At 42.0% G+C, this 288,358-nt stretch overlaps 1 protein-coding gene and 1 pseudogene across 3 annotated transcripts; one reads left to right on the forward strand and one right to left on the reverse strand.

Annotated features, from left to right (window-relative positions):
* Window positions 1-46,030: 46,030 nt before the first annotated feature.
* CRADD (CASP2 and RIPK1 domain containing adaptor with death domain) lies at window positions 46,031-226,027 on the reverse strand. 3 transcript variants are annotated; one of them, XM_046012279.1, is made up of 3 exons: window positions 225,897-226,027; window positions 224,207-224,510; window positions 46,031-46,643 (listed from the first exon to the last, which is right to left on the reverse strand). In XM_046012279.1, exons 2-3 carry the CDS (start codon window positions 224,502-224,504, stop codon window positions 46,342-46,344), a joined length of 600 nt encoding a protein of 199 aa, XP_045868235.1. In that variant the 5' UTR covers window positions 224,505-224,510; window positions 225,897-226,027; the 3' UTR covers window positions 46,031-46,341. The 3 variants fall into 3 exon arrangements, with proteins under 3 accessions (XP_045868235.1, XP_045868236.1, XP_045868237.1); XM_046012280.1 differs by lacking the exon at window positions 225,897-226,027 and adding an exon at window positions 225,750-225,867; XM_046012281.1 differs by lacking the exon at window positions 225,897-226,027 and adding an exon at window positions 225,338-225,418.
* LOC123945886 lies at window positions 112,451-129,705 on the forward strand (annotated as a pseudogene).
* Window positions 226,028-288,358: the final 62,331 nt, after the last annotated feature.

Here is a 288,358-nt window from a genome sequence, read left to right on the forward strand (position 1 = left end):
GGAAATAAAAAAATGTTCCATACCTGCTCCATGATAAGCTTTGTAACTCTCATAATTGAAAAAAGGCGCGTAACCAATATTGTCTGAACCCCCCCCCCCCCCCCAAGAGAGAGGATTTGGTCCGTTGCTTTTATATGCTGCTTACATTTTCAAGCTGTTCTTCTCATGGCAGCTGACTTTCCTGGGGCATCCCCCAGCCCTGCCAGCCGCTGGGCCACCCCAAAAGTTGGAAAAGGCTGTAGGTCAGAAAGCTGGGGTAGGGGGTGGATTGTCAAACTTCAGTAGGCGTGTCAGGCCTCTGTTAAGGGAAAAGGTTACTTCTGCAGTGGGGGAGGGGGAGCAGGTGAACCACAGGATTTTTCTTTCCACATCCCATCTTTGCCTCTTACCTGCCGCAGCTTCAGAGTGGCTGGGGAGGGGGGGCAGTGCTGGGAGGGGTGGGCAGAAAATCCTCTCCCTTTCTAAGGATCCTTTGGCTCCGTTTGGGAGCGAGGCTGGCAGGAGGGGCGAGGGCTGCAGCTCCCCCAGAAGCTGAGGTCGGTCCCCTCTGACCATTCATACCCCCCTCCCTGCCCTGCGGCCCTCCTGCCTGCTGGGGTCTGAACAAACACAGCGGGGCACGTGAAGGTCACCAGAATCGCAGGAGGCTGGCAGAGCCTGGGGCCTTCTGAGACGTGTGACCTCTCCCCTCGCCACTGAGAAGGAGAAAGGCCGCAGACGCCTCCAGAAGCTGCGGGGTTCCAGAGGCCAGCGAGCACAGCTCCCCTTCCCCAAGGGGCCTGGGCGGCCTGCCTGCAGCCGGGCGTTGCCGGTTCGGAGCTCGAGCTCCAGGCCGGGGTTTGTGCTCTCCCGGTTGGAGGCCCGCCATCCTGATTGAGTGAATTTCCAAGAAAGCAGTTGACAGGCTTGGCAGTACTATTCCTGGAAATGTTCAATAGGCCATCTTCTGGCAGGGGCTGCCGCTGCCGGCTGGGTCGAAAGGGGAGAGCGCGTGCTCCGCGCCCCCTCCGCCCCGCCTGTTCCCAGGTGCCCTGGGCCCCAGGCCTCCGAGTAGCACGGGCTGCTGCCAGCCCGCCTGCTGCGAAGAGCAGCCAGACGCCCTGCGACTAGAAATTAGAAACCCCATCAGCTCCGGCTGGAGCCACGGCCAAAGGGCACGGGGGGGGGGGGGGGGGGGAGGGGGGGACGCGGCTTTAACTCCTGTGGCAGTCCCAGGAGGGAGGCCAAGACTGTGGCCGAGCAGAGGACGCCCAGGCAAGTCGGGGGCTGGAAGCTCCCTCTGCGGCCGAGCCCACAGTGGACCCCGGTTTCCAGGCCTCAGCACTGCCCAGCTGTGTGGGGCCAGATGCTTCCTTGCTGTGGCCTTCCGCGCATTCCAGGATGCACACTTGACCTCCATCCACTAGGAGCCGGGAGCACCACCACCTGTCCTCCCTCCCCCAGCTGGGACAACCAAAAATACCTGCACACCTTGCCCTATGTCCCCTGGAAGGCCAAGTCACCCCGCTACACAGGAAAGGAGATGGGGGTTCTTGGGGTTGGGGGTGGGGTGATGCCAATGACTACAGAGACCAAGACAGAATCTCAGAATCTGGTCTCCAGCTGAGCTGTGTGATGCTTGGCAAGTCACAGAATCCTTGGGCCTCAGTTTCTTTGTCCCTAAAATGGGAAGAAAAACAAAAGCAAATGCAGGGAGTGTGGCGATCAGCTGCGGTAATGCCCCCTCTTGCCCTCTGAGAGGTAGAAGGTATCACATACAACAGCAGAGCAGCCCATTCCCAATGGTGGGATCCTTCCCTGCCGCCAAGGGCGGGGCTCCCCTCCAAAGGCGAAAAGAGTTGAATACTTATAAAATTCCCAAGACTCTCAAATTAAAACAAACAAGTGCTTTAGAAAGCTTTTCTCTTTATTTTTTTTTTCCCTTCTGAGTTCAAACAAGATTAAGAGTGCTATGGCTACCTGAGGTTAATGAACTGATTTCCTTTCGTCTTCCTTGAAGGAGGATTTCTATTTTCTGTTTTAATCAACACCTGAGCAATTGTATCCCTCCAGTGAAAGAACAGAAAGGAAGGGGACAGGAGTGTGTGTGTGGGGGGTCCCCCTCTATTTTTCCCCCCACAAAATTAGTATCTTTTTCTTTCTAATTAGTGACAAAAACTGATGAATGAAACGCCACAGCCTTCTAGAAAGATGCTGTTGCTTTAAATGAGCTTTACTGTTATATAATTCTCTGGCTGACTTCATCCCACCAGCTTTCAAGGAACTATAAAGAAATCTTTAAAGGCTAATATTTCTCCTGTTCACACTGGCAGAAAAACACAAAGGAAATGGGTAACCTGAGCTTCCTCAAAGAGCCAAGTCCTTGAGGACAGGGCTACACGTCTCCCCCCTACCCCAGTCTTGGGGTCCTTGTCAAGCTCCAGGGAGCCACTGTCCTTCCTTTGTGGCTGTGTATGTTGGAAGACCCAAGGCCACATTTGCTTTGGGAAACAGGACACTGTGATTAATCAAAGAAAACAGAAACAGCTCCGTTTTCCATAATGGGCCCATCGAAGGGCTTTTCTAGGAAAAACCCTGATCAAGCTGTTCCTTCTATTTCCCTAACGGCTAACAGCTGGGAGTGGGGGCTGGCACGTATGGGAGGAGGTACCCATGGAAGTTTATCCCCAAACAGTCCCTTCCCAGAAAAAGACTTCATTATTTTACCTAGCTCAAAGCACTGGGCATCTACTGACAGGCAGGGCCCTGTGGAAGAAAGCGGGCATCTTCTTGCTGAGACATCACTGCCCCTCCAGCGAGGGCTGAGGTCCTCACTGGCTTCCACGGAATCACTCTGATCAGACAGGATTCCCAGAAGAGGACTGGGGCAAGTGAGACTCTGAACCAAACTAATGGAGAAGGGTAAGAGAAGGCAGCCAGGTGGCACTGTTATAAAACCAGCTGGCACACTCTCCTCTCATTAAAAACACACTGCAGTTCTGGAACCAAGTAAGGACAGGGCTGGGATGAGGGTGAGGACAGTGAGGCATCACGTCCGGTGCAAAACTTAAAGGCACCGAATAACCCCAGCAATCACATAAATCACATAAATGATACCTTGATGCAATAGTTCAAAAATTCAAAATTAATGCCCCCCAAATCCCTGATGAACAAAATATCAAACTTTAAAGACAGGGTCTGGTTTCACACACATCATGTGTCTCCAAACCAGCGCTTGACTTCAAGCGGTCTCCTGGCTTTAGAGGGTCTCAGTGAAGCAGAGTGACCGAAGGAGCCAGGACTCAGACTCAGGGACAGAAAAGCAGCCCGCGGCTACATGGCCCTCAGCATGGCCCAGCCTCTCGGAGTTTTGGTTCTTACTTACAGAGTGGTCTTAGTGTTGGCCACACCTTCCTCACAGAGGGGTTTTGGACCAAAGAAAATCTTGTTCATGAGAACATTTGATAAACCCTAAAATGGTGTTCTCGATATGCAGAACAGAAGGCATAGCAACAAGACTGGTAGCTGCAGTAGTAGGCAAGATGGGACATTTTTCGTGAAGGAAGAGAGAAAAGGCAGGAGGGAGGAAAAGGCTGTGCCCCGGGCCTTGTATTGGGAGGTGGGAAGATCCAGATTTTAGATTCTGACTCGACTTCATGTCTCAGTTTAGCTATTTTTAACTATAGAGTTTTGGCCCATTTTCCAAGCTCTCTGTGCCTGTTTTTCCCAGTCTTAAAATGGGGATAATAAAGAATTGACACGAAGTCGTGTGTGCACGCACCTCTGGTCCAAGCTGGGTATTAACCACTTACACACACACACACACACACACACACACACCTCCCTGCATTCCCATACCCCTCCCCCAGGCTTCTCCCATTAAGAGAAAAGAAAGAAAAGGAGGAGAGAAGCAGGAGAGGCAGAAAGAATATAACCCAAGATTGGAGGAGGCAGGAGAAGAGAATCAGGAGGTAGGGGGGAGGGAGGAAACACGGAAAAGGAAGGAGGAAGAAAAGGAAGAGAATAAAGTGGGGATGCTCAGGTCCTGTCCTGAGCTGAGTGCTCTCTTAGAGCAAGTCAGTTCCAGTTTCCCAGGAAACAACCATAGAAAGAATCAAGGGCAACAATGTATTTAAGATTTGTCTGTGATGACACACACAGCTCTGATTCACTTGCTTTACCTGCTGGAGAATATTCTTGAACATGCCTGCATTTCTATATCCATTCTCCCAAGGGCGGACATTTAAATTGTGTAAGGGGGGTTTTGATTCATATCTATAATGTTTGATTTCTTAAGTTGGGTGGAAGGGACGAAGTTCAATCTCTTGGTCTCTTTTTCCCTTGTCTGGAACAGTTGAACTCATCTAGAAACTGATTCTGCCCAACTCCCAGGCCTTGTCCTTCAGGTCCAGGCAGGTGGGATTCCTGGGAGTGGCTGAATGGTTCCAGCAGCCACTGGCCCCACAGAGGGGAAAGGGCCACTAGTAGCTCTGCTTACCCTGGACAGGCAGAGGTCCAGCTGCACTAAGACACGGCTCGCAGGCCTCTGGCTCCCCAGACAGACCCAGCTACCTGAGATCTTGCCCTGATCCAGAAGCCCCAGGGCTGGGCCCCACAGGCAGTTCCAGACCCAGTGCTGGGATTTCATAGAAGCCTTGGAGGAGAGATGCTTCAGGGGAAATAGTTTTCTCCTTGAACAACTGAGCTCCTCTGCATGGAATCTCTGTACCTTGCGTAACGGAACAAAGGGGAAGGCTGTTTGCAAGCTTGGGGAGGGGCAAGTCACAGTTGATCCCCTGGAAATCAGTCCATGCATTTCCTTACCGAAGAACTGGAGAAAGAAGAAATGCCAAGAATCCAAAAGAATAAATCTTCTGGAAACAGTTCCTGTTTGCCTGTGGAATGTGTTGCTCCTCCCCTCCTCTTCTCCAGTAGCTTTGTTTTTTAGAGACTGTTTGCTTTGGCTACGACCGGAACCACTCTGCATTCCCCAGCGTCCACCTGCTCCGAGCACTGGCCTCAGACAGACAGCCTGGTACACAGATAGTCCAGTAAATCATGACTGGGCTGGGTGACGAGAGTGGGGTGCTAGCCTTGGGCACAAAGTTTGAAGGGATGCCCCAAAACTCAGTAACTGACATGGGTATATATTTTAGTGCAGTATTTTAAAAACTTAAAAGTTAATGCAAAATAGTCCATGACGAACAAAACAATCATATTTCAAGTAAAGCCTGGGTCAGTAGAAACTCCTGAGTTGAGTGCAACATCAAAGTGCTGGGATCAGCTCTTCCTTTGTGAATCCTCGTCCCATCTTAGCAGGCCAGGGACGAGAATGCTCCTGCCACGCCCAGAAACATCTACCAACCCCACAGCAGGATAACAGGGCCCAATCTCTACCGACCACCACAACCCACCCCCTGCCCACGGACGCATGCGCAGCTCTGGGCCTCTTCCTCCCCTCAGGGCTGCTCAGCCTCCTGCCCCGCCCCCGTCATGCTTCACCACACGTGGTACATGCCACGAATAACCGTGTGTTAACTATTCACTCCAGTGGCCCCAAACTGAGCGCTGGAGGACATCTCATTTAGCTCAGACCAATTTTTACAAAAATCAGTTACTTGCCAACATTAACAAGTTGCGAGAGTCTCACAAAAAGACCAAATTGCTAGCCTGTCTCTAAAAACCCAAATGTCAGGGTGCCTGTGTGGCTCAGTCAGTCAAATGTCTGCCTTGGGCTCAGCAGGGAGCCTGCTGCTCCCTCTCTGTCTGCCTCTCCCCACCCTAATTGTGCATTTTCTCTCTCTCTCTCTCTCAAATAAATAAATTAAAAATCATTTTTTTAAATCCAAATTTCCAGCTCATCTTGAAAAATCCAAATGTGTGACAACAAACAGAAACAATACTTGCTGGTTGAGATTACACTGAATGCTGAGCACAGTACTCCGTGCTGGAGACATTTTTTCTGTAGCAACGCTCACAGCCATTCTGTACTTACTATCCCCCACTTTATAAATGGTGAATCAGAAGCTCAGAGAATTGAAATAACTTATCCCAAATCACACAACTAATAGGCAGTGTGGCCGGGCTCAGACCAGGGGAGTCTGACCCGACAGTGCCAGCTCTCATTCTTCTGTATCTCCCAGCATCACGAGGGCGGGGACTAAATGACTATTTTTCAATTGTGTTCCAAGAAGCCTCAAAGTCGCTGGGCAAAGGGCCTGGCTGAGTGTGTGTAGGGTAGGGGGCTAGCTCGGCCGCCCAGGGCTCTTTCTTCTGGCAGAGAAGTTATTTTTGTTTTGTTTTGTTTTTTAAATCATCTTATGAACTGGAGTCCCATTCAAGAATTCTTTGGAAAAAAAAGTCCACTGTTCAGAAAAAACAAAACAAAACAAAGCCCCAAGCCCAAATGATCTCTGTTTCTCTCTTCTTTTTTAATCTCTTCTCCACTTACCATGTCTTCCCGGACCAGCAGGAAAACTTTCTCTCCTCACCTTAGAGCGTGTGCTGGTCGGGCCTCCTCTTACAACCAGTGAATGACCACATGTCCTGAGACTAGGAGCCATGGAGCCGAAGCGTCCCTCCGAGACCGGCTGAGGGTAGAGGGGGTGCTCTGAAACTGTGCCGAGGCCAACGCAGGTTGGGGAGTGCCACCGAGAGGACAAGGGGAATGGAGTAAGGACACAGGAGTCAAGTCCACGGAGCCTGGCAGATGCTGTCCCTGTGCTTCTCTTAGGTGAAGCCCTTTCCAGGTTGTCATGAATTTCAGGCCATCATGGCTGTCCGCGAATTGAGTGTATTCTTTACAGCGTGTCGGAAGGGGAACCTCAAGGCCTTATAGTGGGAAGAGCACAGGGAGGAACCAGGGCTGAGCTCTGCCACAGCTTGGCACTTCAGGACCTTGGACACATATAAAGTGTGCATTGCGTCTCTCTACAGAACTTACCCAATAGTCCTAGGGACACAGGGAGAATACTTTAAAAACATAAAGGGACTTGAGAATGGATGTCTGTCTTAACTACGTGTGTATGGTCTGACACGTACAAACCAAGAGAAAGTGGGAGCTTCTAGACCCTTTCTGAAGGCAGGACTGCTGAATCTAGCCTTGCCAATGGGATTTTCACCTTGGCTTCAACTGCCATCCATTTGCCAATGACTCAAAACATCCAGAATCTGTTCAGATTCTTCTCCTGAGATGCCAACCCCATAGTTCTAACTCTGTATCGAACAGCTCTACTTAGGGGTCCCATACACTCCTCCAGCAATTCCCCAAATGCAACTCCTTCACATCTCTCTGAAACCTGCTTCTTTGGCAGTGTTCTCATTCAGGAGCTGCTATCGGCATCCATACATCCCAGAAATTTGGGAGCCATCCTTGACTGCTTCCCTACCTCATTCCTCATGGTTAAGCAAGGAAAGACTCAATCCACCCCTTAAGGAGCTCTTGAATCTACTTCTCTTCAGCTCTAACAGTGTGACCCTGGACTGGACCATCTCATCTCTGACCTGGATGACTACAGTTGCCACCTGTGGGTCATCCTGCTTCTGGTCTTGTCCTCCATCCTATGCCTCATGCTCCAAATCACCACACAGATCCTTCTGAAATACATACATACAGAGTGATGACCATTCTAGAACATAAGTATGATAATCTGACATCATGCTTAAATCCCTTTGATACTTTCCAGATTTTCTTAGGATGAAGTCCCAACTCTTGACCACGGTATGCAAGGTTAGCCCCCGCTCATCTCTCCAGCTACCTCTGTTCTCAGTACTGCAGCCAAACTGCATCTCTTTTGGTTCCCCAGACACAATCCACTCTCCACCTCCACTCCTTTGTACCTGTTCCTCCATCTGCTCAATATACACCCCCTGGGATGGTCAATTTTGTGTGTCAACTTGGCTGTGCTAAGGAATACCCAGATCACCGGTAAAAAAGAACTTCTGGACGTATCTGTGAGAACGTTTCTGGAAGAAATTGTCATTTGAATCAGTAGACTGAGTAAAGATCTCCCTCACCAATGTGGGTGGGCATCTTCTAATCATTGGGTGTCTGAATAGAACAAAGAGGTAGAGGAAGGATGAATTTGCCACGTGCTTGAGTTGGGACATCCATCCCCAAACTACGACTTATACCTTTGGTTCCCCTGGTTCTCAGGCCTTTGGACTCAGACCGAATTATACCACCAGCTTTCCTCGTTCTCCATAACTTCATTCTTGGCCTCCATAACTGTGTGAACTGATTCCTTCTGCTTCTCCTCTATCTACCCTTGGGCTGGGATCAGGAAGCTAGGAAGAGGCAAGATGGCAAGAAGGAAGGAATTGAAAATCTATATCTATGGTTATAATAAATCTATATTATTAACAGGAACAGTTGCCAGTCAGTCACAATATCCATACTCACCTACGAAGCTAAAGCTTTTAACACTCCAATTAAATGATAGGAGTGTTTGCTTTTTTCCCTCCAAAGTAGTACTCCCAAGGTCTGCTCATTCTTGTGGTTGTGGAGAAGGGAAAACATCCCACATAGCAAACTGAATCACTGACCTTTCTCGGTATTTGAACTCTGGGTCCAGAATTCAGCTGGGCCACCATCAGTAGAAACAAAATCATGCAAGGAAGAGGGGATGCAATGTGCCTAAGGATGGAGAATTAAAAAAAAAAATTCTAGTGGTAGTTAAATGTAAGAAGCCAGGGACATGCCCATTTTAGCTTGGCAGCTGGAAGCCTTATAGATTTAGTTGTCCAAACACAGCTTCCTTATCTGTGCCTAGCACCTAAACCCTACAGACAGTTTTCACAAATATTATCTCCTTTCATCTCTACAACCATCCTGACAGGTTTGCAAATATGACTATACCCATTTTTCAGAAGAAAAAACTAAAGAGACTGTGCCTAGATCACACACACTTATGCAGAATGGAGCTGGTACTTCACCTGGGGTTTCTGATTCTAAGACCAGAGCTCTTTCTACCATCCTCTGCTCCCTCTTGCACAGCTGGGAAAGAAGAACCAATCTCAGAGGATGCATATGTTCGGGAATCCCTTCATAGGCCACAGAGGAAAAAGCACCAGACTGGGGGTGAATGAAGCTCAGGTCTTCATTCCCAACCATGAGCTCCTGAGATGTCAATTGCCTTACTTCTGCAAAGAAGGGGTAGAGATAAACAATTCCATTGCCACCCCCATGTTTCTATGTCTTGAACGTGTATCTTTGGTTATTTTAATGTAAAACCCAAATACCTGTCTTAAAGAAGAAATGCTTAAAAAGAGAGAGTGAAAGAAAGAAAGAAAGAACGAACGAACACATCACAAATTCAACAGCAATCACGGTATCTTTGACCCAATATGACCACTATGGTTGAATTTAAAAGGTGGGATCTTTGGGGTGCCTTGGTGGCTCAGTCGGTTAAGCATCTGTCTCAGGGTCTCAGGGTCCTGGAATCAAGCCCCATGTCTGGCTCCCTGCTCAGCAGGGAGCCTGCTTCTCCCTCTCCTCCCCATTCTCCCTACCTGTCCTCCCTGTCACTCTCTCTGTTTCTCTCTCAAATAAATAATTAAAATATATTTTAAAATGTTGGGATCTCCTGTCTTGGCTTCTTGGCAATAGACTCATTAAACTTCAGTTAATCTTTTCACATTTCCGTTTCCTCATATGAATAAGAGAACATTTCCTTCATTACAGGAAAAAGGAATTTTCAATTCCTTCCTTCTTGCCATCTTGCCTCTTCCTAGCTTCCTGATCCCAGCCCAAGGGTAGATAGAGGAGATGCTAATTTGAGTGGCTGGAGTCTGGGACCAGGGCAGGGTTGCTGTCCCTAGGAATGGTTTTCTTTCTTTCCTATTTTATGCAGTTGGGTGGGCACATGGACTCAGCCCTCTCTCTTCCTCTCTACCTCCTCTATGCAAGTGCCCAGGGAGATAAGTCAAATTATTAGTCATCTTATTTTCTTTGTCATTTTGTCATTTTTACCCCATGCATCCTTCGAGAGGGTACTAAGATCTCAAAATTTAGATTCAGGAAGGAATAAGAGGTTCTCTTTAGGCCTCAAGACCTAAGCCATGTTCTTCTATTCATTTTAAATCAACACCTATAATGGGGATTATTTGTCGATGGCTCAGTTAATAAATGGCTATACTTTCTTATTTCTTATTACCTCTGCCTGTCACTTTCTAGAGAACTGTGGTAGCCAGTCTCCATGACAGTCCCCAGTGTGCTCCTCCTCCTGGTACTCATACCCTTTTGTAGTTCCCTTCAACACTACACCAGGGTTGACCTGTGTGACCAATAGAATATGGCATAAATGATGGTATGTAACTTTTGACCTAGTCATAAAGGAACTCCTGGCTTCTGTCTTGGTTCTTCTCTCTCTCAGATCATTTGCTCTAGAGAAAGTAGCTACCATGTCTTCAGAAGCCCTATGGAGAGGCCTCTGTAATTCCTTTCTAGAACTTAAGCCTCCTCTTCTCTCTCTGCCCCATGCCCCATGGCAAGTAGCGCCCATTATATTCCATTAACCTTATATGAATGCTTGTCTGAATTTCCCTAGCTCCTTGCGAACAGGGATGGATATTTCTTACTTGCCTCTGAATCCTTGGTGCCTAGCATGGTACCTGTCACACAATAAGCTCTCAAAAAATGTTTATTGAATAAAGAATGGAAGGAAATTTAGTTTTATATTTAGCTTAGAGTCATACCTCATATTTTATTTTTTTCCTTTTGCTCAAGAATCAATTAAAAAAAAAAGATTTATTTATGTACTTTAGAGAGAAAGAGAGCATGAACAGAGGGAGGAGCAGAAGGAGAGGGAGAGAATCTCAAGCAGACTCCCCAATGAGTACAGAGCCCAATGCAGGGCTTGATCCCAGTACCCTGAGATCATGACCTGAGCCAAAACCAAGAGTCAGACAACCAGCCAACTGAGCCACCCAGGTGCCCCCTCAAGTATCAATTTTTAACAGCTTTATTGAAATATAATCGTCATACAAAAAGGAGTACATATTTAATGGGTACAGTTTGGTGAGTGTGGACCTATGAAAACACAAATGATACCATCACCACAGGCAAGATCCTAGATGTACCCAACACACCTCCCAAAGTCATCTTCTGTCCCTTTGTTGTTGTTGTTGTTTAGTGTGTTTTCATGGTAAGAATATTTACCATAAGATCTACCCTCCTAACAGATTTTGAAGTACACAATACCATAAATACAGCAGATCTCTCAAATTGATTCATCTAGCATAACTGAGGCTTTATAGCCATTGAATAACAACTCCTCATTTCCCCCTCCTTCTGGCCCCTGTCAACCACTATTATATTTTCTGCTTCTGTGAATTTGACTTCTTTAGATACCTTATGTAAATGGGATCACACAATATTTGTCCTTCTGTGACTGGCTCATTTTGCTTGGCATCGTGTCTTCCAGGTCCACCCATGTTGTTGCAAGGGGCAGAATTTCCTTCTCCATTAGGGCTGAATAACATTCATGTTTTATTTTATTTATTTTATCTTACTTTATTTTATTTGAGAGGGGAGGGGGATAGGGAGAGGGAAAGAGAAAATATTAAGCAGCTTCCACACTGACATGGGGCTCAATCTCACAACCCTGAGATCATGACCTGCACCAAAACCAGGAGTTGGACACTTTACCAACTGAGCCACCCAGATGCCCCTAACATTCATGTTTTAAATAGGAACAGTGTAAAGCCTGAATGTTTTTCAGTAGAAATGTGCAATCTGTACTAGATTTCATAGACATTTAAGATCTCCGAATAAGTCTATGTGAGGAAGTAAAAGACAAGTCTAAGAAACCTCTTGAATTGGGGTGCCTGGGTGGCTCAGTGGATTAAGCCTCTGCCTTCAACTTAGGTCATGATCTCAGGGTCCTGGGATGGAGCCCCACATCAGGCTTCTGCTCAGCGGGAGCCTGCTTCCCCCTCTCTCTGCCTGCCTCTCTGCCTACATATGATCTCTCTCTCTCTGTGTCAAATAAATAAATAAAATCTTTAAAAAAAAGAAAGAAAGAAAGAAAGAAACCTCTTGAACCGAAATAGGAGTTTCCACTCTGCCTCCAAATTTGGCCTCACGCTTTTAGTTCCAGTCTATACCATAGAGTTAATTCCTTCTTCACAATGGAGAACTTAATTTTTCCCCTTCTTTATCCATATGCCTAATTAAAGTGTATCCAGAATTTATTGAATTATACTTACTAGGCTAAATACTTTGGCCCCAAAAATGTATTAATTTCAAGTCTCTTACTGTTGCCACTTGGGTCTGTTTTTACTCAATTATATAGTCTCTTGAGATTGGCAGATGTTAATTCCAAAGACTGGGTGGACCTCTAAGAAGTGAGAAGATGGAGGGGAAACCACAGAGGCCAGTCTGACATTTTGTTTGTCTTCTAAATCTAGATTCTCAGAATTGAGCTAACAGTGAGCCAAAGGCCGCAGGAAATCTACTTCCATCTTGCTGTGCACTCCTTCCCCTTCCCTCAAAGACAAAGCAGTCTTCACAAGCTGATCAGTTGATTTATAGGTGGGTACTGCAAAGTTCAAAATCTTTAACTCAGAAAAATGCCCACTTTATTTTAAAGATGGTTTAAGAGGAAAAACAGGAAGTTTTCAGAAGGGAGAGGTCTAAATAAACATGAATCTAAGAAAGTTCTGAAAAGAGTCAAACCTCTATATGCAAATTTAGGGGAGTGAGTGTGTGTGTGTGTGTGTGTGTGTGTGTGTGTGTAACATACCACTTCTTTGGTACACGGTGAAGCTTACTCTTATCTTCCTGGGATAATTTCCACAGGGGCCATTTTACCAGAGCACACAGTTCCATTTATTCAGTTTCTGAGGAGTAGTCTCAGGGGTAACTTTACGTAATACATATTGGCTACAATACAAGGCTGCTCTACTTAAATCAAACATCCAAATTATGATGCAGTAAGACAAACAGTACCTTCTCTTCTGCACATGCCAGCATCTGCATATGTGGAGTGGAATATTACTTTCGTAATGAGATTCAATTCTTTTGAAAGTCTTCACCCCCTTCTTCTTCCTAGATGATTCTGGGGATTTAGATGTGCAACAAACAAAAAGAAGAGGAGAAAAACGTTTTTTTCTTGGAAGCCACAAAAGACAAGTTTCCCCTTTTTGGAGCACTGCAGAACACACGTAAGACAGGACACTGTTTCAAAAGAGTTCTGCCATATTTATCAGCCACGATGTTTTCTCTGTTAAAAGAGAACAGTCACAGAACTATTGTTGCTGCCAAAAATGTGCTGCTTGAATCCTTTTCCACTTCCTTTTTGCAAGATGACTTGGACTTCATTAAATCATCACCAGAAGACAAGATCTCTAGCTCTGGGGCAGACAGGCCAACGGATTGACTTTGTCACCTCCGTGTGGTAAGAGGTATCAGATGTTGACCATGCAGCGATTGGTTAAGACGATAATCATCTAAAGAAAAGTGCATGAACAGTGTTTACACTTTCTTGGAACTGGGAGTTAGCTTCCTTGGGCCCTGTCCCCCACCCCCCAGCTTCAAAACAGAAATTGCTAAATATTCAATTTGGTGTTTGCCTAAGGGTGGCTAAACAAGTCACCTAGGAGGGGGTGCTTGTCCTTATTTCTGGGAAGGGAGACTATTACTCAGTTTGGTTCTAACAAAAACAAATCTACTGAAACCAAGTAAGGGAGAGGGGACTTATCAACAGAGGTCAAGTGGAATCAAAATAGGGTTTTCTATAAAAGCTATAGAGGAATGGAAAGGTGTAAAGAGATCTTCTGGGTTCCAAAGAGACCGAAAGAGTCCATGCGCCTGGTTGGTCTCCAGATAACAGAGAGTGAAACAAAATTTGTAGAGTATTCATAAAAGCTTCTTCTTTTGAAGCATAGCTTGGGAGAAGGGTGGTGGGGGATGTATGAGGGATCATGTGGGGATCAGATGCTCTTCTCTTCTTATGCTCTGAAAATGACACCTTCTCTACAATATTTTTAGAGTCATAGCTGTTAAGGTGATCAAGAAGGATGTTAGAAGAAGCAGAATGAAAGAGCAAGCTGTCAAGTTGCACAGTATCACCCCAGGCTTGCTCCCTAACATTAGAATCTGATGAGAACCCTGTAACTTCTTTCCCAAATCTCCAGAGATTTGGGAAATCTCAAAGCCTTCCTATGGAGTGTGGGAACAATCTATTTTGCTCCTAGGTCATAGAGTATCTGAACTCACTTAGCCATCCTTCCTCCACTTGAAGAAAAGAAAGATGATTAGTTTAGGATAGTGAGACTGAGCCAAATGTCTACTTCTTTTTACTCCCAGATCCCAATAAAATAGGATACATAAAATAAGACTAAGTCCTTGGCATTCCCTAGAAAACGCTGGTTGAATAGAAACAGAAGAATTTCTGGGTGGTAGTAGACTAACAAAAATACCAAAGAGCTGAGAAACATAGCTGAAGTAGGGGGCTGCTTGATGAGTAGTTTTGTAGCCTCTAATACAGCTTCCTCAGGACAAATAATCATCAATCTGATTCATTACAGTGTTCTCTCTGCTCTGTATAGCTCCTGGCACAGAGCAGGTATTCAATAGTGACAGCTAATATGACCTTTCCCAAGAGAAAAAGAATGTTCAAGGTCTGCAGGAGAGGACAGAAGTGTATTGTGGAATGCTTGAGGGACTTGCCCCTTCTGCCCGCCTCGGTGGAGTGGGGAAGCCGGGCACAGAGAAGAGCTCATTATGGGATTTGCCCCATGCTCTTTGAGTAAAGGACCAGCCATAGGAACTCACAGAATGAGGATCAGGGCCAGAGAGAACAGAAGGGCATGGTGTACAAATTACTAAACTGTTAATTAAGGAAAGGCAACTTGGAATAGGTGTGAGATCTCCTGAGGTGCCCAAGGTGGGTAACTTCCCTACTTGCTTATTTGAGAAATGTCACCAACCCGCTGGCCTATTCCCTCTGCCCTTAGAGCACAGCACATCTGCCACCATTGGTCATCACATATGGAGGGCAGGTCTAGCAAGGGATGTTGGAAGGTAACTTCAGCAACTACCCAGGAAATGATACCAATTATCAATACTGATCAATTTGTATATGAAAAGGAACAACCCAGAATCTCCAGACGTTTGGACCAAACCCAAGACCTAAAAACTGAATCAGTAGCAAACTGACCTCCAAGGAAAGAGCAAATGCAGGAAGCCAAAGAGAACCGCAAAAATATTTTATTTAGTGTCTGGGATACAATGGATATTACATCATAAAAGAAGAGGAAGCTACCATAGAAAAAGCAGCAATCAGAGAAAAATAGAGGCATCTAAAAAATTAAAAATTTGATTAATAAATCATAAAACTGAATGTCAGGGATGAATTACAGAATAGATACAACTGAAAAGAGAACTAGTGATTTGGAAGATCTAATCAAGGTATTTCCCCCAGAATATAAAGCAAAAAGTCAGGGAAAGAGATCATGAGGGGAAAAGTGCAGAAAATTCCAAAAATCTGTTTAATAGGAATTGAAGACATCATAGATAGGATGACAGGAGGTCATTAATAGAAAAATACTCTCTTGGGCTAAATAAGTACTCAAGTTCTTTGGGTTAAATTTAAAAAATCAACAATTCCTGGTCCTGCTACATTAGCAAGAATACTAAAAGGAAAGGTACACAGATACATTCTACTGATATTTCTGAATTCAAAAATTAAAGAGAAAATCCAGGCACCCTGGATTCAAAAATTAAAGAGAAAATCCAGGGTGCCTGGGTGGCTCAGTCAGATAAGCAGCTGTATTCAGCTCAGGTCATGATCCCAGAGTCCTGGGATTGAGCCTCACATGGGGGGGGGGGGCTCCCCACTCAGCAGGGAGTCTGCTTCTTCTTCTAACCCTCTTCCCCTTCATGCTCTTTCTCACTCTCTCATTCTCTCTCTCAAATAAATAAATAAAATCTTCAAAAAATTAAAGAGAAAATCCTTGGCATTCCATGGTGGGGTAGGGTGGAAATAGCTTCCTATAAGAACATAAGGTAATAAACAATAAACATTTCATTTATACTACTGAATATTGGACACAATGAAATGTCTACATACTTTGAAGAAATAGGATTTTGAATCTACCAGCTATACTAGCTTTTAAGTGAGTGGGCAAAATAAAGACATTTTGCATGTGCAAGGATTCAGAATACACACCACAATGGAAAGAAGTCTGGAACACTTCAGGTACAACTAAGTTAAAGCCATTTCTACAGTCGAAAAACCATTAGCTGCTAGATATATAGAATTACTTTCCCTCCACTCAGAAAGTTTACCACCCATATGTGACTGGAGGAACAAGTAAGGCTATCAGTGGTATAATTTAAACTTAAATGAAGTTTAACCAGCATTTATTTCATAAACAAAAATGACTTCCAGAAAAATCAATCAATCAATCTCATGAGAAGGCTTAAAAATAAATAGGAAGATTTATATCAACTTTGTTTGTATACAATAGGAAAACTCAAAGCAATAGTGGCTTGAACAAAAGAGGTTGTTTCTCACACAAAGTAAGCCTAATGGATAGTTTAGGAGTGGTATAAAAGGAACAGTGTTCTGTTCTGTCATCCCCTAACTTTCTGTTCTGTCATCTTCAGGCCTGAATGACCTTCTTCAAGTCATCCCATAGCCCAAAAAGGCTGCTGGAATTCCACCCATCATCTACTTTAGTCTATAGGTCTGGGGAGAGGTGGGGTAATGAAGCCATGGTGGTTCAAGTGCCACAGACTCTCACTGTTCCTGCCAAGATTCAGTAGATTTTCTTGAATAAATATTTCTCTATTTGCTGTATGCTTTTTGCCCTTGGGACAATTCCCAGAAACTTGGAATGATTTCTTTAAAAAGGTATTTCACAAGTTAAATTGTTGTGTTCCTGGAAAGGGGGGTCCAGGAAGTCCTGCCTCCACACCCATCCCATTCATCACCGCCATTGAACAATCATCTGTCTTTCTTATCTTTATTCTCACATATATGATGTATCTTTTATCTGGCTCTTTTAAAGATATTTTTCTTTATCCTCAGTTATTTATAATAATGTGCCTTGATATGGAATTCTTTCTGTTTTTTTCTTCTTGGGGTTTACTGAGCTTCCTAAACTTCCTTAAATATTCTTTTCCCTGTTAATTCTCTCCTCTCCTTCTGAGACTCTGGGTGGGGTCTCGTTTTATTTTTCCCATTTTTTCCCCCTTCTCTTTGGTGATTTTTGTTGACTTTTCTTCAAGTTCCCTGATCTTTTCTTCTGTCATATTCAAACCGATGTTAATCCTACCCAATAATTTTTCAGGCACTGTATTTTTTATATTTCAGATATTGTACTTTTCTCAGTTTTATGATTTCCATATGGTTTCCCTTTTTTTAGCATTTTCATATTTTTCCTGAAATTCCTGTGTATTCACAAATTATATCCATTTTTTCCTGTAAATTCTTTAACATATCTATAATAGTATCTTTAAAACCCCATATGATAATTCCAACAACTGTGTTGTCTGTGGGTCTCCTTTTGTTTTCTGGGTTTTGGGAGGGTCTCTTTATTTATTATGGGGCATATTTTTCTGCTTCTTTGTGTGTCTGGTAATTTTTATTGTATACTGGACATTGTAAATGATACATTGTGGAAACTAAATTCTGTTATCTTCCTCTGGTGAGCATTGGGTTTTGTTCCAGAAAGCAGCTAAATTTCTTGTGGACAACCTTAATCCTTTGCAGGCTTGTTTCTAGGCTTTATTAAATGACTTATACTTTTCTTTTTTCTTCTTAGTCCCAGGATATATCTCATAGTCCTAGGATGTGGTCCAAATCATGATGCTTCTGGTATACCATAGGAATGCAAGAGATGTTTCTCAAGCCCCTCTAATTTCATAGGCTTTAACTTCAAACTCTGTCTTCCCAGCACCAGGCAGCTGATGAGATCTCTGCTCAGTTCTTTCAACGGTCCAGCTGTTGTTTTCTACTATGCTCCTTGGAGTCTTGCCCTGGGCATTTGCACTTGAAGAGTCAGCCAAGATTCTGAGAAGATTTTGTGCATAGATCTGGGGGCTCCCCCACTCTTACTCCTAACTTTCTGGGACTTCCCTTCCCCCTTTAATTTGCAGTTGCTCTGGCAGCCCTGTACTCTGGCCTCTAACTCCTTAGTCCATTAAGTCTGTATCCTGTAGATTGCTCAATGTCTGCAGGGGGATAAGCCAGTTAAATGTGGATTGTATCTCCTCTAATTTGTGTCTGTTTGTGGTACTCCTTTAGTGTCTTCAAGTAGATCTATAAGCCAAATTTATAATTATTATCAGTGAGAGGTTTAGTCTGATCCAAACTACTCTGTCATTACTTGAAGCTAGAAGCCTTCATAAGTCAAACATAAAGTAGATCATGCTATATATTTTATTTTATAATACTTTTTAAATTGAATACCAAATAAATAAATAAATTGAATACCGTATTCTAGATATTGCCATGTGTCACTATATATTAAGTGACCTTATCTTGCCTGACATATGGTGCTCCAAGCATTCAACTATAAGACCATATAACAAGAATAAACTTAAATGGAACTATGAGTTATGAGTTAGAACTCTTTGAAAAATATTAAACTCTTTCTTTTTAATGCTACTCTTTACGATGAATGAGCCACAAGAGTTTTATGCAGGTCTGCATCATTATGAATTTCAACAATCCTCTATTAATGTGGATTTTGGTTGTTTCTAGTTTTCTCTATTACAAGCAATGATGTAATACACATCTTTATACATTAATTTTTTGGTATTTCCTATAGAGTCATTATCCTAGGAGTGGAATTGATAAATCAAAGTAAATCAACATTCAAAATTTTAACATTTACTCTCCAATTACTCTCCAATAAAGGCTGTATCAAGATATTCTCTCCAACAGTACATGAGAATGCTTGTTTCTTCACAACTTTTTAACAACACTGGATATTATTAATCTTTCAAATCTTTCCCATAAGCATTAACTATGCATATGGCATTTCATAAAAGGGGAAGTATCCAGCCCTCTTTTGCCATTCTCAATCTTGATCCTGAGGTATTGTCCCATCCAATTTTCCAACATCATGTCTCAGTCTTGCCTTTCCTTTAAATAGGACAGTCAATGCTGTCCTCGGGGCTCTCCTTCAAAAACAATTTGGATTCTTCCCAGCATGCTTCCTCTGACTATACCTGTAAAACATCATTCCCAGTCCAACCTGGTCCAGAGCTTTATCCACTGTGCTGCTCCACCATGAATATTCATGACTGACCTCACTCTCTTCACATTCCCTCATTTACTTTCACAATTCACTTCACTATTCAAAATTTAAGAGAGTTTTGTCTTTGTGAACTAAGGTCACTGCAATTTCATCTTAGCCTGCAACAATTTTGTCAACTTTGTCGGAAGAAATGCTTTAATATGCCTCCAAAATTACTACTGTAGCATTCTCATCTTCCTTACCCTTAAAAAGTAATCATTAAGAGAGCAAATTACATACTAGGGCACTTTCCAGTAAAATATATGTAAAGGAAAGACTCTAAAGTTAGAAAGGTTCTTTAAAATTATAAAATTAAACAGACACATTTTCCTGTACTTTCTCTGGATTCCCACTAACTGATATGAAGGTATTTTTAAAAAAGATATAAATCCAAGAGAAAAAGAGAATTGGGGTGGGGGGGAAGATAGCTAGAAAACATTGCAAGTTAAAACACAGGAGGAAAGATAACCTACCTAGCAGACCCAAGAAAACTAATTCCTAAGTGAGCAAACTAAATAATAGTCCATTTTCCAATACAGAACCCAAAACTATCAAGAATTAGAAGCAATAGGAGTTTGTAATTTGGGGATGAATGGGGAGGAGAGAAATCTAAGGGCTAGACACACCCCTCCCCCCAACAAAAATCTTCTTCCTTACTTTGTGCAACCAGGTGACTCCCTCTCTACCTCAGCAGAAAATGGGGTTTATGACCTGGAGAGACTAAAACAGGTCTCTGAGATGGGCAACACATGGCACAGTTGAGAGATGAAACAGTTTTGAAAACAAAAGTGTTAAATAGGAAATATTAAGACCTTCCCCTATAGCTCCCAGCCCTCTTCCATCACTTTGTTCCCATAATACTGTGCAGGATATAAGACAATTCTTCAATATATGTCTGATAAGCCAAAGGAAAGATATAAAGATACTGACACTAGGGTTATCCAATTAAACAGCCAAACCTGATCTCTTTACTTGTGATCTGTGGTCCTCAAGCCCCACCCACAATACAGAGCTGTCATTAAGCTTTTTAGTATCCCAATTTTCAATGTAAATGAGCAGCCAAGGATCACCAGACATTTGAAGAAAGTCTCAAACATGAAAGAGATTAAAAACAAAGATACTAAATTAATTTGGAGGAAACAGAATTTAAGTAATTCTCTAAATTACTCTAAAGTAATTTAGAGAGCTAAAAGGATATATTAAAAACACAAAGTGGGGCACCTGGGTGGCTCAGTGGATTAAGCCTCTGCCTTCAGCTCAGGTCATGATCTCAGGGTCCTGGGATCGAGCCCCGCATCGGGCTCTCTGCTCAGCAGGGAGCCTGCTTCCTCCTCTCTCTCTGCCAGCCTCTCTGCCTACTTGTGATCTCTCTCTCTCTGACAAATGAATAAATAAAATCTAAAAAAAAAAAAACACACAAAGCAATAGGATGATGTTTTAAAGGGTAACTTCATAAAACAAAAAAGTCTTAGAAATTTTAAAATATGGCATAAACTAAAAATCCAAATAAAGATTGGATTTAAAATTTGGGTACCTGGGTGACTCAGTTGGTTAAGTGTCAGACTCTTGATTTCAGCTCAGGTCATGATCTCAGGGCCATGAGATCAAGCCCTGCAACAAGTTCCACACTGGGCATGGAGCCTGCTTAAGGCTCTCCTTAATGCTCTGCCCTCTTCCCCACACACTTTCTCTCTTTCTCTCTGTCTCTCTCTCTAAAAAATAAAAAATAATCAAATTTTAAAAATAAAATTAAAAGGTTGGAATAAAAATTTGACAAAACCTTCCAAAGGATAACAAAATGACAGAGAATAGGAGAGAAAAGATCAGAACATTTAAGGATCAAATCAGGAAGTTCAATATCCAAATACTATGAGTCACAGAAAAGGGAAAAAATAATCAGAAATTGGAGGAAATAAAATCACTAAAGAAATAATTCAAGAAAAATTCTTAGAACTGAATGCTATTGCCAGGAAAAAGGAGCCCATCAAGGGTCCAGCAAAATGAACAAATATACTAGTCAAAATTTATCATTTTTTTTAAAATATAAGAATACTGGAGTCAAGAAGAAAATCCTAAAAGCTTCCAGAGAGTAAAAAAACTGGTTAGATTCTAACCAAAAAAAAAAAAAAAAAAAAAAAATCAGAATGGTGTTGATATTTTCAACAACTGTGGGAACTAGAAAAAATTCTGCAGAAAAATGAGTTTTATGGAATTTTATACCAAGTAAAACTAGCAAAAATTAAAATTAATAAAAATAAAATTAGTAATAATTTAATAATATAAAGCCCTTTCAGATAGGCAAGTTCTGAAACAACGTACTCACTATGCAGTGTTTTCAGGATACAACTGGAGGAGCTATCCTACAAAATAGGGGAGGGGAAACAAGAGAGAGACGGATATGGGATCTAGGACAAAAGGAATCCAACACAAGAGACAGGTAAAAGAAATCCCCTATGTGTAGTTGAAGGGAAATCTCAGGTTAACAGCTATGCTGCCAGTCTGCAGAACAACTAGTCTGCCTTGGAGCAAGTCACAAGACTCTGAGAGAAACCTAGGATGATGAAATTGAGAGAAAGCCTAAGGCATATGAATATTTGGAGAACAGATGACACTCCTGAGGCAGAGTTTAAAGGTGAGTTGGTGATAAATACATAGAAAATAAACAAATAAGACAACTCCAGGTAAAACCAAAAGTTCCTTAAGGAAAAATAATCATATTACAACATTTATATTATCATATTAATACCGATGCAATCAAAATTATGCTATAAATATTGGGAGAATGAAGGATAGGAAGTGTGTATGTGGGGGAGAGGTAGTAATGGAAGATAAGATGTCTCCATAGTGACTCCACAGTAAGAAGCCAGTTAGATAATGCCCGAAGCTTGAAAAATCAGTGGCCCAGCAATTGTACTTTTAGGTGTATACACAAGAGAATTAAAAATTTGTATACAGATGTTTGTAGCAGCTTTCTTCATACTAGCCAAACAATAGAAACAACACATATGCCCATCAACTTTTGAATGGATAAACAAAAAATGTTATACCCATACAATGGACTATCACTCAATTACAAAAAGGAATGAATTACTGGCATATGTTACAACATGGATGACCTCTGAAAACATGAAGTGAAAGAAGCCAGACACAGAGGCCACATACAGCATGATCCCATTACATGAAACGTCCATAATAGGCAGATCCATAGAGAAAGTAGGTAGATTAGTGGTTTTCGAGATGGGGGCAGAGGGGACAGGGAGTAACTGCTAATGTGTTTGGTGTTTCTTTTGGGGTATTGAAAATGTTCTATAATTACATAGTAAGAATGGTGGCATAACTGTGAATATCCTAAGAAAATCAATGGATTGGGGCGCCTGGGTGGCTCAGTGGGTTAAAGCCTCTGCCTTCGGCTCAGGTTATGATCCCAGAGTCCTGGGATCAAGCCCCGCATCGGGCTCTCTACTCCGCGGGGAGCCTGCTTCCTCCTCTCTCTTTGCCTGCCTCTCTGCCTACTTGTGAACTCTCTCTCTCTGTCAAATAAATAAAATCTTTAAAAAAAAATCAATGGATTGTCCAATTATTTAAAAGGGTGAATTTCATGATACATGAATTATATCTCAATATAATTGTCATTAAAAAAATCAAGGGGTGGCAGCTATTGAGAGATATGGCAAATCCAAAATGAAACAGCTAAATAAATTGAAGTGGTTTCCCTGGTGGACTTTTTTTTCCTTTTCTTTTCAGCGTAACAGTATTCATTGTTTTTGCACCACACCCAGTGCTCCATGCAATACATGCCCTCCTTATTACCCACCAGCTGGTTCCCCCAGCCTCCCACCCCCACCCCTTCAAAACCCTCAGGTTGTTTTTCAGAGTCCACAGTCTCTCATGGTTCATCTCCCCTTCCAATTTCCCTCAACTCCCTTCTCCTCTCCATCTCCCCATGTCCTCCATGTTATTCGTTTTGCTCCACAAATAAGTGAAACCATCTGATAATTGACTCTCTCTGCTTGACTTATTTCACTCAGCATAATCTCTTCCAGTCCCGTCCATGTTGCTACAAAAGTTGGGTATTCATCCTTTCTGATGGAGGCATAATACTCCATAGTGTATATGGACCACATCTTCCTTACCCATTCGTCCACTGATGGGCATCTTTGTTCTTTCCAGAGTTTGGCAACCATGGCCATTGCTGCTATAAACATTGGGGTACAGATGGCCCTTCTTTTCACTACATCTGTATCTTTGGGGTAAATACCCAGTAATGCAATTGCAGGGTCATAGGGAAGCTCTATTTTTAATTTCTTGAGGAATCTCCACACTGTTCTCCAAAGCAGCTGCACCAACTTGCATTCCCACCAACAGTGTAAGAGGGTTCCCCTTTCTCCACATCCTCTCCAACACACGTTGTTTCCTGTCTTGCTAATTTTGGCCATTCTAACTGGTGTCAGGTGGTATCTCAATGTGGTTTTAATTTGAATCTCCCTGATGGCTAGTGATGATGAACATTTTTTCATGTGTCTGATAGCCATTTGTATGTCTTCATTGGAAAATTGTCTGTTCATATCTTCTGCCCATTTTTTGATATGATTATCTGTTTTGTGTGTGTTGAGTTTGAGGAGTTCTTTATAGATCCTGGATATCAACCTTTTGTCTGTACTGTCGCAAATATCTTCTCCCATTCCGTGGGTTGCCTCTTTGTTTTGTTGACTGTTTCCTTTGCTGTGCAGAAGCTTTTGATCTTGATGAAGTCCCAAAAGTTCATTTTCGCTTTTGTTTCCTTTGCTTTTGGAGACATATCTTGAAAGAAGTTGGTGTGGCTGATATCGAAGAGGTTACTGCCTATGTTCTCCTCTAGGATTCTGATAGATTCCTGTCTCACGTTGAGGTCTTTTATCCATTTCGAGTTTATCTTTGTGTACGGTGTAAGAGAATGGTCGAGTTTCATTCTTCTACATATAGCTGTCCAGTTTTCCCAGCACCATTTGTTGAAGAGACTGTCTTTTTTCCACTGTATATTTTTTCCTGTTTTGTCGAAGATTATTTGACCATAGAGTTGAGGGTCCATATCTGGGCTCTCTACTCTGTTCCACTGGTCTATGTGTCTGTTTTTATGCCAGTACCATGCTGTCTTGGTGATCACAGCTTTGTAGTAAAGCTTGAAATCAGGTAACATGATGCTGCCAGTTTTGTTTTTGTTTTTCAACATTTCCTTAGCAATTCAGGGTCTCTTCTGATTCCATACAAATTTTTAGGATTATTTGCTCCAGCTCTTTGAAAAATACTGGTGGAATTTTGATCGTAATGGCATTAAAAGTATAGATTGCTCTAGGCAGTATAGACATTTTAACAATGTTTATTCTTCCAATCCAAGAGCATGGAATGGTCTTCCATCTTTTTGTGCCTTCTTCCATTTCTTTCATGAGTGTTCTGTACTTCCTCGAGTACAGATCCTTTACCTCTTTGGTTAGGTTTATTCCCAGGTATCTTATAGTTCTTGGTGCTATAGAAATCGATTCTCTAATTTCCCCTTCTGTATTTTCATTGTTAGTGTATAAGAAAGCCACTGATTTCTGTACATTGACTTTGTATCCTGCCATGCTACTGAATTGCTGTATGAGTTCTAGTAGTTTGGGGGTGGAGTCTTTTGGGTTTTCCATATAAAGAATCATGTCATCTGCAAAGAGAGAGAGTTTGACTTCTTCATTGCCAATTTGGATACCTTTTATTTCTCTTTGTTGTCTGATTGCTGTTGCTAGGACTTCTAATACTATGTTGAACAAGAGTGGTGAGAGTGGGCATCCTTGTCGTGTTCCTGATCTCAACGGGAAGGCAGCAAGCTTTTTCCCATTGAGGATGATATTTGCTGTGGGTCTTTCATAGATAGATTTTATGGAGTTCAGGAATATTCCCTCTATCCCTATACTTTGAAGCGTTTTAATCAGGAACGGATGCTGGATTTTGTCAAATGCTTTTTTCTGCATCAATTGAGAGGAACATGTGGTTCTTCTCTCTTCTCTTATTGATTTGTTCTATCACATTGATTGATTTGCGAATGTTGAACCATCCTTGTAACCCAGGGATGAATCCCACCTGGTCATGGTGGATAATCTTTTTAATGTGCTGTTGGATCCTGTTTGCTAGGATCTTGTTGAGAATCTTAGCATCCATATTCATCAGTGATATTGGTCTGAAATTCTCCTTTTTGGTAGGGTCATTGCCTGGTTTGGGGATCAGGGTAATGCTGGCTTCATAAAAATAGTCTAGAAGTTTTCCTTCTGCTTCAATTTTTTGAAACAGCTTCAGGAGAATAGGTGTTATTTCTTCTTTGAAAGTTGATAGAATTCCCCAGGGAATCCATTAGGTCCTGGGCTCTTGTTTTTTGGGAGGTTTTTGATCACTGCTTCAATCTCGTTACTGGATATTGGTCTATTCTATTTCTTCCTGGTTCAATTTTGGGAATTTATAGTTTTCCAGGAATGCATCCATTTCATCTAGGTTGCTTAGCTTATTGGCATATAACTGTTGGTAATAATTTCTGATGATTGCTTCTACCTCCTTGGTGTTAGTTGTGATCTCTCCCTTTTCATTCATAATTTCATTAATTTGGGCTTTCTTTCTTTTCTTTTGGATTAGTGTGGCCAATGGTTTATCAATCTTATTGATTCTTTCAAAAAACCAGCTTCTAGTTTCATTGATACGTTCTACTGTATCTCTGGTTTCTACCTCATTGATCTCTGCTCTAATCTTGACTATTTCCCTTCTTATGTGTGGAGTTGGTTTGATTTGTTGTTGATTCTCCAGTTCTTTAAGGTGTAGAGACAGCTGGTGTATTCTGGATTTCTCGATTTTTTTGAGGGAGGCTTGGATGGCTATGTATTTCCCCCTTAGAACCGCCTTTGCTCTATCCCATAGGTTTTGGACCGAAGTGTCTTCATTCTCATTGGTTTCCATGAATTGTTTAAGTTCTTCTTTGATCTCCTGGTTGCCCCAAGCATTCTTAAGCAAGGTGGTCTTTAGCTTCCAGGTGTTTGAGTTCCTTCCAAACTTTTCCTTGTGATTGAGCTCCAGTTTCAAAGCATTGTGATCTGAGAATATGCAGGGAATAATGTCAGTCTTTTGGTATTGGTTGAGTCCTGATTTGTGACCCAGTATGTGGTCTTTTCTGGAGAAGGTTCCATGTGCACTTGAGAAGAATGAGTATTCTGTTGTTTAGGGTGGAATGTTCTGTATATATCTATGAGGTCCATCTGGTCCAATGTTTCATTCAATGCTCTTGTTTCTTTATTGATTTTCTGCTTGGATGATCTGTCTATTACTGAGAGAGGCATGTTAAGATCTCCTACTATTAATGTATTCATATCAATATGATTCTTTATCTTGATTAATAGTTTTCTTATGTAATTGGCTGCTCCCATATTGGGGGCATAGATATTTACAATTGTTAGATCATCTTGGTGGATAGTCCCTTTAAGAATTATGTAGTGTCCTTCTGTATCTCTGACTAGAGTCTTTAGTTTAAAATCTAATTTATCTGATATGAGAATCGCTACCCCCGGCCTTCTTTTGAGGCCCATTGGCATGAAAGATGCTTCTCCATCCCTTCACTTTCAGTCTGGATGTATCTTTAGGTTCAAAATGGGTCTCTTGTAGACAACATATGGATGGGTCCTGTTGTTTTATCCAATCTGCAACCCTGTGTCATTTTATGGGCGCATTTAGGCCATTCACACTGAGAGTGATTATTGAGAGATACGTTTTTATTGACATCATGTTACCTTTGAAGTCTTTCTTTCTGTAGATTGTCTCTATATTTCTGTTCAATGATATTCTTGGGATTTTTTCTCTTTTATAGAATCTCCCCCCCCCCCCCCTTAATATTTCCTGCAGTGTCGGCTTGGTGGTTGCATAGTCTTTTAAGCCTTGCCAGTCTGGGAAACTCTTTATCTCTCCATCCATTTTGAATGTCAGTCTTGCTGGATAAAGTATTTTTGGCTGCATATTCTTCTCATTTAGTGCCCTGAATATATTTTGCCAGCCCTTTCTGGCTTGCCAGGTCTCTGTGGTCTGACGTTATTCTAATGGGCTTTCCTCTGTATGTAAGGAGCTTCTTTGTCCTAGATGTTTTTAAGACGGTCTGCCTACAGTTATAATTCTTCATTCTTACTATCAGGTGTCTTGAGGACTTTCGAGAATCTATAATCTTGGAGGGGGAACTGTTCTGCCTCTAGTACATGAACGCTGGTTCCATTCATGAGATTGGGAAAATTTTCATAGACAACTTGTTTCACTATATCTTCTAGACTTCTTTCTTTCTCCTCCCCTTCAGGGATTCCAATAATTCTGACGCTGGAACATTTCATGGCATCATTTATTTCCCTGATTCTGTTTTCGTGGCTTCTGAGCTGTTTGTTCCAGGCTTCCTCCTGATCCTTTCTCTCTATCTGTTTGTCCTCCAGATCACTAATTCTATCTTCTGTCTCAGTTACCGTAACTTTTAGAGAATTTAGATTAGATTGGAACTCATTGAGAGCATTTTGAACATCATTCCTGGTGGCTTTCAGTTCTGCCCTAACATTGTGAACATCATCCCTGGTGGCTTTCAGTTCTCCCCTAATAAATTCAGTTTGGTCATCCATGGCTTTCTCCAACCTAGCTATTGCCTGGATAATTGTTAGCTGGAATTCGCTTTCCAACATATTGTCTATATCGATAGCCATTAGCTCTGTTGTAGAAGGCCCATCCTCTGTATTTTTCTTCTGTTGGGCATTTCTCCTCCTAGTCATTTTGGTGAGAGATGACTGATCAGATGTAGCTGGATGTATCAACCATGGTGAAGTCAAGGTGCACCCTGGAACACTTTGTCTGCAGGCAGGGTCCCCTTCAAGTTGTCAGGGCCCGCGGCTTCCGCCGGCCTTGGCAACCCGCGCTAAGGAAAGTAGGCGGAAGGGCTGCATTGCTGGGCCTCCCACCTGGCCCCTGGTAGACTTTTAAATGAGTCAAGGGATGTTCTGTGTACTCAGTTGTGTAAGACTATTTGACTCTTAATAGGATCGCATTACCTCAATGAAAGTAAAAATGAAATAAACAGCAACTGAAGAGCAGGTGGAAAGTTCTGGAAGTTCCTGCCAATACCCTATGCTGGCAGCATGGACTGTGGCTTTTGTAAAGTCTGGGCCATGTGAGTTGGCCTCAACAAGATGCCCTTTCAGTATGACAGCTCCTCCACTGATGTCCTGATGTCTTTATTTAACTTCGGGACAATGAACATGAGCTGCACTGAGCAAGGTGCTGTTCAGGTCTTGTCACCATAGCCCCCTCCACTGCCTTGCATAGCACCTGACCCACTGGCTTAAATACTTTTTTTGAATTAGTGAACAAATGAAACAACACTCCTAAACTAAGTCCTAGGCAAACTAGAGGCAAATGCAATAATATTATGTGACACCACCTCTTAGGTAGAATACTGGGGTCCTATAGAGGCTGGGATAGTATGTACTGCCCAAGTATGGTGGAGGGCCAGGGTGCACGAAATGGTACCTCGTTACCAGTGTTCTAGAACTGGCACATCGAATTTACAGTAATGTTTCCAGTTTACAAGCTATTGTGTCTCATGTCAACCTCTTTCTCTCCATTTCCATAGTTACTGACTAACGTTTGTAAAATAACATTTGAGAGCCTTCACCCTGTCCTCTTTGGCTGTGGTTCATAGACTAAAGGGGTGTTACCAAGAGGTGGTATCTTGGAGAGAAGAACACGAAAGTGAAATAAATGGTGCAACCGGGCCATCAAAATGGAAGGCTAACCGATAAACTCCAGGACCAGGCCTGAGGTACTGAGGCAGAGAGTGGGGAACCAGAGCGTCCTCTCAGAAACCTTCTGACCCCCAGGTGAGAGTGGGCCTACTTTCAGTATGCTCCCATAGCTCACTGATCTTTTCCTTCTTACCATTTGTTGTAGTGTATAACTTTTCACAAGATAGTAAGCTCCATGAGGAGACTGGAGCAGTGTCGATGCATACGTGTGGGTCTATGGATGAAGCACTCACTCCAAGTCTTGAATATCGGGGTCATTACTGCCTGAGCGAGCTCTACACGGCAAGGGAGGCCACCATGGCTGGAGATCTGTTTAGCTCACAGTCAACAGGGCCAGGAAGGGAATGCCTCAGATCGTTAAGTGGAGCCCAAACTTGAGATTGACCAACATCAACTTCACATAACCTTTGCTTGAATTAACAAATTCAGGTGGGGGTGCCTGGGTGGCTCAGTGGGTTAAAGCCTCTGCCTTCGGCTCAGGTCATGATCTCAGGGTCCTGGGATCGAGCCCCACATCAGGCTCTCTGCTCCTCGGAGAGCCTGCTTCCTCCTCTCTCTCTGCCTGTCTCTCTGCCTACTTGTGATCTGTCTGTCAAATAAATGAATAAAATCTAAAAAATAAATACATAAAATTAAAAAAAATTAAAATAAAATAAAAACAAATTCAGATGATAGGTCACTTCCCAATCCTGTGGGTGATTTAACCAGGTAAGCTGTTTAGAAGGCCGATGCAGTCACAGTCAGCTATAGTGGGCAGGAGGATTACTCCTCAGAGGGTAGAGGAGACTAATGACATTTCACTTGGGAAACGGTTTTGGAGTCCACTCCAAAAGAAGGAAGGAAGGCCTTGGGGTGAGGACAGAGAGCAAAGAGATTCTTTAGTGAAGTCAAGGAGGAGCTCAGATTCCCTTTAGTTAGATCAAGTCAGACTGCTGCCCCGCACACTCAGATACTGAGACAACTTCTTAGTGCTGCCCCTGTAACTGTGGGAGAAAAAAAATGTAAACCATTTATCTAAAATCAGGGTTGTCAGGAATGGAATGTGGAATCCCCATGCCCAGAGAACAGGAACAGGCCCCTTCTTGCAGAGAATCTGGCTTTTCCTACACTTTCTCGTGTAGAAGGCTATCAGGAGAAGGTTATGAATAGAGTCCTTTTCCTTTGGCGAATGAGACAAATGCTCTATTCACACCCGAGCCATGCCCTGCCTGCAGACTGTCTCAGCCAGGATTATCTTGGCTTTTGATGAAATCCCATGGGCAGTAATGGCAACCTCCCTCTGCTGCTCCATCACATGACTGGAGGGCTGGCGCAGCAGGAGCTGTTAAGGCACGCCTATTTCATGAACATCGCTCACTTAATCTCTGTCCTAATGATGGGAGAAAGGTGCCCACACTGAAGATCCAGCAGGTGGGCTAGAAGTATTTTAGTATGAGGCTGACATGGCCATTCTGGACCCTTGGCTATACCTTGGGGGTTATAAAAAAGAGAGAGAGAGAGAGAGAGAGAGAGAGAAAAGAAAGAAAGAAAGAGAGAGAGAGAGAGAGAAAAAGAAAGAAAGAAAGAAAACTCAGGTGCGACTGAGTTTGAATTTTGCCACTGGTATGTGTTGTAGTGAATGACGTCGGCCAGGTTAGTTAACTGCCTGGAGCACCAGGCTTCTGACCTACGAAATAAGGGAAGTTGGGCTAAAATCCTGGCTCCTAAGGTTGTCAGAGGATGAAGTGACATGAAATACTCAAGATCACGTTCCCTGTGGCTGGTTCACCACAGAAACTCTCTCAGCGCGCTGACCCCTCTCTCTCTCGCCTCCCCTTCCACTTCTGGGCTCAGGGTAGGTGAATATGGCATTCCTGAGGAATGGGTCTATTGAGACAGAGCCGGAATTTAGTTCATTGTCTATGTTCTAGCATCGCCTGAAGTAAATACCAGGACACCGCTTCTGTGCCGCCTGTCATGAGGTGGAGACAGGGGGTGCATCACCCCAGGTTACCTGTTCTGGAGAGTTCTTTCTGTGCTGAGGACTGCAGCAGGAGCTCTCACCGGAGCCTGGCATGTTCTGCCTCAGCGGCCAAGGCTGCCTGCGGCAACAGCCCAGCAGCAAGGATGTGGAGTGCAGGAACATTGTGACTCAGCATTTGTTGACTCTCTTTCCACGAATATTGAAAACCTACGTAGAAGACAGACATCATTCATTCGTCTTCAAATATTTCTGTAACATTTATTCTATGCCCGATGCTATTCTAGGTACTTCACAGGTATGATCTCAGTGACGACTCATGTCAGTACTGTGAGGTTGGTACTATTATCCCTATTTGAGGGGGGTAAGGAAGCTGAAGCAGAGAAGTTATGGAACTTGCCGAAGAAACATGTGCATAAGGCTTTTCTTTTACTCGGTGACAGTAACATTTATAGTGCCCCATGGTTTATCTAGTACTAATGGGTAAGCATACATTCATTTGGTCACATTTTCATTTATTCACTGAGACTCATTAATCTTCACGAAGCTTGTGCCAGACTCTGCATGAGGGAAGGTGGAGTCACACGAGGCAGGTCTGCCCTCACAGAGCTGACAGTCTGAGGAGGCAAATGCCAACGAAGCCTCACTTTTATCCTATGACTTTGCAACCAGCAAAGCAACAGCGGGCTTGTATCAAGAATGCTGTCATTGCCAGTGGAACAGACTTCTTATAAAACAAATGACCTTTAGGGGGCATTAAACACAGGATAGTTGTACTTGCTTAAATCTCCATGGTTCAGAAGAAAGAATGAGTGTAGGGCTAATGCTCCCATCAAACACCCAACAGGGTATAAGAAGGGCCCACTATTTCCCAGACTTCACGTGTGTGTTACTAATGAGGAATATTGTGTATGAGGTGTTAGGTATTTATTTCTATGCATACTGAAAAATATATAGACAATAACATCGACCCATTATTTCAAACATACTATTGCTGAAAGATTTCTATAAGTGAGTTAATTCAAAGGAAAAATATTAAATTAAGAATGGCATGGGGGGGGTACATTCAATACCAAATATTATTCAAGGGGCACTCAAATGACTGCTGTTTGGGAAGCTTAAAGTGGTTCCCGTTGAGGACGTCATTGACATTTCGGGCAAGACAGCTCTACCTCGTGTAGGGTGACCTCCCACACTATGCGCAGCCCCTTCCCATGACATGGCAGCAGTACCCCCCATGCCTATGGACAAGCCCCCCCCCCCCCAAAATGCCTCCGAACATTTCCAAATGGCACCTGGTAAAGGGCTGGGGGGGTATGTGGTGCCACCCCCTACCCCGGGTGGGAACTACTCCTCTAGACTTGTTGGCTGGAGGCTCCATTAGAAACAAAACAAAACAAACAAACAAAACCAAGCTATTTTCGGATATTTTTTAACTATAGAAGGAAAAGAAGAAAAAGTCAAGTTCAAGCTCTAAGCAGCTTACAGCGAGAGGCAGCAGAGTAAGAAAAAGAGAACCCAAATGGGAAGAGAGCAAACACAGAAAGTCCTGGCAAGAGTGAGGACAGAGCGCGGAGGCCTGGGGCTATAGACAGAGCCTTCTGGCTTGGGGCTGCTGTTTCCGGGCAAGAGCAGTTCCTTCCTGCTTGTCTTACAGGTGCCACCTGGCATCTGACAACGACCAGAGAGTGCGCCCACGGCCTGCTGAAGAACAGGCAGCACCACCTCCTGCCTGAACTAGAGGCAGTGCCAGCAAGCCAGGAAGGCACCTTGCACGAATACAAGGATCGCAAGACTAAAAAACATTGACAGACTTATCAATCACTAAGGCAGGAAAAGAAGGTCCCAGAGAACCACACGTCTCTTTCCAGGTGGCCCATAATATGCTGCGAATGGGGCAGAGGAATCGCCAGAGCATGAGAATGAATAAATGCTGTTTGTACACCACCCAGGATACTGTCCGTGTCCTTTAAATTTCTTGGTTACTTTTGGCAGCTTGGAGCCACTAGTTTTCCCAGCACACTCCATGTTTGAGTGTCATCTGCCTCCAAGTGCCTGTAGAATCAATCTTCCCCAAGTTGGTAACAGGTGCCATCATGGGAAGAAAGCTTCCCATGTCCATTAAGTTTGGGAAACATCACCCATTTCCATTCTGGAGATTCACAGTGCGTGTCTGCACCTTAAAAGTTTTGAGAAAATATCTTCTCTCTCTTCGGGAATTAAGAGGAGAACTCCAAACTCCTTACCTGGTTTTAAAAGTCAGCTAACTTGCCCCACTTTTGCCCAATTGATGTAATCTTCTTGGGAGGCAGGTTCATCACAACTGTTCCTAGTCTCTCTTACCCATCCTCCCTTCTGGGCCTTCTCTCACATTCCTCCTTCCTCTAGAAACACCCTTCCCGAACCTTTCTACTTACTCTCTACTGTCAAACCCCAGCTCAAGATTCATTTTCTACCTACTGTGCTCTCTGGTAGACTTTCCCTTTACTGCGAATTTTCTTAGAGCTTTATCCGTACAAGGTGGTATCATATCATTGTGATTACTACCATGTTGCCTTGGGATTATTGTCTGGGTGTGTGATATATCAAGTTTGTAACCAGTTTTGCTTCAACTTCTCATGGGAACTGTTGCTGTATTATGACTTATAAGGGCCTTACAGAAAAAAAAAGAAAAACAGCTTCTTGATACTTTTCCTGGTGGATGTGCCAATGGCTGGCTTTGTTCTCTTATAAAACTACTTTGACTCTGTCTCTATGAATTAGCAACCATTGTGTAATGGCTGAAAATACGTATTCACACTTTTTTATGTTTAATTGCTCTCACATTCCTCAAATTAAATGAAACATCTATAACAGATTCTATCTAAAAGTGTATAATGTTGGGAGTATTCAAAGTTAAGAATGTCCTTCTGGAAATGGAATTTGACCTTTTACCTACATGAATCTTAAGAGTTTATTTTTATTTCTATTATATTCCCTACCTTCCTCACCAACCCCCCAAACCATTGCCTTTCCCATGGTCTTTCTCATGTCAGTTAATAACAATTCCATCCTTCTGTTTGTTTGGGACAAAAACCTCAGTGTGTCATCACTGATTTTTTTTTTTTTTTTTAAATTTTAAGATCACATCAAATCCATCAGCATATCCACTTGGCTCTACCTTCAAAATATATTCGGAATCTATTTCTGACTGCTGCTCCCCTCTCCATGTCACAGGTTGTGTCCTTCTGGAAGCTGATTCTGAGACAGAGCTCGGCAGGTAGGAAGGTTATCCAGGAGTGCTCCTGGGATCAACAATGCCTGAGGAGGAAAGCAAACGGGTTTGGGCAGGAGGAAAAGTTGGGCTGTGATTTGGTCACAACAAAGGCCAGCGCTGCCTCCACAAGAAGCTCTGAGCTCGGAGCCGGGACAACTCTTGGGAACTGTCTTGAACAGAGATGAGGCCCCAGGCCTTTATAGGCCTTACTGACCCGTCACTGGATGCAGGCCGCCCTGGGAAGGGGGAATGCCTTTGGGCAAAATGGCTCTCTTCAGAGAAGGCAACTCTTGAAGAGGGCTGACAGCCAAAGGCCATTTGCTGGGGGCCCCCCAGCTGCTGTAGGAATCAATCTTTCGTTCCTGAAGGGGAGCCGAGCAGGGTATCACACATTCACTACCCTTCCCCATGACCATCTTGATCCGAGCCCCTGTCTTCTCGAGAATGGTGCAGTAGCCTTTTTACTGTTTCCGCTCAGCCCTCTTAAAACGTTAGCTAGACTGATCCTTTGAAAATATAAATGATGTCATGCCTCTGCCAAAAGCCTACTGGTGGCTTCCCATGTTACCCTGAGTGAAAGCCAACATCATTGCCATGGCCCATCGGACTGCCTAGCCTCTGATTCCCACAATTCTCCGGCCTCAACCCCAACTCCTTGCTCTCTTGCCCACTGCACTCCGGCCACTCTGGCCTCCTGGCTAGTCCTTGAAAACATTTGGCAAGTTCCCATCTGAGGCCTTCACACTTTGCTCTTCCCTCCACCCAAAAGATTCCCTCAGACCTCAGCAGGGACTCCTTCCCTCACTTCCTCAGGCCTTTACTTCTGTTACCTTCTTATGGAAACCTTCTCTGACCAAACTTTTTAAAAACTACACAGCTCCTTCCTCTGGCTCTCGTTGTCCCTTTGCACATTCTTTTTCTCCATAGCAGGGAGCTCCATGAGGGGAGAAGTTTTGAACTGGTACACTAAATGCTCTATGCCCAGCACACATACCCATGCCTGGCATACAGCAGGTGCTCAAAACATGCATGTTGAATAAATTTTTGTAAGTCACAGAGTTCCCATGACGGGTACAAATTGAAAATTGTTCTCTGGGTTCTCCATGTCTCTAGGAAAGTCATAATAGCTTTGTTTCTTTTCCTTTTGTTAAGCTTTGGTCATGCAGTCCATTCATTTTTCTTTAGCCAAATTAAATGAGGAGATAGTTTCCATGTCTTTTATAGAACAGGCAGTCAAGATGCCAGAATTCTGATTTCACCTCACACCCAAACCTTACAGAAACAATTTTTTTTTCTTCCAAATTTGCTTTAGGTTCTTAAAAGTTAAAAAGATGTGACTTCTGACAATGTTGAACTTTGTCTGAACTCTGTGCTCCCTGAAAGCAGTGATGGTTGAAAAATCCCCCACACTTTTGTGTTTCAAGAAACAGCTAACCACCACAAAGGAAGACCCGGCCTTCCCCTGTTCTGAGATAAGGCCCAACTCCATCCCTCCTCATGATTCCCATAAGACTTGGGGATGACTCCCTTGTTTACTTGCCTCTATAAAACTCGGGCCTCTTTCCTTTTCTATGAGACATTTCTCATTAATAAATGTTCCCTCTCCTGCAATAGCCTGAATAAAATTCTATCCACAATTGACAGCTCTATTTTATCTTTCACAGTATCATAAAGAGAGGACTTGTGTTGGGAGGGTTTATTTTTAGCCTCAAAGATAGTGTTTGTTGAAAAGTCAGCAGCTAACAATAGTAAGCGACAAAAGAACTCTTGACAATAGAAAACAGACAACCAGAGGGTCCACTCCCTCGGCAGAAAGCCAGCATGGAGTTGAGTTTCAGAGCAGGGAATAATTACTTCTTCCAGAGGCTGGCAGAAACTTGATTCAAGCAGATGGCTGGACAAAAAGATATTGTTGGAAATAATTTCCCAGTATATAAAGTAGATGAGGTTCTATAAAACTTCCCCCTGAAATAAATTATTCCCAATGTCCTGGGCACAAAAGTCTCAGTCCTTTCCTGTCTAGGATCCCTGGTGCTATAGAGATGGGGTGAAGGCAGAAAGCTGCTAGAAGCTAGAGACTGTCATACACCGCATGTCTGGAAGCTCCTACCTTTCCAAGAGGTGGGTCCAGGAGAACCACCTGCCTGTCTTGCCATAGAACAGAAGAACTGTGACCAGCTGTATAAAGATAAGGGTTTAGACAAAGGTTTCACCTTCCTTCCAAACCGCACTTAGCCCTTCGCGCCAGGAATTATATGCTAGTGAATCCAGCAGAAACATTTAGCTTCATTCTGTTGGACACAAGTCTTCCAAATACTCTACAAAACCAGGAAATGACTAGTCAGACCTAGATGCTGATGAAGTCTGATGCTAGGGACTCTACAGACTCAGGGTTCTTGGGATAAGTGAACTGGATTCGGTGTAGTGGGAATTTCCTAAAAATTGAATGCCAAGTGTTGAGTGTGTATGTGTGTATACGAGTGCATTTTTGAGAGAATGATTCCACAAAGAAGTCTGCATTCCTCCTGCAGATGCTACAGCCTTTTCACATTCTTAAAGGGATCCGTGCCCTCTAAATGGCTAAGAACCACGACCTGTTACAGGATCTATTAGAAGAAGACATCTGAGCCTTCAAAGGACTATTCCCCCGCCAGATCCCCCGCATTCCTGAGGCACTAAAGCGCACCACTAGTGTATGAGTGGACAGACTTACTTCATTTGTAGGCTCTCAGTCTTTTCCTGGGATCAGCAATGAGCCACGAAGTCCTGCCAAAGACTGTGGTATCAGCAAAGTCCTGATTAAATCAATTCATCTCCTAGAAGCTGACAAGGAGGAGGTGATATGCCACCAAAGGAAAGAATAAAATTATTTACCTAATTCGTTTTATATCGTCTCAGTCTGTTCGTGCTGCTATAACAAAATATCACAGACTGAGTAGCTTATAAACAGCAAAAACTTATTGCTCTCAATTCTGGAAGCTGGGAAGTTCAAGAGCAAGGCACCAGCATGGTCATGTTCTAGGACCTCTTCTGGTTCAGAGCTGGGGTTTTCTCACTGTTCAGAGGAAGGAGCTAGGAAGCTCTGTGGGGTCTCTTCATGAGGGCTCCATGACCTAATCACCACCCAAAGGCCCCATCTCCTGAGACCCTCAACTTTGGGGGTTAGAATTTCAACATAGAAATGGGGGTGAGAAGAAAAACAAGCATTCAGACCATAACAAATATTTTCCACAAATATTCTCCACTAGGAATGTAATCTGTCGCTAAAAACAGCAGTGGCCAAAGTCAGAATATGAAAATGAAATGAAGACATACAAATATTATCAAGACATTGGGTCTATTCTTTTCTTCTGAAGTACTCAGACCTGGATTTTGTGGCCAATATTTTGAATTAATAATAGCTTTCAGAATCATTGCCATATATTTTACATCATTTTAACAAACAAGGCTTAATTGGCTCACTGAACTGTGTCTTTGTGAGACTCTTAATTTTCCTACAAAAACAGTAAATGCCAACAAGATAGACATTCCTCTTCTTCTAAGCTCTGTTTATGATTCTAAGAAGTAAACAGGCAATTATTACATTAAAAACATTCCCTCTATGCCAGCAACATCTAATTTTAATCTGTGGGTCTTTCAGAGGAAGAACTACGGGCTAGGAATGGCACAAAGAACCCCCAAATATGCCTGATACCTAAAATCTGAAGCTGATCCAATTCTACTGTGGATAAATAAACCATGTTTCTCAACATCTTATTGTCTTGATGTAGAGAATTGGATAATATTGTCCACTTAGCCTATAAATAAGATTCTCTTTATTTCTAAATTCCTTTGAGACAGCACCATGGAAGCATCTTGCAGACCCATGGCAAGAAGTGCTATTTGTCAAATTGGATATCAAATAAGTAAATTAAGTGGAATTCTGGTGTCCATATGCATTAGCATCCCCCAAAGGGATCAAAATACTAACTTGGGCAGAGCTAACAAAAGCCCCATTGAAGTACCACCTTCTCTATGGCCAACTTAATTGCTTCCCGCTCTGTGCTGGCCAAATAGTATCATAATCGCTGGCTGTAATGTTTGTCTCCCCAACAGGCTAAGATCGTGCAGGGCAGCATCTGTGTCTTTACCCTGTATCTCTGGTACCTTATACAAATCGGTAGCTTGATGTTGGTAGGTATTCATTTAATGACAGTCATGTGTTAGATCAGAGTCCCATCCCAATTCTGAATATGCTCTGAGGTGGCTTACCAGTTCAGAGTCCTGGTAGAAGTACTGAAAGACCATGCACTTTCCATTTCCCTACTGCAAATCACAACAGGAAAAGGTGATTCTGACCTTCACACTTCTGAGGGCCCTGGTAGTGTGAAGAATGGCAGTGGGTAAGAATAGCTAAAATAGGGGCACCTGGGTGGCTCAGTCGGTTAAGCTGCTGCCTTTTGCTCAGGTCATGATCCCAGGGTCCTGGGATCAAGTCCCGCATTGGGCTCCTTGCTCAGCGGGGAGCCTGTTTCTCTCTCTCCCTCTGTCTGCCACTCTGCTTATGTGTGCTCTGTCTGACAAATAAAATAAAATCTTAAAAAAAAAAAGAGCTAAAATAATTCAGCTCAATGATTTGGCAAAACATTTTTCTGTACCTGACACTGTTATAAGATTTCTGTATCCTCACTGAAGCCATAGGTGGGTATTGTTGGGTCAGCGGCTCCAGGAATGCAGGAGGAACAATAAAAATGGCCGCTGGGCCATCATCTTCCAGGCTGTCCTCTTCCTTTACCCATGACTCTCCCACCGGAAGGACGTATGCCGTATGCCGAGGACATGTCACCGTAAGTAAACCGATACCTATGCAGGAAATGGGAACATCAGGACTCCCCCTACCCTCCAGCCACCAAATACCTTACCATATATAGTTGTGAACCCATGCCCCGAATACCTTACCTTATATGGCTGTGAACCTATGCCCTGTCTTAACCCAAATAAAAGACCCACTTGACCCCCTCCCGGGCATGACTTCCCCGACTCTCCTCTCCTGAGTCGTGGAACTTCGCCCCAGAGCGCCTTTAATAAAACTTGCCTTGCGCCTATCTTGCCTGGTGTCCTGTGCATCTCGCCTGTAAGACCTTACAGGTATGGTTATCAGAGCTATTTTACATGCGAGGAAAATGGCACAGAGACGTGTCCAAGTGAGGGAGCCTCATGCAAGTAAGCACCCAGGCCTCCCACCTCTGAATCAAGGCAGGATGAATTATTTCTCCTCTGTGTTCCCAGAGACTAGGCACTCACATGTGGACCTTATTGTACCATGTTGTGATTACAGTCCAATCCACGCTGGTCTCATTGGCCAAACTGTGAGTTCCTGGAGGACAGTGTACTTACTGGTCATCTTTTGGCTTCCCCACCTAGCAGAGGGCCTAGTTTATAGTAGCTTCTCCATAATTCTGCTGAATAACTGAATGAGAGGAGTCTCTTTCCAAAACTGCCACTTCTGGGGAGTTCTCCAGAGGAAGGGATGAAGACAGACTCATTCTACTGCCTCAGTTGTACGTGTGTACGTGCGCGCATGTGTGTGGGGCCGGGGGCGGTACATGGGTGTGTGTACATGCCCGTGTGTGTGCCCCAGCGAGAACTTCGTCAGGGACCACTGAAGTTTGGGGGGATTAACTGGCATTTAAAACCAACCCCATTGCTCTGCCCAAGCAAAAGTAGTTTTTAAAAATAATTTTTATAAAGTTTGAAAAGTCAAAGTCATTTTTAGAAATATGTGCAACTTTAAACTGGGCAGTTCTACTTCCAGGAGTGTATCCTAAGACTCTTCCCGACTGTATGGCTAGAGGCCGCAGGTGTAAACGTCTGTGGGGGCTGAGCAGGTAACACAGCAGGCAGAGGAGCTGGGTAAGAAGTGTGTATCCTGTCCAAGGCAAGGACGGCAGCACTCTGCAAAGGGGCCTGCCCATTATTGCAATGGGTGGCCAAACTTTGTGAATAGGGCCGAGAAATCTCAACTTTAAAATACTGACTGTAGTCGATTGCAAAAGATGGACCCAAATTATTGCCCTCCCTCTCCCAATGCCCTTCCATAGAGCCCTCCCACTTTGACTCTGGGCTGGCTTTAGGACTCGCTTCAGCCAACAGAATTATTGGCAAAATGGAGGCAAACAGGGGCTTGAAAAGTGCTTGCCCACTAGGGTTTTCCTCTTGCTGCCCGCGGGACCCTGGCCACCACTGCCAAGCGAAGGAGGCAGGGCAAGCTTCATGGATAGAGAGCTGTGACCAAGACACCTCTGTTGCTGCAGGCAGCAGTGAGCTACTTGCCAGGCATGCAAGCAAGGCTGTGGAGGCCGAGAAAATTAAGGCCATCCCACCTCGAGTTTAGCATTAGCACAAGTACAGCCATCTTAGCTTCGGCAGCCATCTCAGGCCCCTGGGCCCAAGGGCTGAACTTTCCCCTACTTTACTTTAGTTCCAGGGACCTCCACTTTGCTTTAGTAACAGGAATACCAAACCCTGTAAACACTTCCAAGAAAGTACCTAACCCTGTAAACAGCCCGGCAACAGCTCATCAGCTCACGCAGAAGAGTCTGAAACTTCTCCTCCCCTACCCCCCAGCCTCTTGTAATGACCCATAAAAACCCTGCCTTAACTAGTGTCGGGGTCCAAGTCCCTACTCTGCTGCATCGGGTATACTTGGGCCCAAGCTTAAGCATGTCACCTTGGGGTCCAAGTCCCTACTCTGCTGTGTCGGGTATACTTGGGCCCAAGCTGAAGCTTGTTAAATAAACCCTCATGTAATTGCATTGGTGTTGGCTCTTTGGTGGTCTCTCAGACGCGAAAACTCGGGCATAACAGAGGCCATCCCGGATCATGCAGCCTCGGCCAGCCCACCCGCTGACCACAGATGCATGAGTCCAGCAGAGACAGTCCAACTGGCTCCCAGAATTGTGAACTTAAATTTAAGCCAGGATTTAAGTTTTAAGCCAACACATGGTAGGGCAGTTTGCTATATAATAAAACTAACTGATAATAAAATTTAAATATGTCTGGAGCTAAACAAAAGAGGGATCCAGCTCATTGTAGCTTCTGCTGGACGTAAGCATTTAACAATAAGGAACTCCCTTGCATCAGATCACTGCTTGTAAAAGTGACAGAGCAAAAACCACCTACGGGTCCCTTTCATGTCATAGGAGAGTGGTTAACAGATGATGACGCACGCCTACACGGGCAAGTACGCCACCGCTAAACGTGACGGTGGAGAACAAAGCCACACACACCGATTCTGATCGGCCACAGAATGCACACACATATACAAATGGAACACGGAGCAGAGGGGGGGTCACACAGAGCAGAGGAGAAAGCTTCCTGCTGTGAGGAATAAATAAAAAGCTCAGATTAAGCCCAGAATGTTTATGAGAAAGTGCTCAATTTTGCTTTTTCAGGATATGAGTGTATGGTAGTGGGAGCAGCCCAAAGCTCTACTCAAGAAAGGAAGGACATGGTTCTAAAGGGGGGCGTCAGACAAATAGTGGGAAAATGGCGGATGTTTTGACAGTGAAAGACATTCTTACATTCAGTAGCTAGAGTCTTTTTAATTCCCTCAAACATGTTGCCGAAAATTATAGGGCTTCAAAGTGTGCTCCAAACACAAAGGACAATGAAAATCACTGGTACAGGAAAATCTTTAATGGCATGCAAAGACAGCTATATGTTAAATAAAAGAAGCCAACTGTAAAACACAATGTGCAATACAATCCCATTTTTTTATTGAAGTATAATTGACACACTACATCCTACTCATTTCAGGTGCACATCATAGTGATTCGATGTTTTTTACACACTGTGAAATGACCCCCATGATAAATCCAGTTCACATGTGTCATTATGCGAAGTTCTTACAGTATCATGTTCCCTACGCTGTGCACCGCATCCTCATGAGTTATTTATTTTATAGCTGGAAGTTTATACCTCGTGATCCCCTTAATCTATTTCGCCTGCCCACCCAACCCATCCCCTCCCCACACCCCATAACCAACATTTTCTTTTCTGTACCATTAGCCTGTTTGTTTTGTTTGTTCATTTGTTTTGTTTTTTAGATACCCCATATAAGTGAACTCCTATGGCATTTGTCTTTTTCTGTCTGGTTTATTTTACTTGGCCTAGTACCCTAAAATTACATCTATGTTGTCACAAATGGCAAGATTTTGTTCTTTTTTTATGACTGAGGAATATTCCATTGTATACATAGGCCACTTCTTCTTTATCCATTCATCCATCGATGGACACTTAGGTTGCTTCCATCTCTTGGCTATGGTAAATAATGCTGCAGTAAATACAGGGGTGTAGACAGCTTTTCAAACTAGTGTTTTCATTTTCCCTGGGTAAATTTCCAGAAGCAGAATTGCTGGATTGTATGGTGGTTCTATTTTTGTTTTTTTGAGGACTCTCCACACTGTTTTCCATAGTGGTTGCACCAATTTTCATTCTCACCGACAATGCACAAGGGTTCCCTCTTCTCCACACCTTCACCAACACTTATTTCTTGTCTTTCTGATTTTAGCCACTCTGACAGCATGCAGCAGCTTCTCACTGTGGTTTTGATTTGCATCTCCCCAATGATGAGTGATGTTGAGCATCTTTTCATGTGTCTGTTGGCCGTCTGCCTGTCTTCTCTGGAAAAATATCTATTAAGGTCTTCTGCCCATTTTTTAATTGGATCATTTGTTTTTCTGGTGTTGAGTTATACACATTCTTTATATATTTGGGATATTAACTCTTTATCAGCTATATCTTTTGCAAAGATTTTCTCCCATTCAGTAGGTTGCCTTTTCATCTTGTTGATGGCTTCTTTTGCTGTGCAGAAGCCTTTTAGTTTGATGTAGTCTCAATAGTTTATTTTTGCTTTTGTTTCCCTTGCCTGAGGAAACATATCCATAAATACATTACTAAGGGTGATGGTTGAAAAATTACTGCCTGTGTTTTCTTTTAGGAGCTTTTTTTGTTTTAGGTCTCACATTTAGTTCCTTAATCCATTTTGAGATGATTTTTGTGAATGGTGTGAATGATCCACTTTCATCCCTTTGTATGTAACTGTCCAGTTTTCCTAGCATCATTTGTTGAAGAGACTGTCTTTTCCTCATTATATATTCTTGTCTCTTCCCTTATAGATTCATTCACCATAAATGCATGGGTTTGTTTCTGGGCTCTACACTCTGTTCCATTGAGCCATGTGTCTATTTTTGTGCCCATACTTCTGACTACTACAGCTTTGTAGTATATCTTGAAAACTGGGATTATGGATACCTACATCTTTTAATTTTGTGTATCTTTTAACTACGTCTTATAGTTACAGTTGCTTTGATACAATCTCATTTTCATTATAAAAAGCATATGCAGCCATAGGAAAATAACTGGGGATAGAGACTAAAACTGGGGTGTCCTAGTGGTTATCTTTGGAAGATGGGGTAGGGGTAATTTTAATTTTTTTATTCTTGATCACTGGTATTTTCTAAACTGCTATAATGGGCATGCACTATTTTGTACTGAGAAAAACTTCTTATATGTTCTAGTTTTTTAAAAAAGTAAGGGGGCATATTCATGAATGTACACGCATGTGCACCCTGAAGCAAAGTGGAGCAAGACTTCATATTTTTCTGGACAGTGCTTGCAAACGTTCTGCCACTGCCCTGTGCTCATTCAGAATTCTGTTAGGAGGTAGGCAGCCTCTGGAACCATAGAATCTTCTACCAGGCAAAAACATGTGGACTCCTTGCAGACACGTCACCTAACCAATTCTCCTGGGAGGCAGGCAAATGCCATTTGGCATCACTCTCCACAGCCAGAGGCAGAGATGAGGTAGTGACTTAGAAGCTCTGTTTCTGGCATTCTGCAAATCTTCTGCAAGAACATGAGCAGGCCCAGCAGCTGCGGCTGCCATGTGATGGGGGAGACACCCTGCTCATTAAGGGCAGCAAGTCAGAGCTCTCTACCGGCCCTGGCAGCCAGTGATGGACAGAGCACCGAAGTGTCTTTGTGCATGACGGATTCTGCTTCCAAGCAAACGGTGGGAAGATGAACTAGCTAATCATCAGACCCGTTTCTGAAATGCCATCTAGTCAGATGCAGGAGAGCCCAGCCATATGCCCTTGGCCATAAATGCGGTGAGAACAAAACCCAAAGCAACTCTCTGTTAGCAAGCTCAGGGGAACAAATAGCGAAGTAACAAGTCCAAGATTCAGAATGACAGGGTGTGGAAGATGCCACAGAAGTACAGTCTATCACTAGTGCAGTCATGGGGCCAAAGTCTATAAGAATTTTACAAGACAATGAATTAATGGCTGGGCTACAAAATGGAAAATTAGAGCTGATGAGGCCAGCAGACCATCCTTTTGAACTGTTTGTTGACCTGTAATTGATCTTTTTTAGTAAAGGGAATATGGTTGCCAGACATCTACAAGGATGTGATAGACATATCACTGTCACCTTTTGGAGCACTCACGTCATGTTCAACTCAGCTGTCCTATATACTTGTCCCGGAATAGAGGTATAAAGTACCATGTTTTCCCTTTGAAAAACATCCTGAGTTAGGTTAGGATTAGGAAATAGATTCCCCAGTTACTCAGAAGAACAGATCACAGATTGGGACTGTTCACCTGTCCCTCTCTTGGTTAGACCCATGGTACAGTTAGTAAATTACATCACATGTTAAAGCTCAGCAGGAAACACCGTCCCAGTGCTTCCTCCTGCAGGGCCCTCAGCTCTGGCCACTAACCAGCTCTGCCTGTGAACTTCATCTGTATGCAGCCACAGCAGCAAGCGAACAGTTCCCACTTCTGAGAGCTGACTAAGGGCTAGGCACAAGATGAGCCCCTGGCAGATGTTATTCCCTTAATTATCACAAAAATCTAAGAGGAGAGGACAATCATTTCCTCTTTTGTACAGGGTCAGAGAAGAGGGGCAGCTTGTCCACAGCGATGCCGTTAGCAGGAGGAGAACGGGACTCAAGTTTCTTTGAGGAGCATGGGAGAGAGAGGAGGAGAAGCAGCAGGGATGAGGTGGAAAGAGCAGGGCTCCAAAGACACATTCTAGCTCATTTGCCGCCAGCAAATCACTTAATCTCACTACAGGAGGAGGCTCACCTCTCTTGACCAGCTACTTCATAGCATTTTTGTGAGGCCCAAATGAGATGACATATATGAAAGCCCTTGAGTGAAAACAGGAAAGCATTTGACAAATAACATGTGTCATTAATAAAAAGACAGAAGACCAAGTCATACTCCTTGGGAGCGTAACACTTCGATCACTACAACGTCAACGGAAAGACCACACCCTCTTTTGTCCCCCAACTAAATCCTTTAAACACAGGATTTTCTTAAGCAATTTCTCAAAGATGAAGGGCTCAGGGATGCACCTTGTACCTGAACTGGCCTTACAGGGAGCTTCAGTGTCTTAAATTTAATGCAGACATCCCCTCCGAGCGATTTATCCTGACTGGAGAAAGTAGCCACTTTGTTACTACTAGTAATTCTGTTCCAAAAAAAGGACTACTGTAATTTTACACCCTTAATCTATGCACTACAGGAATGTTTCATGAAAGGCCACATTCTATACAGTAATTCACTTTTTATCATCATCGTTAATAGCAAAGTCCACAGTTCAGTTCCCAGGCGATATCAAAGTAGATGTTATATATAGAGAGATATATAGATAGATATAGACAGATATCTCTACTATCTATAGAACATCTGCATGTAATACGACAAGACAGTAATTTTTTTGAGCCATTATGATTTACCAGTTTATTCAAAGGCACTCACACAACTAAAACCTGCACAATTAAAACAACGCAATCTTCAACACATTAAAAACAATGAATTGGCAAGTTGATGTGGTAGAGCTACTGAGTAATTTGGCCTTTCAAGTAAGGCTAACTGGAAATCTCATTTTCTCCTTTCATTTACAGATCATTAAAAAGAAAAGACACCCCCCCCCCCCGCCCCCAGAACACTACCTGCCCTGGGAGAAAGTCAGGATTCCGCCCATGCTACTTGGGGACACACTCCCCCTTGGGGTGGTGTCAGGAGACCCCATCATTCCAACATATGCTGGAGCACTGAGGGGTCCACCTCCACGGCCTGGAGGCCTCTGTGCAGGCTCTGGAAGGTAGCCTGCTTCCCATAGCGCTGGCGCCAGCGAATGAAGGCCTCCACCATCTGCGACTGCACGTTGTGGGGGTGGTTGGCCTTACAGCGGTAGATATCTGTCTGGGACAGGCCCAGAGACAGCACCACAGGCTCCCACTCGGGGCCCAGCCTCTGGGCCAGCTGGTTGATCTGCCGGTCTGATGGGGAGCTGTTGAGGATGTGTGGAGGGATGCCAGTCATCCGGTCATCTGGAGAAAAGACAGACATAGGGGAAAGAGCAAACAAACACATTAGATACGGGCAGAGATGAAAAAGGTGACTAGAACAGCATGACGCTTCATCCGGCAGGACCAACTTTCCCTAGTTTTCTTGGGGCTGCTCAGTCAAAGGTCACATATAGGAGCTTACAAAATGCCATTTAGCGTCTATGAAAATGTTTATTACAGAAAAGGTGAAAACAGGAAAATAAAAATAACTAGAAATCCCATCAGAGAAACCCACTGATAATGATTTGACCTTTCTTTTTTTTTCCCCCCCAAAGATTTTTATCTATTTATTCCACAGACAAAGATCACAAGCAGGCAGAGAGAGGAAGGGAAGCAGGCTCCCTGCTGAGCAGAGAGCCCGATGCGATGCGGGGCTCAATCCCAGGACGCTAGGATCATGACCCAAGCCGAAGGCAGAGGCCTTAACCCACTGAGCCACCCAGGTGCCCCCTGATTTGACCTTTCTTTTTGGTCTTTTATATATAAAACATATGTTTAGGATTTCAAGGCACACACAGCTTTATAGCAGGCTTTCCTCCCTCTATCTCTTTTACCAGAGAGGCCAAGCGGGGGTTCAGAGGGAATTAAGAATGCCAGCCTGGGCCCCAGTTCTCTCTGGCACGGGCCTGTGGGTGCAGGAGTGACACCCTCTCCTGCAGGAATGGCTAGTGCTGGAGGGAAACAGGCTAAACAGAACAGCTACTCTCTCCTGATAAACTTGAACCTTACCAAGAAAAGTTGCAGTTTCCAACAGAAGCAGAAAAGAAGAGGCCTGCTGAGAAAAAAAAAAAAACTCAGAAGCCACAACATAGCTGGAGGAGAGTTACCACCCTGGTGGAGCCCAGAGGAAGAAAACAAAGCTTGTGCTATGGAAGAGCAATGAGAGAACCTGACCTTGCCCTTCCTAGATCCTAGTCGCCCCCATACCAGGCTGCTGTGGAACTCTGACACCAAGTGAGTGACTATAGATTGTCAGGCATATCAAGGAAGAAGTACCATCAGTTACAATGCAGAAGGCCTTCTAGAGGAAGGAGGCTAAAACTAAGCCCCAAACACGAGAAAGAACCCAATGAAGGGAAAGGAAGTGTGCCCTAAGGAGAGGGAACTGCCTGTGCAAAGGCCCAGAGGCAGGAGACCATGGCAAATATAAGAAAAGAAAGTAGTTCAGTGTAGGGAAGTGCAGAGAGTGAGAAGCACTCCAAACGTCCAAAATCCTCGTGCTGCATATTGGTTAGGGCCGAACTAGAAGTGCGGTTTTCATGTTCCTCATTCAGCCGTGTGCATAACAAACCGCACTACACTTGTTCCACGTTTTCTGTCACCAGCATCACGGGAATCCCAGTCAATCCTACTTCACACTCACCAGCTCATTGTTTAGATTTATGAATTCAATAAGAAGTCAAAAAGCATCCTATTAGAATAGCTAATGTTTTCCACTGCACATGCCTTTCGCCCTAAGGCAGTTGCCAATATCTGAGGCACGAGTTGCAAAAGTACTGTCAAGTGCTCTTTCTGGTGTTTGTCAAGACAAGACTGTAATTTTTTTAAATGATTAAGACCCAACTAGAATAATGATGATACCACAGACCAATATTTTATATTAACGGTAATGATTTTATGGCTTTTATAAAACTATGGGCACTTTCAGAAACATGTGGGCTCATTAAAAAAAATTCAAGCCACATAAAAAAGTGCAAAGGAGAAAGCAAGTCCTCCAACAACCCACCACTTAAGAGTTGGTGAACATCACTCTGGACAACTCTTCAAGCACATACACTATATTATTAGGTTTTTTCTCGTAAGGTTTATTTAATTTTGCTTGAATTTAACAGAAAAAAAAGAAACAGAAGTGAAAACTAAATGGCTTTTTGACCTACAGTTAACTATTTAACCAATGACAGCAACATATATATATACACACATACAAGATTTAACACTGAGGAAAAATTATGAGAATTTAAGGGGTAAACTATATATTTTTACATTAATGTTGCATAATTAACACTTAGTATTTCTTCTTCCTCATTTCTTGTCTATATCATTTTCTTGCCTATATAATTTCTCTTTCTCTTTCTTTTTTTTTTAAGAGAGAGAAAGAGAATGTATGTGCACAAATAGGGGGCAAGGGGACAGAGAGAGGGAGAGAGAATCTCAAGTAGGCTCCATGCCCAGTACAGAGCCCAACACAGGCCTCAATCTCACAACACTGAGATCATGACCTGAGCTGAAATCAAGAGTTGGATGCTTAATTGAGTAGGCCATCCAGGTGCCCCTCGTCAATGTGTATTTTAAAAATCCCATTCAACCTCATTTGCATTAGGATGGCTATTGTCAAAAAGAAACAAACAAACAAACAAAAAACAAAAAACCCCCACCAAAATAGCAAGTATTGATAAGGATATAAAACGGCACAGCTGCTACGGAAAAGAGTGCGGTGGTTCCTTAAACAACAAAACATGGGATATCATACAATCTAGCAGTTCTACTTCTGGGTCATATACCTAAAAGGACTGAAAGCAGTGAGTCAAAGAGATATTTATACACCCATCTTCATAGCAGCATTGTTCCCAGTAGCCAAAAAGTGGAAGCAACTGAGTGTCTATCAAGGAAAGGAAGGAGAAACAAAATGTGGTAGATCATACATTAGACTATTATTCGGTCTTAAAAGGGAAGACATCCTGACTCAAGCTACAACATGAGTAAGACTTGAGGACATTATGCTAAGTGAAATAAGCCAGTCCCCAAAGAACAAGTCCTCTGTGATCTCATTCCTACGAAGTACCTGTGCCAGTGAAATTCACTGAGATGGAAAGAACGGTGGTTACCAGGGGAGAGCGTGGGGGGAATGGGGAATTGTTTAATGGGCAGTCAGTTCTCAATACGAGAAGAGTTCTGGAGGTTGGCTGCACAATGTGAATGTACTTAATACTACTGAACTGTACTCCCCAAAATGGAAGAGATGGCAAGTTTCTTGTTATATTTTATCACAATTAAAAATGAAAATTAAAAAAAAATCTCATTGTTGTCTTGTCATAACTACGTTGAGTTTTTATTTCCACTGAATTGATCCTGAGCTCTCTGACAGCACAAAATACTTGTGAGGCTGAGTTTTCTTGCACTGGGTTTCTGCTCGGGCCCAAGTGGTTGTACATCTGTTTCTGCAATCCATGTTCCTTTCTTTATTCTGCTGTAGCATTTTCACATAGCTGCCATGACACTCACCTTCATCTTGCTCACATTTAACACGAGCATCTCTAGCCACAGCTTCTGTTTGCTCTTTTATAGTAAGCCAACGTATCCCTAACACTCTCTCCCTCTCAGCTACAATTTGTGCTTGGCCGATGCTTTTTACACAGTGTTCTGCCACAGAGAAAAGGCAGGACACCCTAGGCCTGCCCTGGCTGGGGGTCCAATGTTTTGTTTTGCTCTCTCTTTTGGAAGCCAAGGAAATGTCTTATGCCTAGTTCTGCCTAGCCAGGGTGCACGCACTCCTGCGGTCTCTTTCCTGTAGCTCAGCACAGAGATGGCCTGCCCTGGGTTGCCTTCCAGCCTCTGCTGACAATGTCTCCTGACATTGACCAAGATCGTGTACTCACCTCCTCCACTAGCTTTTTTTCATACCAATCTGATTTAGCAGGGCTCCTGAGGATTTTGTACCCTTCCCTCCCTTCTTTTCCTAGGACTGCTTCTGAAGGTTCAGGGTCAGGTGTTTTCTTCCTTTGGAAAGGGCCTGCCATTTTTCAAAGTACATGGCATAAAAGTTGTGATTGGATTTTTTTTTTTTTAAGATTTTATTTATTTATTTGACAGAGAGAGAGATCATAAGTAGGCAGAAAGGCAGGCAGAGAGAGAGGAGGAAGCAGGCTCCCCGCGGAGCAGAGAGCCCGATGCGGGGCTCGATCCCAGGACCCTGAGATCATGACCCGAGCCGAAGGCAGCGGCTTAATCCACTGAGCCACCCAGGCGCCCCTGTGATTGGATTTTTTTGTTTGTTTGTTTGGTTGATGCTGGTGAATGTTTTGGATCAGTTCATCAGGTGTTAGGGAGGGAGCCTCTGTGGTTCTGCTACACCGTCACCATTCTGACTCCTGGCCAACTATTAATGCAACATAGGCTTTGGGTCAATTATTTGGGAGTAAGGGCAGTATTTTCTCTCATTCCTCTGCACATTCAGGGTCACATATCCCTTGGGAATACTGCCTCGGAACTCAGAGATGGCCAGCAGTCTGTGGACAAAGGCCGGAGCTAAGATAACTGGGCACAGAAGCACTACTCAGCCAAGAGCATGTCAAGCCCTTCCAAGGAGACCTTCCAGACATGAGGAAACCATAACAGCTGTTTGTGCTATCTGATCTTGAGCAGGAGAAGTATCCTCATGAGGCTCTTCCAACATGTGAATTCTGCTGAATGCAAAGTTACTGAAAAAATGAGAGTCCCAAGGCTTTAGTGTCAACATCCAAGGATATACTATATAAAATCAGGTCAAGCTATAAATTAATCCACTGTGACCATCTGGCCACTGTTTCGCAGAGCTTGATGGGCATACCATGAGCAGTGTACAAGATATCCAGAGGTCCACGGGTGAACATTCTGTATTAGAACAGTCATCTATTAAACAAATAGTAATCTAATAAATAAACAGTCCTACTGTTAAAATAGTATCTATTTTAATACAATTAGAAAAGTATAAATAACATTTCAAACTCATGACAACAAGAATTAAGATAAGTAAATAAAAGTTAAAAAACAGACCCAGAATGACACAAAAGTAACAAAAAAAGCAAAGTAGATTTTTAAATAAAAAGTAAATTTAAATACAAGGAAGGAGCTAGCAGTACAGGTGGTACAAAGATAGAGCAAAAATTGCACCAGCAGAAGCCAGATGACTTGGTGTGTGGGAAGTCTGGTGTTTCTCACCAAAAGCATCACAAGTCTTTGAGGCGGGCCATCCATTAACCAGGGTTGTCCATGCACCTGTTCACGGCCTGCACCTCCAACGCGCTAGTAACACCCCAGTCTGAGCACCTAAGTCCACATACCTGGGGCTGAGGCATCACTGTGCCTGGTTAAGAACCACCAGATACTGTGACGTAAGTGTTAACTGGTTTTAAATATCCTGGGCGGGGAGTTAGCTCCTTCTATACTGCCAGAATGTTCTCTCTCATCCAGATTCTAAATCTTGCATGCAACTCTGTAATCCCATTCTCAGTGAAGTGAAAACTCCCATGTTTCAAACAAAATAACATTCTCCACCAAACCCCTCTACCACAATGAAGCCATCCATGTAAAGGGATCAACGCCCTACTCCCCATCTGCCTATGGACCCGCCCATCCTTCCACCCTCCCAACCCTGTGGTCATTACATCTCCAACTATCTCCTTATTCCTCATTCATACCTAATTAACCACCAAAATCTCCTTTCCCATTCTTATTGCATTTAGAGTCAGGTCTAAAAGATTTGCACTAAACTTTTTTGTTTCTTATAAGATGCTTCTATCTCCTGAGCTCTTATGGGTAGAGATCACGTCTTCTACTTCTTGCCCTCCTCCAAGCTTTAGCCCCTTGCTGAGCACAATATGGAACTCAATGTATAGTACCATATTTTACTCTTTTTTTTAAACTTAATTTTATTCAAATTCTGTTAATCAACATATATTATTAGTTTCAGAGGTAGAGTTCAGTGATTCATCAGTTGCATATAACACCCAGTGGTCATCACATCACATGCCCTCCTTAACACCCATCACCCAGTTACCCCCCCCCCCCCATTTTCCCCTCCAGCAGAACTCAGCTTGTTTCCCACAGTTAAGAGAAAGCCAGTATCATATGATTTCACTCATATGTGGAATTTAAGAAACAAAACAGAGGAACACAGGGGAAGGAAGGGGGGAAAAACTCATCATATTGATAAAAAAGTTCTTCCAAGTCAAGTTTCTAATTCATCATCTCCACAGGTATGTGCTTCTGACTTTTTTATTTGTTCCAGAAAAAGAAGTCATTTCTTCCAACAAAGCCTTGCATGGACAGTACCCCCTGGTCTATCCTGGCTGAGTGTGCAATCTCCAGGTAAAGGAAAGTCTGCAAGGCCATCTTCCTGTCTGGTCAACCTCCCCTTTCTGATCTATATTCTTCTATAACACGTGGCCACCTTAATGGTGACCTAAAAAAGAGGAACTGTACAGGATTCAAAAGCACAGTTCAGAGACTGAAGATCACGGAGTAAAGCAAAGGCACAGCAGACCCATAAATAGCTGCTAGGAGACTCATAAATCTCTGCTCAGGAATCTACAATAACAGAAAGGATTTTAACTATAAAGTTCCTTTGAAAAAATAAGATATTATTTATTTATTTGAGAGAGAGAGAGCATGTGCAAGAGAGCACAAGTAGGGGAGAGGGGTAGAGGGAGAGGGTGAAGCAGGTTCTCCCCAAGCAGGGAGCCAGACATTGGGCTCCATCCCAAGACGCTGGGGATCATGACCTGAGCCAAAGGCAGATGCTTAACAGACTGAGCCACCCAGGTGCCTCCTATAAAATTCCTTTTTAAACTCCAGTGACTTTGTGATATAGCCAGAGATATAAATACATATGAGTTCTTTATAACAGTGACTCAGTTGGATTGGGGTTGCACTTTAAAAAACTATATACATTCCTTTGCAGAATTTGGTAATATATTACCCTTCCCAGCTCACTGCTGCAGTGAACCATTGTCAGTGAAGGGAGTATCATATGCTTTAGGTTTGCTGGACTGAAAAAAAGTTGAACTAAGAGATTGCCCCTTTCTAGTGTAGCAACTTTTTAGGAGCAAAAGACTAACTCCTGCCTCAAGGACACGTAAGGCCTCTGCAGGCTGAGTCCACTGACGTTTTAGCCCAGATAGTTTTACAGGTGAGCTATATTAAATGTTCATGAAATATTTAATTTCCTACCTTCCGTAAGTTGTTCTAGGAAATAGAAAAATAACAAAAGTTCTATAGCCTATTTTATTAGGCTGCTTTACTTTTTGCTACAAACAGGATAAGGAGAATACAAGAAAAGTTACAGATTCTTTTCAATGACTATTTCATATGTAAAAATCCTTAGTATTCACTGAGTAAAAAAGATCTGTTTAAGTATATTGGTGGGGCGCCTGGGTGGCTCAGTGGGTTAAAGCCTCTGCCTTCAGCTCAGGTCATGATCCCAGGGTCCTGGGATAGAGCCCCACATCGGGCTCTCTGCTCAGCGGGGAGCCTGCTTCCCTTCCTCTCTCTCTCTGCCTGCCTCTCTGCCTACTTGTGATCTCTGTCTGTCAAATAAATAAATAAATAAATAAAATCTTTGAGGAAAAAAATAAATAAAATAGTATATTGGAGGGGCGCCTGGTTGGCTCAGTGGGTTAAAGCCTCTGCGTTCAGCTCAGATCATGATCCCAGGCTCCTGGGATGGAGCCCATCCGGCTCTCTGCTCAGTAGGGAGCCTGCTTCTACCCCCCCCACCCCGCCCACCCCAGCCTGCCTCTCTTGATCTCTGTCAAATAAATAAAAATCTTTAAAAAACATAAAAAGTTAAAATTAAAATAAAATAGTATATTGGAAACAAGTAGAATTTATCCCAGGATTACAATAATTTTAGTATCACTAGATCAATTAATTCAATACCTCAGTAGTCCAAAGAGATAAGTCACTATTATCTTAATAGATGCAAAAAAGTATTTGATAAAATTTGACACATATTTATGATTTCTTAAAAAGATTTCTTTAAAAATTAGGAATATGGGGAACCTATTTAACTTGGTGAGGATTATGAAAGTCTTCAATAAGCACTTGATTTAACAGATATCTTTTAAACATTTTCCCTTTAAGGGCAGAAACAAAACCAGAATGCCCAGTGTCACCACTACTGTTGTACATAATAGCGAAGGTCCTAACCAGAGCTATAAAGAAAAATAGAAGTTAAGTATAAACATTTGAAGTGAAGAGATAAAACCATCACTATTTTCAGATCATTTGATCTAATATGTAAGAAAAGGCCAGGATCAATAGATAATCCATTAGATGGATGCCTGGGTGGCACAGTCAGTTAAGCATCTGACTCAGCTTCAGCTTGGGTCATGATCTCAGAGTTGTGAGATTGAGCCCCGCTTTGGACTCCACACTGAGAACAGAGTCTGCTTGAGACTCTCTTTCCCTCTCCCTCTGCCCCTCCTGTCTCTCTCTCTCTCTCTCTCTCAAATAAACAGATAAATCATAAAAAAAAGCAAAAAAAAAGATAATCCACTAGAACAATTAAGAGGGCTGAATAAAATCACCAGATAACAACTTAAAAACCAACAAACACAAAATATGATAAAAAATAAACAAAAACTATAAACTCTCTAGAAATTAAATTAGCAAAGTTCACAACACAAGACCTCAACAGGGAAAATTTTAAGCATTAATTAAAAGACATAAAGCAAGATCTGAATAAATGGAGAGTCATTCGTGCCCTGGGTGGGATGACATCATTATTACATAAACATGACAATTCTTATAATAACAATTAAAATTTTATAATGGGGAAAGGAGATGCTTTCTCCAAACTGGGAAAACTAATTATACAGAGAAATGTAAAACCATACTTTTACACCACACCCTACACAGTGATGGAGTCTGTATGGATAAAGGCAAAACATAAAAGGTAAAGCTACAGAGTTAATAAAAATAATGGAGATTATCTTTACGACCAGCAGTGGGAAGTGTCTTTTTCAATGAATCCCCAAAAGATGAATTTTTTTTCTATCAAAATTAAAAATTTCTGCTCAGTGAAGGAGACCATTATTCCAGATGACAGAGTAGAATGGGCAAAGATACTTGTCAGTGTCTAAAGCCCAGGAGACAGGAGTTATGTGGATGTACAAGGACCCCCGAAAACCAAGAGGAAAAAGATAAGCACCTCCACAGAAAAAAAGATGAAGGTACAACAAGGTAACTCAAATTAGAGGAAACTCAAAGAGAGGCTTAAACACAGAAAGTTAAGAAATAACAATGGAAATAATCATGATAAATCCCTTTTTGTGCCTAGAAATCTAGGCAATACCAAGTTCTGGCAGAGATGTGGAGATGTCGAACTATATTCCCCGCTGGTGGGAATGAGGACTGGGCAGCCATTCCAGAAGCAAGCAGGCATGGGAGTAAATTGGAACGTGGTGTACAATCTTGTTCCTATGTATATGTACCAGAGAAAAACTCTGAAAAAGTCCCATAAGGGACACGGAGAAGGCTGTTTGTACACAAATTGCGTTGTTTGTGCTAGGAAGTATGCATATGCCTTATAACCCAGTTGTCGTCTTTTGGGGTTCATAGATCCCAGAAAAATTCTCACACAGATTCATGAGGGGTCATGTCAGAATTATGGGAAGAAATTTGCTGGAAGCAATATCTGAGCTCATTACTAGGGGAAGAGACAAACTTGAGGGGGCACAAGGAATGCTGGACAGTCAGGATAAAGCAGAAATGTAAGAAAAAGAAGGAGACCTACACCACTGCAAATTCTAAAATATGTATTTCAAAACAACACCATTAGTGAAAACACACCCAAGTGAAAGAATGTATTTGAGACAGAAAGAACAGTTTACTGTGGGAGGGAAGGGAACAAAGAGGTTGGGGATACTACAGCCTGAGAAAGCCAACCTGACCAGCTGCCTCCCAGGGCCCACGTGAACCCTGGTCCCCCAGTGCAGTGGCTCAGCAGAGAAATCCCTTTGGCGGAAGGACTGGCTGCCGGGAAATGAAAGAAAAGCACCTTGGAAAGAAAACTAATTAGAACCACTTGTTCTGATAATCACAGAGAACAATGTGGTCCTCACAGAGAGGCAAGGGTGAAGAAATAAACTGGTCTTTCAAAAACTGATTCCAGATAGAATTACCCTATGACCCAGCAATTGCACTACTGGGTATTTACCCTAAAGATACAAACATAGTGATCCGAAGGGGCACGTGTACCCGAATGTTTATAGCAGCAATGTCTACAATAGCCAGACTATGGAAAGAACCTAGATGTCCATCAACAGATGACTGGATAAAGAAGATGTGGTATATATACACAATGGAATACTATGCAGCCATCAAAAATGAAATCTTGCCATTTGCGACGACGTGGATGGAACTAGAGCGTATCATGCTTAGTGAAATAAGTCAATCGGAGAAAGACAACTATCATATGATCTCCCTGATATGAGGACATGGAGAAGCAACATGGGGGGGTAGGGGGATAGGAGAAGAATAAATGAAACAAGATGGGATTGGGAGGGAGACAAACCATAAATGACTCTTAATCTCACAAAACAAACTGGAGGTTGCTGGGGGGAGGTGGGATTGGGAGAGGGGGAGCGGGCTATGGACATTGGGGAGGGGAGGCGAACCATAAGAGACTATGGACTCTGAAAAACAACCTGAGGGTTTTGAAGGGTCAGGGGTGGGAGGTTGGGGGAACAGGTGGTGGGTAATGGGGAGGGCACGTTTTGCATGGAGCAATGGGTGTTGTGCAAAAAGAATGAATACTGTTACGCTGAAAAAATAAATAAAATGGAAAAAAAAAAAAAAAAAAACACCCAAAAACTGATTCCAGGATGATGAAGTGACCACCCACTTCAAACAACAAGGCCCTGTGGCAAAATACAAGTAAATCATACTTATTGTCATGGAAAACTTGACTATCAAGTCCATGGAAGGTCTACAACAAAACTATTAGTAATAATGGAGTTTTCCCTGAAATAAAAGGCCAGAGGCAGGGTGGCCATAGCTCGGGGCTAAGAATTAATTAGTAGGCATAGGCCCCATCCCCATTTGAATTTGCCATCAACTAGCCATATAACTTGGAGTAAGACATTTAGCCTCTCTCAGATTGTATTCTCATTTGTAAAAAGTAAAACCAGATGATTGCCAAAGCCTCATTTAGATACAACATATTATACTACCTTTTTATTCATTATTTTTTATTTTTTTCAAGATTTTATTTATTTATTTGACAGAGATCACAAGTAGGCAGAGAGGCAGGTAGAGAGAGAGAGGAGGAAGCAGGCGCCCCGATGAACAGAGAGCCCAATGCGGGGCTCGATCCCAGGACCCTGGGATCATGACCTGAGCCGAAGGCAGAGGCTTCAACCCACTGAGCCACCCAGGCGCTCCTATACTACCTTTTTAAAAAGCAATTTTATTTTCTACAGATCTCGTTTTTTGATTTCTCATTAGTGAACAACTATTCATTTATTGTTGCATTACTTTTCCTATATATCTTCTAGACAGAATAAAGACTTCTGTGGTTTTATTTATTTATTTATTTATTTTTGCTAATTTGCTTCGGCTTTTTAAAGATCACAAATGGAAACTTATCCTCCCATAGCAAACAAACAAACAAAACACCCAGTGAATACTGGTAGAATCAACTTTTTCAAAATAGTACAAAAACTTTAAAAGTTTATGTTACAACTTTCTGGGCCACTGATTTTTCTCATGTACTTGCACAGACCTGCCTCAGCTCCATCAACCTGTCGTTCACTCTGCTCCTTGAAACCACCAACCAACCTGGAACCGTAGGACCTTGCACAGCTGGTCCCTCTCCCCGGAAATGCTCTTCCGCTGACTCCCTCCCCCGCCGACTGACCACCCTGTTCTTAATCACAGCACCCATTCCACTTTGTGATCCCCCATATCTACATAGTACTTTCTGATCTGTAGCTCACCAACGCACCATATCTGTTGTTGCTATCTGTCCTCACCCCACACACTCATCCTGTCTTTGCTAGAATGGAAGCTCCTCACAGGCAGGAGAGCCTTGTTGGTTTTTGTTCAATGAGGTATCCCAGGCACCCAAAATAGTACCTAGCACATAGTCAGCACTCACTACTACTACACTACTACTACTACTCACTCACTAAATGAATGCTGTTGGATAAACAAACAAATTAAGAGCAATGATTCATTACAATTATAATAAATTCACTTAACTCTGCTGTCTACCCTATGGCTAGAGTGTTACCAAATGTTCCCACTTTTAAGTTACTTAGCACTCAAAAACCAAAGAAATTAAATTGCATAATCTGGGACTGAATAGAAAATAAAAAGGGGGCATGACTCCATGATAATAAAATACGTCAAGGTGAAGCATAGGCGGCTACTCGCTTTCGATACTGAACTGGGCCACATCCATGTTTAATTTGTGGAGAGTCAGAAAGACAGATTCCAAGACGGCTTCTGGTAAATACGGCCAGCTGAGGCCAGTTCCGGTCTTCACTCTCTCTAGTACTTAAGGAAGTGAACAAAAAGTAATAAAAATAAGCCAATGAAAAAGGATGGCAGAGCCACCTTCCAATTCCTGCTTCTCTGAAGCTGTACTGATTATTCAACAAACAACTGAAAGATTCACTCTCATATCCCCAAATCTGGAGGGGAATGAATTGGCTATTTTTTTCTCTTCTAACTTCAGTAGAGTGAGGATGGTAACTGCTACACTGAGGTATGGAAAGATCAGAAATGTGAACAATAAGGACTGACTGTCCCTAGCAGAAGTGACAAGACATTTCACATGGTCTCGGGGAAGACTGCTGGGCACAGGTGTTCCATATCACAACCAACAACTCAACTGAGCTCAGTCCCCTGCCCTGACTCTTCTGCCTACATGTGCGCTTAAGCTAAAGAAGAGGAAATAGCCAGTCCTCCAAGGGTTCAGAAGGGGGTCAAGGAGAATCACCCCAGTGTATCAGAGCACCAAAGGCAGAATCCAGCTGCTCCATCAGGTACAAGATGGAATGAAATGGAATGGCAAGTGAGTAACATACTAGAGTAACAAGTGATTTAAAAAGGAAAACATTATATGGGGGGGGGGGGAACCTGACAAATCCACAGATGCCAAAAATAAGAGAAAGCATTTTGTCATAAAACAACTTAATAAGGGTATAATAGGAACATGGATACAGTAAACAAGAACTTAACAACGAGATAATCAAATAACAAAATGAGATTTTAAAAGAAGCTTGTCATACTAAAATGATAAATTGAGGACCAAAACAGCATCATCATGAAATTCATAAACTGGAAATACCAAAGAATAGGATTAACATGATTCAATTTGTCTATATTCAGGAAAGACTTGAGGTAAACAGAGATAAAAGGCAGAATTTAAAGTAACTGGAGAAAAATGATGACTGTGGAGGAGAGAAAAATATAATCCATTGAAAGGTTAATGGGCGTCCCTAAAGTAGAAAACCCAGCCCAAAGAATTCAAAGATCTAAAACAAGAAAATACTCCTAAAATGAATAAGCAACAGAATCTCTAAGATGAAAGAGAATACTGTGTTTCAGGAATAACTAATAAGAGAGTAAATCAATAGTGAGACATATTCTGGCTAAATAATTGAGTTTCTGGTTCTAATAAAATAATTCCTTAAGCAGAAAAAGCAAGTTGCTACAAGGAGGAGAAAGTCCTTTAAATTTTCAACAGTACTTTAAATGCAAAAGATAATAAAGCAATTCCTCCAAAATTCTAAGGGGAATAAAGTATAGTCTATGAACATTATTCTTAGCCACGATGGTTTTCAAATATATAAGTAATTGGTAGTGAATTAGTGATAAAAACTCAAGAACTTGCCGTGAAGACTTTTAAAAGAAGGCTCAGAACAATCTTTTTTTTTTTTTTTTAAGATTTTATTTATTTATTTGAGAGAGAGGGAGAGGGAGAAGCAGACTCCCCACTGAGTAGAGCCTGACCTGGGGTTCAATACCAGGACCCTGCAAACATGTCTTGAGCCAAAGGCAGACACTTAACAGATGAGCCACCCAGGTGCCTCAAAAGTCTTGACAATCTATCTAGTAAGCGCAGTGAATAAAAGGAAGACACTAGCACTGGCATACCAAGAGTGGGTCGGTGGCAATGTTCGCTTTAGATGCAGGCAATAAAGGATGCACTGTTTACAGATAATTTAAAAACAATAATAAAACCACTAAAAATCTGCTTTCTCATATCAACATGTGCCCAAAATTCTAAGCAATACAAATATATAAAATATTTCTCTTCTCTGGGGTACAATGCTCCCCCGTCAGATAGTCTGCCCTGAGCCCCTTGACTTGTTTCTTGGTATCAGTAATAGGGAAGACACTCAAAAAGATTAGTACAGGGCACTGAATTCATTTAAATATAAAACTAATTTTAAACAACTGAACAGGGATGCCTGGGTGGCTCAGTCATTAAGCATCTGCCTTCAGCTCAGGTCATGATCCCAGGGTCCGGGGATCCAGACAAGCAGGCTTCTCTGTCTGCCTCTGCCTGCCACTCTGCCTACTTGTGCTCTCTCTCTCTTGCTCTCTCTCTCTCTCTCTCTGTGTCAAGTGAATAAATAAAATGTTAATATATAAATAAATAAAACCACAAAAAATAAGCAACTGAACAGAGAATACAATGCTATATACCTTGACTATATTAAAATAATACAAGTGATCAAAATTGAAGCTAGATTATAGAATAGAATATGAACATTGTATCTTGAATTTGTGATATAGCAATGTAACTAACCAAAATCCAGAAGGGAAGAAGGAAAGACAGGGAGAGTGTCAATGATCTCATTTATCATAGCAGAGAGGAATCAACTCTTTCTTTTTTAAGATTTTATTTATTTAATTGTCAGAGCAAGAGAGGACACAAGCAGGGATGTGGCAGGCGGAGGGAGAAGCAGGCTCCCCATGGAGCAAGGAGCCCAATGTGGGACTGGATCTCAGGACCCTGGGATCATTACCTGAGCTGAAGGCAGACACTTAATCAACTGAGCCACTGAGGTGTCCTGAAATCAACACTTTGTAAAACGGGGATGACAGCAGTCAGGAGAGACTGTTATCTATGGTAGGAAAGAAGCCCTAAATCACAGTGACTTAACAGAACAAGATTTCATTTCTCTCTCACATGCCCACCACTGCAGGCCCACATGGCTCTTCAGCGCACCCATGAGCTAGTTCTGTATTCCAGGCTGCACTGATATTACACTTCTCCACAATCCCATGAGAACCCGTGTTCACCAAGGTGGAAAGAAAGGATAAGAGTAATAGATCCGGCAATTAAATACATCAATCCCTAAGTGACCTTCTGCTTACTTCCGTTCACATTTTGTGGCTAGAGCAAGTCACAAGGTCATACCTAACTTGAAGGGAATGCGGAATACTCCTGTATCCCAGGAGGGGGAGAGACCTGGGTGAAAAGCACTAATGTCTACCGAGAAACCTAATTGGGGAGAAGAAAAAAAACAAAAACAAAAACATCAAGTTCTTCATCATCTCTTAACCACAGAAGAAAAAAAAGTACATTTCTTACTGTGAAAAAAAATTTTTTTATTCAAAGTTTAGTAATTTCTTTTCACTTAGTTTCTTTTACTTTAAATTCAAATAAAATTAAATGCAATGGTTTTTAAATTTAAAAACCAGTATGTATCATGTAATCCTACTTTTCTAAAAGCATTTCTTTCTTTTTTTTCTTTCTTTCTTTTATCCATCCATCCATCTTCCCATCTACAAACATGCTTAAAGAAATGTCCAATGGGGACATTCACATATTGTTGAGCTTATTTCTAAGTGATGGGATTTGTGATTGTTTCTTTATTCTTTTCTGCATTCCCTGGATTCTTTATAATGAACATGTATCATTTTTATAAACATAACAGAATCATTATTAGAATATGAATGAATGAGAAATCACACTTGATCTTCCACTGTTAAACCTTAAAACCACTAGACAGTAAAAAGAGAGAAACATGGCTTTACATTGCTATAGGAAAGGAAGGGGGCTAAAGGAGTAGTAAATGTTGTATTTCATGATCATTATATCCTGTTTGAAATTACAAAATGGGTAAAGTATTTCTAAGTCACAAATTTACTGGCAGGTGGCAAAATTTACTTGGTTTACTGAAACGTACTTTAAAACTACCCTTTTGAAATTAAAAACAGTGTAGTTGTTGAGAGACAAAATTCCAAAGTGCCTTGTAGATTACCCAGAGTGCATAAGTGACTAATTGCAAATTCTCAACATTAATGACAACACTGTTTTTCAACAGGCGACAAGCAAATGACATTAAAGATTTCTTTATATGGAAGCTCCATTATACAAATATAAATTTTGGGTATTCTATTCTAAATAGGCAAAATGAACTCTTTAATCACATTATTTCCCACGGATGACTGTTCTTCAAGTTTCAAAATTGCTTAAAAATATCTGTAACTCTATTTTAGTCTTCAAGATCAAAACATCAATATTTAAATGATACCCAAATGGAAGGAAACAGGGTACCCCCAGGGTCCTTCGACATTATTTTTGTTGCTGGTTCCTGGTCAGTAAAGAGTAAAAGAGAGTTACTTTAAAAAAGTTTTGACTGGGGGCGCCTGGGTGGCTCAGTGGGTTAAGCCGCTGCCTTCGGCTCAGGTCATGATCTCAGGGTCCTGGGATCAAGTCCTGCATCGGGCTCTCTGCTCAGCAACGAGCCTGCTTCCTTCTCTCTCTCTCTCTCTGCCTGCCTCTCTGCTTACTTGTGATCTCTCTCTGTCAAATAAATAAATAATTAAAAAAGAAAAATTTACTAATTATAAAAAAAAATAAAAAAAAAGTTTTGACTGCATATAAGTCATATGTTATATATATGTTACATATATATAACATATGTTATATATAAAACATATAAGTTTCCTTATCAGTATTAAACCTGCCCAGAGGAAGGATACAATCACTAATGAGTGCTTACAGACAGGTAACTCCAGGCACCTGCACGAAGTACATTTCTTTGATGGAGTTCCACCAGGCTGAACAATGGAGCGATAAGCCCAAAGAAATAAAAGAAGACAATGATTTTGCCAAGCAAAAATCTTTCAAAGCTATGACACCACAATAATCTCAAAAGTGAAACTTCCAGTCCTCTTACCAGCAACTGGGGGAAAGGGATAGAAGGCAGGATTTTTAAGTTGCTGCCTTTCCACAATTGGGAGGGACGATGAACGTGGTGATTGACATAATCAAGAATTAAAATAATTTGGATAGATCGATGGAATGATACTAACAAGATTTAATTTGTGTTGGAATAAATGGAACATCCTATCAAGCTTAGAAAATCAAGCATGACAGCACAGAACGTTTTCAGCTTGTCTTAAATGCAGTTCAGGAGGAAAGGTGCAGATGCCTCAATGACCTACAAACACAGTGGGAACCTAGCACATGCACAACACACACGCAGACAGACAGACAGACAAACACATCTGTCTGGAATCAGGGAGAAGGAAGATGACAGTCTGACAGAACTAGCATTGGTCAGACAGACCAGTTCCACACCCATTCTACAGACAGAGAGGCAGGACCCTGAACCTCAGAGACTACAGGGACCCTGAAAGCTTTTAACCTGCAAGCACACACGTGGTCTGTGGGAAGCACGTGGCATGGGTGAAGTGTGAGTTTTAGTCAGACAGAAACTTTGTGTCTGTTTTACTGAGAGTGAGGACACAGCGCGCATCCGGTACTAACAGCTCCCAAGAAATGTCTTTTAAGACCTTACGTTTAAAAAAAATGTATGGCAGGGGCACCTCGGTGGCTCAGTTGGTTGGGCGACTGCCTTCGGCTCAGGTCATGATCCCAGAGTCCTGGGATCGGGTCCCACATCAGGCTCCCAGCTCCATGGGGAGTCTGCTTCTCCCTCTGACCTCCCCTCTCATGCTCTCTCTCTCAAATAAATTAATTAATTAAAAAAAATGTATGGCAGAGTTGCAGCATCTCAGGTAGGGGGCACATTCTGAACACCTCACATAAGGCCAGAGTAACCGGGCAAAGCCCGGGAGCGTGGCCAGTTAGCAAGAGCCGAGTACTACAGTGAGTCCCACCTGGCTTTGGGACTTTGTGACTCTTGACGAAATTTTAATTTCCTTTGGATTTGCATGGTTTCAGATTTTGTGCCTAAAGTGAAACTTCTATAATACTTTTTATCAATTAATTCAAATATGCCTAATTTCCCATAAAATGGGATGGTAATCTGAAAACAGTTATGCTAATTCAGCAAATATGAATTGAGGCCTACTAGGCTGAGGGGTACTGCTCAGGGCTAATGATTAGCTCAGGGCTAATGATCCAGCAGGGGGCAAATTTAGCTATTCGTGGAAAGGGTCTGCAGTGTGCCAAGAGCACCTCTGTGGAACTTGGGGCATGAACACTACCAATCTAGATGAATTCATTTATTTCACCAGGAAAACAATGCAGGAAGTAAAATAGGAGGAATGAAAGTCACTTGCTCATTCTCCCCATCACCTGGCATCAATGCCTAGCCCAGTGGGTATTCTGTGCCTACTCAGAGCTGCACGTCACAGCTGAAGTTAACAATTCATGAAAGGGTCTCAGAAATAACATGGGGTCATCCTTAATAAAGACTCTTTTAATCTCCTTGTGATTCTCAAATAATGGAAAAGTTTCCAGACTATGCTTTTCTGGTTTTTGACCCAAAATACATGTATTAGGAGCATGCGCATGTATGTGTGTGTTAAAACTGAACGAGAAGTTTCACAAAGCATAAAATACTGACCTTTAACTATATGATATCCTATTTTATTTAATTCCAAATTCAACCATTAAATTGAAACAAACAGGCGGCAACCAGAAATCTGATGAACTTTGTTCTAGTGTACATTCAGCTGACCAATTTCCACTCTACCTTCAATAATTAACTCACATTGTCACCTCCTCAGAGAAGCCTTCCAGGACTCCTCCAGGTACCATCAACCATGGCCTTCCAGGAGGTCTGAAACGACTGACAGAATACAGGGGAGGGGCAGATTCAGGAGAGAATGGGAGGTGGCACTGGAATGTCTCTATACCCCCTTAAGTCCCACACTGGAGCAGGAGTCCCTCCAGCACAGGGGATGAAGGGTCCCTCCCACCACTGATCGATTTTCTGGGTACTGAGCACTTCCTGGCACATTATGAGTACTCCATAAGCAATTGTTGATGAATCCTTTGGGGAGCTGATGAAAGAGCCGACCCTGAAAGCAAATAAAAGAACCCATCCATTGCATACTGCACACTGGCAGCCAGTGAACTTAATTTGGCCCACAGATATGTTTCATTTGGCCTATGCTGTTCAAAAAACTACAGCGACTGCATTTGATAATTGGGAGCTTTCACAAAATTCCAGATTTGTGGCTTTGCCTGTCAGCTCACCAGAGTCATCCTTATGCTGGTTAGTCCTCAACATCCACTCTCTCCCGCAATGCACGTGAAAGCCCAGTGGCTGGGCTGCTCTCCTTTGTCAGGGATCTCTCCCGCCCTACATGCGTCTGGTCTGCAATTCCTGTACCACACAACAGGCTACAACAGTCTGCTGCTTGGTGAATGAGCCTGCAGCCACTGAGGGAAAGAAGAGCAAAAGGGACCCTTCTCGCTGAAGAAAGCACAGATTCTCCCAATTATCTGTGATCTTTTCCCAGAGGTGAAAAACTGCCCGAGATAATCATGTTATTCTCTGTCTCTGGGAGGAGATTTTTTAAAAGGGTGAATTTATAGGAAATAAGGGCCAGAATTAGAACATCTTATTTTTCTTTGTATCCTCTGGCACGGAAAACACCATTTTGCACAGGTGGGTTTTCAATAAACTTGGAAGTGAGGCTGTGGAAAATTTTTTAAATGCTGTACTGGTCTCAAAATTCTAGTTGTTCAGATATAAAAATGATGTTTGAATACCTTCCTCCCATGGACACAGCCCCATGAAAGTCCAGCAACTCTCAATCGAAATCACTCTCAATCCAAATCCCAGAATATTTTTAAATAGGAACGGACAAGCTAATTCTAAAACTTATAAGGAGATGTGAAGGATCTCCTTATAAGGAGAACCAGAAGAGCCAAAATAATTGCAAAAAGAACAAAGTTGGAGAATTACACTTCTTAATTTCAAGACTCATTCTTAAGAAATGAAAACTGTGATATCCATGAAAAAACAGGAACTAGATCAGTGTAATAGCCTGAAGTCGAGAAAGAGATCTACACCTGCATGAACAATGGATTTTCGACAAAGGTGCATAGGCAATCGAGCAGAGATAGGAGAGTCTTTTCCACAAAGGATCCAGAAACCGTTGGCTATCTAGATGACAAGGAGAGAACTTCAATCTACACTTCATGCCATATATAAACTTCAGGAGTCCCAAATGAAAAACCCATAACTACATAACTTCCTAAAGGAAACATTAGGTGGAAAACACGTGCAACCTTAGTTTAAGTAAAGATTTCTTAAAAGTGACACCAAAAGCATGATCCACTGAAGAACAAGACGTCATCAACATGTAAAACTTCCCCTCTTTGGAAGACACTACTAAGAGAATGAAAAGACAACCTACAGACTGGAAGAAGATACTTACAAGTCATATATCTTAGAGAGGACACACAAAGAATTCTCTAAGCTTAATAAGAAAACAACACAATTTAAAAATGCCAAAGATCTGAACAGACACTTCAGCTAGGAAGAGATATAGGTGGCAAATAAATACATGAAAAGATGTCAGGCATCAATAGTCATCAGAGATATGCAAATGAAAACCACAGTGAGATACCACTATATACTTATTAAAATGAGAAAAATTAAGAAGACATACACAATGACGTCAAGGATGTAGAAGAAAATCAAAACTTTCAGGCACTGCTGGTGGGAACATATAATGGGACAACCACTTCGGAAAACAGTACAGCAGTCTCTTAAAAAGTTAAACATACACATAATACGGCCATTCCACTCGTAGGTGCATACCAAAGGGAAAAGAAAACCTATGCCCAAAGTCTTGTACATGAATGTTCATAGCAGCTTTATTTGTAAGAACTGACAATACAACTGTCTATCAACAGGTGAATGAGGGGCGCCTGGGTGGCCCAGTTGGTTAAGCAACTGCCTTCGGTTCAGTTTATGATCCTGGAGTCTCAGGATCCAGTCCCACATCAGGCTCCCTGCTCAGTGGGGAGTCCGTTTCTTCCTCTGACCCTCCCTTCCTCTCATGCTCTCTCTCATCTTCTTTCTCTCTCTGAAATAAAATCTTAAAAAAAAAAAAAATTTAAAAGATGAACTAAAAACACTCTGGTATATCTGTATGATGAAATATTATTCTGTAATAAAAAGAGATGAGATATTGATATATATACTTCAATATGAATGGGGGGGAAAAGTACTGTATAAGACCATTTGTATAACATTCTACAAAATGAAACTAGTAACAGAAAGCATGTTTGCCTGGGGATGGGGTAGACAGGAAGAAGGGATTACCAAGGGGAATGAGGAAATTTGGGGGGGTGATAGATATGTTCATTATTTGATCGCAGTGATGGTTTCATGGGTATATACATGTGTCAAAACTTACCAAATTTACACTAAGAATATGTGCAGTTTACTGCATGCCAATCATACCTCAATAAAGTGACTTGTTTAAAAGAAAAAAAAAACAAAACAATGGAACAACAACACTCAGCTATGCTGTCCCCTTCTTGTCCCCTGACCCCACAACACTTTGCTGAGTCCTCTTCCCTAGACTTTCCCATAGCGCTGCCCATTGGCCCCACTGCGGTCTTTGTCACTGGGTATAGTTCTCATCTAACAAACCGCCAATGTTCTACCATTTCTGACCTAAGAAATGGCAGTCTCACATGGCTTTACCTAAATGCTCACTTGTCAGCCAGACCTGACGGGGAGTCCTCTGAGGCGGGAGGACAGGCTGGCCTAAGGACGTCCGCTAAGGGAATGTGCCGCCGCTTTTAAAATCCTTGTCCCTCCAGCGAGCCCCTCTCTGTTGCGTCACCACAAGCAGCTGAGAAGAAAGGCTCGGGGTGGTCCCTGCCTTTACATCCTCATCCCGCTTATCCACTTAAAATCACTCCAAGGCTCTGCACTGCAAAACCTCCTTTTTGCATAATTTGAAAACTTCTCTTTTGAAAAGAGTCTTTCAAAGCAACAGAAGTGCACCCCTGGGTGCTGGAGGCAGAGGAGGTAGCTTTGAAAATGTAAAAAAGTGTTAAACATTGAAAGCAACCATAAATCAAAGGAAAACTCGGACGCCGGACATGTCTGTGAGGGAAAATTCCAGAGGCTGCAGTACTTTAAAATAGCATCATGTGCTCTGGCCCCAGCCTTGGCTGCCCCCCCTCCCTTGGAACAACAAAGAGAGCGGTGCCAGCTGGTACGGCCGGTCTGGTTATATAACGCAGTTAATCGCACGGCCTCTTCCCTGTGAGGTGGAACCCAAGTTTCACAGTGGTCTATTTTATTTAGCATTGGTAGTTTTACTCGTTTCATATTAAAGAGATCTTTCCACAAAATTGGCTGCTCTCGCTGTCTTGGCTTGAGAAGGGAAAATATGGGAATTGAAAAGCTGTGCAACAGATGGACCTCAGTTACGAAGAGTATCTCCGGCTTCAGAAGTTCCTCACAGAGGCAGGTGTGAAGCCTGTGAGTAAGCTCCTGGTTTTCAGATTTTCCCGAAGACAACCGAGCCCTCCCATGTCTGCGCTCTGTAGGCAGAACAGAACATAAAAACACAGAGCTCCATAAACACGTGTCAGACTCTGGGGATGTATTTGCCTCACTACGTGTTCGTCTCGGAGGAACTCTACTTTTATTACTGGGAGAAACAACAGCATCAGGCGGGCTGGAGGGGCAGGAAGAGAGGGGACGGGGCAGGTTGCCGCCCTGCCTGCTCTCCCGTGTGGCCGGGGTCCCGGGCAGTAAAGGGTCTGAGAGGTGGGCAGAGCCGCTCCTCCTTGCGGTAGTGGCTCTCTCCCTTCCAGAAAGGGGTTGAGAAGGCTGCACCAACGAGGTTCTCTCGGCCTTCTGCGCGGTTCCTCATCCTCGCCTGAGGGAGCCCCCATATTTTCCCTCCTAGCTACTGGCTGGATGACAGAGAAAAGAAGCGAGATAAGTCATTTCACTCTGCGCTAGGACTAAAGTGACAAATACCCAGCTCCGAGCTTATCAATGCTTTCAAACACAGCCCTGGGCAGGTTCACAGAGTTCTCGGACCAGCGGACCAGCAATATTCCCTCCCTGGATCATTTTAAAACAAGGAGAAGGGAAGGTTAAGGCAAACACGTTTACTCTTTCAGCCATCGTCACGGGATAGGTATGATCATGCTCTTCTTTCTAGAACAAGGGTGTTATTCTTAGAAGAAGCTGAAGAACTTGCTCCTAGTCATTCAGCCTAAGAAGACACAGCCTGGTTTCAAACCCTGGTCTGTCTAGCCCCAGAGTCTACTCTTCTGATGAGTCTCTGTGCTCTGCTGTCTCTGTCTGAGTAGATGAGTGATGACATCTTGAGACACCTTGATGACACCTTGAGAAAGATTGCCGGGCAGTAATTTTGTGCTGGTTCCGAGGTTCCCAAACTGCTCAGATACCCAAAGACACCTATTAAACGGTGGAGCCCAGAGTCAACATGGAGATGGCTGGCCAAGAAGAAAAGACTGAGTTTCAGGGGAAGCTGCATTTTAATAAATAATATAACATCAACAATAAAAACTTATTTAATACCTAATACAATGATTGATTTAAAACAAGGCCCTGGTAATGTTTATCTGACTGAAAAGATAATGTAAGCATTTAATTACAGAAAGGTGAGTGGGTCCAAAGGAACACCTCCTGTGAGGTGGCCCTGGCGACGTGTGCCATCTGTCTTAATGCAGCTTTCGCCTCCTGCCACCCAGTCACACTTCTTGGATAGATCAGTGCCCCCCACCCCACCCCCTGCCAATGCAGGAGATGCAGACACCACAACCAGCATCTACGATTTTGGTAAATAAAGACTGTGACTTCCCAGAGTGAGCACCCCCAGGAACACCACTCAGTAGAGGCTAGATTTTTAACTTCAGCTATGATACGACATTCGAAAGTATCCTTCAGTGTTGACACAGTAGTTCCGTAGGTAATCGGAGCTCTGGCAAATACACTCCAAGTAATTTTTCTGAATTTCTTTCTCCAGCAGCAAGGTACTCTTTAAAAAAGAAAGAAGAAAAAAAACCAAAACAACAACAACAGAAAACCGCATGTAATAGTCTTTTAGCTTCCTTACTGGCAGCATCACACGTGCGTGCTTTTGTGTGTGTGTGTGTGTGTGTGTGTGTGTGTGTGTGTGTTCCAAAAAGCACAGAAACAGCTTTTATGGTTAGAAAATTGAAGTGCTATCAAAGCTAGGAAATTATAGGGGTGAAAAACAAAACAGTGTATCTACATATGTCCCATCTGCTTTTGGTTTTGTGTTTTGCACAATCAATTACTGGAAGCATTGGAAAGTATGCTGAGACATTGAAAATGAGACCCAGGGCGTGCCCTGACAGCGACCTAGAGGTAGGGTGATGCTGCTTTAGAGCCTGCACCAAAAGTCAGAGGCTCCCACTAGAATTTCCAGGAACCATGAGTGCAGGATAGTACAAACAAAAAACACGACACTCACCCGACGGGAGCCAGTGTTTTGGAACATGGCAAAAAGCAAATTTCCATCCACTGGGGAATCGCCATCCATTTCATTATTATCTCAGTATGGGTCGCTGTGTTCTCCACAACTCCGTATTTACACTGCACACAGCAGTTGCCCCCAAGCTGCTTGGACAGCAGGCTCTCTGGGAGCTGATAACTGCCCAGCCTCGTGCAGCTGGGTTTTTAGGATGGTGGCCCTTTCTAGCAGGGTCTCTTTGGGCCACTCCATTCCAACAGCCCTACTTCTTTCTCCTGTGACAATCCCCCCTTCATGCCCTACTCTCATTACCTACTTCTACCCTCCCCCCTCCCAACCGCACTTTTAATCTGATCCTCACCTCCACTTCTGCCTGAACCCCTGGAACGGGAAAAGGCCTCACGTTTACAAAGACAAGTTTAGACAAAGATGAGAACAGCAACAGATTTACAATTCAAAGTAAATGCCTGAACTGAAGAGGTATTATAACGAAGGAACTTTCTTAAGCTGAAAGAACCTGGTGGCAGAGAATTCTTCATAGAAGGAGAAATGCTTTTTACTCTTATCGATCCAACCAACTAATGGAAATAAACCCTTAGTGGAAATAATTTAGTCTGAATTTTAAAAATCCCTTTTATCTAAGAGAAGGGAGTGGAAGGGGATGATATTAGTTATTTTTTATTTTAATTGCAGTATGTTAACACACAGTGATACATTAGTTTCCGGTGTATAATACAGTGATTCAGCAATTCTATGCATCACCCAGTGCTCATCAGGGTATGTGTACTCTTAATATCTATCACCTGTTTCACCCATCGCCCCCACCAGCCTCCCCTGGTGTTATCTATTGTTCCATTGCTCACTCTTTAAGTATTTTCTTTAGGGGAGAAACAGATAAAAGCCCCAGGAATTTAAGAAATGAAATCAACAATATGAGCCTCTTCTTCAATGAGCACATTTCGTTTGCATAAATCACTATGTCCGTCAGTGTGCCATCAAAAGGAGAGGTCTATGAAATCGTAAATCTGATTTCCTTTTTTTTTTTTTTTTTTTTTAATTCATTTGACAGTCAGAGATCACAAGGGGGCAGAGAGGCAGGCAGAGAGAGAGGAGGAAGCAGGCCCTCCACTGAGCAGAGAGCCCTATATGGGGCTCGATCCCAGGACCCTGAGATCATGACCTGAGCCTAAGGTAGAGGCTTAAGCCACTGTGCCACCCAGGTGCCCCAATCTGATTTCCATTCTTGAGCAGTGGCTCAGAGATTTGAAAGAGAGGATTTGATTTCTCCATCTATGTCTAGAGGAAAATATTTCTCTTACTGATAAAATATTCTAATTGCCTTGGCTTAATCAAAAGAGAGTGTTAATGTATGCACAAGTTCCCAGATACACATGAATACAGATAAAAGAAGTATAATTAAGTACCATTAAACATTTTTAGACTCCAATGGGAAACAAAAAAGAATAATACAAGAGACACAAAGCCCAGAAGGTGAAAGCGCGTCACACCACACTACCCCCATGGCTGGCCTTTAGGGATAGGTCTTGTCACTCCATTTTCCTCCTCATACATAGCCTGCCTCTTTATAGCTTGGGAAAAAGAAGCCCAAAGTTGCTGTGTGGATGAGGTTTTGAGTTGCTAAGGACTCAGAACAGCTTCATGGCAATGATTCACTGTAGGACAAAGAAGAGGCAGTATCCAAGAGGATCTGATAGCTGTCGTGGCTAATTTCCCTATGCATGATGTGGCCTCTTTCTCTGAAGAACACAAGAACACTACTGGACTCAAGGCTCTGGGGTTATGTTTCATCCCAGTTCCTCTTGACTGGTCAAAGCCATTGTTTGTCAAGGTAATCTGCAAACTTGCCCTTCCTGCAGGGATCCATCTGTCCGCAGTAATTTTCAAGGTGTGACAGCATGGTATGAGGCACTGGGAACAAAGATTTGGTTTCTGGTCCTTTCCCTGCCACTGAGTCAATGCGTCTACATCTCGATTTCCATATCCCAGGCAAGGTGGCAACCCAGTCGGCTTTCCGCAGCACCGCAAGGAAGAGGCTGTTCCCTTCTCAAAAGCTCTCCAGGTTTTATTTCCCCCCATCCTTTTCAACCCTCCCTCTTTCTCCACTTTTCTGATTTGAGTCTCATGCACTGTAAGTGACACTCATAGAACACCACCCTGGTCCTCCAGACTGTATGTTCTAAATTTCATGTTGCTACAGATAATAAGCAAAACAACTAAAGGACTCACTGGCTAGCAATCACTACAGAAAGAATAATTAACCAATTTGCAGAGTGGGTTTCCTTTCAGTCTTCAACTGAAAGGCAGCTGTGATTCAGTAGAGACAGCAGAAGCCGTGAGATGGTTCAAGCCCCAGTACAAGACCCTGAGACTGAAGTGCCACCGTCTTAGCCTCTGCTTCCTCCCTGCCAAATGCGGGGGGCTGAAGAACTCAGGGGCTCCAAATGCAAATATCCGCCCAGACCTGGCAGGGGTCACAAATGAGTATAACACAGAGCAGCAGGGTGCTAGAGTGCTCTGCATCAGCTAACTATCACCCTGGGAGGAGGAGGACCCAATGTCTCTGCATCTTCCAAACTTTTGAGAAGCCAAGAGTCCATATTTTAGGTGACATCTTGATTTTAATGAGGCTCGGCTAAACATCATATTAAATGCCATGATTCCTGTCTGCAGGCTGGCTCCAGTCCTCAAGGGCTCAGTCGATGGCCTCTGTACTAAAAGCACAGTGTCTCTCAGTTCTCTCTTCAAGTTAACAGTTCCTGATCCACCCCAGAGCTAGTTTTTACAGTAAAATCTCTCATCTGATTCATGGTTATTAATACCAATTAAATATATTAATACGATGTTTAGTGATACATCATTGTAGATGGAACCCAGACTTGATTTAGAGCTCAAGGGAAACAGGAAGCCATGAAGGACGGGGGGTGGGGGTGATATTGGAAATAAGTTTGGTGTGATCCCATTTACATTTTAATAAAATCACTCTGACCATTGGAAGAATGAACTGGAAAGCAGGGCTGATGCACATGGCTGGGCAGGTGTTGAGGCACAAGGGCACCAGCCAAGGGAGCAAATGAGGGATGAAATCCAGCCTCGGTCTGCTCATAAAGGCCTGGCCCCAGCTGCATCTTCTTCTACGGGCAGTGTATTTTTTGCTACCCCAAGCTGTCTGCAGGCTTTCTGGCCTTGGGACAAAGGTAAAACAGGAAGGCCAGTTGGAAAGTTACTGCAGCGGAAAGACAATGGTTCTTTGAACTAGAAACCAGCCACTAAACAGTGGCTATGGAGAAAAGTAGATGGAATCCAAAAATCCTGAAGAAGTAGAATGGACATCTGTTGTTGACTGATTAAACATAAGGACCAAGATAGACAGAGGTCACCAATGATAAGTGACTGTCCAGTTTCTATCTTGAGAGGCTGGGTGGCTGGTATTTTCCACCGCTGGTGTTGAAATGGAGAAAGGCTGAAGGAGAAGCAGGAAAATGCATGATCTACAGATGAATTCTGGACTTGTTAAATAGAAGACGTCTGGGGGATACCACAGTGGAAATGTCAAGAAGATGACTAGATAGATAGGCAGAACTCAAAGAGGTCTGGGTTCCAGAATAAACCCATTCAAACTCTAGGGTGTTCTTTGCTCTTTGTTTTTCAAGGTCCCCTTGTTGGGTAACTCCAGTTTAAAAGAAGGTAATCTATATTGAGGTCGATTTTCCATCACTGATTCTGCTTTGGTTACCTGGCACAACCCATTATCCATTCCCTGCTTTCTTAAGCCTGGCAACAAATGCTTACGAAGTGCTTCCCCCATCAGCCACTATTAAGTGCTTACTATGTATCAACCTGCCCAGTTCTTGCATCAGCCACGGGTACCATACTGTCTTCACTTTCTGAAGTGGAGAAAGAGAAGCACAGAGAGGTGAAACAGAGGTGGTAAGGTGCCTTCAGCAGAATTTGAACTCAGGCCACTCGGCTTTTACCCACCACACATTAAGTCCCACCGCCTCTTGAGCAGCTGAGATGGTGTTTATGGCTTCTTTGAGTCCCCCCCTCTTCCACACTAAATACCCCTGGTTCCTCACTTGAACTAGCACCTAAATCCCTCATTCGCTTCCTTTTCCTCACATGAACTGGTTTCTAGACACCCCCCCCCCATTAGTTTTATTTTCCTGCTCTTGAACCACCAAAGTTTGCTGGTGTGGACCATGGGTATGAATGAGTCTTCTCTTCTAGATGAAGGGCAGGAACAGGCACTGTGTTTATTCCTTCCAAACCCTTTACAAAGCTGCCAAGTGCGCGCACACAAGGCCAGCCCTCAAATAAGGATGGGGCCAGACCAAGTCAGGATAATAGGTCTACCCATGTGGATAACAGGAGTCGGCTGGGAATATATTTTTATCTGTCACAGCCCTAATTAAGGGGAAAGACCTTATCTTGTGGCTAGAAATGTCAACATAATGAATTGACTAAGTGTTCCTTCTCGCTGCAGACCTTCTCTGGGGCTGTCTCCGGGTCAGGGCACTGGAGCGGGAAGGCACCTTATCTGGCTGCACCACAAGATATGACTGACTCCCCGGACGGCACGGCTGCTCCGGGGCCGGACAACCTCTCACAATATTTTTGGTCCTGCCCTGTCTCTGTCCGGTGTTCTCCTGGACCAGGGTGGCTGTCCCCTTCAAGGCACTGGGGGCAGAGCCCTCCTTTGTCTCTCCCGCTCTGTGGTTTCCTTTCCTGTCCTGTTCCCCAGATGTGTGGGAGCGGTTAGATGCGACACTCACCGTCCATCCTCTCCCTGCCAGGGGCCTGGGAACACCCCTCTGGGCTGTCACTGGGTAGCTCCTGGCTCACCCTCACCCCTCACACCCACACGTCGGAGACGGCAGGTCTTCTTACTCAGCAAACCCTGGGTGCCCCTCCCTCGAAGTGGGCCTCTATCATTTCTACCGCCTCCCGCCTCCCACCCTCTAATGGACCAAGAAAAAAAAAGGCTCCAGAAAGGGAGACTGCCCGGAAGACATAAGTTACCTGGCCTGTGCAGTAGGCACATCCCTATTCAGGAAATACAGGCCTCAGACAATCTAACTTGTGGAAGAAATCAGGAATATGGGTCACCTCTGAGGAGGGGGCAAAGGACTGAGGGGCATGGCCTGGAAGAGAAGCTGACCTTTTTCACTGAGTCTCTTTTGCATCACCTCCGCTTCAATTACAAATACTGAAATTCTTTGACAATAATCTAACTGTCCTAGTTCTGATTCCAAGTGTGTTAAACAACCTTCCGATAAAAGCCTGGCTTCTCACACAAGGCTTTCTGTGGAAATAAGAAAAAAAAAAAAAAAGAAAAAGAAAACCCTGCAAACATAAATATCTGTGTCCTCTTGGAAGAAATTTTTCTTCTAGCCCAGTAATGAATAGGTATCGTGATTTATACATTAGTCTCTTCTAACGTTGGTTGTCATGAGTCAGTTTCCCCCACACCCTCTCCCAGCCTGTTCTGCCCACCCTGGGTCTGAGGTTACCCTTGATCTGCAAAGCTGAGGAACAGACCTTGGGAGGAGGGATCCTGGCAAAGCTCTGCCCATCTACAGGGCCCTGCCTGAGTGGCCAGACAGCCCCCTTCTGGTCTTAGGAAGCAGCTTTTCTTCCTATAAAATCCTAAGGCTTGTAGCAACAGCAACAGCCGCTCCCGGGTCTGGATCTCCCAGGAGATGACAGGCAAATGAGATTCCTGATTGGCTGAATAATGGCCTGACAAAAGTTGAATGTCACACATTCCCAGCTTGAGCTTCTTAAAAAAGGAATCTGAGCCATCAAATGGAAAATCAGTTTAGAAGTCTGAGGGTCACATATGGTGGATTATAAGCCCCTGACTTGTTTTATAACGAGGGGCTCCTCGCCTGAAGCACGTTTGCCAGGGGTGAGGGGGTGGGGAATATGTCATGGAAACGAAGGATGAAGGATGAGTAAGAAGAGGCAGACAGCTTAATGCCAAGAAAGAAAATTCTGCCTGGCAACCTTAAAGAACGTGATGATGACAGCTCCTGGAACTTGGGGCAAGTTATTTAGCCTCTTTTGCCTAAATTTCCTTTTGTGGAAAATGAGGATCACTATAGCACGTTCCTCAAATGGCAGTTCTCCTGATTCAGTAGGACAACATAAGTAAAGCACTCTGCCTAGCCAGATGCCACATTCTCTGCTCCCCACACCCTCCACACCACCCCCACACCCTCCACACCACCCCCTACACACATTTGAACATAGCTCTTAGGCATTACGAAAACACATTTTATTTTTTTTATTAAGATTTTATTTATTTATTTGACAGACAGAGATCACAAGTAGATAGAGAGGCAGGCAGAGAGAGAGAGAGAGGGAAGCAGGCTCCCCGCTGAGCAGAGAGCCCGACACGGGACTCGATCCCAGGACCCCGAGATCATGACCTGAGCTGAAGGCAGCGGCTTAACTCACTGAGCCACCCAGGTGCCCCGAAAACACAGTTTAAATACCTCAAGAACAGGGGAAACCTGGCCAGGAGTTGCAGTCCTTTGAGGGACCAGGTTAGAGGCTCTGATGGACCCCACTCCAAAGCAGGGGGCAGTACCATGGACAGGGAAGAGCCTTAGAAAATCCCTGGGTCCGAGTCCCTTTGTATGTGCATTCCATAAGGGAGCCGAACGAGCAGACAAAGATGAAAAGAAATAAGAAATCACTTTAAAAAATAGTAAGTTTGTGAAATGCTGTGTAAAGTTCTATAGCCCTGAGCCCTTCAATTCCTGGCACTAGGCCACTTCTGCAAATCCAGAGCTCTGTGTTCTGACCCTCAGTCCGCCCCTCCAGGGCTGGCATCCTAGCACGCTGCACTGTGTGAGCAAGACTTCAAACAAACCCTCTGCATTTTTGATGCCTTTGACTCTAGCACAGGGAGGGGGAGGGGCCGGCAAAGGCCACCACGGTGCCCCTGCACCCCACCCACTGTCAGGTCATGTGAGGGCATCTTCTAGATGGGCATCACTGTGTGGGATGAGAAGTCATGGATGGGAGCGCTCAGATGGCTGAACCGGGTGGAGGCAGAAAGAGCCCGGAAAAGCCATTTCACTAGCACTGCACTGTTCAATGCGGAAGCCACTAGCCATGTGTGACAGGAGCCTTGCACTGAGCGAGGTATGCTCATCAAATATCACTAGCACCTCACCCCCAATCACAGCGACATCTAAAAAACACCCCCACAGCCTTCTAAAAGCACCCAAGGGGGTGATTCTAATGTCTATAGAGAACTCCTAACAGGCCAAACGTTTTAATCACTGGCATAATTTGAATAAAATGTGGGGGGCACAGATATTAGATGAAGTGATGGTAAGTTCACTATTTTGAAGAAACTGTTTTATCAATACAATATCACAGAACGAATGGTACTGTGAACTTAGGTTTCACAACCAATGTGGCTAATTTGCTGCATCCCTGTTGGTACTGTGATGTTCCAAGTTAGAAAAATAACTTGTCCTCTGAGATGCTTTGCCCGTGTCCTTACATGACAGAAAAGGCCCAGAGGTTCAGGCTAAACTGGAGAACCCGGGCCTCTTGGCTGCCAGCTCCATGTTTTTAGGCTTATTTCCTCTGGCGTCCTCAGATGTTTCTAGGATGTCACAGCCATTGTACTACTTGCAACACTTCTGACTCCAACTGCAGTGTTTGCTTTCAGAGCCTTGGTCGTTAGCACTCACACGTGACTCCAGGATGCATGATGAGGGTAGATTAAATATTTAGATCCATCAGACAAGTCAAACTACAGTCAGACCAGATTTCAACTGGGTAATTGGGTAATCCCACTTGAATTTTGTTTACTTTGTGGGGAGCATTCAAAACCTGCATAAACAGAAGGCAAAGTCAGCTCCTCTCCATCTCTGTCCTTATCTCAGAAGGAGAAACCCATGCAGTTCCTCCCAGGACTTGCCTAGCCAAGCTCACTGCAGAGTGTGTGTACTCAGTGGGAATGACCTGCTCATGCCAGGAAACCAGATCCTGTTTGAATGACAGTAGTTATGAGAAAACAGTGTGTCTACAGCCAGCACAAAGTATGGCTTCTACTTTGTGGAGGCCCTGACCCACCAGAGAGGTGGCAGGCAGCTAAGAAACCTAGTCTGACCACCAGGTTTGGGCAACCGCTTGACTACCGCCCTTGCTTTCCCCTCTCTGTCTGACCCCTCAATTTGAGCATTTGGGCTGCAGGCAATATACTCTGGCTCCAAGCCAAATTTTCTTTTATGTGATACCCTCAGCAGGTGGGGCAGAGGGTGGTTCTGGCTTGCCCAGAACTACAATCTGCTCTCAGGTTTCCCAGAAATACCTTTTTTTTCCTGGGTAGCTCTGAGCTTACCCTGCTTCCTGCTCTGGCTCAGCTCCGTACTCATCCACAGACCAGTGGTTCCCCAAAAGCCACAGATCCCAGGGCAAGCCCAAGATACGCCAGCAAGTTCCCCTATTGCTGACACTTGGACACCGAGTTCCCTTTGACTTTGAGATAATCCGTCACACAGACTCCAGGACATAGGCCAACAGTTACAGAGGTGGGACAAAAGAAACCAACTGGACTGGTCATTAAGATTTTTCCAAAAGGCATGGATAATGTAAATGTGAGAGAAGGTACAAAGGCACACATATGTGAAGGGAAAAGGAAAGAGAGACGTTTCTATCCCAACTTCCCCTGACTGCTTGCAGTTCCATGCCTCTGAAACAACCCAAGAAAAGTTACCAAGCAAGAGGCAGAGGATTTGGACATAAATGTAACATTGAGTTTAGCACTTTGTAAAAGCCCAAAGACTATTTATTGCCTGTTCTTGACTTCTCTGCATTGTTGTGTTGGATTCAAGTTCTGTGGGATTTGGCCACTTTGGACACTTTTTGCATGGCTAGATTCTTAGCATCTAGTGAAAAAAGGAAAAGGGCCTCTGATACATTCAAGTTCCAGTTACAGAACAGACTTTCGTTCCTATTTAATTATACAATCCCTTTTATCAGATGTTGGCAATATTAAAATGCGCTGTTTTTATGCTTGGTCATACAGTTCTTTCATGATTAACATGTGTCACTTGAATTTATATTTCCTGCCTACCCTTCCCACATTAATGTGAAACATACAAAAAAAAACTTACAAGGAGGAGAAACTTCATGCAAGACAAATAAGGATATTGTATTGGGGCAATTCTTGATTAAAGTTAGTATTTTACATAACAATACAGGATATGGCAAAATCAACTCAAGACGCCTTCTATTGCAATTGTGTTATAACTAAGCAAATCCAGGCTCAAATTTTACACCAACTGTAATTCATGGACTGAAATAAAACTCAATGAAACTCATGCCTAAACCAGAGTTTGCTTTCCTGGGATTTGGCAACAAATTATTAACTGTATAGGATAAGGGGCAGGGGAGAAAACATTACATTTCTTTGAACCAATCCATGATTATAAAACACAACTAATTCTAATTTGGTAGCCAGCTAGATTTTTAAATATCACTTTTAGCTAAAATTGATACATCTAACCCAAAGAGAAACTATATCTAAATGACATCATTGGAACTTAGAATAGAATAAAAATAATATCTACCATTTATTAGAGCCTCGCATGTTCTAGTTGGTAGATTAGGCAGTTTACATACATCCTCTTCTTTGATCTTTTTAGGAAACTTTGTTTATTTGTTTATTAAAGTCTACAGTTTACCTTAGGGCTCCCTCTTTGCCATGTACATGCTGTGGTTTTTGGTAAGTGCCTAATGCCACGAACCCACCATTACAGTATCTTACAAAATAGCTTGATTGCCCTAAAACTCCCCTGTGCTTGACCTGTTCGTCCCTTAGCCCTTTACCCCAAACCCCTGGAAACCACCGATCTTTTTATGTTGTCTCTATAGTTTTGAATTTTCCAATATGCCATACAGTTAGAATCATACTGGTATGTGGCCTTTCCAGACGGGCTTCCTTCACTTAGCCATATGCATATATTTCTTCCATCTCTTCTCATGCCTTGAAAGCTCATTTCTTTTTATTGCTGAAAAAGATTCCATCAGATGGATGTACCACAGTTTGTTTATCTAGTCAATTATTGAAAGGCATCTTGCTCACTTTGAGATTGGCAACTTTAACTTCTGGTAAGTTAACAGATAAAGCTGCTGTAATAGCGTGCAGGCTTTTTGTGTGGACATAAGGCTTCAGCTCACCTGGGTAAATATCTAGGAGCAGGGCTTCTAGATCACGTGGTAAGACCATGTTTGGCTTCTTAGGAAAACACCGAACTGGCTCCCAAAGTGGCCATCCTATTTTGCGTTCCCATTCCTTAATCTTTTAGCAGTCCTTCAACGTGTGTGTTTTACACCTGTGACTCAGATGAGAACACTGAGATTCCAAGAAGTTAAATAATTTGCCCAAACTCACAGAGCAGAGGAAAGGCTAATTCTGCAGTTCAAATTCAGGTTGGTCTGGCTTTCCAGCTGGTGCTCTTTCTACTCTGCTGCATCCCCACACAAACCAAACATTCAGTCAAGGCGGGGTCTTTCCATGGTGCGTGCACATGCAGCCAGTTTCTGCGGCAAACGTCAGTGTCCCTGTCCTGAATCTAAAGTCAAACATCAGGGAAATGTCTGATTACACAAGCCTTGTAACTTGCCTCCTCGGCGGAACCTCCTCCTCCTTGGCCGCAGGTCCAGGGAAGGGCTACACCGCCAGTGAAAGGGGCGGAGGGCAGGTAAGGAACCACACCTAAGTACAACTCCAGCTGTAGATAACGGGTTTGCTATCATTAACCTTTGCATTATCAGTCCATAAAAACACTCTGAGTAATGCCAATACTAACCAAATGTCCCAGCATCAGGTTTCTGAATTCAAAGCATCTTTTCAAAAATCTACAACACCAGCAGCTGGCTATTCTAGGATGCAACAGGGCCGGGAGAAAATGTCACTGGCTGCCATTTGTAAGTTGTTTTGACAGAAAAAAAAAAACAGAAACTTAAGACCTGTAAGCTAAGGGATTTAGTCACTTAAAAATGTATTTTTAGCTCAAGACCAGGAAGTTTTATATTGCATTCCTTTTTTTTTTTTTTTTTGAGAGAGAGAGAGAGACAGAGAGAGAGAATCCCAAGAAGGCTCCACACTCAGCATGGAGCGCCACACAGGGCTACATCTCACAGCCCTGAGATCATGACCTGAGCCGAAATCAAGAGTCAGACGCCTTACAGACTCAACAGACTGAACCACCCCAGGCACCCCTTACATTTCATCCTTGAGATGTGATCTGAGATATTTCTAATTTTCAACCAGGGCAGAAATCCAGATACACCTGTACATCGGTGACTTGATCACCACAACATACAGTGTAGGTGCTGGGGAGGAGTGACAGGCAGTGATGGCCGGGCAAAGTAGAGGCTAGGGCCAGTGGATCTTCACTGTTAGGTTTGAGACCCAGCCCTGTTACTTATGCTGTATGACCTTGAGGCAGACTCCATTCCACCACATAGAAGGTGGGGGATAATATTTCCACGTAATAATATACCTATCAGCCATCTTGTAGTCAGCAAAGAGCCTAGTGAAATTCCCTATTCTTAAAGTATTTCAGTTCCCTCTCTTTCTCTCTTTTCTTTTCAGCAATTCCAACTACATTAGTCACACCAGCTTTCACATGGGCACAGAATGTCCCACTTTAAGAGGAAGCACAATTTGGTACAGCCTGGAGAAACAGATTAGAAGCTTAAGAGTGATGCTTGTTCTCACGGATAATACGATCTCGTTAATTTAGAGAGTGTGCTGTACACAGCAATTGGACAAGCCTAGAAGCACTGCCCTTTGCTGGCAATCATTTCTTTAAAAAGTTTATATAACTTTTCAGCTGTTGGTAGAGGTTATAGGAGAATATCTCTTTGGCTGGCACTTGTGTAACTAGCTAGATTTCTGTCAGGGAAGAGATGGAACTGCTTAGTGTGAAAGCAGACTAAATTCATGAAAACCTTGGGCCCATCTCTTTGTTCGCCAAAGGAGGGCTATGGACTTAATTCATATTTCCATATAGGTAGGAAAGGGAAAGATAAGTATGTAAACCAACTATGCCAAGATGCCCACTCACTCTTTATGCATTCAATAATCAAAAATCTTTACTGTAATCAGGAAGTAGTAAAGAGGAAAGGGGTTGCAAGTTGTGCAAACTGGATCTAATGGTCGATAATATGCAACCACTTGGGCCCTGTGGGGTCATGGGCCTGGCATTCCAGATTCTTTATCATTAGAGAATGACAGGAGGAAGGGACTTTGTGATTATCCAGTCTGACCACTCATCTCTCCTTGTTAATATAAAGGAAGATGGAACCAATAGCTTTAAATGATTTTCCCAAGGTCACACAGCTAATTTATGGCCAAATACAGGGCTGTCCAAGTACCTCCATCCCCAACCTAGTGTTCTTCCAATTCCTCAAACTGAGGAAGAACCACTTCCTGGGTACAAGCAGTGCACAAGCAACAAGATAAACATGGTGTATTTTCTTGGAGGAATGATTTTGTTAAATGATAAACATTTTTATATTAAAATAAATATGAATATATTCTAGAATAGAAGTAAAAAAAAAACATATAGGATAAAAAGAAAATTCCATGAAGATTTTGTGCTTGAGATGAGTTACTATGGTCTACCCTCCCAGATCCTCCTGGGAACATGGTCAGTCTGCAATAGGGGTTCTTCAGAGAAAACCTGGGAAAAGCATTAGAGTATGGATCATGGGGTTCAATTATTCAACAACATTGGTTCACTCACAGATGACCAGGGACTGGAAATGTATTAACTAAAGTCACAAAGAGCAGAACTGAAACGATATAATGCAGAGCAGTCCAAAATACTGTCATTTGCTAACACCTTCTAGTCTCACTGGCCTCCTTAAGGAACTGGGTAGGAACAGTGTTGGAATAAAAGGGAGATGAATAAATTCAAGATATAATAAAATGAAACAAATCTACAGTGGCATGTCATTTCCCCAAGGAACTGAATACTGATACTGCCCAATCAGGATACCTTCTCCCTTCCCTTTCTGACAAAACTTCTTGACTAATTTGTCTAAATCAGCTACAGTAGTCCCACCTTAACCATGGTTTTGCTTTCCATGGTTTTAGTAAGTAACCCATGGTCATCTGTGGTCTGGAAAGAGATGATCCTTCTCATACACTTCATAAGGTCAACATTAGCCTAATGCTAGGTCAAATGCCTGCATCATTCATCTCGCTTCATCCCTCCTGTAGGCATTTCATCCTCTCACATCATCTCAAAATGCCCTTCAAGAAGAAGGGTAAGTGAAGCATAAGATATTTTGAAAGAAAGAGAGACCATATTCACATAACTTTTACTACAGTATATTGCTCTAACTGCTCTATTAGTTGTTCTTAATCTCTCACTGTGCCTAAATTATGAATTAAACTTTATCATATGTATAGAAGAAGATCTGGTGTATCAGGGTTCAGACTATCTGTAGTCTCAGGTATCCGCTCAGGGTCTTGGAATGTATTTCCCATGGATAAGGCGGGACTACTCTATTTCCTAGTTTTCTCACTCCTCCCTTATGAAGTTGTCACAGAAATGAATTAAAGATTAAGAAAAAATAGCAACTTGAATTAATAAATTTGTAAATAAAATAAGTTATATTAGATATATTATTTCAAATTCTTTTCTGAGTTTTGTGAACCAAACTAGCTCTTTGATGGAATTTGGAAAAGAGGCAATCGTCATTGTTAACATAGAGCTTTTATTTTACTATTTTAATTGTTTTTTAATACCAAGCTTTTAAAAGTTTTTAAAAGTTTTTTAAAAACTTAGTTTCCAGGGGCGCCTGGGTGGCTCAGTGGATTAAGCCTCTGCCTTCAACTCGGGTCATGATCTCAGGGTCCTGGGATCGAGCCCCGCATCGGGCTCTCTGCTCGGCGGGGAGCCTTCTTCCCCTTTCTCTCTGCCTGCCTCTCTGCCTATTTGTGATCTCTCTCTCTCTGTCAAATAAATAAATAAAAATCTTAAAAACAAAACAAAACAAAACTGAGTTTCCAAATTATGGGGCTATAGCCTATTTAGAACCTTAGATACTAAAGAGATGGCATGCCCTAAAGACTGCACACTACATTGTTTCAAATTCAGAAAACATTTTTAGAGAGCAAATACATACTTTCTTATTTTATCTTCATTTTCTTGAAAGACCACACCAGACTACAGAAGTTTCTGGGTCCTATTCTGTGGTTAAAACTGAAATTATCTAGGGAGATTGTTCTCGTTATATAGAATAGGAGCAAACAATTATATGTCTTAATTCCTCAGTTTTTACATGACACACCTGTACTATTAAGCCCAGATGACTAGCTCACACATCTGTGCCCAGAAGACACTAAAAGCAAGAGTCAGTCTGATTTTCAGAGCACCCCCATCCCTTTCTTTCCTTGGATCTGGATATGCCTATTCCACTCTAGCTTTTGCCAGGTCCAAGCTCTGTGCTTCTGCTTTCTGCACAGCAAAGGAAACAGTCAACAAAACAAAAAGGCAACCCACGGAATGGGAGAAGATATTTGCAAATGACAGTACAGACAAAAGGTTGATATCCAGGATCTATAAAGAACTCCTCAAACTCAACACACACAAAACAGATAATCATATCGAAAAATGGGCAGAAGATATGAACAGACACTTCTCCAACGAAGACATACAAATGGCTATCACACACATGAAAAAATGTTCATCATTACTAGCCATCAGGGAGATTCAAATTAAAACAACATTGAGATACCACCTGACACCAGTTAGAATGGCCAAAATTAGCAAGACAGGAAACAACGTGTGTTGGAGAGGATGTGGAGAAAGGGGAACCCTCTTACACTGTTGGTGGGAATGCAAGTTAGTGCAGCCACTTTGGAGAACAGTGTGGAGATTCCTCAAGAAATTAAGAATAGAGCTTCCCTATGACCCTGCAATTGCACTGCTGGGTATTTACCCCAAAGATACAGATGTAGTGAAAAGAAGGACCATCTGTACCCCAATGTTTATTGCAGCAATGGCTACGGTCGCCAAACTGTGGAAAGAACCAAGATGCCCTTCAACGGATGAATGGGTAAGGAAGATGTGGTACATATACACAATGGAGTATTATGCCTCCATCAGAAAGGATGAATACCCAACTTTTGTAGCAACATGGATGGGACTGGAAGAGATTATGCTGAGCGAAATAAGTCAAGCAGAGAGAGTCAAGTATCATATGGTCTCACTTATTTGTGGAGCATAACAAATAACACGGAGGACATGGGGAGATGGAGAGGAGAGGGAGTTGAGGGAAACTGGAAGGGGAGATGAACCATGAGAGACTATGGACTCTGAAAAACAACCAGAGGGTTTTGAAGGGGCGGGGGGGGGGGGAGGTTGAGGAACCAGGTGGTGGGTAATAGGGAGGGCACGTACTGCATGGAGCACTGGGTGTGATGCCAAAACAATGAACACTGTTATGCTGTAAATAAACAAATAAATGAATAAAAAAAAAAAAGAGTCAGTCTGATTTTCAAAGCACCCCCATCCCTTTCTTTCCTTGGATCTGGATATGCCTATTCCACTCTAGCTTTTGCCAGGTCCAAGCTCTGTGCTTCTGCTTTCTGTGCTTTTGAATGATCTTGGTTTCCCCCACCTCTTGATACCTGTGCCCTCTAAAAGACTATGGCTGTGTTCAACCCTATGGCTCTCTGGGCTGCTTTGGATGGGTTATCTAAGACCCAACCAACTCTACTCATATTCCACCTTCTCTCAAGGTAGAATTCAGGTCTCAGAAATTATATTTCTTCTATTCTAACACAAATCAAAGAGCCTCATTAAATACTTTTATTATTGTCTTAATCAACGTTTAGTAATCATATTTCTTAAGATGATGGGAAGCATCAAATTTATACCAAAAGGTCTTATAGTAATTACTGAAGTTGCAAAACCCATCTTTAATGATACCAACACAAATATTTTGGAGAAACATTAGTTTCTAAAATTTTAAACATTAAATTCTAAACATTAAGGTCACTAAAATCAGTAGACAAACACTACTACTGTATTTTAATTACTGGCTTCCTGGAATCTATGAAACTTGTATGGGAAAAACAAGCTTGACCACTACGAGTTAGTTTATTTTTTATTTTGTTAAAGATTTTCTGTATTTGAGAGAGCGAGAGAGATCATAAGCAGGGGAGAGGGGCAGAAGGAGAGGGAGAAGCAGACTCCCTGCAGAGCAGGGAGCCTGATGTGGGACTGAATCCCAGGACCCTGAGATCATGACCTGAGTCAAAGGCAGATGCTTAACTGACTGAGCCACCCAGGAACCTGAGTTACTTTAAATACCTACTTTCCCAAAGCAAAAATATTTTCCAGGTCACCCACTTGTTACACCATACCTTAATCTCATGGTTTCCTATGTTTGTCAGGATTCTTTGGTATAACCTGAGCTTCAACTTTATTCTTGCTGGAGCTAAGAAAACTAAATTTTGCTATATCTAATCTCATCTGGGAAATAAAGAAATATATCTCTCACCATTTCTTTCTGAGTTCTACAAACAAAATTACTACAAACCTGAATCAAATTCTATAATGGACAGTATTTCTGCCACTTGCCTTTTTATCTCACCACTATAATGTAGTCTCCACAGTTTATAAATGTATTGCTAAATAGCTTTGAAAACAAACAAAAGCCTTACAACATTTAATATGTTTAGTATACTTAGTATCTCTCAGTTAAAACAAGTATATAATATCAAAGAGACTCAAGAAGGTATCAGATTCATAAAAAAAGTTGAACGGACTACAAAACTTGAGAATAAAAAAAATGGATTATTGAAATAAAACCAAGAGCAGAATAGACATAGTGGAAGTAAGAAATTTGAGAGCTGGAAGACTGACAAAGGATCCTTCTTCCATTCTGGAGGAATGTAGGCCAGAATGACATAGATAGATGGTATGAAAGAAAAGTTGAGAGACATGGAAAACAGATTCAGAAGTGCTAATATCCACCTAACAGAAGTTAGAAGAGGACAGTAAGAATGGAGGACAGGAAATGGTTAAAAGAATACTATTTTTAAAATTCCTGACTTGGAAGAAAGTCATGAGTCTTCAGAATAAAGAGTCCTACCAAGTACTGATCCCTCTATTCTTGAATGCCTCAACACTTAAGGGAGAAACAGGTTGCCCTGAGATCTTTAATCATCAAGAACCCTAGCCCCTACTTCCTTCTTCCCAAGAGCAAGACCAGCACTACCAAGATACAAATTGTCAGTATTCCCAGGGCCACAATACCTCCAACAGCATGTGAGATCTACTTCCCCAAAGTTTTTATTCTTAAGTACTCAACAAATGGTAGCTGCGATCATCATCATCATCATCACCATCATCATCACCACCATCATCATCCATGCCTGTGGTTTCAAATACCATTCACTCATTTGCTAATGACCCTTAGATATACTTAGATATACAAGATATACTTATAATGACCCTAAGATATACTTAGATATACAAGATCCCTTACCTGAGTCTCAGCCATGTATTTAACTATTTGACATTCCTACTGGGATGTCAAATAGCAATCTTAAATTTAACATGACCAAATTAGATTTCTCTCTCTCTCTCTCTCTACTCTCTATCCCAAATCCAGTTCTTAACACAAACTCCCCTGCCTAGCCTCCCTCATGTCAGTAAATGATATTACCCTCTACCCATTTCTCAGACTAAGACTTGATTCATTTCATTCAGTTTTTACATATCATATTTTCTTGTCATTTTTTTCCTTCCTGATTTTTAGTGAAATAATTTTCTGTCACTTTCTCCACTCTATTTCTTAAAAGCATGTATTCTATTTTAGTCTACTGATAAATTTAAAATACACAGGTAAATTAGGCTTTTAATACATAGCTAGAGTATATTTATTTATTAAAGATTTATTAAAGATTTATTTTAGAGAGGGTGTGCGCATGTGCACGGGAGAGGGGGCAGAGGGAGAGGGAAAAAGAGAATCTCAAGCAGACTCCTGCTGAGCGTGCAGCCTGTTGCAGGGCTTGATCTCCCAACCCTGAGATCATAACCTGAACTGAAATCAAGAGTTGGATGCTCAACTGACTGAGCCACCCAAGTGCCCCATTAGAGTATATTTAATACTACCCTAAGCAAAACAGTATTTGTGGAATGCCCTTTTCTCCTCTACCTTCTTTGCCTCTCTTTACCACATTTCTGCCACTTCCCCATTTTTAAAATCACATACTATTTAAGCCCCAGATGAATTTTTAAATGTATAAAATTCAGCAATACTTTTTAACATACAAAGGAAGAAATAAAAAATTTTCCTTCTGCCTCTATGCTTTCCCCCAATCTTCAATCCAAAACCTGCTCCACAACAGCCTTCCTATCTCCACGGATACAATTCTATCTTCCACTTACTCAGGCCAAAACCTTGGAATCAGACTTGTGTCTTCTCTTTGTCCCACACCCTAGTCTAATTTGACAGGAGATCATGCTGCCTCTACCTTCAATATATATCCAGAGTCCAATCACATCTACCACATCCACTCCAAACCACCATCGCCGCACACCTGGATTACTCAGCATACTCAATTTGCCCTCTTCACTCCTAATCCTGAACATCTGTTCACACAGCAGCCACAGTAACCCTGCTGAAATCAAAGTTGGCTCAAAACTCTGAAATGGATCTCCATTTTGTTCAGAGTGAAAACACAGACTCCCCCCAAAGACCTATAAGGCCTAGGTGGCCTGGTCTCTGGGGACATCTCCATCTCTGATCTCCTGTCCTAATGCTAAGCCCCCCTTATTCACTCTGCTACAGCCACACTCTTATTGTTTTTCACACGTCAGCCATGACTTTAGTCTAGGGCCTTTGCTCTAGCTCTCCTCTCTACAGTCCCTTATCCAGAGCTAATCCCTTCACCTCATTCAAGGCTGCACTCACAGGTAACTGGCTTGGCGATGCCTACCCCAACCACCCGACTTAAACTTACATGCTGTTCCCATGTTACCTGTTTTCCCTAGACTGTTCTACACCTTTTATTTTTGTAGAACGCTCACCACCTTCTAACGTACCATATAATGTAGTTACTTATAACACTTATTGTTTATTGTGTGTCCCCCTCCCACCCAGGGTAGGATATAAGATACCCAGGCAAAGATCTTTGCCTGTTTTCCAATATAAATAAACCAGGTACCTAAACAAACCTGGCATATAGTGGCACCCAACAAACATTTGGTGATTTTAGATGTACTGTTCGATTTTTTTTATGTGAATGACTTTAGGTCTCAAGTTAAACACCACTTCCTCTGAGAAGCCATTTCTGACCAACCAAGCTAGAGTCACCATCCCAGTCACATCACGCAGGTGATTTCTGTCATGGCGTTCCCGCTATCTGAAATGTTCTCATAGATTTCTTTCTCTGTCTCTCCATCCCCCTGGTCCCCACCTTTACAAGTGTATAAAACTCTAGTTGTCTTCATTACCAGAATATCTCTGGTACCTAAGACAATGTTTAGTGTGTGATAGATACTCCATAAATGCCTCAGATCACAAGCTGGAGGACTAGTTTACATCTAGCAGCCTGAACAAACGTAGGGGGCTGAGGTCATGAGTAATCTGAGCTTGGTACTTTGGGGGATGCTCCTCCAGCTCTTTTGTCACCTTTTTCTGGAGGTAACTGCCTGCACCCAGAATGGGCTCAGCACACCCTCAAAGGACCTGACCCACCACATTAAAACGCATCTAAATGGAGCACCCTCATTCTTTCCCTCCGTCTGCCTTATCTGGCCCTTCCATATTCTTCCTACTACACACAGACTACTTCAGGTCCATGATGAATCCCAGCAGCCTCTCTATTCCAGCACTCGTCAAACGGACTTTCCAAAGGAAGAGTTTCATGGAAATGAGTTCCTGTATCTTCAGCTTCCATATGTACTCTTTTCTAAAAGTGTCTGACAGCCTTTTAGCGGTGACATTTTTTTCTTCCACTCTATGGAAGAAAGTCATATTATTCATGTATCTCAAATCTCACTGTGGTGAGCTGCCCTATATGAGTCCAAATATTGGCTTGGGGAAATTTCGGGTTTTTCTGTTTCTCTCTGTTCTCTAAACAGGTCTGTAGGGGTGAGTTAGGCCACTGCTGCGAAGTTCTGAATAAAGTAACACAGTGGTGATGTGGATTAAAGTAACTACAATATTTTTTTAAAAGGTCTGGAACCACCAGATGTGCTGGGTACAGTCTACATATGTTTTTTATTGACTCCTTTCAGATTTAATATGTTACTCAGTGAGGACATTAAAGCTTATTTTATCAAAATCATGTCACGAAATAATTTCCTCCATGCACCATCAATCTTCACCTTCTTTCAACTTATGAGATGTGTAATGTTTTCTACTTTCTCTTTTAAAAAATGATGAGAACATATAGATGTCAAGTTAAAAACTCAAGAAAGTACACCGCTTAGAAGGAAAAAAAAAAATCCACTAGGGGTTATCCAGCAAAGAAGTTAGAAGACCACTGACTTCTCTCAAGGCAAGGCTTCTGTTCTGTGAAGCTGAGCTGGAAATGAATTCTCTGGAACCAGCTGTACTACATCTATTAGAAACTCCTTCATGTTTCTGACACATAGTGTCTTTCTCTGACTTCCAATGCTTAGCAAAATATTTCTTATTTTACATATCGTGGAGGATAGGAGAGAGTGTCACATGACTATCTTCAGGCACTAACCAGTGTTTAAAAAAATTATCTGGCCTGCATGGTGAAGCTGTCAGCAATCCAAAAGTCTGACCTTGATCTTTTAGAGACATAACAGGTTATACCTTCGGATAAAGCCACTACTTTGCTTTGCATTCACAGCATTTTTCAGCAAGAATGGGTAAGGGGTGGAGTGGGGGAGCAGCAGAGAAGCAGAAGTGGCTCACGCAATGGGTAGAAGGCACTTTGTTAGTGTTCAAACCATGGGAGAACAAAGAATGACAGGGTGTCTGTCCACCTTTTTGTTTTTTAAAAAGGCCAGCTACACCTGTCTGATGGTAACTGACATTTTTGGCAGCTGAAAGAAAACAGAGGTGTACCTGGAAAATTTCCCAAGGCAAGAAAATATGCTGAAATACCTAATCAGCTCATTACCCAGCATGCAGCCATTGCCAGTGTCTAAGGAGACAGCGACTCATGCACACAGTGTTCTTTCCTCTAACAGGCCAGAGAAACCACAGCATCCTTCAGGGGCTTACTGTATTATGGCCAGCCAAGTATTTCTGGGTAATTTCTGAAGAATTGAGTACTTTGCAGTGTTAATATGACCCATGTTCTCCTCTTTCCCTCTGGCAGACATGTGATCACACAGGCACTTGCTACACACTGTTCAGTGGCCAAGAAGCAAGAAGCAGGTGGATATGGTTTCAATGTTCTAAATTCACGTAACAAATTAATGTGGATTTCTAGCAGTCTTGCCGATACATTTCTTCAGGGAATTTGTGGGGAGTTTTCCTACATTAGTAAGCTTTAGTTTTGTTCCATATATTTTGTTCCATGTACCTATGGAACAAAATATATGTATGTATGTATGTATATATATATACGTATATATATACACACACACACACAAAATACCGTGGTGTTCTTTTCCACTGAATGACAAAATGTACTGGGGAGGAAAAGAGTATGTTCCGCAAACAGGCTCTGAGGAATAGCTAGAAAAAAAGGGGCGGGGGGATTGACTATAAAGTCATGTAAAATCTTTTTAATAAATATAAATGTATTAAAATAATTTATTAAAATTTTTATTTTTTTGTTTTTGTTATTTTTTACTTTGCTTTGCATAAGAATATAATTTGCTATCTAGAATGAGCTTTAATTTTTTTTATATTTTAGAATGTACTTTTTTTAATGTATTTTTACTTATATTTTTTTAAAATAATGATTTAGACTACACATACCCCTTCAAAATAATTTCCCATTTCTTGTTACTTCAGTTACATCACATATTTGTTAAGGAAAAAAATGACTTAGAAAGATCTTTTAGACTCCAATCCATTTCAGTATGAGGCTGATATCTGTATCACAGGATTCCACATATGCTAAGAGACAAACCCCAAATTCCTCTGTACAAAGAAGACATGCCTTGATCTTCAGAATTGCTTTGCAGCTCAGGCAAGAAAATTCCTGCAGCTTTAAGAATCTTTAGCACAAAAAGATAAATGGTACCTAACTCAGAAATGTCTTCTTGAACTCTTCACAGTCCTTAAAACAAAAGCAACTTGAATATATCCTGAGAAATCTTAAAAGCAGTAGCTGTTAGATCTGGCTTACTCATCACCCTTAACTACCATTTACTAGTTCTCTCCACCTCTGCATGGCTGAGATTATTAATCACTTTTTAGAGTTCTGGGAAGTTAAGGACCAAGGAGGTTAAAGCAAGGTCAAAACTGAATCCATGGCCGAAAAGAAGACAAGATCCAAACCTATGAGTCTTTCATTCAGCTTTTGGTTCCTAATTGTGTGTTTCCTCCTTCTCCTCCCAGTCCCTCAGCCCAGCCAAGAGGGTTTATTTTCCTACTGTTTTGCTTGATGTGACTTAGAAGGGTGACACCATAATTGACAGATGAAGCAGCCAGCCACATTTCAGCAGTAGAGGAAGGGTGGTGATTTAGAAGAAAGAAAATCTCAATGGCGTCACTTGCCCATGGGCCTGACCACAACATTCAGTGGCCTGTCCTGATGAAAGCACCACGAGTGTAGAAGACCTCCAGGTCCACACTGCATTGTTCTTCCACCACATGGGAACTACGTCCATTTCAGCCAGACCTCACGGGGTCTGGACGTGTCCGTACTTGCTGGATATCCAGATGAAAACTGAAAAGTTCCCCTCAGCAGTAGCTGGTCTACACCTGGCTGTACAATTCCAACATCCAGATATTTGGAATCACACATAGGACTCAACGTCCAGCATCATTTCGCTAGCCTGAATATATTTCAGCTACTGAAGAATATCCTCTCTTGTCAAATGACCACAAACTTCATGATTTAAAACAACATTTATCTATCTTATGCCTCATTATCTTTTAGTTATGCAGTCAGAAGACCAACATAAATCTCACTGAGCAAAAAATCAAGGCATCAGCTAGGCCGTGTTCTTCCTTGGGACCTCTGGGAGAAATTCCATTCCCTTGTCTCTTCTAGCTTCTGGAAACTGCCCACATTCCTGGGCTCACGGCCCCTTCCTCCACTTTCAAAGGCTGCAACAGTAGATCAAATCCTCCCAGTTACATCTTTCCACCCGCTCTTCTGCCTACCTTTGCCATCTTTTTCACATGATTAGATTGGTTCTGTCTAGATAATCCAGGATAATCCCTTCATCTCAAAATCAGTACCCTCAGTTGAAGTCCCTTTTGCCATATAAGGTACATAATCCCAGGTTCCGCAGTTAAGATGTGTACATTTGGGGGGGGGGCATTATTCTGGCAACCACAGATGAGCTTTTGTTTTGTTTATTTTCCATTTCAGTTGGAAGCAATTTGAGACTTCTGCTTCTCAGAATGCCAGAAGAGACAGATCTCCTGAGTTAAGACTTGTTAACAGCTTACTGGCAAGGCAAGGTACTTACAGTTCTTTGGATGGTTTCAGATGTTCAATGCCAAAAGGTGGATGTGGAATGGCTTTAAGAGAGAAACTGTATTTATTAAGTTGATTCAAATACAGTAGATACTTCTCTTCTTGCTCACAAACAGTACTGGGTGGGCAAAGAGGATGGAGGGGTAGTTTCCGCACATTACAAATGGGACTGCCAAGCTTTGTGAATCTCTTTGATACATTTGAGAGCACACAGTATCACCTACGAAGTATTCGTGCCTGAAATATTTAGCCTAACTTTAATTAAGCCTCCAGATACAACTAGTTAGCTTACAGGAAATATAGGCGAAGGAAAAACATACTAAACACCACCAAAAGAATAAAATCGTGCAAATCTAGAATGTGTGAAATTATACAAGTTAAATGATATACCCACTTTAACAGTGTTTCCCCAAATAAATAAGACAAAGATTTTAAATTTAATGAGAAAGAACCATCTACTGGTTACTACACTTTCTGCAGATGAATTGCTGTGAGCTGGTGTATGCAAAGAAAAGATCGTAAACACAGCCCCGAATATCCTGGGGCATAGTTATTTTGATGCTTTTGGGCCCATCCCACACAGACTCTGATTTGGCCTTTTCCTGGTGTAATTCTAATCCATGGATTAACCACCTGTGTACTTTTCTCAGTAATCCAGAACAAAATAGTCATTATTTTATACCTTGATTTTGTTCTCACGATCCCAAGGGAAAGACTCTATTACGTAACTGAAGAAACTGAAGATTTATTCTGTAAAATGTCTTTCAGTAGAAAGTTTCCACTGCAAAAGAACATAGAAGTCTGGGGCACCTGGGTGGCTTAGTCGATTGAGCATCTACCCTTGGCTTGGGTCATGATCCCAGAGTCCTGGGATCGAGTCCCACACTGGTCTTCCTCCTTGGTGGGGAGCCTGCTTCTCCCTCTCCCTCTGCCTCTTCCCCCTGCTTGTGATCTCTTGCTCTCTCTCTCATTTTCTCTCTTGAATAAATAAAATTTAAAAAACAAAACAAAACATAGCAGCCTGGACATGCTCACTGTTCAATGCTGCGACCCCTCTAACTGAAGTCATGGTCATGACTAGCCAGGGAGGTGGAGGAACAACAGGGAACTTCCTGGATAGAAAAGGTAAACGACATTTCAGGAAGCTTTTGATTGCATGTATATTAACATGGCTGTGTATGTTGGGCTATAACATGTATTTCAAAAAGCCTGGTGCTATAGGTGACTCATACTTGCTCCTGTCAAAGTCACGGTGACCAATACAACCTGAGAAACTGAAATCAAGAGGCAGGGGGCCCAATAGAAATGATCCCAAATAAGGCAATATTAATTTTTTGGTTAATGTTTAAATAAAAATACCTAGTTCCCATAGGACTTTTAGATCCCCTGGGTCCTTAGACCCCAATCTGACAAAGAATAATGTAGTTCAAGTCCCTCATACTAAGATAAGGGTACCGAACACAGACAGGTATGCCCCTCTCCCTGTCCCTCGCCTTATTTGCTAAGAACGCTGTGTCTGGAATCCCTTTCCTTTCCATAGGCTATAGGAGGGATGGGTCCCTGTCTAGAGGGCCGAGAACCACAGAGAGAAATTCCTCAGCATTCCTTGCCCTGCCTTTCTGGGATCTGCCTGTCCCAGCTATCTGAGAGTTCAGCAGGGGAGCATCTGGAGGGGATGGGCTTGTGAAAGGAATTGGTCACAGGTTCAGTGTAACTCTACAGCAATACTACAGTAATAGTCATTAAAATAATACAGCAATAGGATAGTAATAGGACAGTAAATCTGAGACCTAGCAGATTTCACACGTCTAGGATCTGAATTCTCTCAGTGTCTTCCAACCTTAGAGAGGACGAATAACTGTTAAAATCCTAGGCTGCAGAGTTTGGATATGCCACCTACTAGTTGTGTGACTTTGAGCAAGTCACTTGACTTCTCTGTGTCTCGGTTTCTTTATTAGCACCACTGATCTTACTTCTCATTCTGCCTCTTCACTTACCCTCTACACCTGGGAAAAGACAAAAAGAAAAAAAAAAAAAAACACTTCAGGGGTGCCTGGGTGGCTCAGTCAATTAATCATTTGACTCTTGGTTTCAGCTCAGGTTGTCATCCCAGGGTTGTGGGATGGAGCCCTGTATTACCATGGGGCCTGCTTAAGATTCTCTCTCTTGCTCTGCCCCTTCCCCATCGCACTTGTGTAGCTCTTTCTCTCTCTCAATCAACCAATCAAAAACACTTCTGGTTCTTTATTCATGTCCCCAACAACACTCATTCAGCGAATATTGGTGGGGAACCACCAAGCACAGATAAGACGCAGTTTCCTGCATTCAGGAAATTATACTCTCCTGGGAAACAAAGAAAAATACATATGATTGATTAGAAATAATATGTCAGGTGTAGAAACTGAGGAATGTACAAAGTGCTGTAGGACCAAGGAGGAGAGAGCAAGTGAGTGTTGCAGGGGGAGCCCTGGGGAAGCTTGGAGAGGGAGGTGAGGAGGTGATGCTCCAACTGAGGCCCCAGTGATGTGGAAAGAGACTGTTTCTAGCCTTGAGCAAAGCTTTCCTGATTCCCCTTCCTCAATTATCCAAAGCCTAGAAGATGCGACTGGACTGGAAAAACAAAAACAGCTGATGCACAGGGTGTGGAGATTGTGAGCTCCACCGTGTGGGGTGCTTAGAAACAGTGGTCGCTTCCTCCTGGACGTTTCCTCACACCGCTCCATCCCGACCGCCTGTTTGCCACATGTTCCACACACATCCGCACGGCTGAATGTGTGCCTTTGTCTGTGTTCTGGGTACACAGTTATACGTTACAATATCCTTTGTGCAATGAAGAAATGTTTAACAGAATTCCAGAAATGTAAGCATACCAAGCACACATAAAAATACAATATTAGCAACGAAGCAACCAATGGCAGTGGTGTGAAAATTCTTCCGACAGAATTATGGCAGGTACCCTCCAGATGGAACCCATGTGTTCGCTGGGGTTCTCAATGTCCTTCAAGTTGTATGGAAAACGGGCTCAGCCCTCCACTAACTCGACAGCCTCTGGAAACAGAAAGCCTGTCTCGACATTTTGGTGAGATGAAGTTCTCAGGGCCTCCCTTCCTTCCTGGGTTCCCGACTACGCGGATGTGGTCTCTACACCACCCTGTGCTGACTGAGGTGTGCATGTCTACATCTCCAGGTTCCCCTCTGGAAGTTCACTCCATGCTAGACATGTACCAGCAATGCAGACTTCAAAGAGAAGTCAGGGGATCACATGGAACGGTGCCATCAGGGTCCTCCCCACAATCTTCAGCACCTAGCTGGGGCCCTGTCCCTCCTCCACCCTCCCCTCTCTTTTGTTCTTGCCCATAGCCCTTTTACTCTTGGAACAATCAATAAATGCTTCCCCTTGGCTCCAGGCAGAGTAGTTCTGCCAACATGCAGGCCTTTGGGGCCTCATATTCTTCCTCAAGCTTTCGTCAAGGTTACTTCCTTCCTTCCAAGATTATTTCCTTCCTAGAGCAAATTCTGATGCCAGCTGTTCAGATAAGAGCATTTCCATTTTCCCCAGCTCCTACCATTCATATGTAAAAGGAGGTTTGATCCCAGCGGAAGCAGCAAGAGTGCCAACCAGATCCAGCCAGCCAGTGCAAATGGCGGAGGTAGGACCAGGTATGTCACGTGACCTCAGGCCTAAGCCGCTTGTGAGCATGTGAGAGAGGCCAAGGGGGAAGGAAAGATTTGCAAAGGGCCAAAGCTCTATTAGAGCAGAAGGGGTAAAAACTAGCAAAATGAAAATTATCAACATCAAAGAGACCCATTAACCCTAAGACCTTAGGAAACAGGGCGTATAGTAAAAAACTCCTGAGAAAAAGTATACCCATACAAAGGAAAAGTCTAGCCCCAGAAATGTTTTTGTGGGTCACAAGTAAATACTTGATATTTAAAAGTATTATTCAAATGACTTATATGGTAGTTCATAAAGAATATTTTGAAATATTAAATTTCAAATTAATTTAAATATTAAATTTAAATAATTTAAATATTAATTAAATTAATATTAAAGAAAGATATTGGCAGCGGTGCCTGGGGGGCTCAATCATTAAGCATCTGCCTTTGGCTCAGGTCATGATCCCAGGGTCCTGGATCAAGCCCCGTGTCAGGCTCCCTGCTCGGCAGGAAGCCTGCTTCTCCCTTCCCACTCCCTCTCTCTGTCTCTCTCTGTGTCAAATAAATAAATATAATCTTAAAAAAAAAAAAAAAAAAGACTGATCTTGGCAGAAAGAACAGACTTCTATCTACATGCAAAAGAATATCTGTAACAAATCTGTTAATTATGACTGAAAAGAAAATCCCAACAGCCTAATTTTCTTTCAACTTTTCCTTAAGATACAATTCTCTGAGAGAGAACCCAAAAGTCCTTGAAAACAAGCTTACCCAAGCTCTCTATCAAGTGGAGACATACATAGGTATAATTACACCCATGAGATAAATTGATAAAAGTTGTTGATTCCAACTCATCCCCTGTCAAGAAGATTCTCAAAGTACTAACCTACTTGGAGACATGACAAAGGATTTCACTTTTGATGCCCTGGCCGATCCCAGTCTAACAACAGTCAGATTGGTAACAGTGCACATGCCCTAGCTATTTTCTGGAAGGCTGCTCAATTATCACATTAAAATTAAGATTTAAACATAGTTTTTAGTTATATAAATACAGCTGGGAAAGGGCCTTTCTAGCAGTTGATCTTACTGAACTAGAAATTTATGAGTTGTTTGCTACAGGAAGAGAAAAATGGAGGGGAGGGAAAGGAAGGAGCAAACTGACAACCAAAGACAAGCAAAGAAAAGCTAAGAAGAAACAAGAGTGCCTTAGATCAAAGAGTGAGCGGAGCTGGTGGATCTCAGTTGCTCTTTGCTCAGACCTGGAAGGGTTCCAGCTCTGCAGATGAATGGTGTGAAGTTCAAATACTACTGGAGAAAAGGACACGCAAGCAGCCATGAAATATTACTATCTTTCTGAGAAACTGGGAAATTGGATAAGACCCCTGTGGATGGGGCCCCAGACAGAATCTGACTACTGGAAATGACAAAGAACCCAAAGTACAATATATGTCTTTAAATCTGTTTAAAAATGCTGAACATGCTTTTACACAGTACACAAGCACAGAGTTCAAATGAGCAGGGGGCAGAGGCCAGGGAAAGAAGTATGGGGGAAAGACTGTACAGATTAGTCCTTGGGAGCAAAGTTCTCTGATCCTGAATCAGAAACAAAAGTCATTCATGTGTTTCTTCATGCAGTAAGTATTAACCTCCCATATATTCCAGATACTGGTCGAGGTACTGGGGAGACACACACAAGACAGACAAGGAATCTGCTCTTCTGGAGTTTACAGACTAGGGGCAAAACAAATAAATAAACAAATGGAAAAGCATATGCATGCCTTTCTATAAATTCAAAGAAAATGGGCTGTAGGCAGGAGTATAATCCAGGATCATATGGGCACTTTGGCTAGGGAGTTAAGGAAAATCTCTCTCAGCTCGGTAGCTGAGACCGAAATAATGAGCGGACACCAAACGTATAAAGTGATCTATATGCCAACAAAAGAGAAGAGAACTGCGAAGACCTTGAGGTTTGACACCCAGTTGGTATATGTGAAGAACAAAATAGGGACACGAGGCTATGAGACATGAGAGAGAGGCAGGAGAGAAGGTACGGATATAGGTAAGAGCTACAGCGTGAAGGAGTTTGTGTTTTCTTCTAAGGGCAATGGGAAGCCAATGGAGGATTTCAAGCAGGGGAGTGACATTTATGTTTTAAAAGACTGCTCTGGCTGCTACCTCTGGCAGACTGCAGGGGTGAGTACAGAAGCAGAGAGACAGGTCAGGAGACAATATGGGAGTCCAGTGGAAGGTGTTGGAGCTTTGGACTCAGGTGGTGGCAGAAAAAATGAGAGAAATAGATGGATGTAGGTGACTAAGGAGGTCTTCCAGTACAGGACACTGACAGACTGGCTGTGGGAAATGAGGGGGAAAGAGGAACCCAGAATGCTGCTTTGGTGTGGGGCTTCAACAGTGGGGTATATGTGACAGTTACTTTCTGAGAGGGGGAGAGCGAGGAGGGGTCGGCCTGATGGAGAAAGCAGAAGTGAGATGAAGAGTTCTGATTGAGATGCATTAAATTCGAGCTGCTCTCAGACATTCAAGCCTGGAAGTCTGGCTTCAAAATGTCAGTTAGCAAACAGAAGATATATAAAGCAACAGGACCCACAGAGATTACCCAGAAAAGAAGTACAGAGAAGTTCTAAGATCAGGCATTGGAGGCTTTCTAATAGCCAGAGGTCAGAAGGAAAAGGAACATCAGTGAGGTGTGGAAAAAAACAAAAAACAAAAAAACCAAGAAAATATGGGTTGACATCAGTCAAGAAAAGAAAATATTCCATAAAAGAAGTGACCTAGTATATCAAATGTTGCTAAAAGTAACATGAGAAAAAAGAATTGACCGTCATAAACCGTGGCATATGGCCAGACGGACGTGAGCAGTGCCCTTGACAGAGGCACCATCAGTGGACTGGTGGGGATGAAAGCCTAATCAAGTGGGCTGAAAAGAGTGGGGGATGAGGAATAGAAATGAGCACACAGAGTTCTTTCTAGAAGCTCTGTAATGACAGAGAGCAGAAAAATGAAATAGGTTGGCTACGGGTCAAGGAAGGATTTTTGCTGTGCTGTTGCTGTCTCCTTTAACTGACTTCAGGAAAAGGTATGAACTTAATTTTTTTCTTTAAAGCAGGAATTCTCAAAGTATGACCCACTGCCAGCTGCGGGGCCATGAGGGGTTTACTGGTAAGCAGCAAACTGATGACAACATGTAAACTCTTCCATCCGTTCTAATGGCGGAAGAGGAAGTCTAAGAACTTTTGTTTGCTTTTTCTGGTTTTGGTTTTGGCTTTGTGCATGAATAAGTAGTATAACATATTAAGTAAGGTATTTAGAATTGCCAAAATTAGTACATTCCTAGAGTTTGCAGATGATTCTCATTTGAAATTATGCTAAGAAGTCCGACTGCCACATGATGCCTACTCCTGTTGCAGAACAAATACCTGTGCTTGGAATGTCTGTCAATTGAAGGAATTTCACCCTCATCACCCATGCATGTCTTCAGTTGCTTATGGCTGCAATTCTTCTGTTCTTGTTTTCTTACCGCAAATTGCTTAGCTTTATTGCCATTTAGTGTATGCGGGTTGTCTGGGTAAACTCTCAGGATACAGTGATGCATAATTGTATCATTGATACTAACTTGCCACTTGTTCTCTCATTGGTTATCTGCTGCACTGGGTACAAAGATTTGAGACACAAAACCCAAAGCTGAGAAAATTCTATAAACTGTTAACCTCCATGGATTGAGGAGGACTTTATAATTTTATTTCAGTTGTGGAAAACCTCAGTCATGTGGAGACAGTATAGCAGTTAAGATCAGAAACTGGATCTCCAGACTCTGTGTTCAAATCAAGGCTTTGCTACTAAATAGCTGTGTGACCTTGGGAAGTTCAGTCATATAACATTTCTGTTCTTTAGTTCCTCATCTGTAAAATGGGGATAATAGTAGTACAACATGTATAGTACTCAAACCGTGCCACTTGTAATAACAGGGACAATCTGTATCTTTAAATGAGTGAGCAGCCATAACTGGAACTGTACCTGGCACATACAAAATTCTGTATTTTAACACAGAAACTATTACTACTACACCTGCTACAATAATTGCTACCAGTATTACAGTTTATGACACCAGGGTTCTATGAGAGGACCTTGTGAACATCAGTAATACCTAGCTTGAGGCCTACATAAGTGATAAATATAATAGCATAAATGGTGGCAAGCTTTATTATCAAACCTATTTAACCTACAATATAACCAAACTATTCACTAAGAGTCCTCATCTGAATTCCAGATCTTAGAACTCCTTGGGGGCAGAATGCAGAGAAAAGATATGGGTCCTTTCACAAAAGTTGGGCCAGCCTTAGAGAACATTATAAAACAGGCGGAGGAAGGCCTTGGACATCCTTCACACCTTTCTGCAAGCCTTCCCTACTTCCTAACTACATGCTCTCCAAGCCCCCAAGTACCCTTATTTTGTACCCTTATTTTACTTATATAGTAAAGTAAGTACTTTACTATAATACTCGCCAGGCCATTTCTTCAAAACTGAATTCCTTCTCTAGGACCTTCTAACCTCAGCTACGTGTAAGTAGGGGGAAAAAAATGCTTTTAAGAAATTTGCAATTACTTGTATATAGCTATTAACTTCTGAAGAGTCTCAGAAGTATTTCTATTCTTAAAAGAAAGCTCTTATCAAAAGTTCTAATTACTGGAAATTTAGGCAGAGTAAGAAAGCTAAGTTAAAAATTCAAGCAGTCTACAACACCACAGAGCTTATTTTGGAAAGCTGGCCTTGAGATTTAAAAAAAAAAAAAAAAAATCCATTAGTACTATTCTCACAGTTTGTTCTATTTTGAAACAATGTTGTTTTGTTTAGGAGCACCTGAGTGGCTCAGCAGGGAGTCTGCTTCTCCCTCTGCCCCTCACCCCACTCATGCTCTCTCTCTCTCTCAAATAAATAAATCATAAAATCTTAAAAAAAAAAAAAGACTTTAAAAAAAAATGTTGTTTTGTTTAACCTTTTTTCTGCAACAGCTCCTGTGGGTAGCAGAGATCCCAATGTTTGAGTGAAGGGAGGGAAGAAAAGAAGGGGAGAGGGAGGGATTAACTTTGTACAACCAGAAAAAGAGAGACAGCGTGTGTGTATAACATTTCACTTCTTGGAAGAGATGCTGATACTCAATACTCATTGTTAATTGATTTCCTTTTCGTGCTGGGGAAGTATAAAATATGAGTATTATTCATAATGAATTCATACCTAGTCAAAATTTGAGACCTAGGGGAAGCCATTCCTACTGAGCATGTTTAAACCTGAAGAACTGTGTTGATTTTTCAAATTTAATCTTTGATTTTTCTAGCACAAACGTCCCTTGCCCAAAGAAAACTTAGTGGATTACGCCACAGATTTCATTCCGATTCACCACAGAAAAGATTTTAGGGGATTTCCAACAAGAACACACAAAATTATCAATATTCAAAAAACTATAGCATCTAAGCCAGGAAAATATAAGTAAAATAGAAATTCAAGACCAATGAAAATATAACACACTTATGCAGACTACGGTTGTTATAGATAAGCTTCAGGTTTACCTCTGAGCTTCTTGGAGGCCAAAGAGAAGAAAGAAACAGCATCCATTATGTTATCAGAAAAGATGATGCATACTAATTCTACCCAGAGAGGCAAAGCTCTTCCTGCAGTTGAAGTGGACTTTGTGGCCTTGAGTAAGAGAGCAGACAGCATCCTTGATTCTAGGACCTCAGGCCAGAGCCCACACTGTTTAGAAGTCCCAGCAAAATCCCATGAGGTGACAAGTCCCTGGGGGAAGGGGTGGTGGCTGGTATTCAATTTACAAAAGCAACGCACACATGATTTTCTAAAACCACACCTGCTACCTAGATCATGAATTCATTCAATGAACGTTAAGTGTTCGGACTACTTCTACATGTTGTGAGATATCCAATTAAAGGCCCCAAACAGAGAATTTATGAAAGAAGGAGAAAAACACACATGTGCGTGCACACACACACACACACACACACACACAAAGAATTTGAACTGTGTTTGGTTTTTCTTTCTAAAATGCTATTCAGCTTCTCAGGTAATTTTCTGGAGATGAAGTAACTACACTCTGAAAAAAAAATGACTGTACCAGATACTTCTTCACCTCTGCTTGGGGAAAAACATGAACTCAGATGCTCACACAAAAAACTCTGGCTACTCTGAGCCATAGGAAGATTCTGTCAGTCAACACGGAAAGTGGGAAAATAGGAAGACTGAGGGAAGAGGGCTGGGGGCTAGGTACCCACCAACCACAGTCTCCGACCTTGAAAAACTTGGCTACTGAAGATAAGATATACAAATAACCCACAGGAGGAAGAAGAAATAAGAGCTAAGAGCTGTGAAACAAAGCCCCAGGGACTCCAAGGGACAGAGCTACTTCTCAGCGCAGCCAAAGCTTCATTATCAGAAAGCGGATGACAACAACAAGGACTAACATCCCTACGATGCTTTCATATACCCCGTCTCCTACAAAGCCCCACAACAATGCTAGGAATAAGCGGGAATAACCTTCTTCTGGAAGGTTAGAAAACTGAGGTCTAGGTAGATGAGCTAATGACCGCTGAGGAGAGCAGAGCTGGGACTGGAAAGTGGCATCTTCTGATTCCAGCACCACTGCTATTTCTCCTTCCTCAGACAGTACCCTGAAGAGGTGAAGGACAACAACCTCAGAGACACAGAGCCTCCCCCTACAACCAAGAACATCATTCTAATGAGGGCTCCATGACACATTTGGTTAAGAAGTGGTCTGAGATGGATCCTGTGACCTGACAGACCACACACATGGTGACCAGGTGCCATGCCAGAGATGTATTTCCTCAAGAGTATATACATGGTCCAATGGTCCTAAAATGAACAATATTTCAAATGTACCAGAAAGGCTCACTGCTCCATGAAACTCCAAATTATCCCTTAAGGAAAAAGTAGGATAATTGATACTACTGCTATTAATTATACTCAGGTCAGTTATTGAATAAGTTTGTTCTCTTGCATAGCAGGTTTCCAGGAGGTGAAGCAAACATATTTATCATCATTATTATCATCATCGTAAGTGACTGATTATGCCTGGCATATATTCGGTCTCAAAAGATATCTGTGGAATCAATGAAAGAGCTCAACAGGCCACAACACAGAAGTCTTTAATTCTACTGTTAAACACTTTGACAGGAAACTTATTTGTCTCTAAATCATGGTAGAATAATCATGGTCAACAATGAGGCAATCCTTTCCAGTTCAGATAGTTTTAAAGAACTTGGTATAAACATGTATTTCTTTCCATTAACGTCTTCTGAGAATGGATGTAATTTGTTTCATTTTCTTGGAGAAAATCTCTCCCAGAGCTTCACAGAATGCTACAATATTTTAAAGGGAAGAACAAAACTCAGTTTGCTAAGAGGTAAGTACAAGGCTCTCTATGCAGACATACTACACCACACGGGCAGATGAGTACCACTCCTTTCGAAGTAACCGTGGTGGGAAGCTACAAGTATATTTCAGTGATACTGGTTTTGAGCAAAAAACTTGCAGAATGCCTCTTGTGGAACTGCCTTTATCTCTAAGATTAGTTTATGTGACATACAAGAAAACGTGTCATATTACTTTATGGTACTGACCCATTTCTAAACCAAAAATTACTCTAGCCAGTTTGATCACCACCTATGTGGAAGACTTTGTCAGCTAGAGTTCTTGGCAAGTCTCCCAAATCAAAACCACCTTCCAAGAATGAATACCATCAGTATAAAAATCTTGAGCAAAATGTGCCAAGGTCTCTAAAGGCAAATTCCAAAGGGAGACTTCAAAGATACCTTGAACAACAGCACATCCCTGAAGGTCTGTGTCGCTTCTCAAGGCCGTCCTGTACATGACGATTCCATTAGGTCTTAGTCGTCTTTATATTATTCCCTTGGAATAGTGCCGTGCACACAGTAGGGCATGTAGCAAATTCTTTTCAAAATAGATTTCCCTTGGGAATAACCAAACTATGAAACTACCATCAACATAGCAGGGCCCCCAGACACTAGATTTTTCCTAAGGAGGAAATGTGGTGTTGTGTTTCCTCACTGTCAAAAGCGGTTTTGAGACTAACCAACCATCTTGATTTTATTGCCTCCTGTAACCCCTGACAAAAAGAAAATGTATCGTTCTAAATGGGGTCTTTTAAAGATGAAAGCTGTATTTTTAAACAACTGAACTGCAGGTTGAAGAGATATCAATTGCAAAGTCTATGAAGAAGCACTGGCATCTATCATTCTTTTCTAAATGTTGAGGAACTGGCCCTCAAGGTAAAAATGAAAAAATTATAGATGGTCCACCACCATGGCAATGGTAATGGAATTAACATTTAGAATGTGCCTACTCTGTATTAAGTATGGTGCTACATGTAATCTTTAGGAAATCCAACAAAAAAGGTACTGCTATTCTCATTTCTACAAATGAAGAAACTTGAAACTTTATGAAGTGAAATATGGATTTATAAGCTAACATATTTATTAGAGGGCAGGTTCAAATTCAGGTTTGTCAGAATCTAAAACCTTGCCCTTTATCCATTAATAATGGATAAATAAATAAATAAATAAAATGGATTAATAATGGAGTCTATCCCAGAAGTCTAAAAGCCAAAGGCCCATTGGCCAGCCACGTGTCACCAACAACAGTGAGTTGATAAAAATGGAAAGACTTGGGGCACCTGGGTGGCTCAGTGGGTTAAGCCTCTGCCTTCAGCTCAGGTCATGATCCCAGGGTCCTGGGATCGAGCCCCGCATCGGGCTCTCTGCTCAGTGGGGAGCCTGCTTCCTCCCCTCTCTCTGACTGCCTCTCTGCCTACTTGTGATCTCTGTCTGTTGTCTCCCCAACACTTCCTTTTAAGGAAAAACCCAAAACTAATGTTCCACCTGCCTCCTCTTGCCTGGATATCCCATAGGAACATAGAATCATGCCATTTTGATGAAGTAGAAGATAATCATTGAGATCAAGTCCAAGTCTTTTATAAAGAATCTACGGTCAAAGAATTAAGTGACCAGTTCATGGTCACAAGCCATAGGACTAGATCTCACATGTTCTTGATCTAGTCTGCTCTCTTCGGTAGCTAAACATACATCTGAGTTAATGACCTGTGAAGTGGGGTATCACTGTTCCTCCATAATGCTGTTTGATATTATTATCATGAGCTTGCATTTTTAATAAATACTGCTGGTACTGCCAAGATTTCAAATCCATTTTCTTTCATTCACCAAAGGGCTTCTATGAACAAATCCCTCTGCTTTTATAGATCCACTCCTTGGCCTCCTTTCCTGTTCTGCCAGGAGCTGCCAACAACATTTGCGGTTGAATACTGAAGGGTTAAAGAAGGTATGAAGGAAGTTCCAAAGAAGCATCCTTGACTTCTAACTCACAGGTCAAGGACTGGGAAGTCAAGGAAGATGATATACCAGTGGGTGACTTAAGCCTGCTACCCTCTGGAGGAGACATATTTAAGTCTTTAATTTTATTTTTTGTTTTTTCTTTCTTCACCAGAGAAAACCAGTTTGAGTCATTCTCTATCATTATATAAATACTAAAGCATATTTCAACCATATAAGCTGGCAAAGTTTCTTGTCCTTACTCTCAAAGGTACTAAGTTAATCAAATTTAAATTTTAAAGCTTCCTCTCCTGGGCCTAGAAAAAATATCAAAGAAATAACTTGCCAACTGCAAATTATTTTTAGAGGTGTTTGTAGCACATGCATTATCAAATACAGTTCCTATTTTTTTTTTTTTAAGGCAAAACACCATGTTGGACTCATTCCAATGTTTCTATACATGGCTGGAGCCAGAAACAGCATTTGTGAAAATATCACTCTTTTGAGGAAAGTATACTACATTAATAATGAGTTGGGCCTAAAGAGATTTTAGGATTTCAAAGTAAGCAGGTTCCATGCTTCTCCAACAAATCAGGAATGAAAAGGCACTCCCTTCACTAAGCAGGAGAAATGCTTTTATTTACATCAAAATGGTATTTCTTTGCCCTTCGTTTTTATTTCATTTCTGACCTAATTTCTTTCTGATAATCTTGAATGAATTTCCATTCTTATATCCTTTAACTGTCTTACAAGGTCACCAGGGCAACTGGCTTTCCCACTGGACAGTAAGTCACTCCGGAACCCTGTGTTCTAATATCAACTCTGTATATCAAGTATCAAATACAGAAGATTTGCCCCATGTGCTTGATCAATCTCTTCATCTCTGTCTGCTTAGCTTTAGATACCTGTCAACTGTCAGATGGAGCTCTGGCATGTGACCCAGGTTTTGTGCCCTAATGTCTGCAAAGGCACATGTATGGCATGGATTACCGTACCAATCCAAAGGTATGGATTACCACGTGGGATTACTTTCTGCTGGGGCTCTGAGACTGCCCAATGGTGAGACAGCAAAGGCTTAGGACTCACAATGCCTGAGTTCAGAGCCCAGCTCTGCTATTACTAAGTGTGCAACCTCGGGCAGTCACTTAACCTCTTGGTGCTGTAGCCACCTCAGTTATAAAACAAGATCACTGAGACAGTTAAACATCAGTATGTGTTTAGAGGACTTGGTACAGCTTCTGGCAAACAGCAAGACTCAATATTTATTATTTATTATTTATCCATTTTTCATGCCCTCACCGGCATGCTCTGGTAAATTTTTGTCATTCAGTTTGACTATATTTAGTGCCTTGATTCTTGAAGGAAACAACAATGTCAAACCCATTAATATAATTTCCTAACATTGCAGTCGGACATCTCTGGGGCATAAATCACATGGGATCAGCCATGAAGTGCCACGCTGCAGGTATTTTGGAAAGTCACACTAAATCTTATAAAGCAGTGGGTGTGATTCATGCACGCCCTGCAGGAGGAATTCGGCAATGTGGCTTGCTAGCACTCCCTGACTGATGGCTGCTATCTCATACATCTAGAGCATCATGCATGACAGATGACAATGACAGGGCTGCACTTGCCCATCGGCACACCTGGGTTTGACAAATGCCAAAATAATTTTGGAAGAAAATAAAGCAAATCGTGGCTCAGGGGAAGTTCAGGATTTTATTTGTTTGTTTCAGAGCATTTCTTTATTGTGATAGTCCTAAAAGCATTTTACGGACACAAGAGAAATGAAATCAACCAATTTTCTCTGGCCTCCACTTTAATAGAAGGATGATCAAATACTGTTGTTGAAGAACAAGCATAAGGAAACCTTATTTTGTTAAGTTACCTTAAACCTTATTGTTAAGCTACAATTTGCGGAGATTTACTTTTTTATGAGTATGAAGAAAGTTGCTACATACTCTAGTCCCATCACTGCCTTGCCTCTGATTAGGCCTTTGTAATTATCACGGTCAGAAAGATACCCACATCTTTCTCACACACAAGGAATACACAGATACTACTCCATTTCATCTATCCTTATTTACTCAGTGTTTAAAATTTATCCATAAACAAAATTAAAAATAAAAATTGAAAAACTATAAAATCAAAGGATTATTTCCGGGAAGCAGCAAGAAATAATCCACAAGAACTCCTATTTTGGTGTCAGAGGGACATGGGTTTGTGGACAAGAAACTTCAACCCCGGGGCGCCTGGGTGGCTCAGTGGGTTAAGCCTCTGCCTTCTGCTTGGGTCATGATCTCAGGGTCCTGGTGTAAGGGCCTACTTAGCTGGAGCAATCCCATCTCGGTAGAACAGGCATTTTGTTATTTATGCAGTGAACTTAGATTGACCCTGCCCCCCAGAGGAACTTACTTAGAAACAGGTCTGGGAAACCAGTAAAATATGGCCGACCAGCCCCTGATAACACAGCCCAGGTACCAGGACGTGTCAGGTCAGGCAGAGATAAAAGAGCCCAGATACCAGGACGTATCAGGCCAGGTGGAGACGTCCAATCAGTAAAGTGCACCTACTACCTCCCTAACCACCAAAGAATGTAAACCCTGCCTTTTGGGTGCCAAACTAAGGCGCCAATTCTGACCAAAGTGATAGGCTAGTTCAAACAGCTATTATAGGGTAAATTGTAATCCAACTGGCCACCCGTGTGTGACCTAGGATGACTGTGCAACTTTTTCTGTGTACTACAATCTCATTGGCCAGGCTCAACCACATGGCCTTTGCTCTATAAAAGCTGGCCTATGAGGATGGGGGTCGTCACTTTCTCTTTGTAGGAAGCAGCACCGACCGGTCGGTTCCATTCTTGGTGCTGGCACAAAATAAAGCTTTGCTTGACCTTCGCTTTGTATCAGTTTCACTCCTTTGATCACGGACCCTAAAACTGGGATCGAGCCCCGGTTTGGGCTGTCTGCTCAGCAGGGAGCCTGCTTCCCCCTCTCTCTCTGTCTGCCTCTCTGCCTACTTATGATCTCTGTCAAATAAATAAATAAAATCTTAAAAAGAAAGAAAGAAACTTCAATCCCCCACACTTCAGTTTCCTCACCCAGATAGTGAGAATGTTAGTGTCTACACCTTGCTGGTGGAAGATTTACCACAGTGGTGGTACAAGATGTGATGGAGTGAACAACCTGTGAAGCAGAAGGAATGAAAGAAATGCAAAATGGCAGGGAGGTAGGAGAAAAGGGAGTAGCCATGACTCTCTCTGAGTTATACAAACAATGGCTACAATCCAGGCCTTTAGCCAGGATTTGGCCTCTAAAACTGCACAAGTTGATCTTCTTTATTATGCAGAGTTTCTGCATACAACAAAATAGAGAGAAAAGTGTAAGGAACACCCAGGACATACCACCAAATCTCAATAACTATTATATCTTACAATTCTGATTTCATCTGCTTCCCTCAACACTTTTTTCTTTTGATGTGATATGTTTAAAGAAAATCTTAGGCATCATATCAATTCAATAGCAAGTACTTCTGTAGGTAAAGACTTTAAAAAAATATATATCACAATACCACTAACAGATCAATAAAGTTTCAATCATTTCTTAATAACATGTAATAGAGTTATGTTTCATTTTCCTATTGTTCAAAAAAAAGGTATTGTTATATGATTTTTGTTCAGATGAAGTCTAGACATGGCATTTGATTTATAGGTCTCTTAAGTTTTTTAACTTCTAACTATTCCCCTTCCTACTTTTTTCCCATACATTTATTTGCTGAAGAAATTGGGTCATTAATTTTGAAGAACTCCCCACACTCCAGGGGTCACCTGTGTGGCTCAATTGGTTAAGTGTCTGCCTTCAGCTCAAGTCATGATCTCAGGGTCCTGGGACTGAGTCCCACATGGGGCTCCCTGATCAGGGGGGAGCCTGCTTCTCCCTCTCCCTCTGTCCCTTCCCACCCCACATTCTCTCTCTCTCTCCCCCTCTCTCTCTAAATAAATAAATAAATAAATAAAATGTTAAAAAAAAAGGGGGGGGGGGAACGCCTGGGTGGCTCAGTGGGTTAAGCCTCTGCATTCAGCTCAGGTCATGATCCCAGGGTCCCGGGATCAAGCCCCACATCAGGCTCTCTGCTCAGCAGGGAGCCTGCTTCCTCCTCTCTCTCTGCCTGTTTCTCTGCCTACTTGTGATCTCGTCCGTCAAATAAATGAATAAAATCTTCAAAAAAAAAAAAAAAAAGAACTCCCACACTCTGGATTTGGCCGATTTATGCCCTTGTGGTGCTGTTGAATATGTGCCTCTGTGTCTTGTATTTCTTGTAAACGAATAGGTGGATACTGAGCTTTGAGATTCTGGTTCAAATTTGTGTAGAAGAGATGTGGGCAGAATACTGCATAAGTGGTGCTGTTTCTCTTCAATCAGATCGCATCAGGAGGAGTATAATGTTTGGCTAGTCTACTTTTGGTGATCACTGGTTCAAATGTCACACTGATTCTCAATTACAAAGCTTCAATTTCAGTTCAGATTTTAGCATCCATTAATGATTGTTGCCTGGCTCCATTATTTCAGTAGATGTTGCAAAATAGTGGTTTTCTATTTCTAGCATCCTTCTGCATTTATTTGCTGTAATTCTCTATAAAGAGCCAATGCTGGCACTTCCATTCTTGGGTGGCAGCAAGAGCAGAGAGGGTGCCCTGAGGGCCTCGGGTACACCGCAAAAGAATAAGGTAGTTGGGCGCTGCCTGCCCACCCCCCAAGGCCACACTCTGCCCTTCCATCCCTTGCCAATCTTTGCACCTAATCATGTTGTCACCAAGTTCTGCTTCTGGTACTCTGTCTCTGCTGAAGAAGACAAAGTCTTCAGGGGAACTGCTGTGGGTGAGTGTGGGAGAAATTCTCATTGTGGATGAAGAATCTGAGTGCCCGGCTGCTCTAGGCCTCCTGCAACGGCACCCACAGCATGCACCGGGAGTCCGCGGACCTGACCACAGCAGGCACTGCCCCCCAGTTCTATGGAGACCTGCACTACAGGCACAGTGCCTGGGCCCACTGGATCCAGATCACAAAGCAGGAGGAGACTGCAGCCAGCAAGCGCTGCCAACTGGCAGTCACGCAGCTCCAAGACGGGAAGGTCAAGTTCCCGCTGCCTCACAGGATCCCCCCCCTCCCAGCACAAGCCCCACTTCACCAGGAAGAGGCCCAACACTTTCTTTCAGAGGCAGAGCCTCCTTGCCCCAGGTGTGCCCAAATACACTCCGTGGGAAAAACCAAAAACCCAAAAAACCAAAAGAAACCAAACACCCTGAGGTATAGGCTGTGTATGTTTATACACATATAAATGTGAATATTATTTTTATTATACTAATATTTATATATTATTTATTATACATAAATGTTTGTATTTTCTTTTCTTCCTTACACTGCAAGTAGCACACTCTATAAATACTTCTTCCATTTTATTTTATCACTTAACAAAAGACCCTAAAAATTACTTCATGGAAAGATACAGGTTTTCCTTGTTCCTTCTTATAAGTGTATATTATTCCTCTTTATGAGTGTACCATTTGGCCATTCAACCATTCCCCTGTCAATGGATATTTGGAAGGTTTCCAGTCTTCAACTATTATGAACAATATTGTCATAACTTTGTGTATCACTGTGGATTTTGACACATTTAAATGAACTTTTCAATCCTCTATGTTAAAGGTGCCACCTTAAAACTGATATTTTCCAAGCATTATACTTAATAAAAAGAGGCTGAAACCCAAGATACACGGCATAGAGTGGGTTTTTTAAAGTGTGGGCCAACACACACCTGTATCACCATCAGTCTCCTGGGGTGTGTGACAAAAATGTGAATTTCTCATCCCAATGCTGGGCCTTCTGAATAGTCAAGTGTGAGATTCCCTGATCTAGTGGGGAAATCACTGTATTTAGAATGGAAAGACCAGAGGCGCCTGGGTGGCTCAGTAGGTTAAAATCTCTGCCTTCCGCTCAGGTTGTGATCTCAGGGTCCAGGGACGGAGGCCCACGCCGTGCTCTCTGCTCAGTGGGGAGCCTGCTTCCTCCTCTATCTCTCTGCCTCCCTCTCTGTCTACTTGTGATCTCTATCTGTCACATAAATAAATAAAAGTCTTTAAAAAAATAAAGTAAAAGAATGGAAAGACCACCATTTCAGTTCAGTCAGGAGACTGAAGCCAACATGATCAGCCCTGGTTTCTTTGGGAAGGATTCCCTGTATGTTATTCCCTGTATGATAATAAATACCTTCCCTACCGACTTCACATGATTGCTGTGTAGTTCAAATGCAATTATGTTTGAGAGATCAGTTTGAAAAATAAAGTAAAATTAAAACGTTAACATCTAGTAATAGGAAGGGCAGCTGCTCAAGCAATATCCCCATCTTCTCCATTAACAAACATTCTACGTACACAACTAATCTTACAGACACACAATTTTCCTTAAATGCTGCATTCCTTCACTGAAGGAATTGACTCATTCATCAAGGTAAAAGAGGTTGGCCAGTTGGCATCCAAAATGCATGCTTTATAGACTACTCCCTGCTCTTTAGGAATACCCACCCACCTCTGTCTAGGACACCATAAGGCAGGCACAACAAGGATTTGATTCAACACAGAGAGGAGAAGTAATTCAAGGCCACTAAGAGTCTGCCTTTGCTTAATTTTATACAAAGGTGGAAAATGCCTGATGCTTCAGAAATCATTGCCAGTAATGAGACACACAAAGAAAGGAAGAAAAGCCCAACCTGCCATAAATGTCCTAAAGAAGAATTTGTTCTGCCATAATTTGGTGCGTGGTGTTCTTTCAGTCTGGTTCCGTAAAGCCAATAAATCCAGACAAGTTCAGAGTCTGTTTATTTTTAAATGACAGGCAAAACCACTATAATTTTTTGGTCATCTTTTCAAAGGAGAAGACTATGCACAATTCAGTAGCAGTTTTTTCTTAAGGATCCAGAACAGTTTCTACCATGTGACTAGGAAAGTCATTCCTCCAACACAGGGCCTGAAGCACAAGGTATGGTCAAACAATATACGGGGTAAATATGAAAGCTTTCGAGAGAAGAGGGGGAAGGCTGGGAAGAAGCACCAGTGTTTTCTATATCTACCCCGAGGGAAAAAATCTTTAGTTAGCAGAAATCAAATACCCCTGATGCAAGATGAGCAAGCTTTAGGGGACTTTTCAAATGTTGGATCTGAGTAAAGCATTAAACATTGATTTTCAGAATGCAGGTTAGGGGTTAGGTTTTCAGTGGATAGGTGATTTTACATGACCTCTTCTCGGAGTCAGGAACTTACTCATCAGAGCAGCCTGTGAAGTTAGAGCCTATATTCTCTGTGAGCTGTGGGCTCAGAACAGACACAGAGAAAAGTACCCTGCCCTAAATGAACGTTGATCTTCCAAGCACAAAATCAGGTACAGGACAAAGAGGGAAATCAAATGATTTTCTTTTCACAAACACACTTCACAGTGCTACTGTGTTTTGGTGAGGTGATGTGGTATGTTCAGAAAACATACAAGCAGGGGAATTACTCACTCCTCTCCAAGTAAGAAAGGTTTCACAAAGGGAAAGGGACTTCTGAAGGCTCTGAAAGCTCTGTAAGGGAGACCAGCGGACAGAAGTGGACAGGGAAGATTGACCCAATCCAGACTGTGGGAGGCAGGTGGAAAGATGAGGTCCAGGCTCAGGACCTAGGACAAAGCCTATGTCACAGACTACCACAGACTGGAGGAACAGGCAGGACACAGGAGGCCAGAGGGGAGGGAGGAATGAATAGAAATCAGAAGTTCAGGGGCACCTGGGTGGTTCGGTTGGTTAAGCGCCTGACTTCTTCTCAGGTCATGATCTCAGGGTCCTGGGATCGGGCCCCACATCAGGCTCCTCACTCATTGGGGAGCCTGCTTGTCCCCCTCTCTCTACCTTTCCCCCTACTAGTCCACTCTCTCTTTTACTCAAATAAATAAATAGAATCTTCAAAAAGAGAGAGAGAGAAAGAAAGAAAAAAGAAATCAAAAGATCGAGAAAACCCAAGCAATTCGGGAGTGAGCCTGAAACTATGAATGAGGCTCTTGGTCTTTATTCAAAACAACACTTGACATTTATTAAGGATTTGACTTGCTTTTTAACTGTAAGGGCTTTTTTTGTGGATTAAATCTATAATCCACAATCCTGTGACGGTGGTACTTTCTCATCTTCCCTTTTCAGGTGAGGAAGTTGAGACACTGAGGTAATTCATCCAAGATCATACAGCCAGGAAGAAGAAAAACTCAGCATTTGAACCCTGACATTCTGAGTCTAGAGCCCATGATCTTGGCCACTGCTCAATGCTGCCTCTCTGGAAGAAAATGGGGGGAGTTACCATGACATATATCAGAGGAGAATGGCACAGTTGGCCTGGTAGAAATATGAATTCCTCCATAGTGTTCAGAGCTGTTCTGGAAATAGGAGACACAAAGACCAAGTAAGGTCTGATAAGTGAAGTGGGAAATGGCCTAGTGTTGACCAGAGAGTTAAACAGGGCTAAAGACTGGGGACATCATATAGGATAAGCACAGTTTTGGGATCCTTTGAAAAGTGGTATGCCAAGGATCCACCTCAGTTTGTCTTTTGGGTGAGGAAACAGGAGATGAGGGAGGACAGGGATGTCAGAGAGAAACCAAGGGCAAAGATGGGGCACAATCGAGGGAGGCTGCAGAGTATAACAGAAGGAATGTGAGATTTAGAACCATGGACAATTGGGTCAAAACCTGGACTTTCTCTTTATCTCTGTGTGAGCATGTGTAAGGTAGTTCTCTGCATCTTTGTTTTTATACCAGTAAAGTGTTTTTTGTTTTTTTTTTTTAACTAAGAGCATCGTACATGATTAGATATATACTTGGCATGTGTGAGGTAGTCCAAAAATACTGAGAAGAAAGAAAGAGAGTAAGAGAGAAAAGGAGACCAACCACCAGCTGTTGTATCTTAGAATGGGGAGGACCTCAGGAAAGGCTTCAAAAGCAGCCAGAAAGGAAGGCAAGACTGCAGTCATATCACAAGTCCCAGGAAACAGTGCCTGCATGCCACACTTACATACCAATGCCTGTACTGGCCAGTCCTACTTCCAGAAGGGTCTGCCAGTACAAAATGCTTTGCCTGTTCATTTATTCCTCCCTTTGTTCATTCAACATTTGTTATTGCCACAGAACTTGGCTAAGAAGACTGCAGAGTTTTGAGGAGATGTGGGAGAGGGCACCATCATGACACAGTGGTCCCCTTGGAGCTTTGTGATCATCAGCCTGTGGCTACATAAGAACAACACAGTGGTGACTAAGACATAGCCTATAATGGCATCCCTTACAATCTACTAGGAAGGAGATACCTGAACACATTTTTATAACACTCATATGATCACCGCTATGAAGTACTTTGGAATAGGGATCAAAGGTGACAAAATCCCATTAAAGATTTCATAACTTCAGTACCATCATAATCAGTGTCCCATAATTTTTATAGTCAAGCAAGACCATATAATGTTTCCCCCTACATTATTCTTTGTCCAATTTATTCAACAGTCATGCTTTGCCAGTCCCTTGTTCATTTCATATTGTTAAGCACCACGTGTGTACTAAACATAAAACTATTCCCCGTTACATTCTTTTTGGGGTTGGGTGTGTAAAATATTTTATATGCACTTGATCAAGAAAAGAAGGGGTTTTTTTGTTTGCTTGTTTTGGTGGGGGGCTGTTACACTCTTAAAATGCTGATGTTGTCACTAAATTCATTCAGTCTGGTCCTGAATACCAGCTATAACTTCTGACAATGTTTTGTTTCAACAATAAAATACAATCCTGTTAATCCCATTATTGATTTATTCATTACTGTGGGGAAATGAGCTATTTTCAAAGAACCACTGCTTGTTTTGAAAAAGTGAACACTGCAGCTCTTCGTCCTGGCAAAAATTTCACAAGAATTGCTTCCAATCCACCCATAGAATAAAAATTTCACAAGAATTGCTTCCAATCCACCTATAGGACAAAATGAAGTAAAATTTCATTTTATTTCCAACTTCTGCAGAGTTTTAATCTCGGCACAATCACGTCCTCTGCCGTTTTCTAACCAAAATTTAACTTCTCTTCCTTGAAAATCAATAAAAACCACTTATAATATTGCTATTGGAAGAGTAGGCAGTGGTGACAACTAATCATTTCACTGGAATCAACCAGAGGGTCCATAAAATGGATCCACTGTCCAACCACCCATCCCCTTTGAACAACCAAGGCAGCAATTACTCTTCAAAAAGGGAGGCTGCTCCTGCTTTTCTTGGATAATAATGGTACCATAACAAAATAGTCTTTGACTTCCAAGACTCTGACAATACCCAAGAGATACCCTATTTTTGACTATATATGAAAGAGATGGCTGTAATCGTGACTCTTAGAGGTAGTAGGTCATCTTCTCTAAACCATCCAGTGTACGAATCTCCTCTTTATATCTCTAACAGATATAATGTAATATCTGCTTACAAATCTCTTACCTTCCAAATTACTAGAAAGTACTTCATTATTTTGATGTGAAAAATCACTAGATGTAACTCCAAATTGACTGCTCTGAACTTAAGCTATTGGACACTATACATACTGTCTAATTCCTTCTCAAATCCCAGAAAATAAAGCATAAATAGAGATTAAATACAAAACAAGAAAGAATATGCCTGATTCCTTTAAAGAAGTTCAAGTTACCAAGCCAAGATGAATTCTATTTAGGATGCTAAATTCATTGACAGCTATGTATGAAGATGTAGAATACTCTGAAAAATTAAAGACAAAGCAATCCAAAACAATCCATATTTTGAAAAGGATGGATGAGTCTGATTCCCTAAATCATAGATCAATGAACTTAATGCCTACCCCCAGCAAAATTGAACAACAAATTATAACACAGAGTAGCATTTCCCAAACTGTGCTCTCAGGAGATGACACCTATTAACTTTTCCAGAATCTTCAGAGTTCTTCAGAAAACAGCTGGAGGAATGCTGACACAGACAATTCATAATCACTTACAAGGCAATAAATACCAGGAATTGCTGGTGGTTTACCACGAATAACTCGGGCCAAAAAACTTCATTTCCTTTTTTGACAGAGTTGCTATACGGACAGATAGGGGGAATGCCACAAACATGGTATTTTGATTTCAATAAAGCCTGTGTATCTAAAGTCAATGATGTGCCTAAAGTAGTTCAATTAAATATGAATCTACCCAACTGAGCCTAGGTTAATTCAACTTGTTTATAAGCTATACGGAATCCTCTAACAAATGCTAGTGTTACCAGTTAAATAGCAAGGAAGAGGGGCGCCTGGGTAGCTCAGTTGGGTGTTGGACTATTGATTTCAGCTCAGGTCATGATCTCAGGGTCGTGCGACCAAGTCTCAACATTGGGCTCGGTCCTCAGCGGGGAGTCTGCTTGAGATTCTGTCTCCCTCTACCCGTCCCTGTGTTCTCTCTCTCTCTCAAATAAATAAAATCTTTTTAAAAAAATAGCAAGGAAGAAAGGAAAGGAAGAAGGTTAGAGTCTACTTTGGCATGCCACCTTTGGAGGATCCGTACTTGCATTTACAACTGTTTGCCTGCATAGTACAATCCCAAGGACCAGTATCAAGCAATTTGTTCTAGACAGCTCAAAGTGAAACTTTAAAAAAGAAATCAAGGGGAGGTGAACCATAAGAGACTATGGACTCTGAAAAACAACCTGAGGGTTTTGAAGGGTCGGGGGTGGGAGGTTGGGGGAACAGGTGGTGGGTAATAGGGAGGGCACATATTGCATGGAGCACTGGGTGTAGTGCAAAAACAATGAATACTGTCATGCTGAAAAAATAAATAAATTTAAATACTGAAAAAAAAAAAGAAATCAAGACAGTCTTTATCTGGTTTTTTTTTTTACCATTTTGATATTCCATTTTCCTCTTTTCCCTGTGATTACACACTATGGCTCTTCACTAACATCTATGAGGTTTTTGTTTCCTTCTGTGTCTTACGATATAAATTAAGCTAAAGACACAATCCTGTTGAAAACTGTTAGGTGCTGTTGGCCTGGGAGTCAGGGGTTCCAGTTAAGAGCCAAACTCTGAAGCCAGTCAGGCGTAGAGCTGAGTCTAAGCTAATCATTTCATGGCTGCGTACCTTCAGGCTTGTTACTAAATCTTCCTGCACCTCAGTGTTCTTGCCTCTGAAACAAGGTTGAAAACAATACTTACCTCACACAGCTGCTGTAAGCACTAGGAAAAAAAATAACTAAGTTCTCCTTCCTAGTACTCAGTCCTGAGTAGAAACTCAACAAACTGTAGTTGTAACTGTCATTATCATCCCCAATCTTGTGCGCTTCAATTTATTCTGAGCCTTGTTTATGTTACACATTCCAGTTTGAAGATCCCTCTCTTTGATAGAGAGAGAAGCCAAATAGTTGAGTAGGTCTGCTTTTCGTCATGTTAACATTATTCCATTCGCCCGGAGCAACGAGCTTAGCCTTTACTTGTTCTTCTTGTTTTGAACACAGCTTTTCAAGAGCCCTTTTCTGTTGTCTGTAGCATTTTCTCCAGCCTTAGCTCAGTCTGAACTTGAGCATTACAGATATTTTCTTACGAGTTTTATATCACTCTTCTGAATTTGTCGTTGAGCATGTGCTTCTCTTTGGGTACATGTTCTCTTACTATCCGAGCTCACTAAAGTGGTTCCCTCCCTTTTTCTTCTTCATCCAAAAAAAAAAAAAAAATTGTGCTTTTACCTCAGATTGTTCCTTTCTTTCTTTCCTTCTCTCTTTCTCTCTTTCCCTTTTTGTAGTGCCCTCTTTTCAAGGCTCTGGACATTGAAAATTATTACCCTTTCTCTACATTTTCCAGAAGTTACCGTTAACTCTTTGGTTATATCCAACTCTCATTTCTTCTGTAGTTACAAAACAACACGATCACGGCCTCCCAAGATTTTAATCAATTCTACTTCACTAACAGTTGGCTAGAATTAAGTTCACAGTAATATTTCTATCTCCTTGCTTCCTCCATCTGTGGTTTAAAAAAAGAAAATGACAGAGAGACTTTTGCTTTCCATGGATTAAAACATTTAGCAGACATAGAAAAAGTTTAAGTTCTCATCCATGACTATATCTTGGCTTGTGGCAATTTTGACATTTCACTAAATCTAAGCATGTGCGGTATCACCACTAGCAAAGTAAGACGCTTACTCACTTGTCTACACTGAACGATAACAGTTGTTCAGGCAGAATTAAAATGTTTTGGTGCCACTGCCAAAAGAAACAGCTGTGCTCTGAAGTTAAGTCACCGCAGTTCACAGTCACAATTTTAAGAGGGTTGGCAATGGAATCAAAGTTTATACCCCCAACTCAGCAAATGGTAGAAACCTTGCTTTTACATTCTTTTTTGTTTTGTTTGTATGTTTTTTATTATTTTTTAAAATTGAGATATGATAGGCATCTAATTTCTTACATTCTTGAGTACTCCTGTGAATTCATTACAACTTCCAGAATCCTACCACAAGAACACAAGGAGGAATTCTAATACATGCCATAGATGATTACCTTTAAAACGTATTTAGGAGAAACAACCCAAAAAGTAAAGCAAACCAAAACCAACCAAAAACTCTGTGTGGCTACGCATAGTGGCTGGCTAAAGATTTAGCTCACAGTCAGAAATAAAGAGCAATTTTGATTATCTTACATTTTAATCCGTTCAAATTTTATTCTTTGTTTACTGAGAGGGAATTCCTTAGGAAGAGGGTGTGCCTTTCAATAATCAGCTAAACATAACTTAAGTTCTCCTAGAGGTCTAGATACCGACTATTCAAATTAAGATCTCCAAGTGTGATAAATATCACTGAGCTTAGTTACTCCCTAGTTAACTACAGGCTATAGACTAAGAATAGAAATACAAATAAAAATATCCACGAGTTATTCAACGAGTGTGCATGTGCCAGAATCGGTCTCTTCTTTCCCTCATGCTCTGAATCACCAAGTGAAGTTTTTCTCAGTGCTAAAGGTTCTTTAGCAAATCAAAATAAAATCAGAAGAATAGTTATTTCTTGCAAAGGCTGACAGGTTGTTAATATTCCTGTTAATATCCTATTCAAGTACAAAGGCTAATAGTTTCATATTTATGGTATATTCTTAAACGAAGTTTTGGAGAATAAAGCCTATTCTGTGCAGTGAATCGAATAGAGCGACCAAGAAAAAGCCTTCTTGAAGAGGCCGCTTTTAGGCGACAAGCTTGAACAATGGAAAGCTAAATAAGGAAGAAGGGCCCACGCTGACCCCAAGCCCCTGGCTGAAAACAGACAGGCCCATTAGGCAAACTATCTCAAAATATCCATAAGCCCTAGCTGACCACTGGGCTACTTACACCAGGACACACGTACCAAAAGAGGAAAATTCCATGTTCCCGTACCTCCTCACTTTCCCCCTTAACTATGACCCCACCGCTTCCTCCTGGCAGACAATCTCTGCTTTGCTGTCCTGCCCTCCGCTCCCTTGTGGGATAGTCAATATAATTTCTATTTCTTTTCTTCTGTCTTGAGTGAATTCTCTCACCACCAGGGCCACCAGCCTCTGCCCAATCGGGAGACTTCGGACTGATAGAAAATAATTTTGCCCTTAGGTCAGTCCTGACCCATGCATGGGCTGTCCTGGGCTTCTGAAAGCAAACTGTTGGTAAACCAGTAGTAGCCACCTGAAAAGGTTACCCTCCAAAATGAAACCATGGAGACCTACCTCAGTTCTCTCTGATGCTTACTTCAGACCTAAGAGTAATTAAGAAGGTTCTGGATGTTACATTTTAATCTAATCTGTGCTACACAGCCATGATGATGGGGGAACTAAGAGAAGTAAAGAAGGCATTAAAAAAGCCACGATTACAAAGAAAACTGGGCTTCTACAGAAAGGTATATTGATTTACCTTTAACTTTCCATGTTTACTGTAAGTTCAACCATCTTCCCCTTAAGCTCAATTTTATCAATCAGCACAACTCAGAGGCCACTTAAACGATAACTTCCTTCTAAACATTCTTACCATATTTGCTAGCAAACACATTCCAAAAAAACAGTTACTTCCACTATGTAGAAAAAGCTTAACTGCTGAATTTAAAATGGACAAGTTGCTCTTATTCACAAAGGAGGACCTCACTGTCCTTTGTGAACCTAGGCCTTCCTCCCCTTCTCCTTGACTCTGCAGCTGAGCTCAGCTTCCTCTCTCTGACCTTCCTTTTCCAAACGCTGGAGCACCACAGGCATTTCTAGGTCAACAAAGAACAGTATCTTCTGTATATTCGAAGGACTGCACAAGGACAAGGAGTCAGTAATTCAGTGTACTAATCCTCATTCTCACCCTAACTAGGGCATGGCATTAACTGCCCCTTGTCTCCATTCTGCTGGTGGAGAAACCCCACCATCCACCTCTGTAGCATCAGCCACCTGAACACAGTTCAGCATCGTCCAGAAAAATACTCTCCCCATCCAAATTCCCTGCTACACTGCTACAACTTTGTCTTTCTGCCTGTGCCATAAGCCCATGATAAAAACCACATCACCATCCTTTTCAGCCTATTCCATGAATTCGGCAACCACTCAATTTTCAACAGCTTTACTGATAAATTAATTCACAGAGTGTAAAATTCCCCCATTTAAAATATGCAATTCAGTGGTTTTTGGTATACCCACAGAGTTGTACAGCCATCGCAATCTAATTATAGAGAATATTTTCATCGTCCCCAAAAAGAAACCCTGTACCTATTAGCAGTCACTTCCCAGATCTTCCCTGCCCCCATGTCCCTACCCTAAGCAACTACTTACATACTCTCTGCCTCTATTGATTTGCCTGTTCTGGACATTTTATATAAATATGTATGGTAAGGGGTGCCTGGGTGGCCCAGTTGGTTAAGTGTCTGCCTTTGGCTCAGGTCATGATCCCTGGATCCTGGGATCAAGCCCTGTAGGGGGCTCCCTGCTCAGCAGGGAGTCTGCTTCTCGTTCTGTCCCTCCCCCCTGATCATGTTCTCTCTCTCTCTCTCAAATAAATAAAATCTTCAAAAATAAACAAGTAACTATGCATGGTGCTTGTGACTGATTCCTTCACTTACCATAATGCTTTCAAAGTTTATCCACATTATAGCAGATAGTAGTACCTTATTCCTTTTACTGCTGAATAATATTCCATTATATGTATATCCCACATTTTGGTTCTCGATTCAACAGTTGCTGACCATTTGGTTTGTTTCCACTTCTTGGCTGTTATGAATAATGCTGTTATATACAAATCATTGTGTGAACATTTTCATTTCTCTTGGCCACCACTTATTTTTAGTAGGTTCTCTCTTCTTTGCCTCTTCTCTGACCCAGAGACCAGTATCCTCTTTAAAAAGAAAAATACTTAGAAAATACTTAGGAAAAGAAATTCACAAATACCATGGATAGAATGAAAATAAGTAGAGCCTTTCTGGAGGACAACTCACCAACATCTATCAAACTTTCAAATACATGTATTCTTTAATCTAGGAACTCCATTTCAAGTACCCTACCAAAAAAATCCCTCTACAAAAAGTCTGTGGGTGGCTACAAGGATTTTGTCTGAAGCAGAGTGTACAATACATAGCAAGGAGTTAAGGGAAAAAAAAACCTTAAAAATGGTTCAATAAGAATCATGGAAAAGCAATACAGTGTGGATGACTATGCCATTGGTTAAAATAATAATAATAAGGCAGAACTATATAGTAATATAAAAAGCTGTCCTACATAAATAAGAGATTACAGAAAAAGGAATATATATAATAAGTTCACTCACATAAAAAAGCATATACCTGTGCGTGTTTCTTTGTTCACATAAAATGTCTAGAAAGATCTGCTTATTTTCATGATAATCAAATGTTTGAGAAAGGGACGATTACTTTGCATTTTATATCCTTTTTGTATTGAATTCTTTTTGTAAGAGAAAACTTTCAAAAATCAACTCCCAAATCCAAACCTATATCCATGTTTGTGCCTTTTCTATAGTGGGAGTATGTGCCCCGCTCCTCTCACTGATTCCATTTTCTGGTATTTCATGCATCTCACTCTGCCTCTACAAACTCTTTTAACCAAAAATTACGCAAAGCCCACTGGGCATAGAAGGATGCTGGCACACAATACACTATTTGTTGATGATGACTGACCAGTACCAAAGGTTGTCTTACATAATTATCTACTCATCAAAACTTGGCAAAAAGATAAATGAATGGCAAAAATGGGTGCTGAATGATCATTTTATATAAGAGACTTGATCAGGATTTTGATCTGAGTGTTTGAGTTCTTCTCCCCATTTTTTCTAATGTACAGTCAGTTAACACCAGCCAGAGTTACCTACACAGATTATAGAAATACAAATGTGAATGTTTCAGAGCAGATCAGAGCAATGCATGAACTCATTCTTTAAGATCTAGTTCAAATACCTCCTTCCTCCATGAAGCTGCCCTCACTCCCTGTCCCTCCCACCCCAGCAGCTGGTCACTTCTACCTTATTGCTTCCACTAAGCTCTCATTTTATATACTAATTACTGATTAAATATTTGACACCTTTCTTAGGGGCTGCGAATGTTTCTGTCTTAATCACTGCTCCATCCACACAGCCTTGCGGAACTCCATATACATAGAAGGGGGCTAAAGAAAGAAGCTCAAACACAGGAGTGGGTGAGTGAAGATTAATTCCCTGTCAGTACAAAATACTGACAAGCTATGGAGCCTCTAGCCATCCATCCCATTACCCTAAAGTAGCAAATTCTTCCTTCCAAAGAAAACTGAAGTCTACCAATAATGACCAGAATAATATATATTTTTAAGATTTTATTTATTTCTTTGTCAGAGAGAAAGAAAGTGAGCATAAGCAGGGAGAACAGCACGCTCCCCACTGAGCAAGGGGCCTGATGCAGGACTCTACCCTAGGACCTGGGGTTCATGACCTGAACTGAAGGCAGACACCTGACCTGCTGAGCCACCCAGGCATCCCCAGAATAACATCTACTTTGAATCTCCATCTTCATATGCCAAAAGACAAGGGCAACCCTATGGCAGAAAATAAAGAATGATGTTTCAAATACTTAAATGCAGAATAAATAACAGGACTTGGGGAAAATGGGTTCAAATTCTAGTCCTGTCACTAATAGCTGAACAGACCACTAAATTCCCAGGTCCTCAGACTCCTCCTCTACAGAAACAGAGAGTAAAACATGATCACTGCTAAGGCTCTCTATTAGCTCTCACGCTTTCAGAGTCCACAGAAAATCCATTCTTTCCTTCTGTCATTTACTCAACAAATGTTACTGGATGCTTGTAGTGGAGGACGATGTGTTCACCAAACAGACCCATTTTGTTTTCCTTCTGACACACACATTTCCTGGGCTAACCTGAAAGTCAGTGTGTCTAGGGAATTGAGTTCTGGCCACTGAGAAATGAGTGAACCAACCCCAGCCTGGCCCGTAAAGCCTTCTGTGCCACTCCCAGGCTTAGGATTTTCCCTCTCCCGCCAGCTGGAGAAAGATGATCCGATGACGGGTTCCAAGGCCTTGGGGAATGTCAGGGTCACTGGATGAAAGAAGTCAGGGTCACTGAATGTCTGCCCTTCCTCCGTCCCTCGCATGGCAGGAAATAAGCTAAGTCAAACCACTGAGATTTGGGGGTTCTCGGTTAGAGCAGATAGCCTACTCTCACTCTGTAGAACCTTATATACATGATCACCTTTAACCTTCCCAACAACCTGAGTGGTAGATACTACTATTTACATTTTAGGAAATTGATGAGGAAACTGAGTCTCAGAGAAGGGAAGTAATGTATCAAGGTCACAGAGCTTCAAAGTGGCACAGGCAAGATTTAAACCTATTTGAATATCTAACTCCAAAGCTCATCTTCTTTATTCTTTATCACACAGTTGCTACCAAGGCCCCTCTACACACCCCTCTTCGCTCCCAGGTACCTTGGACTTGTTGCTAACAGTTCCTGCAGGGGCTACCCCAACATAAATAAACTTGTTACTGAGAAGCAGTGCAGGATATGGCAAGTAAGCCTATCTAGAAACTGCAGGCACTGGAAGGCCAGAGCTTGGCTGTGCTGCCATCAAGTATAGTCTTGTATCTGACTCAGTCTGGCCTGAACAGGAGAAGATTAAAGCTCCCACTAAGACCAGATAACCAGAAATACCAATAACATGGTTTGGAAATAATCAAGAGGTAACTATACCACTTTAATTTTCCCCTTAAAAGAGTCAATTTGACATCATTAAGAATGACATTTAAATGCTAATCGAAAAGCAGTGTTTCCACATCTCTAGACAAGTATTTGCATGTTAATTAATTCCGAGGATCAGAAGACCAGCTTCCAGTATGAGGTGTCAAAGGAGACAGAGTTCCTTTGCGGAGGAAGATAAAAGGCTATGGCAGAGACATAATTAAATTACCTGGTTTCAAGAGTTTTAAAAAGAAATGAGTTATCCTTTGCAATGCAAATTCATATTGCTTTTTTGTGAGGAGTGCATTTTAATGAACTGACCAAAGTGTAGATTTCCAACATTAATGCCCTTTTAATGCAGTACTCTCAACACAGATCAAAATGGCTTTTACCAAAACGGTAGCTAATGAGCTCACAAAAGACTGTCAATACTGGAGACAGTAGCTCAGTGCCCTAGAAGCCAATATACCACAAACACACTCTGAATTGTCACAGAGAACATCAGCTTCAATTTTTTTAACATTTCTTTTTAAAGGAATCATGCAAATAAGTACAAACCCGTAAACCACAGACTCAGAAAGAGGCTGAATAATTTATAATTTAGGCTACCTCAAAAGGTGACCGTTAAAAAAAAAAAAAAAAGATGACTTTTTTTTAAGATTTTAGTTCTAAGTAATCTCTACACTCAACATGGGTCTTGACCCAAAATCCCAAGGTCAACGGTCCCACGCTCCACTGACTGAGCCAACCAGGATAGCTATAGCCAGCCCTAGAAGATGGTAGTTTTAATGAAGTATACATTCAACTTGCTACTGTTACACCGTACATATTAGCATATTATAATTTGTATTATGTAACTTTTACTCTCTATAATACTTCGTGTATGAGCTCATCTTAACCCTGTAAGATATCTGACATAAACTGTGCTATGTACAGATACAGAAATTAAGGCTCAGGGAGAGTATATGGATTAACCAAGATCTCAGAGGTAAAGAGTGGTGGGGACAGGCGTAGTACCCAGGCTTCTGGCTCTAATTTCAATGATCTTACCACTCTGTTACATTATCTTTCTTCATTATTTCTAGCTGCTAATAATTCCTCCTACTACACACATTATTGATAAGGGAAAAACTGTACTCTAAGATGGCTGACAAAACCAGCAAGGGAATTAGTTCCTGTCTCAAAGCCCTTTTGGGTTCTTCTTCCCTACCCAGTTTCCAGCACATGCCAAAGGTACCAAGTATGCGGAAATGGAAGGGTATAAATGAACTTCCCTGCTTGTGCTCAGTGCTCTGACCTTTGGAGATCATTCTCCCCTGAGCCCGCTGGTGTGAAATAAACCTCCAGTCCTCCAAGGTCTCTGAGTGCCACTCAGTTCTTCTGCCAGGATCCAGTCCAGGTTCCATAACAATGGTTCCCATTGTTGCCACTGGTTTGGGGGCAATGCTGGGGCAGTGATGGAATGAGGGATCATAACAGAAAAAGCGTGCCCTGTTTAATCTTCAGTAGTCTCCCACCAGGTCGCCTCCGACCAGCCCCGCTCCACTGTTCCCGCCAGACTCAAAGGCAACTTGGCAGGTGAAAACTGGTCAGATTTCAGGTAAGGCCTGGGGCCCCAGGACCCAGTCAGGCCCACCCATCAGAGTAGAAGGGAAAACTGATCACCTCCCAGAGACCTCTTCAGAGGTCTTACAGGTAGGGACTCCCGGGGGGAGGAGGAGGGAGGTCCCTCAAGTCTGGAAAGCCACGAAAAGGGGGACAGGAAGGAATTTCCGAAAGGAAAGGAATTCCACAGTTCAGAGCCTCTGGGGGTGGGGTGGGGGGAGGACTATAATAACTTCTGGAGTGAATGTATGAGTGAATGTGCAGTTTGATCTGGCCTTGTTAGGCAGACTGATTCTATGGCTCCACAGGCGGGCACCCTAAAGGTCCCCAGAAGCCTACAGAGTCTGAATGAGCCCTAACCTATTTCTATGGTGACCTCATAATATCTAAGACAAGCTCCTTCAGGACTTAGCCAGTCCAGGGATTATACAGACTTGCTATGGCCAAGAAGCACCCAAGTCTCCTACAGGAATGCAGAGAGACAGGCATCAAACTGGCCTCTCTTCTGGAGGGGTACCCACCATTTGTCTGTCTCTACGACACTGCACACAGAAAACACCACCATGGGATGAGGGCAGAGCAAACCGACAGTCCTAGAAACCATGATCAACAATTTCAAGAAGGGGTTTTTGGGAGACTATGGAGTTAGATGTATCCTGGCAAGTTGAGAACCCTATGTGAGTTAGAGTGGCCTACCTTTGATGTTGGATGTCTTCAGAAGGGACACTGGATGTCCCAACAGGTCCCAACAGTATGGCAAGTCATAACCAGGGACCCAGGACAACCTGATCAGTTTCCGTACATCAACTCCTGGCTGAAAATTACCAAATCCTTCCTCTTTGGGAGCTGTTCGCTTGCAACAGGAGGAACAGGCTAGGGTCTTAGTCGCTGCATCTAAGTGGCCCAAAGAGAACCGACAGAAGTCCCAGGCTCCGCAGATCTTCGCCAGAGATCCTGATGATGAACTGATCTTGCCCTCTCCGTACGAACCCCTAAGCCCACTGCACCGGACCCTTCAGTTCCAGACAATCCACCACCATCAGTCTCTCTGACACCCTCGGGTCCACAGAGTCCACCAGCGCCCCCAGGCCCAAAGGATGATTTTCTCCAGGACCGGCAGCCAGACCATGCCCCAGGTGCAAGTGCCCTCCAGATGCTGGTATGGGAGGCACAGGAACCTGAAAGGCATGACGAAGACAGGATGGTCCAACCTGGACATTCCATGATGTTCTATCAACCTTTCTCCACCACTGACCTCCTCAACTGGAAACACAAAACCCCTTCTTACTCTGAAAAGCCATAAGCTATGATAGACCTTATGGAATCCCTTTTCCAGACCCACTGGCCAACCTGGGAGGACTGCCAACAGTTACCCTGCACCCTGTTCAACATGAAGGAAAGAAGAATAATGAGAGGAGCCCAACAGTACCTAGAGGAATACGCAACAGTGGGAGCTATCAACCCTGCTGCCTGGGCTAGAACAGCAGCAACCGAGGAGCACCCCACATGGGGCTTCACCAAGGATGAAGGACAGGCCCACGTCCGCCGATACCAGAAAGCCCTCCTCCAGGGAACCTGAGCAGCAGTAAAGGAACCACAAACATGGCCAGGTATCCACGGTCACTCAACAACCAGGGGAGTCCCCCGGGGACTCCTATGAAAGACTGTGTGAAGCCTATCAGGTGTACACTCCATTCAGCCCCGAGGCGCGGGACAGCCAACAAATGGTAAAACCCTCCTTCGTAGCTCAAGCCACCCCAGACATCAGGAAGAAACTCCAGAAATTGGAGGGATTTGCAGGGATGAGTATCACCCAGCTAACAGAAGTTGCTGATAAGGTCTTCATGAACAGGGAGGTCAGAGCTGAGAGGGAAATCGAAAAGAAAATGAAGAAAAAAGTCAGTTCCCTCGCCACATGCCTGAGTGAAAAGGACAATGCAAAGTTGGGAAGGCTCCCACCACTTTAAGGGGGGAAGTCCGGAACCCTCTTCACAAAAGACCAATGTACCTGTTGTAAGGAAAAGGGACACTGGAAAACAAATGTCTCAACAGAGCTCGGGGCTCAAATAACTTTTGAACCCACCGGGCATACTAGCCTCTGATTAAACCAAGACAAGAAGAGGCGGGTCTTTGGTACTAGCGACCACCATGCCAAGAGAAGAAGAACGAAAGCTATTTTGTGCTCAGGCACAAGCAAACAGCCCACCGGAATTCAGACTTGCCTTTCCTACAGTATGGGCTGAGAACAACCCACCTGGACTAGCCCAGAATTGGGCCCCTATCATTGTTCAATTGATCCCGGGAGCCCAACCCAAAGACAAGGGCAATATCCCCTTCCGCAAGAAGCTAAGATTGGCATCCAAGAACACCCGACCAAACTCAAAGGAGGCAGGCATCCCAGTGAGTGTCAATCAGCCTGGAATACCTTACTCTTGCCAGTCAAGAAACCGGGAGTGGGATACCGACCAGTTCAGGACCTGCTGGCCATCAATAAGGTGACCATCTCTCTGCACCCCGTGGTCCCAAATCCATACACCCTCCTCAGCCAAATCCCAGGATCAGCCAGATGGTTCACTTGCCTGGACCTAAAGGATGCCTTCTTCTGTCTCTGCTTAGCTCCCCAGAGCCAGCCACTATTTGTCTTTGAATGAACTGAACCCGATATGGGCCGTCAGATGCAACTAACTTGGACACACCTCCCTCAGGGGTTCAAAAACTCACCAACCCCCTTTGGGGAAGCACTGATCGCAGACCTCACCAGCTTCCCGAGAAAGGCCACACGGTGTACCCTCCTCCAGTACATGGATGACCTCCTTCTTGCCAGTGACACACAAGACTGTACTAAGGGCACCAAGGCCCTCCTACAGCTTCTGACACTCAGGATACAGGGTCTCATGGAAGAAAGCGCAGATCTGCCAACAATAGGTCCAATACCTCGGTTTCCCCCTTACCCAAGGGGAGAGAGAATTAGGGCCGGAGAGAAAGAGAGTGATCATCTTTCTGCCTCGGCCTCGGACAAAAAAAGTCCTACAGGAATTCCTGAGGGCTGCAGGATTCTGCCGCATCTGGATCCCTGGGTTCTCAGCAATAGCAAAACCTCTCTATGATCTCTTGTAGGAGGTCCAGATCACACACCCCCTGCCCAGACTGAGAAAGGAGAAGCTGCCTTCACTGAGATGAAGACTGCTCTGGGGCAGGCTCCACCTCTGGCCCTACCAGATAGAGAAAAACCCTTCAAATCTCTTTGTATATGAGAAAGAAAAGATAGCACTCAGGTACTCGCCTAGACTGTTGAGCCCTGGCGATGGCCAGTTGTATATCTGTCAAAGAAACTGGACCCCGTGGCAGCAGGATGGCCACTGTGTCTCAGGGCGCTAGCAGCCAAACTCCAACTCAACAAGGAGGCCAAAAAGCTCACCCTGGGACAAGAATTTAACGTCAAAGTCCCTCGTGCGGTTGTGTCCCTCATGAACACAAAGGGGCACCGCTTTCTTTCCAGCTCTCAGCTAGCACAATACCAAGGGCGCCTCTGCAAAAACCCATGGGTCAGCCTCGAGACAGTAAGGACATTAAACCCAGGAACCTTTCTCCCCACGAAAGATGGGGAGCCAAACCGTGACTGATCCGAGGTAACTGATGAAGTCCATGCAAGCCATCTGGATCTACAGGATCAAGCCATAAAGAACCCAGAGCTCATGCTATTCAGGGATGGAGGCTATTACCTAAAAGAGGGTGCCCAGAAAGTGGGTTATGCAGTGACCACAACCACTGAAGTCCCAGAAGCCCAGGCATTAACTGCTGGATGGTCAGTACAACGGGCTGAACTGTATGCCTTAGTCCGAGCCCTCACCCTCGGTGAAGGGAACCAAGTCAACACCTACACTGACTCCCCGTCTGCCTTCACGACTGTGCACATGCATGGGGCCATCTCTAAGGAAAGGGGTCTTCTTACTGCCGCAGGGAAGGCTATCAAAAACAAGGAGGAGATACTAAAACTCCTCGAAGCTCTCTGGCTTCCAAAGGAAGCAGCAATCCTGCACTGTAAGGGATACCAGAAAGGAGATGACCCCAGAGCACGAGGAAATCGTCTGGCAGATGAAGCGGCCAAGGCCATAGCCATCAGGAACAAAGTCCCTTCCCTCATGATGGCCATGATGCCCCTGAAAGAAGCCCCTCTGCCCAGTTACACTGAAAAAGAAAGAAAATGGGCCATGGCTAAGGGGCCACCCTGACTAAAAAGGGATGGTAGGTGATGCCAGATGGGTGTGTCTTCATTCCCACAGCAACAGGAGGGCATCTAGTGAAGGAGGACACCAACTCACTCATCTAGGAAAAACTGCAGTAGAGGCCCTCCTCAAGAAGCACTACTACATCAGCCAGCTGCCGGCACTATGCCGAGCAATGAGTGAACGGTGCATAACGTGTGCTAAGAATAATGCTCGATCTGCACCACAGCTCCCGCCGGAGTCCAGAGAATAGGAGCAACCCCTTCTGAAGATCTAGAAATAGAATTCACAGACATGCAGCCCAGCGAGGGGCACAAATATCTCCTAGTGACAGTGTGCACATACTCTGGTTGGGTTGAGGCCTTCCCCACCAGGACGGAACAGAGCCGGGAAGTAACCAGAGTCCTCCTGCGAGAGACTGTGCCCCAGTTCGGTCTGCCATTAACAATCCACAGTGACAATGGACCCCGTTTGCAGCAGATATTGTACAGACCTTAACCAAATCTCTCTACATCACCTGGAAGCTCCACACAGCCTACCGGCCTCAAAGCTCTGGGAAAGTAGAATGGATGAATTGCACCCTCAAAGGAACCTTAGCAAAGTTCGGCCAGGTTACTAACCTTCCATGGCCAGATCTGCTACCCCAGCCCTCCTAGGCACTCGCTGCACCCCTGGAGCAGTAGGCTTCTCCCCTTCTGAACTGGTGTATGGACGGCCTCCCCCATGTCTAGAAGCCTTTCAGGGAACTCACATCAGATTGGAGATAAGGAAATAGGGGGAAAGCTTAAGGCACTGGGGGCCATCCTAAATAAGCTACAGAAATATACCACTGAAAGGGCTCCAATTTCCTTAGGGTCTCAGGTACACTCACTCCAAACAGGAGACTCAGGTTGGGTCAAAGATTGGACAAAGGATGCCCTCAAACCACAGAGGACAAGGCCCCACACTGTTGTTCTAACCACCCCTACTGTCCTCAAGGTCTCAGGTGTTAACCCGTGGGTCCACCACTCCAGAGTAAAGGCGGTTCACCAGACAGAAGAGGAATCACATCAGTAGAAAACTCAACCAGACCCTATGGACCCGCTCCGGCTCCACCTTCAGCAAGACCCCACTGACTGATGGACATCTGCTCACCATGGTCCCTGCCTATCATCGGCACAATATCCCTCACCTTGGGTGTCAGACTTCATGCTGCTGCCCCTTCTGATTGGACCTTCTCCCAGAAACTTTCTATTGTTATTGCTTATTGGGCAACCTTAAGAACCTTAGGATGGATTGCTAAGTTCATAGAAAACACCTGTTACCAGGCGAGCCACCGCCCAGATATTAGTCTTTCAGGGCTATTGGCCCATAGTAGATGAAAATGATGTCCCTCTAAATAGGTGTTTAGAGGGCCATCAAAGTAGGGAATGATAAGGGAAAACCTGATTCTAAGATGGCTGACCAAACCAGCAAGGGAATTCTAGTCCCTGCATCAAAGCCCTTCTGGGTTCTTCTTCCCTACCCCGTTTCCCATGGGTGCCAGAAGTACCAAGTGTGTGGAAGTAGAAGGGTATAAATTACCCTCCCTGCATGTGCTCAGGGCTCAGACCTTTGGAGATAATTTTCCTCTGAGCCTGGTGGTGTTAAATAAACCTCCGATCCTCCAAAGTCTCTGAGGGCCACTTGGTTCTTCCATCAGGATCCAGTCCAGGTTCCGTAACATTATCACTAAGACATTACTTGGTTTGTGAAGGACATAGAGATTTGGGGAGTAATCCAATTTGAAATAGGGTTTTCTTTTTGCTCTTCAGCAAAGGCCCATTCTAGTAACAAAAGGATGCTGGTTAACTCATTTGTTGTATATATTTATATTTTGTAAATACACTTGACAAAGGGTTTCACCTAAGGAAAATATTTTTTAAAAACCTGATAGAAAATATGCAAATGCTATGAAGAGGCTACTCACAAGAGACCTACAATCTCTTGCCAAGAGACCTGCTCAATCCCACTAGCAGAAAAAAAAAGCAAATTCAAAGAACAATCGGTTATTATTTTTTCCCACCAAACTGAAAAATATATTTTTTAAAGATTTTATTTATTTATTTGACAGACAGAGATCATAAGTAGGCAGAGAGGCAGGCAGAGAGAGGAGGAAGCAGGCTCCCCACTGAGCAGAGAGTCCAATGTGGGGCTAGATCCCAGGACCCTGGGATCATGACCTGAGCTGTAAGGAGCCCTTCTTACACTACCTTTCTTAATCCAAAGAAATGTTGATCAAAATCCTTGAAGTCTTAGTATGTCTCTGTGTATGTTTGTAGAAACTGATAAACCGGTTCTAAGCTTTATATGGAAATGCAAAGAACTGAAGAGTATCATCAGGAATTGGTACAAAGAAGAATTAATCTTTACTTAATTAAGCTACAATAATCAAAACTCACATTAGCACAAAAGAAGTACATCCATAGAAGAGAAGACAAAGTCCAGAACTGGATCTGTGCGTATATAAATACTTTATTTATGAAAAAGATGGCACCGCAGAGCAATGGAGAATGGACGGTCTTTTTGGTAAGTGCTACTTGGTCAGCTGGATATCAATATGCTCCAAAATGAAACTGAAGTCTAACTCCTCACCATACGCATAAATGTCTAACTCCTCGCCATAGGCATAAATTAAACCCAAGTGAACTGCAGATCTAACTATAAGTAGTAAAACAAAAAAGCTGATGGAAGATAACACAGGCAGATGTATCCTCAGGGCCTTGGGGTTGAGACTAAGCAAAGATTTCTTAAGTAGGACTCAAAAAGCACTAATAATAAAGGGGAAATTGGTAATAGTATTACATTAAAATTAGGATTTTCCACTAACCTCTATTAAAAGAGTAAGAAAAGCAAACCATAGAGTGGAAGGAGATATTTTTTCTTTTCTTTTTTTTTTTTTTTTGAGATATTTTTAACACATGTAACTATCGAAGGACCTTGTATCTAGAATATATGAAGTACAAATAAATAAGAAAAATTCTGACAATCCTATAGAAAAAGTGACCAGGGGACTTAAACAAGCACTTTAAACCTCCTTCAACCCCGCCAAAGATACCCAAATGGCCAATTTGAAAAGTTGTTCAACCTCATTAGTCATCAGGAAAATGCAAATTAAAATCACATGATGCTACCATACACCTATCAGATTGGATGAAATCAATACAACTGACAATACCGAGAGTTGCCAAAGATATGGAGCAACAGAGACTCACATCCATGGGGTGCAAACTGGGGCAACACCTTCAGCAGTATGCCCTAAAGCTGAACACAAACATATCCTATAACGCACTAACTCCAATTCTAGGCATACAAACGAACAAACGACAAGAATTAAAACCTTCTCATGTATACTAAAAGCCATGTACAGGAATGTGCCTAGCAACATTTTTCATAACAGCCCAAAACTGGAAACAACCCCAAAGGCAATCAACAACTGAGTAAGTAAATATTTTGGCATTTCATCCCAATGAAAAAATATTCAACAGCCACCATGAATGAACAAATAATAATGCAGGTTAAAAACATAGATGAAGCTCAGAAACAAACATGGAGTAAAAGAATCAAAAACAAAAAACTTCATATGCTCCTCTTACACAAAGTTTAATAAAATAGTTGCTACAAGGTTAGAAGTCATGATGGCAGTTACCTCTGCTGGGGAAGAGGTCATGGAGGGCTCCTGGGGTACTGGAAATGTTGCTTGACCTAGGTGGGGGTTACATGGATGTGTTTGCTTTGTGATCATTTACTGAGCTGTACACTTAGATCTGTGCACTTCCCTGAATGTATGTTACATTGCCATAAAATATTTTACTCTGTACTTATCAGCTTGGAAATACGTCCATAATGTATTAAATGGAAAAGTAGCTTAGCAAATTAGATCTAATTCCCCTTTTGAGATTAGAATAGAAGTATTCTTATCTGACACATCTAAGACTAGAAGTTAATTGCTTGATTTCAAAAGCAAGTGAAAGTGAGGATTCATAAAAACAAACAAACAAAAAAACACCTGCTGCCTAAAACATCTCATTTTTTCACTTAACTCTAAGGACTTGAGTATTTGCTTACTAGAATTCCACATCATCTTTCCTGCATAAATCATATCCATAATCCATCTTCTCTATTTGCAGTTTCACTTTTGCTAACATGGAACAAAAATGTAAATACACTTATGAAGCAATACGAATATGGAATCCTTCATGACTTTTAACATTGCTTCTCAAATCTTTTACAGTTATCCCACCCACTATGAATTCCAGAGCAATTGTTTCAGAGATCGGGCTTGCTCACAATTTGCTAAAGCATTCAACCTAATTTTAGTGGAGAAAACTGCTCTATTTTTATACTCATATTTCACTGGTTTATGTAATATTTAGATTACATAATTGCAGTAGTAAGTTCAATTGGTATGAACAGGGCTAAGAAAAAACACAAAAGGCTCTTAGTAAGCACACAATTGTGAGCACACTAAAGAGACATTTGTTCACAGAATGCATTAAGCCTTAAGAGCACTTTTAATATATATATTTAAGTCTTTGCATAAGAAATACAAACTACATATTCCAAAACATCAGTACTGGTTTATCTTGATTGGAGGGCTTTCTGGTAACGTTTAATTAAATATGCTTGTGTATTTCTTCACAGGACTTGTATTCATACATCTTTTTCAAGTCGTAAGAAGCTTGTTATGGGACCACTCTAAGAAAAGTGGTAGGAGTTGGGGAAAATAGATGCCTTGCACCCTCCCCTCCTCGAGTGTGAAATGTGATGATTACAGCCATTAAGTCAACATATCCACTGAAACTCCAGCTCTGTCATCGGCTAGCTGTATATCCTTGGGCATGCCTCCCCTCTAAAACTCGGTTTTCTTTACTATAAAATGGGGATCATATCACCTACTGCAAACAGCTGTTACGGGAATTATTACGATAATGTAGGATCTAAAGCCAAAGCACAGTACCTCACACACAATAAACCTCAATAAATGTTACCATAACAAAAAGGAGGGAGGGACCAAGATGGTAACATAGAAGGCTCCTGAACTTCCCTCCTCCCACAGACCCACCAAATACACAGCTACACAGAGCAATTCCCTCTGAGAAAAATCCAGAAACTAGGTGAATGACACCTATAGATCAGGCAAATGAGAAAATCTCCACATTAAAACAGGTAGAAAAGGCTGAGACACATCTTGCCATAATGCTACCCCAACGCTGTGCCATAAAATCAAGAAGGAACTCTGACTCCCAGCTTCTCCCTAAGGGATGAAGGGTTTGGATCACACGTGCAATGCCCCAACTTTTAAAACCTTCACCCAAGGGACAGGATCCCAAACACCTTGCTCTGAAAGCCAATGGGGCTTGTACCCATAAGACCCATGAGATTACAGCAAACAAAGAAGTAGGTCTTAACAGGCACAGAAGCATTCACCAAGGCTATCCTCCAAGGGTTCAGTGCAGAGAAATCAGGCAAAAACATCCATCCCTTAGTCTTTACCTAGAAGGGATCTGTGTGCACACTTTACAAGCCGCTGCCTGAGGGTCTGACTTTAATTTGGCCTGCATCTAAGTAGGAGCTGGCGGCAATCCACCCTAGAGCCTGGGGGAGCTGGCGATCACTTCCCCTACCTTCACACTATGGCCTACTCCAGTGATAAAACCAGTTCACCGGCATCTCTCCAGGAGGAGCTTAAACACATGTCTGGCACCCCAGCTTTTGGGACTGCCACCTGAGACAGGCCCCCAGACTGCCTAGCTCTGAGAACCAACAGGGCTTACATTCCTGAGTCCTGCAGGACTACAGCAAACAGGGAAGCAGTTCTTCTCAGGCACGCAGGGGCACTCACTGTGGCTATACCCCCTGGGCTCAACAGAAAAAGAACAGGCCAAAATGCCATCGCCTAGTTTTCACTGGAAGCGGGTTTAACTACATTTTTCCTGAGCAGCTCCCTGAGGATCCATTTCTAATTAGCGTGCTTGTGGGTCTAACTGCAAACTTCCCTGGAGCCCAAAAGTGCCAGTGGGCCTTCCTCCTCCTGCCTCTGACCCACCCCAATAATAAAACCAAGTCACTAGTATTTGCTCAGAAGGAACTTCTCTACACATCTAGTTCCCCAACTGTTATGGTTGGCTCGAGGCATGAGCTCACAGATGATGCAGTTTTGATAGTCAAGGTGGCTTGCATTCGTGAGTCCTACAGAACTATGCAGAGAGCGAAGCAGTTTTAAATAGGAGCAGGACTACCCACCGCATAGAGCTATATGCCCAGGCTCAGTGCAGAGGGAGCAGTAAGGGGCTTAAAGTGCACATTTGTAGAGCATATATACTTTCCCAGCTGCTGCCTGACATAAGCCTGCAACCACGTGCTGGCTGCAATCCTCCCCCAACTCTTTTAAGACTGATAGGTCTTTATGTTAACAGAATTTTTATTCCCTTGGTGCCCACAGTTCTTAGTCATGCCACTCCAAAGAATAAAGAGGTAGACAAGACAAAGAGTGGTGGGCAGCGAGGCTAAGTTTATTGAGCAAAAATAGAAAGCTCCCAGAGAGGGAGGGGACCCGAGACGGTTGCCATTTTGGCATTCAAATCTAGGGGTATTTATAAGCTCTTTGGCGGAACTATCTTGAGCATGCTTAGTGCAGGCCCTCTGTGGCCTCGCTGTTAAAGGTGTGCCAGTCAGGGCTTGGGTTATTGTTCACGTGTTGATGGTCTTTTGGGCTGACATCTGGAGACCAACTGCCTCAACCTGTAATAATGACCAATGTTTTATGGTTAACTGTTTTGTTTCAGGATGTTTTGCAAAAGTCACTTCTGCAGAGGCTGCTAGACAGGATGCTACTGTGGTCTTGTCTAAGCTATAAAACAGGATGCTAGTGAAGTCTTGTCTCAGCTATCCCAGCTCCCTGATTTCTTGTTGGTGATCCTGGCACTGACTACCTTATTGTCCAACTAACCCCTAACATTTACACACACTCGATGACTGGGAACCACTAAGAGCAAAGATGGCAGCTTGGACAATCACAAGTTTGAGAGACAGCCAAGAGCTTGGGCTAGGCTGGTTAACAAGGTTCATCTTCTACATGAAACCAGTCTGTCAAGAAGGGGAGAGATAGCTGTTTTACCTGATGCATAAAAACCAACTCAAAGAGTCAAGGATTATGAAGAAACAGGGCAATACATTCCTAAAAAAAGAACAAGATAAATCTCCAGAAAAGAACGTTAATGAAACGGAAATAAGTGATTTATCTGATAGAGAGTCATAAAAATGCTCACTGGGGTCAGGAGAACAATTAAGGAACAAAGTGAGAACTTCAACAGAGATAGAAAATATTAAAAAGTACCAAACAAAATTCATAGAGCTGAAGAATATAATAATTGAACCGAAAAATTCCATAATGAAGTTCAACAGCAGACTAAATCAAGCAGAAGAAATGATCAACAAACTTGACGGGACAGGGGGCTTCATCCAATCAGATGGAAAAAGGGGAAAAAGAATGAAGACAGATTAAGGGGCTTATGGGGCACCATTAAGCCGGCCAATATATGCATTATAGGAGTCCCAAGAAAAAAGAGAAAGAAAGGGCAGAAAACTTATTCAAAGAAGTAACAGCTAAAAACTTCCTTAACATGGGGAAACAGACATGCAAAGGCAGGAAGCCCAAAAAGTACCAAATAAGATTAATCTAAAAGACCCAGAAATATTATATTTAAACTGTCGAAAATTAAAGACAAAGAGAGATATGTAAAAACAGCAAGAAAAAAGCAGATCATTACATACAAGAGAACCCCTATAAAACTATTAGCAGATTTTTCAAAAGAAACTTGCAGGCCAGAAAAGTGTGAAATGATATACTCAAAGCTGAAAGAGAAAAACTACCAACTAAGACTACCAGCAATGCTGTCCTTCATAACTTAAGGAGAGCTCAAGTTTTTTAAACAAAAGCTGAAGGAGTTTGTCTTCTAAGACAAACTTTTTTTCTTAGAAGCCTTACTAAGAAATGTTAAAGGGAGTTCTTCAAGCTGAAATGAAACTGTACTAATTAGTAACAGGAAAATATAAAAGTATAAAAGTCCCGGGTAAAGGTAAACATATAGTTAAATTCAGAATACTCTAATGGGGGGTGCCCGGGTGGCTCAGTGGTTTAAAGCCTCTGCCTTCGGCTTGGGTCATGATCCCAGGGTCCTGGGATTGAGCCCCACATCAGGCTCTCTGCTCAGCGGCGAGCCTGCTTCCTCCTCTGTCTCTGCCTGCCTCTCTGCCCACTTGCGACCTCTGTTTATCAAATAAAAAAAAAAAGAAAGAATACTCTAATGGTGTAATGCTAGTGGGTAAATCACAACTCTAGTATAAAGGTTAAAAGACCAGGGGCACCTGGGTGGCTCAGTGGGTTAAAGCCTCTGCCTTCCGCTCAGGTCATGATCCCAGAGTCCTGGGATCGAGCCCCGCATCGGGCTCTCTGCTCAGCAGGAAGCCTGCTTCCCTTCCTCTCTCTCTGCCTGTCTCTCTGCCTACCTGTGATCTCTGTCAAACAAATAAATAAAATCTTTAAAAAAAAAAAAAGGTTAAAAGACCAAAAGTATCAAACTAACTATAAGTACAATAATTTGTTGATGGATACACAATACAAAAGGATGTAAAATATGATACCAAAAATATATAATGTGGGGGAAAAGGGAATGTAAAAATGTAGAGCTTACATATTCATTTAAAGTTAAATTGTTATCAACTTAAAATAGACTGTTATAAACATATTTTATGTGAATCTCATGGTAACCACAAGGCAAAAGTCTATAGCAGATACACAAAAAAAAATAAAAAGAATCAAAGCATACCACTACAGAAAATCATCACATCACAAAGGAAGAAACCAAGACAAAAGAAAAGAAACTACAAAACAGCCAGAAAACAATGAACAAAATGGCTATAGTAGGTCCATACCTATCAAAGCTCCTTTAAAAGTAAATGGACTAAATTATCCAAACAAAAGACACTGAATGGATTAAAAACAAGATTCAACCATATGCTGCCTATAAAAGATTTACTTTAGCTTTAAAGACACACAAAGACCAAATGTGAAAGGATAGGAAGAGATATTCCATGTGAATGGAAAACAAAAGAAAACAGGGGTTAGCTATAATTATATCAGACAAAATAGACTTTAAGTTAGAAGGGACACCTTTTAACAAGAGCGGCACCTGGCTGACTCAGTAAGTAGAACATGCAACTCTTGATCTCAGGGTTGTGAGTTCGAGCCCCATGTTAGGTGTAGAGATTACTTGAAAATAAAATCTTTAAAGAAAATTGTAACAAGAGATAAACTGTACATCATATAATAATAAAAGGATCAATTCATCAAAAAAATTGTAGCAATTGTAAATATTTATTCATTCAACATAGGAGTACCTAAATCTATAAAGCAAATATTAACATATCTGAAGAGAGAAAGAGGCAGCAATACAGTAACAGCAAGGGTCTTCAATACCCCCACTTTCAACGAAGGATAAATCATCCAGACAAAAAAATCAATAGAAACACTGAACTTAAAATTACACATTAGACCAGATGGACCTAACAGACATACAGAGAACATTCCATCCAATGGAGCAGAACACTCATTCTTCTCTAACACACATGGAGCAGTCCCCAGAATGGATCATATGTTAGGCTACAAAACAAATCTTAATAAATTTTAAAAGACTGAAATCATATCAATCATTTACTCTGATCACAATGGACTAAAATTATAAATCATTATAAGAAGAAAACTAGACAATTCACAAATGTGTGGAGACTAAACAACATGCTCCTAAACCACCAATGGGTCAAAGGAGAAGTCAAAAAACAATAAAAATCAGAGCAGAAATAAATGAAATAGATACTAAAAAGACAATAGAAAAAAATCATTGAAACTAAGAGCTGATGGTTTGATAAGATAAAGAAAATTGACAAACTTTTAACTAGGTTAAGAAAAAAGAGAGAATGATTCAAATAAATAAAACCAGAATTGAAAGAGGAGACATTACAACTGATAACATAAAAACATTAAGGATCATAAAAAACTACTATGAACAGTTAAAATGCCAACAAATTAGATTACCTAAAAGAAATGAATAAATTCCTAGAAACATACAACCAAGACTGAATCATGAAAAAAGAGAAAACCCAAACAGACCAATTATTAGTAAGGAAACTGAATCAGTAATCAAAAACCTCCAAAAAAGAAAAATCCAGGAGCAGATGGTTTCACTAGTGAATTCTACCAAACATTAAAAGAAAAATTAATTCCAGCCCTTCTCAAACTCTTCCAAAAAACAGAAAAGGAGGGAATACTTCCAAATTCATTTTGGAATATGAATAAAATTCATACACAATACAAATTCACACAATACAAAAATTCATAAAATGAATTTTATGAGGCAAGTATTACCTTGATACCAAAGACAGATAAGAAAAACCACAGGAAAAGACAATTACAGGACAATATCCTTGATTAATATAGATGTTAAAACAAACAAAACAAAACAAAACACTTCAACTAAACATTAACAAACTGAATTCAACAGCACATTAAAAGGATCATACAACATGATCAAGTGGGATTTATTCCTGGGACGCAAGGATGGTTCAACACTTGCAAATCAATAAATGTGAGTACATCACATTAATAAAATGAAGGATAAAAATTACGTTTTCATCTGAATAGATAATAGAAAATGCATCTGACAAAATTCAATATCTTTTCATGATTAAAAACTCTCAACAAACTAGGTACTTATCATAATAAAGGCCATATATGACAAGCCCATAGCCAATAACATACTTCAATGTAAAGAGTAAAAGCCCTTCTTCAATGATGGGAAACAAGCAACAGTGACCATTCTTACCCACATTTATTCAACATAGGACTGTAAGTCCTAGTTAGATCAATTAGAAAAAGAAATAAAAAGCAACCAAAATAGAAAAAAAAGTAAAAATGTCTCTGTTTACAGGTGACATTATTATATATAGAAACATGAAAGACTCCCCCCTCCAAAAAAAATTATTAGAATAAATTCAGTAAAATTGCACGATAAAAAATGAATATAGAAAATCAGTTGCATGTCTATATGCTAATAACAAATTATCAGAAAGACAAAATTAGAAAACAATCACATTTACCCATAGCATCAAAAAATATATAGGACAAATTGGACCAAGGTAGTGAAATACCTGTACACTGAAAACTGTAAGATTTTGAAGAATACACACAAATAGAAAGATACTATGTGTTCAAAGATTGGAAGAACTAACACTGTTGACATGTCTATAATACCAAAAGTGATCTACATATTCCAATGGCATTTTTCACAGAAATTAAAAAAAAGTCCTAAAATTATATGTAATCACAAAAGACCCCAAATAGCCAAAGCAAACTTGAAAAGGAAGAAAAGTGAAAGCATCACATGTTCTGATTTCAACCTACATTAAAAAGATACAATAATCGGGGCGCCTGGGTGGCTCAGTGGGTTAAAGCCTCTGCCTTCGGCTCAGGTCATGATCCCAGTGTCCTGGGATCAAGCCCCGCATCAGGCTCTCTGCTCCGTGGAGAGCCTGCTTCCTCCTCTCTCTCTGCCTACCTCTCTGCCTACTTGTGATCTCTGTCTGTCAAATAAATAAATAAAATCTTAAAAAAAAAAAGATATAATAATCAAAACAGCATGGTATTGACACAAACACAGACACATAGATCAATGGAATAGAATAGAAAACTCAGAAATAAATCCATGCATATATGGTCAATGTATTTCTGATAAAGGAGCCAATAATATAAAATGCTGAAAGAATAATCTCTTCAGTAAATGATGCTGGAAAAACTAGATAAGCAAAAGAATGAAGCTGGACTACTATCTTCACCATACACAAAACCCAATTCAAAATGGATTAAAATCTTGAACATAAGCTCTGCAACTCCCAGAAGAAAACATGGGTAAGCTCCTTGACATTAGTGTTGGCAGTAAGTTTTTGGATTTGACACCAAAATCAAAGGCAATAAAAGCAAAAATACACACGTGAACTACATCAAACTAAAAGGCGTAACAAAGAAACCATCAACAAAATGAAAAGGCAACCTACCAAGTGGGAAAAAATACTTGCAAACCATATATACAATAAGGGGCTAATAATAAAATGCAGCTGCCCCCCTGCCCAAATAAGCATGCACGCCTGCCACCCACTCAGAGCCAAGTCAACACGCCTTCATCAAAGATTGACAAGGACTCAAACTGACACTCTTCCCCTCAAATTCCAGCCCCTATGCTCAAGTCTGTGCGCTAAAGTGGATGTAATTAGAACAGCAGAATGAAGCAACCCAGTGACACTAATTCTGTGGAATATAGGCTGAGAACATCTCCAACAAGCCCATCAAAGAACAATACATACAGCATGATTCTGGTTAGTAAAAGAAACAAACCTGGGAAAAATAAAACAGGATGAAACCAGAGAGGGAGACAAACCATAAAGAGACAAACTGCGGGCTGCTGGAGGGGAGATGGGTGGGGAGGATGGGGTACCTGGGGGATGGGCATTGGGGGGGTGGGGGATGGGCATTGGGGGGGCACGTGATGGAATGAGCGCTGGATATTCTATGCAACTGATGAATCACTGAACTCTACCTCTGAAACTAATACTACACTATATGTTAATTAGTTGAATTTAAATTAAAAAAAGGAAACCCACACACACACAAAAATAACTCAATAGCAAAACAAACTAAATAACCCAATTTTAAAAATACACAAAGAACCAGAATAGACGCTATTCCAAAGAAGACATACAAATGGCCAAAAGGTACATTGTAAGGTGCTCAACATCACTAATTACCAGTAAAATGCAAATCAAAACCACAGTGAGATACCACCTCACACCTGTTAGGACATGTCAAAAAGACAAGAGATAACAAATGCTGGCGAGGAAGTAGAGAAAAGAGAACACCTGCATTGCCAGGGGAAATGTAAACTGGTACATGGAAAACAGTATGGAGGTTCAAGACACTGAAAAGACAAATTACATATGATCCAGTAATTCTACTTCTGGGTATATATCTAAAGAAACTGAAATCACTATTTTGAAGAGAGATCTGGCTCCCATGTTCACTACAGCATTATTCACGGCAGTAAACGTATGGAAACAACCTAAGTGTCTGTTGATGGATGGCAAATATATAACACACACACACACACACACACACACACACTGTGTGTGTATAAATGGAATATTATTCAGCCTTACAATTACAATTACAACCATTACAAATGGAATATTATTCAGCCTTACAAAAAGAAGAAAATCCTGCCATGTGAAAGAACATGGGTGAACCAGAAGGGCATTACGCTAAGTAAGTCAGAGAAAGACAAATACTGGATGATGTCACTTATATGTGGAATATAAGAAAAAAAAGTAAAACTCAAATTAAAAAGTAGAATAGTGGTTTCCAAGGCCTGCAGAATGAGAGGAAAGGGAAGAGAGTGGTAAAAGGGTAGAAACTTTCAATTATAAGATGAGTGAGATCTGGAGATCTAATGTGTAACATGATGACTCTAGTTGATAATACTGTATTTGTATAACTGAAATTTGATTTGCTAAGAGGGTAGAACTTAAGTTTCTTTATAAAAAAAAAAGAAAACAAAACTGAAAAAAATAAAATCTCAAGTTGCTCTCAGTCATCATTCTGTCAGTGGTAGTGTCCATATTGTTACATCGAGACTATTATGTGTTGTGGAATAAAATAAATGATTTTTTTAAATGAAAAGGGGGTGGACAGAAAAAACATATACATAACATAATAAGATAGATGCAAGGCAAAACAGCACAACCTATTGGCTGAGGAAACACCAAGTGAGGTATGAGGGATCTATGGGAGATGAGTTTAATCAGAGAAGGCTTCTTATCTAAGAAAGGGGTCCAGTTAAGGCTTTAAGTGATGAATAAAACCCAAGAGTTTAACATTTCACCTGATCTGGAGAAGGTAAGGGATGGGAAGAAATCACAAATAAATTTGTTGAGACCTTTTACATATGGCTAGAGCTTGGACATAGAGATAAACCTAAAAAAAACAGATTTTTTTGTGAATGTGAGATTTAACATTTTGGCGAGCACAGGCAATGGGCTTTCTGCCTAGAACTACAGAAAGAACAAGGGCCTTGTCTCTGCTTGGGTACAAGTAAGAGGAAGAGAATCATAGAAATGGACCAAGTGCATTCTGTTTCTGTCACTTGCAACCACGAGACTTGATGCACAGGTCTCTAAAATTGAGCCAGCTGTCTCCAGGGAGCCCCACAGGAAAGTTTCTTTCCTTTAACCAGCCAGTCTTTCTCTACAATGTTCCAGGCACTGTCCTGGGCCCAGGGAAGAGAGAGATGAACAAAACAAGTTCACTGCCCTTGCGGAGCTTATATTCTAGGTCTGACTTTCTACTACCCAGCAAAGGCGAGCTGATGCCATTTACACTTCAAATACCCATCTTCTGAGAACGGGGACTACCTAAGAAAGAATGACACGTGACCACTTTCACCAGCACCAGCTACATTTTAGAGTTAGTTTTAACCATGACCAAAGGTAGAAGAGAACTAGAAAGAAGCATTAGAAGCCTTGCCAGTTCAAGGCTAAGGGACTGCAGGACAGAAAAAAGAAAAAAATCAGAAGATAGTCTGAGGGAGGCCAGAGGCAGCTGACCATTCAAATCAGATGATACAGCCCAGTGGGCAAATCCGAAAAAAAAGTATATTGTGATAGGTGACAAGTAGGAGTCTTTTAGTTTTTGTTTCCATCAGAAAAAGCAGGACCTTGAATTACACTGAGTATTCCTTTATTACATCCCCATTAAAAGACTGCACATTTTTGGCTAAATTATGTGTAGCAGAAGACACTGTAATGGGGTGGGAAAGGAGGAAGAAGACACAGCATAAGGAACCATCTATCCACTCGGTTTGGCCCCAGAATCTTCAGATTCACTAAGGAAGGCTTAGGGTAAGTCTCAAAAATAACCAGACTTAGTAACTTGGCTAGTTGAAGCTGTCAGAAGATGAGGATGTCAAGGGCAACAGGCAGGCATTTAGAGTTTTCCATTAGATATTCACTAGCTACCTCTCAAATATTACCTTTCTTTATAATGCTATTCTTTTAAATATGAATTTTGAAAGCTATACAAATGTCCCTCAGAAGGCAGTAAACTGCCTTTCAAGGAATGTCCATTTTAATCACTTTCAAAATGTTTATTAATGGTTCTCAAACTATGACCCCAAAGATCACTGGTTAGAGTTCCTCAATTTGGACCAAGATATTCTGTTAAAATCATCATAGCAGTCTTCCCTTAATTCGCAGAAAAGAAGTTAATAAATAAAACATTCTCCACGTTAAGTAATTTGCACCTATTTTTTTCACCTTAAATCTATAGCACTGCTTAATGTTCTCCCTAAAGAATGCTAGAGAAAGATAAGAAAACAAAAAAACGATAAATTTTACCGGGGAACAAAGTAAGAAATAGCCAATCATGCTTAGTGTAACTTCTTTTTTGTTTCCATTCCTGGGTGTTATTGGAGCTGTGCTTTTTATATTGCAAATTTCTAAGGCAAAGGTGGGGTGGGGGGAGCACACCTAAGAGGCCATTCATTCCTTCACCCTCCCTAAAGAGGCTCCCCTTCACCACAGGGCTGCACTGTGCATACCATTGTAAGGCACAGGTAATATTGGTGTTTACTGGATAAAGTAGTGCTCTCGGAATCAAAAAGCCTGAGGTATACCTTGGATCTTAGTTTCCTCACCTATAAAGTGAAGAGATTTGCCCTGCCTACTTCACCGAAGGCGCAATGGATCATGTATTTTAAAGAGCAGTATAAACTGGAAAGTGCTATACAAATATAAGACATCATCATCATCATCATCATCATCATCCATCATTAATTTAAACCTTCATTAAAAACACACAAGAAGGGGTGCCTGGGTGGCTCAGTGGGTTAAGCCTCTGCCTTCGGCTCATGTCATGATCTCAGGGCCCTGGGATCAAGCCCCACATGGGCTCTCTGCTCAGCAGGAAGCCTGCTTCCCCCTCTCTCTCTCTGCCCGCCTTTCTGCCTGCTTGTGATCTCTCTCTGTCAAATAAATAAATAAAATCTTTTTTTTTATATTTTATTTATTTGACAGAGAAATCACAACTAGGCAGAGACAGGCAGAGAGAGGAGGAAGCAGGCTCCCTGCGGAGCAGAGAGCCCGATGCGGGGCTCGATCCCAGGACCCCAGGATCATGATCTGAGCCGAAGGCAGAGGCTTTAACCCACTAAGCCACGCAGGTGCCCCGATAAATAAAATCTTAAAACACACACCCACACACACCCACACACATACACACAAAAGAAGGGTGCCTGTGTGGCTCAGTGGGTTAAACCTCTGTCTTTGGCTCAGGTCATGATTTCGAGGTCCTGGGCTCAAGCCCCTCATCCGGTTCTCTGCTCGGAAGGGAGCCTGCTCCCCCCCCCAACCCCCACTCTCTGCTTCCCTCTCTGCCTACTTGTGATCTCTGTCAAATAAATAAATAAATAAAAATCTTTAAAATACACACACACACACACACACACACACGAAAACCAGTAAGTCCCTCGTGATCTCTCTCTGAATAACTGTTCAAAAAGCCCTTTACTTCTTGAGAAGCAGGCAGTTAGCACTAAAATGATGTTTTTCTTCAAGCATATCAAGCTCACAAACTAATCATTAATAATTTCAAAAACATTAAGCCTTTTTCTTTCTCTAGATTGGACCTAGCCTACATCTTACATTTCTAATTTACAACCATGCTCAAAATTTAAAATGCCCATTCAGCCATGTCTCAATTTCTGAATTTCTGAATCAGAAAACTTTAATGATCCCTTACTTTCATTTATCCATGGGGATTTCTTTCCCAAACAATTCCAAATTGGATGGATGCCTTTGGTTTATATGAGGTATTTATCCTGTTTACCACATTCACAAAAATTCCATAATTTCCTTGCTCGTAAAATAACGTCAGAAACTTAAGAGACACAAAAGGAGTTTTTAAATACTAATGATCTCCATTCCATTCCCTGCAGTCAAAGAAATAGTATTTACCAAATATCATAAATAATTCTACAATTAGGGAGAAAATTGTTCTAAGGATATCATAGATGCTTTCCTAGCATAAAGGTGAATTTCTTGAGCAACTAAGACACAAAACCTCCCTCCATGAAAAATTAAAAAGAAAGAAAAAAAGAGGAGGTGGGGGAAAGAGGAGGGGAACACAGAAGAAGCATGAAGAAATGTGATACTTGAAAATCTGCGATGATTTTATTAAATCCATTGATAAAGGAAAGACTAAGAAGCACCACTTCTGTATGCCATCTGTCATCAAAGAACACCACAATCCAACCCGCCACACAAACCAGAAATTCCCATTACTCAAGTCCTTCATCTCCCTCTTTTCTATCCCTAAACATTTCTAGAATTCTGTCCCTTCCTTCCATCCCCACTGGCCAGGATCACCACTCCCTGGGGTTACTGTGATAGCCTTCAAACAAGTCTCCCTGCTTCCAGTCTTGCCATTTCCAATTCATTGTTCACAGAGTGGCCAGTGATTTTTCCTAAGCCAAAACTCTGATCATGTCTGATCCCCTGATTAAAATAACTCACCAGGGAAAAAAAAGTCCTAAATCCATAATATGGTTTACAAAACCCTTCAAAATCTAAGGTATGCAATGGCTCTGGAGTCATCTCTCAACCTTGCTGGCCCCTCTCACTCTGCCTGCTAACCATACCAAACTCCTTAAAACACCCTGAATGGGTCATCTTTTCTCTCTCCTTCTGGGCTGTAGAAATAACAGAGCAACCAAAAGAAATAAGGCTTATTCTTCTCATTTAACAAGGGCACAAGTCAGGAAGACACACTGGTGAACATCCCAACACTTTCAGAGCCAGTGAGTCTGCTGTTCTTCCCCCTCTCCCTTGAGGTCCCAAAGGAAGCCATGGATGCCGCATTCATATCCCAGGCACAAAGAAAGGAGGAAAAGAGAACAGAGAATCGGGTGGCACTGACAAAACAGTAACAGTAGCCAAGAGTATGCTTATTTTGAGTTAAACACTGTTCTAAGTGTTTTATTTATACTCAGTTAATTCACTTAAAGCTTCAAGGTAGACGTTATAACCTGTCCATTGTGTGAGTATAACTTGCCCAAGGTCCCATGCCTAGTAAGTGGAAGATCTAGGATTCAGACTCAGAGTCCATGTTCTTTACCTAGACCTAATCAGCTTCCCTCAAACAAATAAAAACAGTCTGTCAAAGAGCTGCCACCAGGGAGCTCTCTCTCCAGCCCCAGGTTGTACAATCCACCACCCTGGACATGACACCAGTTAGTGCATGGCTGCTGAGCTGCTGCAGTGGGTGGAGCCTTGCATCCCCTCCTGTCACAGTCTTGGCATCGCGCTCGCCACCTGGGACCACAGGCGCACATGAGCACACTAACAAAGATGGCAGCTGTGCGAAAAAGCAAGAAGACGACGATTGTCCTCCAATTTTATTTTTTTGCCTTTAAAAGTGGGCAACAATCTTTTGTCAAGAGAGATGCTAGACAAAAAGAAAAAACAAAAAGAATTTCTAAACTTTAATCCAAAAAGTTAATTAGAATTCGAAGTACATATTTGTGATTCGTGAGACTCTCATCATCCCAGGTTCAAAAACTCAAAATGAGAAAGGTTTGTCTGTATCACTTATATATATATATATATACATATATGTATATAAATACACATACATATCCACAAACATATACATACATATACATACATATACATATACACATATACACCTTGACCTATAACTTGACCTATATAACATATATAACTTGACCTATAACTTGACCTATAACTGTTACTTGACCCTGTAACAGAGCTATGAATTTGCCCTTTTCCTGTTGGCAGATTTTTTTTTTTTTTTAAAGATTTTATTTATCTATTTGACAGAGAGAAATCACAAGTAGACAGAGAGGCAGGCAGAGAGAGAGAGAGGGAAGCAGGCTCGCTGCTGAGCAGAGAGCCCGATGCGGGACTCGATCCCAGGACCCTGAGATCATGACCTGAGCCGAAGGCAGCGGCTTAACCCACTGAGCCACCCAGGCGCCCCGGCAGATTTTTTTTTAATAGAGAGGAACAAAGCTTCTGCTCATTTTCTCTCCTCTTGGGTCACCACAAGTTCACAACAATGTCTCAGAACTTCAAGCCACAGAATAAAGTAGACCAGCTGAAGTGACTCCAGCTCAAGTCAGCTCAGACCTTGACTGTACCTCCTGTTTGCAGTATGCCCTGAGTCTCAGCTTCCTCATCTATAAAAGAAGGAAAAGGCCCACTTGGTGGAGTTGTGGTACAGACTAGAGAAAATAATCGTGAAGTTCAAGCACAGCCCAGCATTCAGGAGAATATTCTCATCATTCTCCAAGCAGCTGAGGGATCACAGTTGCTTACTTTCCAGGTACCTATAGTCCAATGGGCATGGAAGCAAACATCACAGGGGCAGCAATTCTCACTCATGTGTTGCTCACCACCAATAAATTAGACTAGCATAGCTGGGGTTTCCCAACAGGGAAATGATTTATTGGATTCTTTTTGTTTTGTTTTGTTTTAGAATATATGTTCTTTACTATTTTAGCACTTAGGAAGGGATACATTTTAAAAATGAAACTATTTCATCAATTCAAATAATAAATGCTATCTATATGTGGGTAAATATTACATGATATCTGGAAGAGACTGTTGAGCACTGCCTCTGGAAGGGGACTGAGGGACTAGGGACAGGAGAAGGAAGGAGACCTTCAGCATATGTAACTTGTGTACCTGTTGACAGTTCAAAATAAATGTTAAATATTAACACAACATTAAATAAAGTTCTATGTATCACTTAAGTTCCAGCTCAACTTCCACCTTGATTCAACCAAACATTTGAGAGCCAAGCCAGATCGCCCATAAGGCCCTTCCTGACCTCATGGCTCTTCCAGGTTGATACCCCCTTTCTGTGAACGTCCACCGTTCTCATTTCCCATAATTTAGCTCCCAATTATATCTCATATAGATGTTACCTGGTTCAAGAAAGGCAGTCATAAACATCATACTCAATGGTGAAAAACTGAGAGCTTTCCCCCTAAGATCAGGAGCAAGGCAAGGGTGTCCTCTCTCACTTTTATTCAACACAGTACTGGAAATCCTAGCCAGAATAATTAGACTACATAAAGAAATAGAAGGCATCCAAATTGGTAAGGAATAAGTAAAACTCTTAACTATTTGCAGATGACATGGTACTATATACAGAAAACTCTGAAGACTCCACCAAAAAGCTACTAAAACTGATGAATTAATTCAGTAAAGTCTCAGGATGCAAAATCAATGCACAGAAATCTGTTGCATTCCTATACACTAATAATGAAGCAGCAGAAAGTGAAATGAAGAGAACAATCCCATCTATAACTGCACCAAGACCAATAAAATATCTAGGAATAAACTCAACCGAACAGATAAAGGCCTGTACTATGAGAACTACAAAATACTGATGAAAGAAATCATGCAAAGAAATGGAAAGACATTTCATGCTCATGAATTAGAACAAATAGTGTTAAAATGTCTATACTACCTAAAGCAATCCCTATCAAAATACCAATAGTATTTTTCATAGAACTAGAACAATCCTAAAATTTATGTGGAACCACAAAAGGTCTCAAAGATCCAAAGCAATCTTAAAAAAGAAAACCAAAACTAGAGGTATCACAATTCTGAATTTCAAGTTGTATTATAAGGCAGTAATAATTAAAACACTATGGTACTGGCATAAAAATAGATACACAGAACAATACAACAGAACAGAAAACCCAGAAACAACCCACAATTATATGGCCAATTAATCTTCAACAAAGGAGTAATGAAAATATAATGGAAAAAAGAAAGGGAAAGGAAGGAGAAGGGAAAGAGAAAACAAGAAAAGCAAGGAAGAAGGGAGGCAGGAGGAAAGAAAGAAAGTCCGTCAGGCATATTTCTCCAATAGAATGCAAATTTCTTTTCAACAAATGGTGTTGGGAAAACTGGACAGTCACATATAAAAGAATGAAACTGGACCACTTTCTTTCACCAAATATAAAAATAAACTCAGAATGGATTAAAGACCTCAACGTGAGACCTGAAACCATAAAAATCCTTAAAGAGAGATAGGCAGTAATCTCTCTGACATTGGCCATAACAACATTTTTCTAAGATATGTTTACTGAGGCAAGGGAGATAAGTGCAAAAATGAATTATTGGGACTACATCAACACAAAAAGTTTCTGAACAACAAAGGAAACAATCAACAAAACTACAAGGCAACCTACTAAATGGGAAAAGATATCTGCAAATGACATATCCAGTAAAGGATTAGTATCCAAAATATATGAAGAACTGATACAGCTCAGTACCCAAAAAATAAATATTCCAGTTTAAAAATGGGCAAAAGACATGAACAGACATTGCTCCAAGGAAGACATACAGGTGGCCAACAGTCATATGAAAAGATGTTCAATATCATCACTTGTCATCAGAGAAATGTAAATCAAAACTACAATGAAAAAAAAAAACAAAACCTACAATGAGATGTCACTTCACACCTGTCAGAATAGCTAAAATCAACAACACAAGAAACAACAGGTGTTGGTGAGAACGTAAAGAAAAAGGAAGCTTCTTGTACTATTGATGGGAATGCAAACTGGTGTAGCCACAATGGAAAACAGTATGGAGGTTCCTCAAGATATGATAGAATGGATATAGAGGGTTATATATCCATCATATCTCACACACACACACACACACACACACACACACACACACACACACACACACAGAGGAATATTATTCAGCCATAAAAAAGAATGAAATCTTGCCATTTGTAACAACATAGATAAAGCTAAATAGTATAACGCTATGCAAAATAAGTCAGTCAGAAAAAGACAAATACCATACGATCTCACTCATATGTGGAATTTCATAAGCAAAACAAACCAGCAAAGGAAAAAAAAAAGAGAGAAACAAACCATGAAACAGACTCTGAACTATAGAGAACAAACTGATGGTTACCAGAGGGGATGGGGTTAGGGGATGGTGAAATAGGTGATGGAGATTAAAGAGTATACTTACCATGATGCAATGCAATGCAAAGCAATGCAATGCAATGAAATGAAATAAATAATTGAATGGAAGTCTTCACCCATGCCCAAATACATCATTCCAGAATCACTGAATGCAAATTCCAAAACAGGACAGCCACAGATTCTCACCTCATTGGCTGCTGTGGGGAAAGGAAGGGAAGGGAAGGGAAAGGAAAGGGAAGGAAAAGTGTAGGGAAAGGGAAAGGAAGGGGAAGGGAAGGAGAAAAGAAGGAAAAGCAAGGAAGGAAGGGAGGCAGGAGGAAAGAAAGTCAGTAAGTCCATCCGGCGCATTTCTGCAATAGAATGCAAATCCCTTAAAAGCAAGGAACAAGCCTTCTGCTTCTTTACTGCTCTCAGCCTCACCCCAGAAATGATGGCGATAAGTGTTTACTGATTACTCGCTTGCCTAACATAACCTAGAGTAGTAGTTACAACCCAAAAGGGGCAGACAATCACTTTAAAGACAATGAATCCAGGGGCACCTGGGTGGCAGAGTCGGTTAAGCATCCAACTCCTGGTTTTGGCTCAGGTCACAATTTCACAGTCGTGAGACTGAACCCCATGGCTGGGCTCCATGTTCAGCACAGGGTCTGCTTGAGATTCTCTCTCCCTCACCTTCTACCCCTCCCCCCTCGCTTTCAGTCTCTCTCCCCCCCCCAACCCCCGCCAAAATAAATTAGTAAAGAAACAATTTTTTACGGACAATCCTTTCTTGAGCTTAAAAAAGGGTTTCAAATTATTAATCTTTTCAAATTTATTTTAAGCTTATTGGACTTTTACATTCTGCTGAGTTGGATCTTTGTTTTAGGTTTTTATTGCAGTAGGGTTGTGCCCGCTTCAATGTTAGGAAGAAGCAAAAACACAGAAGATGGCAGGAAAGCAAAGCTCATTCTCCAAAGATACCACAATTTTTTGAATTCACGGTATTCATCCGCCCCTCCTTTATATGAAAGCATGACAGAATTTTTCTGAAAATCAGCAAGAAATACATCAGGGCTCAAAGTATACTGAGCAATAGAGAATTAAAACTGGAGAAATCACTGAGAATTTTCCCTCTTTCTATTTGGGATAAAATGGAGCAAGTGCTCATAAGACCAATTTGGTCACACAGTGAATTTTGCTGAAAATATGCGAGTGCATACGAGGCAGTCAACCTAACAGTTCTATAATGGGGGTATGAACTTAAGAGTTTAGAAAGTCACATGAGCTGTGTCTTACAGGAGCAGTTTAAGTTGCTAGAGGACAAAGGGATGACACTCCAGGCCAACTGATACCCCTTCCCACTCCCCGTCACACCAAACCTGGCTTTCCCTCACTCCTCCTAACCCAATTAACAGCCCCTCCACCAACCCAACTGTTCAGGCCTCACAACTAGGAGTCGTCCTTGACTTCTCTCTTAGCCCCACTCCCCACTTCCTAAAAGTAACAACTTCTCACGGTGGCCTCCGATACCACCTTAGTTCAAGCCATCATCATCTCTTGCCTAAAGCATGACTAAAGCCTCCTAACTTGTCTTCCAGATGACACCCTTTACCTTTTTCCTCCCTTCACACTACACACAGCCTCAAAGTGATCTTTTAAAGAATGACAACCTGATGTTCTCACTCCCCTCCACAGGCTTCCCAGTACAACCAGAATAATTCCAAATTCACGTTAGAGTTGCCCAGGGAGCTTTTAAAAAATGTTGATGCCTGATCCCACCACATAAATTCTAGGGTATGGCCTGAGCCAGCTGGGGCACTGCAAATCTGCAGGCAGGGCTAGGACCCTACCGACCTGTCCAGTCTCATCGCCCACCACTCTTCGCCTCGTTCCCTGAACCCCAGACACAGCAGCTTCCTCCCCCTCTCTCACATGCTCAGCTCAGCCTTACAGCCTGGGCACTGCAGGGCTCTGTGTTGGGACCAACCTTCCCCTTGATCGTCACTTAGCTTTCAGTGCAAATGTCACTTCCCCAAGGAGGCCTTCCCACTCTTGGTGAACGTCACCTATCACGGTGCATGGTATCCCCCACCTCATCTCTAACAAAACTAGTAGAAAACAGCGAGTCATATGGAAAGTAGGGAGCCCCTCATACTCACCTAAGATAAACGGTACCTACAACAGGGTGGGTGCTCGATGGATGCCTGCTGAATTAATGAATAAGCAAACAAACCACCAAAGACATAGACCCTCAAATGTGAGTTCCTACTGAGGCCACCATCCTGTATCCGGGCTCAGGGGGGATACACGGTGAGTGGAGAGACAGTCAATGCCAGTGACTATGGGGTAGGGCAGAGTATATAAAGAGCCTAATAGCTCAGACATTCCATGTTCTAAAGACAAACAATAAGAATTGCTAATCTGGTTAATTTTTATACAAAGCAAAAGCAAGAATTAGGAAGATTTCTCACAGCAAAGGAAAAATGCCTAAATGAAATAAACAATCTGCTAGATGTATTAGCCAAACTCCTAAAATTGTGGTCTGATATTCAAGACCTTCTCTTATAAGGCAGAAAGGTCCACTTCCCTGCCCTTACATACACTCTCCCTCTAGTGACACTAAGAAGGTTGGCCCTTTTCCAGACTCGCTTCATGCCTCTCATCCTACATACCTTCATCATCCTTCCTCTGGTGTGGAAATTCCCTTCTCTCCAAATCTCCATTTGTCAAAACTCCAACCATTCTTAAAAGTCCAGATAAAATATTATTATGTTTACAACACATTTCTTAATCACTGAACTCCTCAATACTCCATTCTTTCCCCTATAGTATAGATTTTATTGTGATTTCCACGCTTTCACTCTGGCTCCCTAAAACAGACTCTCCATACATCAAACAGATTGAACTTTAAAGCATAAAATCCCACCAAGTACTCCCTTACCGTGGCTTCCCACTGCACCTCTAACCCCGACTCCATGCCCATTTCCCTCTTGGATCTCATCTTGAACACTCCTATCTTGCTTGCCACAGTCACCCTGACTCCTGCCAGTTCGGCAGAGTGGCCCACTCTCCCCCTCAGGGTGCTTTTCCCTTTGTCTTTACTTCTCCCTCTGACCCGGACACTGTTCTCTTGGCACTCCCCAAGACTGGCTTCCTCTCATCCTTCAGATGTCTCCTCAATAGCCCTCTTCAAGGAGCCTTCCTAGCCTACCCTAGGAAGACAGCTTCCTCCTCTGCTGACACTGCAGAGTTTTTGTTCCCTTCATGGCCCTTTTTTTACAACCTTCCCTGCCTCTCCTTTGCACATAAGCCCCCAGGAGGTGGTGACCATACCTGCCTTGTGACCACTATTACACTGTTCCCTCAGTCCCTGGCAGAATGCCTGGTGTATAGCCAGGGCGTGTGTGTGTGTGTGTGTGCGTGCACACACGCATGTGTGTGTCTGAATGAACGAATGAATGCAAAAAAAGAATCATGTCTAATTGTGAGCCTCCACAGGTAGATGAAGTCATTTTTCTTAGACCCACCATAGAACTTTGTCTTCTCTCTAGTAGTCCTATTCTCATGAAGGACCTTGTATTACAATTGTGTGTGAATTTGTCATCGATCAAGTTAGATTCGTTCATAATCATCTTTGTTTCCACCACAGTACCATAGTAAGCTCAAAAAAGAAGGATAGGGCTCCCTGGGTGGCTCAGTTGGTTGGGCGACTGCCTTTGGCTCAGGTCATGGTCCTGGAGTCCCAGGATCAAGTCCTGCATTGGACTTCTTGCTCCTCAGGGAGTCTGCCTCTCCTGCTGACCGCTCCCCTCTCACGCTCTCTCTCTCATTCTCTTTCTCTCTCAAATAAATAAATAAAAATCTTTAAAAAAAAAAATGAAGGATAAAAGAAAAGACGATCAGGAGAGAGGAAAGGGGGAAAGAAGAGAGAAAAAAGGAGAGGGCAAAAGGGAAGGAAATTAGGAAATCATAAGAGATAAGAACAGAAGGAAGGAATCATAGGGAACAGAATATAACACACAGATCAGTAAGGTAATGGTTTTCTTCTGTAATTTTTTGGCCAACATTTCTGTATTTTTCCCTATTCTCTTTTCTATGTGCTTTTCATTTCCACTGAACATCTGCCCCACACCCTTGTGCTGACTTTACCTTGGAGCCCAGATGGACTAGTGATGACTATTCTCCACTTCTCTTGGGGCTGTGTCAGCCCAGTATGTCTACTATTAGCAGACCGACCTTGAAAGCCCAACAAGGATAGCTGGCACTCCTCGGCATCCAGGGGAGTAACTAACAAGCAGTCAGTTCTAGATGAAAGTTTATTTTGAAAAGAGTAGACTACCAATAATTTCCATTCCTGGAAATCAAATGAACAGTCTTTGTTGTTCTCTCATTTTCCTTTGGCCACTTTTTTCTATCTGCGTGGAGTTGAGCTGTGTGTTTTCCTGTACTTCCTGTTGCTTGTTTTTCTGGGATCAGACGGAGGGAGTGTGCCTATGAATACATCGTACCAAAGGGATTTTTTGGTCCGTTCATAAAAGAGAAAATCGTGGTTAACAAGTTCCTTCCTTGGCTAGATGAAAAGCGCTGTTAATAAAGCCAGCAGTGGGGCAAAGGAAAAAGAAGAATGAGATGAGGAAAGGATCTCAGTGGGCAAAGTGCAAGCTAAGTTGGAAACAGAAATGATTTCAAAATAGTCAAATAGTATTCTCTGGTGACTAACATGAAAATGAAGTGCTTCAGAGAACAAAATAATGGAATCGGTTTTTCATCCAAAGAACCTAAGAGGAATTTTTTCCCTTTATCAGGTACCTAAGCAAAGAAATACAGAAGTTTATAAATGTTCAGAAAAGCTAGGTAAAGGTTTTATTACTATTCATTCATCTATACAAGTCTTTTTAACTGTAAAAGATTTGTTCTCTTCTTGTGCAATACTCCCCATTCCCTGTGCCCTCCCCCCACCTCCTCGGCAAGATTATATCAACAATTATTATTTCTTTGGTCTTTTTCCAGTCCAGTTACATCATGTGCAATAAAAGTAAACATACTTATAACATTTCATGTTGTGTAACATAATACAGTTCTCCATTCTGCTGGTCCTCAAAACTTAAAAAGTAACAAACACTGTACACTCCCACAAAATTAAATGCCCTGGTACTTCAAATTCTTAGTATAATGTTTCTTAGTCCTTGAATTCCCAGAAAGGTATAAAGATAGCCCAGAAGAAACAACGTACTATAAAAGCACAACAAATAATAGCTACAAAATGATTATAAGAACTTAATCTGATTTCATAAGAATTAGCTGTGAACAGTCCCAGCCTAAAGGTTCCATACTTTTTTTTCTTATAATAAAATAATATCCTAGAGGAACCTGGGTGGCTCAGTGGGTTAAGCCTCTGCCTTCAGCTCAGGTCATGATCTCAGGGTCCTGGGATCGAGCCCCACATCAGGCTCTCTGCTCAGCGGGGAGCCTGCTTCCTCCTCTCTCTCTGCCTGCCTCTCTGCTTACTCGTGATCTCTCTCTGTCAAATAAACAAATAAATAAATCTTTTTTAAAAAAAATAATATCCGGGGCGCCTGGGTGGCTCAGTAGTTTAAGCCGCTGCCTTCGGCTCAGGTCATGATCTCAGGGTCCTGGGATCGAGTCCCACATCGGGCTCTCTGCTCTGCAGGGAGCCTGCTTCCCTCTCACTCTCTCTGCCTGCCTCTCTGCCTACTTGTGATCTCTCTCTGTCAAATAAATAAATAAAATCTTTAAAAAAAAAAATAATATCCTAAAATTGGATTCTTGAAGTTAAACTATATACTCCCAGGATCTTAATGAAGCTTTTGAATATAAATTGATACACGGTAGTATCACATCAAAATCAAATCTAAAACTAATGAAAAATCATATGTCACACTAACAACAAATCAAATAATTTGAATAATGCCAAATGTAAAACCTTCAACTGTAACTAAAACTCTGAAACACTGAGATGATCTTATTTTATTTAAAGCTACCACTGAGGCACCTGGGGCACCTGGGGCACCTGGGGCACCTGAACTCAGTCAGTTGAGCATCTGACTCTTGATTTCCTTGATTTAGGCTCAGGTCATGATCTCAGGTCCTGAGACAGAGATATGAATGGGGCTCTACACTCAGCAGGGACTGTGCAGCTGCTTCACTCCTTCTGCCCCTCCCCTCACTCAGGCAGGGATCTCTCTAAAACAAATATGTCTTTAAAAAATAAATAAATAAAGCTGCCATGAACTATAAAAGAATCACAGAAGTTTTAACTAAAAGAAATGAGTCAAATTATAAATTATATGTCTTAGTATCCTACGAGAAATATTTAAGTTATTGATGTAGAGACTTATGTTTACTCCCTTAAAAACTGTGCAGTTTCTAGACAAGTCCCCACATTATCTTTGTTTGATAAGTTCTCCAGTAAGAAATGCAAGGAGTAAAAAAAAAAAAAAAAAAAAAAAAAAATCTCATGCTCATTGCTAAAAACGTATGTTCTAATAAATCTTCAGAACCAAATTCTGGATTCTAATCTCAAACATCCAGATTGCTTGTCCACAGAGTAGGGACTGGTCTTCATTCTTCACTTGTTTTTATACCTTTTGGAGCAAACCAACCATGGTAGTAACAGCAGTAATAGTAGCAATGAGGAGTAACTTATATACTTAATTCCTTAGCAAACACGAATGTAGGGTATGAACACACATTACTAAACTTGAATAAAAGAAGCAGTGTACCATATTATCTGCTCTAGTTCCAGTATGTACTGGGTCCAACCACCCTTTGCTACCTGCACCACTTCTGCACCTGTCCAAGTGACCATCATCCCCCACTTGGACAACTGCCATGGCCTCTTGACTGGCCTCCCTGCTCCTTTCCAATCCTCAACAATCCATTTTTCCACTCCAAAGTCAAAGGAATCTTTCAAAACTATCTACTAGAACATGACACTCCCTTGCACATTTTCTCTTCCCTTTTTCCTCCTCCTATCCTTCTTTCCCACAGGAATAGATTGGATGAACAACATTCTATGGTTGTTTTCTCCTTCTCAAGCTCTGATGAGAAGGGGCTAAGAAAATTAGTCCCCCAAATTAGTACATTCTTCGTAATGATATCTTACTACTTTCAAAATTTGGAACAAAAAAATTGCAAGTCATGAATACCTTACTTATCCAGAATCCACATGTCTGATGAGCCCAACTTTCTAAAATACTACTGAGAAGAACCAGAGGTTATAGAAATAGGGAAGGAGGCTCACAGGTAACACAAAATCACTACATTAAAATACCTGCATGTTTTAGACAAACCTAATAACCCCGATCATCCACTTTCCTACATGTAATCCTTACATGTAGAGAATATATTGTTGGGGCCTAGAGCTCTTGAAGCAGGCATGTAGCAATATCAGAAAGGAACACTATTAGCCTGCCAGAGAGGAGGCGACAGCAAAACTATGAAAAATAGGCATGAGAATTAGAAACAACAACAACTATATATGGTACTCAGTGTCATGGGAAAAGTCCACCTGGAGTAAACCCTAAGTTTATCCCTGTATCACAGCACCATGTTTCCAAACTGATCCTGAAGTAACGGGAAAACATTAGATGGTATTCCAAATACTTCATTAAGAAGATGGGGAGGGGCGCCTGGGTGGCTCAGTGGGTTAAGCCTCTCCTTTTGGCTCAGGCCCTGGTCTCAGGGTCCTGGGATCGAGTCCCGTATCGGGCTCTCTGCTCAGCGGAGAGCCCGCTTCCTCCTCTCTCTCTGCCTGCCTCTCTGCCTACTTGTGATCTCTGTCTGTCAAATAAATAAATAAAATATTAAAAAAAAAAAAAAAGATGGGGAAATGAACAACATGTTTTAGTAAATTTTCCAACAAAACAGTTGCAATAGTTTTAAGTGATGGTGCTTTAAGGTTACAATTCATTTGCCCCCTATATGAAAAATTCATTCCTCCATGATAGTGGTAATAAAGCAACAAAATTATTGATTGGCAAAGAAATTAATCTTGTTTAAGTTGAGGGTTGTTTTGGTCAGTGGTGTGTTCCTCTCAAGAGGGTGCTCAAGGCTTCCCCCTCTGCAGGTGTGCTGGAGCAGGGAGGCATCCCAGGACGGATGAAGGCAGGGAGGCCATGTGTTCTCAACACTTGGAAGTTCCCTGGATCCCTAACAAGCTAAGAGGTTATGGTTATACGCCTGTCTGGCACGTTTATATCAGCTTTTTCCCCCCAGTTGGACCCACTTCCTCTTTGGACTGCTCCTCCCTCTCCTACTCCTGGATACAAAGGCTCCCTAAATCCTTGGAAAGACTTTGCCCTTCTTTATTCAAAAATATTTATTAACCATCTATCACAGATCAGGCCTTGTTTCAGATACTGGGGATAGAGCAGTGGAGCAGAAATGCCCTGAAACAGACAGCTGTTGCCAGCTCTGCCCGAGGCCTTCACTGTCATGCAGGGTACAGAATAAAATTAGGACACAGGTGAGGCGCCTTCCAAATCAGAAGGAGACAAAAGCCTGCACAGAGGAAATGCCAGACTGCATCTGTTCACCATCGGATAGACCCTTGTCCTAACTGGTTAGAGTGTATCTTTCACCCAAGGTATGCAAAAGCTGCAGCCCTTGGTACAAGTCTATGTCCAAATGCCTCATGTCTGCTAACCCACTAAATCCACAGAGGACTCTGCCTCTCACGGTTAAACACACAGTTATTTTGACCCGTCTGTTTGTCCTTAAGACTTAACAGAAGATATGGTCTCAGTAGTTGGCAAAACAAGATACCAAAATTCCTCAATGATCACTATCACAACATAAAATCCCTAGCTTTAATATTAACATGGCTGACATCCTTAGCAGGCCTAAAATAGAAAGAAAGGCCTTAAAGTGAACCCGGAGGACCTCTCTGCATTGTTATTTAACTAGACAGTCACCATCTCCAGTCCTTAATGCTAACTATACTTTGGAATGCCACCTGGAAACCTTCAGCAAATGCCCTGCTTCACCCCCTTTGGATAAAACTTCTAAGTTCAGGGGCGCCTGGGTGGCTCAGTGGGTTAAAGCCTCTGCCTTCGGCTCAGGTCATGATCCCAGGGTCCTGGGACTGAGCCCCGCATTGGGCTCTCTGCTCAGCGGGGAGCCTGCTTCCCTCTCTCTCTCTCTGCCTTCCTCTCTGCCTACTTGTGGTCTCTGTCTGTCAAATAAATAAATAAAAAATCTTAAAAAAAAAAACAAACTTCTAAGTTCAGTCTGCACAAAAGATTAATAACTATAGATTTTATGCAAATACAAAATTATTCTGTTATCAGTAGAAACAGAACAGCAATGTGACATGCGTGTACTTGTGATTTCAAAATGTTAAGTTTTTAAAAACTACTTTAAAATATAGTCAACTTTTTGTGATAGCCAGCCTACAAAATGACCCACTAATTCTTGCTTCCTAGCTCACACCGGTGTGTAACCCTCCCACCCAACCCCACTAGGGGTGAACTGGGTAACCAAAAAGATATTCCTGAAATGACAGAGGAGTGTGACTTCCAAGACTAAGTCATAAAAGATATTCTGGCTTCCACCTTGCTCTGTGAGACTGCTTGCTCTAGGGGAAGCTGGCCTCCATCCTGAAGCTCATAAAGGAGCTCAAATGGGAGGGAAGGGAGACCTGCCAACACCCAACCCCATGTGAGGTGCTATGTCAGTCTCAGTCTACTGACAGTGATGGTATGGGCGAGGAAGGCATCCCCTAGGCCCAATTACTTGTGGCAAGTCCCAGCATTTCCCTGATCGAAGCCAGTGTCCTTGTGGTTCTTATGACTGCAGGACACAACTTCAGCAAACCATTGGGGAACTTCAAAAAATAAAATTTTTACTCACAAACCCCAGAGGATGTGTGGGATGCCCAATGGCCACATACCAAGGTAGGAGGTAGAGAGCGAGAGGAGGGAAGGAAGAACCTGAGGCTCTGCCTTTATTAGGGTCTAAGGGTTGGGGCCTAGAGTTTCATGGGTCCTCTCTTCACTGGCAAATTTAAAGGATGAAGGCATGAGAAGGGAGAAGCAGGGCCACCCAAGTGGTCAGTTATCTAGGTTACCAGGGTCTTTCTAAAAGGGGAACTTCATGGGTGGGGGTAGCCTGGTTCCTTATAGTTTTGCTAGTAGCTGTGTTATGCAGTGAGAAGTATGTTGATTCAAGATAGGTTTCTTTGAAGTAAATGCGTCAGCAATGAAAAGCTTAATGCCAGGCACTTATATTACAATCAAAACGTCTAATGCGAGGCATTTATACTACAGGAACACCACATGTTCGAAGAGTATTCTCCAGCTCCACGCCAGCCTTCAGATCACTCCAGTCCCAGCTGACATCTTGAGAAGTCATGAGATCCCAAGCCAGAGCTATTTAGCCACGGCACTTCCAAATCTGACCAGAAGAAAATGTGGGAGATAATAAATGCTTACTGTTATAAGTGGCTAGGTTTGGGGGTAATTTGTTATGCAGCAATAGATAGCTAATATAAAACTACATACTGTTAAGTTGCTAGCTGACAAATGAACCATTTAATGTTCACTATCAATCCATCCTAGATCCAGCTACTACATACATCTGCATAAACAATACATATATACCCACAGTCACTAGCATGAACTCAAAAAGTCAAACCAACCAGCTTCAAAGATATGCTCCACATTGTGTGATCTGAGACAAGTTACTCATCTGTGCAGTCCTGCAAAATGGGGATAATGACAGCACCTGTCTCATAAGACTGCTGTGAGAACTGAGTAATCCTGGGAAAGAACAATGTCAGGAATGTAGGAAGTGCTCAATGATTCTAGCTACTTTGATGTGTGAATAAACAAATGAGACAATTCTTTTTAAAAGAATAAAAATGACAGGTCACCTGGGTGGCTCAGTGGGTTAAGCCTCTGCCTTCAGCTCAGGTCATGATCTCAGGGTCCTGGGATCAAGCCCCACATCGGGCTCTCTGCTCAGCCGGGAGCCTGCTTCCTCCTCTCTCTCTCTCTGCCTGCCTCTCTGCCTACCTATGATCTCTCTCTGTGTCAAATCAATTAAAAATAAAAATAAATACATAAATAAAAATTAAAAATTAAAAAAAAGAATAAAAATGACAGTAAAATGAATTAGGAAAACACATTCATTCAGCTGTTGATTCTTTTTGTGGCTTCAGCAACATGTAGGAAAGCGAAAAAAAGAAGCTGAGAGACAAAAGCAGGCAGACAAGATTCAGGTCAATAAGCCTTATCCACATCTAACCATGGTAAAGTAGTGTGACCATATAGTTTACCATAAAAACAGACATCTCTGAAAAGGAGCCTTAATGTGGATGATGTTGAGTAAACGGGCCTAAAACAGCACAGACCCTAGTAAAGTAGGTATACAAACATCCTTAAGTGACTACAGTGTGGAGGGGAAAAAAAAAACTGTTGAAGATGACAATAAAGCTCTTGAAAAAAGATTCAAATTCCTGAGCCATCCTGAGAGCAGCAGTCAAAATTAAGACTGTAGAGTCAAGGGGCACTTGGGTGGCTCAGTCTGTTAAGTGTCTGTCTGCCTTCGGCCCAGGTCATGATCCTGGAGTTCTGGGACTGAGCCCCACATCGGGCAACCTGCTCAGTCAAGAGCCTGCTTCTTCCTCTGCCCCTCACCCTGCTCATGCTCTCTCCCTGTCTCCCTCTCCCTCAATCTCTCAAATAATTTTTTTTAAGTTAAAAAAAAAAAGAAAAAAAGAAGAAAGGATTTAGATTCAAGTGTGTAAAGCATTAAACTAGAACCTTGACTGAGATCAGCTGTAGGATTCCTTTGCACAGTGATGGAGAATTAACAATTACCAAAAGTTGAGTTAATAATTTACCAGAAGATACCAAATGAACATTGTATTTCCTTAGTTTTTCTCTTCTGGTGTCATCCATTCAAATAAAGAGTCAACAGGGAACCCCACATACTAATGTAGGTTTCAGTTAGTGGCGACTTTTAACTGAACTTATTTAGATGAAGAGGCTATGAAAACAGCATCAGCTGGTGACAGCCCGCCCTCATGGCAGGCAAAGAACCTTTGAGGAAATAAATCCCAAGCAGTGCTGAACTTCCAGATGCCACTGGTGAAATTTTAGGGACTTCCTGTGCTTTTGGTCTAGTAATTCTTTATGATAAACAACTCAGAATTCACTTTTTCCTATAATTATGTTCATTTTTTTTTTTTTTGTAAGCAGGGGGAAAATAAGCAAGACTGTATTTGTGGACTCTCAAGTTTACTTAGTTATTTCTTTTGCTGTCATACAAGAAAGAGCACAGTAAATACAGGCCCAGTCCCACGTCAATTCAATGAGAGCTTTCCCTGAGACGGGCTAAAATTCATGATGATTATTTACACTGAACTTGTACAGGGGCAGATGCCCTCAGAGAACCTCCTAAAATATAGCTCTACCATAAGCAAAAATTTTATCTATGTATCACACCATAATTCCTCTTACTGTGACATCTATGATGTTTCCATTCAGAAGGGACGTGGTAGCATATGATTAGGTAATTTGGACAATGATGTAAGGTCTGAAGACTTTACTGAATACAAATGTCAAAATATGATTTTTAAAAGGCTAAAAATATACTTCATATACAAATATACACTGAGCACATGTCAGAGACTTATGCAACTCATTAATGAGGGAAACAGCAAGGTGGAAAAGAAATAGTTTTAGTGAATTTAAAAAAATATTTGAACGGCATTGCTAAATTACATACAAAACCACTTAATGTGCTATAAGGGTCATAAAACATAACCCTTGGGGTTATCTCTTCTACCTGAGAGAAATCATTTGTGTCCTAACAATTTTCTATAAGTTAACTTCTAACTTTAATGGTGTCTGAGGACTAATTAAAAGCAGATGTAGTAGGTAAAACAAAGTTACATTCTCCAGACAATCAGATCACCCTTAGGGCTTATCAAACAATGCTCTAGTGTGACCTTAAAGGTCAGACCTTTGTCTTGTTATTCTATCACCAAGTTTCAGAATATTTTTCTTTACCTGAATAAAATCCTGATTCAGTTGTCCATTATGATGACAACTATACTTTTCTCCCTGAAAAACACACTTTTAGTTAAGTGTGTTAATTAACCAAAACAGAGGCTAGATCTGAGCTTCCGGTGTCAAATTTACACCCCAAAATCCCTTTCCAAATTGTACTTACCTCCCATTATTAGGGTCCTATGCCAAACAATGATGTTCAGTCGTGCAGTGGACTTGCTGAGACAACAGTCTGCTTAAGGGCATGAACATGACAGCCTTCCTCATGCTCATCACAAAGGTCCTGCAGATTTTGCTGTTTATTCATTCACGTAACAAAACTTTACTGAGTGCCTACTATGTACAAGGAGCTAATTAGGTCTCTTATACGGAATCAAATTCTATAAAGGAAATCAGTACAGCCAAGAAAGAAAGCCCCAAAGGTCCTGAAAGAAACGGACAAACAAAAGATCCATCACAACTGTAAAACCAAGGAAGGAGGAGAGGAAGGAGGAGAAGAGAAAGCATGTCAATGCTGGCAGCAAAGAATGGGTGTACTGGAGGAGAAGCAGACAACATCCAGAGCTGGAAGCAAAAAACAGATAACAGAAGAATTGCTCAATATTACAGAACTGACTGCTCATGCATTCTTTCACCAAAAAGCAATGGAATGATCATTGTTAATTGGATTTGAAGAGAAAATCTTTAAGAAATACAAAGGGACACACAGCTTCAAATTATTTACATTTGAGTTAACAACAAGGGAAATACTGAATATTACCAAAAGAACCTAACACCTTGCCAGTTTTTAACATTACATGATGTCCACTTGAGAGGCAAAGTGGACTCATGCAAACCATGTCCCTTCCCGGCTTAAAAACCTTCGGAGTCTCCTGTTCTTATGAAATCCATACTTCTGTTTGAGTTTTGAAGGCTCAGCAAGGTCTGACCCCAGCATGCCTTTCCCTCCATCCCTGATTCTGTCTCCCTTGGTCATGAAACTCCAACATGGCTTCTGAAGGTCTAGGAAAACACCAAGTTCCTCCCAATCTTAGGTCCTTCAAACTTGATGGCCTCTATCTAGGATTCTCCTGACGTGGGTAACTCTGCCCATCCTTCAAAATCCAACTTCGGTATCGCCTCCTCAGGGAGATCTTCCCTAACCACCCCATCTCAAGGAGCCCTCACCCACCCACCTACCCACCTACATCTCATTATGTTTTAACTTAGTATCTTCATTTGTTTCCATGACAGCAAGGATCTTGTCTACATCATTAACCATTGTATCCACAGAACAGTACCTAACATATACTAAGCATTTAATATTATTGAGAGAATACATGTAGTCAATATGAAGAACTAGAGTACCACCAAAGAGGGCCCATGTCAAAGGTCGAGAATAGTAGTGCAACTTCTTGTGGCTTCTTGGAAGTCCTACTCTGACTCCTATTAGGCCCTGGACCACGAGACAGTATCAGACCTTGTGGCTGCAAACAGCTTTGGGCAAGCCCTGAAGACATCTGGTTCCAACCTAAATCTCAGAAAAGCCTGCAGAATATTCCCTCCTCCAAAAGCTTCCAAGTCTAAAGGTCTACCAAGCCAAGATCAGGCTCTAAAGAGGGACAGGATACCCTGGTCAGCCCAGATACAAATGCCCACGCTTTAGAGCCTTCGTGCCCTTGCAGACCACTTCTCCACAGCAGCTGCCACGCTCATCCCCTGAGAAACTTCATCGCCCCCTGCTTCTAGATACACTGCTTCTCCACCTGGGTCCTGATTCCCTGTACCTCAGCCAGTTTTGGGCGCAGAGGGTGGTAGGAGAGGGGACAACAATGCTGACAGATACTACTATTTATTAAACACCCATTTTGTGTGAGGCACTTTCACAGTAACATCACACTGACCTCAGAATCCAAAATCTTCTCAACCACCCTAGGAAGCAGATGGGATTTCTTTTTTTTCCATTTTACAAGTTGTGTAAACCACCTAAGATCACACAACTAGAGGGTAGCAGAGGCAAGATCTAAACCCAGGTTTAACTCCCTTGAAAAGCCGTATTATTTCTGGCATCATCTGGCGTCTTTACTGGCAGTTGTGGGGAAAGAATAGTAGAGGGGAGGGAAAATGCCATCCTGACACCACCGCCTTGCTCCCCACCTCCAACATTAAGAGGAAAGAAAAATTGGTGTAGGGGGGAGGCGGGGGTAAGGAGTAGAGAAATGAGTAAGAGAAGGGAAAGAAAATTCCCCACCCGGCTCTCCCCACTCTCCCTGAAGCTTCTTACCAGCACCCCACCCCACCACTGGCCTTGAACCTTCACCAGCACCTGCCTGACAGGAGCTTCCCCTGGGATACAGGAGACAGCACTTCGGCTCTGACTCCAGCATCACGGAAACTCCTGCTGCAGGGTCACCACAGAGTGACGGCGTCCTGGCTTCCTTAATTGGAATTCAACACATTTTTCCATAAAGTTACATTACGTTGTGGTTAGGGCTTATAATACCAATGGCCTTTTTTTTAAAAAGAAGGAGAAGGAAAAAAAAAAAAAAGGATAATAGAGATCCACTAATCTGAAATCCAAAACGCTCTGAAAACCATAAGTTTTTTCATAACTCATTTGGCAGCAAAATCTGACCTGACCTGAACTCATTTGGCCTGAATTTATTTGGCAACAGATCCTGAACTGAACTGACATGAGGTTATTTATAGTTTTTATTTATTCCACTGAGTGTGAATATTCATCAGTTATACGGCAAAAGTATTAATGTGTTTGATTATAGGCTCATGCTGTAGACCACACTGCAATGCTATGTAATAACTGGTATACGCACAATATTATCTTTCAAAAAAAAAAAAAATCCAGGGTCAGCAAAATCCAGCCTCAAAGGTTTTGAACACAGAATTGCAGACCTGTATTTACTCAGATTTAACCTCTTTGAACCTCGGGTTCATCGCAAGTCTGAAATTAGGTCATGGATAACATCATTTCTTTAGGAAAATATATTCTTAATTTCAAACAAGCAACTTAAAAATGAACTTTTGGGATACCACTAATTCATGGGTTGGAAATTATATAAAAATATACAATAAAGAAAAATTCGTCATGATAAAAGGTTTCCATCCTGCAAAAAAAGATCAAATTTGGGTTTCCCAATCCCACACAATCTTCAAGGAAGTCTTCAGCCTCCAAAAAATATAGCCAATCTTCTTGAACCTCTCTGTGCCCTGAGGAGAGTGTTGGGAATATTAGAATGTGGACCAAAGAAAAGAGAGGTAATAGTAGCGATCCTGCTAACTGCTTCCATCCTGTCATTCTGTTCACTTATATTTCTGTCAAAATTGTGTTTTTACGGTTTTTATTGACATTCAAAGTTTACCTTTCCAGCAGAAGGAAAGCATCAAATGCCCTTTTCAACACAAGATATGTTCAAAGCAAAATTCCTATCTTATAATCATCTTATGAATGTGATGAATCCTGTAGCTACCATTTTGTTTGGTAGAAAAACCATAGCCAAATTTATAGCCTCGTTCTAGAGCCTGTATAGTATTTTATGCTGTGTGTTCTTTGTACTAACCCTACCCACACCAGCCTTGTTGTATTTCTCCCATTTTTCTTTGGCTCAGTTTCTCCATCTATTTATTTTATGTGGTGGTGGTAGTAGTGAAGGCAGTCGGGTATGTTTGTATGTGGAAATTTACCCCAAATCTTCTTTTAATAAGGTGGAGTTTAGATAAAAAGGTAAGTAATTGTATATTAATAATGTTCTGGCATGGATCCATTCACTCCCCACTGTAGAGGCTTCAGTAATAATAGAACTCTAAATCATTCTACTTGATTAACTGCACAAATACTGAGCCATAATTAAAACCTCCTCTACCAAAATGTCCATGGCATCTTCCATTATATGAAAATAATCATAAATTAGGGAAAGCAGAAACAGCACCTCAGCAATGTTGCATGTTTCAAAAATACATAGTCACCCAAGGTACGTGGTTAAGATTTGACCATCACTTTACCCCAAAGGAGGGGGAGACATGAGTTTCAAGTCTCAGCATTCGTGTATCTCTCCACTCCATACCGCCAGACCACAGTTACTTCCCACAGCACCACATCTGAGCCTGAGATTATGAAATCCCCACTGCTTGCACCAGGCCCCCTACTTGCGGGAGTTACTAGAAGACAACGGAGTTACTGAAAGAAGGGGGAAGTCCTAAAGAGTATTCATAAAACCCCTAAGAGCTGAACACTTTCTGTTTTACGGCTGCATCTGGTGATCAACCATTTATTTTCTTTTCAGTGGTTCAGTTTTTCTGTGAATAATCCATACTTCTGAAGAGTTGTCTAGTTAAAAATTTCTGAAGGGAAAAATTAGAATTTAAGTAACAAATGGTAATCAAGATTCATAAATAGTAAATCAGGATATATAATGTAAGCCTGCCCTCCCCAGGCCCAAACTGTAACCATGAAGCTCTACAAGAAGTGAAAAGGGGTTTCTATGGACCCTACGAACAGAAGTCCCATAGTCCAGTGCATCTCAGGTATGAGTAAGGGGCAGCAAGGTCATGGGACCTAGTTTCTTACCCAAAACTGGATTCTGACAGAATTCTATTTGAATAGATCAAAAACTCGGGCACCTGGGTGGCTCAGTGGGTTGAGTGTCTGCCTTGGGCTCAGGTCCTGGTTCCAAGATCCTGGGATCAAGTCCCACGTCCGGCTCCCTGCTCAGCGAGGCATCTGCTTCTCTCTCTACCTCTCCCCCTTCTCATGATCTCTCTCTCCCTCTCTTATGCGTTCTCTCTCTCTCAAATAAATAAATAAAATCTTTAAAACACAAAACAAAACAAAAACTCTCCCTGGCTGAAATCAAACTGCAGAGGGAAAACTATTCTTTTTAAAATGTGATCAACATTATATATAATACTAGTAGAATAAACTGAAATCTATCTGATGCTACGCAATATGATGCCCAAACCAAAATTAAACAAGAAGACTGGGGAAGATTTTGCAACATTAGGAGTCTGAGTTCAAAAAAAAAAAGTTTATAGGTGAATGTTTCATTAAACCCCTAAAAATTCTTAAGCAATGGTTCATATTTCTTGGCCTTTTTAAATTTTAATTTTACCTTGTAAAATTCTGAGCCATAAGATGCTTAAAGTCTCTTTAGAACAATAGATTATGACTACTAGCGTCACAGGAATGCTGTGCCTAGATGGGTGTTCTCAGCAGAATTCAAAAGATGTCCCCCAAGATTCCCATCCCCTGATGATTCAAGCAAGCACTAAATGAGGTACTGCTGGGAAGGGGCTTTGCTGTGTAATGAAGTTACTAATCAGTTAATTTTATAGACATTATCCTGAATTATTTTAATTACACTGGGAATTCAATTTAATATAAGGAATAATATTCTCATAATTAGAGCTCTCCAGCTACGAATGGACTGCCTCAAAAAGCAGTCAGAAATGTTATAAGATTCTTACAATTCCATAAAAAAAAAAAACTGGCCTGAATGACCTCTACATTCCAAATCCAAAATTCTGTGATTCCATCCACTTGGTAACAGAGTTACACCGACCGCCCGCTACAATGCTGGCTTCACCAGAGGGTTGGTTAAGGCACTAGTGCTCTATAGAACAGGGCACGTGAACTCATTGAACTTTATCAGGAAAACAGACACGGCCGTTCTCACATCAATTATTAGCATTCTGAGTGTCTAAACAGGACTAACATAGGAGTATACAAAAACGAAACTATTTTAAAAGGCAGCCTTTTGTTTTTGATTGTGCAGAGTTCCTCTTCAAAAGTGAAGTCTGGAACTTCTGGTTCTGAAGTGGAAGATGAGAAGGGGAGAGAGACCCGGTGAACCTGCCCTGATGAGAAGGGACCCAGAACAAAACGTGTTCCCGTTCCCAAGGTGCCGGAACACCTGACTCTACTAGGACAGTCTGCCCCTTCAAAACAGAGTCTGCAGAGCCTGCTCATCACACCACAGCAAGAAGTTCCCCGGCAACCCGTGATTGCTCATTTGCTGAAGATGGGCGGCGGGCTGCTGTAAGGAATGCCAATTTCCCCTGTATTCTCTTTCCCAAACACAATGCCAAGTGTTTCTGCAAGGTTCACATTACACTCAGGGTTGTGTTAGGTCTGGTATGTTTCCTTGAGATTGGCTGAGTTTCCCCAGTTTTGGTGGGGTTAGGATGAGCCAATCATTTCCTATTTACCTTTCGCTAAGACCAAATTGGACAAATGCAAATAAACATGGCTTTCCAGTATCCCTCTGTCACTCCTGGCACTGCCTTTGCGTAATATGCTGAGAACGAGGAGAAACGACCCAGTCACCCGCAGATCACACCCCCTGCGCCCTTGGGGCGGCAGGGTGACTAGCCGCCTCCCAGACAAGGCTACACTGGACCGGCGAGCACCCGAGCCAGACTCTCGGCTTGTCTGCTGTTCACACAGCGCCACCGCACTCACCAGTTCCTAGAGAAGGCATTCTGAGAAAAGAGAAAGAGACCGGTTCCCTAGAAACATTAAATTAACACAAGGGATCTGGAAACCAAACAGCAGATGCCTGAAAGCCTTCCCCTTGACTGTTTCCTGCCTTCTTGGAAAATCTTTGCATTAAAATAGATTGGATTACCCTGCAGAGCCCAACACTGCTCTCCAGAACTTCGTTTTGGGTTAACATGAAAACAAAGTTTGCCATCTTCTGAAAAGCTTTTTCTTTCTGAGGTGGTTTGAATATCGCCTGTGGGTTGTTGATATCAGCTACGACCTCAAACTGACGGGTTTTGCATGACAATAGAGAACTTCCCATAACACTGACTTGCAAATCAGATAACCAAAATCAGGGCTTGCCGAGTAGAAAGGTGGAGTGTAGAATGAGCAATGTGAGTTCAGAATCGGAGATTCCTGTCTCGGAAAGAGCCTAGAAGGGGTACAGTCCAGTTCCGTATTTTACAAATAAGTAAAATGTTTGATTTCTAAGCCTATTTACTTCAACCACAGCTAGAGGCAAACAGAAGAGCAAAACTATGTAACAGCATTTTCAGAGAGTCAAAAACAGAGCAAAAAGGCTTAGGAGTAATATTACATCAGCCTCCTCATTTTAAACCCCAGGCACTAACCTCCATCAACCCGATCTGCGAATCAATCTCATCCTCTAGAATGTGTAAATTCAAACCAAGATTAATAACTACACACCTTGAGAAGAGTGGGCCTTCAGGACGAATGGAGTCCACCTCCAAACCACCTTTACTTTCATATTTAAACATTTTTGATAGCTGAGAATAAGATCCAAGGCCTCCTGTGAGATACTTTAGTTAAGGAGAAAATAAGGTTTTTATTGTCATAGCACCGTCTTTGACATTTTAACTTTTTTTCTTGATAATCTTTAAGGAAAGACTCATAATCTTTAGCCACTATTTTACATGGGTCTTGCTTTCTAGTAAAAACAGTTAACCTGTGCAGTCCTGAAAGGATTCTATGCTTACCCCAAACTTGGGAGGATGTGATAGGGGAGAAGTGTATTACAAGATACTCTCAACAAATATAAAATTAAGTATCTTGGCCTAAGCAGGAAAGCAACAAAACTCATTTGAAAGCAAGGCAGTTGGACAAAATCATTTCATCTGTAACAAGGCAAGTATACCACTCCGTGAGAACAGCAGCCCAAAGTATTTCTGTTTTAACAACTCACAGGGGATACACAGAGTCTATCTTTCCTCCCTGATGGATGAAAAAATAAGAGGCAATTTTATAGTAACTTCAGTGCTTTCTAACTTAATGGTTGGACTTACGGAAAAGCAAGTAAAATTTTTAAATGTTTATAAGAAAGCAAAGGAAAATACTGCAAAAATTATTTAGCTGGCAAGCCACGGAGAAAGCCAGAATCCTTTGCAGGAGTCACCAAACTACCCAGCTGCTTTAAAAATGAAAGTCAACTCAAGCTGCTTTTAACAGGTATTAAGTATTTTATACAACAAAATTATCATGTGTACATAGTTGGTTTTTTTTTTTTAATATCACAAATAGACCTATTTCTAACTATTAGGAAAAAGCTACAGGTATACAAAAATAACTAAACTGCCTGTGACAAGAGTAAATAACTTGCCCCGCAATGCTATTAGCCAACACTGGCTTTAAAAAAGAAGACCAGAGAACTTCAAACTGATTCTAATTGATCTAGGGGGACTCCTGCATTTTCTAGGTAGATATTGCTCTTAAGACTATAGCTTTCACAGAAATATATTCCATTCTATCTAATTTTCATGTATCAATCACAGCAACACTAAAATAGAAATGACTGCAAACAAAAATAAATTGACCAGGCTTCTTTTAAAAAATGTTTTATTGTTTAAAATAAAACCCTTGGCAAGTGCATTAGGGAAGGTTAGCAAATCTTAAAACCCCCCTCCAATATTATTTTTGAAAAAAACAAAACAATCTTCACGCCATAGAAAACTATGGATAGCTTATAACCCTCAGAATTCCTTCCACACAGCTAATGGGTCTCTCATTTCTGGTATTTCTTAACATTTAAGTGAAATGTTAAAAGGAGAAATATTTGGATGTTAATAAAAAAGTTATTCTAATCATCCTGCTTCTCTACCTAATTTCAGCTTAACCAAGATAAAAATCTAGTAAGCACCTGGTCTGCTTCAGTATTTTTCACCCTATTTTCAAAATCACTACTAAACAGAAGAGGTTATTATAGTTAAAACTCTAAATCCAAATATCATATGCTTTATTATAAAAATGTGCACAGTATTAGTTAAATATACTTTTCTTTCTACATATTTTTGTATCTTTGGCCAAACTCTCCCAGTGAAGTTTTAGTTTACGATTTGTATTCTAAAATAAAAATGTTTCTATTTTATGCTATAAAAATCTGTAAACTTTTTCTAAAGTCGGATGTTTCAAAATAAATGATTCAAGTATTTTAATGAAAGCCCTCTTGTAATTAAAGGCGGCGAGTGGTAATGAGGAAGAAAATTGAAGGCATATTTATAAGAAATCAAAAACAGAGTTGCAATTAGTAGCCTCCATATTGATTATTAATGTTCATCTAGAAAATACTGGTCTTTGCATTTAAATCGAAAGTATAACCTCATTTTTTTCTTAATATATGAAAAATAATTTTCTGGTTTTTTTTCTATTTTTAAGATGAGAATGACTACTTTAAAAATAGAAAACAACTTCCAGGATCTTTCCCTTTCTCCACTGCAAAACTACAAGTTATTCTTATTTATCTTTCTGAACGCTTGAAATTCACAGACCTTGTCACAGCTCTGAGAATCAAGATAAGTGAAACCACCAACAGTAGGAGACAGCCTTGATGCTTTTGATTATATTTTCCTAGAAAGATTTATATGATATTGATATTTAATCTTAATAGTTTTTAAAGAAATCTTTCAATGCCAATAAAAATTAGATTTATTTAGACCATCAACATACCCTCTAAAAACAGGATAACTTAATAAAACCGAAATAACACATTGTGTTTGATTTTAAATAATATGTTATATACTTTCAATATGTATGTCCTATTAAGATTAGTGGGTACCAACCTCAAAACTGTTGGAAATGGGCAGAGTACACATTTTTTTAAAGAAGAGGCTACATTAACCACAGCTCAAAACCTTCACACTTGGGTGTAGAAGAAAGATGGAAAGAGAGTATGGGCAGCCTGGTTCTTCCTCAGGGAAGCTCCCCACCTCACAGCACCCACTGGGTCCTGACCATTGTCAAAGTCAGAATACTCCATTCAAGTGTCTCTACAATCACATATCTGTCTGTTTTGCTGTGAGGAGAAGGGAAGAAACAAAGAATATAAAACTCACTCTTCCAACTCCCTGTATTCTTTCAAAATCAAGTAATTAGTAGGATTAAAAAAGAAACCACTCCAAACCTAAATGATTTCCCCTTAAGACACATTTTAAGGTCAACAAGAGCACACATTTTTTTTTTCTTTTTGCTCCCCTTTTTTCTTTTCTAAAGTCAGACTCTCTGACTTATTAATGATTTTTATTCTGTTTCAATCTAGTCCCTGTTTTCTTCCATGATTTTTTGGAGAGAAATAAGATTTCCATTGTTTATGAAGATAAAACAGGAGGCTGACACTTTACTCACAAAAAAGAATAGCCAAAGGTTACAGTGATGTCAAGTTTAGTTTTTGCTGAGGGCTGATGGGGTTTTGGCGGGGCTTGGGGGGCAGGTGTGAAGAACTGGGTGTGTTTCCTTAGTGGAGAGAGGATTTTCACTTCACGTAGGTGCTATCCTGGTTCTAAGGAGGGGGCCAGCTCTGCCACTTCTTCTGGGTAGACCTCATAAGAGTTGAGCAGACTCTATTCTCTAGAAAGGCTGAAGCTGGCAACTGCTTCTCATGGAAGATTCCACAAAAGGCTAAATTAGGATGAGATCGTCAACAGGCTTTAAAAAGGCAGAGTTCCAGGCTCCATCCCTGAGGCCAAGAGGCCTCCTTCAGGTCCTTGTCCCCACAGTCTGACACTTTTGGCCTCTCCTTTCTCCTCCAGCTTCCCACCCCATCCTTCTGCCAGCCCTTCCTTTTTCCTCTAACCCTGCAAAAAATGAGCCGCGCTGTTGTTTTGCTCCAACTGACAAAACAGCTAAGAACACCAGAAGAACATGACTGCCCTTTTCAAAATGGGCCACGTGATCACCCGATTTAAACCCAGCTCTTACAGTAAAAGTGAATAGAGAGGGAGCTGTTTACGAAACTCTCCTGCTTGCCTTCATAATACTGTCATCTCCTCCCCTCTCAGCCTTCTAAATACCCCAATGAAATTATATAATGAGCTTTATTTTCTCACTCCAAAACTCTTCCTTAGTCCAAACTGCTAATGCAGCAGGTTCCAGCTGCCTAAATTCCCTAAACAACATTCCCTGTTCCATAAAAAGCTGTTGCACTGCAAGCACAGCAGTCCTGCTCCAGGGCTCAGGGCTGTGGAATGACGACCCAGATCCTCTGCCCGCGAGGGCAGTGACAGAGGCAACATGGCTGACTGAAAGGTAAACCGTATCAGAGGTTCCTCTTTCCACCAAGGCAGCCAAGAGTGGACAAGGAGAAGCCACCCTCCATTTTTCTTCCAGACTCTTAGATTGATTCCATGGGAACTACCTCTGCTCCAAAGAACCAAGCCTTCCAATGAAGAAAGGCAGACACTAAGTTGTACTGCTTTTTATGACTGCATTTGTTTCCCCAAGAAGAGGCAGAGTTCCAGACAAGAGACTGTCTTAGTTAGGTGACTTGAAAACCAGAACAGCAGAGTAAAGTGCAGCGTTTAAGTCCTTTCTTTAAATTAATTAATACGACTTCAATGTTTACATAATAGTCATTGACCCATTGACTTTTATCTGAAACATATGGTGTGTAGGTCTCTACCTTTGGCAAAAATATGGCTCGAACCATCCTAAGCAGATGCGGATGCTTTATTTTGAATTTTTAAGGCTCCAAAAAAAGAAATTCCATGACCAAGCTTGCATTGCCAGACTTCAACAGTCCTCATACTCAACAATCTAGAGATAGCTAATTACTTGGAATTCCCTGCACAAACATCATGCTAGCCCATAGCTCCCTATCTCTCCACCTACTATTTCCTCTACTTAGAATACCCTCTCCAATCTTGTTCATATAGCAAACTCTAATTATTCTTCAACAGCTGGCTTATGCCACCATCACTCACCTGTCCCAGACCAAAGCCATCACTGTCTCCTTGGTTGCTTGTACATGACCTACACTACCCCTCTCAGATAGTAAGGACCTTGTTTGTTCATGCGTCCATCTCCCCTGCTGGACTCACATCCCTGAAGGAACTGATTGTTTTTGTATCTCTAGTGCCGTGCATATTTTGCACCAGATAAAATAAAATAAAAATAAATTTAAATTAACATTTAAAAAAGAGAGAACTGAATTGATGTGGCTGTACAATGACTTCCAGCTTTCAACCATAATGAGCCCAGAACGAGGTTCATATAGATTCTGTTGCTTGATGCTAAGTCTGTCAGGTTCTTGTCAGAAATGATTTGTTCTCGCTCTAGCCTCAGAGCAAAACAAAACAAAACAAAAACCTCGCCACACTTCACGCTTCTCTGTCTCATTAGATGGGAGAAATGGAGCACTGGGTTACAGGGGAACAACTGACTTACCTAGTCAGAGCCTAAGAGAAGTCGGAACTGAAGAGAATCAGTGGATCCGTCAACACTTAACACACCCTCCATCCAGCCCATCGTAACTATTTGAATTGGCAATGATGGAAATAAAAGAGAGAATTTACTGCCAAGAACAGAATAAAACTACTATAGGAAGCAGTAGAAGAAATAATCCGAGGAAGAGCTGGGTTGTAAGAAGAGATGGGAAACACAGAAATGATGGAGGTCAAAACAGAAAGTTTTGAATGCAAGGACTTTATAAATCAGCTTGGTCTCTCTTTTCTGGTAATAGGCTGACCATAGACAAGAATAATAGTAATCATAATAGGAATAATTATTCCCCAATTCCTACACAATGTGCTGCACTGCTGTGTAAGCACTCCGACGTCATGCTTGCTTTGAAAACACAAGTAGCCAGGCTTTGTCATAGCTCTGTTGCTACGATTCTGCCTTGAGATTCTTTTTCTCTACTTTAACAATGTACATACCTTTCTCAAAAGCCTTTCTGGGACTTGATTGGAGAGAGGCAGAACAGGGGAGCTCAAAATCTCCTGAGGGCCTACTACATGTGCCCAGGACTTGCTAAGCATTCTATGTGCATCATCTACCTACCACCCTCCCACTTGCCCACAAGCCCACTTGGTAGGCATACTTACTCTCACTTTCTTTTTTCAAAAAAGATTTTATTTATTTATTTATTTGTTTGTTAGAGAGAGTGAGAGAGCCCAAACAGGGAGAGAGGCAGGCAGAGGAAGAAATAGGCTTTCGCAGAGCAGGGAGCCCGATGTGGAACTTGATCCCAGGACCCTGAGATCATGAACTAAGCTGAAGGCAGACGTTTAATCAACTGAGCCACTCAGGTGTCCCTTGTTCTCACTTTTTTTTTTTTTTTAAAGATTTTATTTAATTGTTTGACAGAGGTCATAAGTAGAGAGAGAGATGGGGCGGGGGGAGCAGGCTCCCCGCTGAGCAGAGAGCCCGATGCAGGGCTAGATCCCAGGACCCTGAGACCATGACCTGAGCTGAAGGCAGAGGCTTTAACTCACAGAGCCGCCCAGGCGCCCCTTATTCTCACTTTCAATGCAGTTTTAAAACGAGGTCTCCAGTATTCTTTCCATAAACCATGCTATTCCTATTTCTAGTATCAGCATTAAGAACATAGGTGTGTATCATTCATTCATTCATTCACCATTTATTCCACAGCTAACCCAAGCCAGGCACTTCACTCTCTTTGAGGATATGAACACAAAAAAGTTCTGGTACTTGACTCCAAATTGCTCACAGCTTAGTGGGAAACAGACACAAAAACAAGTAACTTGGTTTATTCTCTTTACCCCCAGGCTCTGTATTGGGTTTTGTTTTCCACCTTTGTCACTTTTTACTGCCACTTTACTAACTTTCCAAATCTTAGTAGCTGCTTTCCCATTCTTTATTTTAAACATGAGTAAAACATGAGAAACCTCCACCATTTCATACATTGCCTTCATTGCTAGAATCACAATCTGGAGGGAAGCAAAACTGAACAAACCATCATTTAAATTTAAATTTGCTCATGCTGCTCTCAGTTCTGTGCTGCTACAGTAATCACTCATCTGTTTGCTCCCATTTTTTTGGAGCATCTGCTAGAAGGCGCAGTGCTAGCTGAGGAGACAGTAGTGGGAATTAGAGAACCAGGGTTCCTGCCCCCATGGAGCTTATCTTCTAGTCATTCCAAGAGGGGAGAAAGTCAGTAAATAAACCCATGGTTTGGGATCAGCGTGCTGTGAAGGAAAACCAGAGTGCTGTGAAAACACATATATGGCAAAGGACCTGACCTGGACTGGGGGATGGGGAGGGCCTCCCCTTAGAAGTGGTTTGAAAGCTGAGATCTATGAGTTGAATGAAGCTGGATGAAGACGGGGGTGGAGGGAGACGAAGGGGGATAGAGAAGAGCATTCCAAGCAGAGGGAACAGTATGAGCAAAGGCCTGAATGTGGAAAGAACGCAGTGCTTCTGAGGTGAGGAAGACAGACCAATGTGTCTGGAAGACAGGCAGTGAGAGCGAAAGTGTTCCAGGTTAAAGCTGTGAAGTCATCACAGCCAGCTGACGTAGGGCATGGCAGACAACTTGTGGATTTCAAATCTCACCCTAAGAGCAATGGGAGTGAAGATTAAAGCAAGTCCACTAAACTAATTTAATGTTCTTTCCAATTCCCTTGGCTACCTGTAATTGATGTATTGGAAAAGGCACACAGTGCAAAAAAAGCATTTTGATGATAGAAAATGTATTTAGAATAGAAGGCAGACTGTCACAGAAGAAAGGGGGCTAAAACTAAGAATGAAAAATAATGGGTTCTATTTCGTAGCACTATTACCCTGCATAGGTTATTTAATGTCAAAATATGTTTCCTCATTTATCCAAGCAAAGTAGTTAAAAAAAAAATCCAAATTCACATACTTGTTGTAAAAAGCAAATGCATTATTTATAATAAATAGTCAAATTATGGAAGCAACTCAAGTTTCCATCGGTAGATGAGTGGATAAAGGAGATGTGAGAGAGAGAGATCTAGGACAGAATATTATTCAGTCATTAAAAAAAGAATGACATTTTGCCATTTGCAACAACATGTATGGACCTAGAGGGCATTATGCTAAGTGAAATAAGTCAGAGAAAGACAAATTTCATATGATTTCACTTATATCGTGGAATCTCAGAAAACAAAACAAACAGAAAAACAGAAATAGATCATAAATACAGAGAACTGATGGCTGCCAGAAGGAGGGGGGCTGGGAGTTAACAGGCAAAAAAAGGCGAACGGGATTAAGAGGTACAAACTTCCCATTATGAAATGAAGAAGTCACTGAGATGAAAGGTACTAGGGAATATAGTCAATGATATTATAACAACATTACATAATGACAGATGGTGATGACGCATACCGTGGTGAGCACTGAGTAATATACAGGATTGTACACCTAAAACTAATAACATTGTATGTCAACTATACCTCAATAATTATAAATAAATAAATAATCGAGCGAGCCAGCCAGCAAACGAGACACTACATTTGAGGATGCTATAAATCTCTGAATGTAAGCTCCTGAAGGCAAGGATTTTATCTGTTTTGTTCACCGCTATTACTAGCACCTAAAGGATAGATGGAAAGATGGAAGAAGGGAGGGAGGGAGGACAGGCAGACTAAGGGATCGCATCAAAGCCAGATGTCATGTGTGGACGAAGCCCACCCAGGAGGGCAGCCTGCACAGGGGAATGAGATAGCAACACATCACAAATGCCTGCCAGCCAGCCAGGCCCTCCCTCGCCGTCGGCGCACATCCAGCAACTACCCTAGAGGACCGGCCAGTGCCCCAGCCAGCACAGGAACAGGAACCTGTGGCATCACTTGGGCAGTGGAGCAAGAGGGGGTGGCTTCGAGCAGTGAAACCACTGCCCTTCCTGCTTCCTCCTCCTGAGAGACCGGCCCCTGACAAGGACCCCAAAGCCAGGCCCTGCATACACATCCTTCTCTCTAATACCATCCATCACTTCAGATTCTTATTCTTTTTACCAAATGTACTATTATAATAAATTTGTAGAGAACTTCTTAAACTTTTCTTATATTGCACAATCTTGGCTATGTGCACTCAATTTCTTAAAGAATTACAATTACAAGGTAAAACACAAAGATGAAGGGGAAAATATAAAAAGCCTTAAGATGTTCTTTGATATTCAGTTTTATAACCATGACATAGTAACCATTCGTTGAATACCTACTTACTCCAAACACAGAGTTTGATACTTAGCCTATTACTTCTAATCCTCACATCTGATAAGGTAAGCATTACTGACCCCATTTCACAGGAGAAAACTAAGTCTCCGAGCATAAGTGACTTGCCCAAGGTTACAGGGTTATTAAGAGACACAGGCAGGGTTCTCATCTGGGTCTTTGAGATAATACAGTATACATTCTTTCCAATATATCACTTCTTATAAAAATATTCTAAAGAGATTGAACTATATGTGATGAGAGCAACCCGAGCATTTCCTATGTACCAGATGCTATTGAACTCTTTACAAAAATTCTCTCATTTAATCCTCTCAACAACCCTGTAAGGTTGGTACTTTTGAGATGAAGAAACTGAAGCCAGGGAGACTGGGTAACTTTCTGAAAGTAACAACACTGCTACATAGTAGAGATTGGATTTTATTTAACTTAGGTCTACCTGACTCCAAAATGCACCCTCTTAACTGCTACATAAGAGTTCCACTATTCACATGAGATCAGTGTGACATGTACACCTCTGAAAGAGAATGTCAAATAGAAGAACAGGGTCAATAAACCATTTCAAAGATTATTCAAAATAACTACTGCATTAAGACACTGTCTCTAAAAGCCGATTACTAACCATGTTCGTGGTGACTGTCACCTTGCTCGGTTGCCCCAAATGGCCTTTGGAACTAGCTACACCCAGTATTTCCACTACAAGTGTTTTCCTCTTTCATTTGATAAGCAAATTAAAAATCTATTTAAACACCAGCTCAATCAAATGGAACTCATATCTCTGCACCTACATCTTCAGAGATACCACCAAAATGAACCCTAGTTACTTGGCCTACAATTCTCATCATTAAACAGTGTTGAGTGGTTAGGAAGATGCTCACAGTCACTGTGCAAATTGCCCACAAGCCATATAAAATACCAGCTTTCAGAGTTTCATAATAAATTCTAGGTTATGTATCAAGCCTCAGGAGTTATTCCCAACATGACTATCTCCTTATCAGAAAGAATACTTTTCTAAACCAGGAGGTTCCTTGAGGGGGACTCCTTCAGCAATATTTAAGACCATTTTTTAAAAATTCCATTTGTTGGGGCGCCTTGGTGGCTCAGTGGGTTAAAGCCTCTGCCTTCCGCTTGGGTCATGGTCTCAGGGTCCTGGGATCAAACCCCGCATCAAGCTCTCTGCTCAGCAGGGAGCCTGCTTCCCCTCTCCCTCTGCCTGCCTCTCTGCCTACTTGTGATCTCTCTGTCAAATAAATAAATAAAATCTTAAAAAAAATAAAATAAAATAAAAATTCCATTTGTTATTAAGAAGAAAGCCAGCACCTGGCTGGCTTAGTTGGTGGAGCATGTAACTCTTGATCCCAGGGTCGTGAGTTTGAGCCCTGTGTTGGGAGTACAGATTACCTAACTTAAAAAACAAAAAAAAGTGCCCAATAGAAAAACCCGACCTTGCCGAACTGCTGATTGGTCAAGCATGAATAGGACTCCCCTGCATCTATTGAGAAGTTTACTCATGGCAATTTCACAATAACTGGATTTGTAAATCAAATAGCTGGCAAACCATTACTTTAAACCCAATCAGTGAAGAAATTCTGGCAATTCTTAGAAAAACACATGGGAAATCATGTGTATGTGTGAACTTATACTTATGCCAACTCTCAAAGAGTAAAATGTAAGTACAGGGAAAACCTAAAAACTCCTTAACAAAAGCAAAGTAAATATACAGACCTGGATGAAATCTCTAAATTTTGTACTGAAACTTCAAGTTGGAATGTTCCATGAGTATGGGAAAATTATAACAAGTATTTTTAAATACTTTTTAAAAACCAGAGTATATTTGTACAGCAAAAAGAAATCAGAAAAACTGCAGAAAATATATAAAGAAAATAAATCATTTATAATTACACCACTGTCAACACCATGTCCCAGACTTTTTTCTTGGCATGTGTGGGTTTAGAAACACCGAGTTTCTCAAATATAGGGTTGCGCCACATGGTCTATTTTGCAACTAGCTTTGTTTTTTTCCATCCAGTAGTAAATCAGGGACATTGTTAAAAAATTAATGAATATAGCTCTACATCTTCAATTCTCCCATAACTGATTTAGTCCTTCACTGATGGAAAAGTTTCATCAGTGCTTTCTTTCAGTGCTTGAGCTTTTATAAATACTGAATCGAACATTCTTACACATATGACTACCTGGCAAATTAATCCTTTCAAATTCCTAGAAGTAGAAATACTATGTCAAAGGATGTGGCTCTTAATACATATTGCCAAACTGCCTTCCAGAAATATCATGTCAGTTGACACAGCTACCAACTACAGAAGAGAGTACAGACGTTTCTATACGGGGACCTTTCCTAGCAATAAGGTTTTGTTTTGTTTTGTTTTAAACTCACTTCCAATCTAATAGACAAAACAAATGGTAACTTCAGGTTGCTTTCATTTGCATTTTCTTTTCATAAGTACATTGCTAGATAGAGGTCAGTGTCTACTGAAGAGTGAGAGCTTTGGAGGCAAACAGTCCTGGGTTACAGAAACCCTGGTAATTGCGTGACCTAGGACAAGGCATCTTAACTCCCTAAGTTGGACTCTCTCCACTGCAAAATGTAAATCACTGCACCCGTCTCAGTATTTCCTGAAGCACTGTGTGTAAGCCCTAGCCCAGTGCCTGACACACAATAAACACTCGGTAAATGGCAGCTGCTAGTTGTAGTCATCAAGGTTGTTTTCAGAGTAGTAAAAGAGTCTTAGCAGCCATTTGTATTTCTTCTCTTGCTAACTGCCTTTTCATATCCTTGGTCCATTTTTGTACTAGAGAATTCACTTGTTTATTAATCTGTTCATTTGTTGTATATTAAGAGCTCATTATACTGGCTGGGTGGCTCAGTGGGTTAAAGCCTCTGCCTTCAGCTCAGGTCATGATCTCAGGGTCCTGGAATCGAGCCCCACATCTGGCTCTCTGCTCAGCAGGGAGCCTGCTTCCCATCCCCCCCAACCCCCCTCTGGCCTGCCTCTCTGCCTACTTGTGATCTGTCAAATAAATGAATGAATTCTTTAAAAAAAAAAAAAAAAAGCTCATTATAAATTATGAACAATAATAATTCTTTGGCTGCCATATATGTTGCCAACATTTTTTCCATGTTGGTATCGTTTTAACTTTATTTAAGGGATTCTTTGTTATGTAGAAGTTAATTTTCATGTAGTTAAATCTTTTTTAATTTTTTAATTTTTTTTAATTTGTTAGTTTCTGCCATTGGTGTCATGCTTCCAAAGACCTCCACAATCACAAGATTGTAAATAAAAACTAGGCATGTATTTATTCTACTGCTTTTATAGACTTCAATTTTTTAACAGTAAAATAATCATAAGTAGTTAATTTTGTTACAAAGTAGGGATTTAACTTTATCTTTTTTTCTCTTAAATGACTAGTATGTAATTCTAACACCTTTCAAAAACACTTTATTTTTTTTAAGTCTTTTTATTTTATTTTATTTATTTATTTGACAGAGAGAGACACAGTGAGAGAGGGAACACAAGCAGGGGGAGAGGGAGAGAGAAAAGCAGGCTTCCGGCAGAGCAGGGAGCCTGATGTGGGGCTTGATCCCAGGGCCCTGGGATCATGACCTGAGCCAAAAAGGCAGATAGTTAAGGACTGAGCCACCCAGGCACCCTCAAAAACCCTTCATCACTGATTTGAAATGCCACCTCAATATCAAAAAGCTGGTAATTCCTTACCTGTGATTTTGATATAACAAAGCTCTGGAAACAAAGAACTTTTTATCTGTTTTTTAAAGATTGATGCCAAAACTTATTTGGTAGCGAAGTCTGACCGAAGCCAATGTTGAGGCTATTTCTAGTCTTTATTTATTCTATTTAGTGTCATTGTTAATGTGTTTAGCTCTGGAAACAAACAGGTACATGACTATGGAAGGTTGTTAAAAACTCTGAATTCTGGGGGCACCTGGGTGGCTCAGTCAAACATCTGACTCCTGTTTTCAACTCAGGTCGTGATCTCAGGGTTGTGAGATCAAGCCCCATATCAGGCTCCATGCTCAGTGAGGAGTCTGCTTGAGATTCTCTCCCTCTCCCTCTGCACCTCCCCTGCTTGCACCCTCCCTCTCTCTCTCAAATAAATAAAAAATTGCCCTCCCACCACCAAAAAAAACAAACAAACTCTGAATTCTGAAACATGGCTGGCCCCAAACATTTCATATAAGACACTGCAGATCTGTACTAGGTTTCTATACATACCCAAGCCTGCTTTTAGGCTTCCTCTTGTAGCTATGCCATTCTAAATTCTCTTCTATCCTGTTACTGTGATAAAGTACACTGACTTTCAAATGTTAAACCAATCTTGAATTTCTGGGATAAATCCCATTTGGTAATGATAGATTACCATATTTCTATTTTACTATAATAAACTTGTTAATATTTTGTTGAGCATTTTTGCATCTATGTTAACGAAGTCTAATTTTTTCTTACAATGTCTTTGTCATGTTTTGGTATCCAGGTTATACTGGCCTCTAGTTTCTGAGTTTATATGCTATTTTATTTTTTATTTACTGTATTTTGTAATATTTTAAAATTTGATGAGATAAAATCTCCCATTTTTTCATTCTTCCCTAATCTCAAACAATACTTTTCTGAACTTTAAAATTATTCTATCAAATTCATAGAACAATAATCCTACTGCAATTTTTGCTGGAATTGCTTCAAACTTCAGATTTATGTAGATAAGAACAATACTGATATACTTTCTATATTAACAATTCTCACCAAAAAACATGACATGTTTCTCCATTTATTCAAGTGTTCCTTTATATGGCTCAGCACAGTTTGGAAGAATTCTTCATACATGCTGTGTGCAATTGCTACATATTTTATTTTTTCAACTTTATTTTCAACTTTATTTTTCAACTCTGTTCATGTCCATACTACTATGTTGCATTAGTTCTGATTACCAGTTGTGTGTAACTGGTAGAATTTCTGGTATATTTCTTTTCCTTGGAAGGGAAGGAAGACCTGTGGAAGAAAGCAGCTGCATATTGCCATTTCATTATTTAACAGACATTTATTGAACATATAACATGTATTAGGCACTAAGTATACAAATTATCCCTGTCCTCAAGGGTTCACAGTCTAGAGAGTGAGATAAACAAGGACACAGAAAAGCATACTGTAACAGCGTAAGCCCTGTGTTCAAGGAGAGCCCAAGAGAACAACACAAAGTCTTCCATGAATACAGGGTATTGTTAGGAAAAACTTCCCGCAGAACTGACCTCTGATTGCTGAGGTGGGCCCCCATTTCTCCCTTGAATAGGGCTGGCAAGTGCCCAAGGCCTGGGCCCATGTAGAAGCTCCATTAAATCCTCTAGAATGAATGAATGTCATTAACATAGAGCTGAGTGTGCCCCATCTTCCACGTCTAATCAGGGTGGCACATCCCTTCAGCTTGCTGGCTTCACCCTCTGACTCAACCACCCTGGCTGCCTATGGCTGAGCACTGCGGGTGGAGCCTCATTTCCCATATTCCCTCCTTTTTACCTCAGGAAAAGGCCATCGGTGTCAAGTTGAGTCATTACAGTTTCAGTTACTCATGGGCCTGACTCTCGACTCCTTAAAACCCATGAAGTATTTATTTCTACACAGGGACATTATGCTTGGCAGAAAATGGTTCCATTTCATGCCTAAAATGGTAACAAAGCAAATGAAAGCAAAATTGCTGTGTCTCCTGGACAGTGACAGGTTTTGGTAATAAATAAGCAGACCTAGCCAAGCTCAGGGATTGGCTGCTTGGATGAACTATTTTTCAGTATGAACTGTGGAATCATTCCACAACTACAGAACCCTTAGCAGAGTGACCACAGGAAGCTGTGCACGGAGGAAGAGGGAGAGAACACAGTCACTTGTGTTATTCTTGAAGAGACCCCAGGATCTGTCCAGTTATTCAAAAGCACATCTGGAAAGAATTCACCTGTCTTGAACTCTGCTTGCTCAACAGCAAAACAAGAAAAAACACCACAGAACACTCAATCACAGTGATCTTTTCAATCGCTCAGGCTGAAAATTTTCCCACCTGAGCATCATAAATGAGACAAATTGCATAATAAGATAATAAGAGCTTTCGCCGAAAGATGCAATCACAAAATAAAAGGACCTTTCAAAATCTTAGTAGAGTTGGTAATTATCCAGGAACGGAATGTAAAGAAGAACAATTCCAAGGTTCCTGCTTCTTCATGTTATCGTGAAACTCAGATGGCCGAATGCCAAACATCACTCCTTTCACTTACAACAGAACTTCCTATGTCTTTGGCAACAGCTCTGTTCCTACTGAGTGCTGGAGGAGTCTTGCTTATCAGTCAAACCTCAAACGCCACAATTCACAAAGTTGCCATTTGTTCTTTCCTACAATGAAAACCAAACTTTAACCTGGTGAGATTCACAGCAGAAAAGAATAAGGACAAAACAGTAGCTTGTAGTTCCTAGTGCTACACTTTGTGTAGTTCTTTGTACTGTCACGGCACGTATTTAATTATTTGGGTAAGATCTGTGCCTGATAAGAGAGGTGCCCCTCCAAAGAGAGTACTAGTGAAGTCTGGTTCCCTACCACAAAAAGCAAGACCTAAAAAAATTCAAATGCGTACTTAAATATTAAAAAATACATTTATTGACCCAAATAAATAATACAATTTGCTTGGGCAAATTGAGAGTACCATTAAATAAACTATTTACTTGTTGCCAGTTCAACATTAACTACAAAAACAATTACAGCTGCAGACTTTGCAAACATTCGGATTAACTCAGTAGGAGAACTACAGGTCTTGGAGTCACCTCTGGGTTTCATAACAGTGTGGTGATGTGTAGCTTTGAGGCCTTGGAAAAGTTCATCTCTCTGAGCTTCCTTCTCTGCAAAATGGGGAAAATACCTACCTCACTGAGAGAGGTTTTGAGGCTTGAGAAAGAGGTACATATAAAGCCCAACGATGAATAGACAGAGGGGGCATTCCACAGTTCACTAGTTTCCTATTCAAATTCTCTGGGCACTAAATGGTCAAAACAAATGTTCCTAGCTTTTCAACCCACAATAGACACTTACTACTTAAAATAAAGATCTTCCTTGACTTACAAAGGAGTTACTTCCTGAAAAACTCATCCTAAGTTTAAAATATCCTACGGAAAATACATTCTACGGAATATTCTACGGAAAATATACCAACCCTATTGAACATCATAGTTTAGCCTCATTTACCTTAACTGCCCAGAACACTTACGTTTGCCCACAGTGGGCAAGGTCATCTCACACAAAGCCTATTTTGTCAGAAAATGTTGAATAGCTGTACTCACTTGGGAAGTGAGAAACAGAGGGTATCTGAGCAGAGAGCGTTGTGTGATCACATGGCTGACTGGGAGCCGTGGCTCCCCCTGCTGCCCATCGTCACCAGAGGGTATCGGGCTGTGTCCTGCCAGCCTGGGAAAAGCTCACGACTCATGCTCCCAAGCAGAGTTTCTACTGAATGCGTACAGCCCTCACACAGTCATAAAGTTGAAAAACCAAGTCAGGGACCATCTATTTTGAATTCTTTCCATTAAAACACACCAAACTCATTTGCATTACAATATTCCATAGGTCAATACTCTTCAGCAAAACTTGAATTTCTTATACTTTTCCAACCTCTCATTTTCATGTTCTTACAAATACAAGTACCATCGCACCACCACCACCATCTCCCAAAGTCGTTTTCAAGGAACTCTGTTGGGAGGAGTGGGGCAGGGTACATTGGGGTGAGGGCCTTGAGTCTTTAAAGGCAGTACTTGGCATCTAGTTCAATTTGTATTTTAAAATCAATCAACAGTTTTTTCTTCAAAGTGGAATGGTTTGAGAACATGCAAATTCATATCTAAGGAGTACTACAGCAGGTGGTGACGATCAGAAACTCAGCTGAATGCTGCCAGTAATCACGGTGTTAAAATTGTTTTATTCTTAGACATACATTGTTCATACATTATGATGCCCATAATGGGCCACTGGTTAAAAAAGAGAAGCACAGGGAACACTTATAGAGAAATACAACAAGTTAATGAGAAGATGAACATAAAAATTATGTCTGTTCCTTATAAGACTACTAAAAATTACTTTGTAGTAAAAGAAAATGTCCAAACTAATGTTAAAAAGATGCAAAATAGTGACAATTATACCAATGTGCCCTGTCATTTTCAGGAATACAGTCTTCTTGCTAATTAAGTTAGAAAGGTAGAAAGAGGGGCACTTGGGTGGCTCAGCGGGTTAAGCCTCTGCCTTCGGCTCAGGTCATGATCCCAGGATCCTTGGATGGAGCCCCACATCGGGCTCTCTGCTCGGCAGGGAGCCCGCTTCCTCCTCTCTCTCTGCCTGCCTCTCTGCCTACTTGTGATCTCTGTCTGTCAAATAAATAAAATCTTTGAAAAAAGAAAGAAAGAAAGGTAGAAAGAGGTAAAGTGAGAAGTCCTGCTCTTACCATGTAAATAATTTATATAAGAATCAAAGGCAAGAGTGTCTCTGGTCCTCAATTATCCCATCTCTACATAGAAGTTGTTTAATAAAACTCAACCTAAGCAGGGTACCACCCTGTTCTTTGGGCTAACACAACTGTCACTGCCAACTTCTTTCCATGTACTATCTCCATTCTAGAGGCTGGAAGAACAAACATTCATTGTGCAGCTTCTCCTGCAGCAAGGAGTAACCAGGCAACACTCCCAGCCACTGAAACAAAAAAGGTAATGGGTTGGGGATTTCTGGGAAGACTACTGCTTTTCCTAATAAAAGTGACAGATGCATCAGGAGTTGCCCCTTCCCACTAACTTCCAGCCTTTACAGATGCAGCCATCTTGCTAACACAAGGAGAACCAATTCCATCAATCCTTCCATCTGAGAAAGGCAACAAGTTCTAAGGGCTTACCATCCAATAACATGAGTCACACATATAATTTTAAATTTTCTAGTGGCCTAGCAGCCACATTTCTAAAAATAAAAACAAGATGAGATTAACTTTTTAAGATTTTTTTTAATTTATTGAAGAGAGAGAGCATGAGGTGGAGGGTGGAGGCAGAGGGAGAGGGAGAAGCAGACCCCACTAAGCAGGGAGCCCCACACAGGGCTCCGTCCCAGGACTCAGAGATCATGACCTGAGTCAAAGGCAGATGCCTAACTGATTGAGCCACCAGATGCCCCCAAGATGAAATTAATTTTAATAATGAATTTTATGTAACCCAATATATCAAAACATCATTTCAATAGGTACTCAAAATAAATAATGATTAGATAGCTTACATTACTTTTTGGTACTAAAATATGGTATGCATTTGAATCCAGCATGCATTTTCCACTTCAGCACACATCAATTTGGAGTTACCACATTTTTACTGTTCAACACTTGCGGTAGAGGCTACCACGTTGAACAGCACAGGTCGAATGGAAGAACATACACTCTTTTCTGTAGAAGGACAACAGGTAGAGTTGAGTTAATCAAATAACCTGGCAAAATATAGTACCAACTTTCTTGACCTAGTAGTGCACAAACCTCTTTTAAAGCAGAACAAAAGGCACTGAAATCTCATGGACCTCTGAGAATAATGCCCTTGAACTTTTTTTTTTTTTAAGATTTTATTTATTTATTTGACAGAGAGAGGGATCACAAGTAGACAGAGAGGCAGGTAGAGAGAGAAGGGGAAGAAGGCTCCCCACCGAGCAGGGAGCCCAATGCAGGACTCGATCCCAGGACCCTGACATCATGACCTGAGCCGATGGCAGAGGCCCAACCCACAGGTGCCCTGCCCTTGAACTTCTAAGGATCAATGTTCCCCAACTGAGCCTTCAGAGAGCCTTCAAACGTGGCTTTTTTTTTTTTTAAGCTTATCCTCAAAATAACAACATACAAAAGAAAAGAATCTGTTTTATGTAAAATTTGAGGAGTTTGAAAGCACTGTTGGAAAAGAGTCAGGAGATCTTTATTTTTATCTTAATCTACCACCAAACTAAAGTGGTAACTTGGAAAACAAAACAAAACTATTTTTCCAGGCCTCTTTTCTCTAAGGGTGCCACACTTGCCCACTAAACAATGCTGTTGTAAGCATTCACAAACCATCCTTTTACTAATCCATTTTAGAACTCTGTCCACGAGGAGCATAACACTCCCTTTCTCGGTCTACGGTTTTTGAACCATATTCCTCACTATTGAAAATTAGGGCTGCCTTTACCTACCTTCATAATTCTGGCATTTTTCCATTCTTCAAAATTCTATGAAATAATACTTAATAACAAATTATCCCCAAGTTCTTTCAGTGTCCTGAAATAGAATTCTTCTGGATCAAAACTCTTAAACTCATTCTGAGCAATTAAACAGTCTTGTCCTATCCACTCAAGTTTCTCAAGCTTTAATTTCATGTTACCAAAGGTTTTTCTGGCTTGTTCAGGAGGACCATCCCTGCCTTTCATGTATTCATTTTATAAATGATTACTTACTGAAGATCTATTGTACATGTTGACACAATGGGAATAGAGATGGGACATGAACGAGACAGGCAAAGGCAGTGCCTGCTTGCAAAGAGCTGACACTCCAGTAATGGGGGAAGTCAGCAAAGAAGCAAAAAAATAAGTAGGGCCATTCCAGGTGGTAAAGAGTGATATAATAACAGCTAACATTTGAGAGCATATCATGTACCCGATAGCCTTCTAAATATTAACTAACTTAATCCTCATAACAACTCTATGAAGTACATACTGTTATCAACTGCATTTTATAAATGAGAAAAATGAGGAACAGAGGTTCAGTGCTAAAAAGAACAGAACAGAGAAACAGGGGGAGTGCCCGGTGCACTACTATAGCCTAGGAGATCAGGCATGTCTCTCCAAGATCATCTAGGCTGGGGCTGGGCCTGGAATGAAGAACCAGCCACAGAGATCTAGGGGCAGAGTGTTCCAGAGAGAAGGAACAAAAAGAAAAAGGCCCTAACGTAGGATGAACCTGGCAGGATAAACCTGAGGGGCTCTAGGAACAGAAATAAGCAAAAAGTGGCTTGAAACACAAAGAGGGAGGGGAGAGTCGTAGGAATAAAGTGTAAGAGATGGGAGCAGGAGCCAATCTATGATAAGGAGTCGCTATTTTATTGCAAGTACAAGGGAAACCCACTGGTTTATTTTAAGCTGACGAAGGACATGATCTGATTGACATTTTTAAAAGATCACTCCGGTTGCTCTGTGGGAAATGAACTGTAGGAGGCAAGAAAGGAATCAGAGAAACCAGTTAGAACAGAGAAGGCGGAAGCCAAACAGCAATTGCATAGTTCAAGTTTTCTTTTGCCATCTGTTAACATTATACCATCGGCCTAGAGCAACAGGCTTGTTCCCTTCTGCTTCTTGGCCTGTGCTTACCTGAAGTGCAGACAGACTCCCTCGGTCTAGGTAACCCTGAGACCTAGTCAAGAGTCCCGGACCACCTTTCAGAGGCTTTGGCTTCTGATTCCAACCTCCACCCCAACCAACGGAACACATACGACACAACATAAATGCTACGGAAAGCAGAAAACCAGGGCAACACAGCCAACGACCTTCAGCTGCTGCTCATTTAAGCCCAAAATGTTCACAGCACTTCTCTCTATAAACACTTCATAATTCAAACACAAGGGGTTCAACTAATACTCAAAGACCTGTGACTTCACTAATAATGCTCTACTTCCCACTGAAAAGGTAAAAGTATTAAAAATCGAAGCATGCTGATGTGGACTGTCTGCAAACATTGCCCCTGATAACTCCTCACAGCCCTGTTACACACAAGACACCCAACCCACCAAGAGGTGGCGTTTCCTCCCCCTCCCCCCGAATTTGGGCTGGCCTTGGGTCTCACCTGGACCAGTACAACGTGGTGGAAGGGATGTGGTGCCAAGTCCTGATCTAGACCCTGAGAGAAGTGGCAGTGCCCCTCACACTCTTGGAATCCTGGAACCACGCTATCAGGAGCCCAGTGTAGCTGCCCGAGGAAATGAGGCCATCGTGGAGAGGAGCAAAGCTGTTCCTGTCTATAGCCAACACAAGATGTGTGAGTGAAGCTTTCTTGGACATTCCATGGCCAGGCAGGCTCTGCGACTACAAGCATGTACTGTCTTAGTGACACTAACTGACACCACGTGGAGCAACAGAACCACTCAGCTGAGCCCAGCCAACTTACAAAATTGTGAGAAATAATAAGTTGTTATTGTTTAAAGCCACTAAATGTTGGCATGGTATGTTATGCAGCCATCAGTCACCTGATATAAAAACATCTAAGTTGTTGATTCTACAGGCCCTTTGCGAGCCATGAATATCACCTGAGAAAGCTAAACTGATCACACCAACCAGAGAAGTCCACTAATGAAGATAAATCTACTACTGTTTAGTTTCCTTGGGAATTTAACATTGCCTCTTCTGATATCTGGGCATATGTATTTGTTTTACACTAAGGGCTTGAAGAACTCTAATTTCCCATATTCAAGTAAGTTTAACACATTCTTATTAAGAATCCCTCACGCTCTGTACCAGAGAATAAAAAGAAAACTGACCCAGGTTCTGCAAAGAGTATATCTAAGTGAAAGAACTACATGCACATAAATACTTCCAGGTGAAGCAGAATACGCTTATTTGATATCAAATCACCTAACTACTAAGTACAGTGGAGAAAAGAGGTCAACCATGTGGAATTTCAAAAGGTCAAGACAAAAAGCAGGGTATTCCAGATAGAAATACAAACAGGAGCAAAGACTAAGAAGCGCTATCCTACAGAGTACTTTTCAGGAATGGCAAGTTCTCTGATAACTGAGACCTGGCATGACACAGTGTATCTGGTCTGAGTGAATCACTCGCTGGGTAAGCCCTATTGTAGTGTTACCACATGAAGAAGCTATGGGGGGCTGGGGGAGGGGGTCTGAAGGCCCAGAAGTTGTCGAATGAGGACCCCTGAGGTCAGCGTTAAAACAAATGTAGTGGGTATACTTTTGCTTCTCTTTCATTCTACCTTGCAAGCAGCCAGCAGTACCACCTGTCTTCCATTTTGCTAAATCCTTCCCCGTCTCAAGTTCTACATCTGCATCCTTATTGATTCATTCAGCCATTTCTTATCAGGCACCAAGTATTTGCCAGGCACTGTTCTAGGTGCTGAAGGTAGAGTAACGAACAAGGGAGGCAATGACCCTGCCTTCATGAAGATGAACAGTGATGAAGGATAGGAAGTAGATGAGGGGGGTGGTCAGAGAAGGCTTGAAGAGGGCATATTTGACCAGAAATCTGACTGAAGTCAGAAAGCAAGCCACGGGACTATCTAGGGAAAGAGCATTCCAGGCCGAGGAATGAGCAAGTGCAAAGGTCCTGAAATGTCTGCATATTCAAGGAAGGGGGCCAGTGAGGGAGGAAAAGCAAGGTAGAAAAGGAGATCGGGGTGGGGGGGGGGGGCGCGTGGGCGGCTCAGTGGGTTAAGCCGCTGCCTTCGGCTCAGGTCATGATCTCGGGGTCCTGGGATCAAGTCCCACATCAGGCTCTCTGCTCAGCAGGGAGCCTGCTTCCCTCTCTCTCTCTGCCTGCTTCTCTATCTACTTGTGATCTCTCTCTGTCAAATAAATAAAATCTTAAAAAAAAGAAAAGAAAAGGAGATCGGAGAGGAAGCAGGGATCGAGTTCACATAGGGACTTGAAGGTAGCGACCAACACTCTGGATTTTGTTTTCGGTGTAATGGGAAGCCTACCTCCTTATGCCCTTTCCCAGCCCCCACCCCAGCCCCAAGAGCCTCTGCTGATGACTCTTCTTTCCTGTGCACCTATCACCTGTACTTTTATTTGCCACCCAGACTATATTCCACGGATTTCTATTCACCTCTTATGCATCAGTGCTGTTTCTTCAACTATGTCTCAGAGGCAAGAATTGTGTCATTTTCTCCTCTGCATTTCCAGGGCCTGGCACCTATGTGGTGCTCAATAAATCTTTTTGGAAGGTGATAATGATGATGTAATCCCTTGGGAGTCCTTTCCAGCTGTAAGATCTATGATTCCTTTGAACTCTTCGAACAAACTAGCTTGCACTATGACTCAGAGGACTGACATCTTTCTAGATGTTCGAGATTACAGTCATCCATTAAATGACTGGGATGAATCACATCAGACTTTTTATTTAAATGAAGGCTGTATCATTTGGAATAGGTTCCCCCTAAGTGGAACTACTTATTAGTATTTATACTTTAAGCTATCTGAACTCCAGGAGAGGCATAAATTGCTGTTAAGTAAATGCAATCCTGAAGTGATCCCATCACCAGCTATTAAAGATAGCCTGAATTCTCTGCCACTTCTCCTAATGAAAAGTGGAGGATAATTCCCCTCACCTTGAGTCTAGGTTGGTGTTAGTGACTTATCTGACCAATAAAATGTGGGAGAAGTAGTGTTCTGGAACTTACAGGGCTAGGTCATAAGAAGCTTTGAGCCTTTTTTTTTTAAAGATAGATTGATTTATTTATTTATTTATTTATTTATTTATTTGACAGACAGAGATTACAAGTAGGCAGAGAGAGAGGAGGAAGCAGGCTCTCTGCTCAGCGGAAAGCCTGAATGATGTGGGGCTCGATCCCAGAACCCTGGGATCATGACCTGAGCCGAAGGCAGAGGCTTTGACCCACCCAGGCGCCCCAGAAGCTTTGAGCCTTAAAGTTTCTACCTACACCTTTTGGGGACACTCCCTCTGGAAACCCAGCTGCCATGCTGAGGGTAGTGCAAGCACACTGGAGAGACCATTTGTCAGTGCTCAAACCAACAGCTCTTGCTGAGTCTCCTGCCAAGAGCCAGTATCAACAGTCAGCACACCACTGGCCCAGGCATTAGATGGAGGAGGGAAAAAGCCGTCTTAGAATTGAAGCCTCCAGCCCCAGGCACCACAACTGACATCATATGGATCAGACACAAACCACACAGCTGAATCGTTTCTGAATTCCTAACCCACACAATCAAGTGGTTGTTAGAATCTACCAAGTTTGAGGACACTTCGTTATCTAACAATATTTTTAATTTAAAAAAATAATCATAGAACATCACCACTCACAAAAGTGCTTCTCCCCCAAACATTTATAAAGATGACAGATACTCACAGTCCAATATTTGTCCTATGTCCAATGAACTACTCTTCCCAGAGATTTGACTCATAGACATGAGGAAGACAAATTAGGTGATTCTGAATGAATACCTTGAATAAATCTTACTACTAAAATTGTAGGCCAAGAAAATTACCTAAAATGGATCTAATGCAAAATCCACAGCACCCATATGATTATACAGGTCACAGAATTATGCTATTGGTCAAATTATACATATTTCACTTAGTCACGCAACAGTTAGGAAAACAATTTACAACTGACCCCTGAACAACATGGGTTTGAACTATGTGGATCCACTTAGCAAAGGTTTGTTGTTGTTGTTTTTTTTTTTAGTAAACACACTGCAGTACTATAAATGTATTTTCTCTTCCTTGTGCTTTTCTCTTTCTTTTCTTTTTTTTGTTTTATCTCCATCATTTTATCATGAAAACTTTCAAACACGTAAGAAAGTTAAAAGAGACTGCCTGGGCGGATCAATCGTTAAGTGTGTGCCTTTGGCTCAAGTCATGGTCACAGGGTCCTGGGATTGAGTTCCACATCAGGCTCCTGGCTCAGCGGGAAGCCTGCTTCTCCCTCTCCCACTCCCTCTGCTTGCGTTCCCTCTCTCGCTGTGTCTCTCTCTGTCAAATAAATAAATAAATAACATCTTTAAAAAAAAAAAAAAAAGGTTAAGAGAACCGTACAGCAAACACCAAATGCCCACCACCTAGATTCTACAGTGGTTAACAGTTCGCTATGTTTGCTTTCTCACAGATCTGCCCATCCTTCCACCCACCAATTAAAATAAGTTGCAGACATCTGTACGTTTCACCCTTAAATGCTTCAGCATGCATATGAATAACCAGAATTTGATGTTTATTTATGGCACTTTTTGTTCTTGAGGTAAACCTTACATACAATAACATGCACAAACCTCAAGTGTACTAGCAGATGAGTCGTGGCAAATGTATACATTATTTTAACCCAAAGCCCTATCAAAATATAGAACATTTCCTTCACCCCTCAGAGTTCCCTCATGCTTCTTTCTAGCCAATCCCTGCTCTACCCACCCTGTATTAGTTTCATATGGCTACAAATTATTAGAAACTGGACTGCTAAATACAACATAAATTTATTCTGTCATAGTTCTGGAGGCTAGAAGTCCAAAATCAGGGTGTTCACAGTGCCATGCTCTCTCTGAGGGCTTAGGGAAGAATCTGTTCCATTTCTTACTTTCAACTTCGGGTGTTGCTGGCAATTTTTGGTGTTCCTTGACTTACAGTTCCTTATGATTTTTCTCAATAACACTTTCTTTTCTCTAACTTATCATATTATAACAATGTGGTACAGAGCATATAGTACATAAAACATACAAAATATGAGTTAACTGACTCTTTATGTGATTGGTAAGACTTCCAGTCAACAGGAGGCTAACAGTAGGTAAGTTCTGGGGGAGTCAAAAGTTATTTTCGGATTTCTGACCAGGCACAGGGTGGGCGTCACTAACCCCCGTGCTGTTTAAGGGTGAACTGTATTACATTACTTAAAAACGTGGGTGGGACTTAAAACAGAAATTAAATGCAAACTGCCATCATAAAAATAAAAAGATCCAACTGCTAAGCAATGATTGCATGTAATACTAGGAATTTCTGAAAATTATTCTCAGACGCTACCAGAATGGAAAACACTCAACTGCAAATGGTCCTTTTCCTTTAGAACATCCTTTTGTTTGTACAAAGAAGTCCTAGTATGAAAACAACAGCTCCTCGAAATGGGCAGGCATTTTTACCCCATCAGTATGAATATCACTTTTCCCCAACAATAGTCATTTCAGACGCTGCAAGTGAGAGGCTTCTGGGAAAAGAGCCTGCTCATTGCATCCCCTCCTTCTCCTCCTCCTCCCCACTATCTTCCTCAAGTCATGTTCAGCTCTTCAAAAAAAATACAGAACCATTAAGTGACCCAAGGACGGGGAGGAGGGGTAACACAAAGAGAACAAATTTTGGTAGCAAATGCTTCAGAGCATCAATTTTTCACACAAATGACTACCTTGTAGTATGTCTAATCATATTCTGCCACTCACATTTTTCATAATATGAATTCACACTGACCACTGGCGTGCCATTTTTAAAAATCAATAAAAGAAAATAAGTTCTCAAGAAAACGCCCTACAAGGTAAAGGCCTAACAATGTGAAAATGGCAAAATGCTTTTAGCAGAAAATGCCACCTTCCAGACTGATAAGCACATATTTGCTTGAAAAACAATGCATTATCAATAACAACAATAAAACCGCCACGAAAGGAACCAAAGGTCAACATTTACATTACTAGAAGCTAGATGGATACATGCATTTTTCAAAAGAGAACTCCAGAATTTAATTAGGTAAAATGTATTAACCTCTGAAAAATACTTAACGATTTCCTTGGCTCAGAAACCATTCATTCAGCAGTAGCAAAGCATCAAGTCAGCATAACATGTGTCTAAAAACACATGCACCTCTATTCCTGAAGTGCATTATGTTTCTGAAACTGCTTCAAAGGCACAAGTAGCTGGAAACACCATCAAAAGTAAACACAGTGGGGGCGCCTCGGTGGCTCAGTGGGTTAAGCCCCTGCCTTTGGCTTGGGTCATGATCCCAGGGTCCTAGGATCGAGCCCCACATCGGGCTCTCTGCTCCGTAGGGAGCCTGCTTCCCCCCACCTCTCTCTGCCTGTCTCTCTGCCTGCTTGTGATCTCTATCTGTCAAATAAATAAATAAAATCTTAAAAAAAAAAAGTAAACACAGTGACATTTTGGTTGTGTGGCTCTATCAACAAAATGAAAGTTAAACAGGAATTTAAGAAATGCAGCAGAGGACATAAATCATTCCCTTTTCATTTCAGTGAGAACATTAGCAGCTCCGTGTCTTCCAGCCTCGGGAGCCATTACTTACATGTGAAATGCAAAAGAAAAAGAATGTGTTTAAGTTAATAATGAAAGCAAGTGTGGCTAAATGTCAAGCCACATGATTCTAAGTATCTTGCACCTTCTGTATTACCGAGAAAGCTAAAACCTGTTCAGTGGTCTTCTGCAGTGTCAAGGCACCACTGATGGGGGAAATGAATATATTTCAACTTTACCTCTTCAAATCACTAACATGGCCTGACATGTTCAGGCAGAAAGGAGTCTGTCAGCAAGGGTACCGAAAACCGACTTTTCCCACCTCAAGTGGCCCTGACTCAGAAAAAGGTCTGCTAGTAAAATACGGGTACATAGAAGAGGATCTACAGTATATAGGAATTTCATGGTGTTTTCCTCAGAGTCCCCCAAAATGGAAAAAAATTCATGATTCTTTTTTTTTAAATTTTTTATTTATTTGACAGAGAGAAATCACAACTAGGCAGAGAGGCAGGCAGAGAGAGAGGAGGAAGCAGGCTCCCTGTGGAGCAGAGAGCCCGATGTGGGGCTCAATCCCAGGACCCTGGGATCATGACCTGAGCTGAAGACAGAGGCTTCAACCCACTGAGCCACCCAGGCGCCCCAAAATTCATGATTCTTAAACCTCCAATTATTTCATTCAATCAAGTCATTTTTTCGGTTTCAAGAATCTCTGTGATCACCTGCATCAATGTGTCCACTGGTGTACCTCTTCCAAAAATCATGACTGAGACCTCCTGTGAGGCAGGCACTGTCCTAGGTGCGGGGGACACAGGCTGAAGCAGCCAGTTACCATTTCTCAACCAGTTTACAGTCTAAGGATGGGTAACTCACTGGTCAAGTAAAACCAAACCCAGTCAAGCGCAGGGGCCAGGCTCAGAGAGTGTTATAAGCTACAAGGAGAGAAAGCAGATACAATACAAATACGCCAGTAAGTGACTTGGGAGGGGTCTAATTTGCACAGACTGCTGAAGAGGCCTGGCACCTAAGTTACCAGAAGGAGCTAATTATTACAGCACAACTAGGAGGAGGGCACACCAGACACGGGACAGCTGGAACAAAGGCCTCAACGGGAACTAACCTGGCCACCAGGAGACCCGGAGGGCCAGGGCACACACAGTGAGGAGGGAGACTAGTCAGAGTTGTGTGACTGGAGCGGCAGAAGCTTCCAATCACAAGGGCCTCGTGGGCTCTGATACAGAATTCTGACTTCATTTCAGTGCAATGGAAGCCACTGCAGGAAGGTTTACAAAGAGGAATAACATAATCTGCTTTGCATTTTTAAAAGAGGGTTCTGGCAGCTGTGTGGACAACGGGTTGCAGAGGGAGTACACGTGGAGGCTACTGCAATAACCCTAGCAAGGGAAGGAGGTAAGTAGACAGATTTGAGGCTATTTTAGGTTAGCTAATGGGACAGACGCTGTGGACTGGGATTAGCACAGCAAAAGATGTGTATGGATGATCTGTAGGTTTTCACCTAAAACCATGGGAAAAACAGTATTTCTGCCTGGGTTAGCTCCCTCATTTCTCCTCTAGCTGGGATAGCTAGAATTAGAACCTGACCTGCTACTTCCTAATCCAGAAGTTTTTTAATTAAGAGTATTGAGATTTCTAGATTAAACAGTCCCCAGTTTTTCTATTCTGCTATTACAAAGTACCCACACAACTCCGAATAACTTCAAGTGTACATTAAAAATCAAAACCATACATGAACCTAAGTGTGACAGAATTTCATAGAACACACACATACTTCAAAAACGTGTTAAAACTATCCCAGTAAGGTTCTGTTTAAGTTAATAGTATCAATGTGTCCTGGTTGACAAAGTAGAAGATATTTTCTTTGGCTGGGAGGGGAACTGAGGGAAAGGTACCTCAGAACTCTCTGTACTACTTCTGCAACTTCTTGTCTTAAATGATTTCAAAGTAAAAAGTAATTAAAAAAAAAAAAATCTTGTCCAAGGATAGGGAACCAGTCAGAAATAGCCACTATCTGAGCTTAGATCAACTGACTTCTCATTTTCTCATACTCTCTGTATACCACAATTTTTACTCAAATCTTTAAATTAAAAGGACCTTAAGAAAGAAAGAAACACACACACACACAATACCTGATTGGCCCGTTTTCTTTATGGCACCTGTTTTAGTTTTTATTTTTGTTTCTGTTTATTTTCTAAAGCGATAACTGCCTTTTGCCCCTTTGGAAGATAGTAAGGAAGCATCTGTGCTTGTGTTCACTTCTGCCCTCAAGAACACAGTCAACATCTAGTCAGCAACCTTAGAGCCCAAATCTGCATTTGGCCAGCTCGGGGAGTCTACAGTAGGTGTGAAACACTGTTCTAAAATTAATGAAAATGTCTATTTTCTATCTGTTTTCATTTCCCAAGTGAATTGGAAAAAATAACATAAATGATTTAAACCACTTGTGAACTGAGTCGGAATGGAGCTTACCGAATCTGAACAAACCAGGGCTAGAAAAGCAGGGACTTCAGGGAGGGTGGTTTGGTCCCCTGCAATCAGGGCCACTGCTCTCTCAGGAACTATGGACAATGCCCAACCACCCACAGCCATGTCCCCATCCACAGGCTCACCACAGGAACTATAAGGTCCACTGCATTTGCCTACAAAGAGTTATGAGGTTTCTGTTTACTTGTTTATTTTGTAAGGAGTAGAGGAAGAACAGGAGAGATGAAGATACAGATTACAGGGGGAGGCATGGCGTGAACAAGGCTCTGAGGAGCCTGCAGGTAAGAAGACCCTGAAAAGCATCAAAGACCAGGTTGAGCTATTTCCCTCTCGCAAGGGAAACTGTGGTCTTGCGCTTCAGACCGAGTAATAGTCAGATACCACCTGGAACACGGGATTCTCGGTTTCTCCCCAAAGCCTATCATTATTAGGCCTAACAGCACCCACCTGAAGCCAACATTAAGTTAAAATGAGAAGCGGAATGGGTGTCTGTATCTCAGCTAAAATCTGGGGAAATCTGGAAGGTATGGGGCAGCTGAAGTCAGCCCCAGAAGACGGTAAATGGAGAGATGTTCTGTCTCCCTGGGCTACTTTCCTCACATTCAAGGCTTGCTCCCCGACCTTCTCAAGCCCAAACCAATGCCCTAGACATCAAGACCGTCCATCAGCTCACCTCCCTCTTATCTGTCTCCTCTCTCCTTTTCTAAACACATCAATTCTTCATTTGAGCCAAACAATCTGTTTGCTGTCCTTCCCCTCACAGAACACACTCATTCAAGGACCTGCTTTGTGAAAAGGGCAGGTACATAATTCAGAAAACAAAATGACACTGACAACATTCCTAAAGACAAGAGGAGAAACTGGATTTATTGGGGGAAAAACTATTCCATTTGCAACATTAAGGATTTAATGTTCCAGGAAAGCATCTTGGGAAGCTATCTGGGAGGAAGTACTCAGTATCTACTCTGTACGGACTGGCTTCTTCCCTAGTGATTATGACTACCTTCCTTACCACCCAGAGTCACCCAACAAGCATTCCCTACTTTACCCCTCCTCCCCACTGAGATTCCTTCTTCGTGCCGTGGGCTTGGGTGAAACTCCATTCACTAGCATTTCTCTGCAGGCCACTGTTAAATGTTCAGAAATTCACATGCATGTCACCTTCTCTTGCCATAAAGACTACAAACTCCTTGAAAGACAAGGGCTCTACCTTCCATTTCTAATGTGATCCCTTTGATGCCTTTTTCAGCCCACAGCACTCCGTGAACACTCAAAATGTATTGTTAACAAATGCCTTAGGGGATTGAGAAACCTCATCCAGCCACATTTCTGAATAACAGACAGAAATAACACAATGGCTATCTCGGGGAATGGGAAGAAATTTCTTACCCTTACTTGGCATTACCTGTCTGGAGGTTTGAGTTTCAATGGTAAATGATTTCCTTCAAAGAAGGTGAAAACAAAGACAAGATAGAGGGTTGTACAAAGTACACAAAATACCTGATGGATGAGAACAAAAGCCAAATGCTCATGATAGCAAACCTTGTCTAAGTCTTTTTCGTGATTCGTACTCAAATGCTAACATTATCTCATCACCCCAATACTTAACGGTTTTGAGACTAAACCATGAGTAAGGATATGGGATAAGCTGAAATTAAATCCTCGTGGGAGTGTGCAGAGTACAAAGGAGTTTTATCTGTTTGGTTTACCTAATTCTTTTTTTCCCTTTAGTACAGTTTTAGAAAGGAAAGAAAAGGTTCAATGGCCCTGGTATGACAAATCTCTTTTGGCAAAATTTAATTCAAAAGAAATGGCAGAGATAATAACATACTTTCACAGGGAAAGTTTGCCCTGAAGAAAGGCCTCTCCACTTTTGACTCTCAAAACAATTTTAGAACTAAGCATTAGCTTTAATCCAGCACTCTGGTAAGCACCAAGAAAAGAAAGGTAAACAAAATTGATTCCTGTCATGCAAAGCTATTTTCCGGCCTTTCTAACTCTTTATAAGAAGTGTGGGGCTGACCTTCTTTCTAAAGGCCCCAACAGTAAATAGTTTTTGGACTTCGTGAGCCGTAAAGCCTCTACTGCAACTACTGAACTCTGCCAGTTTAGTGTGAAAGCAGACACAGACAACACATAAACAACTAAGCCTGGCTGTGTTCCAATAAAACTTTATTTATCGACACAAAAATTTGAATCTCATAATTTTCACATGGTAAGAAATACTCTTTCTGTGCCCTTGTTTTTGTCCCAACCCTTTAAAACAGGTAAATCCTCGACTTGTGGGCCACACAAAAACTGATATGACCACAGGGACTTGGCCATAGTCTGCCAACCCCCAGCTTTATACCAAAGGCAAGGTGACAGAGAAAGGGCAAAATCAGCTTGGAAACTTCAGCTTGCCTCTAAAAGAAGACTGTTGGGGAAGCAAAGAGGAAAGGAAGAGAAGATGAATCCAGGAGGAAGAAAGGACACCAGGGAGAAATCAAGAGAACTGCAGCCTAAGGCAAGAGAAACCCAAGCAAAAGTGGTGAAAGCTGAGTGGTGTGGGGAGGGGTGAAAAAAAGAAGCAGGAGGCCAAGTTTCTAGGGCGTCTGTGGAAAATGAAGAGGCAAAAGCGAAGTCAGCTAGCCAATAGCCCAGCAGAGGGGCTGTGCATTAAACTGTAAGAAAGCTGAACATCAGAAAAAAGGCTGATTAATGCAGGAGCCCAGAATTTAAGAACCAAGGCTACTGTGTGTACAAAATTCTTGTCTCAGGGGGCCTGAGCAATTCTGTTGTTCCTAGTCTATTGGGTTATGTGCCTGTTAGAGGGTGATTTTCTTTTTGCTTTTATTTTATGCAGTGTTCCTAGGCATATGAGTTCAGAGGGGCCCATCATAAAAGCCTTAAATCTTCAGTCTTAGAATTTCTCTCATCTTTAAAATGATGGCGGCCCTGGGCAGAGCTGAGCTCACAGGTTCTGACCGCTGTACCCATTCCTATAGTGAACCCGTATGTCCGTGAGCAGAGTTTTCACCAGCGAGGAGAAGACCACCCTCCCACGTGAGATGTCATTATTACAACAGTTAATCATAATGCCAATAAAGTGGTTTGCTAACCAGGCAGGTTAAAAATTGCACTCTGTTTCAAGTTTGGAGAAATGAATGGGTAGAGCCTGGCACCCAGCACACATTAAGTAGCAACCTCTAAGAAATGCCAAAGAATCACTTTCAGGGAAGATCAAGAACCAAAGAGTTATTCTCTGCTGACTAGCCAGGAAAGCTGACACATAAAGTCCCCCCCCCCAAAAAAAGGCAGTAATAGTGTAAGAGTGTTGCAGGTTGAACCGTGCCTCCCCAGAAGTCCTATGGTGAAGCCCTGATCCCCCGTACCTTTGTATGTGACTCTACTTAGAGTCTCTAAAGAAGTAATTAAGTTAAAATGAGGCCACTATTAGGCTGGCCCTAATCCAATATGACTGGTACTCTTGTAAGAGGAGACTATCAGCGGACACAGAGAAACATGGGGATGCACGCACACGGGGGGAGACCACCTAAAGAGGCAGCGCAAGGGCTGCCGTCTGCAAGCCAGTGGGGCCTCAGGAGAAACCAAACCTGCTGACAACTTATGTCGGATTTCCGGACTCTGGGACGATGAGAAAATCAATTTTGGTTGTTCAAGCCACCCAGTCTGCATACTCTATTACGACAACCCGAGCTGACGAACAGAAACAGTTATGATGCTTGGACATTAAGAGGAGGGGAGCAAATAAGGCCACCACAGATTCACCCACTCAACCGACACGTATTGGCACCAGGAGGCATTTGGCAATGTGCTAGGTTCTGAGTCCACAAGGATAAAAAGCTAAGTTCTTGCCTTCAGGGAACTCACAGTCTACTTGAGGACAAAAGTCTACCATAGGGCGCCTGGGTGGCTCAGTGGGTTAAGCCTCTGCTTTTGGCTCAGGTCATGATGTCAGGGTCCTGGGATCGAGCCCCACATCAGGCTCTCTGCTCAACGGGGAGCCTGCTTCCCCCTCTCTCTCTGCTTGCCTATCTGCCTGCTTGTGATGTCTCTCTCTCTCTCTTTCTCTCTCTCTGTCAAATAAATAAATAGAATCTTAAAAAAAAAAAAAAAAAGTCTACCATAGTATGGATGTGCCAGAAGAGAAATATTCCCCTGGGGCTTTGGAAACACAGAAGAGGGTTTTCTCAGCCAGCCATGGAAGGAGTGCACAAAGCTTTAAGAAAGACATGATGTGATATCTGGGCTAAATGCTTCCAAAAACCAAATCAAACAAACAAAAAGCCCACCACTTTCTTTGGATTATTTGACTGGGACTGTATTTTCAAACTGGACAAAATAAATATCCTTGAGGAAGAGAGTGTTTGCTGTGAGCAACGTGAGGTTTTCTTGTGGCCACGTTGAGTCAAGGCAGAGGACTGAAACACAGCTATCTCTCCGGGCCAGAGAGAGCCATCCAGAAGCCGCTCACACTGAGGTCATCCAGCGAGGGCGCAGACGGGCTCTGCTCTAGGTGAACAATGCCAGTGAGAAGAGAAGGAGAATTTAACGGAACTCCGGAGAAGACAAGCACTGAAGAGACAAGCAGGGCAAGAAGCTGAGAAATGGGAGCTGGAGGGGCAGGAGGAAAAACAGGATCACGGCAGGGGGCAACATCAAGAATGGAAGGGAGTAGCCCCCCACCCCACCTGTGACATGCTGCCAAGACAGCAAGTGGCAACCCGAAAAATGCCACTGTACTTAACCAAAGGTCGCTCGTGGCCTCTGGGAAAACAGCTGCAAGGAGCAGCAGTCAAATGACCACAGCTTGAGAAGTGAATCACTGTGTTCTGATGGGAGGACATGCATGAAAACCCAAGGAAATAAAAGCTGTCTGAGTCATCTTCTGGGATCGGTAAAGGGTGGGGGCCGGGGGGGGGGGGGGAGAACAGAAGACACAGAGGCAGTGGCAGCAACGATGGTGGGGGGCTCTCATTCCCTCTCCCAGTCTTCCGGGAGCTGCTTGAACACAGACTGAGGACAGAAGCGAGGGTATAAATAAATGGCATTTATTTATTTTTATTTTTATTATTTTTTTAGGGAGACAAAGTGTGGGGTGGGGGGAGGAGAGGAAGAGGGAGAGAAGCAGACTCCCTGCTGAAAGCACAGCCTGTCCAGGGGCTCCGTCTCCCGACCCTGAGATCATGCCCCGCCCGAGCCAAAACCAAGAGCAGGACACTTAATTGGAAAACTGGCATTTATTGACTACATGAAAAATACCACCTACATTCACACAGCACTGTTTGTTTTAGAGATTCAGCCATAAAGCCTCTCATTTAACCTCAACAACTACTCTTGGAGAAGAGCAGAGGCAACTGTTTCACACGTGAAGAAATTAAAATTTAGAAGAAAACTAACCAAAATAATCTACCCAAATATCACATGGCAGGAAAAGGCAGAAGCCGGACTGCGTCCTGAGCTGAGACCCAGGACCTCCACATGCTTACCAGCACTTTCACGGAGTGAACTGCTTGTGGCTCTGGGCCGGGTCTCAGTTTCCTCATATGGCAAGTGGGAATGGTAACAGCCCTACCTCTCACTGTGAGTAAAAGTAAAGCACTTAAAGGGGCGAGCTCACCATAAGCGCTCAATGAATGTGACTCACTACTGGCTTACATTCAAGGAGCGTAACACGTACACCAGCCATACACACTGGGTACCCATCTAGGTATCATGTTAGAATTCTCCTTCTCCCTCGGCCACAGCTCAGGCAATGAGTCTTTCTAAGCCCATGCTTCTCAACCTTCATGTCATCATTATCTCCTTACAACTTTTCAGACAGCTTTTCCCTAATTGCATCCCTCCCATGAAATTTTAATAGCATAGATAACTGCTTATGTGTTTATGTACTATGGCCCTTTTAAACTTAATATCTGAAGTTTCTTTCACACCATCCCCCCAATGAGTTTTTGCCCTGTGGGGGAATATCCCTCCTAGGCAGAACACGTTTAATAATCCTTCCTCCTAAACCTCTCCAAACCCATTCCCTTCTTCTCTATCCTCAATGCCAGCGTCTAGTCCTCACAGTTTTTCATCTAGATTGTTCCAACAGCTTCCTTACTGGGCTCCCTGCCCCTATTTCAGCCCACTTTCCATCCATATTCTATTGGCGTAGGCATTCTAAATGCAAGTCTGTTCATGTTAATCCCTTTCTCAAAAGTCATCAGTTGTGCTCTATCATAGACTGGACTTTTACACTGCACTCAAGGCCCCTGCTGAGCGTCCTGGGCCTGTGCCCCCAGACTTGGCTGCCACCACCCCACCCTTAGGCATTAGGTGCCCACAACATACAGCCATCACCTCCATGCCTTGGCACTTTGTTGCCCCTGCCTGGGATGCCCTTCCCCTCTGCCTTCCTTGTGAACTCCTACTTCCCCTTTAAAACTCAAACAGAAGGTATTGTACATATGTTCTCTAGACCCTTCCCCAATTCCATCTTACTGCAAGGTGTGTGGAGCTGCCCTGTCCCTTGCACATACTTCTCTGTCACAACTCTTCGGTTACCTCTAATGATAATAATGACAACTCACAGTCACTGAATGTTTAATAGATGCCAGGCTCCATTCTAAGCACTTTACATGTATCATCTCATTTATCTGGAGCAACTTGAGGGCCGGTATTAAGCTTTATTAACTTCTGTATCTAACTCACAGCAAACAGTGGAAATTCAATAAATGCTTCCTGAAATAATGCAGGAAGCAACGTTTTGGAGTTTCTCGTGTCTGCTCTTTTCCCCTGACTTATACAGCCCCTCCTACAATGGTTTATGGTCTTTACTCTGGTAATAAGGAGAGGGATGAGATATGATTATCCACCAAAGGTTTTAACAGTTTCTTTGAAATACACTCCATGATTTAGTGAAAAAAGTCATTAGGAATGTCTTTCCAAGTGCAAGGAGGAAAAAAATCTAATCTACTATCCAGAACACTCACATATTTACAAATCTAGTCAATTTGAGGGACATAAATAGATCTTAAAATGCCACAGGCAAAGGCTTAATCACCTATAGTGGAACAGCTTGGGAAAAATAAAGAAAAGATTTAGAAACATAATATTTAAAAGCATACAAACAGGAGACTTAGAAAAAAATCAGGTTATATAATAGCCTAGTGAAGCACTTTGAAATAGAATACTAATAGAAAGATAAACAAAAAAATACTTTCAACAACAGAGTGAAAAATATTCCTCTTAGTTCCTTAAGAGTAACTGGAGAAGGTCATTTAAGTCCAGTCCACCACACCCCCACCCCTGCTAATTGAAATGAAACAACTAGAGGCTAGCCTTAATAATTTGAAAAGACTACTTCAAGTTGATTCAGGAAGTTTTACTCTCAAAGGAAAATGTGTATGTGGGTATGTCTGTGCATATATATATATTACATATATATATATTTTTTTTAAACACAATCTTCTGAATTTTATTGTTTATTTAGCATCACATGAGAAATTCCAGAGTTAAGAGTTGGTATCAAGTAAATAACAACTTTCTGGAAACCACCGGAGTTCAGAAAAGAGAGAGCTTCTAAAACAACGTCCCAGGGTAAAACCCCAAATACTGCATTTCACTCCTCATTTGTTATGAACTGTGTTATCTCTGAACAATAAGATTATGGGTGACTTCCATTTTCTTGGTATCTTTCTAGAGCCTTTCCTTTTTAAAAAACAAACATGTGCTGCTTATATTTGGGGGAAAAAGAGCTATTTTCACTTTTTAAAACCTGTGTTTTGTTAAACTAGTAAGAACATTTGTTATTAATTTACAAGTCACTTTCATGTGTGGCAGCTAACTTTCCATTTGTGATAACAAATATATGTACTTAAAGTCACTACATCTGATAAGTGCCACAAGGCCCAAGATAATTTGATATACTTCCCAAGAAAATGTGAGGTCTCTAATTCATCTCTTGGAATCTGGGCTCTGGGATACCTTAACCAAAGAATACAGTGAGAGTTAACACTATGCCAGTGTCTGGGCCCACGCCTTAAGAACTGGCAGCTTCTACTTCCTGCATCTTGAAACTCAAGCACCACACTGTAAGGAAACCCCAGGCACCTACGGAGAGGCCTACATGGAGACGAACCAACAAGCAGCACCAATTTACCAGAAATATGAGTGACACATCAGGGAGGTGGCCCCTCCAGCCCCAGTTAAGCCACTGTGACCAACACCAGGTGGAGCAGAAATGAGCTGCCCCCTTCTGAGCCCTGCCCAAATTGCACGTTCATGTAAAAATAAATGTTATTTTAGGCCACTAAGTTTTGTAGTAGCTTGTGACACAGCAACAGATAACTAGAATATCCTATTTTGTTTGCCTCTACCTTTCCCTCAAGGAATTTAAATTCCTTGAAGGTATGATTCCATCTTTGGGTTCATCTTCGTAGTCCTGCCTTCATTCGCTCTGTAAGGATGCCGGGGCGGGGGAGGGGGAGGGGAACTAATGGGTAGCTAGCACTATGCTAGCTAGGTGCTTCGGGTACAGAGGGGAAAAGTCTCTGCCTTAGAGATGCTCACAGTCTATTTTCAGAGACAGACGGATAAACAGACAAACAAACAAAAACAGACAATGACAACCATAATCTCGCAGCTTTGGCAGAACAGCCAGCAATGGTAGAGAGTCCATAAATGTTGGCTAAATAGATGAATGAACAGAACAGGTTCTCAGAACGACGGTGGGAATTAGATACTACCATCCTTTTGCAGAGGAGGTGTACCGATTAGCGACGTATTACTTCTAAGCTCTACATTCACCCTCTTTGTGACACTGGGGCTGGACCCTGTGAACATTTTTCCTTTGCCAGATGGCGCAGTGTTCGTTTTCATCAAAAGAGAGCACTGGAAGGACACTGAAAGGCCACAGCAGAGGAAGGGGCTTTTTGCTAGGGTCGGGCTGCTTTATCCCCTCTAAAGCATACTGCCAGTGGCATTTGGGAAACCCAAACGTGCTTACTCCAAGGAATTTCCCTGCCGCTTGGCCCACTGCTCAGGAACAACTCTGGTCCACCCACATGCTCTACCAAGATTCCCCACCTAGTGGGCTGACCAGCTCCAGCCTGGACCCTCTGGCAACTTCACTGGCCACCAGCAATCGCTTCATCTCCAAAGTGGACTGAAATTCAGTCTTGGGGGGGACCTCTTGCAAGCTCTTAGTGCCTTCACCCTGTACACTCCTCTAGCCCAAGAAAAAGCAGACCTTGTCACCCCTTCAGTAGTTAGCCATAATGAACCTTTTACTAGTTAATGATTCTTTATATTAAGATTTCCTTGTTCACATTACTGTGTGGTTTTTGTCTCCTGAATGGATCCTGACTGGCACTCAAAGGAATAGAAGGGGTCAAATACAAGGGGTCCAAAAAAGGACAATTGCCCACAGCACCATCAAAGGGCTGGTTCATAATAAAAAGAAATTGAACGGGAAGAGATAAAGACTCGGCAAAGAAAAACCGCCATGTCAATCTCATTCAGAATCTTTACTTTGTCTAATCACATTTCTTAGAAAATATTTTTTATCTTCTTCAGTGTTTTTTTAACCTCCCATTTGGCAAACTGTTTTTTAAAACGCAATAAAAACATTGGCTACATGTGAGACCCAAGGAAACAAAAGGTCAAGCAAATAAAGAAGCTGTAGGGAACCCAGGTCAGGTGCTCTGAGACATGTGACACTGACCAGAACCAAGAACTGGTATTAGGGACCCAGAAGAGCCTCGCAATTAATAGCGTAGACTGGTCGACCAGACTGTCAGTGTTCAAATCTCAGCTCTGCTACTACCAAGTTATGTGACCTTGGGCAATTTGTCTAATACTTTCATTTGCAAAATGCAAATCATAGTAATAGTTCTGACCTCAAAGGTCTATGAGGATAAAATGAGTTTAAGAATGTAAAGCTCTAAGGCCAGAACCCAATCCAAATTCTCTTTCTAACCACCTCTTGACTTCAATATCCTCAATCTGTTTTCTTCCCTCAGTATCTTCTGATTTTGGAAAGGTTTCAGAATACCTATCTTGCTCTAAATACTGCCCTCCTCTAATTTTCCTATCACGTCTGACCTTTGACCTGGGCCTTGCTGTACTAAGAGATGGAACATTCTCCTTCTTTAAAGGGCTATCATTTTTTCCAGGCCCACAAGTGTGGAACCTGTTCAATATAAAAAGAATAGGTGTGACAGATGATAGAGGCCGTCCTTTAATCAGCTTTCACCTCTTCCTTTTAGATCTGTCCCCTCCCCACTACGGGTGACTCTGGTGTCCTAAAGAAAGGGCTCACGACTCAACCTAGGCCAGTCAAACGCTGAATCTTGAGATGAGCCACAGCAGAGGAACTCGGCGGGAGATGGTCGTCAGTGGCCAGAGATCTTCAGAGTTGCCTCATTCCTGCCTTATGGAACCAGGCATTTTAGCAGTTCCTTCAAGGTTGTGAACAGCCCTATATACGTTAGAGAAATTCCTATTTTTGCTTATGTTAGCAGTAAGTCTACTGTTTGAACCAAGGAGCCCACATACTCGCTGTTAGGCTGACTTACGTCTTCGAGTTTCCTCACCTGTGCAGTGGGGGGGTCTCTGAGTCCCTTCCACCTCTAAGCTTCTACAGTTCTGACCCCAGGGCAGGTCCCAGCAGATGTGCTTGGCTGATTCTGCAGATCTCCGTGACAACGTGGTCATTACCACCCAGCAGCCATACACCTTATACACAAATGGTAGAACTAAGAGATGCATTAAAAGTCTTATATTTAGGTTATGAAACCACAAAGCTCTCCTTTGCCACTTACTACATCTCAGCAGTATTATTTTGGTAACAGCGTCACCACGCTCTCTGCTATGGTGCTGAGCATAAATAGAATGTGAACATTTCCAGGAATTGTCAACTTGGCACTTCTTACAAGGAGTTAAGATTTCTTTTATAACATTAAGAAAAATAAAGCCTGGGACTAAACTTCTTTTAGAGGTCACATTTCCTTCTCAATTAAAATTTACTGTTTGGAAAAGTACAATGTACCCTTTTTTTCCTCTGGGGAAAAAGTCCTCCAAAGAATCATATACATATACTCCTTACTGTTCAAGCTGAGGAACAAGTATAAACACAGCTGCCTATTAAAATTAAGCAAAGGCAAACATTCCCGCAGCTAGCTACAACAACAGCCTACAAGTTTCAACCTCACCCATAAAAAGAGAAAGCTACCTTGCTAAGTGCACGCTTAAACTCTTGAAGTTGTGCCACCGGAAGAGCTGGTTATTAGAACTGATGCCTTTCGGCTTTCGATAGGAAGATTTAACAGCTGCCAAAGTGGAACCTGATTCCAGTACTGGGAGAGCCAAAGCACTATCTCCTAACCACAGCCAAGAAGATTGAGTCTTTTTTCTACTCTCAAGGAGCAAGTTGGAATAGAAGCAACCCAAGGGTTCTGTTCCTTGACCCCAAATGACCTCACATTAGACCTTGCCCCCCAAAAAAGAATTTAAAAAAGAGTTGGGGGAGAAAGAGATACCAACCAGGACTTAGTCATCTGACCATAGGCAGGAAAGAGAAAGACAGAGAAGCCTCTTGGGCTGCATATCTGGGAGTGACTGGAGTAGGGGAGGAAAACAACTGGCGGCTGGTAGATGATGGGTTCTGGAGTAGCCACGGGTTGTCAGAAGTAGGAGGGAACGAAAAGCACATCTTGAAAATGTGTTTTCATAGGCTATGAATTAGCAGGCTCTGAGAACCTTAATTCCAAATTTGGCTTTCCTGGGTTGAATGACCCTGAACAGGTGACTGAACACCTCTGTGCCTCCATTTTCTCCTCTGCGCAGTAACAGTAATAAGACCACCTGCCTCACCTCGACCAGTACCTGGCACAAAGTAAAGCCACCAATAAATAATATGATAGTTATTTTATTGGCTAAGCCATCTTCAGTCTTCCCAACGTTGTCTCTCTCCTCCTCTCATCCTTTCTCAAGCCGTCTTCAACTCACTTTGTATCTGGGGGCTAGCATCCAACTCATTCTCCACTGGCAGGTTTATCTCCATTTGGACAACTTGATCTACAGAGCACCAAAGTATTCCAGATGTTTGTAATTACCTAACAATGTGAAGAGGCAATGAAAAGAATTCCCTCAAATCCAAATTTATCTGCTAATTCAAAACGCTCCAGTCAATGTTGTTCTATGTACACCGAGTCTGTGTATCCCCAAAGAGCTCTAATGGATTTTAGTATTGGTAGCGGAGTCCCACCTATGGGGGGTCTGGGATTCGGAACATTCTTGAGCAATAACATTCAAAGAATTAAAAACACTTGTGATTACAGAATCAGAACAAAACTACACATCCATCTGTATCTCCATTCCTACCACCTTTTGCTCTTCACCTCACCAGAAAACAAGAACAACTCTTCAAGCAAGTACACAACTCTGGGAAGCTCATACCTGGGGAGCAACAAGTGACAAAGGAGCCATGTCCCTAATCAGCTGGTCAGAGTTCAAGGTTCCTAACCCTGGCTGCACTTGAAAATAACTTTATGAGGCATTCATGCATGTCCCTGTGCTTGCATGTAAAATGCAAATGATAGTAATAGTTTGTGTGTGTGTGTGTGTGTGTGTGTGTGTGTGTGTGTGTGTCTTAATACCACTGCCAGGATCACACCTCCACAGATTTTGGCATGAACTGGCCTGTGTCAAAGTCAAGGGACCAGGAGCACCTGAGTGGCTCAGTGGGTTAAAGCCTCTGCCTTCTGCTCAGGTCATGATCCCAGGGTCATGGGATCGAGTCCCGCATCAGGCTCTCTGCTTAGCGGGGAGCCTGCTTCCTCCTCTCTCTCTCTGCCTGCCTCTCTGCCTACTTGTGATCTCTGTCAAATAAATAAATAAAATCTTAAAAAAAAAAAAAAAAAGTCAAGGGATCAGTAGTTTTTTTAAAGCCAGCACTGAGAAAGACTAAGCAAAATCAACCACAAGAGTCAGTAGGGTGACTGATGTAGCCAAGTGGTGTGTACGTCCACCCAAGGAAGAAAAAAGTCACAGTGAGAATTTCTAAGAGAAAAGAACATTAAATCCATTTTTTTAAGTGAAATGGAGGCAACCCTGCTGGGGAGAGGCCTGTCACATGGTTTGCTGTTCCTAGAAAGAGCTACAATTAGCTGCCAACAGATGCATTATTTCATCAGTCCCATAAATACTTGATAAAAGTCTTCCGCTCTTCCTTTATGTCAGCCTTGCAGAAGCCGGGTGGGGGGAGGAGGGGCAGGCGGGAATCTTCTGATAAAATGCAGTACTAAACTATCAAAAATTCCTTTTAAATGATTAAAATTAGCATTAATAAAAATAAAATATTTTAGCAAAATCTTATTCCAGTATATGTCTAAAAGTCCTTGAAAATTTTCCTCTTCAAACAAACAAAAAAAGCATTAGTACAATCTTTTTAAAGTTTATTTCAATTATTAACACCACAGCATAATATAATTCCATTTCAAACCCAGTGGGAAGTCAAGATTGCATAGCAGAAGAAATCCTAAATCAAGAGTTGGGAGGCCTGGATTCTAGTTTGGCATTAAATTACATTAACTAACTATGTAATCATGGACAAGTTGACTTAATCTCCATAGGCTTCAGCTTTTTCGGAGAAAAATTAGATGATCTGTGAGTCCCTCATGGCCTAAAATTCTGGGATACCAGAATATGTCTTGCTGTCTTGCTGACTCTGAACATGTTTATAATTTAGAAAATGTAAAATTAAATCATTCTGGCAAGTCTACTATTAAATTTAACCAGTTCCCAGCCACTGTGCATAATCTGAAGGAGCAAAACAATAAAGGACCTTGAATTTGGCACCCTTCTCTATCTGAACTAGAGCGGGAGCCTTCCTCCCCCAACTATGCAACCAGGAGCTCCTGCCTCAAACTCCTGTCTTTTTAAATGAGAAAATGCATGAAAAGCATCTTTACAATTTTGCCACATCTTCATACCACTATTTTCATAGCATTTTTTTAATGTGACTCATTTTTACCTAAATAAAAGCAATGTATTTTTAAAAGTAACTTCATAAACAGAAAACAGTTTTACTTGCCATAAAAGGAAGGAAACCATTAGACTAATACAAAGGAAAGAAGGCAACACAACTCGACTGACTCCAGCTAAATACTGTTGTCCACAGAAGGCTTTACGCATAAGGAACTTTTCCTCTGTGTTAAAAAGAAAAACTGCCGGTGTCAAGAGAGATGCTACAGCAAAGGGAAGCTTTTACCTGGAGGTCATCATGACTGAAACAGAAAGAAACAGGAAATGACTTTCTCACCACGTGATTCACTCCTGTAGCTGAACCACCCAGGATCGTGGCTGTGCACACATCTCACATTTTGGGAAGCGCAGCAACAAATGGTAGAGCCCGGACCTTGGCTGACGTGCAGTGTGACTCCACTCTCTGTGAGGAAGGTTCTCCACACTGGGATTTAGCCACACTGTCACTGAGGGCTCCTGCTGGAGCTCCTGGGCCTCTGCAGTCCCCTTTCTCTGAAACGCTCCTCCTCCAAGCATCCTCTCAGTTGCAGAGCTCAGGTCTGTGCTCCGCATCCTCAGGCAGAGAGGCTTTCTCTAACCACCCTGCACGATGTGTGAAGGCCTTCCTCACCATCAGCGCTTTCACTCGTTTGCTTGTTGTCTGTCCCCATCAGACTAGAGCATACAGTGAACTCTAGAAGACAGGGGCTTTGTCTCCCCTAACATCCTAGCACCTGATGCCAATACTCAATATTTCTTCAATGAATAAATGAATCCCCTTGATCAATATGGAGGGCTTTCACAGGTCCTTCTCACCTAGTGCCCGGTATCAAGCTGGTCCCCAGGCAGTGTATGAGAAATCACACTGGGGCTCTCTGCAGCCCCTGCCCTTACCACACGGAAGGGTCTCACCATGGGCGCTAATCCACCACTCCCTCTTGAGCACAGAGGATGCCACAAAGTGAACTCTACCCAGCCACAGTGGAAGGACCTGGAGAGACCACAAGCTGGATAAGGCGAGATCAACACCGAACTTATTACGTGCAGAGTAGGGCCAATTCACGGTATGACTGGAGAATCCCAGGCTAGAAATCTCTCCAGCAAACCTATTACAATCCCCAAGGTTTTTGCTCAGTAACTTCAGATGCATCCAAGTATACATCTGAGAACCAGAAGAGATCCTGAGATAGTAGCTGATACGCCTCTGCATGGTCACACGAGGCCAGCTCCAAAAGGAACAGGCTGAGCCCCGGAGCCCTTGGATAGAGGGGAAACAGACCAGGCCTGCATCCTGCGCCATGGAGGACAGCCAGTGTCAGGGCACAGGGTCCATGGTGAGGACTGGCTTAAGCTCAAGCAAAGCTGGAGCAAAGAGCCTCGGGAGGCTAGAGTGTTGAGGCATCTGATGCTAACATATGAGGCACTGAGCTGCGTTCCAAGACATCTGTCCTTCATCCTTGCCAGTGGCTAAGAGGACATAAAGCCAGACTCTAGCCTACAGAGGAGGGAGGAGGAAAAAACTCCCAAGCCTAACCTAAGACCGGAGTTAAAGGCAAAGTCGCCAGGCTGACTAGTAAGTGAGAATCATAGCAGAGACCCAGTCCCACAAACAGGGCCAACACGTGGAACAGGAAGTCCTGGGGCCCAGGAATCACTCCCACCAGAACTTAGGCTAAGTCCCACCAGCTGGTGAGACTTGGGCTCCCATAAACCCCTTTTCCAGATCCAGATTAGATCAGGCACGAGGGAGAGCCTGCCAGCAGACAGGGCCCATAAGCAGCAGAGAGCCAGGCAGGCAGGCACACGCTGCCTACACCCAGACCCAGCACTGTTCTCATCTCCTAAAAGACAGAACAGGAGCCCAGAAAGGACTGCCAGATGACCTATTGTCTACTATGTGACCCTGGCCAGCAAGCCACACATTATGAAGTGTCCCTTCCACAGTGCCAAGCTGGATTAAGTAATATTATTGCCAGAATTTCTCTTCTAAAATATAAGACTCCTCGTATATTTTAGAAGGTAAGAAAAACACAAAATCAATTATCCATTAACATCTTAGACTTTTTTTTTTTTTTTTTAAACATAAGTAGGAAGGCCCATCAGTTAGGTAGACTCTGAAAGAAACAAAGGTTTAAGGTGTTTTTTATGTTTTGGGATTTCCTCAGGGTAGGGTTTAAGAGACCAGAGAGGATTAAGATACAAGAGGATTTTTCTCTAATAAAAAGCAACTAACTAGAATCTGTCACCAAATAGGGCCTGCTGAGGCAACTCAAAATTTACAAGTGAAACACAGAAATTAAATAAGCAAAGAGGAAACCATGAAGCCCAAAACAAGAACACTTCTTAATAAAATTAAATCGGTTCATTCCTGGAGAAGTTTCAGCCTTTTGGCCAAAGAGAAAGCCATTCCTGCCCATTGGTTCTCAGACCTCCCATTAATAATGACAATCAAAACGAATAAAAGATCAGACAAGGTTAATATATACACATAATATATATGCACCATATCTTCCTACAGTTTAGTTCCTCAAAATTCAAAAATGCCAAATTCAAAAATTTAAATGGACTTTTAAAAGGCTTATTTAAATTACTCTTAAAACACTAGAGAAGCACAGAGTCCTGGGAAATAGACCTCTGCATCCATCTGCATTTCTTACCAGAATATTAAACTGAAGGCATCTCAACTCTGAAACTCTTTCCAGCATTAAAAACAAAAACAAAACAACAACAAAAAAAACAAAACAAAAACTTACGTTTTCAATTAATTAAGTCTCAATGAATTTCAGAATTAAAATATCACCAACAACTTAAATAAATACTGAAAGTTTGAGGTCCCAAATAAGAGAAGGTTGTTAACTAAGAACTCCTTTAAAATGTATCATTTCCCAAATAATTAATTAATTAAATTAAGTCTATCATTTCCCCATCGCTTAGTCTCTCACACACATTATAATTTTTTTTATTTATATCTTTATATATCTTCCTAAAACTTATGGTATTGCGGATTTTTGTAAGTGGATTTTTAAAGTGAGGGAGATTTTAAAAGTGAGGGAGAAAACTACAAAGTGAAGAAGAGAATGATAAACTTCAAATTCAGGATTTACCAATAAGTAGGGGTTGGAGCTAAGGTAGGCCTAGGGAGGAACACCCAGGGTCCTCAAAGGCAATGGTAATTTTTTTTAAAAAACTTAGTGATCGGGGGTGCCTCAGCCAGTTAAGTGTCTGCCTTTGGCTCAGGTCATGAGCCCAGGGTCCTGGGATTGAGTCCCACATTAAGCTCCCTGCTTGGCAGGAAGTCTGCTTCTCCCTCTGCCTGCCACTCTCCTGCTTGTGCTCTCTCTCTGACAAATAAATAAATAAAACACTTTTTAAAAAACTTAGTGATGGGGAGACAGGTTTTCCCTGCATCATTATTCCCCATACCTTACTTGTATTTTATAATCTTATAGAAAATACTCAATAATTAACAAAACTTTTTTAATATTTTAAGTATATTTTTACTTAGCATATTTAATTCTTTTTTGAGATTTTTATTTATTTATGACAGGCAGAGAGGCAGGCGAAGAGAGAGAGGTGTGGAAGCAGGCTTCCCGATGAGCAGAGAGCCTGATGCGGGGCTCGATCCTAGGATCATGACCTGAGCTGAAGGCAGAGACTTTAACCCACTGAGCCACCCAGGCGCCCCAATAAAACTTATTTTAAAAGTAAATTTATGTTATTATCACTGCAAAAGGTATATAGAAAACATATGTAAATCAAACTCTCTCTTCAAAACATTTTTCAATAGCCGCATTACTCCGACAAAAAGTAAAACAAGAGTACTTAAAATCTGTACGGTAACCAACCTATCCTGCCCTTTGAACACTTCCACAGAACTAACAAATCGATATTTTTCACACAAACACACTCTATTTTTTCTCACGTTTCACTGTTTCATTTTGTTTACTTTAAAAAACAACTAGTTTTCCCTCAACTTCTGTGTAACTTTTACTGTTTGGTTAAAAAAATCGTAATTTTTTTCTCATTCTCTGAATAAATCTGAAAAAGTGAAAATGGGGGTCATACCTCTATGGACAACATACAACAGGACTAGTTACATCACCCAAAATGACTGTAAAATTAAATGAAATATTTTGGTAGTAACGGGGTTTTGATTCGCTTCTTTTGTCTTTTTTTTTCCAGCTATCTGGTGCCAAGAAGAATCTCAAAGTCAAATACCAGGAAAAGACACTGGGTACCCTAATACCTCTCTTAACATGTCCCCGGTTTATTTATTCTGCTTTGAGGGAAATGGTAGAAATGTCATAGCTCCTTTAGTCTGGATTTGTTCACACACCTGAAGTACTTAATTTTGGAAGGACACTCGAACTCGAGAATTCCTGGGGCCCTGAAAGGACAGCTATTTTCAATATTTCAAAAAGCCTAAAACACATTTACCAGTAATTCGGCCATGCTAGGAAATGAAAATGTGTTTGCTTTTTCCCCTGCGATTTAACCAAGCTTTCCTAAGTTAAGGGGTTATCTCGTGCAGAGCAGATATCCAGACATCTGTCATTAATAAAAACAGAAGGATTCATCATGATTAGTTAGCACTTGGGGTCTGAAAAATCATTCAAAATATAAGGTCCATAAAAAAAGAAAACCCAAAAATGAAAACAAATATGAGGTTCCATGGGGCAAAAATAATAAAACTGGTCTTTTATTACTGGCATTTGCTTTCTAACCGGTTATGCTGGTATTTTACAACTGCAACAACGAAGTCTGAGGACCACTGTCCCGGAGGAGTTCTAACTATCACTGCTTTCAAACACTCCAGAGCATGTTCATTTCCTAACTGTTCCAAATTTGCAAGTCAACTTGCAATTTTTTTATTTTTTTATTTTATGTCTTTTTAAATTAATTTTAATTTATTTATAGATGTTTTCTTCTATTTATTTATTTTTAATTAATTAATTAATTAATTATTTTACCGACTCAGTTCTCTGCTCCTCCAACTTTGTAAGACAGTAGAAGTCATGGAGTTGTTAAGAGGGAAAACGTTTTACATCACGTCTCCATCCTGCGACAAGCCAAGCTCATTGCACCGGGACTGTTTCTCTTCTCCATAGCTTCCAACATTCTTTAAAGTCAAAATGCAACCCTCCCCAAACTACTAGTCCTATAACACTGGATGCTCCGGGTGTCTGAACAAAGCCAAACTAAGAAGACCGACTTGAAATCAATAACCTTTAAAAACTTACTTAACCAGCTTTCTAAATAATCCCCTTTGGCCGTGCAGGGTAGCCTAGGGAACAGGTGGAAGGCATGCCTTCCTAGAGGCTGTCTCCTCCTTCATGAAGCTGACCTTCTCCCTCCAGCCGCTCTGGCACCCCACAAATCAGTTACCCATAAGCCTAATGCCTGCTTTCCCATCTGCACTTTCCAAATGGTGCCCAGTGCCAAGGGCTGAGATATGACCTGGCTCTCAGATGAGAACATGCCTCCCCAGTGACTTGCCAAGTTTCCCTGGAAGCATTTCTAAGTGTATTCCCTGACCTCCCGCCTCACCCTGGGGATCATGGCTCATTCTTCCTTCCCTGCACTTCCTAATTCCACCTCCTCACCCTGTGCCTCCAATGCCGCAGGCCTTCAGTCCAAACTCTTCTCGACTCCCAGCCTAAAACCCCAACTTCACATCCGAAGGACACAGTTTCAACACTTTTGAGTCTGGTTTGCAGTGATCTTTTTGAGGCCTACCTGCAGGCAGCTCAGTTACGGCTTCTTCCCTTGCCTTCTCCAGCTTCTCCCTAACCCAGGGAAATTCCTGCAGGGAATCTAGGAACGCATCAAATGCTTTAGGGCCTCTGGAAGGTAGGATATCCAGCAGCAGCATTGTTTTCCGGAGGCCTGTGGCCTGAGCTTTGATTTCTTGAACGTGGTTTTCTGTCAAGACCCCTTCCTGGTAAAGATACTGAAGAACCAGTCCCTCCACCAGGACCTCGGCACCCAGCTCCAGCCGAAGGGAGCGAAGCACTTGCTTGTCTCTAGCCTCCATTTCTCCCTGGGAAGAGACAAAATAGGAGCTCAGATTACGGGGAGCTGACCAACCCCTAAACACAGCATCCCACAGGCAATGCAAGATCCTTAAGGTCAGATACCACTTTGAACCGTAGCAGAGTCCAGGCCATGGTGTTTAGTACACAGCCGTTAAGCCAAAGCAAATTAATTTTTGAACGTTTCCAAACATAATGAACAATTGGGGCGCCTGGGTGGCTCAGTAGGTTAAGCCTCTGCCTTCAGCTCAGGTCATGATCCCAGGGTCCCCGCATCGAGCCCCGCATCGGGCTCTCTGCTCAGCGGGGAGCCTGCTTCCTCCTCTCTCTCTGCCTGCCCCTCTGCCTACTTGTGACCTCTGTCTGTCAAATAAATAAATAAAACCTTAAAAAAAAAAAAAAAGCAGCGTGATCTGAGAATTACAGAGCAGCATTTCATTTTAACATACTTAAAAAGAAACAGTGGCTTTATTTTAACATAGCCTGCATCAGATACACCCCAATACCAGAGAAACGACCAACATGCACGCAGGTGCCCTTCTGACCGTCCGCATTTGCTGAACCTGCATAGCCATGGGAGTGGGCGCCAGAAACTGGTTGAGTACCAGTAAGCTTAAGGTTCTCTTCCCTAAGAGAAAAGCCCTATACACCATCAACCCCAAGAAAAAATATTTATTGTGTCCGCCTCTGCAATAAACCTTATATATGGTCACAGACTCTGCCGCTTCCCTCTAAGAATTCCGAATCTCTTTCACAACACTGCCCGGACTGCATGTGTACGGGACATTTAATAGGGATTTTTTTTTTTCTTTACAAGAAAAAAATGTCCACACACCAGTCGTGGTCAGTAGTCAAGCACGAGTTTGAGGCTTGTTTTCAAGACCACTGCTCGAGTTTGAAGGCGCTTGTGTGGAGGCTATGAAGGTAAAGAAAAGGGGTGGGGGGCAGATGGGGCTTCCGGGAACCCACAGAAAGTACAAAGGGCCGGCGACCCGACCCCACTCCTTTGAGCAGCCCTCGGTGAAGTCCGGGAGGTGGCAGGTGAGGGGTAGGGTGTGCACTTTGGGCCACCAACGCCCATTTGGAACTTTTTATTCCCTGCCTCGCCAGCTTAAGTCCTGCTGTGTTACGAACAGGAAGAACTATGAGGGATTTTCGAGGCAATCTGACAAGCTAAAAAGTGGGTGTTGGGGATGATTTCAGAGCGGACCGAAGGGGGAGCGCCCCCCGCCCCCCGCCATCCCTACCGCCACCCCGACCCGGCTCGGAAATGCCGCGAACACGTTGCGGGGTTTGGGGGGGAGGGGGAGCCACGCAGGGCCCAGGCCGCAGACGCCACGGTGCGGGCCTTCGTGAAAAAATGGATACGGGGTTGCTGGTTTCCTGTTACTTACGTCTGCAAACACGTATATTTAAAAAAAGAGAGAGAAAGAAAGAAAGAAACCGCAACCGGAATCCAGACTGTTAGGGAACCTGTACCATAACCACCATCTTTGTTGAAGGCGAAAACCCTCAACAGGAAGTGTTGTCGCCATCTTTATTGAGGGCAAAACACAGGAAGTGCTGTAGCCATCTTTATAGGAGGAGAGGAAACCCAGTGTCGAACTGAAGCCTTTTCCGCCATGTTTGCTGTGGGTAAACAGTATACTCGCCTAGAGACGGAAAATAGTAGCATCACTTAGGGGGGTTATCTAAGGAAAGAAGTATCTTAACGCAGGAACTCCGCCACAGCCTTGCACACAACTGACATAATAGATAGGTCTCAAAAGTCACCTTATCAGCGAAGCTTTCCACAAGCACCCTATTTAAAATTGAAACATTCATCTGCGCTCCCCATCCTTTTACCAACTTTGTTTTTATCTGTAGCACGTAACATCACCTTATTAAAAGTTTTACTGAATTATCTGCCATCTACTTCCCTCCACTAAAATGCAGGATCGTTTATATCATTTTATATCACAGAGTTTCTATCCACAAAGTGATTACAAGTCCCTAAGTCAGGATTCAGTGGCAGCAACCAGCTAACTACTCTAGAAAGAAAAGGATTTGTCATGAGGAATTGAGGACATTCACAACCCTTAGGCTGGAAGAGGTCTGAGCATCTGAAAATTGCTCCCTACTCACCACCACCTAACTGACCGCAACTGGCAAAGCCAAGTTGGGAAGCCACCACTCCACAGTCCCTGCCTCTTCTCGACACTGACAGATCAAATGACTGGACACTGAAACACTGCTGCAGAAAAACCAAGGTCTCCACAGCTGTATTTGTCAGCAGCATTAAAACAGCACCTCAGATCTTACTCTGATGTATGCAATTGGTGAAAGCTATTTCGCACGTAGACCATGTGCAGCAAGGGTGTCTGGGGCATGTAGTTTGCAGTTTTCCAGCATCCGAAGTACAGAAAGACATTCTAAAAAGAGAACAGCTGTTACTGGGGAGTGACCTGCTGAGTTCACATTTTTCATTCGGAAGGCAAGACAAATGCATGACCCAAATATATAGATATATCAGAATATCAGAAGGAGGGTCATTCCTGAATTCCTTTATGAAATGAGGCAATCAATAAACACATTCTTTGATTCACTTTTAAATCAATTGGGTGATATCTGCAGAAAGTCATACACCTGATAAAAATTGGTTGACGGTAAAAGGAAAAATATCTCAAATATCATTATTTCTGTAAAGGTTTTCTTTTTTTTTTTTTTTTTTTTTTTTTTTAATATTTTATTTATTTGACAGAGAGAAATCACAACTAAGCAGAGAGGCAGGCAGAGAGAGAGGAGGAAGCAGACTCCCTGCAGAGCAGAGAGTCCGACGCGGGGCTCGATCCCAGGACCCTGAGATCACGACCTGAGCCCAAGGCAGAGGCCTTAACCCACTGAGCCACCCAGGCACCCCTGTAAAGGTTTTCTTAACCAACACCTCTAATGGAAGATGAAAGTCTTTGTAAGCAAATCAATGGAAAGCAATTCTAAACCTCACTCCTCAAAACCTAATTTTTGTGACCAGTTTAAAGTGTTACTACACCAATATACCATTTTATTATGCCAGCAGAGACAATTTTTTTACATGGGTGGCAAGTTTTATTACTATTAGCATTTTATTTTTTTTTAAGATTTTATTTGACAGAGAGAGTGCACAAGCAAGGGGAGTGGCAGGCAGAGGGTAAGGGAGAAGCAGGCTCCCCACTGAGCAGGGAACCCAATGTGGGGCTTGATCCCTGGACCCTGGGATCATGACCCGAGCCAAAAGGCAGAAGCTTAACAGACTGAGCCACCCAGGCCCCTATTATTAGCATTTTACATATGTGAAGACTGTGGAATCAAAGTGGACAAATGTCCTAGCCAAAATTTCACAGCTAATATATGGCAAAACCTGAATTCTAACCAGGTCCTTCCAATTTCATGCCCTTTCCAATACACAGTATACCACACAGTCATGTGTGGTGAAGAGTCTGTTGTTCTAATGACAGTCAAAACATTGACAAATCATTCCGTTGCCACCACCCACTTGATACTCCTGAGTTCCTAGTACTCTCTTCCCTCTCTTCCTCTTTTTTCTTTTTTCTCCTCTGGAACTGCTTTCCTTTCCTGAGCAAGATTTATCATTTGTATGTGGACAGGTATTAGCAACATTCTCTGCCTTCATCTAGATAAAGTGCAGACCTCTTGCGATCCTAGCAATAGCTGAGATTACAGACTTTGGGGTGTAATTTTCCCAGCTATAAACTTTGATACTTTTCAAACATTTGCTGAAGTTGAAATAAATGGCACAAAGCACACCCATATAAAACTACCGAGCTTAAAACACTTCCTAATGACTTGTCCTATTTGGAAAGGCTTGAGATCTTCTGGGAACTAGAAGGAGGCATTGATGATGACGTCCAGGGAAGTGGGCGGGGGGGGAGACCCCAACAGTGAGTTCCCTGAGAGTTCACAGAAGAGAAGAAAGGAGCGTAAGAGGCAGCAAGAGAAGAGTTAGTGCAGGAGCAGAGGGGCGTGGAGTCCAGATGGGAAGCAACTTAAGAGGCTGGTTATTAAGGATCTGACTTAAATCCATAAGGTGAAGCCCCCCTGATCGTTAAATTCCTCTTCCAATGGCAAATTTAGATGAGCCCTTATGGTGTCCCTAAGTGACTAGCCACCTGGCCACAGTCAGCTCACTGCAGATCACCATCCCACATTACCATACAATGATACTTCGGAGCAGCTCAACAAAGGTTTAGCTTCACTCATATAAAATGTCTAAAGCCAGGGGCCTGAAAAGTCAAGCACAGATCAGAATCACTATCACAGATGACTATGCCTCCACTGTATTTCTTCCCTCTCTGTAGGCTGGAAATGTGCCCCCACAGAGGATTAAGCACCTGTTACCCAGTGGTAACAAATCTATTTTCAGGAAGGACAGATATTTTCCTTTTTCTCTTTCCCCTATGGTGTTTACTTGTGTCAAGTTGTATACCCATTGTTAGGTTGCAAAATAAAGAGCCAAAGAGAACAAATGTACTATTTTTCTGTCTTTCAGTTTGGTCTCTAGTTCTGCAAACTTCAAAACAAAAATCAAAGGAGTCAGACATTTTCGGTTCTTCCTGTTTCATGAATGTGGAAATTAAGCCATGGGGAAAAACAGATTCTTTTCAAGCATACTTGAAACAGTTACAGAAATAGATCATGAATTAAGTTACAGAGAAACGTCGATAAATTCCAAAAATCAACAGACTACAAACTATGTTCTCCACCATTTCACAGTAAAATTAGAAATTTTAACAAAAAGCTTCAGTAATTCCCATAAGCTTAGAAACTAAATAAAATAACTTTTAAGGGGTGCCTGGGTGGCTCAATCGGTTAAGTGTCTGCCTTCTGCTCAGGTCACGGTCCTGGGGTGGGTGGGGGTCAAGCTCCCTGCTCAGCAGGGCATCTGCTTCTCCTTCCTCTCCTTCTGCCCCTCCCCTGCTTGTGCGTGCTCTCTCTCTCTCTCTCTCTGTCAAATAAATAAAAAATAAAATCTTTTTAAAAATAAAAAATAACTCTCAAATTCTTGATTAAAAAAAAAAAGTTACACAGTTCTATTGGTACAGCCATATGGAAAACAGTATGGAGATTCGTAAAAAAATTAAAAGTAGATCTATCATATGATTCAGCAATCCCATTTCTGAGTATAGATCCAAAGGAAATTAAATCAGTATCCAAAACCAATATCTGAACTCCCATGTTCATTGCAGAATTATACACAAAAGTCAAGATATGGAATCAACAAAAGTGTCCACTGGTAGATGAATGGATAAAGAAAATATGAGCTTATATGTATATGTGCATATATAATTCTGAATATACATCTATTTGGCTCTTAAGAAAATCAGACCTATTAGAACGATCACAACCCAAAACTCTGACAACGCCGAATGCTGATAAAGACATTGAACAACAAGAGCTCTCATTCATTGTTAGTGGGAATGCACGATGGTAGAGCTATTTTGGGAGATAGTTTGGCAGTTTTTTACAAAACATAATATACTCTTATCCTATGATCCAGCAATTGTCTTCCTTGGCATTTACTCAGAGGCGTTGAAAACATGTTCACACAAAAAACTGACACAAATGTTTACAGCAGCTTTGTTCATAATTGCCTAATCTGAAAGCAACTACAATGTCCTTCAGTAAGTAGTGGATATTTATACTGTCACACATGTAGACAGTGGAATACTATTCATCCCCTGAAAAAAGAAATGAGCCATAAAGCATGAAAAGACATGGGGGAAACTTAAATGCATATTACTAAGAGAAAGAAGCCAATCAGAAAAGACTACACTGTACGTCCCAACTATATGACATTCTAGGAAAGGCAAAACTAGGGAGACAGTAAAAAGCTCGGTAGTTGCCATGAGACTGGGAGGAGAGTATGAATAGGAGAGTCACAGAGGATTTTTAGGGCAGTAAAAATACTCTGTGTGATGTCATAATGGTGGATACATGTCATTATACATTCGTCCAAACCCAAAGAATGTAGAACAGCGAGCATGAACCCAAAGTAAATTATAAACTTTGGGTGATTATGATGTGTCAATATAGGGTCATCAATTGTAACAAGTATTACATTATCCTCTGCTAGAGGATGTTGCTAATGAGGAAGTCTGTATCCGTGTGGGACAGGGCATATAGGCAAATCTCTATACCTTTTCTTCAATTTTGCTGTGAACCTTAAACTGCTCCTTAAAAAAAATAGTCTTAAAAAAAGAGAGACAGAGAGAGAGAAGGAAATCTTGTCATACACTCCAACGTGGATGAATACAGAGAGTATTATGCTAAGCAAAATAAGCCAGATACAGAAAGACAAATACTACATGATCGCACTTAACATGTGAAATCTGAAAAAGTCAAACTCACAGAAGCAGAAAGTATAACGGTGGTTTCAGGGGTTGGGGGTGGGGAAAATGGGGAAATGTTGGCCAAAGGCTACAAAGTTTGAGTTATGTAGGATGAGTAAGTTCTGGGTCTCTAATGGAGAGTATGGTGGCTATCATTAATAGCATGTTGCATCCTTGAAATTTGCTGAAAGAGTAGATCTTAAATGTTCTCACCTCACATGAAAAAATGATAGCTATGTTAAGGATAGCTATGTTAATAAGCTTGACTGTGGAAATCAATTTGCATATATCCAAAAAATCACATGTACTGGCATAAATGTAAACAACTTTTATTCTTCAATTATATCTCAGTAAAGCTGGGTACAAAAAGTCACACACTTCTGACCAGTAGAGTATAGAAAGGGGGAAAAAAAAACTTTATAGCAGAGAAATCTGGCAGACACCACCTGGGCCAAATGATTGAGGTTAACATCACTAGAAATAAATCATATTGACATCATGTGCCCAGATATGATGTGACCAGAAGGGCTATCTGTGCTACCCTTCCCCCAAATTCTTAATCCCAGTCTTTTCATGAGGAAACATCAGGTGAAACCAAATTGAGAGACCTTCCACAAAATATCTGACAAGTGTGGGGTGCCTGGGTGGCTCAGTGGATTAGGCCGCTGCCTTCGGCTCAGGTCATGATCTCAGGGTCCTGGGATCGAGCCCCGCATCGGGCTCTCTGCTCTGCAGGGAGCCTGCTTCCTCCTCTCTCTCTGCCTGCCTCTCTGCCTACTTGTGATCTCTCTCTGTCAAATAAATAAATAAAATCTTTAAAAAAAAAAAAGTGACAAAGTCATGAAACTGTCACAGACCTGAGAAGACTAAGGAGATCTGACAACTAAAGGAAAGGACAAAGAAAGGAATAGAAGAGAGGAGGAAAGAAGTAGAAGAGGAAGATGGTAAAGGAGATACCCATGTCAGGTAGATATGAAGACTTCTGGACCTGAATCCTTATCCCCATTTCACGTTTGCTGTTTTCTGAGCGTGCAGTAGGAGTCTCACGCAGCTTTCCTTCTCCGTACTCTCCCATTCCCAAAAAGACTTAGGGACAGAATTTGTTAATGGAAATACAGGCCTCTATCTCTGTAACTGTAAATCCTAAAACTATACTTGGAATGTGCAGCCATGAATAGTCCCTCTTTCTGTATAACTCCTGATAAAAGGATTATGCTGTAAATAATATTACCTGAATCATGTGTGCTAATGAATTTTTCTCTACTAAGTTATGAATTCTAATGATTCCTTAAGTTCTCTAATATTTTGTTTTGCTCTCAGGTTACTTATTGCTTATTGTAAAAATTCTGGGAGAGTTTGTAAAAACCCGAGTGATAAATCCTTTAAAAGAGACAAAGAGGGGCACCTGGGTGGCTCAGTGTGTTAAAGATTCTGCCTTTGGCTCAGGTCATGATCCCAGGGTCCTGGGATGGAGCCCCGCATTGGGCTCTCTGTTCAGCGGGGAGCCTGCTTCCTCCTCTCTCTCTGCCTCTCTGCCTACTTGTGATCTCAAAAATAAAAAATAAATAAGCACATCTTTAAAAGAGCCACATGCATTATTATGCAAATTATCATTGTCTAACATAATATCCCAACAATATATCTGGATGTTTAAAGTATTATAATACTTTAGTGATTGATAGTACTAGAATTACTGCAATTTATTCATAATTTGACATTTTTATTGAACATTTACTGTGTTACGATCAGCTAGGGCTAACATTCTGAAAGAGAGTCTGTCTTCACAGAGCCTGGAGTCTAGAGGATACAAACATAAACAAGGAAATAAAAAATAATTAATAATTATGATACAATGCAATTACAATTAAAATGAAGGAGACATGCTTTGAAAAGAAAAACTAGTCAGGGGGATAGGGGAGAGGAACTGATTTTAACTGAGTTTCCAGAGAGCCTCTTTAAGGAGGTGAACTCCCCTATTTTTATTCAAAAAGCTTGCCGTAGTTGTAAAACTGTACTAGATACACTTAAAAGATGGATAAGAAGCCAGTAAAGAATTTAAGATATTAGGACACCTGAAGATATTAGGGCATGCTAAAATAAGCTCTCAGTTCCATGGTATTCACAAAAAAAACCAATGCTGGTTTCAAGCAGGAATTTATCATGTGATTCTTTATATAAGGAACATTAGATCAATTAATCCCATGATTTTCCTGTTATTTTGTATAAGATACCAAAATGTTCAAATGTACCTTCCTAGTATTAACCCAACAGAAAGCAGAAGATAATACAATCTAAGTCTGACTTTCCGGTGGTGTAATTAAATGCAGTGACTTATAGAAACTAGAAATGAATGCCCCTGAGATTGTCAAGTACTAGCTAACAACGGAATCTCAGTCTTCAGAATGGCAAAACTTCATAGCTAAGTTCCCTGCTGAGTATCTATTGGGCTCACATTATGTACTGTTGATTGAAGAGAAATCCATACACTTTGGATAGCAGACGTAAGGGATTAGCTCAACGTTTCATAACCAACCTTCTATTTTTGTTCAAGGAAAGTGACATCGAAGCAAGCTATACTGGCAGCCAGGAAAGGGGTCAAAATGTTGCTCAAGGAACAACACTGAAACCACACATTTGAAGCTGTTTAAGCATATAGCCAAGCATTTGGCTGAGGCGACAGATTTTGACATCCTAAAGCACCAAGAAATTATTTTGACCTTACCTCCCCTCAAAAAATCCCTAAGTATTTCCATTACCAATTGCCCACACCGACAAAAAAAAAAAAAAAAAACTATGTGGAACTTCTTGAGTGTTTGTTTTTAAGCAGAACTTCATCATTGTCATGGTTCTGCCAGGATGATTGATCAGTGAATGTACCAAGTACTTGAACGAACTAAGCTTTTATCTGGGCTTATTTAACAAAGCCCATTTAAAAATTAGACAATGACTACTAAATATAATGATTTTTGTTTCCCCATAATTGATCCCAGTCTGTTCTTTCTGAAAACAATCCACCCAAACATTCAGCTGCATCTTAATAAAGCAGATATGACCATTAGCCCTGAAGAGGTGCTTCTCTTCCGTTCCATTTGCACTGATAAGTGGGCGTACATCCAAGCCATCCACCGTCTATACAGGAAGCACAGAATTTTGAACAAATAGTGGATATTAATATGGAAGCATTAGAACTGTTCTTCAGGGAGACCGTGTCGGATTTAATAGGGAAAAGAAATCAGCCATTAAAAGTGCTAATAGATTCTTTACGTCTTTTCTCCCCAGATAACGAGATGTGAATCCTGGGGCGCTTGGAGCACCAGTCAGCTACAGGTAGGAAATGGACTGAAATAAGCTTCTCGCTGCCCATGGAAGCCCTCCCTTTGACCAGAAGTAGAAGGGAGGGGAAAAGACAAAATGGTTTTAGACTGTGGTCTACTTCACCAAATTCATTTTGGCCCACATAGATTTCCTAATGGTCAATGGTCTAAGAACATCAGATATGCGGAAAGAAAAGGAAACACTCTTTCCTTGTGACCTTGAGAGGTTTGTTCTGCTCTTCAGTGGCAGCTTTGGACTGTCTTCTCTTGGGAATGGAGAATTGATTTTCCATTTTTATGGTCTCTACTCAAATCATCTAGCACTATGAACACACCATGTGTTCAGGAAATATTTTGGCCAACATGACTGGTTCTTCTGATTTCATTTTATACATAGTACCTAATAGGGTGCCTTGCAGTGGGCACTCAAAAATATGGGTCAAATGAACGCAAAAAGGACCAGTGAATTTATAACCAGTCTTCTTTTTTTTCTCCATTTATATACACTAAAAAGTCTAAGAAGGTCAAAGATTCCTTTCAGTTCATTTTTCTGTGGATAATTTTATAAGATTTGTATGCTATTACTCTAAAGTTTTGTTATGGGGCACCAGGGTGGCTCAGTCGGTTAAGCATCTGTCTTTGGCTCAGGTCATGATCCCAGGGTTCTAGGATCGAGCCCCACAAGGGTTTCCCTTCCTCCCAGGGGAGTCTGCTTCTCTCTCTGCCTGCTGCTCCCCCTGCTTGTGCTCGCTCTCTCTCTGTCAAATAAATAAATAAAATCTTTTTTAAAAAATAAAAATAAAGTTTTGTTATAAGTCCTAAGTACCTGACATTTTAAGAATACTCCTACAGCCTCTTCTCTTAACTGTACTTGTTTCCCTAAGTACTCTCATCCAGCTCACTCCATTAAATATTATCTAAAGGCAACATAAAATAGCTCCCAAATGTTTAACTTCGGTGTCATGTACCCAGCTGCCTACTTGAAAACTCCACTCAGAGTTCAACAGGCAACTCAGTCTTTCCAAATGCAGACATCTGATTCTTCTTACACCGGTCCCATCCTCCCCAACCTGCTCCATGTCTGCAGATGGTACCACTACCCCAACAAGCCAAAGGCCATAGGAGTCATCCTGATTCCTCTCTTTCCCTTATATCTTCCATCCAAACCATCAGTGAATTCTGTTGATTCTCTTGCCACGTCTCCTAACCCAATCACGTCTCTCTCCATCCTAACCACTCCTACCCTCACCTAAATCACTATCATATCTTCCTCAGACTCTAGAAAATTGCTCCATCTTGTTATTCAGATGTCATCTTAAACGTCACCTCTCAAGAGAGGCCTTCCCTGAACACTTGATCTAAAGCTTCCTCAGACTCTATCACAACCCCTGGTTTCATTTTTTTTCTCAGCATTTATCACCACCATTTTCTTGTTTGTTGTCTGTTTACTACTTCTTACTCGTTTCTTTTCCTTTCTGTTTCTCCCACTAACATGCATGTCCATAAGAGCAGGGACCTTTGCTGTCTTGTTTACTGCTGTGCTTCCAATGTCTAGAAGAAAATCTGACGCATCATAAGTGCTTAATAAATAGTCCTTTTTCTTTTCTTTTAAGTAGGCTCCATGCCCAACATGGGGCTCGAACTCATGAACCTGACGTTAAGAGTCACACAATTCTACCCACTGAGCCCACAAGGTGTCCCTAAATTGTTCCTGAATGAAGAAGTCAGTGAATCAATTAGTCAGTAAGACACAACCGTACATGAAGAATAAGCCAAATGCAAAACAACACAGGTTCTTATATAAAATAACATAATCACCAAGACTAATTTGAATGAGCCAATTTCCTTTAACAGTGCTAAACCTAACTTTTTAAACTAATAATTATTGAACGTTTACTTCTTCCCAGGAACTGTGGCCATACTTTACACATATCATCTTATTTAGCTTTTTTCAATCCTTGCACAGTCTTTTTTTTTTTTTTTAATTTAAGATTTTATTTGTTTATTTGACAGAGATCACAAGGAGGCAGAGAGGCAGGCAGAGAGCCCAATGCGGGGCTCCATCCCAGAATCCCGAGATCATGACCTGAGCCAAAGGCAGAGGCTTAACACACTGAGCCACCCAGGTGCCCCAATCCTTGCACAGTCTTAAGAAGTAGGTACAACCAGCTAAGTGGCAAAGCTAGGATTCAAATAACAGTCAGTCTGATACCAAAGTTTTAACTACTAATTACTGCCCTAGTGATACTATGTTCCCTTCAGATTGGCCAGGTTTCCTGGAAATACTCACCCAATGGAGGCAGCTTAGCTTCCATTTAGAGCTCATGGATCATTCCTGGAAGGCTGCAGTTCACTTAAACAGCACATGGAGCTCAAGATTTGGCTTCCCAAAAGCATTCTTCCCCCAAGAACCATCCTTCAAGGATTACATTATCCAAAAGAGTATTTACCAGAGTCAGTTCATTATCAAATGTGTGACCTTTCTCCTGAACCTACAGCAATGGTCATTGTGTGCTTTCTAAGATTCAGTTGTCCAAAGAGAAACATTCTTTTGCGGTACAGAAGGATTGTGTTCTCATAAAAGGCAAGTGAGCTAGTGGGTAGTCTATCTCTTTGGAAAAAAAAACATGAGCTCTTTCACAGAATGTGCGGTCTTATCCCATCACAGAATTCTGGATGTGGAAAGGAACTAAGACATGGTTCTGAATTCAAAAAGTATAACAGGGGGCCCAGGAGGAGTAAGTGATTTGGGGTCGCAGGGCTAGTAGCTGATGGAATGAAATGACATCATTTAGCAGATTTAATTCTCGATATGAAACTGAGCAATGGCCTTGTCAGTCGTTTTGGCTGAGTTAATGCCCATTATTTCAAACTTTCAAAATGTTGCCAAGTTTATGATATTGATGTGCATGTATTTTGTTCTACACTTCATATCTTAATTTATTTGAAACTTCTCAGATACCAGTCTCTGGTGTTATAAGCAACAGACATCATTTTACCTTACTATTTCTGATGGGGGGAAAAAAAAAACAAAAGCAAAGAACCTACTATATATTCTTGATAAATGATCTCTTCCAAAACTGATTGTTCATAGATACAATGGGTGAAAGGTGTTTATAAATGGCTCCAGTTTCAATGGGAAGCAAGTGCAGGCTATCTTGAAAAATCTCTTCCATGACACATGCTTTCTTTTTTTTTTTTTTTTTTTTCCTCTATGGTTACTTTCTGAATTAATTTCTTCCCCAGTTCAAATGGTGCCCCAGTTGTTCCAGCTGGTCTAAACCGAATTTAGCCCTTTACTATCTACTTTTACCCAGTAATCCCAATCCTCTAGGCCTCTGGTTATCAAATTGTAATGGGCATCCGAATCACCAGGAAGGCCACTGATGGGGTTCAGGGAGCGGGGGAAGCACTGGGCCCTGCTGCCTGGGTTTCTGATTCAGAGGGCCCAGGTTGGGGCTTGGGAATTTGCATTTCTAATAACTTCCAGGTGAGGCTTTCTGGAGACCCTTGTTTAATTATTCCAATAAACATTTTTACATAAATATTAACTGGAATTGCAATTACTTGAGGGGCACCTGGGTGGCTCAGTCCAGTTAAGCATCTGCCTTTGGCTCAGGTCATGATCTCAGGGTCCTGGGACAAGCCTGCTTCTGCCTCCCCCTCTGCTCCTCCCCCTGCTTGTGCCTGCGCTCTCTCTCAAATAAATAAAATCTCCCCCAAAATTAATTGAGATGGATTTTTATATCCCTGGTTAAACCTAGAACACAGATCCATATCTTCCACAAAAAACAAATATGCAAGACCTTGTTGAACTCCTTCATTTAGCAACAGAAAATGGGAGCTGTTGTCAGAGGCTCCTGTGAAAATTTGTTATCAACTGCTGATTAGTGCTCTGAAGAATGATGATGATGAGTGTTATTGATGCAGGTTAGATCCTATTAAACACTTTCCATTTCATAATTCTTCATCAGACCGAACACAGAAGAATTTTCACTCCCGTGCAGGCCAGACCTGGTTCTGTTGCTTAGCAATGGGCTTCACGTACCGTCACGGCATTGTGTTTTCCTCTTCAAAAAGGGACAGCGTGCCACAGGGACTTCTCACCTCTGGCAGAGCATTCCCACAAAGAAGGATTAATAATCATTTTGTATTTAACCCAGCAGCCTAAAAATTCTCAAGTTGCGAAGCTTCCTTTTAGGATGTTTAAATGCACTTTGCTCTTTCTTCAAAGTGAATTTCTCTGATTTACAATCACTGAAGTAACTTCCGGAGAGATTTATCTTTCCGACAAAGAGCAGTCTGCTAATACACATTGTAGAGGGCCTTGTCCATGTTCAACTGTTAGCTGAGCAAGTGGGAGATTGAAAAGACACCTAAAAGGATATCTGTGGACATGTTCTGGAAAGGAGCAGGTCTGCATAGTACAAAGACAGCGATTCCTTCATGAAATTCATGATGCAGAAGAAAGAGATGATTAGCTTGGAAGAAATAGTAGCGAACTATATAAGACCGTACGCAATTAGCTACTAAATTATGAGGCACTCCAGCAGAAGCCTTTTAAGGACTCCGAGAGAGTAGAGACTAATAGGAAGAGCTCGCATTTATGGAGTGCTTCCTATACGCGGGGCACTTCAAATGCATTATCTCTTTTAATGGTCACAACAGTCCTGTGAAGTCAGACGATTATTATCCTCATTTTCAGATGAGGACACGAAGGTTAATTTGCTTGGAGTAAACAAACCCAGGTCTGGGTTAAGTAGAGGAGAGCTTGGTGGAGTGTGGCTAGATAGTAGCTCATCCATCATGCAGGCCTTTTCCCTAGCATCTCTCTGCATGATTCATAAATGCAGGACTTAATTCCTACGTCCTTAGGGAAAAGACCTAAGCCCTAATTCATGCCTGTAAACCACTGTAAATACCTGTCCTTGCAGCCCTTTCAGCCAAAAGAAAGTCTTCTGGGACAGCAGTAATAGAAGACGGATATCTTTTTACAGTGTCTTTGAACAATCAGTTCCATAGAGTGATGCATGATTTGCATAGAAGCAAGTATGTTGACCTATAAATGCACACCCCATGTTTTTGTAACAGCAGAATCCCATCAGCCTTCCAGATTTGGATTGTTTAACATCTCTGTCCAAACAATGTTTCTCTTTGATCCCATCAACAAGTCCCTGGACCTATTCTGATAAACTTTTTCCAACTTAACTGTTCCTGGAATTTTATCTCCAGCTACGTCTTAAAGTGCCCAAACTCTCCAAATAATGGTGTACCCTTCCACCCCCAACACTCTGCCCCTATTTCCCATAAACACTTAGAAAAACACAGAAGATAAGTAGTCATGTTTTGCAGAAGGCTTTGGAAAGGTAAGAATGGCTGCAAATGGCGCGCCTGGGTGGCTCAGTTGGTTAAAGCCTCTGCCTCCAGCTCAGGTCCTGGGATTGAGCCCCCCACCCCACCCTGCATTGGGCTCTCTGCTTAGCGGGGAGCCTGCTTCCTCCTCTCTCTCTGCCTGCCTCTCTGCCTGCTTGTGATCCCTGTCTGTCAAATTAAAAAAATATATATTTAAAAAAAAAAAAAGAATGGCTGCATCCCCTCTTGGCCAGACAGGTTGAGGTAGCTTCTCAGGGCAAACCTAAACTCCAGGCCCACTGCTTTGTCAATTAGCTTAAAATATCTCTGAAAATTCTGTAGAAAGTAGAGATACAAGAGCATAAATTGTTAATACTTAAGCTACTACTGAGCCCTGCGTTGGAAATAAAGAATCCTGAGTTCCAGAACTGTTGCTGTCCAAGTACTGAGGCTTTCAGAGTCTATAACACGCAAGGGACAAGAACAAAGAAATCTGACAGTGTCCAGCGCTGTCTGGGATACACTGAAATGAAAAATCTCATACGCACTCCATGGATTTCTTCTATACAACAAGGAAATCATCAACAGAGTGAAAAGGCAGCCTGTGGAATGCGAGAAAATATTTGCAAACTATGTATTTTACAAAGGGTGAAATATCCAGAATATGTAAGGAACTCCTAAAAGTCAACAACAAAATAAACAAATAGCTGAATTTAAAAAGGGGCAAAGGACAGGATGCTTGGGTGCCTCAGTGGTTAAGCCTCTGCCTTTGGCTCAGGTCATGATCCCAGGGTCCTGGGATAGAGGTCTGCATTGGGCTCCCTGCTCATCGGGGAGCCTGTTTCTCCCCTGCCTGCCACTCTTTCTGCTTGTGCTCTCTCTCTCTCTCTCTGACAAGTAAATAAATAAAATCTTTTAAAAAATGGGCAAAAGACCTGAACAGATGTTTCTGCAAAGACAATATACAAATGGCCAACAAGCATATGAGAAAATGCTCGAGGTCACAAAACCAAATGAGATATCATAGCCCACACCCATTAGGATGGCAGACATCAAAAAAATAGAAAACAACAAGTGCTGGCAAGGATGCAGAGAAATTGTCACCCCTGTGCACTGTTGGTGAGAATGTAAAATGGTTCCGCTGCTGTGGAAAACAGTAAGGAGGTTCTTCAAAAAATTAAGAATAAAATCACCCTATGTTCCAGCAATCCCACTTTGGGGTATATATCCAAAAGAACTGAAAACAGGATCTTGAAGAGATATGTTCACATCTATGTTCATTGCAGCTTTATTCATAATAGGAAAGAGGCGGAAGAAATCCAAATGTCCAACAGTGGATGAATAGATAACCAAAGGTGGTATTTACCTACAATGTCATATTATTCAGCCTTTAGAAAGAAAGAAATTCTGTCATATACTGCAACATGATGAACTGTGAAGACATTATGCTAAGTGAAATAAGCCAGTTACAGAGGGACTCCACTTAAATGAGGTATGGACTGGCCAAATGCATAGAAACAGAAAACAGAATGTGGTTACCGGCAGGGGAACATGGGGAGCTGTTCAATGCATATAAAATTTCAGTTTTGCCAGATGAAAAGATGTTACAGATCTGTTGTACAACATCGGACATAGAGTTAACGTTACTGTGCTGTAGGTTTAAAGAAGGTTACAATTTTATGTTACACATTTTTTACAGTAGTCATTTTTAAAAACATGATCCGTGCAAGCAAAATGGATGTTAGATTTCATTAAAATTTAAAATCCTTTAACAAGGGACAAGGATTTTCATTACACCAAAGTTGACATTAAAAAAGAAGAAGAAGAAGAACACCTGGCAATTCACAGACCTGTACCCCTGGGGCTAAAAATACATTATATGTTTATAAGAAAAAAAACCAAAAAATAATTTAAAAAACAAGAAGAAGAACAGGTGAAACTAACTATGGTAAAAGAAGTAATTCATGGAAACCCCATACTAACAGGGCCTGGCACACAGCACGTCCAGTCAATAATGACTGCATTAGTTTGCGTTGTTCCTGCTCATGTAGCGGTTTATTTTCAAGCAACGAAACAATGTCCTAGGTTAGAACAACACTCTCTTGAAATGACAAAACTCTAGTCTAAGTTTCTTTATAATGGTGTTTGAGGGGTGCCTGGGTGGCTCAGTTAAGGGTCTGCTTTCGGTTCAGGTCATGTTCTCAGGGTCCTGGGTTCGACCCTGCATCCGGTTCCCTGCCCAGTGGGTAGTATTCTTGTCCCTCTCCTCTCCCTCCGCCTCTGCCCCGCTCCGCCCTCGCTCAAGCTCTCTTTCAAATAAATAAATAAGATTTATAAGATGGTGTTTGAAAACTCCATTTCTAGGCATCTAAACTAGGGAAGACTCTTTCAAGTGCAAATGAGATATGTGTGTGAAAGTGTGAAAGTATCATCACTGATACTGCCCCTCCTGGAAAAGTGGGAGACCCACCATTCTAGGTGTGCATAAATCTGAAATACATACGCTTACCTGAAGATGGCAAATTTGAGAAGAATACTGCGATGTGCATTTTGAAAATACATGGAACAATTATTTATATATGCACTTACTTACCTATGCAGGGAGCATTCCAAAATATGCATGGTGATACCCAGCAATCTCCGGGTGGATATTACTTCTAACAGATAGGGATAGATAAGGAAAAAATAAAGGGATTAAGAATAGAGCTTAAGCTGTAACTATTGCATTTTATTCCTTAAATTAAAACAAAAGCTTAAAACAAAGCTTACTGTATTACACTTGGGTTGTGGATACACAGAAGTCTGTTACAGTGTTTTCTGTGTTTTGTGTACATTTAATATGTTTCATAGTTTACATTAGAGTGTTAATATTAATTTCCACATGCATTTATATAATGAGGCTAAATTTCATTTTCCATAATTGCTAATGAAGTATGAAATGGCTGTTCATAAAAATGAGGAAACAGTGAGAAACAAGGCAGAGAAACGTAGGGGAAGAGAGGGAAAAATGAAACAAGACGAAACCAGAGAGGGAGACAAACCATAAGAGATTCTTAGTCTTAGGAAACAGACTGAGGGTTGCTGGAAGGGAGGGGGGTGGGGAATGGGGTAACTGGATGATGGACATTAAGGAGGGCACGTGATGTAATGATATTGTAATGAGCATGGATAGTATATATGACTGATGAATCACAGGCCTGTACCCCTGAAACAAAGAATACATTACATGTTAATTTTAAAAATTTTTTAAAAAGAAAAAGAAATTAATACCAAAAAGGTATAGTCATGAGATAGTACACCTGAGAAATCCAATTTATTTATCAAATCTGCAGAAGCCTAGATCTCAATCTGTCTTAGCTCAGGCTACCATAACATAAGTGTCTGCTTTCGGTTCAGGTCATGTTCTCAGGGTTCTTTGTTCAGCCCGCATCTGGGGCCCCTGCCCAGCAGGGAGTCTGCTTGTCTTGACTTGGGTGCCTTGAACAACAAACGTCCAGATAGGTTAATTTCTCACATATCGGGTGTTGAGAAGTCCAAGGTCAATGTGCAGGCCAACTTAATTCCTAGTAAGAGCATTCTTCCTGGTCACCTCTTCACTGTGTCCTCACGTGACAGAGACAGAGTTCTGGTGTCTCTTCAGTCTTCTTAGAAGGACACTAATCCCATTATGAAGGCCAATGTTCAAGACCTAAGTAAATTTCAATTATCTCCTAATTGGCCCCATCTCCAAATACCACCACTAAGGAGGTGAGGGCTTCAACATACAAATTTGGGGATGGATGGCGGGGGGTGGACATAAACATTAGTCCATAACGTCAGTCCAAATGTAACACTCTACCTGTGAACATGATCACAAAGTGAGTGGGCAGGGTGTGGGCTTCGGGGGTTACCAACCAGCCTCAGAGTTCCACTTCTGGGTGAGGCAGAGAGAGGAAGGCCAACAGTGGCAGAACTGTATGGTTTTTTTTTCCCCCTAGTAACACATTTCTAAAATCTCTTCCACACCTGAGTGCCAATGGATTTTAACACTTAACACTTATTGATTCACCTCATAATTCTCATCGGCTTGTCATTGATCGCTCTCATGTCTAGATGATGGAGAATTCTAGAATTTGGCTTTCAATTACAGAATTCACAATCAATTACATAGCCCTTCAATGGTCCACGTCTCCTTCATGCAATATTTTAATTATTGAAAAATCCTATACAGCGAAGAAAAAGTGATTTGATACATTCATTTCCTATGGTTTAAAAAAAAAAAAAGCCTACCATAAGCATAAATTGTTAGCGTGAAATTTAGATAAATTAGTGTAAAAATCAATTCAATAGAATTGTCAATACTTACAAATCTAAATAACTGTTTCCACATGAAGGTTGTTATGTTAACATAACCAGGTTATGTTAAGGTTATGTTAACATAACCAGGTAATTGTTTACTGATGGACCAAAGGGTGCAAAATTATTCATTATCTTGGAGATGATGTTGCTCATAACTGTGCTGATGGGCATCATTAACCACGTTAAAAAAGGAGACCTGGTCATTTATTTAAGGCCCCATAAAAGACAACTCTTAATTTTTGTCCCTAAACAAAGACTCTTTTTTTAAATTTTTAATCATGAAATAAAAACCTGTATTTTCCTCATTCAGATCTTGAAGCTCTTGAGTTTGAAAGATAAACTTCCAAGCCTCCCATTGTCAAAACAAGCTTTCAAAAGGTCCTCCCCACACTTACAGTTCCCATAAACCTAGGATTCAAAGCAATGACTCACCATATTAATTTTTCAGCAATAGACTGATACCTCTTGCTATTGCTCTTTCAAGTTCTGTAAGAGACCATGAGAATTTCTCCCAAATGCAAATTCATTCTCATGAAACTGGATGAGAATTATACAAGGATTCATTAACATAAGGATCACTGTCAAGATGAACAATTCTATAATTAATATGTGGGTTGCTTTTTTTCTCCAGGTGATGAATTTTTTTTCTCCATAGCCCAACAAAGCACTTTCTGCTTAAATAATGATGACATTGTGGGACACCTAGGTGGCTCAGTTGGTTAAGCAGCTGCCTTCGGCTCAGGTCATGATCCCGGTGTCCTGGGATCGAGTCCCACATCGGGTTCCTCGTTGGGCGGGAAGCCTGCTTCTCCCTCTGCCTCTGCCTGCCACTCTGTCTTCCTGTGTTCACTCTCTCACTCTCTCTCTCTCTCTCTCTGACAAATAAATAAATAAATAAATAAATAATGATGACATTGTAATGTTCCTCGGAAACCGGACTCAAAAACTAGCCAATGGAAAATATATTGAACTAATAGAAAGAAAGTAAGCTGAGCTTTGGACATGACTGGTTGACTTATCCTGGGAAAATCTTATTCCCTTCCCAGGCTGCCTTAATTCTCTAATCCATAACTTTCCAGTCTTTAGAGGTTAGGTGCACTGTGAACTACTCTCCCCCCTACTCTTACTTATTATTACTACTACAGTACACATACCAAACTGTGTGCAGGCAGATATATATGTGGGCATTCATTTGTCTGACAAGCTTATTTTGGGGTCAACTATATGCAGACACAGTCTTGGGCTCTCCAGGATTTAGAAAATAAAAGTCACTTTTGAAAGGATATACATACGTGTGTGATATATGAAATAATGTGATTCAGCAAATCACAATAGAAACACAATGACCAATACTTGAAAAATGTTCACTCCCATTGGTAATCAAAGACATTTATAATGACAATAGTAAACTATTTGTCACGTATCAAATTAGGAATGACCTTTAAAGGGGCTCTTAGGTGACTAAGTCAGTTAAGCAACTGACTCTTGCTTTCGGTTCAGGTCATGATCTCAGGTTCCTGGGATGGAGCCCGGTATCAGGCTCTGTGATTAGCACAGAGTCTGCTGGAGTTGATCTCCCTCTCCCTCTGCTCCTCCCTCCCTCAAAAAATAAAGAAATAAAACCTTTAAAAAACCCTACACATTGACAGCAAGTATGGGGTACTGGGTAAATATGTTTTGAGTTGGCTGCCAAGCACCACTTTTCTGGAAATTGCCCCTCTTTCTTATCACGCAGATATCCTATATTGATTATTCAAAAATTGACACCCATTACGAACTAGACTTAATCCAGTTCTCTCAAAGGAATTTGAAATGTGAAATAAACGTTTTTAGTTGCAAAGAATTTGTTCCCTTGAAAGGGAGAGAGATCACCTTTTTACTATCGCAAGTGGCCCTTTTCCCTCATGATGAATAAGAAGGCAGAGAAAGCTGGTATGCATCAAGAGAGACGGACAACTCGGGGACAAGGGGGAAGCAGACTCAGGGTATGGTGCATTAGGGTAGACTACTATAAGAAACAGTCCCAAATCTCTGTGGATTAACACAATGCAAGTTTATTTCTTGCTCACACAAAGAAAGTCCAATCTTAATGTTGTTGGGCAGCTCTCAGACATAGCCCTCTCCGAGCGGTGCCTAGGGGATACAGGCTCTTTCACTCTATGTCACATCTCCACAATCTTGTGGTTTCAAGATCCCCCTGGCATCATCCCATCCCATCCCAGTATTGAAGAGACAAAACATGAAAACTCACATGGGACATTTTGTAACCAGGTCTACAAGAGGCATACTATCAATTATTTCCAAAATCCATCAGCCAGGACTCAGTCATATATGACTTTGATCCAGATGCCAGGAGGGCCAGGAAATAGAACTTCACTTCACATCTCTGAAGGAGAGCCAAACCAGACATTGGTCAGCACTGGATCTGCTACAAGGGGAGAGAGAGAACCTCTTGGTTTCCCAGAGCCCCTCAGTCTTGCCTTATCTAAGGCTTCATTAGCCAAACCCAGTATCTCTTACCCAGGCTCACTCAGTTGGTCTCTACTATTTACAACCCAAGGAAAAGGCTAACAAATCATCAAAACACTTTTCAGATTACGAAGCATTTTGACCACTCACAATCTCATTTAATTTTTACATCAAGGAAACAGTAACAGTACATGAAGAAACAGGTAACAACAGTACATGAAGAAACAGAGTCTCGGGAAAATTATATCAATTGCCCAAGTCCCACTACAACATGTACAGTCAGGACTGGAATCAAATCCTTCTGACGCCAATGCTGAGCACTCTCTCCTCTTCATTGGGAGTAAGAACCTCTGGGAGGAAGGAAATCACACTCCCGACTCCTTACCATAAGTGGTGTTTAGCAGCTTACCCTGAATGCTTGGATGAGAATGAAATGAAGGGGGGCAGAGAGGAAAGCCCAGGAATAGCAGACACATCAGCTTTTCCCAGCTTTGCAGAGGCTGTACTGCGAATTGGGGAAAGAAAATCTGATCCAAGCCAAATCCCTGCTGTACACCCCTGCTGTACGCAGGCCTCCATTTTGTGCTTGGCCTTGGAACACTGTCCAGATGATGACATAAAACATTTATTGAAAATCCCAGAAGGAGAGCAAGACAAATGGCAAAGTCCTTGAGTCGTGGCACCAAGATGAAAGGCATCAGGTTCTCCTAGCCTGGGCGAGAAGAACAAGGATGGGGGAGAACTATAAATCCATCTCCGTGCACAATAAATGATGAGCTTGCTCCGGAATGACAGTCAACAGCTGCTTGGTTTCCTCAGAGCTAACAGCTGTCACCTCTGCTGGGCTTTCTCTACCAGCAGCTCCATGGACATGCAGCCTCCCAGAATTGATGATCGAGGCTCTCCAGTGTGGCAGGGAGGCCTCCGCCAGAGGGAAGGGCATTTGAATGCTGCTGAGCGAGGGAGGAAAGTGCCAGGTAGGAACAACCTTGACAAAGGAAGGTTGTTCAGAAAGTGCTCAGAGCCGGTTGGGAAGAGGGTGGACAGGGCTCCTAAGGCTGCCGTGCGCACATGTCTTTGTAGAGGTTTTCCTCGGTCCCAGGCAAAAAGAGGAAATGACCGTGCAGCATGTTTTTCTTCTTAAATGCATTCCATTTCAAGGACTGTTCTGTATTGCGAGATTACTTCCTCGCTTGCTTTGATGTTCCAATGTCCTTTTATGAACCGGTAGTGATAGAAAATTGTATTTGTAGAAATACAGACTCTTGGCAAAATAAAACGCTGGCAGAGGATTTCAGTTCTCAAATTTTTTGTTGTCTCTTTGTTGGTCTGTGAAATTGATAAGTCTGGTACCCATTCGAAAGTCCAAAACACTTTAAGAGTCATTCACAGTGAGATCTTACAAAGGAGAAAACTGAGCAAATACCCATACATGTCAGAAAGTTAAATTGCACAAACTTCAAGGGCAAATCTGTGCTTAGAGGTAGAATCCATAACAGCACCTTCGAGAAAAGTCGTAACACCAAACAGAAATAGCCTTAAAAATCAGAATTCCAGGTGCCTCTTCAAGACATGTTAAAAGGGGGTTGATGGACAAACCAAGCCTCTACCGTTGCTCACAATTATCTCTAAGACAGGGAACACATGCACCTGAAAAACCAGGGGCTAGTACATTTTTCAGAACGGATTATAAAATACTAGTCAGGAGCCAGCCGCACAGACTTCGACAGTAGCCTGTCTCCCCGTGTTCACAAGGACCCTGAGAAGCACTAACAACAGTAGCCCTTTTGCCAAAGTGCAAAACTCAGGTGAAAGAACAAGAGGAAGTACACCAGGCAGCACTCAGAATAAAAGCCATATTTCTGTATGAAGGGACTACCTCTGCCTGCCACCTGCTTGCACTCTAGGACCAGGGCATGTGTCAAAATGAGACAGTTTGGGAAAGGCAAAGCCTTGGGCTGCCGTGCAGATAAAGAACATGGTGTGTTTTCTTTGACGGGTTTTCCATGAGTTTCAGACACCTCTGCACCACGTTAATTCAAGGTCGTGTTCCTGGCTTGTAGTAACTTACAGAAACATGGGGCGCCTGGTGGCTCAGTCAGTTAAATGTCTGCCTTTGGCTCAGGTCATGATCAGGGTCAGCCTCCCTGCTCAGTGGGGAGTCTGCTTCTCCATCTCCCTCTGTTCTTTCCCCCAACTGGTGCTTGTGCTCCCTACCAAATAAATTAATAAAATCTTAAAAAAAAAATAACTTAAAGCCACATAGCTGCTTTATATGTAGAAAAAGAATTGTAAATGGATTATCAAGATATTCACTTGTGTGGAAACCTGGCGATTCACAGACCTGTACCCCTGGAGTGAATAATAAATTATATGTTTATTAAAAAAATAAAAATTAAAAAATATATATATTTACTTTCCCTGAAAATTAGAGTATCCATCCTCTTGACCCATGTTTTCAATATCCAAAGGAAATAGAAACGATCAGGAAGTATTTTTGGAGAAGGAGCTAACATTTGTTTAACACCTATTACAGACCAAGCATGGTGCTTGAAACTCTATATATATGAGATCACGAACTTCTTTTTTTTTTTTTTTAAATTTTATTTATTTATTCGACAGAGAGAGATCACAAGTAGACAGAGAGGCAGGCAGAGAGAGAGAGAGGGAAGCAGGCTCCCCGCTGAGCAGAGAGCCCAATGCGGGACTCGATCCCAGGACCCTGAGATCATGACCCGAGCTGAAGGCAGCGGCCCAACCCACTGAGCCACCCAGGTGCCCCGAGATCACGAACTTCTAACAACAACATTCTGAGGTACTATGGCCCCGTTTTCCAGATGAGAGCACTGAGACTCAATGACAGTAAGACTCTTGCCTAGAGGTCACTAGCTAAGTGTCAGAGTTAAGCACTAGCAAGTGTTTTCACCATTACTTTCCACAGCCAGTTCCTCTCTCTCTGCCTGGAAGCAGAATGAATGGCTCTAGAAACTGAGATGCAAACAAGCCCTTCTCTCAGAATCCCTCATCCCACTACTGCCCCCTTCATCACCTGCAGGGTCAACTTCATGCTCCAGGGCCTGCCCCCACCTAATCCTGACTCTCTTAGTAGCTCACATCAAAATTATTTTACTTGTCCTTTCTATTAAGCCCAGAAAGGCACTTTGGTGTGCCACATTAGAAGAGAATTTATCTGATCGAATAATGCATAGAGGACAAAAGAACAAATCCCCTGCAGGGTAGAGACAATGGCCCTGTCTTTACTAACAACTGGCTCTACTGGGAGGAATGTCAAGTCCACTAACACGGGTGCTCCACAGAAACCTAGTGGGGTCTTCCACTTCCACTGTCCAAAAAACATTCCTTTTGTAGTAATTACCAGCTCCAAACTATGATGGTTAAAAAATACATGTCTGTATCCGATTCCAAACAGCCACAAAGACATGAGAAGAGAAAGATTCATTGTACTGGGTTGAACTGTGCCCCTTGTGTTCCCATTCCCAAATTCATGTCCACCAGAAACCTGTAAATGGAACCTTACTTGAAAATAAGTCTTTGCTAACATGAAATCATACTGATTAGATGGGCTGTCATCCAATGCCTGGCATCATAATAAGAAGGAAGTTGGAACACAGACACACACACAGAGGAAGGATGGCCACAGGAAAATGGCAGCAGAGTTTGGAGTGAAGTAGCTACAAGCCAGGGAACACCAAGGATTACAGGTAACCCCCCAGAAGCTGGAGAGGATCTCCCTAGAGCCTTCAGAGGGAGCATGGCCATGCCAATACTCTGATTTCAGACGTCTGGACTCTAGAACTGTGAGAGAATAAATTTCTGTTGCTTTAAGCCACCTTATTTGTGGTCCCTGGGTACAGCAGCCTTGGGAAATGAACACATGAAGCACATTCCTTCAATAAGAGCATGTCTAATGTAAAAATGGCTACTTCTGTCCAAATTCATGTTCAACACAATTCTAATCAAAACCTAAGACCTTCCATCCTGATCAAAACCTCAGTGGGACTGGCACAATGGGCAAGTTAACAAGTTGACGCTTCATGTTATCTGGAGCATATTGGCAGAGCAAGATGGCAGATTACCAGGCCTGTGTTGGTGGGGCATGCCCAGAGAAGCCCTCACTGAGCAGAGACTGAAGGAGGCAAGGAAGACATCCCTAAAGGAAGAAAACTCCACCAGGTAGAGGAGCAAAATGCAAAAGCACAGAGACTCTGGGAGGGAATGTGTCTGATGCCTCAAGGAACTGGAAGCGCCTGGGGGCCTGGGGCTGGTGAGCAGCAGGGCGTGAGCTTGCAGCAGCCAGAACATGAGGGGCCTATGCAGCTCTGTGAAACCCATGTAAACACTGTAAGAAATTCTGGAGGGAATGTGGCCAATTGGAAGAAGAGAGGACTTGGGGTGAGTTGGCTTCTTTCTCTCAATACCCTGGGTGGGTTTTTGCCTGCCTGATGCCACTAGAGAAACAGAAAAACAGCAGCACCAGCCCCAGAGTGCCAGCGTGGGCGGGGTAACACACTGGCAGATGGCCCTGGAGTTGGCTGGGCGAGGAGAAGCAAACAACAGGTGCAGGTGGACTGGCCAGCACTAGGTACTCCCTCCTTCTCTCCTGCCCACTCCCAGGAGAGGAAAAACTCTTGGAAAAGGCTCAGATGCAGGGTAGAAGTGGTGGAGTTTCCCTAAGGAACAGGTGACTGCCCTACGTGCGATGAGCAGGAGACAGCCAAGATCACTCGGGCCCATACTGTGGGACTGAGAGTGGGAGGCAAGGAACTCTCCATCCCAGAGAAGGAGAACTGGCCCTTCCCAGGACTTGACCCCATCACACCCCAAGACCTGACAGCTCCCCAGTATAAGTATATATTGCCAAATTCCCCCAAAGGGAATAGAAACCCAAAGAGAAGAGCATCATCATTTAGAGAAGACAACAAAAAGAGAAGAAACAGAATTAATGGAGTAGATAAAATAACCAATGCTAAATAAGTATAAAAATCTTCAAACAAATAAGAGCTAATATTGGTAACATGACATCTGAACTAACAGGATAAGTGATCAGGTGGAATACCCGGTTACAAAAGATGTAATAGTTGAAACAAAATAACTCAATAAATGAGATTAATAAACTCGAGAAATACACCTGAAGAACAAGTTGCTGAGCTGGGAGATCAAGCTGAAGAAACTCTACTGTATCAACAAACAGAAGGGATAAAGTGATGAAAAATATACAAAAAATAATTAAGAGATAGGAGGCTAGACATAGGAATGTCAACATGCTTTATAATGGGAAACACAAAAGGAGAAAACATAAACAGACAGGAGGAAATGTTTGAAAGGATAATAGAATTTACTAGATGGAAGAAAGTCTTTTCAGTTCACAAGACCATAGGGAAAGCAAAACAGAATTAAGGGAAAGACAACACCTGGATGCATTATGTTAAAATTTATAACCAGCTAAAGTATCTTTTCAAACTGAGTGTACAATAAAAAGACTCGGGAAGCATATCCTACAATGACTCTTTCTGAAAAAACTCTTGAAAGAGAAATACAGAAGGCTGCTACAAGATAAAGGAAAGTAAATAACTTAGAAATATCAGTTGTCAGACAAGATGGAGTTCAAGACCAAAAGTAAAAGGGATAAAGAGGGACATTATGCATGAGAGAAAGGGACCAAGTTCAGTACAAGATAATGACTCTGGACGCCTCTCCACTAAACAAAACAACAGCTGGCAGAATTATGGGAAGAAACAGAGGTATGAATGTTGCTGGGATATTTTACATATGTTCATCATAAGCTGTGAGTTCAAGCAAATATCACCCCCCCCCCAAAAAATAACCCAACAGATACACACATACACAAACGTATGGACTGTTTGAAAAACCAATTAATAAGCAAACAAGGAACAAGCAGAGAATACACATTCTTGTCAGGCAAACAGAACACTCACAGAAGTTAATCACAAAGGCAACCTTAATAAAGTACAGTTGATATCTTACCAATCATGTTCCAGTAAAATAAAAACTCAGTAATAAAAAGATATTAAAAATTATTCTTTATGCCTCAAAAGTAAAATATATTCTACTAAAGTAATTCTTAGGTTAAAGCAGAAATTGTAAGGAGCATTTAAAAATGCTTGGAATTGAAAACATCAGAAATACCACATGAAAGAAATACGAAGAAGTACCAAGAGGAGAATTTAGAGCTTTGAATACATTAATAAATGTAAAACAAAAAAAAATGAAAGAAAATGAGCTATACTCTTAATCTGTGAAGTTGGAAAGAAAGAAGTTGAATAAGTCCGGTAAAATAAAAAGAAAAGAGGGGCACCTGGGGGGGCACGGGTGATTAAGCAGCTGACTCTTGATTTCGGCTCAGGTCATGATCTCAGGGTCCTGAATTAGAGCCCCACGCCAGGCTCCACTTTGGGCATGAACCCTGCTTAAGAATCTTTCTCTCCTCCTCCTCCTCTGTCCCTCTCCCCACTCTCTTTCTCAAGAAAAGAAAGAAAGAAAGAGAAAAGAAGTAATAGAAATAAAATAGAGAAGACTAATAAATCAACAACAAATTATCTGAAAAGATGAATAAAATAGACACAATGATCTGTGGGATTTTATACTGAGTGTGCATTGTAAACACACAGAACAAACAATACATATCTCATAAGGATGCATATGCTATTTGAGGACCTGTATCAAACATACTACAGTGAGTGTCTATGATGCATAAGAAACGAGAGTGGGATCAGTGATTAAATTGAAAAATCATGTGGATGAATGCGGACAGAGTTCTGTGGCATCAGATACAATGAGCAAAGAAAGAGTCATTCAGGAACTTGTGTAAGAGCAGTTTGGGGGAAAAATAATGAAATCAAATCCTTTTTCACTCCCTATGGTATTTTTTTTTTTCAGGTGGATTAAAAAGTTTAATGTTAAAAATGAAACCAAAGGGGCGCCTGGATGGCTCAGTGGGTTAAAGCCTCTGCCTTCAGCTCAGGTCATGATCCCAGTATCCTGGGATCAAGTCCCACATCGGGATCTCTGCTCTGCAAGGAGCCTGCTTCCCCTCCTCTCTCTGCCTGTCTTTCTGCCTACTTGTGATCTCTGTCTGTCAAATATATAAATAAAATCTTAAAAAAAAAAAAAAGAAACCAAATAGCTAAGTAAATGTGTGATCCTTTATCTTATATTAATTTGGGGAAGGCCTTTGTAAGCATAAAATGCAGTAAAAGAAATATGAAAAGAGAAAAAAATGGATGCATGCCTTCATTAAAATAAAACCCTTGAAAAATCATTTCATTCAACAAGGAGATATTAGACAAATCAGATGCCAAAGGCAAATAAGAAAGAATATTTGCAGCAAAAACTACGAAAGAACATCCATGGTATATTAAATAGCTAGGCAAACAGGAAAATACCCTTTTTAAGAGTTGGGCAAAAAAATCTTATTCCACAAAGAATATACAATTGGTTAATAGCATGAAAAAATATTCTATCTCAGTAGCAATATAAAAATGCAAATTAAAACTGAAATTTTCCATCTACTAAATAAGCAAGCTAGTGCTCTCATACATTCCTCTTGGGAATATAAACTAGTCCCATTTCCTGGAAAACAATTTCACAGTGCATGTCAAGAGACTTTTAATTTTTCATATATTTTGACTAAATAATTCCTCTCCTAAGTATCTGTCTTTAGGAAAAAATCTACACATTCATCAAAATGGGAATCCTAAATTTGGTACATCCATACAGTGACAGTAAAACTCCAGGAGAACATAGTCTCTGCCTCCCCCAGGCCTGCCACACAGCAGGGATTCAACAAATGTTGGTTAAATGACTCTGAAATTCTATGTGACAGTTAAGAAAAGATTGAATTCAAATTATTAAATGGAAAGATTCCCTAGATATATGTTAAGTATACAGGACATACAGGGTGATCCACTGATGTAAAACTAAAACCATTACCCAAACAAATAAAAAACATATTCCGGCTGTGTCTCTGTTTCTCTGTCCGTGTGTGTGTGTGTGTGAGTGAATGTTTATAAATATGTATACAAATACATGGAAAGGTATATACACCAAGCCAATAAAAAGGATTATGTCTAGAAGGTGATGTGGATGCCCTATAAAGGGGACTTTGTGTTGTCTGAGTGGTTTTGGATATAAACATATTCTCAGATGAATTGCCTACTTTAAAAAAGAAAGTTTCCTAAAGGATGCGTATAAAGATGTTAATGATAGCATCATTCATTACAATAATAAGCTGAAAATAACCCCTTAGGAGAATGGTTAGATACGTGTTAGCTATGGAATATCACGTAGGCATAATAACTGATGCTTTCTGAGGAAGAGTTGACAGGAAATGACATGGTACATTGTCAAGTAAAAACAACAGCACCACCAACAACAAAGATTCAACACAAAAAATACAGGCTCACCTTACAGGGAACACCAAAGAAAGTTGTTCAAGCTGAAAACAGGGACCCTACAGAATAATTTGGTCCCAAAACACAAAGAGAAGCAGGTAAGTAATTATGCAGATAATTATAAGAGAAAGGATAAATGTATATTTCTTCTTTTATTTTATTTTTTTTAAGTTTGTTGTTTTATTTTGTTTTAAATAGGCTCCAAGCCCAACATGGGGATTGAACTCAGGACCCTGAGATCAAGAGTCATATGCTCTTCTGATTGAGCTAGCCAGGCGACCCTCTTCTCTGAACTGATTTGAAAAGCAATTGTATAAAACCATATATACATATACATTCTAAATATCTATATATATAGAAACATAACAACATATTGGATAACAACAGCACAGAGGAGATAAATGGGAACAAAGCTGTACTGGAGTAAAGAAATGACACCAGATAGTAACCCACATCTGTGAAGAGATGAAGTGAACCAGAAAGGATAAATAAGAAGATTAACATAATAAACTCTATAAATACATAGTTGTAGTATAAACATATTCTACATAATATGTATATATTACATATGTATATTTAAATAATATCTTATATGGTATGAACTCAATAATACATTATCATTGTTATTTTATAAAATTTTATGGGTTTGTTTTTTAGATTTTTTAAAAAAAAATTATTTAGGACAGAAAGATAGAGTGCAAGAGAAGGAACACAAGCACAGGGGAGCTGGAGAGGGCAAAGTAGGCTCCCCACTGCGCAGGGAACCTGATATGGGGCTTGATCCTAGGACATTGGGATCATGACCTGAGCCTAAGGCAGATGCCCAATGACTGAGCCACCCAGGTGCCCCTAAAATTTTATGTCTTTTAAAGAAGTTGAGGGGCACCAGAGTGGCTCAGTGGGTTAAGCCTCTGCCTTCAGCTTGGGTCATGATCTCAGGGTCCTGGGATCAAGCCCAGCATGGCTTTCTGCTCAGCAGGGAGCCTGCTTCCCCCTCTAACTCTGCTTGTCTCTCTGCCTACTTGTGATCTCTCTCTAAATAAATAAAACTTAAAAAAAAAAAAAAGAAGAAGTTAAAAGACAAAAGGATATATATACACACATAAAATATTTGGGTATATATATGAAGTATATATAAATAAATAACACAAAAACAGCACAAGAAAGGGGAAGAAGGAAACAGAGCCATGTAAGAGTAAATTTTCTATTTGTCACTATAATTAAGTTTGTATAAATCTTGAGTCTATTCTGATAAGCTAAAGTATATGTAGTTAGACCTAGAGCAAAAAACTAAGAAAATAATTAAAAATATGTAGTGAGAAAAATCATTAGAGGGATTAAAATGCTATACTAGACAATAATCACTCAATGCAAAAGAAAGCAGCAAAGGAGACTAAAGGAACAAATAAGACGAGTCAGGAAAGAAAAAGGAAAATGGCAGACATAAATCCAACTATTTCAATAATCACAGTAAATGTGGATAGATTGAACAATCCAATCAAAAGGAAAAAATTGTCAGACTGAATCAAAAAAACAAGATCCAAACACATGCTATCTGCAAGAGACACACATTAGATTCAAAGATACAAAGAGGATGAAAGTAAAAGGATAGAAAAAGATCTATCATACAAATGACAACCATAAGAAGCGGGAGTGGCTAATATCAGGCACTAATACCAGTCAAAATTAATAAATAATACCAGATTTCAAAGCCAAAAACAATGTTATTACCAATACAGACAGATGTATTATAACAATTACAGAGTCAATTCACCAGGAAGTTATAATAATTATAAACATATCTTTGTACTTAACAACAGAACCAAAAACACACAAAGCAAAAACTGACAAAATTGAAGGAGGAAATAGATAATTCAACACTAATGTCTGGAGACTTCAGTACCCTTCTTCAAATAATTGATAGAACTAGGCAGAAGATCAACAAGGAAATGGAAGGCTTGAACAGCATTATAAACCAAATATACCTAACATCTATGGAATACATCATTCAGCAATAGTAGAATAAATTCTTCTCAAGTGCACCGTGCAACATTCTCCAGGATATATATTAGTCTTAATAAATATAAAAAGGATTGAAATCATATAAAATATGCTGACCATCATGGAATAAAAATGGATACCCATAATAGAGAGAATAACAGAATTTTAGTAAATTTGACAAATATGTGGAAGTTGAACAACATATTTCTAAATACCAGGTCAGAAATCATAAGGGAAGTGAAAAAATATATATTCAGAAGAATGTAATGAACATACCAACATTTATGGGATGTGGCTAAAGCAGTGTTTACAGAGGAATTTATAGCTATAATCACCTATATTGGAAAGAAGGGAAACCACATCTCAAAGCTATATCCTAAATGTACACATTAAAGACACTGGAAAAAGAAAAACTAAATCCAAACCAAGTAGAAGGAAGGAAATAACTAAGACCTCATGGTGGAAATTAATGAGATAGGGAATAGAAAAACAATAGAGAAAATCAACAAAACCAGAACTCAGTTCTTTGAGAAGATCAACCACATCAGCCAATATTGAGCAAGACCAACCAAGAAAAAAAAGAGAGAAGGCTTAACTTACTGAAATTAGTAGTGAAAAGAGGGACATTGCTACCAACATTAGAGAAAAAAGACTACAAGGAAATATTATGAACAACTGAATACCAGCAAATTAAGAAAAGACTATAAGGAAATACTACAAGCAACTGAATATCAACAAATTATATAACATAGATGAAATGGACACATTTCTACAAACACAAACTACAAAATTGACTTGAGAAGAAATAGAAAATCTGAACAGTCCTATAATAAATACAGATATGGAATTTGTATATTAATCATGTGCTTTTATGTATATTTGATGCTTTAATATCTGGAGTCTTGTAGAACCTATAGAGAGACTGCCTCTTCCAGAGCAGCCAGTTCCTACAGATAATAACCTATTCACCTGTGAGTGCAAACTAATGAATCAAAGCCCACACCCCCACCATCCCTGCTATTGGGCTCTTATACTCTGGGCCACTATTCTCTTGTCCTAACCACTCTAAGGGGTACAAGGTGACTAGGAACAACCCCTATTCCCCAGAGCCTGCTGAAATTATTCAAATTAGCCAATCCTAATCCTGCTTCTCCTGACTTCCATGGAAACCTTAAAAAAGTTCTTGCCAAAGTGTTCCCCTTGATTCCTTTGTCTTCCGACTGACCCTGTTATTTCCTCATGTGTGTAAGAACTTGGGAACTGTGAGTAACAAACTATCTTTTCAATGACAATTATCTCTTAATCTACTAGCCTTACCACACTTGAATGATAATAAAACCTATGTTTTAAAACAATTATTAATTTTATTTAATTTTATTTTTTTAAAGATTTTATTTATTTATTAGAGACAGAGAGAGAGAGAGAGCACAGGCAGAGGCAGAGGGCGAAGCAGGCTCCCTGCCGAACAAGGAGCCCGATGTGGGACTCGATCCCAGGACGCTGGGATCATGACCCGAGCCGAAGGCAGCCGCCCAACCAACTGAGCCACCCAGGTGTCCATACAGAAACCCGACATACTTCATGCTTCTCTGGTGAATTCTACAAATTTTTTAAAAAATATTTTATTTATTTCTTTGAGAGAGAGAGAGAGAGCACAAGCATGAGAAAGGGCTGAGGGAGAGGGAGAAGCAGGCTCCCTCAATGTGGGGTTTGTTGATGATGTGGGGTTCAATCCCAAGACCCTGGAATCATGACCTGAGCCAAAGGCAGACACTTAACCTACTGAGCCACCCAGGTGTCCCTGAATTCTACAAATATTTAAAGAAGAATCAACACCAATTCTTCACAAACTCTTCCAAAAAATAGAAAAGGAAGGAATTGTTCCCAACTCATTCTACGAAGCCAGTATGACCCAGGACCCAGAAAAAGATATAACAACAAAAGAAAATGCAGACCAATATCCTTTATGAATATAGACACAAAAAATCCAGAAAAACATTTGACAAAATCCAACACCCTTTCATTAGTTGAAAAAATACTCCATAAACTAAGAATAGAACCTTTCTCTAGCTAACAAAGGGCATCTATGAGAAACCCACAGCTAACATCATACTTAATGGTGAGAGACTGAATGTTTTCTCCCTAAGACTAGGAATAAGACAAGGATATCCATTCTTACTTGTATTCAACACTGTACTGCAGTGAATTAGGCAATTAGGCAAGAAAATAAAAGCATTCAGATGGGAGAGGAAGAAGTAAAACTATATTTGCAAATTACATAATCTTAAATACAGAAATTCCTAAGGAATCCACTAAAAAAACTATTAGAACTAAAAACTGTGTTTAGTAAGGATGTAAGATAGAGTATCAATATATAAAAACCAATTGTATTTCTATATTCTTGCAATGAACCACTGAAAATGAAATCAAGAAAATGATTCCAGGGGCACCTGGGTGGTTCAGTCGGTTAAGCATCCACCTTTGGCTCAGGTCGTGGTCCTGAAGTCCCAGATTGAGCCCTATGTCCAGTTCCCTGCTCAGTAGGGAGTCTGCTTCTCTTCTTCTGCTCCTCCTCATCACTCATGCTCTCTCTCATTTGCTCACTCTCTCAAAATAAATAAGTAAATAAAATATTTTAATAAAAGAAAGAAAAAAGAAAATAGGGGCACCTGGGTGGCTCAATCATTAACTGTCTGCCTTCCACTCAGGTCATGATCCCAGGGTCCTGGGATTGAGCCCTGCATCAGGCTCTCTGCTCAGCAGGAAACCTGCTTCTCCCTCTCCACCCCCCTGCTTGTGCTCCCTCTCTTGCTGTGTCTCTCTCTGTCAAATAAATAAATGAAATCTTTAAAAAAAATGATTCTATTTAATAATATCAAAGGAATAAATACTCAGGAATAAATTTAACAAAGAATTACAAAGTATATACCCTGAAATTCATAAAATATTGCTGGAAGAAATTAAAGAAGACCTAAGTAAATGGAAAGACATCCCATGCTCATTGATCAAAAGACAATATTGTTGGATATGGCAATCCTAACCCAACTGATCCACAGATTCAGTGCAGTCTCTTTTGAGATTCTAGCTTACCGCTTTGCAAAAACTGACAAGCAGATCCTAAAATTCATATAGAAATTCAAGGGACCCAGAATAACCAAAACAACCTTGAATAGAAGAATGAAGGTGGAAAATTCACCCGTCTCGATTACAAGACAGTACAAATTACAATAAGCAAGGTAGTGTGGTTATTGGCACAAGGACAGACATATAGACCAACAGAATAGAATTGAGAACCTGAAATAAATTCTTAACATTTATAGGCAATTGAATTCCAATGAGGTTGTCCAAACAATTAGATGGAGGAAGAATAATTTCTTCAACAGATGGTACTGGAACAACCAGATATTCACGTGAAGAAAGGAGGAGCTCTGTATCACACCATTTACAAAAATTAACTGAGGGGCACCTGGGTGGCTCAGTGGGTTAAGCCTCTGCCTTCAGCTCAGGTCATGATCTCAGGGTCCTGGGATCAAGTCCTGAATCGGGCTCTCTGCTTGGCTGGGAGGCTGTTACCCCCCCCCTCCCCCGCCCCGCCTGCCTCTCTGACTGCTTGTGACCTCTCTCTGTCAAATAAATAAATAAAATCTTTTAAAAAATTAACTGCAAATGGATCAAAAACCTCTTAAATGTAAGAACTAGGGGCACCTGGGTGACTCAATCAGTTAAGCATCTGACTCTTGATTATGGCCCAGGTTGTGATCTCAGGGTTGTAAGATCCAGACCCACATGAAACTCCAAGCCCAGTGGGGAGTCTGCTTGAGATTCTTTTTGTCCCTTTCCCTCTGCCCCTCTTCCCCTGCCCTCTGTACTCTGTCTTTCTCTCTAAAATAAATAGATAAATCTTACCAAAAAAAAAAAAGAGCTCAAACTATAAAACCCTTGGAAGAAACTATAGGTGGAAATTGTCATTATCTTGGATCAAGCAGTGATTTCTTAGATATGACACCAAAAGCACAGCAATAAAAGAAAATACAGATTAAACTGGGCTTCATCACAATTTAAAACTTTCATGCTTCAAAGGACACTATCAGGAAACTTGAAAGGCAACTCACAGAATGGGAGGAAATATTTGCAATTTATTTATCTAATAAAGAAATTGTATTTGAAATATAAAAAAATTTGATAACTCAGAAACAAAAAGACAAATAAACCAGTTACATATAGGCCAAAGATCTGAATGGGCATTTTTCCAAATATAATACATACATGGTCAATAAACACAAGAAAAGATGTTCAACTTTATTAACTATCAAAGAAATGCAAATTAAAACCGCAATGAGAGACCACTTCAAACCTGCCAAGACAGCTATAATCAAAAAGTGTAGGTGGGGATGTGGAGAATTTGGAACCCTGATATTTTGCTGATGGGAATGTAAACTGGTATAACCCCTTTGGAAACGTCTAGAAGTTTCTAAAAAGATTAAACACAGAGTTACCACATGACCCAGAAATTCTACACCTAGGCATACAATCAAGAGAAATGAAATGTGCATGTCCACAGGAAAAGGTGGACACAAACGTGTGCAGCAGTATTATTCACAACAGCCAAAAAGTGGAAACAACTCTAATATCTGTCAACTGGTGAACAGGTAAATAAAATGTGGTCTATTCATGCAATGGAATTTTATTCACCCATAAAAAGGAATGAAGTACTATATATCCTCTAACGTGGATAAATCTTGAAAATATTCTAAGTGAAAGAAGCCAGACACAAAGGGCTGCAGTTCAGATACTGTGTGATTCCGTGTATATGAAATGCCCAGAATAGCCTAATCTAGAGAGGCAAAGTGTAGATAAGTGATTGCCTCCAGATAAAGGGAGACTGACATCAAGGTGGAGAGACTAAGTGCATACCAGAGGTGCAGGCAAAGGTGCAGGGGTGGATCAAAAGCGCTGGGGCAATTTGGAGAGGTGGGAAGCCCAGAGACTTTTAGAAACCAAAAAATGCTTGAGTTGGATGGGATGTTGAAGTGTAAGTAGGAGTTCTCCCAGTAGAGGCGGTGGCGAAGGGTGTTCTAGGAAGGGAAGGGCATGCTCAGAAGCTCTGATGTGTAACACTAGGCCTGCTTGGTAACAGTGTGGTTAGTTAGGTGTTCCTGGATCACAGAGTGTGCTGAAAGTTTTCAGTGGGGGTGGAGGAAAGTCCGGAAGATAAGGCTGGAGAGGCACACCATGCTAAGGAGTTAGGAGCTAGCCTCCTCGGCAAAGGTACGTCTGCGTTCAGCAGAGCCCAGCATTACCTTAAGAAGCCTGCAAGGAATCCGTTGTTAAGACAAAATGGCAGCCGTGCAATAAACAAAAAGAGGTTCGTTTTACTTTAAATACTCCCGAGGAAGACTTAAGCAATGATCTCAAGCCGGAAAGAGCCAAGTCTGGCAGAACAGTTTAACAGCCTGGCTAAGCATTTGCTGGAGTGTCTACCCTGGGTGACTCTCATGTCTCTTGTTGCTTTTATCAGGACTCCTTCTCTTAGTTACTGAGCATCCCCTGTTTTCAGGGTTTTTAAAAATACTAAAATGGGATTGCTCCACTGGCCGTGTGAGTCTCATTTCCGAATGATTTCAGACATAGAGTTTTGAGGCGGCCAGAGCGGAAGGTAGCAAAACGACCGAGCCAGTGGCGAAAGAATAGTAATATGCCCTTCTTCCTCATCAAGAGGTTCTTCAGCTTTGTGAGGCCGAATCCTGAATTGAACACTCTTGGCTAAACCTAGAACTTGGTTCAAGGTGAAATAATCCCATTTTTATTTCAATTATATGAACTAGAAAGCTACAAGTGAAGACACGCACAGAGAAAGCAGAGATTTGCTATTCTGTGGCTAAGTAAATAGAAATTCTTTGTTGGAGTCTTATTTTGCCTGTGTGTGTGACACATCCACACACAAAAATAAACAAACAGAAGAACTAGTAAGGATACATGAGTCACTGAGGATGTTTTAAACTCTGTGGCTCCCCCAGGAGATGGCCCGAGAGCCAGCGAGTGATTCAGCATGGGAAATAACCAGAAAGAGCAAATGCCAACAGTGAAGGGAGCTGAAAGCAACCTCAGAGGTGGGGAAACGTGGGACCTCCGCTTGCTCTTGGAATGTTAAAAGGATGATCTCAGGGGATTAGCGAAGGGCTGGGCTCTAACCTGCTTGTTCTAAAGGTAGCTTAGAAGATCCAGTTGGAAAAGAACGGTAAGTGACAGTTGTCACTATCATTGCAAACCCAAGATTCTTTCCAACAAGGAACCTCTTGCTTGGTCTTGTTTTGGGGTTCTGCCTTTAGCTTGGAATCAGAAACAACTTGACTTACAAAGCTTCTTCTTACTACAGCTTTTCCTCCCCTTGGTTCATGAAATGGCATGCCAGCCCTGTTAAGAAATTCTGACAATCTCTGCTGCTTGCCACCATTCATGCCTTGCTCGGGTATTCTCTTGGAGAACAACGCCCTCCAGAGTTGTTTGGGTGATGACTACTTGGAAGGTTATGCCCATGTGCCTGGGTAGGATCTCAAATGGCCTCTCACATGTGTGTGTACCTGGAGACACGATAAATATGGCGTGGTGCTGTGGAGTATCCACACAGGAGTAAATATCTTAATTGAATTTCAAACTCCGAAGAGCAAAGTCATCATGCCACTTTCAACCTCTATAGGGCTCCTTTCTAAAGAACTCAGAGTGACTTAAAACAATGACCACAAGAAAAACCTTGCCTAAATTAATCATGCCTCAAACCTCCCACAAAACAGAACATTGGTAGCTATCATTTGCTGAATGCCTATTACGTGGCAAGCAGTCTTCTAAGCATGACTAGTTGTACACTTTGGGTGGATTATATACTCTCCATGAGCTTGAGTTTATCTATAACATGGGTTAAACAGCTTTCCTCAAGAATCACAAATATGGGGAAAAAAAAAAAAGAATCACAAATTTGGTTGCCCACTGGTAGCTAAGTAAGTAGTAGGAGCTGGGTGTATGCACTTGAGCAATTATTTGGTGAGCTGTACCTGGCACTCTGGGTAGCCTACTCACCAGCCATGCCTCTTCTTTCCTGCCAACAGATCCTGCCTTCCCACTTAGAACACCAGGAAGTGCGAGACTTGCTTCCCAGCTCCCTTGCCGCAAGGGTGTTGGTAATATTATCCAGTCCTGGCCTCATGTGGGGGCGGGGGGGTTAGGGGGAACTATGTTGGGTTTTGTTTTGTTTTTAAGATTTTCCTTTTTTTTTTCTTTAAGATTTTATTTATTTATTTGACAGAGAGAGAGAGAGAGCACAAGCAGAGGGAGTGGGAGAGGGAGAAGCAGATTCCCCCCTGAGCAGGGAGCCTGATGTAAGGCTCCATCCCAGGACTCTGGGATCATGATCTGAGCCAAAGGCAGACACTTAACCAACTGAGCCACCCAGGGGCCCCAAGATTTTCCTTTATAAGAAAAATAAACCAGTGGAAGTGCATGTTCTCCTCTTCTCGACGTGTGTGTGTGTGTGTCTCCATGTGACAGATGAGCCTTTGGAACATTGGTAGAAATGAGGAGAAACATCACAGCTGACATGCTGAAAGGTATCAGAGAGGAAAGGTGGGAAACAACAGTGTAGGCGGGTCAGCAGTCCTTGACAACTGTTTTTGTGCCATGGTGTTAACCTTGAACTTGAACTACCCTACATGGAACTTCACTGAGGTTATAAATCCTTACTCGAAATGACTGTTAGCTGGGTGTCCCTTACATGCCGCTGGATCGGTGGTGCGCTACCACATGCATTCGTCCTCTGAGGAAGTGGGCGGCATGTGGCCCCTGTTGGTTGCCGCCAGGTGAAGAGTTTTCAAGAAGAGCCAGAAATCCAGATTTTTGTATAAAACTCCAGATTTTTAATTGTTGGCTTAAGTTAAAGAAATATGTGCAAGCCAAACAAAACACATTTAGAAGCCAAGTTCAGCCCACAGGTGGACAATTTGCAACCCCTGATCTACCTCAGAGAGTTGTAGGAACTAAATTAAGTGTAGGAATGTAGGAATAAATAAATAAAATAAAATGAAATAAAATAAAATAAAATGTAGGAACTAAATTACTGCCAAGAGCAGTAATGATAGCAAACATTTACATAGCACTTAATACGTCCCAGGCATTATTCTGTTTGCTTTACCCATCTAGTCTGCATGTGTAACCAAGTCTTACAACCACCTCATGGGCAGCTATAGTTAGAATTTCCACTTTACAGATAAAGAAAGTTGGGAAAAGAGAGCCACCTTGTCTTGCCCCTTCAGACCTAGGGGCAGGGATGGTCCTCCCTGGGACCTTCACCGCGCCTCATCGCCTCATCGGATCCCTTAGCCCTGCCTACATTTCTGTATGTGGTCCCTTTTATAAATTCTTTTTCGTTATACTCTTTTGAATATGCCATCCATCGCTCACTGGGACACTGACTGGTACAAATGATGAAGAAGGCAGTTGAATCCCTGCCCTCCTGGTAGATTCTGTAGATTCTGGTAAAGATCTACATATACAAGATAGCCACAGGTGCCGTGAAGAAAATAGTCAGGTAACGTGATTGCACAATGGCCGAGAGAGGCCACTTGAGGGGGTGACATTTGAGCCGAGATGTAAACACCGAGGGGAAGCCAGCAATCCCAAGATCTGGGAGACCCCTTTTGGGTAGATGTGCATATATGAAAGCTTTAGGGCAAGGACAAGCATGGAGTGCTGGAAGAATGAAAAAAGACCAGGAAGGCTGGAAATTGGTGATGTGGGGGAGAGTGTTGGGAGGATGGTCAGGGAAGCAGAAGGGACCAGTCAGTGCTGGGTGTGCTGGGATTTGAGCTTTAAGGCTGTTAGAAATTCTGGGGGTACTGGGGTGGCTCAGTTGGTTAAGCATCTGCCTTTGGCTCAGGTCATGATCCCAGGGTTCTAGGTTCGAGCCCAGTGCCAGAGTCCCTGCTCAGCAGGGAGTCTGCTTCCCCCTCTGCTCCCCTTGCCCCCATTCTCTCTCTCTCTCTCTCTCTCTCAAATAAGTAAGTAAAATCTTTTTTTAAAAAAAGACTGTACAGAGGGGCACCAGGGTGGCTCAGGGGTTAAGACTCTGCCTTCAGCTCAGGTCATGATCTCAGGGTCCTGGGATCGAGCCCTACATGGGGCTCTCTGCTCAGCAGGGAGCCTGCTTTCCTCTCTCTGCCTGCTTCTCTGCCTATTTCTGATCTCTTTCTGACAATTGAATAAACATAATCCTTAAAAAAAAAAAGACTATAAGGAATTCTTGGAGGGCCTTCAGATAGGGGAGTTATTTGGACTGATTTTTACGGCTGTAGTCTTCTCCTGTGTGGACTGCGGATTACACACCAGCAAGAGTGGGAAGCTATTGCCATAGTCCAGCCTAGAGTTGGTGTTGAGCGAGAGTGGTGGCAGTCCAAGTGGAGAGACATGAATGGTTTGGAGAAGATTCTGAAGTATCGTAATACTTCGGTTTTTCCCTCCTAGGCCCCTGGAGGATGGTGAACACTCTACGATATTTTTTTTAATTTGTATTTTCATTTTTGTTATATACCTTAAAATTAATAGGAACATATTCTGGATCATGTGTATGCCCCACCTTATAAAAGAATAGTGTCACTGGGATGCCTGGGTGGCTCAGTGGATTAAAGCCTCTGCCTTCGGCTCAGGTCATGATCCCAGAGTCCTGGGATCGAGCCCATATCAGGCTCTCTGCTCAGCAGGGAGCCTGCTTCCTCTCTCTGCCTGTCTTTCTGCCTACTTGTGATCTCTGTCAAATAAATAAATAAAATCTTCAAAAAAAAAAAAAAAGAATAGTGTCACCACGTAACTTCAGTGGCCTCATGTCATTTCATTCCTGAGACCTCCACCTTGCCAAATAGCTGCCCACGTTCTCACTGAAAGACAACACATACACACACAGAAACGTAAACCACCCCCAAGTACACAGCTCCATGAATCTTCACAAACTGAACATCTCCACGGAACCAGCACACAGTTTAAGAACGAACACCACACTCCAGGAACCTGTCTCACACGCTCTCCAAGCCCCTCCCGGACCACCCGCCGAGGGTAGCCATCACCCTGCCTTCTAACACCATAGTTTACTTTTTTTGCATGTTTTTGAGTTTTATGTGAATGCGGAGAAGAGAGCTACATGAGCAGAGGAAGCTGACCTCTAAAACTCCCATTCTCATGTGTGGGCAGTATGGGGGTTCCCACCAGGGACAGACCCTCAGTTTTAGTCCATGCTTCCTGGGCATTGTGCTGAAGATCTGACCTCAGAGACTAGAAACCAAATTATCCTCAAGGAGTGAAGCCATCTCATTAGCATATCATAGCCGTGTCGATGCTTGCCTGGGTCCCCGTGAACAGATGCAGCCGGCTCCGTCACGTCCCATCAGTAGTGCTGGGTGTAGAGAATGTTCACGTGTTGTGGCCTGTGGCTGTTCTGCAACACGGTATTTTCCCACACCTTAGGGAAGTCATGACGTGTTGAGAGTAAAATGGTGATATCTTGACTTTTATCCTTGCTTTTCCAGTCGATACCCCCAGCTGCTTCCCCAGGTCCCAGACTGAAAGGCGCTTTCATTCATCTAGAAGAAAAAACCTGCTGAACCTGCTTCTAGTCCACCAGTCCCCCACCCCAGTGTCAAGACATGGAAGCAAAATCTGGTTTTGAGGGACTCTCTAGTTCACTCTAGTGGTCCCGACCCCTCCTGTTACTGCAGGGACCTCCCACTAGTCCCCAGTCACTGGAAGCACGGCCCTCCCCCCAATCAAAACGTAGCCCTGTCATTTTCCATTCTTTCCCAGTTCTACCTTCTGTTGTGTGATGATAGGTGGCATTGGGTTAATCAGAGGAATGCCCCATGTGGTTCAGTGGAAAGAGCAATGCATTTGGGAGTAAAAAGTCCTGGTTCTAGTTCTAACATTATGTTAGTTAGATTAACTGGTTGAAAGTGACAGAATTTAACTTGCACAAAAAACAAACTAAAAAAAAATAGAAACACCCTGTAATTAATGAATTCCTACAGGGATCAAGGATCAGACACAGTTGTATCGGGATCTACAATGATGTCGTTAGGACAGACTCACCCTCTCCATCTCTTAGTACCGCTTTCCTTGGCTCTCTACTCATGGTGACAAGGTGGCTGCCAAAGGTCCTGCCTTCTTAGCAACCCCAATGGATCATATGAACTTCTCTTTTCCAGGATTCTGAAATCAAGTCTCATCAGCTTTGACTGGCCTCCCGGGAACACATGTCTTGATGCTCTGATTGGCTAGCCTTAGTCACATGTTCACTCTGGATTTGGGCGTAGAGTCAGTACAATGCAAAATGCTCCGACTGAGAGTGGCAAGCACTGGTTCTCCAAACGGACTGAGGCAGGTGAAAGCACCAGATGTCTTTAGCTACTAATTGATCATGAAAGCTTAACAAATCTTTCTACCCCCCTGGTTTCTCACCTGCAAAATGAGAAGGATATGGATCCTATGACCTCTCAGGACCCTTCTACTTCAACATTCTAGAATTCCACTGAATTCCTCACAAGAATGCAAGGTAGTGTTTACACCTCTCAGAGGATAACTCCTTAATCCAATTAGAAGGGGGAACAATAGAGACACAGCTGTGCATAGGGTAAGCCTGTTGAGAAGGACAAATCCCGCAATCAGTGCATGCCTTCTCCATCCACTCTGCAGGCACCCTGCCCAATGACCCTTAAAGAAGCAAGCCAGAGGGACACCTTGGGGGCTCAGTCGGTTAAGCATCTGCCTTCAGCTCAGGTCATGATCAAGGTTTGGTTCAAGCTCAGGTTCTGGGATCAAGCCCCATGTCAGGCTCCCTGCAGGAAAGTCTGCTTCTCCCTCTTCCTCTCCCTCTGCTTGTGTGCTCTCTCACTTGCTTGCTCGTTCTTAAATAAATAAAATCTTAAAAAAAAGAAGGAAGAAGAAAGAAGAAAGAAGAAGAAGAAGAAGCAGAAGCAGAAGCAGCAAGCCAGAGAGACTGGTGCCTCTCTGGAGAGGGATGGATGGAATTTGAACTAGCCATTCATTAAATGATTTAAATCAACCAGCACTTATTATGCACCTCCTGGATCCCAAGCACTCTACAAGTGAGTGTACAGGCAGGCACACACACATAAACCACTGATTAACAATTTAGAGTGTCAAGGGCTAAGGCAGGATAAGGCTGCTCAGATAAGCTGCACCCAACCAGTGGGAGACAGGGTTTTTAGGGCATGAAGAGATGAGGGGATAGTCGGAGACATGTTCTGAATGGCGGCTATGTGGAGTTCAATGGGGGAAATGGCAAGAGGGGAGGCCAGATCTGATCATGAAGGAACTGAGGGACCAAACCAAGAAGACCCAATGCTAATCACAGAGGTACCGGGAGCCACTGAAGGATCAGCAAGACAGCAAGACCACACATCTTCAAAGGATCCGCGAGTATTATGTAGATCTGAGAGACCTAAGACCGGGTTGCTGTCTTCACGAAGTCTATAATCAGGCCATCTTCTCAGCAAAGGGGCTTCATGTGCAATATCTGCCCACTTGCTTGTGTCATTTTTGTGTTGTGTATGTTTGTTCACTCACGCTTTGCTTTTTTCCACGTGGAATGTAGTTTACCCTTCAGAAAAATGCCGGCACCTGAAATGAAGACTTAAAAAGTCCATTCCTGTTCCCAGAATGCTTAGAGATGCTCCCTAGGTGTCTGCTGAAAATTAGACTCTACCCCCCACATCTCACATCTGATTATAGAACAGCTCAAAATGTCTGCGGACCCCAGATAGTGTAAGGATTTTATAATCCATTGGCAGTAAAGGGGCGGATCTGGGACCCTCTGCTGGTTGCTCAAAGCACCTCATTGGACCGCCTCTATAGAAGGGAGAAAGTCCGGGGCGCCTGGGTGGCTCAGTGGGTTAAGCCGCTGCCTTCGGCTCGGGTCATGATCTCAGGGTCCTGGGATCGAATCCCACATCGGGCTCTCTGCTTGGCAGGGAACCTGCTTCCCTCTCTCTCTCTCTCTGCCTGCCTCTCATCTCTCTCTCTCTCTCGCTGTCAAATAAATTAAAAAAAAAAAAAAAGAAGGGAGAAAGTCCAATTTTCTACAGAAAATTGCTCTATGCAAAGGGAATCATGGGTCCCTGCATGCCTAGGCTTGAGGGGAGGAGATGATTCCTAATGGCATAAATCCTCAGAGCCTCATGTATCTGGAGGAAAAGCAGACATGTCCTGGAACAGCAGGGCTGCCTTGGATGGGAGAGAACCAAGAAAAAGTACTGAAGGATCTGCGAAAATAACGTGTACCTGATCAACCCAAAACCTTGGTCTGGAGAACAGGTGGCTTCCTGATTCTGCCATGAAATCACAAATACATGAAAAATGCTGGTTTACACAGAAATTCGACACTCTCAGCACTCTGACAGTCAATTCGTAATCATGTGGGCTAACCATGGAGACCTTTGCTACACGTCATGGAAAGGGAGGAATAATTTTTCTTTTCCTTTTTTTTTAAGATTTTATTTATTTATCTGACAGACAGAGATCACAAGTAGGCAGAGACAGGCAGAGAGGGAGAGGGGGAAGCAGGATCCCCGCAGAGCAGAGAGCTCGATGAGGGACTCGATCCCAAGACCCGAAGACCGCAACCCGAGCTGAAGGCAGAGGCTTAACCCACTGAGCCACCCAGGTGCCCCAAGGAATAATTTTTCTTAAAGACATTCATATTTGGCTTCAAAGTGCCTTCTTTTGTGGGGGGCGGGGGGACTAGCTTTGACTTTTGAGCTCTGGTTCACCAAAGACTGAATGTCAATGACAGCAACAATGACAATCACTAAGCATCCTTGCGTTTTCAAATCTTGTTCGTATTCATTGTCTCACTTTAGTGTCTCCATCCCCTGTTGTGTGAGTCGACTAGCAAACACCTTCCAGACAAGGGACGAAGCCCAGAGCCACGACACAGCGACCAAATCTTAAGAGCGAGGTCCCCAACTCAGACTTCTAATGGGAATACAGTGCTGTCTCTAGGACGGGTGGAAAAAGCCTAAAACGAAACAAAACTAAAAAGCCGATGGCAGAACATAACGCGTTTGCTCCCGAGGCTTTCCATGAGGATGAGAAATTGGTAACAAAGAAGCCATTTTTCACAAGGGCTCAAATGTGAGTTCTCGTTTCTTTTTTCCTACTTATACAAGAGCTTTGTTTTTGTGAAAGGCCCTTCTCATTCACAATGAGAAAATACCTTCTGACAGCTGCAATTAGCAAGGGCCTTCAGATACTGATTTCCTCTGTTCTTGGCATTAGCCTTTCTCCCAGGGCTCCGCACGCGCTCCCAATAGCCAGAAAAGCTGGAGTTACTAAATTGGCCTCTAAACTAATTTAGCTGTTTCCCATCACCGTCTCTCAGCTGCGTTTCCAAGGCTTTCTCCTCCCTCCCCAGTGACGGGCAAGAGCATCATTAGGCAGAGATTTTAGAAAGGGGGTTGGGTGGGAGGAAAGGGGACTGGAGAGCCAAAGGAGAGGGAAGGAGGAGGAAGCAAATAGATCCTTGGATAGAAACTCAAGAAATTCCTGTGTGAAAGTCACATTCCCTTTGAAGAAAGAGAGGGGGTGGAGCATAAAACAGAAGTTACTGAGGATGTGCTATTATCATTCGTTCATGCATTCATTCATTCTACAAGCGTTTACTGAGATCCTACCGGCACCAGGGACTACAGTAGGCTCTGAGAACACACAGAATTGGCAACAACAATTTAATTCCTACCTTTAAACAGGGGACAACAGGGCAAGTTGTGCTCCCCGGAAGCTGACTCGGAGACAGCGATCAGAAGGCATAAGTTGCACTAAGGAGTCCCCTTAGGATTAACATCCATGAAAGGAAGGGAAGGAAGCAGAATTGAGCAGGGGATGCAGTCAAAATATGAAACAGTCTCAAGAGAAGCTTGGGCCAGCCCTACAAGGGGTTCTAAGGATGGGGTGACCTGCCAGAGCTGGTCCCAGATGAGGAAGAAAGCCAAGCCTGCATAGCCCCACGTAGATCAGTCATGGGAAGGGGCCAGGATCTTGGCAGGGCAGCTGTCTTCAGCTGGGGCCGGGCCACGGGGGCTGACATCTGGGGGCCACATTTCTAGCAGTGGAGACCCACTGGCAGACTTTCACGCTGAAGGCGGTTCCGCAAGGCCCACACAGAGTCCATGCTTTAGTGGAGAGTCAGCCCGCCATGAAGTCATCACGGGAAGGAAGTATAATAGCACTGTCCCTGGTGCTACAAGGGAGACGGACACGGTACCCTGAGAAAGTGCAGCCTTGATTAGGGGAAGCACACCTACAGAGCCCTGGGTTTGGGAGGGAGGGGGAAGGGAAAGGGACAGGGAGCTTCTCTGAATGTAAAATGGCCAGTTCGTGATTGAGTGCTCAGGCATGCCGGCTACATACCATGCTCCCCATTTTATTTTTTTTCTAAAGATTTTATTTATTTATTTGAGAGAAGGAATGAGAAAGAGAGAGAGAGCATGAAAGGAGAGAGGTCAGAGGGAGAAGCAGGCTTCCTGCCAAGCAGCGAGCCCAATGAAGGACTCGATCCTGGGAGTCCAGGATCATGACCTGAGCTGAAGGCAGTGGCTTAACCAACTGAGCCACCCAGGTACCCACGTTCCCCATTTTAGACACATCTTCTTCGTTTGGCTCGATGACAACCCACCAGGTAGGTTTGTTCCCAGGGTCCTTCTAGCATCTCTTGAGATCAAAACACTTCATTTTCTGGAGCCCTCTGAAGCCAGAAATGACAGAGCTGATGGGCTACTGAGTCAAAGTCACAGCCAAGCAATGGGGCAGAGATCAAACCAGCAAGTTCTCTGAGCAGAGAGAGGACTTGCAGGAACACAGAGATGCAAACTGAACTAGGCCCCTTCATGGGAACCCAAAAAGGAACACAATCAGTATAAACCAAACACGGAAGCAAGTTTTTACCAGATTTACACATAATAGCACTGATCATTGTAACAAGACTTCAACAGAATATTAGATTTGGTTCATTCACACATTCACTCAGCCATACTGCATTTTGGGAGCTACAGAAATCAAGTAAACTGTACTGAGACATAAAATCAATCAACTACGACTCTTGAGGCAACCAATAATACATCGTAATGAGAAGATTTTTTTTTTTTTCAATTTTTTTGGGGTAAGTAATAACGTAGCCCTGGCTTCTACATATATATATATATATATATATATATATATATTTTTTTTTTTTTTTTTTTTGAAGGGGAAATAACACCAACCTGAGAGGACGGTAAGGACATCTGTGAAGCTCTAAAAGTTGAGCAATTAGCAACTTTCAGAAACAGAACACGAAACATAGGCATTGGTAGGCTGAAGTGCGTGAAGACAGAGCTTCTGGAAGTGTGGTCCGCAGATATAAGGCACCACCTGGGAGCTGTGTTAGACTTACAAATCTTCATGCTCCATCTCTCCTCCCACCTCACCCCACATTCAGCTGCTGCCGCAGCATCTCTGGAGGTGGGAGCCCAGGCATCCATGTTTGAACAGTTTTCCAGGTGGAGCGCCTACCCCAGCAGGTCTGCCTGGGAGTGAGGAGCACGGCAGGAACAGGGACTGTCAGCGCCTTCTGACTCTCCCCCGATGTGATTCTTAGGTTTGCTTGAGTCTGGGAACCATGGCTCTCACATATGTAAGCATATTTTCAAATTATTATAATATAGTGGGCAACACATTTGAAGACTCCACCGGAGATTTCCGCAGATCCCTCGGGGACAGCTAGGAATGACTGGTTTAAGGTAAACCAATATTTATTGGACATCTGCTTTAGTTCTAAAGTTTGAATAGATTCTGTTTTACCTGTTGGATCTTACAGCATCTTCTAGGAGGCAAATATCTTCAACCTCACTTAGGTAACGAAGATTTAAAGAAGCTGAGTAACCTGAGAATAGCATCGCCAATGAAGCCAAAGGGCTTGTAGTTCAGAGCTCTCGCTTTGCAGAGCCTGGGCTGGTTATTAGATCTATGTTTCTCCAAAAGCAGGAAGCATCTCACCAGGGGATAAGAGATCACTTAACGTGGTAGAGGAAGTAATTTTAAGAGGCAGAAGGAAGTAATTTTAAGAGGCAGAAGAGATGGCATTAAGCAAGACATCACATTGTAAGAAATACTACTAAAAATTGCTGAAGCTCCTTATAGAGCCCTCGCTGTGGTCAGACCCCATTATAGGAGTTCTGTATATGAAATAGGAAATAGTACTCTCAGATCTACAGATGAGGAAACTGAGGCACACAGGCTACACAACTGTTAAATGATGGGGCCCCAGAATTCGAACCCAGGCATCGGGGCACAGTCCACCCGCTGAGCTATTGACCTCTCTCTTTATCATTCTTTCTATCTGTCTGATTCTGTGAAAGGTGTTCAGGTGTAGAGCTGGCTTGTCCTTTTTGCCCTTCCAATATCTGCTAGTCTTTCTTTGTAACCAAGAGAGCAAACCTCAGGTTCAGAACCCTCTGTTTTGGTGCCATTGTTTTTGTTCTTCTGGATACCTTCTATCTTGGTAAATGATACTGAGCTCTTCACTACAGAAAAGTACATTATTGAAAGAAAGAACTTAGACCGGTAATAGTCATTCCGAGAGGATTGTGATGGTGGTACATGGCAGCGGGGTACCCAGATGAGGGAATGCGATGTAAAGACAGTGAACAGGTGGCCGCAGTTCCAGCGTGATGCTTCCACTGGTCTCCATTCTCAAGCTGCTTTGGTTCTCTAAATTCCCTTGTTACATTTAGGAACCTTGAACCAAGGACCAGGAGGTCCTCGGCATTCTTAAGAAAATATCTTCCCCTTTCACTACTGGCTCTCCATGTTTCCTTCTGCTCTTCCAAGCCTCTTTCAGGTTTTTCTCACAAGGAGCCCTGATCCAACAACCAGGATCCCATCATTTGAAAAGGGGAAACACTGCCGCAGAGACTTCTGTCCATTCATCCTTCCTTCTCTCTCTTTTCTGGGTACTTGCGAGAGCTCTGCTTCCCAGTTTCCTTAAAATTGGGGGGCCCATGAGACCTACTTCTGCACTGACTCACGAATACAAGTGATGTGTAACATGTAAGAGGGAGTGCGCCTTCCCCAAGATTTCTCCCTCTGTCCTAGTGACCTGGGAGCTCCATGGTGGGCTTCATGTGATGAAGATTCCGTCTCTGAGCTCCCACTCCAACAAAAGCTACCCTAGAGAGGCATCAGACCTGTGGTGGATCCAGAGCAGGAGGGCAAAAAATAACCTTTCTGTGCCACACTGAGGATCCAGGGCTTGGTTTCCTACCATTTAATCTCGCCTATCCTGAGCAATACAGGTATATCTCATCAAGATAGTGTTCATTGTATTAGAAAGTGCTGTCCATGCCAGGGAGTCATTTTCTCTGGCGTATAAAGGAACTTTCTGAAGTGTTCAAGAGGATGTTGCAAACAGGGATTACTTGAAACTGTAGGACCTGAGCCTTCTGCAAGTCCTCCCTGTGCAGTGGAACCCCCGCAGGATGGGGTGGGGGCTGGTGAGGGACGGATGGGAAGGGTACAAATGCCAGTTGAGAGAATGCCTCCAATTCTGTTTTTGAGAAGCTATCCCTTGCTTAAAGCCAGCCCACCTCCAACTTCGTGGCTGATAGACGGACACAGCATGATTCTGGTAGATAAATGTGGGAGTCCTTACCCTTCTCTGAAACCAGGGGTGGGAAGCATTCAATGCTCTGGGAGGGGTCCTCTTTGTTTCTGCTGTCAGAATTAACCCGGCAGCCTTTCACATAACCGAAGAAGACACTTCTCTGATTTTTGAGAGTATGTTTTCTTGTTTTTGTTTCAAAAATCAGGTGGAAATCTCATACCCAAAGTTCTCTCCAATTAAGTCTTCTGCAAAATTAAGAGATAGCATAATTATGAGAAAATATACATGCAAATGTGTTTATTTTACAAAAAGAAGGCTTTATATTCGCTCGATGATTTTGTGTGTTCTCAAACACATACACATCATGGGACACTTAATTTTGATGACAGCCAACATCTACCAAGTACACTCTGAATTAAGCACTTTGCCTGCCCTCCAGGTACTCCTCTCAACAGCTCTACAAGGCAGATACTGATACTGTTCCCAATTTAGACACAAAAGAGGGTCCAGCGCCTTGCTTAAGGCACATAGCTAACCAGTGGCAGCGGCAGGATTCAAACCTGGCCTGTCTGACTCCAAAGCCTGGGCTGATACTGGGATCACAGGCGGTGCCACAGCTCTCTTTCAAAGAAGAGGACACAGGGGGATTGAGGTTTTTTCCTGAGCATCCTCTGTGAGATCAGCGACAGCCTTGCAGCATCAGTGGTTCAGGAAGCACTGTTCTGTTGGGAAACTGTTTTAGAAAACCACCAATAATACGCTACCTCTGGGACAGAGAGAGAGAGCTGATGCCTTCATTGTCACCGAGAGCCTGAGGGGATCTGAACCACTGCTCCCACTCCAATCCCAGTGCCCAGTGGAACCAACCTGCAGCCCCATCGCAATGCCTGGCATGTCCCCAGACCTACTTGGAGGAGGCGACTGGCTCCAGGGCAGGAGACCCAGGTGATGATTTTTGAGAACAGAATCATCACCATCACCAATAAACCCATATTAATTCATTTAATCCCCACAACAACTCTGCAGGGGGAATCTCTGAGGCTCAGCGAGGTTAAGCAACTGGCCCAATATCATACGGTAAGAGGCGCTGAGCTGTAAAGCCAGGCAGGCTGGCTCAGTGCTAGCACTTTTAATCACCACGTGGTGTACAAAAAGTACAGTACTGATGGGGAGCCTTGAGGGTTGGGTCTAGGCCTCACTGTACCACAAACTGTATGTCCTTGAGCAAACATAACTTTTTAGGTCTCCATCTGTAACTAAGGGACTTCGTAAGAGTCTATTACGATGACTGTCCCAAGATCAAAACAGTAACAAAGAAAGTATACTTCTTTCTGTGACATATCATGGCCCCAGATGTGGAGCCCGAGTATCCAGGGATGCTGGATACAACATCATCACCAGCAGCAGCAGCATTTCCCAACTCATGCTTTATATCCATTGCGTCTAATCCTCACCAACAACCCTGAAAGGTAAATATGTGTGGTAGACATCTATGATTTAGTCTGCCTGGTATGGCTGCATTTCCTGGGAAAATCAACCTCCCTTCTTTGAGGACTACCCTTCTCCAACATGTGCTGCTGCTGCTGCTTTTTCTTTTTCTCTTTCCTCTTCTTTTTTTTTTAAAAGCAGGTTCCACACCCAGCATGGAGCTCAACTCAGGGCTTGAACTCATGACCCTGGGATCAAGACCTGAGCTGAGATCAAGAGTCCAACGCTTAACCCGCTGAGGCACCCAGGTGCCCCTCCAACATACGCTTCTACTGTAGGTTGTCAATCACAGTAAACCACCCACCCTTGCCAGAGCTGATTGGTCCAATGGTCTGGGTGTGATCCAACTTAGGCCAATCAGATCCTTCCGAGGATTTTTCAAATGAGATCACTGGGAGAGAAATAATCTCCCTTTGGGGGAGAAGCTGTGAAACAGGAGGTCGTGTTCCCCAGTCCTGGAAGAACGGTTACTCCTTAGGAACTACAGTCTTTCCACAGAGGGACAAGAAGAGAACAGAGACGGAAAGAAGGGCCCCAACAATGTTGCAGAGCTGGTTCCGTTTGTCACTGAAATCCAGCTCTACCCCACCCTTGGGGGCTTTTAGGAAATAAACCAGGTAAGCCCAGCTGGTCAATTCCCATTTATGCCATTTAAGTTATTTACACCCATTTACGTTCACTTGAGTTCACTTGAGGTGTTTGTTGAGTGGAGCCAAGAATTCTGCCTGATGCAGTAGTACTATGATTCTGTTTCCACACTCTCTTTCAAACCGAAACTACCTGGCTAGTGAATATCATTCTGGGAGGAGAGCCCAGTCTGTCTGACCCCAAAGCCAAGCCTCCTCTCACGATTCTGCCTCTTCCAACCTGAGAACACAGTCGTACAAGACTCTTCTCTTGGTCTGGTGCCTACTGCAAAAGCATTACTTGAGTTAGTCAAATGTTTTGAACCACTGGCCTCCTCAAGGACATAGCTTCCAGATTCCTCTGATATTAGCCAGAAACTCCAAAGAGAAGGCACTCAGGACACGGAGGTTTGGCTGGCTGCACAGTGCTGGACTGGAAGGGGGTGGGCTCTGGTGTGAAGGAGCCTCTCTCTTGGGGTTCTCGGTCAGATCTAGTCAGTGGGCAGGGCTTAAAGAAAACAGGGCTTCAGGAACGTACCCATGGCCAGAGACCTACAAGAGAAGAAGAATGTGGCCCACTTGGCTGTTTGGGGGGAAACCCAGCCCATTCTACTGAAAGCATCCCATTCTCTTTTAGAGTTACACTTCACACCCAGGCTGCCTGATTTCCCAATCCAGTGTTCTTTCCACTAAGTCAAACTGCCTTTGCAGTACTCCTCTTCCAGATATTGCAAAACATGGCTTGACATGTAACAGTAGTTGTCAGGTAGGAGAAACACTGCTTATTCAAGACCTCACTAAAAAAGAGAAAACAAGGAGCACCTGGATGGTTCAGTCGGTTAAGCATCTGCCTTCAGCTCAGGTCATGGTCCCGGAGTCCTGGGATCAAGCCCTACATAGGGCTTCCTGCTCAGTGAGGAGCATGCTTCTCCCTCTGCCACTCCGTTGGTCATTCTCTCTCTCTCAAATAAATAAATAAAATCCTTTTTAAAAATTTTTTTAAAATTTTTAAAGATTTTATTTACTTATTTGACACAGAGAGAGAGATCACAAGTAGGCAGATAGAGAGAGAGGGGAAAGCAGGCTCCCTGCTGAGCAGAGAGCCTGATGCTGGGCTCAATCCCAGGACCCTGAGATCATGACCTGAGCCAAAGGCAGAGGCTTAACCCACTGAGGCACCGAGGCGCCCCTGAATAAATAAATCTTCTAGAAAAGAGAGAGAGAGAGAGAAAATGAGATTCATTTCTCTGACATTTGAAGGCATTTTTAAATTTTTTTTTAAGAATCCTGTAGCATCATTACCAATAACATTTTTTAAGTACATGAAGCTTCACTGAGAATTGCATAATGCAGACCAAGCACTCACAAGTTCACTGACCTATTAAAAGGTCTATATGTATCCCTACAATATGTAAACACTATGGTAGGTCCTGGGGCCAGAGTAATGAGCTAGACAGATATGCTCCCTGCCCTCATAGAGCCGGCATTGTAGCAGGGGAGACAGATGTGAAATAAACACACCCATGCAAATGAGTAAATGGGAATTGGAATGAGAAAGGGAGAGAAAAAAGAGGAACCAAATTTATGAAAGGAAGGACTGGGGGCTTGGGGCTCAGGGCCTTTCCAGTATAGGTTAGATGGTATTCATGCAGACAGATGGACAAACTAAGCAGAGGCTCCCATCCAGTGTAAATGTAAAAGGCTAAGGGCATTTGTGGCCTGGTGATCTAAGGGAGAGCAGTCATAGGCTTGGGCAAAATGGTCTCAGAGAAGGAACCACTAGATCTCGCAAGAACTGAGAATTCCTCCAGCAGTGGTTCACTTAGCATGGAGAGCGGGGTTCCCAGAAGTCCTGGACCATGCCCTGTAGAGCCTTACTGGAGCCTGGGACAAAGAGAAAATGTACACACCTATACACACTCATCAAAATATCCTCCAAAATATTTTTGAACCAAGGGAGAAAAACTAATAAAAGTTCTATAAGCAAAAAAACATGACCCTATATAAAGCCCCACATTCATTGCCCAATCTGTTCTCACACATTGTCAACCCTCATAAACCTGCCTGGCAGGATTTGAGGAGCTTGGGGGCAGGAACGTGGGGCTGATTGGAAATGGCTGTTCCCATCACACAACAATGCAGTGTGGCAACACAAACAACAGCCTGTCTTTACTTAAAAATTTGGATATTTGTTCATCACAAATTGATTGTATACTTATTTCTGTTTTCAAAACTTGCTTTAAAATATTACTGATATTGTACTAAGTTTTTTTGACACCTCTGTAAAGTCTGCTGCCAGTGAAGTGAACGGCACACTTGCCTTACCTTAATCCTGAACCATACAGACTTCTGATCCAGCATGAGCTTGAATAATGTCAGATGTGAACTTTCAGGAACCAGGCTGCGCTCTTGAAATTTTGTTTTTGGCACATGCCAACTCTTGGAAATTGTGATCTGGGTAAAAGAAAAGGGTCACCTGCCAAATTGTGTTGCAGGGAAGAAGCTGGTGGTTGGAGGCTGTTGTAAAGAAGCAACATCTGGTTTTAGAGCTATTTGTTTCTCAAAACAAAATCACTCCTAGATAATCTATTGCTTTTTTTTTAAAAGGATTTATTTATCGAGAAAGAGCATGCCCCCCACAGAAGTGGGGGGAGAGGCAGAGGGAGAGAATCTTCAAGCGGGCTCCTTGCTAAGCGTGGAGCCCAAGGTGGGTTCAATCTCAGGATCCTGGTATTGTGACCTAAGTGAAAACCGGTAGTCACAATTGCACTACTGGGTATTTACCCCAAAGATACAGACGTAGTGAAAAGAACGGTCATACGCACCCCAATGTTCACAGCAGCAGTGTCCATAATAGTCAAACTGTGGAAAGAGCCAAGATGCCCTTCAAGAGAGGAATGGATAAAGAAGATGTGGTCCATATACACAATGGAATATTACTCAGCCATCAGAAAGACTGAATATCCAACTTCTGCATCAACGTGGATGGGACTGGAGGAGATTATGCTGAGTGAAATAAGTCAAGCAGAGAAAGTCAATTATCATATGGTTTCACGTATTTGTAGAACATAATGAATAGCATGGAAGACATTAGGAGAAGGAAGGGAAAAATGAAGGCGGAGAAATTGGAGTGGGAGATGAACCATGAGAGATTATGGACTCCAGGAAACAAACTGAGGGTTTTAGAGGGGAGAGGGTTGGGGGGATAGGTGAGCCCAGTGATGGGTATTAAGGAGCAGATGGGTATTAGGGGACTGATTGCATGGAGCACTGGGTGTTACATCCAAACAATGAATCATGGAACACTACATCAAAAACTAATGATGTACTGTATGGTGACTAGCACAAAACAAAACAAAAAACAAAACAAAACAAAAAAACAGTAGCTGGCTCCTTAACCAACTAAGCCACCCAGGCACCCTGAAAATTTGCTACTTTTTATTTAATGCTTAGAGATAGTCCATCGTCTTAACATTGAGCTCAGAGAAAAAGATATTAGAACACATATTTTATTAAGTATTTCCTTCTTATTAAAAAGATAATAGACATACATTTTCTAGCCTACCCCAAAGCCAGGTATAATCTGAATCAAGCTAAAGAATAACATTCCCTGTTATATGTTCCCAGTTCTTTTTTTTTTTTTTAAGATTTTATTTAATTATTTGATAGAGCGAGCATGAGCCGGGGTAGGCACAGAGGGAGAAGCAGACTCCCTGCTGAGCAAGGACCTCCCCGTGGGATTTGATCCCAGGACCCTGGCATCAGGACCTGAGCAGAAGACCAACACTTAACCAAATGAGCTGCCCTGGATGACTGTTTTAAACGGTGTCAGGAAATACCAAACACTGATGAGGTGTGGCAGTCCCAAGAAAGGGAGAAAATTCCCCGCTCAGTTCCTAGTAATAGAACTTCTGCGCAAAGTAGACGTAACTGTACAAAGAAACAAAAACACAGCCACACCCGGCTCCACACCCTGACCTACAGCAGGTAATCCAATCTCTCTTGCGAAGTGTTAAATGGGCGGATTTGGGCTTGACTCCTAATGCTGCTGAAGGTTAAACAGAAACTACTCACTGTGGCACAGACTTCTTATGCCCCCCCCCCCACCATATGCAATATTCTGCAGGAATAGAAACCCCAATATTTACAGCCACCTTGCATGGCTGTGCAGAATAAAGAGTACACTTCCCAGCTTCCCTTGCAGCCAGATGTGCTCATGGGGTTCAATTCTGGCGGGGGTGGGCGTGAGAAGCTCTAGTGAGAGAGAGCCAAGAACCATCATAGACTAGGAATATAAGAGCAATATTGTAGGAGTAGCAGAACAACAAGATAGAAAGAGCTTGGATCCCTGACCCTCATGGAGCCATCATATTAGCCATGGACTGCTGATGTCTAGACTAGTTTGTGAGTGACAAACTCCAAACTCTTGTTTGGAGTGCCTGGGTGGCTCATTGGGTTAAGCATCTGAGTTTAGCTCAGGTCATGATCTTAGGGTTCTGGGATGGAGCCCTGTATGGGGCTCCCTGCTCAGTGGGGAGCCTGCTTCTCCCTCTCCCTCTGCTCTCTCTCACTCTCTCTAATAAATAAATGAAATCTTTTAAAAAATTTTATCTTGCTTAAGCCACCATTACTTTGGGTCTCTGTTATGGTGAACAAAACTGTAACCTAATGAATATCTCATTCGAGATATTTGGCAAGGGACAGACACAACATAAAGCTTTCAGTACATGCTAGCTGTGATGATGATGGTGGCGGATACAAACTCTACCTCTATCACCCCTCAGAAGAGCATCACACAAAATCCAGAGGTACCCAGTAGGAAGCACATCTCCTTTCCTATCCTTGATTCCATTCTCTGATTCAAGGGACAGTCATACAGTAGATATGCTTACAAAGGACATCCGCCCTTGACAATTTCATGGAATGCCTCTTTGTTACTTACAAATGCGCCTGAGAGGAAGGAAGAACCTTTCTAAGGGGCCAGCTTCTACTTAGAAAGTCAAATTGTCTCACCCTATGCCTTATCCTGAAACCCTCTAAGAATCAATAATTGTTAGCATTTTCCATATTTGCTTTAGATGATTTTTTTAGATGATTTTTTAAAATAAAGCATCACAAATATGGTTGAAGCCTCTGACTTCACCCATCCAACTTCTTATATGTATTCTTATAAGTAGTTGAGTAACTTCCCCATTGTGTATTTATATCTTAATAAGTATATGTATCCATAATATCTAGTACAGCTTTGGCTAATTTTTAATCTGATATGTTATTTATACACTACATTAACATTTGGTAACTATCTCATCTTGCTGACTGAAAAACAATATTACAACCATCATCTTTGTTAAATGTGGGGGAAGCACTGGTATCATATTTTATTCTCCACATTTTTCATGTGTTTGAAAAACGTTATAAACAAAATTTTAAATAAAAAGTCGGAGAATTTAAATGAACTACTCAGAAGTTGTATTGACATATAACATCACTAAGACCACTTCCGTGGGGGGCAGGATTGGTAGGTAGGAGTGGTCATTTCCTAAACATTCTACCCTGTATGTGTGATCAATCAATCTAAAAAAAAAAATGCAAATATTCTAAGCTTACCCAGCTGATAGATATGGTCATACATGACTAATCACTTTAAGTGATTAGTATAGTATAACCTTCTAAAGTACCCAAGAATAAGTTTTCCTTAAAACACTCAAGTATCGGGGCGCCTGGGTGGCTCAGCGGGTTAAAGCCTCTGCCTTTGGCTCAGGTCATGATCCCGGGGTGCTGGGATCAAGCCCCGCATCGGGCTCTCTGCTCTGCAGGGAGCCTGCTTCCTCCTCTCTCTTTGCCTGCCTCTCTGCCTACTTGTAATCTCTGTCTGTCAAATAAATAAATCTTTAAAAAAAAAAAAAACTCAAGTATATTGGCCAGGCATAACTACCTATAAAATAATATGTCTGACAAAATGACTTCTTTATTATAAGTATTACAGTTAATTTTGATAGGTGATCAATAAAACTCTTTTAAACATAAAAATACTGGATCAGGATAAAAGGAATAATTTCTTGTTGGTCTGACGAGTAGATTCTTGGAGGTATCAATTCTTAAAATAGGCATTCCCATATTTCACTGATCTATGGCCTATGTGCGCAAGGATAGCATCCGCCCCTCACACCTTCCCCCACTATTAGAGGAGTCACTGTGAAAAAAGATCAACTTCTTTTTGAGAAATCTGTGTGTTCAGAAGAACAGAAAGAAGGGGATATATTTAGAGACTGGCCCCTCTCCCACAGGCAGAGCCCCCCTAAGGCCACATGTGAGCCCAATTGTTCCACCTCCCAGGCCAGAGCTGACAACTGGGGTTACTGACCTGACCTGGGCTGACTCTCTGACCCAGAATTGGGACTTGAAGTACGGAGTCAGGGCCTCTTGGTTATTTAAGCCGAGGACAGAGAGCATGGTGAGTTGTGAGGCAGTTGTGCACAGAGAAGCGGATGGAGCTGACCCACAGAGAAGTTAAGAGAAATAAGAAGGTGCAGAAGCAGAGACGAGCAACTGTGGGTCCCAGAGAGGAGGTGCCCAGAAGGACAGCTGCCTTGGGACCAAAGGCATTCTGGTCTCTCCCAAAGCCCCCAGCACTCGATCCTTGGATTCCATGAGCTAACCTTGTATCCTCAGAGCAAAACTCTTGTCCTGGTTATGTTATCTCACGTATGTATGGTATACGTATACACATATGTAATATATACATATGTAATGTATGTACATCATATATATGCAAATATGATTATTGCTCACTTATTTTTGCTTAAGCTAGTCTGAAGTAGGTTTCTGTTAACTTGCAAGCAGAAGAAGCTTGGCTCTTACAACTCCCAGGGCAGGCATTCTGAGGCCACTGCCCGCTACCCGACCTTGCCATGTAATTAGTGGAGATTTTATACACGCAGCCACCAATGAGGACCCGCCAGGATATGGCCAGCACCACAGTGTTTTCCCTATGAGAGCCGTCAAATCAGAAACAAGTAGACTGTCTCCATGTGGGTGTTTCCCGAACTTTCATTTGGTAACCAAACCAACACATTGTTTTCCATATGCCACTTACATAAGATCAACCGATGGAAGTCAGAAATTTTCCATGTGCAGCTACTCTGATAACGCACGCCAATCATCTCAGTAAACACAAGATCCTGAATTTGATTTTTCTATTAAAGCGGTCAACAAGGAACAGGCAGCCACATTTCGGGTTCCGCCCTTGGAGCTTGCTCACACTCAGGATGGTTTCACTGGCCATTTTAAGACCCCGTTCTCCACAGCTTCTGGGTGCCCTTTAAACTGTCAAGCAATTACCCCAAATAACAGTGTGTTGGAAAAATACCTAGGTTTCTTTGTGAGAAGAGAACATGATGGGAATAGGGTAACTTTGTCAATCCAACAGCTTAAAAAAAAAACAACAAAACCATAAGAAAAATGGTATTTAATATCTCCCATAGAGATGGACATATTTTCTGGATTATTTCACATGAATCCAATTATCGGCTAAAGTTCTCTGAGGAACCTGGACCAGATCCCACACAGTTAACATCCCACCACAGATGCCGTGAAGGAACGTGAGAAGGCAGGAATAAGAAGGGGTCAGAAACATAAACCGTGGCGTTTGGCTGGACTGACTGGGGTTCCCGAAACAGGCCCTGCATCTCAAGGCCTGTGTGACTTAGGGCAGGTGGCCTGACTTTACTGACTCTTGGTTTTCTCACCTGAAAACCAGGGGTAACAACAATGACGACTCTGTGCGAGGATGAAGCAAGCTAGTGTGTGTGAAGCACTTACACTCCCCACCCATCGTCACTCCCGCAGACATTAATGGCGGCCCTTATTGTCGTTGTTGAGGTGCTTGTGACCACGGGATGGCCTCTGAAGCTGAAGGCTGTCGACGCTCAAAGGTCTGAATTTCGAGCTATTTTTGCAAGCAGTGAACCACTAAAAATAGGAGGCAGTGTTTACTCTCAGAGCTTCGGGGAACAGCTATGACTTGGTCTCTGACCAAGTAGATTCGGCGGTAGCACAGGCGGACTGGTAACTGCTTCTCAGTTCAGACCACATCCTGACTGGACTTCACTCCAGGGAAGTTTGGACAACCCAGAAAAGCTGGCCCAGCGAATGTCTATAGACCAGCCCCTGCGGAAGGCTTTCCGAAAGGTGTGGACCTGTTGCCCTTCCTGTTTCATACAGGAAACTACAAACATGGCAGAAGCCCCAGGTGACAACCTGGTAGCCAGCTGTAGTTCAGGGACTTTCTGGGTCCTTATCGTATCACCACCATCACCCTGCATAATGCCAGGGCCGTGACTTGGTGAATTACAGAATCCAGGGTCTGAGGCAGAAAAGAGCCTCTTCTTTTCCTAGGGGCTGAGCAGTGAATGCGAGTTTTGCTATAACCCACCCTGTGGACTATCCTGATGATAATCCTAAGAGTTGAGGGCCATCCACACTTGAACTACTCCTGGTCCCAGGGACCCAGCAAACATCAGGGGCTCGTCTCCCAAAATAATACCTCCCAAAGTCTCTTAAAGACTTACCATATGACCTTTGAATCTCAATTGCAAACTGGAGCCATGTCCTGGATTTGATGTTTCTGATTGTAGAAAATATGTTCTCATTCCAAGATGCTGTATAGCTCACATGACTTTAGACACACACACATACACACACACACACACACACACACACACACACACACACAGTATCGTGTATGTGTGTGTGTTCTACTAATATTGAACGTTGACATCATTTTCTTTTACTTTTTTCCCCATATCTTGCAATCTGTGATATAGGTAGCATTTGTATATATGAGTCTATAGTGGTTAATAGCAAGTGATGAATGATGTCTAATCTCCTAAAGATTTTTTAAATTATATTTTATTGTTGTTATCAAAATTGTGCTGAAGATTTCCTAATATGTATTACATAATGCATCAAGAACGAGTACCCATGCTTTATTTTCACCCACACAATAGATACAAAAGCACTGAATGGAATCAAAGATCCTACAGTTTGGAAGGGACTTAAGGAAATTATCTAAAATGCTGGCTAATTGAAAAACTAATAAGATCATTATTTATAGACAAAATGACTGTTCACAAAAAATTCTAAAAGAATCTTCAGACAAACTATCAGAATCACAAAGGTTGCTGGACACAAATGAATGAATTTTAAAAAATCAATAGCAGAAAAAAAATCAATAACACCATATCCCAACAGAAAACTAACAAAGGTATAATTACGAAACAAAAACAAGATTCCACTAACTATAGCAACAAAGACTTGGGGAACTTATAAACATGTCTAACAAAGGAAATACAAGGTCATTATGGAATAAAGCTTGACTGATACAGAAAAAAAGACCTAAATAAATGAAGCGTCTACTATGTATCTCATGTATGAGATGAGAAGACTCAAAGACGGCAATTCTCTCCAAATTAATCTGCAAATTCACTGCAATTACATTAAAATCCTTGTGTTTTTTCCCTGTGGCATTTGGCAAGTTGATCCACAAGTTAATATCAGAATAAAGAACCCAACTTTCCCAACATGACTTAGAGGAGCAAAGGAGAACAGCTCAATGTTCCAGACAGCAAGGCTTATTCTCAAGCTACAGTTATTTCTGAAGGATGGCATTGGTGCACAGACAGAAAAGGAGAACAGCAAAACAGAATAGAGAGCCCACAAGGAGACCCACACTTACAGGAAAACTTAATGTACGACAGAGATAACATTACAAATCAGTGGGAAAAGAATAAGACTATTCAAAAAATGGTGTTCATTTTTTTAGTTCATTTCAGTTCATTTTCCAATTGGAAAAAAAAATTTTAAGATCTTATTTATTTATTTGACACAGAGAGAGATCACAAGTAGGCAGAGAGGCAGGCAGAAAGAGAGGGAGAAACAGGGTCTTCGCTGAGCAGAGAGCCCAATGTGGGGCTCGATCCCAGGACCCTGAAATCATGACCTGAGCTGAAGGCACAGGCTTAACCCACTGAGCCACCCAGGTGTTCCGGAAATTTTTTTTTTTAGAAATCCATACTTCCCTTCATCCATAAACTTAATTTGCATGCCAATTCAGTAACTAAAATAGAAAGCTCAACTTTAATATTTTGATGAACTCTGGGTGGGAAAACATAAAACATAAAGAACAAGATTGGTAATCTGACTGTGGTAAAAATTTAAATGTAAACCATCATTTAAAAAGTAAACAGAAGGGCGCTGGGTGGCTCAGTTGATTAAGCATCCAACTCTTGATTTCAGCTCAGGTCATGATCTCAGGGCTGTAAGATCAGATCCTGTGTTGGGCTCTGCACTCAGCATGGAGTCTTGAGATCATCTCTCTCCTTCTCCCTCTGCTCCTCCCCCCACTGGTGCGCTAACTCTCTTTCTCTCTCAAATAAATAAAATCATTAAAATATAAAAATTAAAAAATTAAAAAGTAAACAGATGAGCTAAAAATTGGAAGAAAATATTTTCTTGCATAAAACCCAAAAGGGGTGCCTGGGTGGCTCTGTTGGTTGGGCAGCCAATTCTTGATTTCAGCTCAGGTCACAATTTCAGGGTTGTGAGATCAAGCCCCAGGCCGTGCTCCATGCTTAGCAGGAAACCTGCTTCTCTCTCTCTCCCTCTGCTCCTCACCCCACGCTCATGCTCTCTCTCTCTCTCTCTATTAAATATATAAATCTTTAAAAACAAAACAGACGTAAGAAAGGTGTTTTCAATGCATATTTCAATGCATAAAATCTAACAA

Source organism: Meles meles, chromosome 7, assembly GCF_922984935.1.
Source record: "Meles meles chromosome 7, mMelMel3.1 paternal haplotype, whole genome shotgun sequence".
Taxonomy (NCBI): Eukaryota; Metazoa; Chordata; class Mammalia; order Carnivora; family Mustelidae; genus Meles; species Meles meles.

What these genes read in the sequence shown, in the direction of transcription:
- CRADD (XM_046012279.1), bottom strand. Translation starts at nt 224,504, where the DNA reads ATGGAGGCTAGAGACAAGCAAGTGCTTCGCTCCCTTCGGCTGGAGCTG. An exon ending in CGTAACTGAGCTGCCTGCAG is followed by an intron (nt 46,644 to 224,206) that starts GTAGGCCTCAAA and finishes TCTTTTCTCCAG; the next exon opens with ATGACCGGATGACTGGCATC.